At 45.3% G+C, this 288,358-nt stretch overlaps 1 protein-coding gene and 2 long non-coding RNA genes across 7 annotated transcripts; 2 read left to right on the top strand and 1 right to left on the bottom strand.

Moving 5' to 3' along the window:
* Positions 1 to 59,903: 59,903 nt before the first annotated feature.
* Positions 59,904 to 277,401, top strand: OLFM2 (olfactomedin 2). Of its 4 annotated transcripts, none has more exons than XM_081851764.1 (6): positions 59,904 to 60,223; positions 204,560 to 204,709; positions 236,731 to 236,889; positions 259,716 to 259,935; positions 264,472 to 264,578; positions 276,388 to 277,401. In XM_081851764.1, the coding sequence occupies exons 1-6, from the start codon at positions 60,167 to 60,169 to the stop codon at positions 277,063 to 277,065; spliced, it is 1,371 nt and encodes a 456-aa protein (XP_081707890.1). In that variant the 5' UTR covers positions 59,904 to 60,166; the 3' UTR covers positions 277,066 to 277,401. The 4 variants fall into 4 exon arrangements, with proteins under 4 accessions (XP_081707890.1, XP_081707888.1, XP_081707889.1 ...); XM_081851762.1 differs by lacking the exon at positions 59,904 to 60,223 and adding an exon at positions 123,183 to 123,534; XM_081851763.1 differs by lacking the exon at positions 59,904 to 60,223 and adding an exon at positions 123,185 to 123,534 and having other exon boundaries at positions 236,734 to 236,889.
* Positions 95,958 to 117,195, top strand: LOC309336276. The gene is made up of 3 exons (XR_014153973.1): positions 95,958 to 96,078; positions 115,465 to 115,592; positions 117,080 to 117,195. It is a non-coding gene; the product is annotated as an uncharacterized lncRNA (long non-coding RNA).
* LOC309336272 lies at positions 178,993 to 180,447 on the bottom strand. 2 transcript variants are annotated; one of them, XR_014153967.1, is made up of 3 exons: positions 180,397 to 180,447; positions 179,659 to 179,801; positions 178,993 to 179,143 (listed from the first exon to the last, which is right to left on the bottom strand). It is a non-coding gene; the product is annotated as an uncharacterized lncRNA (long non-coding RNA). The 2 variants fall into 2 exon arrangements; XR_014153968.1 differs by lacking the exon at positions 178,993 to 179,143 and having other exon boundaries at positions 179,636 to 179,801.
* Positions 277,402 to 288,358: the final 10,957 nt, after the last annotated feature.

Below are 288,358 nucleotides of genomic sequence, written 5' to 3'. Positions count from 1 at the left end.
CCGACCATAATGCTTTGAAAATGGAATTGAGACTAAACATAACCGGATCCTTCAGATGGAAAATGAATGACACTTTATTCAGAGATCAGGAGATTGTGAAGAAGGCCCAAAAAACTTTAAAAGATTACTTTGAGATAAATCTGAACACTACGGTGGAAAAAAGAACAATCTGGGACGCAAGTAAAGCGGTGATGAGAGGGTTTCTAATACAACAAAACACTGTAAAGAAAAGACTCTGGAATGAAAAGAAGCAGAAGATATTGGAGAGAATAAGTGAGGGTGAAAGGAAATTAAGATCTAGGCCCAAGTCTAAGGAAGTGCTGAGAGAAGTGAAATTTTTCCAGGCCCAATATATGAAACTGATAAACCAAGAAGTGGAGTGGAAAATTAAACAAATGAGACAAAGATCTTTCGATTCAGCAAATAAATGTGGGAAACTGCTAGCATGGCAGTTGAAAAAAAGACAAAAATTAAATACAGTTACAAATCTAGAGATTGAAGGAAGAATGGTTCAGAAGCCTGAAGAAATTAGGAAATGTTTCCAGAGATATTTCAAAGATCTCTATGCACAAGGGCCGCAGAAAGAATCTGAGATAGATCAATTTATTAAAACTAACGGATTACAAAAAATTCCTCAGGAAATGAGAACAACCCTGAATGTTAAAGTTACACAGCAGGAAATCGAGAGTGCCATACAGAACCTCCAATTAGGCAAATCTCCAGGCCCTGATGGACTTACCTCCAAATATTATAAGGTTTTGAAGGACTATTTGATACAACCCTTGATGGAGGTATGTAACCAGATTATGGAGGGTAAGAAGGCACCAGAAACGTGGAAAGAAGCTTTCATCACATTGATTCCTAAAACAGAAACTGAAAAGACTCAACTTAAGAACTACCGTCCCATCTCACTCCTAAACGTGGATTACAAAATTTTTGCAGACATTTTGGCAAATAGATTTAAAAAGGTATTGAATGAAGTGATTCACAAGGACCAAGCAGGCTTTCTCCCGGGTAGGCATTTGTTTGACAACACGAGAAACATTATTGACATCTTGGAACTCTTACAAACAAATATTAACACTAGAGCGGCGTTAATTTTTATTGATGCGGAGAAAGCCTTTGACAACATTTCTTGGATGTTCATGAAGAAAAATTTGGAAGGGATGGGAGTGGGACGGGGGTTTGAAAATGGTATAGAAGCAATATATTCAGACCAAAAAGCTAAATTGATAGTAAACAATGTGGTGACGGAGGAATTCAATATTGAAAAAGGGACACGACAAGGGTGCCCTCTATCCCCATTATTGTTTATCTCGGTCCTGGAGGTGCTTTTGAATATGATTAGAAGGGACCGGTCAGTTCGGGGCATTGAGGTCGGAGTGAAACAATATAAACTGAAAGCATTTGCAGATGATTTGGTACTAACATTACAGGAGCCAGTTTCTAGCACAAAAAGAGTTTTGGATTTAATATCTGATTATGGTCGGGTGGCGGGATTTAAGTTGAACAAGCAAAAGACTAAGGTCTTAGCTAAGAACCTAACGTCTACAGAAACAGATGAGTTTTTGAAAGAGACAGGATTAAATGTGGTTAAAAAGGTAAAATATTTAGGGGTGTTCTTGACTTCTAAAAACTTGAATTTGTTTAAGGACAACTATGAGAAATGTTGGTCAGAAATCAAAAGGGATTTGGAAACTTGGACAAGACTAAAACTTTCCTTGTTAGGCCGAATAGCAGCTATAAAGATGAATGTTTTGCCGAAAATGTTATTTTTGTTTCAGACCCTGCAGATTGTGGACAAAGTGGTATGCTTCGGAAAGTGGCAGAGGGATATTTCTAAGTTTGTTTGGCAGGGCAAAAAGCCCCGAATTAAGTTTAAAATACTAACAGATGCGAAAGAAAGGGGGGGATTTGCCCTGCCAGACTTGAGGTTATATTATGAATCTGCAGCCTTCTGCTGGTTGAAAGACTGGTTTTTGTTAGAGAACACCGATGTCCTAGATCTGGAAGGGTTTGATAACGCTTTTGGGTGGCATGCGTATTTGTGGTATGACAAGGTTAAAGTTCATAAAATGTTCAAAAACCATATTGTTAGAAGAGCAATCTTTATGGTCTGGACAAAATATAAAGACTTATTGGAGAGTAAAACACCAAGGTGGCTTTCACCGGCAGAGGCCAAGGCACGTAAGAGACTTAACATGGAGGCCTACTGGCCAAAATATTGGGAATTAATAGAAAAAGATGGTGACAATTGGAAGCTGCAGAGTTTTGAAAATGTAAAAAGTAAGGTGCGAGACTGGTTGCATTATGCCCAAATTCGGGAAATTTTCAAAACAGACAAAAAGGTTGGGTTCCAGGTGGAAAAATCGAAATTAGAGACAGAATTGTTAGAACCTAAAGACAAATTACTTTCAAGAATGTATAACTTGCTGCTTAAATGGAATACACAGGATGAGACAGTCAAATCCGCCATGATAAAGTGGGCACAGGATATTGGACATAACATTATGTTTGAGGACTGGGAAAGGTTATGGACCACCGGATTGAAATTCACGGCATGTAGTGCCCTGAAAGAAAATATTATGAAAATGATATACCGGTGGTACATGACCCCAGTCAAGCTTGCTAAGATATATCACCTGTCTGATAATAAATGCTGGAAGTGTAAAGAGGCGGAAGGGACGTTCTTTCATCTCTGGTGGACATGTCCGAAAGTGAAGGCCTTTTGGGAAATGATCTATAATGAGTTAAAAAAGGTATTTAGATATACCTTGCCTAAGAAACCGGAGGCCTTCCTTCTGGGCATTGTAGACCAGAATGTGTTAAAGAAGGATAGAACTTTTTTTATGTATGCTACAACAGCAGCAAGAATTCTCATCGCAAAGTGTTGGAAGACACAAGATTTACCCACACTGGAGGAATGGCAGACGCAGTTGATGGACTATATGGAACTGGCGGAAATGACTGGCAGAATCCGAGACTTGGGAGAAGAAAAAATGGAAGAGGACTGGAAAAAATTTAAGGACTATTTACAAAAATATTATAAGCTGTATGAATGTTAAGAAAATGCACTTTTTAGGAAATATTAGCCCCAGCAATGGTAATTAGGTGAAATGAAAACTAAGGCACAAGAAAAGAGAGGTGAAATTAAGGAAAATCTTTATTGCATTATGTTTTAATCACAATATATAAGATCATGGTTACAATAACTTTGACTTTGGTAACATGAAATTGAAAGATACAATAACGAACTGAAAGATACAATAAGTAATGAAATAAGATAACAAATAGCTGAAGACTTTGTATTATGAACATTGGGTTATAAATATATTGAAATGGGTAACATGACAAAATGAAAGATACAATAAGTGATGAAATAAGATAACAAAATGCTGAAGTTGGTATTATAAATAATGCAGATTCGGGAAGATGTGGGGAAGTCCAAAAGATTCTGTAAAAGAAATATGATTTATGAAACTTTTGTATTTTATTCTTTGTTCTTTTTTATTCTGTAAAATTAATAAAAATATTTAAAAAAAAAAAAAAACAGAATGCGTTCCACCTCGTACTCAGGCTCTCCCTGCACCAAGACTGGCTGCGGTCGGGGACGGTCCGGGTGGAACTCGTCGGGTGGGGCCACCGGACTCAGAAGGGACCTGTGGAATACCGGGTGAACCTTCAGGTTTGCTGGCAACCGGAGACGGAATGCCACAGGCGAGACCTGGTCCACGATAGGGAACGGGCCGGTGAACCGGGCGTCCAGCTTCCGCGAAGGTCGAGAAGGGTGGAGGTGGCGAGTGGAAAGCCATACCAAGTCACCGACGTGAAGTTCCGGCCCCACCTGGCGGTGGCGGTCGGCCTGGACCTTGTACGCCTCCTTGGCCTGGTGCAGCTGCTCCATCAACAGCTGTTGCTGGGACTGGAGCTCCTGAAGCCACTCTGTCACCGCAGGGACCGTAGATGCCGGCAGCACATCCGGAAACAACCGTGGATGAAGGCCATAACTGGCTTGGAACGGGGTCTGCTGGGTGGACGCATTCACCGCGTTGTTATAAGCGAACTCCGCCAATGCTAGGTGGTCGACCCAGTCGTCCTGCTGGTAGCTGCAGTAACACCGGAGGTACTGTTCTAGTACCGCGTTCGCCCGTTCCGTCTGGCCATCAGTCTGTGGGTGGTAAGCAGATGAGAGACAGACCTCTGTTCCGAGGGCCTGGTGCAAAGCACGCCAAAACCGGGACGTGAACTGAACGCCGCGGTCGGATACTACACGCTCAGGTAGGCCATGCAGGCGGAAGACATGCTGAAGGTACAGCTGCGCGGTTTCCTTAGCTGAGGGTATGGATGGGCAGGGGGCACAGTGCACCATCTTCGTGAAGTGGTCGGAGAAAACTAGAAGGCAGGTGCAGCCACGAGACGGGGGTAACTCCACTACAAAGTCTAGAGAAACTGTGTGCCAAGGACGTGGTGGAACCGGCAACGGCTGAAGGAGGCCGGGGGGTCGCCCGGTAGGCCCCTTGGCCCGCCTGCAGACGTCACAACCAGCGACGTAGCGAGCCACGTCAGCCTTTAAACGGGGCCACCAAAACTCACGGCTTACCAGATGGGTGGTCCGATACCGCCCAAAGTGCCCCGCCGCTGGAGCGTCATGGGTCATCCGGAGAACCTCAGCCCGCAGCGGCCCTGGTGGGATGTACAGGCGCCCGTAGTGCAGCAGAAGACCCTGATGCGAGACCAGCCCTGGATACTGAGGGCATGATCCTTCGGCCAGTTCCCGGAGTCGTTCCTGGGCCCAAGCGTCGACCCGCTGCTGTTCCCGCACCCGAGCCTGCAGTGGCTCGACCTCCTGGGTGGCCAGGAACGCAGCTGGTGGTAGGATCGTTGTGGGTGCTGCTTGCTGAACCGTGTCTGCGTTGTCTTCAGGTTTCCGGGACAGGGCATCCGCCTTCTGGTTTTGGGAGCTAGGGATGTAGCGGATCCGGAACTGGAACCGGGAAAAGAACAACGCCCACCGGATCTGCCTTTGGTTCAGCTTGCGGGTGGTCTGGAGGTATTCCAGGTTCCGGTGGTCGGTTCTCACCTCCACCGGGTGTCTTGCTCCTTCAAGATGGTGGCGCCAAACCTCAAAGGCCACCTTGATGGCCAGCAGTTCCCGCTCCCACACGGTATAGTTACGCTCCGCTGGAAGGAGCTGGCGGGAATAGAAGGCGCAGGGTAAGAGTGGCACTTCCGGTCCGTGCTGCTGAGACAAGACGGCACCGAGAGCCGTACTGGAGGCGTCAGTCTCTACCACAAAGGGTCGAGAAGGATCCGGATGTTGCAAGATTGGCGCTCTCTGGAAACAGGCCTTCAACCCTTGAAATGCCTCCTCCGCCTCCTTGTCCCAGGAAAACGGCGTCTTGGGGCGCAGAAGCCGGGTCAACGGGGTGGTGCGGTGAGCATAATCCGCAATGAAGGTCCGGTAATAGTTGGCGAACCCCAGGAAACGCTGTAGGTCCTTGCGGTTCCGAGGTGCCGCCCATTCTCGAACCGCTGCCACCTTCCCAGGATCCATTTGCACCCCACCTGGTGAGAGTCGATGACCCAGGAAGTCCACTGACTGCTGATGGAACTCGCACTTGCTGAGCTTTGCATACAGACGATGCTCGCGCAAGCGCTGCAGCACGGTCCGGACATGGCCCTCGTGGCACGCCGGGTCACGGGAGTAAACCAGAATGTCATCCAAGTACACCACCACGTACTTATCTAGCAAGTCCTGGAACACGTGGTTGATGTACCGTTGGAACACAGCAGGCGCGTTGCACAAACCAAAGGGCATAACCAGGTATTCAAACTGTCCGTACCGGGTCCCGAATGCTGTCTTCCACTCATCCCCGGCGTGGATCCAAATCAAATTGTAGGCTCCCCGGAGGTCTAGCTTGGCGAACACCTGCGCCCCTTGCACCCGCTCCAGTAACTCCGAAAGAAGGGGCAAGGGGTACCGGTCCGGGATGGTAATTTTGTTCAGGGCCCGGTAATCATGGCAAAGGCGGAGCTCCCCACATTTCTTTTTAACAAAGAGCACTGGTGCAGCAGTGGGCGAGGTAGAGGGTCTAATGAACCCACGCTCCAGGTTCTTGCGCAAGAAGTCCTGCAAAGCCTCGCGCTCTGGCTCTGTTAACGAGTATAAGCGACTCACCGGTAGAGGCGCTCCGGGCTGGAGGTCTATGCCGCAGTCAAAGGACCGATGCGGCGGCAGCTGGTCTGCCCCCCGTTCCTCGAACACGTCGTGATAGTCCCGGTACTCAGCGGGGAGCGTCGCAGCCGCCTCCTCAGTGGGCGCAGCTGCTAGCATCTCAGTCTCAGCAGGAGAATTGGGGTCTGGGAAGTGTACAGTCCGTTTGACCCAGTCAATCTGCACATTGTGAGCCTCTAGCCAGTCCATCCCAAGCACCAGGGGGAACCGGGGCATGGAAGCAATATCCAGAGTTCGTATCTCACGGTGCTGCTGGAGGCACAGGACCAGGGGCTGGGTCTCTTGAGTGACGGCGCCCGAACGCAGTGGCCGTCCGTCGATTGCCTCCACCTGTACCGGTTCTGGCTTGTTCCGAAGTGGCACCCGATGCTGGGCAGCAAAAGCAGCGTCCATATAAGAGCGGGTTGGCCCTGAATCCACCAGAGCATGGGTAAGAATCCATGGCCCTCCTGGAGGGTATAGATGTACCGGAACCATAAGGTGTTGTAATTCAATTGGTGCGGCCCCATTCTGTGCTGTTTGGGACCCCCGGTAGCTAGGGCCATCAGCTACTGGGGTTGGCGGTTTCCCTGCGGCTGGCGTTTCTCTGGACAAGACCGAGCGAAGTGTCCACTTCCGCCACAGTAAAGACAGAGATTTCCCTCCCGACGCCGCGCCTTCTCTGCAGGGGAAAGGCGTGGCCGCACTGCCCCGAGCTGCATAGGCTCCTCCGTTAAATCAGTTGTGACCGTGGGGCTGCTGGAAAAAGCTGGTGCCGTGAACTGGAAGTGTCGGCGACCCCGGGCCTGACGACGATCCTCCAACCGATCGTCTATTTGTAGACACTGTTGAATGAGAGTGTCTAGCGTGGTGGGGCGTTCCATTGTGGCCAACTGGTCCAGTACCTCGTCTGAAAGCCCCTCGAGATACTGGTCCCGCAGTGCCGAATCATTCCAGGTCAAGTCCTGTGCCAGCAGCCGAAACTCCGTGGTATATGCGGCCACCGTGGACTTGCCCTGTTTCAAACGCCGAATCGCCCGGTTGGCTTGACTCCCTTTCTGGGGATTGCCGAACGCGGCCTCCAAATGATTGCAAAACCCCGTATAGTCTGCCAGCAAGGGGGAGTCTTGCCTGAGTAGCGGCAACGCCCACTTGGCCGCCTGGTCCTTTAACAAACTAATCAAAAAGTGCACCTTGGTGCGGTCGTCAGGAAAGTTCCGGGCTCGCCCCTGAATATACAGCTTGGCCTGGGCCAGGAACATGGGAAAGCTGGCCGGGGCTCCATCAAATTTCTCAGGCAAAGCCACTGGGTACTTGCCAGGAGCCGGGGCGTCGGCCCCAGGAGCCGGTAGGGCCTCCAAGCGTTGCTGAAGTGCCACAACCGCGTCACTGAGCTGCTGCACGGTGTGAGTCAAGGTCTGGTTCCTCTGGGCCAAATCCACCAGTGCAGCCGCCTGGTCAGCCATGGCCTCTGGCTCTTCCCGAACGCACCCCTACGAAGGGGGAGTGCGGGTATGGCGGGAGCAAACTGTGCTGGTCCCAGGGGGGATGAGGTACTATTACCGTAGGCCAAGATCAACAGGGAGCCGGACGGGGTAGCAGGAACGATGGTAGGGCAGAATCAGGAAGCCAGGCGAGGAACCGGAACACTGGTAGGGTAGAAGCAGGAGTCCAGGCGGGGAACAGGAACACTGGTAAGGCAGAAGCAGGAGTCCAGGCGGGGAACAGGAACACTGGTAAGGCAGAAGCAGGAGTCCAGGCGGGGAATAGGAACACTGGTAAGGCAGAAGCAGGAAGCCGGGCGAGGAACAGGCACACTGGGAGTGCCGAACAAGGACTGGGTAAAGCAGATACTTCACAACGACGTTGCTCCCGCAACCTGGGACCGGGCTGCCTGACCTTTATCTTCTTCTAAGGCCGGGGGCGGTCCCGGCCCCCAGAAGCCCCGCCTCTCTTGGCCTTAAGGCGAGCACTCCTCCTGGGAGACACCAGTTCCCTTCGCCTCTCTGCCCTAAGCCTCTGCAGATCAGGAGAGGCCGAAGGGTTACTGGGCCCCGGGGGAGGCTCACCTGTAGCCACTGAGTCTTCCAGCACCTCTGGGGCCTGAATGATTTCACCTGGTGCCTGCTCTTGAGTTTCCTCAGCAACTAGGCCTTGCCCCAGTTCAGCCGGCCCTGGAGGCGGGGACTCCTGCGCCGGCTGGGATTCCTCCGGATCACTCTCAGACTCGGAATCCCAGGCCATCACACCTGTAAAGAAGCTGGTAAAATGCGGACTTGACTATGCTACCACTCAGTGGATTTGTAACTGGCTGACTGACCGAACCCAAAGGGTGCTCATCAATGGTTCCTCTTCATCCTGGAGAAGAGTGACTAGTGGGGTGCCACAGGGTTCTGTCTTGGGCCCGGTCTTATTCAACATCTTTATCAACGACTTGGATGATGGACTCAAGGGCATCCTGATCAAATTGCAGATGACACCAAACTGGGAGGGGTGGCTAACACCCCAGAGGACAGGATCACACTTCAAAATGACCTTGACAGATTAGAGAACTGGGCCAAAACAAACAAGATGAATTTTAACAGGGAGAAATGTAAAGTATTGCACTTGGGCAAAAAAAATGAGAGGCACAAATACAAGATGGGGGACACCTGGCTTGAGAACAGTACATGTGAAAAGGATCTAGGAGTCTTGGTTGACCACAAACTTGACATGAGCCAACAGTGTGACGCGGCAGCTAAAAAAGCCAATGCAATTCTGGGCTGCATCAATAGGAGTATAGCATCTAGATCAAGGGAAGTAATAGTGCCACTGTATTCTGCTCTGGTCAGACCTCACCTGGAGTACTGTGTCCAGTTCTGGGCACCACAGTTCAAGAAGGACACTGACAAACTGGAACGTGTCCAGAGGAGGGCAACCAAAATGGTCAAAGGCCTGGAAACGATGCCTTATGAGGAACAGCTAAGGGAGCTGGGCATGTTTAGCCTGGAGAAGATGAGGTTAAGGGGTGATATGATAGCCATGTTCAAATATATAAAAGGATGTCACATAGAGGAGGGAGAAAGGTTGTTTTCTGCTGCTCCAGGGAAGTGGACACGGAGCAATGGATCCAAACTACAAGAAAGAAGATTCCACCTAAACATTAGGAAGAACTTCCTGACAGTAAGAGCTGTTTGACAGTGGAATTTGCTGCCAAGGAGTGTGGTGGAGTCACCTTCTTTGGAGGTCTTTAAGCAGAGGCTTGACAACCGTATGTCAGGAGTGCTCTGATGGTGTTTCCTGCTTGGCAGGGGGTTGGACTCGATGGCCCTTGTGGTCTCTTCCAACTCTATGATTCTATGATTCTATGATGGACTATATAGAACTTGCCAAACTGACCGGGAGACTCCGAGACCAGAGAAAAGAGACGGTGGAAGAAGACTGGAAGAAGTTTAAGAAATATTTGCAAAAATATGTTAATATTTAAATCTTAAAATAGCTTTGGAAGTGGATATAGGCTGTAGGGATATAGGCTCTATGATTCTATGATTCTATGACATAGAAATTCTTCTTAGACTTTTTGGAATATCATTACATATTATACCCAGCAGAAAGGCTTCAGGCTTTTTTTTTTTTTTTTTTTTTTGAAAGAAAATTTAAACATTTTCTTAAGCTCATTATATGTTATATCCCAAAATTATCTTATTTTTTTTACAAGTCCACCCACATGTGGATCATCGTGCCTTCCGCCTCTCTGCATCTCCAACAAATGCCTGACCTAGTTTTATACATTTTGGCCAGTTTTGAAGGTATAAGGTACCAATGGTAAAGCATTTTCATGAAATTCTCTTTCAGATTGTAGTACAAAGTGAATTTCAAGTCCTCCCTCCATAATCTTTTCCATGCTTCCAATTGGATGTTGTAGCCAAAATCTTTGGCCCAATGGACCATTACCGATTTTACTTCTTCCTCCTTGACTTCCCAGGCTAGGAGGAGTCTGTACATTTTAGAGAGTGACTTTTCTTTAGTTTGAATTAATTCTTTCTCGAATCTTGATAATTCTGTGAAAAAGGCCTTCTGTTTGTCTTTTTTAAATGTCTGATTTAGCTGGAAATATTGTAGCCAGTCTGTTAAGTGGGTTTGAATTTCTTCAATTTTTTAAAGTTTTAGCCTATTTTCCTTCTCTTCCAATAAAACTTTGTAAGTTGCCCAATTTCCTCTCATGTTTTCCCCCCTCCCTTGACTGAGAATGCTTCTATCGGGGATAGCCACCATGGTGTTTTAGGCTCTAACAAGTCCTTATATTTAGCCCACACCATGTATAGCGATTTTCTTACCACATGATTCAAAAAACCTTTGTGGACTTTAACCTTTTCATATGTTATACATTGTTCAAATACCTGTACTGTTATAGAAAAATCCTTGGGCTCACTTGGATTGCCAGACAAAGACACCAGCCAGGAATAGAGGAGCAAAACAGCAGTCTGTAGGCCTGGTCTTTATTCAAGGACTGTTGCAACAGGACTTCCACCCACCACATGGAAGAAGCAGGAAGAAACCCTGCTCCCTCTTTTATAAGTATTCCCTTCCCCCCATAAACTCCTCTGGTGAAGCATCATGCATACATCACAGATACATCATTCATATGTCACAAACAGGGAGGGGTCTCTGGCAGAAACCGGTTCATGAGGTTTTGCCCCCAACCCTCCCTTGTCCCCCACCTCATACCCATTAAGTGATACAAAAGAATATTTACAAGTTTCTGTTTTCTTGGTCAAGATAATCACACTCCTTTGTCCTGACTATTGTCTGTGGGATGACTGCCTGTCTGCCACCCACCTGCCAGGATGCCAGTGATGATCTCTTGTACAAGAGGCTGCTGAGTATGTGGTCTCAGGCTTGAGGGATTATGGCTGCTCACAGCCCAGACTCCCCCCTTGGTAGCCATTCGCTTCCTGAACAGAACAAAGTTGGAATGGTGCAATTCTATATTGGAGTGATTTTATATGACTTTCTAAAGTTTTCCCAGTGAGCCAGTACATAGACACATTTATCAGTCAATTGTTGGATTTGGTAATGTGCAGCAGAGGCCCTTTGAATAGACATGGGAAAAAACTGTGATGAAGTGTGTTATGTAGTGAAGTTTCACCCTGGGCCAGCAGGGGGATACTGTATATAGTTTTCACTCAGGTCTGTAGATAGTTTTCCCTCAGGTCCGCGTCAGTTATTTTAGGCGGGAACTCTGGGCTGTTGTTGTTACAATGTTGACAGCCGGCTGCCTATAAAAGCAGGCCGGCTGAGCTGTTTGCAGTCAGTTCTATTCCAGCTTACAATATAAAGAGCTACTTGGAGAAATCGCTGTGTCGTCTGCTATGTCAACCCACAACTTAACACTGGCGACGAAGGTGGGATGGATGGACATCAGAGCACAGCCAGATGCGGCCAGCCTCTGAACTGAGCTGAATCACTGAGCTGAATCACAGAGCGAAATCACTGAGCGAAATCACTGGACAGAACCAATTCAGAGCTGACTGTTCTGGCTAGAGCACTGTGTTCCATCCATCGCCCTTCACGCCGGCATCGGAATCATGGCTTCACTTGTGCCTCTACCGCCGTTTGCGCCAGCCTCTGAATCATGGGATTCCTACCTCGCTCGGTTCGACTGCTACCTCCAAGCCAACGAGCTGACAGCAGTATCAAAGGATCGTAAGCGGGGCCTATTCCTCAGCCTCTGTGGGCCTGAGGTGTTTGAGACAGCCCGAGCATTGGTTGCGCCCGAAGCAGTCCAGGCAACACCATGGGACACGATCCAAGAGAAGCTCCGCAACCACTACGCACCAAAGCCGTCCAAGATTGCTGCCCGCCATGCGTTCTACCACCGGAACCAGGCAGAGGGGGAGTCAATCAACAACTACACCACCGCCCTGCGACAGGCTGCAATGCACTGTGAGTTCCGAGACTTAGACGATGCCCTGATGGATCGAATCGTCTGCGGGGTCCGGGACATCCATCTGCAACGGCGTCTCCTCGCCAAGCCAGACCTCACGCTGCAGAAAGCCATTGAGGAGGCTGTGGCCTCAGAAGCTGCTGAACGCTCCGCCCAGGAGATCCGCAAGTGCAGCAGCCCGCGTCTTGCTAGGGAGCCAGTTCCGGTGCATCATGAAGAGGCCAGCAGTGATGAGGCATCCTCCAGTGAAGGCGATGACATGCACCAGACAAAGCGGGAGCACAGGAAGTTCCAACAGAAGTCCAAGGGCCAACCGGAATGTGCCGGCTGCGGAGGCAACCATTCCCGTGCCAAGTGTCGATTCAGAGACGCCATCTGTAGGAAGTGTTCCAGAAGGGGCCACATCGCTAAGGTCTGCCGATCGGCTCCGTCTGACACCCCCCCTTCATCGACTCGCAAGTCCAAGCCTTCACTCCAGTCTGCCAAGGAAAGTTGTTTCGCTCTCACCAACTGCCGCTGCCCGTCTGGAACCACGATTGGCCAAACTGACTTGCCTACGCGACGCAAGCTGAACGTCACGGTGCTCATTGAAGGAGCTCCATGTGACATGGAGATCGACACCGGGTCTGCCCTGTCCATCGTGTCGTGGAGCACCATCAAAAGACTGGTACCCAGAGTGTCCAAAAGGCAACTCGACTCTCACCGCGTACACCTGAGAGACTACCAGGGAAACGACATTCCCGTGGTAGGCGTTGGCCGGTTCCGGATTGCCTTCAAGGATTTTTCGGGCCTGCTCCGGTTGGTGGTGGTCGAAGGTCAGCGGCCAAGCCTCCTAGGGCTAGACTGGTTTGATGCCCTCGGCCTGGAAGTCACCGGCATCAACTGCATCTCTAACGCAGAGACTGAGGGTCTGGTCAAAGACTTTGCCGAGGTTTTTGACGGCACCTTGGGGCAATATACAGGTACGCCCATCTCCTTTAGCCTTGATCCACAAGTCGCCCCCATCAAGCTAAAGCCACGCCGGGTTCCCTTTGCTCTCAAGGCTAAGGTGGACGAACAACTGGACAAACTGATCGCCCAAGGAGTTTTGGAGTCGGTTGACCACGCCAAGTGGGAAACCCCCATCGTCACACCTGTCAAGCCAGATGGGTCGGTGAGAATCTGCGCTGACTACAAGTGCACGATCAACAAGGCACTTCAGCAGCACGCTTATCCGGTTCCTGTTGTCCAACACCTGCTGCATTCCCTGGGTGAGGGTAAGGTCTTCGCTAAGCTGGACCTTGCCCAAGCCTATCAACAACTGCCAGTCGATGATGCCACTGCTGAAGCCCAGACGATCGTCACCCACCGGGGGGCATTCCGTTGCCGCCGGTTGCAGTTCGGGGTGAGTGTGGCTCCTGGCATTTTCCAAAGCCTTATGGAGCGTCTCCTGCAAGGGCTTCCGGGCGTGGTACCATATTTTGATGACATCTTGGTGTCTGCAGACTCACACCAGCAGCTGTTCGAGCGCCTCCGTGCCGTGCTGACCAGGTTCCAAGAGGCCGGGCTCAAGGTAAAGAGGGAGAAGTGCCAGATCGCCGTTCCACAGGTAGAGTTCCTGGGCTATCTTATCGATGCCTCCGGCCTTCACCCGACCACATCCAAGATCCGCGCTATCCAGCAGGCCCCCACCCCAAAGAACAAGACGGAGTTGCAGGCATTCCTGGGGCTGCTGAACTTTTATAACATGTTCCTGCCCCACAAAGCCACAGTGGCTGAGCCTCTTCACCGACTCCTTAGTACAAAGACGCCTTGGGCCTGGGGTCATCGGGAGACGGCGGCCTTCAACGCGGTTAAGGCTCTCCTTTCATCAGACAGTGTGCTGGTACAGTACAGTGAATCCAGGCCGCTGGTCCTTGCCTGCGACGCCTCACCTTTTGGCATCGGTGCTGTCCTTAGTCACCGTTTTCCAGATGGAAGAGAAGCACCACTCGCCTACTTTTCCAGGACACTATCTCTGACGGAACGGAATTACAGCCAGCTCGACAAGGAGGCATTGGCACTTGTGGCTGGAGTGAAGAGGTTCCATGAATACCTCTATGGCAGGACTTTTGACCTCATCACTGACCACAAGCCACTCCTGGGCCTCCTCGCCGGTGATCGTCCAACTCCACCGGTCCTCTCGCCACGCATGCTGCGATGGACTGTTTTCCTGGCTGCCTACCACTACCGGCTCATCCATCGCCCGGGGAAATCAATGGGCCATGCCGACGCCCTCAGCCGTTGCCCTCTTCCAGCATTTGTGGAAGACCCGGCTCCAGCTTCATCGCTCCTTCTGATTGAGGATCTTCCGGCAGCGCCTGTATCAGCTGCCACTGTGGCCTCCGCGTCTGCCCAGGATCGCACCATCAGCCGGGTGCTCAACTGGGTGTGGAGGGGGTGGCCACAAGGGCCTTTTGCATCGGAGTTCCAGCCCTTCGCAACCAGACAACATGAACTCTCAGCTCATCGCGGCTGTCTGCTGTGGGGAGACCGCGTCGTGATTCCCCAGGGACTCCGTCAGCGCGTCCTGGAGGCTCTGCACGTTGGCCACCCGGGAATTGTCAAAATGAAGGCGTTGGCTCGGTGTTACGTCTGGTGGCCTAATATGGACGATGCCATCACTGCCTGGGTGTCCGCCTGTCAAGCGTGCCAAGAGTCGAGGCCTGCACCACCAGCAGCTAAGGGACACACCTGGGAGACGCCAAAGACACCCTGGTCGAGGGTGCACATTGATCTGGCTGGCCCCTTTCACGGCCGGACCTTTATGGTAGTGGTGGACGCCTATTCCAAATGGCTGGAGGTCGCCCTGATGCCCTCCACCACTACCGAAGCTGTCATCCGGGTGCTGCGAGGCCTGTTTGCAACGCATGGGTGTCCTGATGTCCTTGTCTCTGACAACGGACCACAGTTCACGTCAGGCACGTTTGAGCGGTATCTTTTGGGACTGGGCATCCGCCATGCCCTAACGGCACCCTTTCATCCATCCAGCAACGGGCAAGCGGAAAGAATGGTGCGCTCGGCAAAAGAGGCACTGGCGCGCCTGGACCGGGGAGACTGGCATGAGCGGGTCGCCGAATACTTGTTCGTGCAACACATCACCCCTCATGCGGCCACAGGGAGGAGTCCTGCTGAACTGCTTATGGGCCGCCGCCTCAGGTCACCGCTCGACCGGCTACACCCGGACTTTGCCGTGGCTGAACCCCCAGGCTGTGCCAACACGCCATGGTCATTTGTCCCAGGAAACCAGGTCTTTGCCCGGAACTATGTGGGGGACATTCCTTGGGTGCCAGCCACAGTAGTGGGAGTCACTGGACCTCGCTCGTACCAGGTGGCACTCGAAGACGGACGCTTGTGGCGACGGCACATAGACCAGCTTAGGTACAGGGTTGGGGACTTGGACACTACCGAGGTGCCCCCAACTGCGCTTGCGGCTCCAGAAGAGACACGTACAGATGGCGAGGCCTCACCTACACCTCCCTCGCAAACTGCCAGCGTGGAGCCGAACCAAGCCGCTTCAGAGGGTCTGCCAGACTTACCACAGACTCAGACCACTCCACTTGCGGAGGCTCCACCCACAGCAGCGGATCCAGGGGAGTTGGTTCCAACGCCACCTAGGGTCGCACCACAGCCTCAGCAAGAACTGTGTGGCCCTCCGGACTTGGCTACCAGTCCCCGGCGGTCTGGCAGAGTTCCCAAGCACCCAACTTATTTAAAGGACTATGTTGTTGGACATGTATCACTGTTGGTCTAAGTATGGGAAATGTAACCAATATGCTTTTGTGCCTAATTGAACCATTACGCGTAGTGCTGTATATAAGGAAACCATTACGATTGTAACTAACGCCTTGTCTCGGTGGGGAGGGGTGTTATGTAGTGAAGTTTCACCCTGGGCCAGCAGGGGGATACTGTATATAGTTTTCACTCAGGTCTGTAGATAGTTTTCCCTCAGGTCCGCGTCAGTTATTTTAGGCGGGAACTCTGGGCTGTTGTTGTTACAATGTTGACAGCCGGCTGCCTATAAAAGCAGGCCGGCTGAGCTGTTTGCAGTCAGTTCTATTCCAGCTTACAATATAAAGAGCTACTTGGAGAAATCGCTGTGTCGTCTGCTATGTCAACCCACAACTTAACAAAGTGTTTTGCGGGGACATTTGCAGGAGTGATTGTGTGGATTTTGGTAGTCGGTGTGTGTGTATGATTTCTGCTGGAGGGGCAACCCCCCCCCAACCTTTACATAAAGGTTGTAACGGTATACAGATTATTTATAGCTCTTGTGTTCTCTCTTCCAAAAGAAATTAAAAGGCTGCTCAGTATATTCCACTGTTTGGGAGAAGGCATAGAACAACGTTCTTTAGTTAAGTCACTTTTGCCTTCATATTTTTTTTTAATAATATTTTTATTAAGTTTATGAAATACAGAAAAAAGAGATAAAGACAGATATAGAAAATAAAGTAGAGAAATTACAAATTTCCATAATCCTTTTTTCCAGCACATCTATTGGACTTCCCCACATCCTCCAAACCCTGCGTTCTCTGTAATACAAAACATCAGCAATTTGTTAACTTATTTCAAAGCTTATTGTATGTTTCATTTTATCATGTTGCCTAGTTTCAAAGCTGTTGTAACCCAAATCTTATACGTTTTAGCTTAAACACAATAAAGTTGTTTCATTATTCCACCTCTGACTTCTTGTACCTTAATTTCCATTTCATTAATTTACAATTGCTGAAGCTAGAATTTCTAAAAAGTGCATTTTTTAACATTCATACAACTTGTAATGTTTTTTCAAATAGTCTTTAAATTTTTCCCAGTCCTCCTCGATTGTTTCTTCTCCCAAGTCTCGGATTCTGCCAGTCATTTCGGCCAGTTCCATATAGTCCATCAACTGCGTCTGCCATTCCTCCAGCGTGGGTAAATCTTGTGTCTTCCAATGCTTAGCAATCAGGACCCTTGCTGCTGTGGTAGCATACATAAAAAAAATTCTATCTTTCTTAAGTACTCTCTGGTCCACAATGCCCAGAAGAAAGGCCTCCGGTTTCTTAGGTAAGGTAAATCTAAGTACCTTTTTTAGTTCATTATGAATCATCTCCCAAAAGGCCTTCACTTTCGGGCAAGTCCACCAGAGATGGAAGAATGTCCCTTCCGCCTCTTTACATTTCCAACATTTATTGTCAGACAGGTGATATATCTTAGCAAGTTTGACTGGGGTCATGTACCACCGGTATATCATTTTCATAATATTTTCCTTCAAGGCACTACAGGCCGTAAATTTCATTCCGGTGTTCCATAACCTTTCCCAGTCTTCAAACATAATGTTGTGCCCCAAGTCCTGTGCCCATTTTATCATGGCGGATTTGACTGTCTCGTCCTGTGTATTCCATTTAAGCAGCAAGTTATACATTCTCGAAAGTAGTTTATTTTTTGGCTCTAACAGTTCTGTCTCTAATTTCGATTTTTCCACCTGGAATCCAACCTTTTTATCCACTTTAAAAACCTCCTGGATTTGAGCATAGTGCAACCAATCTCGCACCTTGTTTTTCAATTTTTCCAAGCTCAGCAACCTCCAATTGTCTCCAATTTTTTCAATTATTTCCCAATATTTAGGCCAGTAGGCTTTCATGTTAAGTCTCTTACGTGCCTTGGCCTCCACCGGTGAGAGCCACCTCGGAGTCTTACTCTCCAATAAGTCCTTATATTTTGTCCAGACCATCAAAACTGCTCTTCTGACAATATGGTTTTTAAACAATTTGTGAACTTTAACCTTGTCATACCACAAATATGCATGCCACCCAAAAGCATTATCAAACCCCTCCAGATCTAGGACATCAGTGTTTTCCAATAAAATCCAATCTTTCAACCAGCAGAAGGCTGCAGATTCATAATATAACCTCAAGTCTGGCAGGGCAAATCCCCCTCTTTCTTTCGCATCAGTTAGTATTTTAAACTTTATTCGGGGCTTTTTGCCCTGCCAAACAAACTTGGAAATATCCTTCTGCCACTTTCTAAAACATTCCACTTTGTCCACGATCTGTAGGGCCTGGAACAGAAATAACATTTTCGGCAATACATTCATCTTTATAGCTGCTATTCGGCCCAACAAGGAAAGTTTCAATCTTGACCATATTTCCAAATCTCTTTTAATTTCTGACCAACATTTCTCATAATTATCTTTAAACAAATTCAAATTTTTGGAGGTCAAATACACCCCTAGGTATTTTACTTTCTTAACCACATTTAATTCCGTTTCTTTCAGGAACTCATCTGTTTCTGTAGTTGTCAAATTTTTTGCTAGAACCTTAGTTTTTTGCTTGTTCAACTTAAATCCCACCACCCGACCAAAGTCAGAAATTAATTCTAACACTCTTTTAGTACTAGAGACTGGCTCCTGTAATGTTAATACCAAGTCGTCTGCAAAAGCTTTCAGTTTATATTGTTTCACTCCGACCTCAATTCCTTGTACAGACCGGTCCTTTCTAATCATGTTCAGTAGCACCTCCAGGACTGAAATAAACAATAGGGGGGATAGGGGGCACCCCTGTCGTGTCCCTTTTTCTATTTTGAACTCCTCTGTCACCACATTGTTAACAATCAATTTAGCTTTTTGCTCTGAATAAATTGCTTCTATTCCATTTTCAAACCCCCGCCCCACTCCCATCCCTTCCAAATTTTTCTTCATGAACATCCAAGAAATGTTATCGAAGGCTTTCTCCGCATCAATGAAGATTAAAACCGCTCTAGTATTAAGATTTGTTTGTAGGAGTTCCAAAATGTCAATAATATTTCTTGTGTTATCAAACAAATGCCTACCGGGGAGAAAGCCGGCCTGGTCCTTATGGATCACTTCATTAAGCACTTTTTTAAACCTACTTGCCAAAATATCCGCAAAAATTTTGTAATCCACGTTTAGGAGTGAGATGGGGCGGTAGTTCTTAAGCTGGGTCTTTTCAGTTTCTTGTTTAGGTATCAATGTGATGAAGGCTTCTTTCCACGTCTCCGGTGCCTTCCTCCCCTCCATAATCTGATTGCAGACCTCCATCAGAGGTTGTATCAAATAATCCTTCAAAAATTTGGAGGTAAGTCCATCAGGACCTGGAGATTTGCCTAATTGAAGGTTCTGGATGGCACTTTCAATTTCTTGCTGGGTGATATTACTATTCAGGATGGTTCTCATTTCCTGGGTTATTTTTTGTAATCCATTAGTTTTAAGGAATTGATCCATCTCAAAGTCTTTCTGTGGCCCTTGTGAATAGAGTTCTTTAAAATATCTCTGGAAACACTTTCTAATTTCCTCGGGTTTCTGAACCATTCTCCCTTCAATCTCTAGATTTGTAACTGTGTTAAGTTTTTGTCTCTTTTTCAACTGCCATGCTAGCAGTTTCCCACACTTGTTTGCTGATTCAAAGGATCTTTGTTTCATCTGTTTAATTTTCCATTCCACCTCCTGATTTATCAATTTCAAATATTGTGCCTGGAAAAATTTCACTTCTCTGAGCACATCCACCGACTTGGGCCTAGATCTTAATTTTTTCTCTCCTCCTCTTATTTTCTCCAATATTTTCTCCTTCTTTTCATTCCAGAGCTTTTTCTTAATCGTATTTTGTTGTATTAGAAACCCTCTCATAACTGCTTTACTTGCGTCCCAGATTGTTCTTTTTTCCACAGTGGTGTTTAAGTTTATTTCAAAATAGTCCTTTAAAGTTTTTTGGGCCTTCTTAACAATCTCCTGATCCCTTAATAAGGTGTCATTCATTTTCCATCTAAAGGATCCGGTTATGTTTAGTCTCAATTCCACTTTCAATGCATTATGGTCGGAGCAGGTTTTTGGGCAGATTTCCACTTTTCTAGTCTTAGGTGCCAGTCCTCTAGTTATCCATATTTGGTCGATTCGTGTCCATGTCAGATGAGCTTCAGAAAAGAAAGTTCCTTCTTTTCCTAAGGGGTTCTTAACCCTCCATATGTCAAATAAGTCCATATTGTCAGTCATTTCAAAAAAAGTTTTAGGTAGTCTGCCATCTTTCGTTATGTTAGCACTTTGCGACTTATCCATGTTTACAGATACGACCCCATTCATATCACCCAACATAATGATGTTGTTATAGTCTAAGTAGTCCAGCATAATCTCATGCAACTTCCTAAAGAATTTCGATTTTCCTTCATTTGGAGCATATATTCCTAATATCAAAAATTTTTCTCCTTGCGTCTGAATTTCAATCGCCAAAATTCTGCCATGTTCATCTTTAAATAGAAATTTCAGTGACAGGCTCTCCTTTGCATAAATCACCACTCCTCTTTTCTTGACTTTATCCGAAGAAATAAATTCTTGGCCTAATCTTTTATTGATTAACACTTTTCTGTGGAGCCTTGTCACATGTGTTTCTTGCAAGCAAATAATGTCCAATTGTTCTTTTTTCAAAATATGAAATACTTTCCTTCTTTTTTCCGGAGAGTTTCCGCCATTTATATTCCAGCTAAGAAGCTGCAGAGACATCCTGGTTTAATTGGTGGGTCTCACAATGGGGTGTCTAGGTTTTCCTCCGATCCCGGAGGTGGTGGTGCTGGTCCAGATCCAGACGGTGTAGGTTTTGGTGGTGGTCCCGGTGGTGGTGGTGGCCAAGAAGCTGCAGCTCCTTTTTGGAGGTCCTCCTCGTGGTCGTGTAGGAACTTCTGCTGATCCTCAGGTGTTTTGATTCTTACTTTCCTTTCTTTATAAGTAAATGATAGTCCTTGTGGAAACTCCCACCTATAAGGAATTGCGTTATGTCTTAACAATTTGGTCAGGTCTGTGTAAGTGGTCCTAAGATCCAATAGATGTTTGGGTATATCTCTGTAGATTTCAGCCTTTTTACCTTCTATCTCCAAGGATTTTTTAAAATGTAGGCCTAATATCTTATCTCTTTCCTCTCTTGATCTCAAAATAACCAAACAGTCTCTAGCCTTGTCTTTCTTTACCGATCTTCCCAGTCTAAAGGCCGTCACGATTTTGAAATCTTTATCTTCCTCAATTCCCCAGAATTTGGAAAATAGAAGTGTCAGAAATCCCTCTAAGTTACCTGCCTCCAATTCTGGGATGGCCCTTAACCTGAGATTATTTTCCTTACTTTTCAATTCAACCAGTGACAGGTAGGCTTGTTGTTCCCCTACCTGTCTTTTCAGAGGCCTTACTTCCCCCTTAATCTCATCAACTTTTCGATTTGCCTGCTCTGCTTTTTGATTGGCTTCCACAGCTACTTTATAATTTTCAGCCGTAGCTCCTTGCAAATTGTCAATAGCCTGAGTATGCTGGGAAACCTGCTCAGTTAATTTACCAATAGAGGATGTAGCTTGGTCAATTTTTGTTGATTGATTGTCCACCTTTTGGTTTAAAATTGCCAGTTGCTCTAAAATTTGTTTCAGAACTGATTCAGATCCTCCAGTTGCCATATCTTCTGTGGCAGGCTGCTCGATTTCCACCTCCTGTGCTGTTAGCACAGTTGGGACAGATGATCTGCGTTGATGAGTTAAAGTTGTTTGAACAAGTTGCACAGATTTCTTTTCTTTTTCTTTTTCTTTAGCTTTGGCTGCTCTTGTTTTCCCTGGGCCGCTCATTCCACACCTGCCTCAGTTCAAGGTCAAATTGTCTTTTATTCCATGAGAGAGACAAGTTCAAAATATAAACAATTAAACCACAAGAAGTCTCAATAAAGTACAGTTCCCAGGCCTCTATGTCTCCACAATCCTCTAGGGGGAGTATTTCAAAGTTTCAAGAAAGGAAAGAACTCTTTTCCGCCATTGAAGTTCCTATGTTCCCCGTATCAAGTCTTTGTAATTCCTGAGTACAAAGGGAAGGTTCCCAAGGCTTTCTATTTCTTGATTAAAAGCCACAAGGCGTCAAGAATGGTCCCAGCAACAATGTTTAAACGTTAGTATCTCAGTCTATGTAACAGTTTGAACTTCAGCAACAGTATCGGCAGTTTGACAGTTCTCTATTACACTCTGGCAGCCCGACGACTAGGTTGTCCCTTTTAACTCCGTATAGCTCAAAAATAGGAAGAAAGTTCCAAAAATTTAATCCACAGGTTTCACAAAAATTTCCCTTTTAACTTCTAGAAACAAAGTCTATCAATGCACCTTTGTTCTGCTTTTACGATCCTTTTTGGGCGCTACAGTGCACTTCAGCCCTTGCTTTGATCTAGTTAGCAGGATCAGAAGACGGACTTCCTGTTACTCGCCTCCCGTTTTCAGTCAAAATCCATAAATTTAGTCCAAAATTTAGTACCCCTTACTCACGGGTATGTAGCTGTCAAATTCGATGTTTTCAAGAAGAAAGGTCAGCGCTCATCGGCAGCAGCAGCGCGGCTTTGCATCCACGAAAAGAGCGATGAACTCACAGCGCCGCTCCCCCTTTCACGTTCCGGAGCCCCTTACGAGGTTCCTTCTTCGTTTCTGGGGGGGCTTTTGGCGCCCGCCGAGTCCCACGGCCACAGGCTCGCTCTGCCTGTGGTTTTTCTTGACGGGTCTCCGCTTTGCCGCAGCGGACGACCCTTTTTCGCGGAGCCCCTCTTCACAGAGTAAAGAGGACCGCCATTGCCGTTTTGCGCCGCCTCCGGAAGTCCACTTTTGCCTTCAGAACACAACAAGAATCAGCTTCAGAGTTTCATCTTCAGGCCCCAGAACTTCAGTTTCCCATAAAATATATTCTGGCTGGGCCTCTTCCTTCTTCCTGCTCCCCTTAAAGCTAGCTACAGAAGAAGATATTTGGTGAGCATGTACAGATTGCTTTCCTTCCACCACTAGGAACAACAGAAAAGTAAATTTGTGTTTTTGAGCTATTTTTATGGAACCGACATACGTCCAGATTTTCCCGGACATTTTTGCCGATTTCTGCCAAACACTGCTGCCACCTGCGGTACTCCAGATATGTATGAGAAATTATGGATGCATGCCAACTCTACATTAAATATCCTCAATGCAGAGGCTTCAGCTGGTTCAAAGCACTGTGGTTGGACTGCTGATGGCAGCAGACTATCACCAGCACGTAACTCGGGTGCTCAAACGTTTGTGCCAGCTACCCCTATGCAACTGGGTCATGTCATAGAATCATAGAATCATAGAATCATAGAATCATAGAATCATAGAATCATGTCAATATTCTTGTATTGATCAAGGACTGCCTAAGCCCCTATATCCCTGCCTGATCACTGAGGTCTTGGCAGGATTCACTATTAGTGGTCCCCCACGGCTCAGATGCATGGCTCCTCCACCAGGGGCCATTTAGTATTATGGGCCTACTGTATGGAACTCTCTTCCAGCTGAGGTCAGACAGGCCTGCTATAAACTGAGCTTCTGTTGTCCCCTGAAGACTTTTTATTATTATTCCAGCAGACATTTTAATTGAAGCTTTATTTTATAGTTTTAACTGATATTTACCGTATTTTGTGTATTGCATCCTTGTAAACTGTTTAAATAAAATAAAAATTAGGCTGTGGGAATGGGAGCAATTAAGCATTTGCCATGATTTTGCAAGCAGAGGGGAATGGAGGGGGCTCTGCAGCTTGCAAATGAACAGGTCCATACCTATCAGAACATCTGCATCCAACTGATACTAAGTCAGCCCATGGGGTCACGAAGAGTCGGACACGACTAAACGACTAAACAACAACAACAACAACAACAACAAGTCAGCCCATTAGTCCATCTGACTGGCAGTGACTCTTCTAGGTTCGTCCTGGGGCCTTTACCAGCTATACTGGGAGATGCCATGAATTGAACCAGGGACCTTTTGCATGCAAATCTTGTGCTCCCTACCGCTAAGCTACAGTGCATTCCCTTAAAAAAGCACAGAAAAGGTCACAAAGCTTGAAGACAGTTCCAAGCTGCCAGTCACAAGTTGCACAAGAATTGTTAGCCCTGAGGACACACATGATGATCTCTCTTCAGGATGATCACAATGGAGAGTGAAGCCCCCCAAATCTGATGCAGTGCTGCATGAAAATATGTCATTCTGGAATAATCAAAATCCCATTTCTTTGCTTGCTTTTACACTCTTATCATGGTTGTTTCTTCTTCGGACATCACAGTTTATTCCTTTGACACCCTGGCTAAACCTGCATTTCCGTCAATCCCAGACACAATGATTCAGACCTCTGCCCCAGACAGGAGATCTCCTGTGATTGCCATGACACTTGAGTAATGGGCAGACAGATTGGAAGTGGCAGCAGATATTTCAGCAGCAGGCCAGAGTCCATCAGGCTTCAGTCTGAGCCATGACAACCCATTAAAAGGAAAACTTCCCAACCTAGCAGCACACAAGGAGGAGAAAAGCAGACCTTTCTCAAGGTCGTTTGACCTAGGGCCACTTCTTATATTGCTTTACCTACTTACAAGGTGTCCCTTTTCAAATCCCTGACCTAAAGAGTGGCACCTGCTGAAGTTCTCTCACTCTATAAAATGCTTGAAGGCACCAACCACTAAAGGCACCAGCAGCTCTACTGTTGCAGGGCTGGCTGTTCTTTTAAGTCAGGGGTGGGGAAACTGTGGCCCTCTAGATCAGGGTGGACCAGCACGTGGCCTGAGGACCACATATGTCCCTTGAGGCCTTTTTGGGTGGCCCTCAGCAACATCTGACACCCTCGTACTGCCTTCCCAAAGGCAGGTAAGTGGGGCACTGGGCTTTTGGAAGAAAGCATGAGGGCTCTGACAGGGTCCTAGAGTCCTGACTCCTTCCCAAAGCCAGGTTAGGTCTTTCCCAGCTTTGGAAGGAGGTGGGAGGACTCTAGAACCCTGCAAGAGCCTCGTGCCTCTTTTCCAAAACCCAGTGCCTCACTTAGTTGGCTTTGTGAGGGCTGGAGGGGTGTCAATTTTTAGCCTCACTCCCTCCACCCACGTGACAAGGCAGTGTGCCACCTGCAGGTTCTGTGTTGAAGTACTCTTGCAGCCCACTTGGTATGAAAAGCTGGGCGACCCTGCTCTTGATGTTGGACTTCAACTCCCATCAGCTCCAGCTGGAATGGTCAATAGTCAGGGAAGATGGGAGTTGCAGAGTGGTAACATCTAGAGGGCCACAGGTTCCCTATCCCTGTTTTAAGGAAATCTAATGACCTGGGATAAACTCCTGTGTTTGGGGGACTTGGATAGAAACCAAGTAAGGGCCGGTTCATGCATGCACGTTCATCATTCATTGACTTCAACAAACCATGATGGCTTGCATGCAGGGGAGAGTCATTTCAAATCCAATCACAACAGATAGAATTTATTTATTTAATATATAAGTATATTTATATGCCACCTTTCCAAATAAATATGCTCAAAGAGGCTCACCCAACAGTACAAAAAAGCAAATCTTTTTTTTTTTCCAATAGATTTTTATTGAGATTTTAAAGGTTACAAAAAGAAAAAATAAAGAACATATTTAAACAGAGAAAAAAATAAAAATACAGAACAGTACAAAAACAAAGGGGAAAAAACAGAAAAAGATGCAGATAATTAAAGAAAAAAAACACACAAATCAATCCTTTACATAACTTTCTTTCCTTTGCTTATTTCCTTGACCTCCTCACACCTCCCTTTTTTGTATTCTAATTCAATTAGATATTTCAGCAAATCCTTTCCATCTTTATTTCTATCCTGATGATTTATCTTAATATACTATAATTTTACATTCTGTTCTTTCACCAATTAACAATCCATTTCTACTTAATCCTTTATATCATTTCTGCTAAGACCACATTACTTCATTCCAACATCCTTCTAACATTCCTTAATTTTACAGTGTTTCTGTAGATAAACTTTAAATTTCTTCCAATCTTCTTCCACCAACTCTTCTCCTTGGTCTCAGATTCTGCCAGTCATTTCCGCCAGTTCCATATAGTCCATCACCTTCATCTGCCATTCTTCTTGGGGAAATTCCCACCTGAAGATGATTTTATTCCTTCTCAAAAGGGCAACCAAATCTCCAAAATTGGACCTAAGGTCCAAAAGATGTTTCGGAATATCTTTAAAAAATTCCACTCTTGACTGCAGAATTGTCAAAGTATTCTGAAAGTGCAGACCCAAAATTTTATATCTCTCTTCTTTAGATCGGAGGGTAATCAAACAATCCCTTATTTTGTTCTTCTTTCCTCCTCTTCCAAGTCTGAAGGCCCTCACAATTTTAAATTCTTCTTGTTTCAAATCCAACTTCCAGAACTCTGCAAATTCCTGTGTCAGAAAGTCTATCAAACTGCCCTTCTCCAATTCAGGTACAGCTCTAATCCTTAAATTCGTCTGTTTTTCCTTAAGTTCAATCATAGAAAGCGTCAATTTGTGGTCCTCAATTTGCCTCTGTAGATCTGGGACTTTCTCTGTTTCCAATTGTGTTATCTTAAATTCCACAGCAGCAACTTTTTCCTTAGCTTCATCTGCGGTCTGTCGGGTCAAAGTAGATTCCTGCAACAATTTCTGAATAGATTCTGTATTAGTGCTCACCTTTTGTCCCAGGCTATTTAAGCTTTCTGTATTTAAGTCAATTTTAGTGGTTGCTGCGTCTATCTTCACCTTTGTCTCGTCCACTGTCGTCTTTGTCTCTTCAACCCTCTTATTTGTCTCTTCGACCCTTTTGTTAAGTTGCTCCAAAGATTCATTAATCTTGGCTAATGCAATCGCTAAAACTTCTTCTGATGACATTCCACTAGGCTTAGACTGTGTTGGTACCGTCGCAGATGGGATAGAGAGAACAGCGGCTGATGGCCTTCGCTGCCAAGTCTTCCCAGACCTTGTTGTTTTGTCTGGGAGTGACAAGTCTACTTTTTCTTTCCCATCTGCCATAACACTTAAACAATAGAAGAGCCAAGGTCAATCCCAGCTACACAGTTTATCTTTACAAGTAGAAAATTCCCTAGTATCAATTTCAGGGACTTCCTCTAGGGGGAAACAGTTGCAATAGTCCAAAATGACACCTTTTAAGCTCAAACAAAACAAAAAATAAACAGTTCCAATTTTTTTTGTTACTTTCCAGTTACTTCCTTCTTTTTAAGAGCAGAAGAGGACAGCTAACAACAATGCATCTCTCTTGCTGAGCTAGCTGTCAGCAAGTGGTCCACTCACAGTCAATACACAATTCAAAGCACGACAGTCTTTGTCTATTGGCAGCCCGTTCCCAAGTCTTGAGTGGTGGATTTTAACTTCTTTCCCTCTCTCTTGCAGGTATATATAGTCCAAAAGCTTCCCCCCTCCTTCCCCTGCTTCCTGGGGGGGGGGGGTTTCAATACTTTTTGTGTTAGGAATTTAGCCCTTTCCAGTCGGATTTCCAAAGCTTTAGCTTGTATCCTCTTTGCTTTGATCTATTTACAAAAGCGGAAGGTGGACTTCCTGTTTATACCTCCCCGCTTCGGTACCAAATTAAGTCTTTTTCCTCCTTTTATGCTTCCAATTTTCCCTACTCACAGGTAGCTGTTTTTAAAGTTGAATTGTCACAAGAAGAAGTCAGCGCTCTCCGGTAATGGCTGTGCGGCTTCGCTCCGAGGAAGAAGCAGTCGATTCACAGCACCGCGCTGCTCACCCCGCTTCGCTCCAGAACCTGTAGTCGGGTTTCCCTGCGAATTGGGGGGGCACAAGAGGTGCCCGCCAAATCCCACGCTCACAGGCTTTACCCGCCTGTGATTTTTGAAGGGTCTCCGCTTTTGCCGTAGCAGTACAGACCCGATTTCCTCAAGGCAAATCCCTCCTAGTCAGAAGGATTCTGCCATTACCGATGGCGCTAACCCGGAAGTCCCACAAAAAAGCAAATCAATGCATCATTTCAAAACAACGCAACAAATGGTTCAGTTTGATTATATAACCACTATAAAATTTTAAAGTTATCATAAAATAATCATTCACTAGATTAATGTCAGATCCAATAAACACTCCAGTGCAATCACTTGTCAACAATAACCAGACACAACGGCATGCTACAAAAATAATGAAGTGTATACAAATTTTCATGGAGGCTAAAACTTTAATGCAAACATAGTCCCTAGCAGCTTGATCATATATTGTTTAAAAAGGGCAAATAATTATATAAATACATAGCACTTAAAATATAGATAGAAGAAACGTTTCTCAATTGCAGTCTGGAGATGTTGCATTTCCATTTAAAAGTAAAAAGTCTGCAGAAGATCCAGCAGCTGCATTCTGCCTTCCTTTCATGCCTGATGGAACATGTAGGACTTCACTTCTGTTCCATTCTGAGCCAAAGGAGACACTCCATGCTTAATCCTGTAACTTTCTTTATTTTGTCCACAAGCCACACATTTAGAGCTCTTGGATATCTCTAGAAACAAACAGTCATGGCTTTCCCCTAATCATGGGTCATATAGTTTGTTAAGGGTTCTGAGAGTTGTTAGAAAACCCCTATTCCACTCAGAGAAATATTTGCACCACAGTATTTCACTTGTGATTCCTTCCTCCAGGAGTAAATAAACCAGAATTTGAAGAATGCTCCTGGGTTGTGATCCCAGAGGAGCGGTAGCCAATGTGGTGCCCTCAAGAGGCTGTTGCACTCCAACTCTGATCTGCCCTGGCCAGCATGGAGGGCACCACGTTGGCCAGCGCCATCCTACAGGGGCATTATGGGGGCAGGTGTCAGCTCTAGGCTGAACTAGGATTGTCCAGATGATCCTTCTGAATCAGATCTTACAAATCAGCCCCTATGCAATAAAGAGAAACCCTGGTCAGTGGGGATGGGAAGGGGATATGGAAAGAAAGAAAGAAAGAAAGAAAGAAAGAAAGAAAGAAAGAAAGAAAGGAAAGAAAAGAAAGAGAGAAAGAGAGAGAGAGAGAGAGAGAGAGAGAGAGAGAGAGAGAGAGAGAGATCCCATTTGATCTAGGAGGGAGGGGGACAGCAAGCATCTGCAGCTGTGAGGAAAATGGGTCAAGGAGAGCAGTTACATTTGTAAACGCTGAAAGGGCTTTTTAAATAATTGGCTTCTTCAGAAGGTGAACTGTCACCGTGACTCTTAAATAAATGGTTAGGGTACAAAGTGGGAGAAAGTGGAAAAGCAACAGTGAAAGGAACCACCTTCACTTCCTCCTCAAAAAAAATGGAAGGAGGGCCTGACAGCTGATAAACTGATATTTATTAATGTTCTTGTTTATACTCCTATGGATCTTTTGTTGATTTTATCCTTGTATGTTGTACCCCACCTTGCTATATATTTTAAGCAGGTGCTGATTATAGATTTGTAAATAAATAATACTTGGGGGAAATAATATTTGGCAGGAACTTCCTGGGCACCTGCAGATATCCTGCTGAAGAAGCTTCATTTCTGAGTTTACCTGAATAATTCCTTCTTAGTTTTCCCATCAGGCACTTTCCACCACTGCTGTGCTTCTTTAAAATAGGGACAGGGAACCTTTGACCCTCCAGATGTTGCTGGACTTCAGCTCCCACCGCCCCTGACCTTTAGCTGTGCTGTAGGGGGCTGTTGGGAATTTGGGAATTGGAGTCCAACAACACTGGGAGGACGGAAGGTTGCCATTGTTGCTTTGCATGTTTATTACCTGTGTGTACCTTCCATGTGCTTCAGAAGAAACTGAAGATGGAGATCTGAGGAAGAAAGTAAATAAGAGAGGAAAGCGGAGAAAAGAGAGGAAATGAGGAAAAATGAACTGATGGAAGAACCTGTGACAGAAACTGCTACTAACTAACAACAGCTGACTGTCAATATTTATTCATCCATTCAGCAAACTCACTGTTGCCAAGTATTCAAGAGAGGTTTGGGATGGGTTGTGTTTGATTTGTGATAATTGTTCATTAACTAGTTATGTTAATAATTCTAAAGTTAATGAGTTCAATAATTACTGCTGCATCTACTTGACTCCTGCATGCTTGCCAGCCTGCCCCTCCTCCTCCTGATCAGAGAACCTGGAGGCATTACAAAGGCCTAGCATCAAATGGGGTGGGGGGTGGGGGGGGGATGGGGATTCAAATACATAGTTGTGCTAGTAAATGCCAGAGCAAAGGGTCCAACTAGCGCAATGAGGTTTTCTGCCCTCTCCTCCCCCCATGTGCACCAGCCTGTGGAATCTTCTCTTGGGGGTGGGAGGACCCCCAAAATAGCACAGGAGGGGAGGGGAGCAAGCAGAAATGTCTTTGTCACTGGAACAATTGTCTTGTCTCAACATTGAAACATTGAAATCTACCCCTAGTAGGGGTGCCAACTTGAATAATATATTGTGGGGGCCCAGGTATGCCATGATGCAGCGCACACACATGATTTGAATGGGAATGCCCATAAACTTTGTGGGGGCTCAGCCCCCTGAAATATTTTATTGTGGGAGCCGAAGCCCCCACAGCCCCTAGGAGCTGGGTCCTATAAGCCCTAGTGTCATGTCTAGTATGACCCAAAGAGAGATGATGGAATTTTATTTTATTTACGGAGTGATCACTGTGGGTTCTTTCTCTGTCTGAAGCCCCAGGATGGAGGAGGGGTGAGAAAGAAGGAACCTGGGGCAGCTATCTTTCCCAGAGTCCCTTGGGAATAAGGAATGGTTGTCAAGTCCTTCTGAAAACTGTATCTCTGGTGGGAATAGGAGGCTTCCTAACAGCACCCTTAACAAACTACAGCCCCAAGGTAGTTTGGGGAAAAACCATGACTGTTTAAAGTGGCATGATACTGCTTTAAATGTAAAGTGCAGATGGGAGCCCAGATGCCTACGAGAAGCTCACAAGCAGGACCTGAGTGCACAGCACTTTGCCTTTGCTGCTTCCCACCAACTGCTATTATTCTGTGGCATTCTGCCTCTGAGCAGGAAGCTGGCATATCACCAGTGTGGCCGCTGCTGATGTACCTGGAAGTGGACTGAGGACAATTCTGCAAGTGTGCTAAGCACATCACCCATGGCAGTTTCTTCTCTGTGCACAGGCAAGACAGAATCCCATGGTGGCCCTATCCTGTGTCAAGTGTTCATATCCCGTTGCTTAAATAAATCAAACAAAAGTTTGACTGTGATGCTGATGTGGTTAAAATGTCCTTGATGTATTTGTATCACCTTATAAAAATGGCAGATGGTCCCTGTAAATAAATAAAGTGCTCTAGTAAAAAGCTTGAAGCATCTTAAGTGTTTTGCTTGCAGACTCCCCCCCCCCCAAGAAAATCATACAGATTTTTCATTTTTGCCATTCCACACATAGTATTCCTCCATGAAATAAAATGATTGTACTGGTAGCAGCCCAGAGTCCAAATGTTTTGTTACTTATGCAAATGTATGTGGACTATTCATTCCCCAACCCCTAACCTCCAGGGTTTCCCTTTGCACAAAACATTGGGAGGAACAGATGACATGCATCTCTTCCTCCCATCTCTGCAGGGCTTCCCTTCCCCCTGCCTTCAGGCATCAGCAATGTTATAAATTCACTCAGGAGCTTCCCAAAATGACACCACCTGAGTTCCTAACGTGCAGAGAATTTTTAAAACCTTCTATGCTTTGTCCTTCCTTAAGAAATGAAAAGAAACCGGTTTCCTCCATGCAGACATGGGGGGGGGGCAGGCGGTTGGCAGGGGAGGGATGTATGCTCCAGTGAGCTTCATGGCTGAATGGGGATTTGAACCCAGGTCTCCCAAGGCCTAGTCCAACACTCTAACCACTACACCACACTGGTACTCCTGAGCTGGATACACACTGTACTTTTAAAGCACATTTGAAACACATTCTTTCTGGACACTGTAGTTTACTCCTCACCGTTTTGATTCCCAGCAACCCTTAACAAACTACCACAGCCAGACTTATTAGGCGGGGGGAGTGTGCTTCAAATGTGCTTCATTTTCTGCATGCACTCCTGAACCGATTGATGACCCCTGGGGGCCTGTGGACAACTCCTGGAGAAATCTCCCCCCCTCCTGCCCTACGCCATGCTAGCTGGTTCTAGTCTTGTATGGTGTGGCTGCCTTTGCTAGAAGGACTGGAAATGAAGGACGAAAAACACGGGTTAGGAACAGTTGAAATGAAGAAAAAAGATCATGGCCACTGGTCCCATCACCTCCTGGCAATTAGAAAGGGAAGAAATGGAGGCAGTGAGAGATATTACTTTCCTGGGCTCCATGATCACTGCAGATGGCAGTCATGAAATTAAAAGGCGCCTGCTTCTTGGGAGAAAAGCAATGACAAACCTAGACAGCATCTTAAAAAGCAGAGACATCATCTTGCCAACAAAGGCCTGTATAGTTAAAGCCATGGTTTTCCCAGTAGTGATGTATGGAAGTGAGGGCTGGACCATAAAGAAGGCTGATCGCCGAAGAATGTGTGCTTTTGAATTATGGTGCTGGAGGAGACTCTTGAGAGTCCTATGGACTGCAAGAAGATCAAACTGATCCATTCTTAAGGAAATCAGCCCTGAGTTCTCACTGGAAGGACAGATCCTGAAGCTGAGGCTCCAATACTTTGGCCACCTCAGAGAAGACTCTCTGGAAAAAACCCTGATGTTGGGAAAGATGGAGGGCACAAGGAGAAGGGGACGACAGAGGACGATATGGTTGGACAGTGTTCTCGAAGCTACCAGCATGAGTTTGACCAAACTGCAGGAGGCAGTGGAAGACAGGAGTGCCTGGCATGCTCTGGTCCATGGGGTCATGAAGAGTTGGACACAACTAAACGACTAAACAACAACAACAACTGCATGCATACTTGCCTGGAAACTGCTAGGTGGTTGGTGAAGAGGGGCTGGAAGGAGAGACAATTGGGCAGAAAGGGCAGGTCTCTGTAGCCTGTAGGAAGCATCATATGGACAGCTGAGAGGGGCGCCCTCTAGTCCCAACTAATGGGACTAGATCCCCATTGTTCTCAATGCCTTGAAGTTCTACTTTCAAGGAACAGACTAACTTTTGCAAAATAAGCACATACACAGATCACCTTGCTCTGCATTATGTATTCCAGTCACAGAATATGGGTCACCTTGGTGTGGAACTTGTGTTTTATTTGGCACAGGGTGCACATACACTGCTCTGCCTGTAAATCTCAGTCATTGGGAAATGAATGAAAAACGAGAAATGAAAGACCTTTTCCCCACCATGACATCTTTACTGCTTCCATCCAGGGCAGAGCACCACTCTGGGACTGAGGTACTCAGTCCCAGCCACCATGGTACTCGACCCAGCCACCTCTCCTCTGGGAAACCCATAAGTATTCCCCACCCTCCCGCCTCAATTTCCCTTTCAAAGGCATGGGAGCAGCTGGGGAGGAATGGGGAGGGGGGAAGCAGGGGAGCTGTTCTCTCCAGCTCAAATTATGATCCATACAAATCAACTTGTCAGTTCCCAGCAGCTGCTGCCTACACCGGCAGAGACAGCTCCATCTTCAGTGCTGGAGAGACTCCCAAGGCCATTACTTCTGCAGCAGCAAAGTTAGTAGGATGGAGATTAATCTCCAGGCTGTCACTTTCCCCTTACTGATTGATAAACTGGTCACTGGCTACAGTGGCGTTTGGATGAAAAGAGAAAGCCAGAGGAGCTCCTCCTTTACAGTTCTGAATAGCGCATCTGGCTAATGGAGCCAGATGTGCTCAAAGAGGGAAAATGAAAAGCCTGGCAACTGTATCATATTTGTTTGCAGGTCTGTGATTTGCACTGCACAAGGAGGAAGCCAGGTGCCAGGTGCAGAACTGAATAGTCTGAGAAAAAAGGAAACCCAAAAAGTCCTCAGTGCTACAAATACATGCTTAAAATTTAAGTTTGTTAAAGCCAATGAAGACTAAAATATTATTTTCTTTGGGCAAAGGATTCTGCTTAACTTCTTAAACCTCAACTAGCAAAAGCAATATTTACTGAAGTTCTAGAACTGGGAAAATTAATATGAACTGGGAAAATTAATATGAGAGGTAAATGGATTACTTATTGTGAATTGACAATGAAAAAAGGAGGAAAATGGAAATTAAAACCATAAGAGCAAGTTAAAGAATATGTTTATGATTGGTTGCATTACTTTCAGGTTAATGAAATGTTTAAAAAAGATATGAAAGAATGTGGTTATGCAGAAAAAGACTCTAAGTTTCAGATTGACATAATAAATAATGATTGTAAAATTCTGTCAAAAATGTATAAGATATTGTTGGAATGGCATACGAAAGATGAAGAAGTTAAGTCGGTAATGATACAATGGGCCAGGGATTTTGGTCATAATATACAATTTGAAGATTGGGAAAAATTATGGAAAGATAACTTAAAATTCACTGCATGTACGGCGTTAAAGGAAAATGTGATGAAAATGTTCTATAGATGGTATGTAACACCAGCAAAATTGGCAAAAATGTTTAAGACGTCTAATAAGTGTTGGAAATGTAAAGAAAAAGAGGGAACGTTTTATCATATGTGGTGGGATTGCAAGAAAGTTAAAAGTTTCTGGGAGATGATATATAACGAGCTGAAAAAGATGTTAAAGTATACATTTGTAAAGAAACCAGAAGCTTTTCTTTTGGGGATTACAGGAAAAGAGATAAGAAGAAAAGACTGTAAACTCTTTCAATATGCGGCTACAGCTGCAAGGATTCTACTGGCTCAGAAATGGAAACAAGAGGAAATACCAACGATAGAAGATTGGAGATCGAAACTGACGGACTATGCAGAATTGGACAAGCTAACTGGGAAAATCAGATATCTTAAAGACCAAAAGTTCATCGAAGACTGGGGGAAATTTGCAGAATATCTGAAAAATATATGTAATGTGCAAACAACATTAGTGGGATTTAAAGAAGCATTGTGAAATCTAAGAGGTATTGTCAAAACAATAGATGTGGGAGGGAAGACTAAAGACAATACTAAAGGAGAAGGAATGTGTAACTAAGAGGTACAGATGGATGATTGTCAGAGAAGCTGAAGGAAGTTCGAAAAGAGAGAATTTGTTTGTTAAAATTGGATAAAATTGTTTATGTGTGTTGTAAAACAATAAAAAATTATTATAAAAAAAAGAACTGGGAAGCCCCAGTTAGATGACTATATTAGAAAATCTGCTTATAACCATGAGGACTAGAAACTTCCTCCTTCAAAGCAAACCACCCAGCTTTTCTGGGGAGTGAGGAAAGCGACAAACAATCCAAACCCTATGATCTCAAAAATGCACATGAAGGAGGCAAAGTTTATGTACAATTTTGTTGGCTGAGATTCCAAGCGAGATATCTTCATCCCTGTACTGCTTATCTATTTGCACCCACAACCTGCAAAAATAAAGGCTTTTGGTGTTTGCTTGTTTTTAAACTGAAGGGATGCACTTGAGTTTATCTGTTTGTAGGACCAATTTCTGTTTTTTTAAGGATTCATCAGTGGGAAAGTACAGTATATGTAAAGAGCACTAACCAGCAGCTGAGGTTTCTTTCACAAGAAGCTGTGTTTGTCCTTGGAGGAAGCCAGCAAACTGGATTTCTGGATTTCTCTGGATTTCTATTGCAGCAGAATCAGGCAACTTGGTCTTAACTGCGGGGAGTGGGAGGAAAGGAAGGGAAGGTGTAGCCAGTAAGCGAAGGGCACTAGAAAGTTACCCCCCCCTCCAGCAAACATAGCTGTTATTTCAGATTGTGGACCCCCTATGGATCAGCGGATCTTGGCAACAACTGCCCAACCTAGCCAAGCTGTGGCCCATATTTCTTTTTCACTGCTGTTTGTTTTTCCTCCTCCTCCCCATCAGCAAAACTGGATGTTGGAAAGGGCTAACATATCTCCTCTGAGAAAGGAAAGGAAAGCACTATAGGGAGCCAGGGCAGCTGGGTTTGAGGAGGGGAATAAAGCCCAGCGGCCGGAACAAAGGAAGTCCCCAAAGTTTCTTGGATGGGAGCAATGTCTAGTAGATACACCACTGAGTCCATCTCCATTTCTGGATGGAGAGTAAGATCTAAGTGGCTAAAGGCAGCAGAGAAGGGCAGGAGAAGCCGGGCTTCCATTCCTTGGCTGTGATGGGTGATGCCTTGTGGTTCTCTTGCCATCTGGCATAACGAGGCTTTAATCTGTTATCCTTAGTGGGGTTTGGTTTCCAGGCCCAGCACTGTCATGCGCTACTGCCTGGAGCCATTTCTAATCCTGTCCAAAGAAAGGCACATTCATTTCACAATTAATATGATGGAGAATTAATTAGGAGCAATTTGATTTTTTTGGCAAAAAGAAGCAGCAGTAGCAGCTTGGGCCAAGCAAATGCCTTAGTCGGTGCCCCAAAAGTCAGGCTATGCTTCTCGATCCAGTAAATCCCACTTCCTTACACATTGGTCCTGGTCTTGTGGCTGAGATCTGGCCTACACAAGCAGCAGAATAAGATGAACAAATCCTTAGGTGGTAGAATGGGCAGGAACACTTTGGATGGCCAATGACAGGCTATGCCTTTAAGGCTTGCCATGTAAAATAGCAACTCCTCACAAGGGAGAGAGCGTTCCCTCCAGAGCTGAGTGAGACCAGCCCCAAGTCCCTGGTGAAACTATGGCTGCACACATACCACAGATGCTTTATAAGATACAGAACTTGGCCTGATTTGCATTGAGTTACCCAATCTGTCTCCATCTTCAAGGCAAGAGATTCATTTCTTCTTGCTTCAGTACACATTGGCCTTGGATAATTTGAAAGCCCCAGGAAGCTGCCAGGTTGTGACCTGTTGAAACAGTTTTACCACAAGAAGAATCTTCTTGGTTCACTCAGTCCCTGCCTTCTCTGGAGATGAAGATGAGTGATGGTGATTCAGGCAGGCTTGGGACAATCTCCCACCTTCTCAATGGTACTGTCTTGTTTCTTACAGAATTTGCTTTTGCAGAGCAGCTTAACAGGGCCATTCAGCTGTGCTCTTTGGGATTCAGGGGTGAGCACTGGCAGCCCTGGCCTAATTTCAAAGTCCTCTGTGCATGATCTGATCTCTGGTAAGAATGAGTGGTGATGTCTCTCCTGGCAGCTTCCTAGTGGGGAGGAAGATATTATATACGGGGGGTGGGGCGCTCGGAGAGATGGAGGGTGGTAGAAAAAAGGTGAGCCTGCCCACTTTGAGCTCTGGCTCCACCCACTGCCAGCTGTGGCCCTCACAGAGTACACCCCCACCAAGAAATGCAGCCCCTGATACAAAAAATGTTGACCACTCCTGATTTAGGTGGTAAGCAAAAGCCATTCCATTTCAGCTACCCATTGCTGCCTAGACCACTTGTGGTGCTTTGTTTTTAAGACTCTGAAATATTTCTGCAATAGATTTTTATTATGCTGCTGTTGCTGTTTAAGTACCTTGCATGTTATTGATGTGTGTTTGAGTGACTGATGTTTTGTAGGCATGTAGCCCTGGGACCTTTTAAAACCCACCTTGATGGGATGTAAATTTTGCAACAATAAACTTGTCATTGTTTAAAGTAAAAGGCGCAATCTCCAGGTTGCAACCTCACAACCTTAATATAGTTGCTGTACAGGATTCATGTTAAATGCACTACTGTCAGGGGCTCAGGAGCAGAGGCACAGGGGAGAGAGGAAACGGAGAGCGAAGGGGAAGAATCTGAGGGCAGCGTAGGGGAGTATGACAGTGGCCCGAGAGATTCCATGAGCTTCTCCAGTGATTCAGAAGATTCCCAAAGGGGGGCGCCGATGGCCAGGGCAAGGGGGGTCCCAGGGGGGACACACCAGAAGAAAGGGGCCAGCAGGGATTCCCAAAGCAGCAGCGGGAGATCAGGACCAGTTCCCCCACCAGAGCGGAGTGGGGGGGAAGAGTCCCATGTGTCAGGGCCAGCGTCTCCTCCGGTAGGGAGAGAAGATGAGTCAGGGCTGGCCACGCCTCTGTCGCAGAGTGAGGGAACGGAGGGGAAGTCAGGTCCAGCTAGCCCCCCCGAAGAGGGAAGCAGTGACAGGAGCAGTGTAACGGTCAGGAGAAAGGTTGCCGGCTGGGCGCGCGCATCCAAGTTCAAAGGTACAGGCGCGCGGGACGGCAGGAAACCCGGATTGGGAACCAGGTCCTAAAGCCCGCTGGAGGCAGGGGGAAGAATCAGGGGATTCAGCGTCAGAAGAGTCTAGAAAGGGCAAGACCCCAGTGGACAGGCGGACCCAGAGGAGGAAAGAGCAAAGGAAGAGGTGGAGCAAGGCTAGAGTCTTAAACTGGTGTCTGGGGGGAGGAGATTCAGACGGAGCTTCAGCGGTCTAGAGTTTGAGACGTAGAGCTGCGCGCCGTGGCTTTGAAATCGAAACTGAACTTCAATAAAGACTTTTGTATATAACAAGAACTGGCGTTGGTCCTTTGTGAGCTGGGACCTCGGGCAGCTCTGACAACTACGATTTTAATAATGTACTTAAGGGAGAACTTGGGACCTCTTGTAAAATAATAAAATAAAATTCAATTTAGGGTGCATGTGAGGTGCTGAGTTCTGCCAGTCCTTGTTATACTGACACTGCTGCCACCTGTATTTCGTCCACTGATGCTTCACAACGGATTGTACTCCTTTATAGTTTCACCTTTACTGCTCGTGCAGGCAAACAGCAAGAAACGATAAGCTCCCTCATCAATCTCACTTCCATCTCATCCCCAAGTCAAGCTTTTAATTTGGAGCTATTTCTTTCCGAGCTAATTGAGCTTTCAAAGCTACACACTCTGCTGGGATCTTTTTTCCTTTCCTTTTTTTTTAAAAAAACTGCCACCATAAAAATGGCAGACTGGCATGTGGTGCTTAGTTTACAAAGAGGGAATTGTTTCAGTCTGTGCTTGTTGGAAAGCAACAGCTTCTTCTCCTGGAAGACTTGTTGGAACTGCAGATGTGTTGGGGGGCTGCTTTGAATGATTTCAGAGTGCTGAGAATGAACTCATGCCACCCCCAATCTCTGCCAAGTGGTAGCAAGATTCCAGGGCCTTCCAGGTGCTCACCCAGGATTCCACTGGAGTCTGCAGTGTCTTAGAAGTATGGTGTATTCACGCATATTTACCCCTGGAAGCCTTCAATGGGAGGGGCTACAGAACATTGCACTCTCACAGCTGCAGCTCTTTGGGATTCAAAGCAAGAGCCAGTCATGGGTCCAAAGCAAGAGCCAGTCATGACCCCCAGTCTCTCAGTGCTGCCTCCTCCATCCAGCCCCACATGGAGTTCTTCCCCACTTCCTTCTTCTTGTTCCCAGAACACCTTGCCAAAAAAAAGCCTCTGTGAAATAGCATCCACAACCTGGGAAAGCTTCAACTGGCCACTTAAACCAGGTGAGGGTAGCCCACTGCCTTGTACGATATCTTTGGGAGAAGAAAAGGCTAAGGAATAAATCCTACACAAATCTGGAGTGGAGTCCCTAAGGTGGTTGGATGGTGCCTTGCACTCCTTCTGGCAACTCCTGCAGCCAAGCTGGTGCCAAACGTCTTGCTCTGCTTTCCTTTAGACCATATCAGTGAGGCCGAGAGAGAGGGGTCTTGCCATCTGGGCAGACTAGGACCTTCATATGCACTGCCCAGGCTTGTGCCCAGGGAGGTCACTTCTCCCCCAGAGGCGCACTCCATTGTCTCTCGAGACAGACGGATGCCAACAACAAGAACAATGGCAGGGCCCTCTGCCCATCTGCCTGGCAGAAAAACAACCTCAGCCTGCCATCTCCAATGAAACCCCAGCATGCAAGAATCTAGAGGGGGAAATCTGGCACCCAGGGATCAAGGGGATCCCTGTTCCCCCGCCAACCCATATGCAGATATGTACATATGCAATCCATAACAGTACATATGCAGAGGCTCTGTCTTTGGTCAACCACCTTGTATGCCACAAAGCTATCACAAAGCAAATGAAGGAAAAACAAGGACTAGGGCCTGGGAGACTAGGGTTCAAAGCTCTGCTCTTCCATGAAGATCACTGGATGACCGTAGGTCAGTCATTGTCTCTCAGCCTAACCTACCTCACAGGGTTGTAGTGAGGGTAGAATGGGGAGGGGGGAGGACCATGTATACCACGTTGTGCTCCTTGGAAGAAAAGTGGGATATAAACACAATGATATAAAATAAAAACAATGCTGGACTACCATTTCAGTCCAGTCCTGCATAGTTCTTCCAACATTTGCACCCTCCCTTCTAATTCATAATGTGCCAAATCTGTAAGCCTGGGGTTTGTGTGAAATACAGAACTTGGACAAATGGGTAGACATCTTTTCAGATGGTCTTGGAACCATGAACAAAGAGTTCTGTTAGGAGCTATTAGGTACCCTAGTAGGTCCAGTGTAGAGTTATTCCTCCTGTTGGTTTTTTACATGGCCTGGTATTAGTGTGTGAAGGGTAATGGGCACTTTTAGACAATTTGGCTGTTTTTAAAATGAAGCCACATTGGAATCCTTTATAATATTTCCGCTAAAGCCACATAACTTCATTCCAGCCTCCTTCTAACATTCCTTAATTTTACAATGTTTCTGTAAATAAACTTTAAATTTCTTCCAATCTTCTTCCACCGACTCTTCTCCCTGGTCTCAGATTCTGCCAGTCATTTCCGCCAGTTCCATGAAGTCCATCACCTTCATCTGCCATTCTTCCCGGGTGGGTAGATCTTGTGTCTTCCAGTACTTTGCAATAAGTATTCTTGCTGCTGTTGTGGCATACATAAAAAGAGTTCTATCCTTCTTTAACACCAATTGGCCGACCATGCCCAGGAGAAAGGCCTCTGGTTTCTTCAGGAAGGTATATTTAAATACCTTTTTCATTTCATTATAGATCATCTCCCAGAAAGCCTTAATCCTTGGGCACGTCCACCAAAGGTGAAAGAATGTGCCTTCAGTTTCTTTACATTTCCAACATTTATTATCGAGCCAAACAATCTCCTTTTCCCTTCCTCCCCCACAACAAACACTCTGTGAGGTGAGTGGGGCTGAGAGACTTCAAGTGTGACTAGCCCAAGGTCACCCAGCAGCTGCATGTGGAAGAGCGGGGAATCAAACCCGGTTCACCAGATTATGAGTCCACCGCTCTTAACCACTACACCACACTGGCTCTCATTGGTGTGGATGCTCCAATGCTGGAGGCATTAATGCTTTTGAATACAAATGGCTGGAAAGTACGGGATGGGAGAATGGTGTTGCCCTCAGGTCCTGTTTCTAAGACTTCCTTCTCATGGGCATTTAGCTGGCCAACGGGAACAGAATCCTGGACTAGGTGGATCAGTGGCAGATCCAGCAAACTCTTCTTAGGTTTTCATGTTCTTAAGAGAGGTAGAGCTAAAGAATCTGAAAACAAAAACAGGATTGGAAAGAAATGTGTGTTTATTTTTATTTTTTTAAGAAAAATTCTCTGCTGCCTCTAGGTCCCCTGAAGGGTCCCCACAGGGATTTCTGGATTCAAACCATTAAAAGAATGAGATAAAAACCTCAGATGCAATATATCAAATAAATCATTAACACAGCTGTACAAGAGGGGAACAACAAGTAGCAAAAACAAAAGCCAAGTTCATTTTAAAAACATATTGCCACAACAGAAAAGTGAAATAGATTAAAAAGAATTGGAGGTGAAAAAAGGTCTCTCTCCCCTCCTCCACCTCCCAAAGTGTTCACTTAAAAGGTAAAGGGACCCCTGACCATTAGGTCCAGCCACGGACGACTCTGGGGTTGCGGTGCTCATCTCGCTTTATTGGCCAAGGGAGCCGGCGTACAGCTTCTGGGTCATGTGGCCAGCATGGCGAACCAGAGCAATGCATGGAAATGCCGTTTTCGGTACCTATTTATCTACTTGCACTTTGATGTGCTTTTGATGTGTTCACTTACCTAAGTGTTAAACTTTGGAAGCAGTGTTTGGATTTCAGAGTGACTTTTGATAAACACATCCTGCTGGGTTGGGTTTTTGTTTTTGTTGTTGCACTCTCTGATGCTTCTTCAACCTGCACACTTGTAAACAATAAATAGATTTCTTTAAATAAATAAATAAATAAAATGCCACAAACTTTTGGAGTTTTGTCTTCTAAAGGAAGCAAACTCTCCAAAGGCTACCTTGAGCATCTCTCCCACTGAGGGTGCAAAAAACAATGTGCAATCCCAGATGTGGATGTGACCTAAAAGGCCTGGCCAGCCGCATTGCATTTCTGCATGATCTCCTACTAATAAAGGTGCAAGGCAGAGGTTTTCAACCTTTTTGAGCCCACGGCTCCCTTGACCAACTACATGCTTTCTGTAGCACCCTGTGGCGCTCAGGAGCCCAGTTATGTCACCCCTTACTTGCAGAGCTGGCAGCCTCGAGTCTCCAAGTATCCCTATTTTCCAGGGATGTCCCTGATTTAGAGAAGCCATCCTGGTTTCTCATTTGATCCCAGAATGTCCTGCTTTTCTTAGGATGTCCCTATTTTCACTGGATAAATGTTGGAGGGTATGGAGTTATCCAACCCCCGAGCCATCTGAAGGCAATCCTGTATAGGGAAGTTTTTTAATGTTTAATGGTTTTATTACATATATAATGTTGGAAGCTGCCCAGAGTGGCTGGGGCAGCCCAGTAAGATATGTGAGGTATAAATATTAAAATTATCATTATGGAATGGGACATCCCTATTTTCATTAGAGAAATGTTGGAGAGTATGAGCCTCTCACCCCTTTTCAAACAACCTCCCTTGTGGAGTGTTCCCTCAGCCACCTCTCCTCTCCCCTCTCCTTGGGAGTCCTCCAGTCAGCCACTGCCACCAACTGTGGTCTCTGAGCCACCCTCATGCCCACCACCCCAAAGAGAGGCGCCTCCTCATGCTGCAAAACCCTGTTTCGCTCCTGCCCTTCCTCACACCATAGTCCTAATCCATTACACACACTCTCTCTCTCTTATGCGCGCGCGCGCGCGCACACACACACACACACACACACACACACAGAACCATTTACTAAAGAAATATGTTGCACACCCAGGCTAACTAACACACCGGTGGAGCTAGACTGTTGACTGGGAGCAGCTGCTGAGACCATATAACACCAGTCCTGAAAGACCTACATTGGTTCCCAGTACGTTTCCGAGCACAATTCAAAGTGTTGGTGCTGACCTTGAAAGCCCTAAATGGCCTCGGCCCAGTATATCTCAAGGAGCATCTCCACCCCCATTGTTCAGTCCAGACACTGAGGTGCAGCTCCGAGGGTCTTCTGGCGGTTCCCTCACTGCGAGAAGCCAAGTTACAGGGAACCAGGCAGAGGGCCTTCTTGGTGGAACACCCTCCTATCAGATGTCAAGGAGATGAGTAATTATAGAACGTTTAGGAAACATCTGAAGGCAGCCCTGTATAGGGAAGCCTTTTAAGTTTCAATGTTTTACTATGTTTTTGTATCCTCTGGAAGCTGCCCAGAGTGGCTGGGGAAACCCAGTCAGATGGGTGGGGTGCAAATAATAAATTATCATTATTATAACTATTTGACAAATAGTTTCTAGCTCAGCATCCTGAACCATTTTTCCACACCCTCCTGCTACGTAACAGATTCACCATCCCTATTATCTTTTTTATGTCTTTTTAAGAAATTCTTTTTTTTCCAAATCACCATTTTAGTGTATATTTTTTTAATCCCAGATGGTATCTATATTAGATCTGAAATTGTTTTTATATATATGCAATTGTTTTGTGCGTGTTTTATTGTCTTGTGAAATCGGTTTCAGATGCTTCATAGGAAAAGATTCATAAACCAGCACAACAACTCCCTTTTTATGGAAATCGTGTCCTCCATTAAAGAGGGCACGTGTTGCGGTGAGACCTGGAAACCGATCCCCTGTGTTGTGGGTGGGTAAGATTGGTCAGCCACAACAGCTGATTGGTAGGTCCCTCGATGCTGGGTTTAATCTGGCCAATGGGGCACAGTCCAAACGGATCAAGGGACCTATATATGCCCATGCACGTGACCCAGAGCTTCCTCTTTTGGCATGTGTATTTGGAACACCCACCCACCTCTCCCTACTTTTAGGGCTTTTGCGCTTGAACTTGCTATGCCGTTGTGTCATCTGTCGTTGGGACAGGGGTATGGCAGAAATCATCACAACTTGTAAGGTTGCGGATAGGCTCTGGTTCAGGTGATAGGGATAGGAGAACGCTCTCGCCATCCCTATGTGAAAGGTATTCCATTAAAGGAATCCAGGGACTCAAATTGTTTGGTCAACCCCTGAGAGGGGGTTGTGCCCATGCCAGAGTTCAGGAGGACATCTGGATGGCAGACATAGTCTGTTCCCGACTTTTCGCTTATCCAGGTGTTCACCCTTGGCTGACATATGCTGGAACCCTGGGTCAACGCTACCTGCATGGCAGAGAGCTAGTCGAACCAGAGCCTATGCAACCACTCACTTTCTGTAATCAATAAAGTTGTGGCCTAAATACTGCCAAAAACCAAAACTAACATTTGAGTCAAGTGTGAATTTATTTAGGGGGGATTTTTCTGGGTCTGAACAAGCAATTAACAATCTAGAGCAAGGGTAGTCAGCCTGGCGTCTTTGGATGTTATTAGGCTACACCTCCCTTCATCCCTGATTACTGGCTGGGGCCAATGTCCCAAAAACATCTGGGGGTGCCTCTGAAAGACTAGGAAGTATCCATGTGCAGGATCAACAATGAGGACTGTGAAGAGAAACCCAACGTAAGAAGGGACTATTAATTCCTGATTATAAGGAATGTAATAGCTGGATACCACAAATTGCTTTGCTAAGGCAAAAATTTTGTATAGAGAGCATTCTTTTTTATATGAATCAACCTCTTCCTCACTGTTGTTATGGTCTACATAAGAACAATGGAAAGAACACAGAACAGAAACTAAAAGCAACAACAACAAAGTCAAAAAATGGTTTAATGTTAACTTTAATGGAGATGTAACTTCACACAAGATCCAGTGTAAGAGCCATAATACTGGCACACAGAGGTAGCTCATTTTCTATGGCCAGCCTAGGTTAGACAAATATAATTTGACCAAGCCAGCTCTAGCAATTTGAAATCAATATGTGAATTTCAGCAGCTCTAACTTTACCTCTCTCCCTCCCCTTTTCAACAACTTGGCAATACCTGGGCCAGTGTGAGGTGTTTGAAGGACGCCGTCCTTTCATGATCTGCAATAGATGCTTCCTGAGAGAGATGTGTCAGATGGTGCGCGGTTTGCATAAAGTGGGTAGGAAGATACTTTTCTCCCTCTCTCATAATATTGGATTTGAGGGCATCCAATGAAACTGAATGTTGTAAGGTTCAGGACAGACTAAAGGAAATATTGGGAATATCTGAATGAAGTTAGAACAGTAAGGCAAGATTTTCCATGGAAAAATGAAATTCCTCGTGTATTTCAAGAAAAAAAAAACCACAAACATCTTGTATCCAACTGACAGTGCAATGCAGGAAGGACCTGTAGCTGCATCTGGGTGGCTCATTTTGTGGTAGCGGCAGAGACTAATTTTCCAGCTGGAGTTATGCTAATCATTTAAAATTATCTGCCTGGCCGGATGGCATCATAAATGCTTACTACGCTCATAAGAATAATGGCTAACAGCTGCAAGGGGACTCGGAGGACAAAGTAAAAGATATGAGCATGGGTTTATTTGGTGGCAGAGATTATGTCTTTCCAAAATATTGACAACAGGGAGTAGAATTTAACCCATCTCCCTCCTTCACTAATGCAAGCCTTGCTCCAATGTGTTTTTGGAGGTGGGGGTAGGGGTGATTAAAGCTGGTTCACACATGCATGTTCATCACTTGTACATTTCTCAGCCCAGTGACCACATACTTGATGGCTGTGGGCTGAATACCATTAATATTTAATTTATTATTTAGTTTATTATCAATGCACAGCCCTTAACACAGTTCAATAGGACAGATCTCTGCCTTGAGGGACAATTTAAAATTCAACACAGGGAAAGAATGTGTGAACTGATGCCATTAAAAATCATAGCTCCTTTGACAATACACAATTTCCATCTGTGATTGCCCACTTACTTACACACGAGAGGCATTGCTTGCTCCTGCAGTCATCCAGTGATGGACATAAATGGATAAACTATGGTAGTTCCTAGTCCTTGGGTACTGGGTTTCAGGACCTGCGTTGCCACATGGCAGTGCAACTTGCTGGATTTTTAAGCCAGTGAAGTTTCTCATCCTCTGTGTGTGAGCCCTTTAACCAAGTTCAGGGATGGGGAACCTGTGACCTTCCCAATGTTGGTGGACTCCAGCTCCCATCATCTCTGACCATTATTGTTTTGGCTGCAGCTGATGGGAGTTGTACTCCAACAGCATATGGAGGGTCAAGTATTGCCTGTCCCGGGTATAAGCTTCTGTGGGTATAGAGACCAATTCAACATATCAATGAAGTTCCCAGTAGGCAACTATACTGCATAGGGCAGGATTGTCCTAACTGGTACCATCAGGGGAAGCGTTGCACAAGGTCTTCTGCTTGTGCAATGGGGCTTCCCCCTTTTCCCTGCAAGCCTCCCCAAAATTGGCTGGTGGGAGTCAAGAGAACCCCCAGAAGAGCACATGAGGGGAGGAGGGATTGCTCCATCTGGCAAGCTGAAAAATTTGCACTGATAGAATGTTCTGCATAGTGCAATGTTGAATTCCTCTTGGATTCCTCTTGCATGCAGGCAGTAAAAGATGAGGGGTTCATATGAAAGTGGGAAAGCATTAAGTTTAGAATCCTAAGCACTAAGGGGTTGTTGTTGTCTTGAGAGACAATGGAGTGTGCTTCTGGGAGGTGAAGTCAAACCACTGTGTTAGCAGCACTGAAGGGACCTCCCTGGGACACAGACCTGGACAGTGTGTATGGGGGGCCTGGACTGTCCAGGTGTCAAGATCCCCACCCCCTGGCCTCACTGATGTGGTCTAAAGGAAAGCAGAACCATCTGTTTGTGCACCAGCTTGGCTGCAGGACTTGCATTACAAATTTGTGTAGACTTCACTCTTCTCCTGCAGATATTCCACAAGGAAAGCCTTTTCTTCTCCTGCAGATATTCCACAAGGTTTAGGATCAGAGTTTTCCTTCTCCTACAATGACTACCTTCCAAGGTTGGCAAGTCCCACCTGCTCCTCATGTTCCCCTACAGCACATGCAGAAACCGTCTTCTTGACTGTTGGACTCACTCTTGGTCTTGTCCACTCAATCTGCCAGAGCCTGTGTTCACATGCAGGGAAAGTCCCTAACTCACTGAGAGTTTGAGACCCATCAGCTACCCAAACCTGATTTAGCCAGCCAGTCAAAGCCGTTCCTGGGGTGTGGCTGCTGTTGCATGCTGGTGAGAGCTGAGTGCAGGGTGGGAAACATTTAGCTTCATTAATTTAAATTAATCTACTCTGAGTAAAACATAGTTGAATACAACCCAGAGACCCCTTTAAAATAAAATTTCCAGTGCTGATGCGTGAGAGGCTCCTAGGAGCCACAGGCGAGAGCTGAGTTCAGGGTGGACAAAGGTGGACATGCCACCCCAGAAGGAGCACAGCATGTTCCCCACCCAAGTTACTATCCCTTCCCTAACACCCCCCACACTAAGAATACACGAAGGGGTAAGCCGCCCTAACTGAACTAGGGTGAGTTCTTATTTAGTAGGAATTGGGGACCTGCGGCCCTTGGGATGTGTTGGGTTATAGTTCTCATCATCCCTCACCATGGGCTGTGCTGGCTGGGGCTGATGGACACTGGAGTCCATCAATATCTGGAGGGTCATAAGTTCCTCATCCCTGACCAAACCTATTGACTAATGAGGACTTAAGTGAAGAGGAAGCTGGAACAGATTATTGATTATCACCAATGCTGTGCCTTGAAGACAGTGGGAAGATAATCTTCCAGGGCCCTTGCCTTGTGCTTCACTGAGGAACAGCTGCTCACACACCCACTTCTCTGAGGAGCACACCTTCAGCATAGCGGAGGTGGCTCACACAGTACATTTTAACAAGATAATTGCTGGGCTGTCTCCAGAAAACTATTGTTCGGGGAAAAGACTAAATCATGTGACTTCCCTTCTGTCAGCAGAACAAAGAACACATTCTCCCCCCCCCCTTTCCACCCCTCCTTTTATCTGGAATATGAAAGGTCCTGGGTTTGACAAAAGCACAAGCTCAAACATCCTTTCCAGCAGAGACTAGATTCTCAAACGTTGTTGCAGAGATAAAATCCTCCATAACATGCTGTCAGGGCTGCCCCAGTCAAAGGGCAGGGAAGGGCTGTGTCTCAGTGGCAAAGCATTTGATTTCACACAGAAGCATCCAGTTTCAATCCTCACCACCTCCAGGTACAGCTGGGAGAGACCCCTGCCTGAAACAGCTGCTTCCAGTCAGTGTGGACAGTATTGAGCTAGATGGGTCAATGGCAGCTTCTTATGTTCCTGGAGTGGGAGATGGGAGTATGCTTCAATTCGGGATCACCTAAGGGAGCCAGCAAAGTTCTTCCAAGTCAGGCTCAGAAACAAACTTCAAAGTCTCTTAAAAAGAAACCTCACAATTCAAATCCAAGCTGGAGAATTTCCAGCTACTCCTCCACTTCCTATCAGTTGCCCCTAATCACTAAAACATTCTCCTTGCCAGTCCCTTACTTCATCTAACACCCTCCTACCCTTTCCTTAAGCAGCCTTTCTCTACCTTGGGTCCCCAGATGTTTTTGGCCTACAACTCCCATCATCCCTAGCCAGCAAGGCCAGAGCTCAGGGATGATAGGAGTTGTAGTCTAACAACATCTGGAGACCCAAGGCTGAGAAACACTGCAAGGCTTAAGGTCATGGGTGTGGGATGTAAACACAGGAGCAGTCAATGACAACATTCCTAGAGTGTACATGTTAGAACATGGGGAGGGATGTCTGTCTAGCAAGCAGGTAAACTTCCTGGGGACGGACTTCCTCCGCATGTGACCAGAGGTGGGTGTGGCCTCACCTGTGCAGGTAAATGATAAAAGCACAGGGCAGGCAGCCATATCTCTCTCTCTCATCTTCATCTTCTGAAGGTGCAACATGCCCTCTTGGCTCTTAGCCAAGAGAGGACAGTACTATCTTCCTATAAGATAGATTCTGAGTGTATTTTACCTTTTTTAAGCTGTCTGCCTTCTGGGATCATATTGTGAACAGAACGTGAGTAAACTCTTTTATACTTTTATAAAGACTGTGTCGTGTCTTGTATTTTAAGAGGGAACAAAAGGAAAAATTACCAGAGTAATTATTATAGTGGTTCTAGCGAACCTGTGCAGACGTTACCGTTGTGAACTAAAAGGGGAATGTCATAATAATAATAATAATAATAATAATAATAATAATAATAATAATTTATTATTTATACCCCGCCCATCTGGCTGGGCCTCCCCAGCCACTCTGGGCGGCTTCCATAGAAAGCAAAAATACAATAAAATATCACACGTTAAAAACTTCCCTGAACAGGGCTGCCTTAAGATGTCTTCTGAATGTCCGGTAGTTGTTTATCGCTTTGACATCTGCTGGAAGGGCGTTCCACAGGGCGGGCGCCACTACCGAGAAGGCCCTCTGCCTGGTTCCTTGTAGCTTTACTTCTCGCAATGAGGGAACCGCCAGAAGGCCCTCGGCGCTGGACCTATGTCATAAACTCTGCTGATATTTTGGGAACTTGTTAGCACAAATTGGATTAGGATATAATCTCACAATATATCCTCTCCTGCACCCCTGAACATTCCCACAAAGGGTAGGAAGGAAGTGTCTCCTAAAAGAGTCCTTCCAGACCAGAGGATTCTGCTTTACCAGATTCCAGGGGACTCTCTCCTGGGACATCCCTCTCACCCTTCTGCAAAAGGCCGCAAAACAGAGCAACAGCTCTTTAAAGACAGAGATAAGTTGTTCAAGGGAGCTGAGCTAACAGCAAGTCCCCTGTGATCTCCGAACCTGGCCAGAAGACATGGCAATGCCTCTCAGTACCAGCTCCACTGATGCTTTCTTGTTAGCATGGCTGACCTCCTTGCAATTCACCAGAGTCTGAAAACTCATTACCAGCCCTCTAGCCACCAGTTCAAGACCTGCTGCAGGCTTGATCTCTCATTCAAGATATAATGTGAACTAAACAGATGTTTTAAATTATTTGACACAATAGCACTGCATTGAAAAGCATGCAAATGTCTAGAGATTAATGAAAAGTGTGCTACCCATGACTTACAGTCACTGAGAGTAATAGGGCAAGACCATCAATTTGCATGCTTGGTAAGAATATAGCAAGAGTCCTGCTGGATCAAACCAAAGGCCTACCTAGTCCAGATCCTGTTTCCCACACCACACTGGACAACAGAAACTCACAAACAGGATTTGAGTGCACTAGCACAATGTTGCTCATAATCCCCAGTAACTATTATTAAGAGGCATGCTAACCATGAGACTAGGGGCAATATAGTAATCCCGACTATTAGCCACTGATAGCCTAATCCTCCACAAATCTAAATTAGTGAGCAAATTCTATTTAGTGTGACTAGAACAATGTGCAGCATTAAGAAATCCTTGGTTGACTGATTATTTAACTTCTATACTGCTTAATATATAAAGTACTGTACAGAAAACTGAAGCAGCATCAACTTAAACAAAACATTACAAAAATACAGTTACCTATATAAATGTTTTTTTTAAATAATATTTATTAAAGTTTTAAATGTTACAAAAGGAAAAAGAGATAATTCCAAGTTAAACAAAAACTTAACAACACATCACAATAAAAAAAGAAGAGAATAGAATTTTTTTTTATAAAAACCAGAAAAACAGAGAAATAGAAACAATTAAAAAACACAACGAACCTTCCCATAACTTATCTTTCATTTACTTGTTTCCTTGACCTCCTCGCACCTCCCTTTTTTTGTATTCTAGTTCGGTTAGGTATTTCAGCAAATCCTTTCCATCTTTCCCAATTTTTATCCTATAATTTATCTTAATATAATGTACCTTTCCTCCTTTCATCCATTAACAATCTATTTTTACTTAATCCTTTATAATATTTCCGCTAAAGCCACATAACTTTATTCCAGCCTCCTTCTAACATTCCTTAATTTTACAATGTTTCTGTAAGTAAACTTTAAATTTCTTCCAATCTTCTTCCACCGACTCTTCTCCCTGGTCTCGGATTCTGCCAGTCATTTCCGCCAGTTCCATGAAGTCCATCACCTTCATCTGCCATTCTTCCCGGGTGGGTAGATCTTGTGTCTTCCAGTACTTTGCAATAAGTATTCTTGCTGCTGTTGTAGCATACATAAAGAAAGTTCTATCCTTCTTTGGCACCAATTGGCCGACCATGCCCAGGAGAAAGGCCTCTGGTTTCTTCAAAAAGGTATATTTAAATACCTTTTTCATTTCATTATAGATCATTTCCCAGAAAGTCTTAATCCTTGGGCATGTCCACCAAAGGTGGACATTTATTATCGGGCAAATGGTAAATTTTTGCAAGCTTGATTGGTGTCATGTACCACCTGTAAATCATTTTCATTATATTCTCTCTTAAGGCATTACATGCCGTAAATTTCATACCCGTGGTCCATAACTGTTCCCAGTCAGCCATCATAATATTATGTCCAACATCTTGTGCCCATTTAATCATAGCTGATTTCACCGTTTCATCCTGAGTGTTCCATTTCAACAGCAAGTTATACATTCTTGACAAGTTCTTACTTTTGGGATCTAACAGCTCTATTTCCAATTTCAATTTTTCCACCTGGAAGCCAATTTTTTTGTCCAGACTATATGCCTCCATTATTTTTTAGTTTTTCAAAACTCTGTAGTTTTAATCTATCTCCCTCTTGTTCCAGAATTTCCCAATATTTCGGCCATTTGGCCTCTATATTGAGCTTTTTCTGAGCCTTCACTTCCATTGGTGACAACCACCTTGGGGTTTTATTTTCGAGCAAGTCCTTATATCTTATCCAGACGTTAAACAGTGCTTTTCTGACAATATGATTTTAAAACGCTTTATGTGCTTTGACCTTATCATACCACAAATATGCATGCCACCCAAATACGTTGTTAAAACCTTCTAAATCCAGCACGTCAGTGTTTTCAAGAAGCAACCATTCTCTCAGGCAGCAAAAAGCGGCTGATTCATAATAAATTTTAAGGTCTGGCAGGGCAAATCCACCTCTTTCTTTAGCATCAGTTAGTATAGAATCATAGAATCATAGAGTTGGAAGAGACCACAAGGGCCATTGAGTCCAACCCCCTGCCAAGCAGGAAACACCATCAGAGCACTCCTGACATATGGTTGTCAAGCCTCTGCTTAAAGACCTCCAAAGAAGGAGACTCCACCACACTCCTTGGCAGCAAATTCCACTGTCGAACAGCTCTTACTGTCATAAAGTTCTTCTTAGTGTTTAGGTGGAATCTTCTTTCTTGTGGTTTGGAACCATTGCTCCGTGTCCGCTTCTCTGGAGCAGCAGAAAACAACCTTTCTCCCTCCTCTATGTGACATCCTTTTATATATTTCAACATGGCTATCATATCACCCCTTAACCTCCTCTTCTCCAGGCTAAACATGCCCAGCTCCCTCAGCCGTTCCTCATAAGGCATCGTTTCCAGGCCTTTGACCATTTTGGTTGCCCTCCTCTGGACGCGTTCCAGTTTGTCAGTGTCCTTCTTGAACTGTGGTGCCCAGAACTGGAAACAGTACTCCAGGTGAGGTCTGACCAGAGCAGAATACAGTGGCACTATTACTTCCCTTGATCTAGATGCAATACTCCTATTGATGCAGCCCAGAATTGCATTGGCTTTTTTAGCTGCCGCGTCACACTGTTGGCTCATGTCAAGTTTGTGGTCAACCAAGACTCCTAGATCCTTTTCACATGTACTGCTCTCAAGCCAGGTGTCACCCATCTTGTATTTGTGCCTCTCATTTTTTTTGCCCAAGTGCAATACTTTACATTTCTCCCTGTTAAAATTCATCTTGTTTGTTTTGGCCCAGTTCTCTAATCTGTCAAGGTCGTTTTGAAGTGTGATCCTGTCCTCTGGGGTGTTAGCCACCCCTCCCGGTTTGATGTCATCTGCAATTTGATCAGGATGCCCTTGAGTCCATCATCCAAGTCGTTGATAAAGATGTTGAATAAGACCGGGCCCAAGACAGAACCCTGTGGCACCCCACTAGTCACTCTTCTCCAGGATGAAGAGGAGCCATTGATGAGCACCCTTTGGGTTCGGTCAGTCAGCCAGTTACAAATCCACTGAGTGGTAGCATAGTCAAGTCCGCATTTTACCAGCTTCTTTACAAGAATATCATGGGGCACCTTGTCAAATGCCTTGCTGAAATCAAGGTAGGCTACATCCACTGCGTTCCCTTCATCTACCAGGCTTGTAATTCTGTCAAAAAACGAGATCAGGTTAGTCTGACATGACGTATTTTTCAGAAATCCATGCTGACTATTGGTGATCACAGCATTCCTTTCTAGGGGCTCACAGACTGTTTGCTTAATGATCTGCTCCAGAATCTTCCATGGTATTGATGTCAGACTGACTGGGCGGTAATTATTTGGGTCCTCTCTTTTCCCCTTTTTGAAAATAGGGACAACATTTGCCCTCCTCCAGTCTGCCGGGACTTCGCCTGTTCTCCAGGAATTCTCAAAGATGACTGCCAGTGGTTCTGAGATCACATCTGCCAGTTCTTTTAATACTCTTGGATGCAGTTCATCTGGCCCTGGAGACTTGAATACATCTAAACTAGCCAAGTATTCTTGTACTATCTCCTTAGTTATTCTGGGCTGTGTTTCCTCTGCTCAATAATTTGCTCCAAATTCTTCAGGTCGGGCATTGTTTTCTTTATCGGAGAAGACTGAGGCAAAGAAGGCATTGAGGTGTTCAGCCCTTTCTGTGTCCCCTGTTTGCATTACACCATCTTCTCCTCTGAGTGACCCCACTGTTTCTTTGTTCTTCCTTTTGCTATGAACATACCCATAAAAGCCTTTTTTGTTGCTTTTAACCTCTCTAGCAAGCCTGAGTTCATTCTGTGCTTTAGCTTTTCTGACTTTGTCTCTACACGTGCTGGCTATTTGTTTGAATTCCTCTTTGGTGGTTTCTGCCCTTTTCCATTTTTTGTACACATCCTTTTTTAATCTTAACTCAGTTAAAAGTTCTTTAGATAGCCACCCTGGCTTCTTTAGGCACCTTCCATGTTTCCGTCTCATTGGTATTGCCTGAAGTTGTGCTTTTACTATCACCCTCTTAACAAACTCCCAGCCATCATGAACTCCCTTTCCTTTTATCTTAAATTTTATTCGAGGTATTTAAGTATCTTAAATTTTATTCGAGGTTTCTTGCCCTGCCAGACAAATCTAGAAATATCTCTCTGCCACTTCTTGAAACTATCCATTTTATCCAGAATTTGCAATGTTTGAAACAAAAACAGCATCCTACGCAATACATTCATTTTTATCCCAGCAATTCAGCCTAGCAATGATAGCTTCAGATTTGACCATATTTCTAAGTCCTTTTTCACTTCCATCCAACATTTTTCATAGTTATCCTTAAATAAGTTCACATTCTTGGCAGTCATATTGACCCCTAGGTATTTCACTTTCTTAACCAGTGTTAATCCTGTCTCCTTCTGAAACCTCTCTCTCTCAATCGCTGTTAGATTTTTCTCTAACACCTTATAAATGTTACATTAATGCAATATTACATTAATGCAATATTACATTAATGCAACCAGAATCAATTCATTTCCCCTCCAACACACCCTCCCTTTCAGCATCTGGGTTCTCACCCAGGATCCAAACAAATTCTCAGCTCACCCCCAAAAATCTCACAAGAAGAAGAGTTCCTGGAAACAGTAGACATCACCCTAATCTCCCACTCCAGACTTGCTTTTTATGGATATGCCCAAGGTGGGTAGTACTTCCTCAGCACTTTCTCCACACCCAGTTCTGCATACAGCTGGTTTGCTGAGTTTCTCAAGGGGCCCAGGGAATGGGAAAAGGACTCCCCCTTATGTTCACCTTCTGTTCTCTCCTCCTCCAGCTGCTGTCCTTGGTGCTGTCTGTGTCCTCAATCAGCCACCATTCAGCTTCATTGGATGACTCTGGATACTAATATTAAGACAAAGAGAGGATTTTTTTTAACCTAACAACAACCCTGTATTATTTTACAAACCTCTATCATATCCCCCCCCCCATTTGCCTTCCCCTCTAAACAAAAAAGCCTCCAATACTGGAAGCTTCCCTCACAGGTGACTTCTTGTGCCCCTTGATTGTTGTGGTTTCCCTTATCTTATCTGTACTTTCCTAAATTCTACAGCATCCTTTTTGAGGTGCAGTGGTCAGAAGTAAGCACAGTATTACTAGTGTGATCACACTCCATGAATTTTCAAGAAAGAGTGAAGAAAGCCTGTTTATTTGAAACTGTGTTCTAATCGGTATTGTAACGTATTCTGTCATTTGTATTATAATGTACATTGCAATGTGTTTGTTGGGGGAAGTCTTTTGTCTGGCCAGGTGGAAGTTGATTTAACTGCCACTGGGTGACCTCAACTAACAGCTGGGGAGTGGAGACAGAGCTCTCAGTATTCAAAAGAAGGATGTCCTGGTTGGTGGCTGCAGGTTCCAAATTTTCCATTAGAGAGTGTGGTTGGCTGGGACTGAGCTAGAGGGATCAGAAGGAGTGAATATATGGCCAGGTGCTAGTCAGTCAGGGCCAGCCCAGGGTGGAGAAGAATCTGTGTTTGTTGGTACTTGGTGTTTATGGTGAACAGCTGGAAGAAGAAGAATACGGCAGTTGAAGGAAGGACTGAGAGGAAGGTAGAGTAGCTTGGCATCTGAAATTTGTTGGTTGTCCAGATCACTTGCCTCAGGCTGAAGAGACAATGGGAGGATGTCTGGAGGATGTGATGGAGAAGAAGTGAGAGGCAGTTTGGAATCTTGGGCTCTGGTGTTTGGCGGGAGAATCAGAGGAAGATTCCAGAGCAGGGCAGCAAAAACAGACCTGTGCTTCAATATATCAGTAGTAGTTGAAACAGAAGCTCCAGCGAAAGCCCTCCATTATGGTGTTGGTTTGGGTTAACACTCTGGCAACAGAGTTTTAATAAAGTTCTTCACAACTGTCTTAGTTTAGTAAAATAAGCTGTATTTAAGTAAAACGTTTTCATATGTATACTCATTAAAAGGGACAGTACTATAACCACATAAGCTTGTGTGCTATGTGACTTGCAATACATAAGCATCAATATATTTGTTAAATACAGTAACTATATTTGACTGGTTTGTATCACCAGTCACTATCCCACTATTACCAGGGTTATTGGTGAGTAGGGTGCTGGGTCTCAGGCAAGGAACAGTCCCAGCCTTATCTACCTGGAGAGACCAGGGATTGAACCTGGGATCTTCTGCATGCAAAGGAGATGCTTTACCACACAGTTCTTTCCATCCTGGCGCTGATGAGCTAAATCAGCACATGTAGTGTGGGGAAAAATCATTTGTCTCAATTTAACCAACAAGTGATGGCACTGAACTTGATGGCTTGTAATTCATCTGTTTCACACTGTTCTTCCTCTGAAGTTTCAGAATTGCCACCTTAAAGTTAGTTGCAGAGTGTCTTGGAAGGCTGACATGTTCTTGAAATGGTTTAAGGATATTGCCATTTATACCAAGTAAGATTTCATTTCACGCATCTGACAAAGTGGGCTTGAGTCTCATGCTGTAACAAATGTACTTGTCTGATTATTTTTGCTGCATGAGGCTAACACAGATACCCTTGGGGGATACTTTATGCTAACTTACACTGAACCACATTTGCAATGGTTTTGTGCTTTTATATTGTGATCTTATCCTGTGAACTGCCTTGAGACCTGTGGGTATATGGCAGTATACAAATTTAATAAATAAAATAAAAATAATAAAATTTGGGACTTTATTGCCCATTTCCCCAGTCTGGAGAAATTCTTTTAGTGTCTCTCTCTTTCTTTCTTTCTCTTTCTTTCTTTCTTTCTTTTTCTTTCTTATCTTCCCCCTTTTTATGACCCTGTTTGTTATGATCAACAAATATGGTCACCTCACTATTCACAACTTCAATTCACTTATGAACAAGTTAAATTGCTTGGGTCCCCTTCCAATACAGGTCTTTAGGGCACTTCATCTTGTTGGCTATTTGCAGTATAGTAGCGCTGCAGAAAGCTTGCTGGGGAGACCATGCATTAAAAAGGGACTCAAAAATAACTTAAACAAGGTTTTAATAAGAAAAACAAACTCCTTATACACTAAATACATCAACAAACAAACATGACCCAACCACCAACCCATCCCCCAGGGTAATGGGAGAGCTAGGTGCTGCTCCTTATATACTACACCCAATTGATGACAGAGCTTAATCAATACAACTCAGCAGCACCTGCTATGTTTCACAGCTGTAAAGCTGGGTCTCGTTATTTAGCTCTGGCCCTTGCTCTGGCCCCTTAAAGACATACACATCGAGTGGAACAATGATGAACCTTTACATTTAAAGAAACCATTCAACACATCTCTTACACCCTCCTATTATGCATTTTCTCTTGTGATACGAAATGTGTAGTACAAGCACTACCAAAAGACAATAAGTAAAAACATGTGAGGAAGAATGTTGGGTTGTCAGGGTTCCAAAAGATGTTTAGACTAGCAAATGTGATGTAGCAACCAGGAACTGAAGTATGAAAATGGGACATCACACATGCATGTGCACACATGTTTTAAAACTGACCTCGTCTGCTAAGTAGAGAAGCTTTTGCTAATTATAAAACAGTTGGTTCCCTCGCTCTCTTTTCTGGCCACTGATCCAAACATGCATGGGGGAGGGGGCGTATTGTGGCAAGCAGGAACATATCTGTGCTTTCAGAATACATTTAGCATATTTACAGATGTACTAATTTATGCAATAGGGAGTCAGTTAAGAGCTGGACTTTTAACTAATTGGGAAGCTGGAGCCATATTGGTTTGTTTGCTTCCACCAGCACAGACACATTTCCAGAAGCTAACAATAGCATTCAAACTGTGACTTCATTTCAGGGTGGAGTCATCAGGAGTGTGGCAGGTAATGCAAACAGAGGAGGCCCTCTCTCCTTTGATTTGATTATTTTTGATTATTTAATTTCTATGTTGCTTAATGGATGGCCACTGAAAATAGGAGTGCAGGACTCTCCTGCATTTCTCTTCCCACTTGAATGCGCTCTGAATTATCTCCCCAACCTGACAACCCTCTCCCAGTATCCCTGTGGCTTCCCTTTTTATGTGGCTAACCACTCTGCAACTTAGAGAGCAGAACAAGCCCATTCCCACCCACCTGCCTGGTCCAGCCACCACTTGGTTCCTCTCCTTTTGGATTCTCATTAGCAACCTGCCATTCTGAGGTTTAGCAGCAGGGAAGGGTGAGATGGTGAGGCTTTCCCCACTCTCCTGCCTAGACTGACTTGCATCTGCGCCCCCCATCACCAACCACCAGCCAACTCTGCTGTAGATGGAGAGAGAAAGAGAGTGAGATCAAATCCTCTTTCTTTGGTTTGCTGTGATTTGTATTTTATTTTTTAATTCTTTTTTAAAAGCATTTGTTAACCGCTTATTATCTAAACAAACTTTTAAGCAGTGCAACATAAAAATCGATGTCATTAAAACAAAAACACAGCTATAAAAGCAATAAAGCAGTAGCATTAAAAAAATACAAAAACAGGATTTCAGGGAAAGCAATCCAGTAAAAACAGGCTCTGAGTTTATGGACCAGGGAATGCCTGGGCCTTTCATATTTCTTTTGTTAGGTCAGTGCTGACTGTTGACAAAAAAGTGAGCTATAAATAAAATTAACCCATAACCAATAAATAACAAGCCACTCAGCTTTGAAAATTCAGGGATTTGGATTCCTTCATACTATTAAAGCTGAGACCCTAGGTACACCCGCCCCCTCCCCAATCCTAAACCAGGGCTATAGCCCAGGACAATCAGAAGAGATTGCACTGGTTTACTCAGGAGATAATTAAGAATGAAATCCTATACCTACTTCCTTGGGAGTACTTTCTGCTGGATTCAGTTTGGTTTACTTTTGAGTTGACAGGTATCGGCTTGTGCTGTAATTTTACTAATTCCTATACTCAGGAATTCTATCATGTAACTACTACCCTTGATATCATACATAATAGAATTCAGAAAAACTAATCCAGAGCTAGGCAGAGATCCTAATCCAGAGATCCTTCAAATGTGCCCCAAATTGCCAGCACCAGTTAGAATTTCCACTTCTCCCATACATTTTTGGAGAAACCGGTCAAGTGGGAGGAAAATAATCGCCCTGGTGACTCTCTTCCAGGAAGCACCCGGAATGTGTATTTCAGCCTAATACGGATCAGTTGCCCGGAAGAGCGTGTTTCCTGCGCGGCGTGGCTCAAGCATGGCAGCAGGACAGAGTCTGCTCGCTGTTTTCCTCTGTGTTCACCTGGCTTCGTGATGTAAGTCCAGGGTCCAATAAGGCTGGTTAAGCGAGACATGTATTAAAATAAAACAGACCATTTGCAGTTTGACCCACTCTACTGATCTAGTTAAAAACAAAAACAAAAAACAAGTGGCCATTATGTTAGATTCGTTCTCGAGTCAGAGATGTTTTAAAAGATGGAAAAGAGGGGGCCATTGGGGTAAGGGATCCGCCCTGGGAGTTGAATATCCCCCGCCAACACCCTTAAGCAGAGAATCCCGTCGTGATATCGAGCATAGTGTCTCCCTACCCTATTAGCCTGGGGAAGGGGCTCCCCCGCGCCCCCCTAAGCGCTCGGTATTGGCAGGCGGTCGGCTTGAGAGGACCAATGAGATATCGGCTCGGAGACCCCCCTTTCTCCCCCTCTTCAAGGTGGGACCCCGCCGTCCTCGCCTCCTTCCCCTCGCCGGTTCGGAGAGGTGGCGCTGGGGCCGTGGGAGCGCACGGGGCGCGCTGCCTGGCTGGCCCAGCGCTAGGCGGAGCCTGCCTGCCTGCCTTTGGCCGGATCTCGCCCCCCCCCCCCGTCCCCTGCAGCAACAGCAGCCGCCGCGGCGGGCGGCCACCGCCTTTCCCTCGCCTTCGCCCTGCCCGGGGGAGAAGAAGGGGGCGCCAGCGGGCGCCGTTGGTCCACCCGTCTATCCGCCCGCCTGGGGCGCGCTGGAGTCTGGCGACAGCGGCCCCGCTACCTTTTTGGCGCGGGGATGCGGACGAGCCGCTGAGCGAGCGAGCGGGCGGGGGGAGTCGGCTGGCGGGCACCCGCCCGAGGCGAAGCTGGGCTTGGCGCCTGCACGATGCGCTTCCTCGCAAACCTGCTCTTGCTGTCGATCGCTGTCTCCAGGGCGGCTCAGGTAAATGTCCGTCGTGGCGCCCAAGGGTGCGCGTGTGGGTGCGCGCGCTCTGCTCTCGCGCCTCGGTGCAGGGCGCAAACGGAGCCTGCTGCTCTGGCCAGATGGGGTTGGTGGAGGGAGGGACGCGAGTTGAGGCAGCAGAGTTGGCGCCTTCTCTCCCAGCGAGGGTCAGGCTGGTGATGCTGAAGTCACCCCCTGCTCCTTAGTTGGAAAGAGTGCCAAACACGGGTCAAGGGGCGGTGTCTTGCTCGTGTGTGTGTGTGTGTGTGTGTGTGTGTGTGATTTGACCGGATCTTCGCAGGAAAAAAATCCCACACCCAGTTAATTTATTCGCATTTTAAGCCCCAAGACTAGTGCGCAACGCTGTCCATTTTAGTTTTCCCTGCCGCCTCCGTTCGTGAGTCCACACCCACCTTTCCATCTCTCCATGCTATGAGACACTTTCCTGCTTCTGTCCTCTTGCCAACCATGCTGTGAGTTTGTCTATGTATATTTATTTTCTTTTCGATCTGGCTCTCAAAGTTCTGCTCTAGGGTCAGTGTGGTTTTATTCTAAAAGCGACCCTCTTATTCCTTGAAACACACCATTATATGCAAACCAGTCTATCGGATTTCCTCCTCTTCTCCCCCCTCCCAACATCAATTTGTACTTAGGATAATAATTTGATGTTGATTTAGGTGGCCTTGAAGTCTTTACTGGTCTCCAACACATTAACGCCAACAACATGGACAAGTTTCTTCCCAAGTCTTGCCCCAAAAGGGGGACTCGGATGGTGTTTCCTGCTTGGCAGGGAGTTGGACTTGATGGCCCTTGTGGTCTCTTCCAACTCTATGATTCTATGATCTATGATTCTATGACATACTCCTGAAAGTGGTTGGAATCAGGATGCTGAGAGTGAGTTATTTGGAAGGACACGTGTTGAAGATTTCGCAGCTGTGGTTCCACACACTGATTCACAATGGCTGAGAAAGTTGATTTGTTTCTGTCAACGTTTGTGTAAGTTGGTTCTTTGAATGGGACAGTCCTGCTGTGATGAACATATGCGTGCTCCCAGGGGATGCCAGTCCATTAGGGTGGATGAAGCACTGCCTATCTACTTACAACCAGGCAAGGCACGGCTCTAATTATAACCTTCTTCCTCCTTAGAGAAGGAGGAAGATGGGGACAAAAGAAGAATCAGTTGGCTCTGCCTATCATTGGCTCTGGCTGAGCCCACTTTTGGTTTCTCTGCCTTCTGCCCCACCAGTCTCAATGGGCACCAGCCACCATGAAGGATGCAGCTACGTCAGTGAACCAGGGCATCCTGGCATTCTTTAGAAATGAATTGTGATGAGTTCCTCAATTTGAGAATCAGGAATTGCCTGCAACATTAGGCTGCTGAAGGGAAGGAAGCAGAGGGAGAAACCAGAAATTGATTTCTTATGGGAAAGGGCCAGTGGTGTGCAGTCAGTGGACTAGGCTAGCCCCATAAATGTTTCCAGTAAATTAAACGCTTCTGCCTGGCTTAGGGAGGGAGGCTCAATACTCTGATGGGGCCAAAGAGCACACCCACCATCTTCCCAAAGCCTGCCCAGCTTGAGTGCCTCCTTCCCAAAGCCTGGGAAGCTTCTGTCCAGCTTAGAGAGGGAGGCACAATTCTCGCACATGTGATGTCAGGACGCTGCAATATGACATCAGGACAATGTGATGTCTCGCATGTGATGTCAGACCCGCCACCCTCACAAGCTGGCGCTTCTGGCCCTAACTAATTTCCCCTATGGGAAATTTCACTGCATGCCACTGGAAAAGACTATGAGCCCTGTTATGACACTGAAAATCCATTCCTGCTCTGAGCATGTGTTCAGAGGTGGTGATGTGATCCTAAAGTCTATGGGTGGAATTCAGTGTAGGGCTAAATGTGGTATGTGTGCACAGAACAAGGTCCGTTCATGCAGTGGGGCTCCTCGCCCCTGCATGTCCACTAAACCTGTGCTACAGCTTCCTGCAACCCTCCAGAGCAGATGTAAGAAGTGTGGGAGGCACACTGGGGGAGGTGGAAAGTCCTGTTGCAAGAGTGAACCTTGTTCTATGTATGTCATTGGATAGTTGAATTCCACCCTATATGTAGATCTGATCCCTCCTGATCAGTAGTCCTGTTGATGGGGTTCTAGTAAAAAAAAAAAACCACCAAGAAAGTCAATCCTGCATGCCTAAAGTCTGCCCACCCTTCTTCAAGGCCATGCTTTCAGTTCATGTGGCCAACAGGGAGGGCCCCAAAAGCCTGTCCAGTGACACCAATGAACTGGATGTACTTCAAAACATACTGCCCCCTTTTGCAATGTCTCAGTGTTCTCAAGGGTTTTTACTCAGGTGTGCTTGAGTTTCCTTGGCAAATATGGTGATCCAGGAAGGTAGAAAGATTGAGCAAAACAAGCACTGCTCCAGGAAAAATGTTATCATATTGCTCATGCTCCCACAACAGGGTCCCACACAAAGTGCTAGAAGGCTGGCATTCACACTCATTTTAAGGGTGACTGATGTAGATGTTAAAACACGGCTACCTATCTGTAACTGATGTAGATGTTGACAGGCATGTCGAACCAGTCACTTGTGATCTACAGGTCGATCACGGGGTGCTCCTGGTTGATCACTGTGTCCTGACCAATCACCTGTGTCCTGACTGATCACCCCCCAAAAAAAGCAAAAGAAAAATCCTCCCCCCCAAAAAACTCACCATGCAGCCCTAGATATAAGAAGGATGTTTGTGGGTCTTCCATTAACTCTACACATGCTCAGAAGCATTCCAAGACTTCTTCATAGTCCAAAGTGGAGCAGAGCTATTAGGAATTGATTTTGAGGCAGCCCTGACTAACCCTGGCTCAAATGGGGGAAAAGATTAAACAAACCTAGAGCGTTGTTGAGTATGGCTATGAATACATGATCAGCATGAGATCTACAAGATGCTTTAAGCGTGACTAGACAAAGACTTGGAAAAGGGTTCATCAGGGAATCTATTTTCTCTTGCTTCATTCACTAAAACCAGTCCATCTCTAGCTCCAAATCTGAAAGGTGGGATCAAATAGCTGGTCAACTACTTTTATGAGTCCTGGTTTGCCCTTCTGTGTCCTTTGCTTCAGGGATAGAGAACCTGGGGCCCTCCAAATGTTGTTGGACTACAAATCACATCATCTTTGACCACTTGTCATGTTGGCTGGGGATGATGGGAGTTGGGATCCAGGAACATCCAGAGGACCACAGGTTCTTCATCCCTGCATTATTTCATTGCAGTCTCTTGGTGTTAAATAGGGACCTGGTTAGCACTGACTTTATAAGCAGAGACCACATATTACTTAGTAAGACCATATGTACATAGTGATACAAATAGAAGACTGCTATCAAAATACTCATAAAAGAAATGTAAACAGAAGCCATATGTTCCACTGAGCAGATGCCAAAGAGCTGAGCACATTGGCTCTACCCATTGACTCACTTCCATATGAAATGAGCTGTAGTCAAATGGCTCTTTAACCTCTTCTCACCCACCATTGAAACTCTGCCTCTAAGCATCCTAGCAACCTATATCAATTTCTCTGTTTCTTGTGCATGGGAGTGAGCAGCTGTGGTACAAAAGGAAATGACTTTGGCAGAGCCCTTTCTGCTGTTAACCCTGGGTGAGAGCAGGTGAAGGAGTCCATTGTCTTTGTGCCAACTTAAGCCATGGAACCTTTGGCCCCTTAGATGCCAGTGGGCTGTGGCTCCTATCAGTCCCAGCCAACATGACCAATGGTCAGGAATGGTGGCAGTTGTCCAGCAGCCTCTGGAGGACCACAGCTTCCTCATCCCTGATAAGAGAAAGTGGCATCCTTGATAAGAGAAAGAGCGTAATTGTCCTATCCACCTTCTTCAGGGAGGAGGGCTGTGTTGGCAGACTTTTTTAAAACACACACACACACACACACACACACACAGAGAGAGAGAGAGAGAGAGAGAGAGAGAGAGAGAGAGAGAGAGTAAGTAATGAGTTCTGGAAACTTGCTCTTAAAATAAACTTGTTCTTATAGCAGGAATGTGTTGTATGGGTGGATGAGTGAGTGAGAGAGAAATGAACCATATTATAGCAGACATGAGGATCAAGAGAACACTGCCATTTAAAACACCAACAGGAATGCAGGTTGAATATTGGGTTTTTCTCACTTTTGAATTCTGATCTCAAAATTCTGGTGGCCATTGCAAAATCTACCAACTTAAGTGGTTATGTTTATGAGCAATGAAACCTTGCAAAATTTCAATGTTTTCATTTCCTAAAGCAAACACACCATTGAGTTATTTTTAACCCTTTGGTTTCATTCTTATGCTAACTGCTGAAAGAAAGCCAATGCATCACAATTTTAGAATCTGTGAAAACAAAACAAATTCCTTCCAGTAGCACCTTAAAGACCAACTAAGTCAGTTCTTGGTATGAGCTTTCATACCAAGAACTGACTTAGTTGGTCTTTAAGGTGCTACTGGAAGGAATTGTTTTGTTTTGACTATGGCAGACCAACACGGCTACCTATCTGTAATTAGAATCTGTGGTGTAGTGTGACTTTGTGAGCCAAATTCCATGCAGAAAAGTTTGAGGGGCTCAATTATGCCATGAACAGTATTGGGGCGTAGCTAGCTGTTCCAGCACCCGGAGTGACAGGAGCGGGGCAAGCCACCCACAGTCTCCACCAGGTGGGCGCAAGCCTCACCTTGCTGTTTCGGGCAGCGTGGGGCCCCGAACCACTGTGTCACTCCCAGGAGAGACACGTGGCTCAGGAGCGCTACAGGTCAGGCCCCATGGTATTTGATGCCCCCCATAGTGTGCCATTTTGTCACTCCTTCAGGGATTACACCCAGGGCGGACCGCACCCCCCTCCCTATGCCCCTGGACAGTATTGAAAGGATGGCAGACTAAATTTATTTTAAAATTGACAGGATTTGAATACGTGGGTGGATTTGTGTGTGTGTGTATCTTGTTTTGAAATTGAAAATAGAATTGAAACTAAAATTCTACATGTACAAAGTAGCAAAGTCAAATTTGTGGGCAACATCCCTGTTCCCTGCCCACTGATAAACAGATCCCTAGTTGTTAATACACTCCAGTGTATTAACAAATTTGTCATCTCTTGCTTTTCTCCCAACATTACAAAATTAGGCAAAAACGACAGTGTTTAAACCCCCATACCAGTGCCCCCCTAAAAAAACAGCAGTAGCTGAATTAAGCCATGATTAAAATGTGGTCATAGACTATCACCTGGCCCCTCTTCACTCTGTAATGAATTTCTGATGTAAACTGCAGGCATGGTAAGGGATTTAACAGAACAGCAAATATCAAGAGCGAATACAATTAAAAGCTTGATAGTTTGTGCAGCATGTATATTAGAGGTTGCCAACCTTTTTAGTCTTGTGGTCACATTTGGATTTTTGAACAAGTCCCATGGGACCCTCAGGTCACTTCTCTGCCTGCCACCCACCACTAAGAGAACAGAGGGGAAATGTGTGCATGCACACATTCATTTCCCAAGGCATCTGGATAAAAGTCATCTGGTTGAAAGAGGAGGCGGGAAGGAGCACCACTCTTTCAACTGCCTCCTTTGGCTATACACACTTTTCAAGGGAGAGTAACTTAACCACTTGCACCACCTCAAGATCAAGAGGGCAGGAAGCTTGAATGGGGAGGGGTGAACTCAGAGGCACCGGGGAAACTCTAAAGGGCACCATTGCACCTATGGGTGCCGTATTGGTGACCCTGATGCAATACCACTTAAATAATAGAATCATAGAATTGTAGAGCTGGAAGGGATCCAAAACGTGGGTCTCCATGGAAGGCAAAACTGCCGGCTGAGGTGCTGACAAGCAGCAGCACTGGGATCTCTGAGGTAGCTTCAGGCCAGCCATCATTTTAGTTCACTGTAATGTCCCTGAGGAATAATTGCTCCAGGACATCACGGGAAATTAAAATGCTGGTCTCCAATGAGCAATACTCTGCTGGGTGTATTGTGGGTAATTTAAAATGGGCTCAGAGGCCCAGGTGCCGGGGCTGAGCACTATGCTGGGGCCCCGGCAGTTGCCAATGTGAGTAGTCCTGGTGCAGCGGAAGGGTGGGAATCAACTGGCCGCTGCTGGGAATGCTTCCAGGAAAAGGGAGGAAGGTGCAAAAGAAAGCAGTGACTGGCTGCATATGCCAGTTACAATCTGTGGACCTCTGAGGGAGTCCATTCGTATCCAGGCCCTGGGCTCTTAAGATTTGACTGAAAACCATTGGGGGGAGCCTTGTCTTTTAATCCTACACAGGTATAAGTGGGATGTGGGATGCAGTTAGTCAGTGGCTAGTATTTTTATGAAACACTTCATGTGCTTAGAGGCACCCTTATGCCTTTTGGTTTTGAATCCTAGCCTGCTAAGCCTCACACCCTCCAACCAGCCCAGCGTGCTTTGGTTTCTCAGAAGAATGAACCCTACTCTATTCAGTGCAGCTGCAAACAGCAGGTGTCAGATAGATTTTGCCCAAGGTAAAAGAGCCTGCAGTGTTTAGAAAGGTCAGACATATGCATGTGTTCCTAACTTTTACTTAAAGAGGTTTTGTTTTTAATAATGGAGGCCAGTTGTGTTGATGGTGTGAAGTGGAGGGAGTTAAGCCCCATCTCTTTTCTGTCTTCTTGGCTGTATTTTGGATGGTGGAGAAAATGTGGGGGTCTTCTGTAGACTTAGACCGGGATTGGGATTGGTGGTAGGATTGTTGGTGTGTTATTTATATTTAGATTTATAGCTTGCCAAATGAGGTTCTGTAGTGCCCACAGCTGGGGTAAAATGCATATTATCTTATTTCATTGTCAAGTTGCATGGTGTTGAGGCCTCTGAAGAATCAAGGTCCAGCTGTCATGGCAAAAGAGGCAGGCTGCTACACTGCAAAATATTGTCAGGCAGGAGTGAGTAAGCAACCAGTGGCCCTTTTAGATGTTGTCAGATGACAAGCACCATCACCTCTGGCTATTGGCCATGTTGGCCGATGCTGATGAGAGTTGGATTCCAACAACATCCACAGCTCTCCCAGCTCTGTGGATGGGTTACTAAGAGGTCCAGTGTTAAACCACAGTGTGGAAGGAAAGAAGAAGAAGTGAAGTAAAGCAATACATGACAAAATGAGGATACGTGATCAGGTATAGGAGGACAACTGGAGAGCTAACCTTAGTGGTGGGGATCTGAAGGCAGAAACAGATGATGGAGTGTGTTTTGTTCATAGTCACCAGAGTCTTGGCTGAAGAGAACCTCGCCTTGTTTCCAAGGCTTCTGTTTTGAGCTCAGTGAAATTTAATTCTTGAGCTTGGTTCACACTGGCATGGACATCTCTTGATTTCCTTACACTTGACTGTTGGCTGCTGACATGAACTAAGGAGGGTTGTGCTTGTGTGGCATGAAAGATGGTTTTGTCAGTGACATTTTTTTATCCGTGATGGCCCACTCACATACGCAAGTCTCAGTTCTCAAGTGAGAAGCATACACGTGTGAACCCACTTCTGAAGTCAGATGCACCTTCTCTGCTGTCCTTGTTCTCATATGCTTGTGTTTACAATGTACAAAAAAAGTTACACTACAATGGAAAAGATAACTTCTTTGTTTAGAAAAAGTTGCTGCTACTCCCCTCAGGGCAAGATGGTCCTTCAGATGGCCCTGCAGTAACACTTGTGGAGAGGGAGGGCCCACAGTGGGAGCTGGAAGGCATGAGTTCCTCCAGCTTCTGTCTTCTCTCCTACCCTCAGGGCAAGGAGTGCAGTACAGCCAGCAGATAGTCAGCAGAAAACCTGACGTCACTCAGTCCCTTCTTAGAGCACTGACAATGTACGTCCGGTAAACATCCCATGCAAGAGGGCAAACCTTTTCTAAGAAATGATCGCACAGCAGTTGTAATGGCATTTATAACCTAAGAAGGTGCAATCTCTTGCCTTATTGGAAGCCATGCTATAGAAGAAGTCCTGCTTTTTAATCAGGGATCCATTTGATGAATCGTTGTATTCTAATATTCTGCTGGAAGCCACCCAGAGTAGTTGGGAAACCCAGGCAGATGGGTGGGGTATAAATAATTATTATCCACAAATTTGAACTGGACTTTCAATTGAGATTGATTCCCTGCAACTCCCAGCCAGGCTTGTTCTCTGTTGCTCCTTCCAGGGTGTGGAACTTTAGGAGAAACATCCTCAACAGTTAAGCAGTGGAACAGACTGCTGCAGGAAGGGCTGGGATCTCCTTTACAGATCACAGAAAATGGGTGGGGTATGCGCCTCAATTTCTCCAGGTTTTAGAGAAAGATAGAAACACCCTCACCTCCCGTGCTGATTTTGCCTTTTCCCCTGAAAGCCTGGTACAAAATGAAAGATGAGCCCAGAAGTGAGCTGAGAGAGTGGGAGCAAAGTTTCATATGTACATGTTCTTATCTACAAAGAGCAAACAGCCCTCTCCCTTTGTGGTGATTTCTGCCCCCCAAGGAGAAACGTTCATTCCCCACAGAGCTACAGTTCCTAGAGTGGTTTACCAGTCAATCCTGCTTCCCAGGAAACTCTTGAAATTGTAGCTATGTGAGGGGAACAGGGGTCTCTGTGAACACCCTCCAGTCCTCAGCAGGAGCAGCCTGCAGTGAGATGGGAATTTGCACCCCCCCCCAAGCCTTGCTTCTGGGGTTGGCTGGCAGCAGTGGCTTCTGGCAAGATCTTGTGGAGCTCTAACAAGGTCTTGAGCAAGCTCTGAGCTAGCTCGCAAGAGCTCCGCAAAAAGCTCTCGCCCAAAGCTGTGAGGTCCCAGCGGCAGCAGCATGCAGCAAAATACATATGTGTGTTAATCTCATGTGAAAACTACAGAGGTTTCCCCCCTATAATAAACTTCTTTCCTAATCAAAACATTTCCATTAGGAGGAGGATAATAATAATAATAATAATAATAATAATAATAATAATAATAAATTATTTATACCCCGCCCATCTGGCTGGGTTCCCCAGCCACTCTGGGCAGCTTCCAACAAAGTATTAACAAAGTATTAAAATACAGTAGTCTTCCCTAAAGAAGCTTTTAATGCTTAACAGAAAATCTGATGTCTGATATACTTGTTGGTAATATAGAAGCACAATCCTAATGTGACTAAATACATTCATGTGATCTGTCTCTAATGACCTTAGAAAAGTGATTCATTGTAGGGTCTGTACCTTTCGTAATTCTTATTTAACAAAAGGTTGTTTTTTTAAAGTGGCTGCTTTGTGCTGTGCTGTGGTTGAGTTCTCCCTTTCTGCACAAGGGATTAGGAAGCAAAGGTCACTTTTCTGATCGCTGAGAATGGTGATACAAAGTCAACTAACTGAACCCAAAGTCTGCCTCAAGGAAACACAACTTGTGCATTCAGATTTCTAACCTATCATGTTACAAAGACTGAGGATGAGAAAACACACAGAGAGAATTAGCATTTTCAAAATGAACATTAAAATCCTGCTTTTGCATTTTGTTTTATTCTGACAGCCAAAATCCAGCCAAAATAATAAATAGGTATTGTAAGTGAATGGGTTTGGGATAACATGGCTCAATTCACACTGTATATAGTTCACTGAAAGCAGCATTGCTTTGGTTCCTGTGTTTTAGCTCTAATTAGCACATCAAATACTTTTGAGACAATAGTGGGTTAAATAGCAAAAAACGCTATAGAGACTGATAGAGTGACTCACAATGCCAGAGTCTCTATTCAATCCATTCAATCCATTGTGTTTTCTTCTTCTTTTTGAGAGAAATCATTAGAGTTCTGAATTGTATTTCCAAAGCCTGGTTTTTGTTTTTTGGAAAGGCATTGTACAGGTTTCCTCTGATTAAAATAATGGCCAGGAGATGAGGTTTGGAGTGGGGCTTTGGGAGAAGATTTCATCTTTTTGTATGTTGCAGGGTGGAGTGAAGTTGTTTGGCTATTCTTAAATCGTTCCCTTGAATTCATGTAAAGAAGCTGTTTGGGCATAGGCGAAGCGTCAGGATCTTCCAGGTGTACCACCTATGCTGCTTTCAGTGTATATCCTTCAGTGTGTAAATAAAAAGGAAGATGTTGTAAATAAAAAATATGCCCTTTTCCCTTATGGGGTATCCAAGAGCCCATATAGAGTCCTTACATAGGTTCCCTATTGGTAGGAGAAAATAACAGAGGCCAACCAGAGAATATTGAGAAGCAAAGCAGCTAGTAAGCTTGATCTTTATTGATCTGTTGCAACAGGGTGCTCCCCTCACACCCCCAAAATCGCTGTGCAAGGGCTTATAAAGACTTTTGAAATTCCCATCCTGTAGATCAAGACCACCCCCAGAAACATTATGCATTCATCACAGAAGGGGTGTAACCTAAGACCACCCCTCAGATAAGGCGATCTAAAACAGAACATTTGCATGTTGTTTTCTCCTGTCGCTTTGTTTATTTCCTGTCTGGCAGGTTACTTGATTGGATTTCTTGGGGAGCCTGGGCAGTCTTTTGTAATGAGGCTCACACCCTTATTCAAACACAGATTAAGACAGGATTTGTGAAGGAAGAGACAATGGGAAGGCTTTTGCATTTTGACCATGCAGAGAAACATTTGCTCAGTTTAGGAATCAAAATGGTTCTAGGTTGGCTTTCCTGTGCTGATCTATGTACGTGTGGTTATGAACGTTGCCATATATCTAAGACCATAAAATTCCTATCACAAAGAGACTGTATTATCAGATGTGTGCATGCTAATGCATGCATTACATAGGTACAATCACCAAATGTGTGTGATTGGCCACAGCTCAGTATTGAGCATGCATCTGGTAGTAAAAACCAGGCTCATCTCTGATGTGTGAAATAGCCACAAGCATTTGTAGTAGAGTTGGAGAGCTCTCTCAAAAGCACCACGGATTAAATCAGAAAGATAATCCCCACCCCCTGCTGTTCAGAAGACTGGGAAAAAAAACACTTCAGCTCTCAGTCTCCATTGAATGGGGACAGATTTAAGAGGCTACAGTAGCAAAACACATGGGGAGGGTGGAAATCTCATCATATCCATCCCTTAGTTTTGGGTTCCCTCTTGCTGCTGCAGCCTCTTACTTTCTCCTCTATATGTAATACAGTCAAGTGATCTCTTACTAAGTTAACCTTGTAGGTGATGAGCTCCCCACCCCCAGAGCACCTCGCTTTCTCCCATGCAAGCAGGAGGAAAACTGTGGCCCTCCAGTTGTTGCTGAACTAAAGCTTTGATCACCCCTGACCATTGCCTATATGGACTGAGGCTGATGGGATCCGGAGTCCAACAACTTCTGAAGGGTCTCAATTCCTTTCAGCATCCTATTCTCACAGTGACAGTGGCCAACCAGATGTTCATGTGACGCTCTCAAGCAGGACTTGAGGACAACAGCACTCTCCCCACCTGTGATTCCCAGCAACTGGGATTCCAAGGCATAGCACCCTGACAGTGAAGGTAGTAGACAGCCATTGTGGCTAGCAGCCATGGATACCCTTATCCTCCATGAATTTGTCTAATCCACTTTTAAAGCTTTCACAGTTGGAGGCCAACACTACATTCTATGGGAGTTTTAACTGTGCAAACATAAATTTGCCCAGACGTAAATGTGGATTCCTGTTGAGCATTCTTCCAGCGGTGAGCCTTCTGTTTTGTTGTTGTGTAATGGAACCTTGCCACTTAAACTTGGCCATCTCTGAGTAAAAGCAGACGCCAATGATCAATTGAGCAAAGCTTTAGTTGATGGATTGGGATCAGTTAATAATCATTAAGCCCATAAAAATATGCAGGTTTGCTGCATGTGCTACAGACTGTGGGTGTATCCATGTTGGTTTATTATCTTCTGTGATGCATCCCTTACTTAACCTGGCTGTCTAGCAAGGAAAAGACTTTGAAGTCCCCCCCCCCCGCCCCCTTGCATAACTTGGTTTTAACTGTGCTTCTGTTCTTGGAAGCCAATTGAAGGTGGGTGGTACACTTAAGTTTCTTTTATTCAGTTTGCCCTGCAGTTTTTTATTAGACAGCTTGGCTTCTTGAATATTCACTGGGGGGCTGCAAGTCCTTTCTTCACATTGGCTTTGCCTACTGAATGCCTACTGAATATTCAGGAGGCTGCCAAGAGCTTTGCTGCTCTTGCTGTGGCTGTTTGGAAGCAGTCCATGAGATTTTCTGAAGGAGAGGTTTCTGCTTCTGCCTTGGGCTTCCATTTGCTCAGCAGTTTGAATGGTGAAATTTAGGAAAGGAGAAATGCTTGGGGCAAGAGAGGGTTTTGTTCCCTTATTCCAGCCTTCACTAGCCTAGTGACTTCCAGATGTTTTGGACTACAGATCCCATGAGCAATAGCTAGCCCAGCTGAATGTAGCTGAGACTAAGGGGAGAACATGTGGAGAGCACCATCTTGCTAAAGGATGCATTATTCTCTGGGATGGCCTCCATATTCCACAGGTAGGTCATGCACTAGGTTCACACCAACTTCATCACACCACAAGTGCACACAGCACATGGTGAAACTCTGAAATTGGCTCCCACTAGAAGTAGTGGCTTTAGAAGATGATTAGACAAATTATTGTACTGGAGGAAAAGAAGGCTGTCAATGGCTGCCAGTCACAATGGCTGTGTTCTGCCTCTGTTGCCAGGAGGCAGCCTGCCTCTGAATCCCAGTTGCTGGTCAAGCTGGATTATTATAATTATTTATTTGGTTTTCTTTCTGGCCGTTTTAAGCTTGCTGAAGTTACACAAGGAAAACAAAATGACAAAGATACAAGGTACAGAAAGAACAGACTCACATACACATAACAGACAACACACATAACAGACACCATGTAACATGTAAACATAGATATTTCCATCCTTAGTTGATTATCATAAGGAGTTGGCTTGCTTCTTGTTTGTTTCATTAAATGAAGTTAGTAGGAGGTCCTACATGAAGTGGTTTTAGGAGCATCCTTGCCTCTTCAAACACCACCAGTTAATCAAACTGGCAGGGCTCACAATGCTTAGTTGCCTGGGTACACTTTTATATATGCGTTGTTGTTTTTTAATTTCTTTTTTTTTTAAGAGAACTAAAGGGAAAGGACCCCTGGCTCCCTGCCTTCAAAGAATCTACCCTGAGTGCAGCTGAGGGGACATATGCTCCTCCCTTGCATTTTAACGCCTGCTTTGGGCAGCTGCCCAGGATAATGAAAACTTAGAGGAAAAGCAAATTACAAGGATTCTGAAAACTGTCCACAAGTCCCAACCACTCATCTGACACTTTTTCATGGACTGACCTTTCACAGGGTTGGCCCCGAGTCCTGAGCTATCTAGTTTCCTTCCCAGACCTTCGGCCCTCACCCTGATTCCATATTCCATGGGTGCTTCCTTTCCACTCTGCCATGTCCCCCTAGCTCCTGCTAGGCTATCGCTCCTGGCAACCTCCTACCTATCATTACAAACTTGAGAAAAGGGACCCTACTGGACACCCATGAAGCGTGGTGCCAGGCCAGGTGCTCCCTGGATAGAAATTTTGCATCAGAACACCCCCTTGCTTTCAGAAGCGAGTTCACACATGACACGCGTGTTACATGACTCAACTGGTGTGGCTGGGGTGAGGACAGAAAGAACAGACCTTCCAGCCCCTTGCTTTCAAAGAGACGGCACCGTGTGTGTAGAGGTGGGTTTTGAAGCCGGTCCTCTGCATCTTAATGCAGGCTCTCTTTGGGGTGGTTGGCTGGAGATTAAGAGAAGGTATTGAGCTCAAAACTCCCCTGTTGAGTTGAGTTGTGGTCCACAGGCTCTCTCACTGAGAGAATGACGAGAGAATGTCAAGAAAGAACAATAGGGAAGAGGGCAGAGAATTCGGTTGCCAGGAAATTGCCACCCCACTCCCACCAGTGCACTGGATTTTAACCTATACTCACATGTCTTCATAGCAATCCCAGGATCAATGAAACAAGCCAGCTGGATCTTGCCTTTGCTCCCTGGCTGGGTCCTTTGAGGCCAGCTAGTTACCACCTATGCAGTATGGCCTGAGATCAGGACACTTTCCCTGGGCTAAGTTTGCCTGGTGCATGCTGGAAAATCCAAATTTTCCTGCCAAACCACACAGGAGAACCACTAGCTCCACATGGGATAACATCTGTTAAGGAAAATTCGGGGTTGAGAGACTACTCAACAGCCCGGCTTGTTGGAGTACAAGTCTCCCACGGGTCAGTAAAAGTAAAAATGCAGTCAGTAAAAGAAGGAAAATCCAGCCAAGCAATTTGGAACAAAACACTAGTCAGTAGACTTAGATCCTTTATTTAACAGCAAAGAGTGAACCCAGAGCATGGGGCGACGTTGACTTTTAAAACATTCCCATCATATCCCAGAATACAGTTCACACAGCACCATCAATATATCATTGCTACATCACTAACATGTCACAAAAGGGGACAGTTACACAAGATTAGCATAGACAGATATGTCAGGGCAACACCCAAGTACAGTGGTACCTCAGGTTACCGACGCTTCAGGTTACAGACTCTGCTAACCCAGAAATAATACCTCAGGTTAAGAACTTTGCTTCAAGATGAGAACAGAAATCGCGAGGCGGGGCAGCAGTGGGAGGCCCCTGTCAGCATTGCCCTTGAGCCAGTGCCACCAACTGGACTCATCCACTTCAGCCCCGACTGGGCTAGGCGAGCTGGGTAGCACTTCCAGAGACCACCTTCTGCATAGGAACAGGTCAAAGTGCTGTGGACTCACAGCTTAGAGTTGTGAGCACCGGATTCACTTCTACAAGAAGACAGTCGTCGCACAGCAGAGTATAGCAGAGTATAGCAGAGTATAAACGACTCGGAGAGCAGCTCTGTAGAATATCTTCGTTATTCTATCTACAACTATATACAGAGCTAAATGAGGTCTAAACGAAAATGCTGAACTGCACTGAGTGTCTGCAGCTGCTCTTAGCAGCAACCTTATCTATACACATGATCTCTCTCTAACACTCAGTCTCTCTCTCTCTGATGTGAGGCTGGAGCGAAATAAGTAGAGAGCAGAAAACCGCTCCCTCCTCTCTGGAGAATCAGCAGAGAACATCAGCAGATTCTTGGATATGGGAGGGGTGAAATCTCCTCAGCCCCATTAGCTAAAGTGGTACCTCAGGTTAAGAACAGTTTCAGGTTAAGAGCGGACCTCCAGAACGAATTAAGTTCTTTACTCAAGGTACCACTGTATAAGATTAGCATAGGTAAACATGTCTTTAGTACCCACCACCCAAAAGTACAATAGAACTTCCTTTGCATGTCTGGAGCCTGAGACAAGTCTGGTGATGAGATTTGTCTTCCCTTGGAGAACAATGAGCCCAACAATTGTCACATCTGGCCATTTCCTGGGGTAGGAAGTTTGTATACATGTCTTCAAGCTTGGGGAGGTGGCAGGGGAAAGAGTCCTTTTTCCAAGGGCAAAAATGGAATGGAGGAATTGATTTTATATGATTCATAAAGCTAGGTATCTTCCCTGAGCTGTCAAGTTGAAAGGATACATTCAGGCATAATATTTGTAACATTTAACAACTTTAAAGATGTGCCCCCCCCCCCTGTAATTTCCGTAACAATTGTAATGGAGGAAAAGGCTATCAATGGCTGCCAGTCACAATGGCTGTGCTCCACCTCTGCTGCCAGGAGGAAGCCTGCCTCTGAATCCCAGTTGCTGGTCATTCCGAGTGGGGAGAGTGCTGCTGTACTCAGGTCCTGCATGTGGGCATCAAGGTGCTGGGCTAGATGGGCCATTGGCCTGAACCTATTAAGCTGATCTAGGCAAAATCACCTCCTCTCCAAAGTGCATCTTACCTTGACATTGCTGTCATTAAACATGGCCAATCAATATTTTGTGAGAAAATACATTCAACAATATGTGTTAAAATATTAAATTTGGGCTAGTACAGATAATATTATGTGATATCTAGAGGATGAGCAAGATGGTATTGCAAAGGTCCACTGAACCTTATTCTGGGTTTTTCTTATGGCTAAACTGTGAATTGGAGAGTGCTTGTGTCTCATAAGCATGAGTGAGTGTGATGGATTGGAAGATAGCATCCTAACATCATTTAAAGTTGTGTAAGCACCAAGAATGCTTTCTGAGCAATCTGATTTGGAAAACTGAATATCCTTGGGGTAAGAAGTACTCACAAGGATGCAGGTGGTGACCTTTCCCCCTATGGTTTTACTGATGTTCTGGAATATGGGGAGGGAGAAGTGAAAGGAGATCCTTTCATTTGTGGGAATTAGCGGGTGTCCCCCTGTTTGCCCACTAATTACCGGTAGGTATTCCTAGAGGCCTACATCCTCCCAATAATTCTTCCTTCCTTTGTGGTATGCATATAACTAACTTTTGACCTTCCTATTTTGCTTCTTCTGTTAGTTCCTGATCAATGTCCTATGCTTCTTTTCATCTCCCCAACACTACCCCCTGGTTTCCATTTCCTTAGTGGCCCAGTCATCCCTGGAAAACCTGCTTCCAGGTTTCTTCCACTGAAACTAGAGGGATCCACAATGAACATTCTCTCTCAGCTGCTGTAGGTCTTGCAATGTCAACCGGGCGCCAGCGGCTCTTGAAGGGTGTGTATGTGCTTTGGGACTGGGCATGTCAGAGGCATAGGAGCACTTCTGCAGCTCTTTCATACATGCATAAATCATGGCAGCCCAAGACAAGCCAACTCAAGTTGCTGCCCCACCACCGTCTTTCTCATAAAAAGACCTTGATCATTTTCCTGTAAACTAGCAAAAACAGACTTGCTATGAAAAAGGATTTCATTTGTGCATACCCATCTTCTACAATCTGCAGGTGACTGCAGGCAGGGTATTACTGGAATGGTTGTCAGATTGTCATCTCACTACTAGCAAACTTTGCCGGTAAGTTTGATTCACAGTCTCTTTGGGTGGATGATGATTTGAAAGGATATAAATGTGCTGCGTTGGTGCTTCTTGTGACCACTGCACACCATACAAATGGCCAGTCGATTTTCTGGAGATTAGGATGGAGCCCTTCCCTTCCCTACAGGTATGAAGGTGAGCTGTTGCCCAGAGACCAGGAGCAGGTACAATGTCACCGTATATTTGAAGAACCAAGCACACATTTATTGAGGAAGGCCTTTGTTAGGAACATAGGAATCTGCCTTATTCTGAATCAGACCCATTGGTTTTTCTGGCTCGGCATCATCCACGTCAAGGGTGGGGGACTGTTGGCATGCAGCCCCAATCAGGCTCATCACAAGGCCATCTCCCACAAATCATGCCACCTGCCCCACACATGATGTCAGGTGTGGGGCAGAGACAGATGCAGCTTGAAAGGAACGATTGGGAGTTTAGAGGCAGCTCCCATTTTTTAAATTTGCAAGTGGGATTCCCTGGCAGCACATATTGGCCAGAGCCAGTTCCCTACCTCTGGTCTGCATTGACTGGCAGAGGCTATCCAGGGTTTCAGATACTGGAGATGCCAGGGATTGAACCTGGGACCTTCTGCTTGCAGTGCTGGTGCTCTCCCACTGAGCTATGTATGGGCCTTCAAGTCTGCATGCACACACACACACCTGTTGGGAAGGAGCTGGTTTTTGTGGGTCAAGCTGACAGTCTTCTTGAAAACATTGGAAAACTGGATGAGTAGGTACATTAGGCATAGTTAACCTAGTCTAGTCCTGCAAAACTTTTACTTTCTGTTCCATAAGGAGACAATTTCTTCAGCACTACGAGTAATTTTGTTTCTGACCACCTCTCCTCCCTTCCCAGTCTTGTCCTGTGACAGACAGCAGTGTCTCTTCCTTGAAATGAGAACTTCCTTAAAATGCAACAACTGTGGTATTTAACTCCTTGAAAACTCTCTAAGATGTATAGAGGTGTCCCAAGTAATTGCTGGAGGTGTAAAGAAAAGCCAGGCACTCTATTCCACATGTGGTGGCAGTGAAGAAATCAAGGTGTTCTGGGAAGATATCTATATAGAATTGGAAAAAAATGCTAAAAATATCCTTTGATAAAAAAACCAGAAGCTTTTCTTTTGGGAATTACAGATCTGGACATTCCCAAAATGGTAAGAGAGATCTTTCTATATGCTATGGTCACAGCAAGAGTTATCATTGCGGCAAATTGGAAGAGTGATAAAGTTCCCTCAAGATTAGAATGGATTCAAAAATTGGCTGAATATGCGGAACTAGATAATTGTCTTATTAAAAAATAAACCAAAACAGGTATTTATCTCAAAATGGGAAGTCTTTAAAATTTATTTGAAAAATAACAATTGTAGCTTAAAGTCTGTCGCAGCTTTTGAATAATTTCAGTAGCAGTTTCAAGTAGGAATTATACGTAACTTAATATAGATTAAAGATGGTTGAACTCTAACAAAACATGTTATGTTATGGCAGTGAACAAATGGTGAGAAATTGAAGTACAGTGGTATCTCGGGTTATATACGCTTCAAGTTACAGACTCCACTAACCCAGAAATAGTACCATGGGTTAAGAACTTTGCTTCAGGATGAGAACAGAAATCGCGTAGTGGCGGCATGGTGGCAGCGGGAGGCCCCATTAGCAAAGTGGTACCTGAGGTTAAGAACAGTTTCAGGTTAAGAACGGACCTCCAGAACGAATTAAGTTCTTGATCCCAAGTACCACTGTAACGAGTGGACAGGAAGTCGGGTCTATAGAAAAAGACCGTTTTTATTTAAAGATTTTGAGATTATGATTTGATGTATCAATTTTCTTTTGTGTTTTATGTTGATGGATATTTGTTTTTTGTTTTCTTTTTGGTGTATGTTAAAGTGATTATATATATATATATATATATATACACACACACACACACACACACACACACACACACACACATACATACATATATATATATAAAGATAGACAGACAGCAGTGTCAGGAGGCCTTCATTGTGAATAAGCAAGCTTTCAGCCACCTTGGCATGGCACATTTTAATTCAAAGATTATTATTATTATTATTTTCTGAAGCAGGAGGCACCAAGCTGCCTCTTTTGCCTCCAGCAAAGTGAAGGATGATTCCCCCAGGCAGCACCTAGAAGATTTAAAAATTATTATAACCCACCCAGAAGGTTTATAATCCAGTGGCCTGAGTGGCTGGAATCGAAGACCACTGAAAAGGAGAAAGTTTCTGTGGTGCCCATGTATAACCCGGTGATTCCCACATGGTGTGTTTCGAAGCATGACTGAGATATGCTTTGAAAAATCAATAAGTGTCAGCCTTCATATGCCTGGCTCAGATATCAGGCCCGCTCAGTTCAGGAGCACATACTCCCAGGTAAGCAAGTTAGTATGCAGTTGTAACCTCAGCTGCTGTCACTGAGGCATCTGATCCACTTTGCCCTTCTGAGCAGTGGGGCTTGGGCAAGAATGATCTCCCTTTTGTTAATCTATGAGCAAAGAAATCTTCCCGAGAGACAGAAGCTGCAGTTGCAGAACACCAATCCACAGCACTGGAATTTCTCTGGGGGAAAGTGAGCATGCCTGAGACATGTCTTCTAGTATACCCACAATGCTTTGCAGGGAGAGCAGACCCCTGGCTTGTGTGCTTGCCTGACTTTCTTTCCAGCTGGTTAGCATTTTAATGGTAGCACAGAAAACTGTTGAGTTGAGGGCAGAGGAGTACAAAAATCTAGGGCACGTTCTGTCAGATGAACAGCCTTGGGGGTGATTTGGGGAAGGGGTAAGACCAGTCCTAATAGCAGTGGATACACGGGATGAACTTGTGCTGTTGGGTTTTATATTAGCTTGAACAATTTGCCCACAGGGCTTAGCAAGTACATGTGGAAGAAAGTTAGCTCTGGAGCCTCACAGTTTCATGTAGGGCAGCCATTTCCAGCCTGGTGCCCATAACCCTCCAACATTCTGCATGAAAATAAGGGCATTCTGTTGTCTTATAGGAATTCTGCACTACATTGCCCATCAGCCTCAGCCAGCTGGGGCTGGCAGGTACTGATGGGTGTTGTATTCCAAAAAATCTGAAGAGCATCTGGTTGGTGAAGGCTGATGCACGTCTTTTGGCCAGAGCTCATATAGACAGATGTTTACATTTTACACAGACAGATGTTTGATGGAAAGGAATCTTTACCCTCATTTTGCAGCTTAGCATTTCAGGAAAAGGAAAGGAAAAAAGCTTCACTGCTTTAGAGCTGAGGTATTCAATTATTGTAATGCCCCTTTTTATAGCTTCCATTTTTAACAGCCTATTGTTTTAAGATTCACCACTGAAAATTAAAGTACACTGTGTCACATTCGCTCCACCCTCTCCACATTTCACTATGCAATTAGTAGCTGTATGTTCCCTTTCCTGGGGAGGAAAAGTTATATGGGTGGGCTAGAATTTTCCATGAGGATTTGATTGTTTTCTGGAACTCAACCTGCCTAAAGGCAAAAAAAGCATTTGGGGGTACATTGAATGTTCCCTTTCATTTGACCAGCTCTGTTGCTGGGGGGAGGGGGGGTTGAACTGGAATCAATGGGGAAATCTCACCTGTGGCTTTGTTTTGTTGCAAGGAGGGATCTGGATACCCATCTGTGATTTCACTGCAGATCTGTAGCTGATGTGCCATGGTCCTGAACTCTGGAAATACTGGGCTTGGGTGGTAGATTTGTGGAATCAATTGCTTGTGGAATCAGCTGCAGTGCCCTCAGTTTGGGGTTGAAATGATCTGGACTTTCTTGGAGGCATCTAGGCCAGGGGTGGGGAGCTGGCACCCTTCAGAGTTGGACTACAACTGCCTGGGACTGATGGAAGTTGGAGTTCCAACATCACCTTGGGAGACCACTTCCTCCCCTTCCCTCCTCTAGGCCCTGGTAAACTCTGATTATGTTATCAGGGATCTTCTGGAGCCTAGAGCCTAGAGGGACCTGATCTTGCAGCACCTATTTCAGTTCAACAGAGTAGGGCTGTCTATATGTTCTCCTGTACATGCGCTGATGTTTGTGTGAATGATGTACGTACATGCATGCGAGTTGGGATGCTACCCCTGCCCTGCCTTCCCAGCTGCAATAGTGTTGCTACTCACTAGAACTGGGCTGGGGCAGGGCAGGGTGGTGGGGCAAGGGTAGGGCAAAGCCATGCCGGTGTGACAGCCATGCCGGATGTGGGTCTGCCTGTGCCTGCTGCCACCACCAACCTTTTGCCACCACTGCCCCACCTCGCTGCAGCCCCAACAAGCATTGTTGCCACTGGGAAGGCTGTGCAGAGGCAATGTCCCCCTTATAGGTCACCGCTGTGTACATGTGGCCAAATTTAAAACTCAGCCTGTGTACTACATTCCTCAAAAATATGGTGAACACATATTTTGGGCGTATGCATGAGCCACACCTGCTTTGAATAGAGCTGGGTGAGAGTGCATGCAGCATTCCTTGAATTCTCATTTTGAGTGTCAGCTGACCGGCTCCTGTTCCCCACATTGCCTAACTAGACTTAGCGTTACATAGTTTATTCTGCATTTTCAACTGCTTTGTATAATTTATTTTCCTAGGCATAGAGAAGGGTGAGAAGCTCTGTTCCTTGACCTCTTGGCTCAAACTTCTTCTTGGTGAGATTTAATGAGGCTTTGCAAACAATGCATCTTCCAAATCCCAGGGGCTAGGAGCTCTTTTTTTGTTTTTGTTATTTTTAAAAAACATAGCTGCATTTGGAATCCGTCTCCAATGCCATATTCTCTTCATGCTCTGCTTGATATATCTCTTTCTCCTCTCTCTTGCTGGCAAGCGCCTGCCTTGTTCCTTTTTAATGGAATGGGCCCTCCACCCGTCCACCTCATACCCAGCTGGAGGCAGGGAAATTGTATACTAGCCCTCCCAGGAGACCTGGCTGTGTGAGTTCCAGTTAGACTGCTGCTCCAGCCACCCTTTGGAGAACCCTTCTTCTTTCTCCCGCTATTGCAGAGAGTTGTTTCCAAATAGGTTTCTCTGATTCTAAATGCTGCCAAAACGTGCCTGAATTAATGAGCAATTTGCATGCAGATTCCCTGTAATTATGTTAAAGGGCTGGCCAATAAAAAAAAAAGAGGAGACCAGAGGCTCAGGCTGAGATTAGCAACCCAGCCAGTGTCTCTCCAGGGGTTGTGTGGAATGAGAATGGAGAGTTTGGGTTTCTAGTGGCTGTCTTGTAACATCATAGCATGCTACTAGAGAGGGGTGATTTTGATCTCTCTCTGCATGCATGAAAATATGATTTGGGTGTGTGTGAGAGAAACATTAGCCCTGTTCAGGTATTCACCTCCACACATCCCCAAAAGGCATGGAGGGAGAAGTTGGCCCTCACGCCCATGCCCCCCTCCCTGCTGACTGCAGTCTTGACCCTTTGCACATTGAGCAGAATTTCTGAGGGCTGAATGTGCTTAGAATCCCATGTGTGATCAAGACCCTGTAGGATCAGCGTTTGGCCACATGAAGATTCCCGCTGCAGATCTCCCCTGCCCCCTCAGCACAGGAAAGTCTGGAGTGAAGCTACTTTCCCCTCATGTTCTGAGAACACATGGAGGTGAACACCTCAACAGCAGTGGCGTAGCGTGGGGGGTGCAGGGGGGGCCGGCCGCACCGGGCGCAACATCTGGGGGTTAGGGTTAGGGGGCGCAAATCCACGGGTTAGGGGGTGCAAATTACTTGCCTTGCCCCGGGTGCTGACAACCCACGCTACGCCACTGCTCAACAGGACTAGTATCTTGTTATGCATCCTAGATCCTGGTTCAACATTTCATTCTACCTGCCTGCTGCTATTCAGCTCAGCAACAGAACCTACTCTCATTGTTATGAAGAGAGAACTGGAAATTTGGGGGATGTACCGTATTTTTCGTCCCATAGGACACTCCGTCCCATAGGACGCACCTACTTTTTTTTGGGGGGGGGGAAATAAAGGAAATATTTTTCCCTTTATTTCCCCCCCCCAAAACCAGGTCGGGGAACAGTGGGATGGCGGTGCTGCGCCTCCCCGCTGTCCCCCGAGCTTGTGGGGCTGGCCGATGTCTGCCTGGCGCGAGGGGCACTCTGCTTCAGGGTGCCCCGCGCGTCGGGCGGCAGGCTATTGTCCACAGCATGGGGAGCCCTGCGGGAACTCCCACAGGGCTCCACACGCTGCGGATGTCTGCCCGGCGCCAGGGGTGCTCCGTTTCAGGGCACCCCATGCGCCCCCCCCGGTGCGCAAGGCTTGCGGACACCTGCACGGAGCATGGGGCGTCCTCCGAAGGGCGCCCCGTGCTCCGTGCTGCCGGCTGCCGCCCGCAAGCCTTGCGCGCCCGGGGGAACTCCCCCCAGGCATGCAAGGCTTGCGGATAGCTTCCTGGAGCCTGGAGAGCGAGAGACGGCGGTGCGCACCGATGCCTCTCGCTCTCCAGGCTTCAGCGAAAGCCTGCATTCGGCCCATAGGACGCACACACATTTCTCCTTCATTTTTGGAGGGGGAAAAGTGCGTCCTATAGGGCGAAAAATACGGTGCCTGCAAAATGTCCAGGCCCCTCAGTATTAATTTGCAAAACATTTTCACCTTAGCTTTCATGGAAACAGACAGTTATTGTTGCAGACATCCACCATTCAACTGGCATTGCAACAGGTGCACTCATGGGCATTATTTTCTGCTCATGTAGACACACAAGACAGATGAGCATCCTTAGGGACATGAACGCTCTCCTGGCAAACAGTGTTTGGTACAGGAAGCCAGTCATTCAAGGGACCCTGGCTACAGACTGGATGACTGGATTTCTTTTACATGACAGTGTTAATGAAAATGTTTCCTCTCTGGGAAATGCACAGGATTACATTTTTGTAAGGTACTTTTAAAAAACCAATTTAGCCTATTTTGCTAAAGCCTGTCCATTAAATGGAGCCATTTCAGCTATGACATCCTTAGCATTCTTAGTGATAAATGAACATGGTAAGATGACATCAAATCTTAAGCAACATTCAGAGATTGGCAAACATTAGGGGCCCTTGGGCACCTTTGGAATTTTGAGAGACTGTCAGGGGCACTACCACCCTGGCCACTGCCCGGGGGTTGAGTAAAAGTCTGATTCAGTACAATGAACATTGATCCTCTTGAATTTCCATGATTTTGCATGGAGACTCCAAAAAGCCAACAACAAATTAAGGTGCACATTCCTTCCATAGTTCACACCCACACCCACACACCAGATATGGTGCTTGCCAGCACCTCAGAAACATTAATTCAAGCTCCTCATGGTTTTTACATAGGGTAACAAAAACAACAGTGACCCATCACCAAGAAGCAGAAGAAATGGCAAGCCAGGCAGAAGCTTCAGGGCTGCTGCTGAGGTGCTCTAGTAGCTGCACATAAGGCTACTTGGGAGGAGGAGGAAGCATGTGGAAGTGCCAGGAAGAAGCCAGGAAGGTGTGTGGCTTCCAGCTCTTATATAAGCTCCTTGTCTGAGCTGCTTCATTGCTGATGTAACCACTCCCTTATACACACCACATTTCAGTGCTCCTGAACAAGGAATCACTTCACTTTCTCCCCTGATCCACTTCCCATCTACCCTCTTGGTCATTCTGCTTTCTATTCAGCTGTTTGGGTGCAAATCTGAGGTTTGAAATGCACATAGAGCTGAAACAGGAAGGGGAAAGAGACCACTTTTCCAACTTCCTCCTTTAGCTCTATGAACTTTTCAAGATGGAAAAAGGGTAAACTCATGTAAGAGCCCTGATGCTTAAAAAACAAAACAAAACAAAACACAAAACAAAACAAAACAGCTTCAGAAGCAGAGAATTTAGAGTGGAGAAGCAGCAGCAGGAGGAAGTGCTTGACCCTTTTTCACCCTCATTTTTTTTTAATCCAAAATGATCCTCAACCTCTTCAACATGAATCTCCAGGGGCTGCTTTGGGAGGATGATTTGGACAAGGCAAGCTGCTGAAGGGTTAAGCACCCCTAATCTCCATGGAATTTCTGCAACATTATTTGTGCCATGGCTGCTTTCGTGAAAGAAAAATATAGAACCCTAAACTGAGCTCTCTTACATGTTTTGCACATGTAATGTACTGATGTTCTTGAAGGCTCACATATCTGAGCTCTGAGAGATGAGTCTCAGGAGCTTGGGACACTCACTTCAGAGACTCCGCAGATTCTTCTCTGACTCTAATTTCAATCAGAGCAATGATTCTTTGCTACTTGCTTAACTGTTGGGCTCAATAGGTAGGGCAGCTTTGGAAGGGGACCCTGAGTTCAAAACATTGGTGAAATAATGGGCTATAGGGTCTATCAGACCTGCATTGAGTGTTTCTTCTTCCTGGAGTGAAAATAGATCAAACCGATCCATTCTGAAGGAAATCAGCCCTGAGTGCTCACTGGAAGGACAGATCCTGAAGCTGAGGCTCCAAGACTTTGGCCACCTCATGAGAAGAGAAGACTCCCTGGAAAAGACCCTGATGTTGGGAAAGATGGAGGGCACAAGGAGAAGGGGACGACAGAGGATGAGATGGTTGGACAGTGTTCTCGAAGCTACCAGCTCATGAGTTTGGCCAAACTGCAGGAGGCAGTGGAAGACAGGAATGCCTGGAGTGCTCTGGTCTAGGGGGACATGAAAAGTCAGACACGACTAAATGACTAAACAACAACAACAAAAACCCAAACCCTTAATTGTACCTTTTTCATCACCTGTCTTATGCTGTCATGGACAATCTCTATATCTTGCCCAAGCTTTCTCCTTGTCCAAGAGATACAAACTAATCTGGGATTCATTATAAACTAGGCTTAATTTCACCCCAGTCAAAGACCCAGCTTGGCACCCTCACGGACATATTTGCATACATATGCACACAGAGGCACCCCTCACCCAGGGCAAAAACCCCCAGCTGGTTGTCCCCCCTCCTCCCTGTAGCTATGGCTGTTTAACAACATCACTGAGGACAGCATTTGCTTTCTGGACTAGTCATTGAGTGTGCCCAAACATTTGATGCTTTCAATGGGTCAATGCTTTCTCCTGGGTACATTCCCAAAGCACACTCCCCCTTTAGGCTCAGTTTGAGATCTGATACAGCCATATTTATTTCAAATGTAAAATGAGATGTTGATTGAGTGTGTTAATATCCTTAAAGTGTTTTTTTGTGTTCAATATGCTCCTTTGTCTCTCCTGAGCTTACTGTCTGTTAGTTTGAGTGCATGGCTCTGTTTTCCCTAGGATTCCAAAACACATAAAATAAGTTCTCTGTTTCATTTCTATTTCATTTCTAATTTGCATATCACCCTTTCTATATGACTATGCAGAGTTTACAAGCTGAAAAAACAACAAAATATACAACAAAGTTCACAGACCTTATAACAACCTGATCCAATATAAAAAGTCATAATAAAAACATACCTTTAACATAGACAACTTTTATCAAATAATGTTGAATAATCCATTAGAACATAATAGTATACAATAAAATTAAATAGCAGCAAATAACAATTAAACAGAAATTCACTCTTAATTGCAATAAATTACTAAACCATAATCAATAAAAATAACAATGTCACAATGCATAAAATACTACAATACATACTTTGTTGTTGTTTAGCCATGTCCGCCTCTTCATGACCCCCTGGACCAGAGCACGCCAGGCTCCCCTGTCTTCCACTGCCTCCCGCAGTTTGGTCAAAACAATACATACAAAACCATGTAGAAGGATCAAATTGAGAAACAAAGTCACACACCTTATAAAATTATTTTAACAGAGTAGCATCAGTGCATGTTGCATGGGGCATGATCTATTACAGATTAAAGAATTCTGCTCCAAATTTGCTTTTTGCACAGTTCACGATGCCTGAGCTGAGAAAGGCCACAGCTCTCTGGCGGAGCATCTGCCTTCATGCGGAAGGTTACACTGGAGAGTCACTGCCTGTCAGTGTAGACAGTACTGAACTCAATGGGCGATGGTCTGGCTTGCTATGAGGCAGCTTCCCAAGTCCTTGTGAGCTGATGTCTACAGGAAGCTTTTTGTTCTGATCCCAAGAACCCCTGTATAAGACATCTGCCAGAGAGGAGTGGCACTCCAGCCCTCTGCCTGTAGGATTGCTGGGCTTTCAGTTGCAAATGAATGGTTCTGCCTTGCAACAGGAATTTAGACTACAGCCAAAATGAAATGCTGCAGAATTTTAAAACTGGGCAAAATTTTTAGGTGGTGAGTTTTCGACATTTGAAACATTTCAATGTCACTTGTCAAGCTTGAATTTGAAGGATGTTCAAAAAACAACAACACAACACTTGTGGAATTTAACTGGCTGATCAGTCTTTTCCTTCTCCCTTCCTCCTACGATCTAATCCCAAAGCTCCCCACACTCAAGAACACTGCAGGGGCAGAAATCAGCCTCCAATTAGAAGAATATAACATTCACATTCTTGCAAGCAGTTTAAAGGGACGCTCGTTTGCTTGTCATTCCTCTTCCCTCCTCACAAAATGATCCAGCTCTAGTTTTGTGTAGATGGCCTTTACGATGTGGATGAAAGCATATTAACAGGCCTCGAGTCCTGCATCAGTCCAAAAAAGTAAGAAAGCCCAGCTTCTTCTTTCCCCACAGCAGCCAGTCTGATGCCTCTGGAAAGCTAGCATGAAAGGTGTAAAGTCCACAACAGCCCTGCCCAGTTGTTTGTACTGAACATTTGGTAATCAGAGATAAACGGCTTCTGAACATGGAGGCTTCACTGCTGGAGGTTCCAGGGCAAGGTCTGAAGGTGCATGAAGACTTCTACCTTTCTGAGGAGTTATGTCTGTAACATGCCGGAGGGAAGCAGGGCATAACTTGGAATAATACTTCTGCAAAATGCAGCATCATGCTGCCATCTGTCTGTGGTTAGCATGTGCTGGAACCTTACTGCTGGATGCCTAGGAAAGAAAGAGGGGGGAAACATCCCAGTATTTGAAGGGACGGCTGTGTGCACACCACAACTTTCCACCAAAGAAGCTCTAATTTGCTCCCCACAGAGCCACAGTTCTCAGCACCCTTACAGACTACAGTTCCCAGAATTCTTTGGGGGAGGTCATGTGTTTTCAATGTGCTTTAAACATACGGCGTGCACACAGCCCGAAACTCAGTTGCAGGAGCCTGACGTTGGTGGTCATCGCTGCTTCCTGTGGGAGGGAGTTCCATAGTTTAACTGCGCTGCTTGATGAAGGACTTTCTTGGGTCTGTCCTGAAACTTCCAACTTCTGTTTCCTTGAAGGCCCACAATTTCTAGAGCTATAAGAGAAAAACTTTCCTCTATCCGCCTTCTCCATGCCATGCAGAATTCTGTAAGTTTCTATAATGTCACCTCTTACTCAATTTTTCTCTAAACAAAAGAATCCCTGATGTGGCAACTTTTTTCTCATAGGGAAATTGTTCTGCCCCCTTGATCATTCCAGTTGCCCCTTTCTGGACTTCTTCCAACCCTAGGATATCCCTTTGAGGTCTGGCAGACATAATTGGACATAGTTTTCCAAATGCATTCGCAACATAGATTTATATAATGACATTTGTCATATTGGCAGTTTTATTTTCAATTCATTTCCTATTGATTTCTAGCCTGGAGTTGGACTTTTTCACAGCTGCCACCCACTGGCTCAACATCTTCACTGAGGTATCTGCTGTGACACCAAGATCTCGTTCCTGGTCAATCACCACCAGTTCAGAGCCCAGGAGCAGATAGGCGGACTTCAGATGCTTTGCCCTGACATGGGATAGCTTTACACTTGTTTACATCAGATTGCATTTGCCCATTTAGCACATGTTTACTCCATTTGGAAAGATCCTTTTAGAGCTCTTCACAATCTTTTTTTGCTTTAACAACCTTGAGCAATTTAGTATCATCAGCAAACTTGACCACCTCACTACTCAGTCCTAACTCTAGAGCAGGGGCCAGCAAACTTTTTCAGCAGGGGGCTGGTCCACTGTCCCTCAGACCTTGTGGGGGACTGGACTATATTGGGGGGGGGGAATATGAATGAATTCCTATGCCCCACAAATAATTCAGAGATGCGTTTTAAATAAAAGCACACATTCTACTCATGTAAAAACATGCTGATTCCCGGACCGTCTGCAGGCCGGAGTGAGAAGGCAATTGGAAATTGGACCGGATTTGACCCTTGGGCCTTAGTTTGCCTACCCATGCTCTAGAGCAAGTTAAAAAGCACAAGTCCTGATTCTGATCTTGGGGGGGGGGGGGACTCCACTGTCTACCTCTCTTCATTTGGAGAACAGTCCATTTATTCCTACTCTCTGCTTCAGCATACCTGAAGAAGTGTCTCCACCCCCACTGTTCAATCCGGACACTGAGGTCCAGCTCCGAGGGTCTTCTGGTGGATCCTCACTGTGACAAGTGAAGTTACAGAGAACCAGGCAGAGGGCCTTCTTAGTTGTGGCACCCTCCATGTGGAATGCCCTCCCATCAGATGTCAAGGAGATAAAGAACTACACAACTTTTAGAAGACATCTGAAGGCAGCCCTGTATAGGGAAGTTTTTGATGTTTGACATTTTTTAAAAAAATATTTTGCTAGAAGCAGCAAAACATTATCATTCCTGTTACTTAACCAGTTCCTGATCTACAGGATGATCTCTCCTCTTTTTCTATGAACTAAACTTGCAGATTCTCCCTGCATGAGTTGGTTGGGTTCCTGCTGGTTTTTCTTCATTGTGACTGCAGACTAGATAATGTGCTACATTTTGCTTAAACTCTTGAGAATTATGTGAAAAGGCTCTGAAGGGCAGACGATTAAATTGAAAAGACCTACCTCTCACATCTACAGCCACAATGAAGCCACTCCACCAAGGAGTGGTTAAAATGAGAAGAGGTTCTCAATTTTGCCTCTATACTGAAGTGGCTTCCAGTGGGCCACAGAGGTGAGTGGAATCTCTTTTCCAATTTCACCATCATGTTCTATGTCATCTTTGGGATAATGTGCATAAGCTCCAACTGTGCTCAAAGGCCCCTCATCTCTTTTAGAGGTACGATTGACTGTAAATTCCACAGTGGATTCAACTCCCTGGTGAGGTAAAGGGAAAGACTTGTCAGTTTTACCTCTCTTGCCTTTGCCTTCTTTTCACACAATTCTTGCAGGTTCAGCAAGATGTTGTGCATTGTCTACTCCTTGTTTTCAGGAGTATAAAACTGACTTTCCATTTACCTTCAGGGAATCTAGAGGAGCTCTTTTCCCATAGATGCAATATTGACACTTAGTGGTTAATTTTATCCAGTGCTTTTTTCCCCTAAAAAAATGTTTAGGGGTACTCTCATTTTCCTACTTATATTGAAATACTGCCCCTCGATGAGGCCAAACTTAGATTCACAAAATGTTTAGAGGTATGCGTACCCCTGTGTCCTCCCAGAAAAAAGCACTGATTTTATCTCTGGATGAGAAGAACAGCTTGTTAGTTTCATGCTCTTCTTGCAGATCTCTGCACTTGAGTGAGGGGTTGCACATTCAAGTGCTACTCTTGGACTGTAGTTTGCAAGAGCTGCCCCTTCATCCTTGATAATACGTTGTTCTTATGAGAACATGAGAAAGGGCCAAATGTTCCTGAGAAAAGAGGACAAATTATTATTATTATTATTATTATTATTATTATTATTATTATTATTATATCCCACCCATCTGGCTGGGTTTCCCCAGCCACTCTGGGTGGCTCACAGCATATATGAAAACACAACAAAGCATCAAACATTAAAAAACAGAATATTCTATACAGGCAAGAAACAAACAAACCAATAAATCAATATAGAAAGACGGAAAGAAAATATTTACTGAGTAAAAAGTACTGTGTTATATAATATACTTATTAAAAGAAAAATTTTACTGACAATCCCTGCAAAGAAGTGACAATGCAAGATCTCAGTAGCGGATGGATCTGCCATCATTCTTCATGCACAACCTCAGTGAGACATTACAGAAATAAACAGCCTCAAGGGATGTCAGGATATGCTGAAAGACAGGAAGAAGAACAAACCAAAACAAATGATGATTGACAGGAAAGAAAGGGGAAGCAATGGGACAGCACAACCCACGGGGAAATCAGATCAGAGCAAGAACGTCTAAATACAGAAGCACATCAGAAGGATTGACAGAGGGGCTGGTGCAGGGTGCATGAACAACAATGGAGGGTATATGTTTTGTGCCTCTAGGACATGCCTCTAGGAAACAGTATCAGACGGCTCAAGGGGGGAGAATATGTGGAGCCTGCCTGGTGTAGTGCTTATCTCAGCCTAATCTACCATAGTTGTGAGGCTAAAATGAATAGCAGGCAAAACATAGACGACACTGAGAGTCCTTTGGAGGAAGCGTGGCCTGTGCAATATATTAAATAAAATAATGATGCAATGCAGTTGATCAGTTGTGAAAAAGGAATGTGATCTGTCAATCAAATACATTAATTTCCATTCTATTATTTATTATTTTACTGTAGCATATTGCAGTCTCTGCCAGATTTGCTTTGTGAGCCATCAGGCGCTGCAGTGACGTCAGCACTAATAAGGACCAGAGTCACAGGGTTCCTGCTCTAAGGAATAAGCCTGTGCCCAACCTCTACATGTGCTCTGTAACTATGAAGCCTTTATTGTATTCATTGTCCTAAAGCAGGCTTCCTCAACCTCGGCCCTCCAGATGTTTTTTGGCCTACAACTCCCATGATCCCTGGCTAGCAGGACCAGTGGTGAGGGATGATGGGAATTGTAGTCTCAGAACACCTGGAGGGCTGAGGTCAAATCCACCCCAAGTGCCAAGTAATGATATATCAAAACAGGTGAGGTTCCAGTTGTATCCACAGGATGGCAGCATACAACTGTTAATGGATCCTACTTTCATTCAAGATACTCTAGTTTCCCCTTCTACCACTCAACAGGCAAATATCCAGTTCCATCATATGACCAGGTAGCTGTTTTGGGAGAGCACCTTACTTTTCCAGTTATTTCCCCACATCTCTTCTTCCAGGGTTGATGCAACATTTTTCAACAGATTTTGGATCAGAAACTCACTGTTTCAATAAATGAAATGTTGGGTTATACACACAATCTGAAACCTACTATTACACCTGATAGCTGCCCCCGACTTCATAGAATCATAGAGTTGGAAGAGACCACAAGGGCCATCGAGTCCAACCCCGGGGAAGATGGTGCCGGGTCAAGTCTCAGCTGAGTCTCTGCTGCGTGAGTAGGAGCTCTAATGATCAAATTACCCTGATAAAAAGGCTCAACCTTTGAAAATATCTGCCAACTTTTATCAGTAAAGGACTCCAGGAGCTGTCGGGTGGACTTTTAAACCTCCCCTCCCTTTTAAAGCTACTTAAATCAACTTTGAACCACCTCCCTTGAAAAGCCCATAAAGCTGTGGGTTGGATAAAATAGCCCCATTTATTTCTGAGTACGACCTGGATGGTTGCCAGATTCTGTGTGCAAATCTGTAGACGCAGACCATCGCCCAACTCAAAATAGTCCGGCATGAAAATCCCCAAACTCGGTTCCATGGGTGACTCTGAGTCAACACCCTGGGATAGTTTATTGTTGCACATTGTATCTAAATTTATTGTTGTACATTGTTTTAATTGTCTGTTTTAACCATATTTGCACATCAGTTTCCAATGCTGTGAGTGTCCTCTATTTCAGAGGCTTCTACTCTGCAGCCTCTTATAGTTGTTTTAACTGTGAGTCTTTTAGTTCTTACGCTCTTACAGTTGTTTTAACTGCATGTTTTTATTTGTTTTTAGTTTTTATCTGTTTTAATTATCAGTTTTTATCCATCCATTATCAGTGTTTAATCTTGTATTTTATTCAGATGTTTTATCCTATGCTTGTTTCTTTGTCCTTATTTGCTCCAACATTTATCAGTTAAAAAAATCCTAACTGCTATTTTATTTATATGTTTGCTTGTTTTTTATCCTGGTCTGTGACCATAATAAAGTTCACCTGATAGCTCCCCGGACACCAGGTCAGGAACACTGCACAATAACTAATGGTACTGTCCTGCAGAACTCTAAATGTTTAAGGGTTTTGTTTTTGTTTTGTTTTTTGTCATATTCCATAGGATAACAAACCAGGGACGCGGGTGGTGCTGTGGGTAAAACCTCAGAGTGTAGGACTTGCCGATCAGAAGGTTGGCGGTTCGAATCCCCACGGCGGGGTGAGCTCCCGTCGTTCGGTCCCAGCTCCTGCCCACCTAGCAGTTCGAAAGCACCCCTAAGTGCAAGTAGATAAATAGGTACCGCTTTCTAGCGGGAAGGTAAACGGCGTTTCCGTGTGCTGCGCTGGTGCTGGTTCGCCAAAGCAGCTTCGTCATGCTGGCCACGTGACCCCGAAGTGTCTTCGGACAGCGCTGGCCCCCGGCCTCTTAAGTGAGATGGGCGCACAACCCTAGAGTCGGACACGACTGGCCCGTACAGGCAGGGGTACCTTTACCTTTACCTTTATAGGATAACAAAGAAGTACCATCACACAACTGTAAAAACGTGACAGCTGAATCTACAGCAGATTGTGAATTAAATGTGGGGTGAGAGTATCATCACACATTGCAATGATTTGTTTGTTTATACAGTTTCTACTCTTTTATCATAAGGTCCCAGGGTGGGTTACAAGTCACGACAATGAAATGTACAAGTACATAATATAAAATGATTGCATTTTGTAATGGAAGAGCATTCCTATAAATGCAAGTGATTTTGCATTTAGTAATTTGCAGAATGTTTGTGAAGCTTAAGAGGCAGATAGATTTTCTAGAGCTAACTTGGACTGTGCCAACGAGAGGAGAGGGTCCTTCATTGCTCCTTAACAATGATAACAATCTGAATAAAATATTGAGGGCTGCCCCCCCCCCCAGTAGGTCGCTGGAAGGAGGGACAGAGGGCGGAACCAAGTGAGCTAGTGCTTTTTCTCCTCACCATCCAGACAGTGCATAACAGAGAGATGCCAGGGCTGAAACCTGCCTCCCAGGGTTGCTTCTGTACTGCTCCTGGCAAAATCTCCCACTTCTACCTATGTAACTGGCAGGTTGCATTATGTTCCATGTGGGATGTAACACTGTGGGAGGTATTCAGTGTAAGTTCTACTCATAATAGTCTGATTGAAATTAATGTTAATTTGGGGCCTTAATTTCAGTGGGTGTACTTTGAGTAAAACTTAGATGACTACAACCTTCACATTGCAAACAGCAATAGGATTCAGGTTAGTATGGGTAAACATTGCAGGTGTTACTGCATATAACTGAAGGACTGTGGAAAACTTGATACTCTGGGCAACATATAAATGGCAACTTTGGATGCCAACTCCCATCAGTCCCAGAACCAGCATGGCCAGTGGTCAGGGATGTTGGAGTCCAACAGCACCTGGAGGGCCATAGGCTCACCACTGGTCCTGTAGGAGCACAAAGTGTGATATTACCTGTGCTTTTCTTTTTGTTGGCAGCCTAGACATGGCTGGCAAAATAGTTGATTGAGCAGAATACATTACGTTTGGGGCAATTATTCATACCTGGCTGGAGGAAGGGTAAATGGAGTTTCGGAGTACAGTGGTACCTTGGTTCTCAAACGCCAAAAACCCAGAAGTAAGTGTTGTAGAGATATCGCGGAGTGGGGAGTGGGGTGTGGGGTCCGGAGGGAGCACACTTCCCCACCAGCAGGCAGCCACGGTCGGCCTGCACGCGTGACCTTGGGGTGCAGGGCAACCCCCCCCCCAGACAAGCCACAGCTGTCTGTACATCGTTCCACCTCTGCCTGACCTTTCGCGATCTCAGCAGTCTGCGGTGTCCTGTCTGTAACCCTTTTCCATGAGACCTTTGTCTCCTATGTCATACACTGTGCAAGGGGAAAATGACGCTGCGGAACAGGTGCCAAAATAGCTTTGTCCCACCCCACGATCTCAGGACCGAAGGTGTGTAAAGGTCACAGCCCAAAAATGTATTTGCCTGGCTTGCATATTTGTCACAATAAAAGGAGGCTCCACAGGAATGGTGGTAGCTCGCTTCAGACCACCTGTGCGCAGCTCACATGATGATCAACACCTGTCTTGGGCCTTCACTTCAAAGTGCTCCAGTTTTTGAACTTTTTGCATGAGCTGAACATCTGATGTGGCAGTCGGCTATTGTTTCTGGGGCGCCTGCACCAATCAGAAGCTGCGCCTTGGTTTTTGAACATTTCAGAAGTCAAACAGACTTGTGGAATGGATTAAGTTTGGCACTTTTGTTTTGGCTATTTATTTTGCATTTTTGATTTTGAGGCTTTTTCAGTTAATTTGTTTTTGTGACTGTGTAGAACCCAGTTCAGCTACTGATTTACTGATTGATTGATTGATTGATTGATTGTGTGACTGCGGAAATGGATAAAAGCCTCCCATCCAAACAATGACTATCATCAGTGCAGGTAAAAAAAATAAATTTAATTTTTTATCTACAATACTGTCTTATTTATTTTATAGTACAGTACTTTGATTATTGCTTTCATTTTATGGATCAATGGTCTTGTTAGATAGTAAAATTCATGTTAAATTGCTGTTTTAGGGGTTGTTTTTAAAAGTCTGGAATGGATTAATCGATTATGCATTACTTTCTATGGGAAAGTGCGCCTTGGTTTTGGAACACATTGGTTTTGGAACAGTCTTCCGGAACAGATTTAAGTTTGAGAACCAAGGTATATCTCATTATGCACCAGACTGGGTCACAATGAGTTTCCATAGCAATGGGTTGGTGGTGATAGACTTCTCCTTTCAGGAAGTCATTTCACCCACTGGAGCAGCTGTATTCAGGCATGGCCAATTCCATGCTAGCTAGATTCATTATCTGGATTCATGCCAGCCAGAGCACCAACTGGTCTAGCCCCACAAGCACCTGGGTCTGGATCCTGGCTGATTTTCCTCTGTGGTCCATTATGACATCACAAGCAGCCAGAGGAGAGTGGGCCAAAGGAGGGAGATCAGGTACATACTGTAAGGTAGCTTCATCTGGCTTGTGTCCACTAGACTTGGGAAGCTTTCCTTTGAGGGCTGGATAAGAGCACCTTCATGAGAACCTATTTGCAGGAGGACAGAAGTGACTGAGCAGTGCAGCTATGTAAGTCAACTCAGGCTGAGTTCCCTGATTGGTGCTTCCATCTATTGCTATTGTCCATCTTGCCCAAGGATCAAACATCAGGTTCAAGCCCAGCCCACTTATTAGTTAAGATGGGCATTGTCCAGAATATATGATCTATGGAATTTCAAATTCTGCAGAAGGATGTGTATGTGTTGTCAGGGAACTGCCATCGGAAAGGCAGGTGGTGGAGGGGCTCTCGGAAGCTAGGAGAGACTCAGCAGCGGAGGAAGGTACCAGCAGGGGGAGAGAGGGAGATCAGAGAGAAAGTGAGTCGAAGGGATGGCTCAGGGAGTCTTCCAGCGAGAACAGTGGAGAAGTCTTAGGACCTCCTATAGGTACACCCACTCCTCGCCGGAAACTGTCGCGCAGAGAATCCAGAAGACGCGTTTCCGTTAAGGAGCTTTTATGCTGGAGTAGATTCCGTAAACGCCCACTGTCGGATTCTGCCAGCGATTAAGGGAGTCATGTTGAAGGGCTCCGCTAAGGACAGAGTTTGAGAACCATGCCCAAACTCTGAGGGACTAAGCTTTTACGCACAAGCAGCTCATCATCCCATCACAGCAATCCGACAGTCCCTGAAAGCCGCTTGTGCAAGGAGAGGCATCATGAGCAACCCAACCGGAGCCGGAGACGCAGGAGGAGCTGGAGCGGGTCCAAGCCTGGAAGAAAGGTACAGGGTGTTGGAACTCCAGCTAGCGCTGCAAACGGTGAGGCTCGAAGAGAGGCGGGCTCAGGATGCAGACAAGGGAAAAACCACCCCACTCGCAAGGAAGGTGCCAGGGTGGTGCAAAAGTTTGGGGGTGATCCCAGAAATTATCAAGCCTTTAGGACAGAGATGCAATACGCCCTCAATCTGCAGTTTGATGACTTTCCCGATGAGGAATCGAGAGTGGTGTTTGTCATTGGGCATCTCGAAGGGGGGGCGAAAGACTGGGTGAGGCCCCTGATGGCAGCGAACAATGACGCTTAAAAAGACTCGAGAAAGTTTTTTCGCGCCATGGACCTGATGTTTTCCAGCAAGATTGAGCAAGGGGTGGTACGCAGACAGTTGATGGCGTGTAAACAGGGGAACCGATCCGTCCAAGAATACTGGACAGAGTTTACCATGCTCATCCATAAATTGGGGTGGGACCATTCTGCGGACCCCATTCAAATGCTGTTCGAAGAAGGGCTGTCCTCGGCGGTGAAAGACGAACTTTCCCGTGCGCCCAGGGCGGAGTCTATGGACCAGCTGACTAAATCCGCGCTTGCCATTGGAGCGCGCCAGGAGGCAAGAGCCTTGGAAAAGCGGGAAGGGAAAGGGGAACGTTGGAGTGAGTTCCGCATTCCAGAGATGCCAGAGCAGCATCCCCTGCTGGCAGAGCCGATGGAGATTGGAGCAGCGCGCGCGCGCGGAGCTTCAAACACCAACGAAGGGCGGAAGAAGGAGGGAAAGAGCGCCAAGAAATGTTTCCTCTGCCAACAGCCAGGTCACTTTGCCAGAGTCTGCCCTCAAAGGAAGGGATGGCAAGGAATGGCGGGAGCTGTTGGGGGTGAAGAGGAGGGGGTTAAGGAGCAGGTAAAAGCCAATGCCTGGTTGCCAGCATCGGGGCACAGCAGCCAGGCCAAAGATCAGTGAATGTGCCCAAACCTGAACCCCCAAGACCAGCGCTTGTCGTAGAGGTGGTGCTAGAGCTACCAAACGGACATCCGCTAAAGATAAAGGCGCTATTGGACTCAGGCAGCTCCTGCAATTTCATGAGCAAGGAGTTTGCAGCTGAACACCAGATACAGACTATCCCCTTGAGTAACCCTTTGCAGGTGACAACGATTGATGGGAGGGAACTGTTGGGTGGAGAAGTTAACCAACAAACTGTCCCCATGATAATGAAGGTGGGAAGACACACGGAAGTAATAGCGTTCAATGTGGCCACCCTGGGAGGAGCGCCCATCATATTGGGAATGAGCTGGCTAGCGCTGCACGATCCGCTAGTGGGTTGGCACCAGCGGGTAGTTTCCTTTGGGTCAGCACATTGCCTAGCACACTGCAAGGAGGGGGAGGCTCAGGGAGGAGCCCAGGCCACTCTAGCAGGGATGGAAGTAACAGATAAGGGGAAGGTACCACGACAATACGCCGATCTGGGTAACGTCTTCAGCGAAAGAGAAGCAGATAAACTGCCCCTGCATAGACCCTTTGACTGTCAAATTAACCTACTCCCAGGAGCCCAGCTGCCAGTGGGCAAGCTGTACGCCATGTCCGACAGGGAGATGCAGGAGTTAAGGGAGTTCATTGACAAGAACCTCAAACGAGGTTTCATCAGGGAGTCACGAGCGCTGGGGGGTAGTCCAGTGTTCTTCGTGGACAAAAAAGACACGAATAAACCCAGATTGGTCGTGGATTACCGGGCCGTAAATGCAGTGTCAGAACCAGTGACTTTCCCCATGCCCAGAATCGATGACATTTTGACCCGAGTGAGGAAGGGGAAAATTTTCACCAAACTGGACCTGAGGGGGGCTTATAACCTGATACGAATGAGAAAGGGAGACGAATGGAAAACTACCATGTTCACCCCCTTGGGGGCCTTTGAGTACCTCGTTATGCCCTTCGGTCTACAGGCGGGCTCAGCCTGTTTTCAATCATTTATGAATCACGTCCTGGGACCTTTACTTTACAAAAACTGTGTAGCATTCTTAGATGACGTATTGGTGTACTCAGAGAATGAGGAGCAGCATGTGCGGGACGTAAGAGAGGTACTGAGCAGACTGCAAGCAAACCAGCTGTGGGTGAAACTGGAGAAGTGTCAGTTTCATACCAGAGAGGTGGAATTCCTGGGGTATCGTTTGTCAGACAAGGGATTAGCCATGGATCCCAGCAAGGTTCAAGCGGTACTGGAATGGAAGACACCTAAAACAAAGAAGGACGTGCAAAGGTTCCTGGGGTTTGGAAACTTCTACCGGAAGTTCATCAAGAACTTCGCCCACTTAACGGCGCCCATCACGGATTGTCTCAGCAGCAAGAAGAAATTTGTCTGGACGGAAGAGGCGCAGCGAGCGTTCGAAAGGTTAAAGAAGGCGTTTGCGTCAGAAGAACAACTTTTGCACGTGGATCTGTGGCAACCGATGAGAGTAGAGACCGACGCATCAGACCGAGCAGTGGGGGCGGTGCTTCTTCAGCCGGGAAAGGATACGTCGGAATGGAGACCGTGTGCCTTCTTCTCGCAGAAATTGAACAAATCCGAGAGGAACTACACCGTGTACGACCGAGAACTACTCGCCATTCATGAAGCATTCCGGAGATGGCGACACTTGCTGATTGGAGCGCAGCACAAGGTCCAAGTGCGCACCGACCACAAAAACCTAGAATACTGGAGAACCGCCCGAGTACTGAACCAGAGACAAGTGAGATGGGCCCAGGAGTTCTCCAAATTCCATTTTGAAATTTGCTACGTGCCAGGGAAGGAGAATGTCAGAGCGGACGCTCTCTCTCGAAAACCAGAGTATTTAGAGGGAGAGGGAGCGCCAGAGGAGAGACATATCATCCCCGAGGACCACTGGGTGTGTGGGGCGGCATTGGTGGGGCCGAGAGAACTGGTAGAGGTAACCGAGAACGATGAATACGCCCAAGAGAAGCTCAGAGGACTCCGGGGAGGTGGAGAGAACACAGGGGGGTTTGAGGAAAGGAACAGAACGTTGTATTACAAGGGGGCACTGTACATACCCGAAGGACAATTGAGGGGCCGGGTACTCAAACAATTGCACGACAGCCCCACAGCGGGGCACTTCGGGCAACACAAAGCCATGTGGTTGGTTACCAGGGAGTTTTGGTGGCCCAAGGTGAGGGAAGACGTACGGGAATATGTAAGGGGGTGCGACCGATGCCAGCGAGCAAAAGGGGAGAGGCTGGCACCAGCGGGGCTACTGGAACCCTTACCCACACCAGAAAGGCCATGGGAGGCAGTATCCATAGATTTTATGACTGATCTGCCAAAATCTAAAGGGAAAACAGCTGTCATGGTGGTGGTAGACCTATTAACTAAGATGTGCCATTTTATAGCCTGTTCGCATGCAGTCACAGCGGAAGAAACCGCCAAGTTGTTTGTAAAACAAATTTTTAGGTTGCATGGCGCCCCCTTGAGGGTGGTCTCTGACCAAGGGAAACAATTTACTTCCAGGTTCTGGAGGAAGCTTATGAGCTTACTGTACGTAGAGGTCAATTTTTCAACTGCCCGACACCCAGAAACAAATGGGCAGGCGGAAAGGGCAAATGGTATTTTACAACAATACCTGAGGTGTTATGTTAATGACAGAGAAAATGATTGGGTAGATAAGTTGGCCCTGGCAGAATTTGCCTACAACAATGCGGAGAATGTGTCCACAGGGATGAGTCCCTTCCTGGCTAATTATGGGTGTCATCCCAGGGCATTTCCAGGAGAAGGAGGGGAAAGATGGAGTGTCCCGGCAGCGGAACACTTTGTTGAAGAGATGGAAGCGATCCACCAGCAACTCAAATTTAACTTAGAGAGGGCCAAGGAAGAATACAAGAAGCAAGCAGACAGAAGCAGACGGGAAGGTGAAACCATAAGGGTGGGGAACCGGGTGTGGCTATCCACCCAAGGACTGCCGTTCAAGGGAGGGTGTAAGAAATTGAGACCCAAACGGCTGGGACCCTTTGAGGTCATACAACAGGTCAACCTGGTGGCATTCAAACTGAGGTTGCCCAACCACATGAAACTGCACCCAGTATTTCACAGGTCCTTACTGTCGCCGTACCGAGAGGGGCGGGAGTGGGGGGGACGTGAGAGGGAGGTTACTCAAACACCAGTCATAGAAGAAAGGGAACGCAACATGCAGGTGGCAGAAATCATTGATTCCAGGTGGAAAGGGAATCAGGTGGAGTATTTGGTAGAATGGGAAGGGGAACCGGAGTCAGAAAACACATGGGTACCAGCAGAGGAGGTCAATGACGAGGTTTTAATAGAAACGTTTCATAAACGGTTCCCAAGGAAACCTCAGCCCGTGGCACGGTTCGGGAGGGAACACTTCGGCACCACCGATGAGGAAGAGGAGTTTGAAGGGTTCCCAGAATCAGGGCTGGAAGAGGGAATAGACTCCGACGAGGAGGAGGACTCAGGGAGAAGAGACGGGGGTCAGTGGAGAGAAGTGTTTGAATCCTCTGATGATGAGGAGGGTTCTTTCCGGGGTTTTCCATCCTCACCGCCAGTAGAGGAGGGGGCGGGAGGGGGTGAAGGGGGCCCTGGAGGGGAGGTGGATGTCAGGGAACTGCCATCGGAAAGGCAGGTGGTGGAGGGGCTCTCGGAAGCTAGGAGAGACTCAGCAGCGGAGGAAGGTACCAGCAGGGGGAGAGAGGGAGATCAGAGAGAAAGTGAGTCGAAGGGATGGCTCAGGGAGTCTTCCAGCGAGAACAGTGGAGAAGTCTCAGGACCTCCTATAGGTACACCCACTCCTCGCCGGAAACTGTCGCGCAGAGAATCCAGAAGACGCGTTTCCGTTAAGGAGCTTTTATGCTGGAGTAGATTCCGTAAACGCCCACTGTCGGATTCTGCCAGCGATTAAGGGAGTCATGTTGAAGGGCTCCGCTAAGGACAGAGTTTGAGAACCATGCCCAAACTCTGAGGGACTAAGCTTTTACGCACAAGCAGCTCATCATCCCATCACATGTGTCAAATAGACTGATAGAGCCACAACTGACTATGGGGTCTTCTGTGTGCAAGACAAGTGCTCTTAGATTCTGAGCTGCTTCTCAGATTTAACTGAGAAGTTTTAAAATGTGAAGTAATTGCAGCCATTCATTTAATCCCTTTGGTTAACCTGTGTTGGTCTCCAACACTCAACTAGACATGCCCTGGTCAATTTAAGCCATGTCTCATGCTAAGGCAGCAATCCTATGCTCACATACTTGGGAGTAAATTCCAAGGAGCACAGCAAGGTTTACCAACCAAGAAACTTGTGCAGCATTGAGCTGCATGAACACAATACAGCTATCAATTATGGGGATGCAAGTTTGATTCATTCAATCAATCAGCAAAAGGGTTGCAGACACGATAGAGCAGCCAGAGAAATCCTTTTGGCACATCTGAAGCAAACACTTAAGAATCAAGGAGGCCAAGATACTTTCCATCTGAAGGCAGCCCTGTTCAGGGAAGTTTTTAATATGTGACATTTTAGTGTATTTTTATCTTTGTTGGAAGCCGCCCAGAGTGGCTGGGGAAACCCAGCCAGATGGGCGGGGTACAAATAATAAATTATTTTTATTATTATTATTCCATTGGCTTGCTTAGTACGCCCATGTTTTGACTCCATGTGCTAACACAGTTAAAACTACCCCATTATAGGATTCCATTTTGTCCTGGTTCATGATCCAACCCAAATGTTGCACTTCTAAGTCGTATTTATTTCTGTGGCAGAGTGCTCTGCTCGCTTAGTTGGGACTGAGTCCTACTGAACTTGGCAAGACTTACTTCTTGGTAAACGTACATGGGATTGGAAGTTAGATGTACTTAACTTTGGCTGGATCAGGTCCATGGCTCTGTTTTATGGCTTTTCTTAGGCTCTGCAGCAGGCAAGCTAATTTATCAGGTAGTTATTTCATGTGAAATACGTGCATTTGCTGATAAAAACCTGAGCTAGACAAATCAGTTGTTTCCAGTGAAGTGTGCTGGCTGTGTTGATAGCTATTTCATGATAAATTGAGGGGTGTGGTGTGCTTTTTTTTAAAAAAAAAATGATGAATGGCACTATTTGTTTTTCTGGATTTGAAAAGGAATCCACATTTTGCTGCCTCAGCAGCAGTTTGAGAAGCCAAGATTTGTGGTGACTATTCAGTTAGGAGTATGACGGGATCAGCAGATCAGGACAGTAATACTAAAAGGAAAGGGAGTTCATGATGGCTGGGAGTTTGTTAAGAGGGAGATAGTAAAAGCACAATTTCAGGCAATACTAATGAGACGGAAACATGGAAGGTGCCTAAAGAAGCCAGGGTGGCTATCTAAAGAACTTTTAACTGAGTTAAGATTAAAAAAGGATGTGTACAAAAAATGGAAAAGGGGGGAAACCACCAAAGAGGAATTCAAACAAATAGCCAGCACGTGTAGACACAAAGTCAGGAAAGCTAAAGCACAGAATGAACTCAGGCTTGCTAGAGAGGTTAAAAGCAACAAAAAAGGCTTTTATGGGTTTGTTCGTAGCAAAAGGAAGAACAAAGAAACCGTGGGGTCACTCAGAGGAGAAGATGGTGAAATGCAAACAGGGGACACAGAAAGGGCTGAACTCCTCAATGCCTTCTTTGCCTCAGTCTTCTCCGATAAAGAAAACAATGCCCGACCTGAAGAATTTGGAGCAAATGATTCAGCAGAGGAAACACAGCCCAGAATAACTAAGGAGATAGTACAAGAATACTTGGCTAGTTTAGATGTATTCAAGTCCCCAGGGCCAGATGAACTGTATCCAAGAGTATTAAAAGAACTGGCAGATGTGATCTCAGAACCACTAGCATGTGAGAGTTCAGAACTTAACTGGTTAAGTGTTCTGAGGTGTGCGTCACTTTCTGACGTCAGCTTTAGAAGCTAAGGAGGAGCTTGTTCCTGTACTTTCTGTTCTCTCTGTGTGTTTGAGAGAGAGACATGGCTGCAAGCAGCGGTGGACAGTTTTGCTGAAATGTTTCAATAAAGAGCTGTAAATAGACGAACCTGTCTGTGTATGCTTGCATGGAGAAAAGGAGAAAAAGACTGCTTTACACCGCTGTATGCTACTCTGCTAAGCCGTGGCTAAAGAGACAGCAGAATTTGTTGCGCAGCTGGGAAGGAAGTGTGCTGGACGCTGTAAACGACTGATTGGGATCGTAAAGCTATCAGAGGCCACGGCTCAACGATCGAGCTCCAAAGATCGTTATCTGACAGGTTATGGAGGTCAGTCAACGCTCGTAAAGCAGTCGGCTTTGAGCCACTGGAATGCTTTGAAGTCGGCACGGAAGCTGGCCAGAGGTTCGAAGCTGCGTTCCGTGAGTCTAGCCTGATGCCGGAAAGCAGAGGGCGTTTTTGCCTGCTTCTGAGAGGCAAGGGAGCTGCTGAGAGACAGAGCTGAGCCGGAGCAGCTGGGCCGTTTCTCCACGGACAGGAGCCGGAATCAGCTGGTACTGAGTGAGTACAGCTTGTGGGGCACCTTGGGAGAACGGGAGAAGATGGCAGAGAGCCAGCATATACCAGTAGAAGCCCTAACTTTAAAAAGTTGGGCAACCTGGAGCAAAAGAATAAGGGGCTGGTTCCTGGTCCATGGGCTTTGGGAAGGAAGCCAGAGGGAGCCAAAAGCACCACCCCTTAGCTGGGAAGATAGCCAGCAGAAAATGCGACAAGAGCTGGATATGCTCAGAGCATGCATTCATGCATCGCTGAGGCCTCATTTGGAGGGTGTACAGACAGCAAGGGCTGCCTGGGATGTGCTGAAGGGCTTGTGTGAAGCTTCAGCAGAAGGCCAGAGCCCTGGAGACGCTGGACTGGCAGGCCCATTTCCCGATGTATCGGCCTGTAGGAGCGCTGGTGAGCAGATCGGGGGGGGCGAAGAGTTCCAAAGGCAAGTTGAAAAAACTTTCCACAGGAAGTGCTGAAGCGGAGAGGAGCTTCAGAGGGAGCTTCAGAGGGGGCGAGGCTGGTGGGAGGCGCCGTTCCAGAAGAAGGAAGGCCAGGCCAGCTGGGAGGAGCCCCGGGCAGTGTTTTTCCACTGGAGTTCAACATCTGCGTGGCAGTTGCCCCCACTGGAGCACACAGGCACGGCATGATGTTGTCAAGGACACTTCTCATGGGAACCAGGCGGGTTTCCATGGCAACCAGCCTGCAAAGGCAGGCAGGCGTGGGATTGAGTCCGGCCGACGTGGTGAACAACAGGAAGAGTCTTATCAAGTAACTGCTAGCATGGCTTTGTTTGAAGACAGCTGTGTGGAAAATTCCGAGCTGAGTCTTGTCATTGACTCTGCAGCTAACCGCAACATGGTTCCAGAGACCCCTGCAGTCGAGATGTGGAATTGCACGGCAGTTCCAAAAGGACAGACTGTTAAGTTTGCAAATGGACAAAGAACTAAAATTTCTAAGTTTGCTAATGTTTATCTTTCTGTTTTGCAGGAACAGATGGAGTTTTGTATTGTTTCAGGGGTGCATCACTGTTTGTTATCTGTGCCTTATTTGTTGAAAAAAGGGTTTCAGGTTTGTTTCCAGGATGATGTCTGCACAATCTCCAAAGGGGAGAGGGTACTTGCCAAGGTTAAGAAGGGGCAGAATGATCTTTTCATTCTTAAAACGTCTCTTGGGGGTGAGGGGAAGGTTGAGAGAGCACAGGCGCAGCGTGCTACAGTTCCCACTCATGTTCAATGTGTTTGCGCATGGCATCAGAGGACCATTCATAGTCCTGTAGAGGATTTGCAGGTTTTACCCGAGGTTACCTCCAAAGTTTTGGCTGGAGGCAGTCCGATGTGTGTGTTTCACCTGGAATCGTGTCTACAACTCACTGGTAGGTGACACACCGTACTCTTTGTTGAATGGCAGAAAACCCCAGGTTCACTTTCTGCGCAAGTTTGGATCTCCTGCGGTTGTCCCTGTGCCTAAGGCTTTGCAAGGGCCAGATGGAGCCAAAGTCCAGAAAATGATCTTCTGTAGGTATGAGCCAGAAGCTCGTGCATGGAGGTTTGCTTACCCGTCAGGTGATCAGAGTAAGGTGCTGATCAGTAAAAACGCTGAGTTCTTTGAGCAGGATGAAAGGCCAAAGATTTCTGCACAGCGTGATGTTCTTTCAGAATGTCTCTCTGATCCAGAGGACAGTTCTGCTGAGGAGGAAGGAGAGACTGAGTCTGCTGATGACGATCAGGTCACTGACCAAGGTCAGGAGCAGGATGGGGCGTCTCCACGAGTTGTTAGAAAAGGACAGCCCAAGAGTGAGCCTAGTTCTCCTGTGAGTGTAATGGAAAGGATTCGAAGACGCTTTAAGTCAGAGGGGGAATCCCGTGATGCAGAGGACACACCTGCTGGTGACAGTGAGCCAGAGGAAACACCAGAGTTTGTGCCTAGGCGATCCAGTCGCACAACCAAGGGTATTCCACCTGAGAGGTACCAGGCCACGGGTGCGTGGGTAAGTTTCGCACAGTGCGATTCTGAGAGTTGTGAGGTGATTCCACAGATGCCTAACAGGTACTCCAAGGGAGGGTACAAGGCATTGGGGAAGGGATTGATCTCACAGGGTGTTGCTGAAGATGTTACACAGGTCTTGTCAGAAAGCAACGCAAGAGGGGGTGTGAGAGTTCAGAACTTAACTGGTTAAGTGTTCTTAGGTGTGCGTCACTTTCTGACGTCAGCTTTAGAAGCTAAGGAGGAGCTTGTTCCTGTACTTTCTGTTCTCTCTGTGTGTTTGAGAGAGAGACATGGCTGCAAGCAGCGGTGGACAGTTTTGCTGAAATGTTTCAATAAAGAGCTGTAAATAGACGAACCTGTCTGTGTATGCTTGCATGGAGAAAAGGAGAAAAAGACTGCTTTACACCGCTGTATGCTACTCTGCTAAGCCGTGGCTAAAGAGACAGCAGAATTTGTTGCGCAGCTGGGAAGGAAGTGTGCTGGACGCTGTAAACGACTGATTGGGATCGTAAAGCTATCAGAGGCCACGGCTCAACGATCGAGCTCCAAAGATCGTTATCTGACATAGCAGTCATCTTTGAGAATTCCTGGAGAACTGGCGAAGTCCCGGCAGACTGGAGGAGGGCAAATGTTGTCACTATTTTCAAAAAGGGGAAAAGAGAGGACCCAAATAAGTCAGTCTGACATCAATACCAGGGAAGATTCTGGAGCAGATCATTAAGCAAACAGTCTGTGAGCACCTAGAAAGAAATGCTGTGATCACCAATAGTCAGCATGGATTTCTGAAAAATAAGTCATGTCAGACGAACCTGATCTCGTTTTTTGACAGAATTACAAGCCTGGTAGATGAAGGGAATGCAGTGGATGTAGCCTACCTTGATTTCAGCAAGGCATTTGACAAGGTGCCCCATGATATTCTTGTAAAGAAGCTGGTAAAATGCGGACTTGACTATGCTACCACTCAGTGGATTTGTAACTGGCTGACTGACCGAACCCAAAGGGTGCTCATCAATGGTTCCTCTTCATCCTGGAGAAGAGTGACTACTGGGGTGCCACAGGGTTCTGTCTTGGGCCCGGTCTTATTCAACATCTTTATCAATGACTTGGATGATGGACTCAAGGGCATCCTGATTAAATTTGCAGATGACACCAAACTGGGAGGGGTGGCTAACACCCCAGAGGACAGGATCACACTTCAAAATGACCTTGACAGATTAGAGAACTGGGCCAAAACAAACAAGATGAATTTTAACAGGGAGAAATGTAAAGTATTGCACGTGGGCAAAAAAAATGAGAGGCACAAATATAAGATGGGTGACACCTGGCTTGAGAGCAGTACATGTGAAAAGGATCTAGGAGTCTTGGTTGACCACAAACTTGACATGAGCCAACAGTGTGACGCGGCAGCTAAAAAAGCCAATGCAATTCTGGGCTGCATCAATAGGAGTATAGCATCTAGATCAAGGGAAGTAATAGTGCCACTGTATTCTGCTCTGGCCAGACCTCACCTGGAGTACTGTGTCCAGTTCTGGGCACCACAGTTCAAGAAGGACACTGACAAACTGGAACGTGTCCAGAGGAGGGCAACCAAAATGGTCAAAGGCCTGGAAACGATGCCTTATGAAGAACGGCTAAGGGAGCTGGGCATGTTTAGCCTGGAGAAGAGGAGGTTAAGGGGTGATATGATAGCCATGTTGAAATATATAAAAGGATGTCACATAGAGGAGGGAGAAAGGTTGTTTTCTGCTGCTCCAGAGAAGCGGACACAGAGCAATGGTTCCAAACTACAAGAAAGAAGATTCCACCTAAACATTAGGAAGAACTTCCTGACAGTAAGAGCTGTTCGACAGTGGAATTTGCTGCCAAGGAGTGTGGTGGAGTCTCCTTCTTTGGAGGTCTTTAAGCAGAGGCTTGACAACCATATGTCAGGAGTGCTCTGATGGTGTTTCCTGCTTGGCAGGGGGTTGGACTCGATGGCCTTTGTGGTCTCTTCCAACTCTATGATTCTATGATTCTATGTCACATAGAGGAGGGAGAAAGGTTGTTTTCTGCTGCTCCAGAGAAGCGGACACGGAGCAATGGTTCCAAACTACAAGAAAAAAGATTCCACCTAAACATTAGGAAGAACTTCCTGACAGTAAGAGCTGTTCGACAGTGGAATTTGCTGCCAAGGAGTGTGGTGGAGTCTCCTTCTTTGGAGGTCTTTAAGCAGAGGCTTGACAGCCATATGTCAGGAGTGCTCTTATGGTGTTTCCTGCTTGGCAGGGGGTTGGACTCGATGGCCCTTGTTGTCTCTTCCAACTCTATGATTCTATGATTCTATGATTCTATGATTCTATGATTCTATGATTCTAAGATCTCGCCACTTTGGTCATTAAATCATTGTTCCATTCCTTTTGCTCACCCACCTGCTGCCACCTCTGACTCTCACTTCAGTCTTACTGTACCAAGCTCAGTTTACCTGCTCATCTGTGTGGCCACAAAAGAGCCAGGCGCAAGATATTTTAGTAACCTCCCCAGAGTAACAACAGACTAAATCCAGCAACTGGTATGTCTCCAGCCTAGGTCTTGCCCCACCACCTATTGCCTGACCCTTTTCATTGAAGGTTCTAATGAAAAACATTTTAAAAAACCTAAGATCATGGCCACTGTTCACATCGCCTCCTGGCAAATAGAAGGGGAAGAAATGGAGGCAGTGAGAGATTTTACTTTCTTGGGCTGCATGATCAGTGCAGATGGTGACAGCAGTCACAAAATTAAAAGATGCCTGCTGTCACAGTCCGGCCTACAGGTGATCAAAGTCCAGGCTGAGGATGTCAGGACCGTGGGCAGAATGGCGTGGTGGGAGCAGGAACAAGAGTCCAGAAGCCAGGGGTCCGAGGGTCAGGAAGCAGGGAGTCATGAAGTCAAGGGCCAAGGGTCCTTTTCTTGGGAGAAAAGCAATGACAAACCTAGACAGCATCTTAAAAAGCAGAGACACCACCTTGCCAACAAAGGTCCATATTGTTAACGCTATGGTTTTCGCAGTAGTGATGTATGGAAGCGATCACTGAAGAATGGATGCTTTTGAATTATGGTGCTGGAGGAGACTCTTAAGAGTCCCATGGACTGCAAGAAGATCAAAATTATCCATTCTGAAGGAAATCAGGCATGAGTGCTCCCTGGAAGGACAGATCCTGAAGCTGAGGCTCCAATACTTTGGCCACCTCATGAGAAGAGAAGACTCCCTGGAAAAGACCCTGATGTTGGGAAAGATGGAGGGCACAAGGAGAAGGGGACGACAGAGGACAAGATGGTTGGACAGTGTTCTCGAAGCTACAAACATGAGTCTGACCAAACTGCGGGAGGCAGTGGAAGACAGGAGTGCCTGGCGTGCTCTGGTCCATGGGGTCACGAAGAGTCGGACACGACTAAACCACTAAACAACAACAAACAACAAAGTGAATGGAGCAAGGATCCTCTGCATGGAAAGCATGTGCTCTTCCACTGGGCCATGGTCCCTTCCGAGGGAGCCCTGCACTAGTGCCATAGCTACAGGGGGACTAGTTGGGGGTTTTGCCCCAGGTGGAGCCACCGGAGGGGCCCCAGTAGGGCTCCCAGCCTATGTGTGTGTGTACACAAATGTGCATGTGTGTGGGGAGGAGTGCCCAAGTGGGTCTTAATGTCTAGTTTCATCCCTGCCCTGCACTCTCAAGCCATTTAGCTCAGTTGGGAAGCATCTTGCTCCTTGCCTGCAGACTCTCAGGGGAAGAGGCTGGGAAGAGCCATACACCCAGGCACTGACAAGCAGAGTGGTGGGTAGACTGTCAGGCCAGCCCCTGGGAGACCAGGGCTCAAATCTCCACTCAGCCATGAAGCTCGTGGTGTGACCTTGGGCCTATCCTACCTCATAGGGGTGTTGTGATGATAATATGGGGGGGGGGATAACCATGCACGCCACCTTGAGAAGTAGCACATGGGAAAACACAAAGCGGGGAGCTGCATCCGCTGCCAGTCTTACTCAGCATAGACCCATTGAAATTGGTAAGTGTGGCTATTTTATTTTAAAGTTTCCTTCCTCCCCAAAGAGCTCCCCAAGGAGTGGCAGACAACAAGTGCTAAAAGCATCTTAAAAACAATTCCAGGATACATGCAGACTGGGAATGATTTCAGCTTAAAGGGCTGGTTAGAAGAGGCAGGTCTTCTGTGGTGCCAAAAAGACAATATTCTAATATTCAAGGGGATGGCATTCCAAAGGGCAGGTGCCACAACACTAAAGACTTGATTTCTACTTTGTGTGGAATGTGCTTCCTGATAAGATGTAGGAGGCCCTCATTTGCAGAATGCAGAGACTGACTGAGTCTATATGGGGTGAGATATCTTTCAGGTCCATTCATGTCAATGGGTACACTGTGAATAAAACTTAGTTGGATATGACCTTGATGCTCTATTAACTTTTGGCACTGGGCAAAAAACCTCTTTATTTTCCCAGGCCTTAAACTATGCTCTTTTGTTCATCTGCAGCCCCTTGGATTTTATTATCATTTTTGTTATGGTATAGTTTTATTCTTTATTCTTTGTGCATTATGAGGCTGGGATTCAGTTAATTAGTCCTGCTAGCAGAGGCCTGCACAAAGACTTGTGCTAGTTCAATGGGGCTTTCCCCTCGCCTCTCCGTGTTCCCCTGCACTCCTCAAAATTGGGGGTCAGGAGAACCCCCAGAACATCACGTGGAGGGAGGAGAGAGGGATTGTTCTACCCAGCAAGCTGAAAGGCTTGTGCTGGTGGCATTATTGCCATAGTGCTACGTTGAATTCCTCTTCCTGCAGATGTTTATATTCAAGGGAGGCATAGAACTTTTAATAAAAGCATCCAAAAAGAAGAGTTTTCCACCATGTTAGATACCCCCAAGGATGCTTTGGTTCCCAAAGACTGGACCTTTAGACAGAATCAAAGGTTTGTTGGAAATCATTAAAGGCCATAAAACAAGCTTTGTTGAACTCAGCCTTTTTTGTAATTAACTACTGTCAGATGGAGATGCTAAAGCCAGCTTGTTTCCTGGCATTGTCTAGTGTAGCTCATCCTGACCACATCACACTGAATCACTCTCAGGTAAGCCCCATTGGATGGCCATTGGTTGCAGTCCTATGCCCTGCTTGCTCTAAGGATGTGGTGCAAAGTGAATACCTAAGGGCGTGAATGAAAAGCTCCTGGACCTACAAAATCTATCCTCTCTAACAATTGGCCATGCTGCCTAGGGCTGATTGGAGTTGCAGTCCAACAATATCTGAGGTTGCCATGTTGAATATCCTGATGAATGTGATTACACCAGTGGTGGGAAGCCTTTGGCCGGAGGGCCCAATTCCACCGGGCCTCCCTATTTTGCCCAGCAGACAATATGGCCAAGCCATGCCCACCTGTCCTACGCCTGATGTCATGTAAAGATGCAGCTGGGTCAAAGGGATTTGCAGGTGGTGCCAATCCATGGATCATCACTTGCAAAGTTGATTGTCAGAGCTTGCAAAGAGCCATGAGTGGTTTGTATAACTTCCTGCATGGTTCTTCCCAGTCTCCTAAGATCAGCTGATCAGCTGGAACATCAGGGAATGGGCAGATGGGCAGTCCTGTCTACATGCCACACTTGGTTTGCATAGGGAGGGAGACATTAGTATCTGGCCCCCTAGCCATCTGTAGGTCCCACCCCCTGGATTATACTCTCTGCCTGCCCAGCAGAAGTTTTGCTGCAATGAAAATTGTTCCAGCTATTGACAGGAGTCTGGCTCCTTGATAATTGAAACCTATCGACCGATCACCTTTCTTTAAGAAAGGCAATACAAGACCTGCATTCCAATCCTCTGATTTGTTCAGTGTGCTGTATTGCTTGGAGGGAATGGTGGTGATGAATTAGGGATTCTGGGTTCAGGGTCCCCCACCCCCATTGCACTTTAGCTTTGATTGGAGACCATTTTTATCTCAGTTGCTCATATCTAATGTCATTTGCACCTTATATGTGCCTGCGTGACAGGACTTCCCAGATCTGTTTAAATCTCTCTTGACTGTCACTCTGCATGCTGTGTCTGAATTAACTCAGGAGGCTGGATGTTCGACAACGTTGAGGCATTTTCTCTGTGATCCCAGGTCTCTCCTTTCATTGCATGTCTAGAGGTTATATTTATGCTGTGATTCCACATAAGTTGAGGAAGGGGAAATTAAAAAGATGGTACTGAGTGTTTACCTAACAACGTTAGGCTCCCTTTAAAAAACAAGCAACACCCAAGTTTCTAGCCCTCATCGTTCCAGAAAGATTTATGGAAGAATTGCCTAAGGAAATCTCAGAAGTGAGAGACAGAGGCTGTGTATGCACAACATTTTATTCTAGAATCAATGGACACTACATGCTTATTTTTCTTATGTAGTCCACTCAGTTGAGATCTATTGCAGAGTTGTTGGTTTTGTTTTTGCCCTTGAAAAGCACTTCTTAAGAACATTAGAAGAGCCCCGTTGGAACAAGCCAAAGGCCCATCCTGTCCTCACAGTAACAAGCCAGATGCCAATGTGGAAGCCTGGAAACAGGACCTGAGCACCGCAGCCCCTCTTACTCCCCACTTGTGCTTCCCAGCAACTGGTTCTCAGAGGGAGGACAGAGCCGTCATAGTAAGCAGCCTTATCCTCCATGAAGTTTTATGATCGCTACCCTCCCTTGATGCTTTTGAATTCTGGTGCTGGAGGAGACTCTTGAGAGTCCCATGGACTGCAAGAAGATCAAACCTATCCATTCTTAAGGAAATCAGCCCTGAGTGCTCACTGGAAGGACAGATCGTGAAGCTGAGGCTCCAATACTTTGGCCACCTCATGAGAAGAGAAGACTCCCTGGAAAAGACCCTGATGCTGGGAAAGATGGAGGGCACAAGGAGAAGGGGACGACAGAGGACGAGATGGTTGGACAGTGTTCTCGAAGCTACAAACATGAGTCTGACCAAACTGCGGGAGGCAGTGGAAGACAGGAGTGCCTGGTGTGCTCTGGTCCATGGGGTCACGAAGAGTCAGACACGACTAAACGACTAAACAACAACAACAACAACAACACCCTCCCTTCCACATGCCTACCAAAACTAGAAGAAAAATTAGAAATAGCTAAAATTGCATGAAATCCCATTTAGATTCTGCACTTAGTATAAATGATACAAATTAAGCATCTCTATATCTCTCTATGGCCATGGTTATCACTGGAAGGTGTCCCACTCTTGTTGCATACACACACCTGAAAAAAGGTTCCATTGAACTTGAGGGGACTTAGCCCCGGGTATACATGCACAGGAATATCAATATCCTTGGCTTCTGAGACTCTTCTAGGTGTTGCTGGCATTGCCTCAAGTGTTTGCCTGCATCCAGTTCCAGAGCCCAGATTCTCTGCTTGCTGGCATGGTGTGATCAGGTTGCACAAGACATGCACAGATCTGGCTGCTCGTGACTCCTGACCTTGTCTTACCATGCTCTCAAGCTTTAGTGCCTCAATTGTTGTTGTTGTCATTTAGTCGTGTCTGACTCTTTGTGACCCCATGGACCAGAGCATGCCAGGCACTCCTGTCTTCCACTGCCTCCCGTAGTTTGGTCAAATTCATATTGGTAGCTTTGAGAACACTGTCCAACCATCTCGTCCTCTGTCGTCCCCTTCTCCTTGTGCCCTCCATCTTTCCCAACATCAGGGTCTTTTCCAGGGAGTCTTCTCTTCTCATGAGGTGGCCAAAGTATTGGAGCCTCACCTTCAGGATCTGTCCTTCCAGTGAGCACTCAGGGCTGATTTCCTTGCATTTCTCATTATTAGCAAAAGCAGAATAAAGCACTGCTAAAAAAGAGAGACATCATGGAATTTTTTGAAAATTGGATCATATTGCTGAAGAATGACTGAATACACACTTCCAGTGCTCTTTTCTCTTCCAGACACTTAAAGGGTGTAAATTTCTTTTTATCCACTGTATTTGACACAATATGGATCCCCTCCCCCTTCACTAGCATTTTTCTAAAATTATTCTATTTGCAATCAATACATTTCCAATCAATTCTCTCTCTAGGAGTTTCATGATATCCCTCTATTGACAGAGCAATATAACAACAGAGTCAAAAGACAGATGTTAATTGGTGGTTTTATTTATAGGTATAGTTTGTTCCTGATGTCTAGTAAAAGCAGTAATGAGCTTATAACATTTCAAATAAACAGCCAACCAGTGTTAGATACGGGCAAGCAGGGCAACCGGTGGCATTCTCCCACTTGGCTGGTTGTGGTTGACAGGCCTGCAGGTGGAAAGAGGCAGGAATGAAAATGGAATGATCACACTGATAGATGACAGAAAGCCAACAGATGGACACTGATAGCCATTGTAGCCATTGACAGCCTTTGTTCTACCTCCACTTCAGTTGCTGGGAATTATAGAGGGGGGAGGGCTGTTGCACTCTGGTCATGCTTGCACACTTCCCATAGGCATCTGGTTGGCCACTTTGGAATGGGATGCTAGACTAGACGAGCCCTTGGCCTGATCCAGCGTGGCTCTTGTCATGCTCTCATGACAGCAGCCACTACAGTATTTCCAGTTAGATGTGTGCACTTGAGGAGGGATCCTCCCCACCCCCTTGAAAATGGGTGGGGGTGGCATGAGTGGGGAAACTGGTGCCCTCTTGATGTTTTGGACTACAACTCCCATCAGCTGCGGGCAGCATAGCCAATGGCCAGGGGGGCTGGAAGTTCTAGTTCAGTGTTATCTGGAAAGTCGCAGGTTCCCCATCTCTGAACTATATTCCCCCCTTCTTTTCCCCAGCAGTGGTGCTTCACCTGTTTTGTGGTTGGTTTGGTTTTCAGTGGATGTCCTGCCCTGCTCTGTTTGTGATATATTGTAGGCTGGAGCAAAAGGTGGGTCCTGCATCAGGAGAAAATTGAGAAGTCACTAGCTTTTTGTCCAAAGAAGAAAGCTATTTCCGTTTTCTGAATGGAGAGATGAATTAGGATCTTGACAGCCACCACTAGAGGACTCTGCTGCCCTTCCATCTGCATCCCTTAAGGCAGGAGTCCCAGCTGTTTGGAATGGCTGCAGAGCCATAATTTCCTCATTCACCATTATAACATATTAACTTGCTGTTTTTCATTTGCAGTTTTGTTGCTCACTGCTGTACTGAATCTCCTGTAAAATGTTACAGAATCAAGGGGTTCTTTGAAGGGCCCCATTGACCAGCAGAAGCTGGCACAGCTGGCCAGAGGCATTTACCTGACCTTCTCGCAGGTGAGTTTCTGCAGCTTATCAGGAGGGGAAGGGTGAGGAGTGAGGTGGTAGATAGAGTGATGTGGTGCAAGCACATTGACAGGAGTGCTGATGGTATGCTTGCACTACACCAACCTCACCACCAATTCACCTTGCTCAGTAAACAACAGCAACTTAACTGCTGGGAGGTCAGGTAAGCATCTCTGCCACACTAGGACATCCTCTGCTGCTGTTGACTGACTGCCCTAAGCCGGTACATCTCCCAGTCCTGTAGAAAAATCCACATGTTTAACTAACAGGACTGCTGGGAAATTCATATCTGACCAGGAAAGGGCCGTGTGTGTGTGTGTGTGTGTTCTTAATCCACTCTAGCAGATGCCAGTCTGGTCTTCCTTCTCTCTCTCTCTTTGAAAACTTTCAAGGAAAAGGACTCTGCAGCTACCTTAGACAATGTGGTCCATTGCTCAAATACCACTAGGCTTTCTGCTAGTTTTTAAATCTAAGCCTGTTTTACTGTATCCTTCAACTAGGGCTCACTGATTTACGCAAACATTTAAATAGTACTGGAAAATGTGCCTCTTTCTCAGTGATTTTCATTGAGAACCCACAACTTCATGTTGTGGAATCATCTCACCTTCTTGTGTTCATAAATCTATGAGAATGGCATATACTTTCCCATTCTCTGATGGGTCAAAGCTCAACGGCAGTGCACATGCATTTCGTGATAAAGTCTAATGTTCATTATCTTGCATCTCCAGGTGAAAGATTACAGCTGGACTGGGAAAGAACTGTGCCTGAGAACCTGAAGAGCTGTAGCCAGCTGGGGAAGGGACATTGCTTCATGGCAGAGCAAACACTTTGCATTTAGAAGGACCCAAATTCAATCCCTCACATCTCCACTTTGGGCTGGGAAAAACTCATGTCCAAAATGATGGAGAGCCATTGTCAGTCAGTGTAGATCACGGGCAGTCACTATGGCACCTTCCGGAGGTTGTTAGACTTCAACTCCTCCGCAGCCCTGGCCAGCAGGGCTAATGGTTATGGGTTGATGGTAGCTGTAGTCCGATGGTACCTGTAGTTCAACAACATCTGGAATGCCACAGATTCCCCATCCCTGATAAGCCTAGTAGACCAATGCTCTGAATCAGTAAAAGGCAACTTCTAATGCTCCAGCTGTATGTCAGTGGTCTGCCTTGAGTTGGTGGCATCTAATACCGTCACTTCCCAATTGTTGTGCATGCACCCTCTCACCAGCATTTCTGCAGAGGATTGTTCTCCTACACCAAGATTATGAGCTTTGTCTAATAGACTGGGGAATGTTCCTTTAAGACTAATCAAGGCTCCCTTCCACACTGCTGTGTTCTGACTCCCTGTCCCTTACTTTCACACCTAAGTTGGTGGCACTTGGAGAAAAGTTTTGATTGGCCAAATGTGTGTCTTTCCTCCCACCCCGCATTCCAAACCCTTCAACATCTTCCAAAGTTTATTTCACATCATTCTCATTTCAGGTCTAGCCTTGCTCACATGTGCGTAGGCTGGAGTCATAAGGAGTGAGTGTGAGTAAGCAGGATTGTTAAATCAGCCTGCATGCTCATTTGAACTGCAAATATAACCTTTGTCTGTATGATCCATGTTTCCTTATTATGTGGAGACAGCTCTACATGCATATAGTCATACCTGCATAGGCTATGTTCTAACCAGAGGTGCTGTCTTGCACCCAAAATGGGGGGGTGCACGGTGCACACGTGTGATGTCATGTGTGCAATGCATGCACAACATAGCATCGTTGGGAGGAGGTCAAGGGCAGAAGTCAGCATGACGTAGATTCCTCTCTTGAGCTCAGGAGGAGCCAGCCACTGAACCACACCATGCTCAGCTTCCTCCACTCCCTCATCATCATGGGGGCCCAGCCCCCTGCCAGCAGATATTGAGGGGCCCCAAGACATCTCTGCCCCTAGGAGTTGGCCCGCCTAGTTCTAATATTTAGTTGAACACTCATTTTGGTAGGGTGAGGCCTGCCACCATGACCTCGCCCATCCCTCCTTCACACTCTGTTGCCATGATCCTGCCTCTCCTCCACACTCCTTCATCTATCATTTGAAAATCAGTCTGCTCCATTTCCAGTCAGTGTAACTTCCTGCTGAAATCCCATAACTTTCCATACTGCAAATGTTCTGAGGTTGTTTTTTTGTTCCAACATTTGTTGCACTATAGCACCTCCCATACCAGTGTAGCATCACAGCACTAATAGAACAGAATCAATCCACCAATAATATACTATTATTGGGTTAAGAACATGTTGCAGGCAGTTATCTTTCTACAAGGGCCAACATTGATGCCAAAATCCAGCACTGCCTGAGCTCTGTGAGTGAGGCTTTCTCCCAATTGAAGTGCAGAGTGTTTGAGGACCAGGACATTCACAGGGAAACCAAAATGCTTGTTTACAAAGCTATTGTACTACCAACCTTACTGTATGCTTGTGAAACATGGACCACTTATAAACGACAGCTCCAACTCCAGGAAAGATTTCATCAATGGTGTCTCCGAAAATTTTTACACATCACTTTGGAAGATAGGCAAACTAATGCCAGTGTATTGGAAGAAGCAAAGATCACCAGTGTTGAAGCAATGATTCTTCAACATCAACTTTGTTGGACTGGTCATGTGCAGATGCCTGATTATTGTCTTCCAAAGCAACTACTCTATTCCGAACGTAAAAATGGAAAACGTAATGCTCAACAAAAGAGGTTTAAAGACTGTCTCAAGGCAAATCTAAAAAAAAAAATGTAATATAAACACTGACAACTGGGAAACACTGGCCTGTGAGCGCTCCAGTTGGAGACCAGCCTTTACCAAAGGTGTCATGGGCTTTGAAGACACTCAAACTCAGGACGAAAGGGAGAAACTTGCAAAGAGGAAGGCACGCTTGGCAAATCCACACCGTGATTAACTCCCACCCGGAAACCAATATTCCCACTGTGGATGGACTTGTGGATCCAGAATTGGCCTCCACAGTCACTTACGGACTCACTTTTAAAACCATGTTTATGGAAGACAATCTTACTCAGCTACGAGTGATCGCCGCAGAAGCAGAAGCAGAATACATCTGCAATAGCCCAGACTCTTAAGACAGAGGTGGCCAAAGCTGATGGACTCAACCACATTTGAATCAATTTATGATTTGTTTTTTGCTTTTTAAAAAGGTGGGGGATGCACAAAAGGTTGGAAAAGGTTGGTTGTTGGAAAAGGTGAGGGAAATGTTTTCAGTCTAGGTATTAGCACTGTATCTCTCCTTGGGCATAGCTGTGCATAATGCTATGGCTATGCTTGGGCACATGTGGTCCATAACTCGTTCTGCTAGATGGCCCCATCTTCATTATCAATGAGGGCATCATTGTGGGTACTCTATGGCCCACTATCAGGAGCAAGCTTCCTGCTGCCCTGTGGATGTTGTTGAACTACAGCTCCCATGTTCCCTGGCCACTGGTCATGTTAACTAGGGAGTTATAGTCCAAAATATCGGGAGGTTTGGGAAGACTGGTTTGTAAAATATAGTATTTCATAAGCATACGGAAGTTGGCCATTTCTACTTTAAATCTGCAAAAAGATTGTGTTATAGCTCAGTGCACCAACATAATACATCTAATCTCTACAGAAATACTAGCTGGTCTATCTGGCAAATTGGAAAAAATCATAGCATAGGAAGCACAATCAATGCAGATGGATCTTTTTCAATGCTCCTTGCTTGTAGATATTGTTTTTTACACCTGGTTTCGTGCTAAAACACCACATCACTGACAAAGGATGCTTCCAGTTGCCCCTGAATAATTACAAACAGATATACATTTTTTTCATGAAATGACTGTATGTGTGACTTACACAGATATATAATAGCAAATATTGCACCCCCAAATTATAAAGCAGATTATAACAACTGGTTGTCCAGCTGATTTCAATGGGGAAGATGTAAGGCCTGATTCTGTACATGTTTACTTTGAAATAAGCCCTACAATGTTATGTTTTAGGAAGTTGCACAGGATTGCAACATTGAGCACATTTACTTTTCCCAATGAAACCAGTGACTTTCAATGCAATCTTATGCATTTCTACTCAGAAGCAAGCCCCATTGAGTAGGTATAAGATTGCAGTCTTGTAAGGATCTGACTTTGGCTGAATTGCATGGCTAGTAAAAGAAAGAATCCTCCAAGACTAAAATCTTTGCCTCCATCAATATCAAATCGTGGGGCAGATAAAAGCAGCAAAAGCAGAGCACCTGTGCTATATTGATGCAACAGTAAAAACCAAACCAGGCAGCAAACAACTCCCACACCCTAAGGCAGGCATCCCCAAACTTGGCCCTCCAGCTGTTTTGGGACTACAACCCCCATCACCCCTAGCTAACAGGACCAGTGGTGAGGGATGATGGGAAATATAGTCCCAAAACAGCTGGGGGCCGAGTTTGAGGATTCCTGCCCTAAGGGGTAACCAGTGAGGTGTCCTTCAGATGTTGTTGACTTCTTGCTGGACTCCAACTCTCATCATTCTTGACAACATCTGAAGGGCATCATTGGCTATCCCTGCCCTAGCCTACTACTGGATGCCTAACCCAAATATACAGGTGTTTGTGTGTGTAGAAGATGTGCAACCTTTTGTGCAGTTATTCTGAATTACATCTTTCTGAATTGAGGACAATGCCTTGCACTAAAACAGACCATTATAGAATCATAGAATCATAGAGTTGGAAGAGACCACAAGGGCCATTGAGTCCAACCCCCTGCCAAGCAGGAAACACCATCAGAGCACTCCTGACATATGGTTGTCAAGCCTCTGCTTAAAGACCTCCAAAGAAGGAGACTCCACCACACTCCTTGGCAGCAAATTCCACTGTTGAACAGCTCTTACTGTCAGGAAGTTCTTCCTAATGTTTAGGTGGAATCTTCTTTCTTGTAGTTTGGATCCATTGCTCCGTGTCCGCTTCTCTGGAGCAGCAGAAAACAACCTTTCTCCCTCCGTCCATCTTTGCTCAGTGTTGTCAACACTGGCTTGAAGTGGGACTCCAGGATTTCAGATAGGAACCTGTCTGAACCTCAGACCTTGGCCCCTCCATGAGAGAAATTTGGAATTATGCAGCTGCAGATATTCACAAGCAAGCCCCACTTTGTTCAATGGACACAGACCCATTTAACCACTTGGCTACACGGGCTTGTAACTGGGCATAGTATTGCAGTCTGCACCCTATGTACTTAGTCCAATGGGGCTTGCTCTGTAAACATGCATAGCACTGTTAGGGAGATCTCAAGATACAGTAGCAGGGAGAATCAGTTTTTGTGATAGAAGTAGCATTGGGAAAAGTGTAGCCGGGGCTTCTCTGATGTTTGAAATTGACACTATTGGGAAGACAACAAGGAACACATTTATTATGGCATATGCTTTGGTGGACAAGAGCCCACTTCACTGTATACAGAAAGCATAATCTTGAGCTGGCAAGCATATGTATTATACATATAGTGGTAATAGTGGGAATTGTTGTTGTCTATCTCATGAAAATCATAGAATTGTAGAGTTGGAAAGGGACCTCAAGGGTCATCTAGTCCAACCCCTTGAAATGCAGGAATCTCAGCTAAAGCATCCATGGACATAGCTAGGATTTTTTTAGTGGGGGGCAGGACTTTGTGTGTGGGGGAGGACTTTTGTTAGGGCAGAACTAAGATGATTGGTCAGTTAAGTATTTCTATTGTTTTACTTGATCAAGGAGGGGGGCAGCTCCCCCCTGCTCCCCCCCCCCCGCTGCACCCATGAAAGCATCCATGACAAATGACCATCCAACCTTTGCTTAAGAATCTCCAAGGAAGGAAAGACAACAACCCCCTGCTGTCAAACAGCTCCATTGTCAAATGGCTCTTACTATCAGATAGTTCTTCCTGATGTTTAGTCGGAATCTCCTTTCTTAGAATCATAGAATCATAGAGTTGGAAGAGACCACAAGGGCCATCGAGTCCAACCCCCTGCCAAGCAGGAAACGACTCTTGTAAGACTCCTAAGACTTGGTTGTCAGACCATCAATCATCTTGGTTGCCCTCCTCTGCACATAGAATCATAGAATCATAGAGTTGGAAGAGACCACAAGGGCCATCGAGTCCAACCCCCTGCCAAGCAGGAAACACCATCAGAGCACTCCTGACATATGGTTGTCAAGCCTCTGCTTAAAGACCTCCAAAGAAGGAGACTCCACCACACTCCTTGGCAGCAAATTCCACTGTCGAACAGCTCTTACTGTCAGGAAGTTCTTCCTAATGTTTAGGTGGAATCTTTTTTCTTGTAGTTTGGAACCATTGCTCCATGTCCACTTCTCTGGAGCAGCAGAAAACAACCTTTCTCCCTCCTCTATGTGACTTGTCAACTGTGCAGTTACATGCTGTAAGAATGTAGAGGAATAGGTTTTGAAAGGGGTGGAGAACGTGAAATGAGCAGACCGTGATGATTCCCTGAAAAGACATTACCGTAGTTGCCGTGACCCCACTTAGCAAAGTAGCAATGGTGGTGACAGAAACTTCCTGGCATTGATAATTAACACATGTAGCCTAATAAAAGCAACAACAACAGCAACAACAGCTGTAATCTTGATTCAGGCCACAGGTGACACGATTGAATTGCTGGATCAATTGTAATTTAGCAGTTCCCCACTGGAGTTTCCCTTCGAAGTACTGTTAAGTGCCTTTGCTCAAGCCTGGCCTCCTTAAGGTCAGCTGCGGAGTGCTCTGGTAGGTTGAAATGATTTCCCTTTCTGCTATCAGACCTGTCCATTTTTTGCAGATACTAACCTGCGTCTGTTCCAGGTAGGCTGCAGAAGGGGACTGCTGGCAGACGGCGGCCTAGCATATCACCTTTGAAGATGATGAGCAGGCGGATGAACCCCTGAAGGGGTGGCTGACGCCAGCAAGAGCGCTGGTTGAGCAGATGGGCAGGCGGCTAGAGTTCGCGTCGTCTGCGCTCTTCCTTAGGTGGTCTCTTGGGCCACAAGAGTTTTTGCTACCACAGACTGCTACTTTTCTGGAAAGTTTAGTTGGCACTTGGAACGCTTATTTGAGTAATATGCAGCGACCGCGGGAGAGGAAGGCAGGTTTAATTTAATCCAGCCCCAGTTGCCCAGCCCCACCGCCGCAGCCTGAGAGAAGCTCCATAATTCATTGCAGGGAGGCAGGTGGTGGAGTTTGCAAACTGAGAAGAGGGGGAAACCCTGTCCAGTGAGCAATGAAGTGCGCTAGTTTGGCGCAGGAGTTGGGGTGAGAGCGGATTATCCTGAAATCGGATTATCCGCCCTGCCCTATTATTCTGTGAGCTGCGCTTTTCTTCAGGCATCCCGCTCCTATTGCATGGCTTGCACGGACACAAACCTGCGTGCATTCGGTGGAGGTTTCCTCCGAAGTAAGCGCGCGCAGGAGGGCAGTTCCTCTTGGCTCAGGAGCTGGCTGCAACCCCAAGTGCGAGCCTCAAGCCTAATTACACCCACGCCGCCCCCAGCCACGCGCACCCTCCCTTTAATTTGCGCTGGGCGCTCCCCCCCCCCTCGCTGAGCCGGCCTGTGGCCAGTGGCGGCGTGACGTCAGAGCGGCTGCGAGAGGCCGGGGCTGTTATAAGGAGGGGCGCGCGAAGCGCCCCGCTTCTCGGCTGCTTCCTCGCATTCGAATCGGCAGTCGGAGACGCGCGGCCCGGCCAGGAAGAGAGAGCGGGGTGGAGGCCGGCGCGTGCCCGACGGGGCAGATGAGCCGGGAGGCGGGCTGCGCCGCGGGCTTCGCCGGAGGGCGAGGGGCATGAGGCAGGGGGCGACATGACCGTGCCGCTGCTCAAGATCGGCGCCGTGCTCAGCACCATGGCCATGGTCACCAATTGGATGTCCCAGACGCTGCCGTCGCTCGTGGGGCTCAACGGCACCATCTCCCAGGCCGGCACTTCCGAGAGAAGCGTGAGTCCGCCTCTTCTTCGCCTGCCCCGCGGCCGCCCCTTCGAGGCTGCCAACGCGCGTTTCCCGGGAGCCCGGCGGGCCTCCCTTAGCGCCTTTGCAGCTCCATAGGGAGGCCGGCTTGGAGGGTCAAGGGTCCCAGTTCATCTAGTTGTGCAAAGCGGGCGGGGAGGCGGGGCACGGGCACACTGCCATTCCGGGACTCTGTCATCCCCACCCCGTCCGACGAGGCTTTCGCGAGGGTCCCTCTCCTCCCTCCCGACGAGCTGCAATAAGCTACAAAGCCGCCAGCTCCGCGCTTGCCCGTCTGTTTACTCGGCGAGGAGCTTCTATCCACCGTGAGGAAGTCGCGCGCCGCGGAAGAGCTTTCCAGGCGCCGGGGTCCCCGTTTCTCCCCGGCCCTTGCCATCCCGCGTTGGGCATCTACTAGTTTTTCTAGGCCAGCCATCCCTGCTTCCGAGTGTGCTGACGCGGTGTGTGTGTGTGTGTGTGTGTGTGTATAACCCTGGAGAGAGAACTTATTTACCAGCAGATTTTTGAGGGGGTGGGGAGTGCCTGAACGGACGTTGTTCAGTCACACCCACACTCCAGCCTTTCCAACGGGTCTTTCGTCGGGTGACCTGGACCTCCTCCCCGCCCTGGCCTCCAGGATCCCTATCTGGATGCCAGTCACCGATGGGCTCAAGACACCGGACGTTTCCGCGCGGGAGATTCGGCTCGCGTGGGCGGACTGAAGGGCTCGGGCAGACACCCAGATTTCCTTGAACGAACACGCTTTGCATGATCCTGCCTAGGGTTGCGTGATTTCTGCCTTGCGTGCCTTTGCTGCAGCTTGGGCCGCTAGAGTCTCTTATCCACTCGAGACCGATCTTCTCCCGCTTTCCGCTCCTCTCAGACCACGGTTGGCTTGCTCTTTCCTCCGCCCCGCAGCTCCTTCAAGTGTTTGTTTATTCCTCCAAATCCACCCCACCCCATCCACGACACTTCCCCCTGACCGTGGGGAGTGGAGGATGGCAAGGCAATTTTTCGCCCCCCTTTCAACGGCCCCCCTCCAGATCCTGGCTAGATGACACCTTCTGTGGCTCCTTGGTATTCCCTGCTCCTTTCTTGAGTGGAAAGGGAGAGCCCCCTTCCTCCTTAGCCAAACAGGGGCTTCGGCATCGCGGTAGCTGCGACGAATTTCTCCCTCTGTCCCTCCCAGGCTTGTAGCCTGGCCGCTTTCGGGTGCACCGACGATCTTCAGCTCGAGATCGTCCCAGGATGCCGCCAGCATCAGCACTTACTCCAAAGGCGCTGTAGCTTCCTTACGTCCACCTTGGGGTTAATTTGGCTTGATTACCGTATTTACGCTAAATCTGGAGAAAGAAGGACTCTTCTCTCCCCCCCCCTTTTCTTCCCGCCCCCATTCCTTTCACGCTTGTCTGAGTAGATTTCTCTACTACTAGAAAACTTTCCTCCTTTCTTAAAGGAGAAGCGCTTGCTTTGTGTATGAGAAGGGGGAAGAGTTGGTTCAGAAGAGCCCGTGGGTCGTGGACTCTGCAGGATTTCCTGGGTATGTGCGGGAAGAAAATATTGGTCCCCCTCTCAAGTTCCTGCGGCGAAGGGGAATGTTCTGGCAGCTGGGCTAGGACAATCTTTTCCTTTTCTAAACTACACAGTCATTTTTAGAAATCCGGGGGGGGGGGGTATAGGTGTCAGCTTAAATAGTGTCTAGCAAATGTGTAGATACAAATTCCTGTATAGAGCAGATGTTAGTACCGCGGGGTGGGGTGGGGGAGTAAATGTCTTATTTTTATGATCAAGCCTTCCGTTGCCTGGAATTTTCTGACGCATTTGATGGACAGTTCTCCAGGGAAATTTGTGTTACAATAAATGTGCTAGTCTACGTTTCCACAAGACTGTCTGCATCTGTCTCTGTCTGTCTGTCTGTCTCTCCCTCTCTGTGTCTGTGTGTGCGCGCGCGCATGTGTAAATTTTCCCTAGCTTTGTGTCCCATTTGCAACCTGGCAGAAAAATTCTATGTCCCGAACCTGAAGCTGCCTTTCCCTGGATAAATCAGTGCAGTGCTGGAATGATCTTTAAAACACATCCATACAAAGGACTTCTTTCATATTCAAAAAGGAGCTGTTGATTGTCTGGCATTGGGCAGGTTTCTCTGGAGAGATTAGGGAGTTGAAGGACTGGCACAGATTAGAATGACTCCCTCACAGCTCAGCTACTAATTCCTTGATATAGAATTATTAGTGGAGCTGGATCCTGTGCTGAAGTCCCTCTAGCGATTATTGCTTAATGGCACGGCAGGCAAGACCAGTCTGGAAACATTGATCATGGGATTATGTGTGTACATGTGGACTTCCTGTTTCCAGAGCTCCATTATTTTTTGTTACAGATTTGTCGGTTTTTAGCAGAGGTGATAAGTGTGTGGATGCAGTTGCCCAGCATGGCAAAATAATTACCTGTGAAAAGTAATTAAGGAAAATGTAATCTTAATAAGAAGTGGGATCACAATTCCTACTCACTTCTGTGAAAGGGATGGGTAGGATTTAGTAGGGCCAGTTGCACATGAGTTTTCCACTCGTCCCAAAATGTAGGGGCTGGGAGAAGGAAGCCCCCCCCCCCCAACATTGAACATGTCAGGTATTAAGACATGTATGCAGGTATGCAAGGCTGTAGATGTTGTGAAAAAGAAAAGACTCTTTATTGAGTGTGTGTGGAATCTGGCAAGTGGCAAATGAATGCTTGGGAGCAAGTGAATGTAGGAATTTCTGCCAAGGAGCTTCTATGGCAACTGGCAAGCCCCCCCCCCCCCACCACCACCACAACTACATTCCATCTCTGTAGGCTGCAGCTAATCTACCCACTTAAAATGTCCATCTCCTGATGTTTTCTTCCTGCCTACATGGATCTGACTTCAACTAAGTCAAGACTGAGATGTGACATTCATGTCCCCCACTTCCATTGTAAAATACAGTGGTACCTCGGGTTAAGTACTTAATTCGTTCCGGAGCTCCGTTCTTAACCTGAAACTGTTCTTAACCTGAAGCACCACTTTAGCTAATGGGGCCTCTTGCTGCTGCCGCGCTGCCGGAGCACGATTTCTGTTCTCATCCTGAAGCAAAGTTCTTAACCTGAAGCATTACTTCCGGGTTAGCGGAGTCTGTAACTTGAAGCGTATGTAACCCGAGGTACCACTGTACACATCTGTCAGTTCAAGTAGTACTGGTTCTTATTGCTTTTGCACTGCATCTCGAACCTCACTCTGATCAAAATTGTCCTTTGTCTTTCACATGTGTATAATGTGGTTGTAAAACTTCTATGGTCTTCTAGAATGTGACGGATCAAACAAACAAGCAAACAAACAAACAAACGACCGGTGCGTTCTTCTGTATTTGATGGATCTACCATTCACACGCTCACATAAATAGTGAGCGATTCAAAGGTGTTTTCTGTGTTGCATGTGGAAGTGCTCTGTTTTCATTCTAGAGCAGCTTCTTAGCCTCTTGCTTACTAACTATGGGCAAAATTGGAACTATGCAAGCGTGCATTGAAGAAAGAAGGCTCAGTGGTGCTCCTTTGCTATAGATCTTTCTTCTCTTGCTGTGGAGCTTCCCCAAGGAGCTGATCTTGAAACCTTGTAAAGGGTATAGAACTGTTCCACCCTCTGCACAATAGGGCTAGGCCGCCATAATATATATGGGTGGGTTTTTGGGTGTGCTTCAATGCTCCTTTGCATTCAGAACTCCTTTTCCATGGGAGGAAAAATGGTTCTAGCTTAGACTTCTCCCTCGTACATTTTGAGGAGGGTGAGAACATTCAAACATGAGTTCTCTCGCAGTCTTAGGAGTGAAGTACTGAACCCCATGCTTTTTTATTTTCATGAATTGCTTCTATAGATCTTCTGTAGGCAGCTTCCATATGCCTTCCCTCATGACCATAGTGGTTGGTTAGTTGGAGCCAGGGAAAGAGGAAGTGGTAAAAGTGTAATCCGAGGGCGTGTGGCAGAGGTGGGGGTGGGGAAGAGGACAAAAATTCTGATTTCTGTTAATGATGTAATATGAAGGCAAGAGAACAGCAGTTATTCTGTATCGATTTAGGATTGAATGGTATCTTTCATCTCCACTATTTGATTTAATATCATTTGGTGGCTGACAGGTGTCTGTCTGCACTTATTTAGCTATGCCTGTAGTGATACAAGAGTTCTGTGTTTTGCTAGATCTCTTATAGCCTGTTCATGCATTAAAGCCATCATAATATCATTGTCCTAGTGATGAACTAGACAGCGACTTAAAAAGCAGAGACATCACCTTGCCAACAAAGGTCCGTATAGTTAAAGCCATGGTTTTCCCAGTAGTGATACATGGAAGTGAGAGCTGGACCATCAAGAAGGCTGATCGCCAAAGAATTGATGCTTTTGAATTATGGTGCTGGAGGAGACTCTTGAGAGTCCCATGGACTGCAAGAAGATCAAATGTATCCATTCTTAAGGAAATCAGCCCTGAGTGCTCACTGGAAGGACAGATCGTGAAGCTGAGGCTCCAGTACTTTGGCCACCTCATGAGAAGAGAAGACTCCCTGGAAAAGACCCTGATGTTGGGAAAGATGGAGGGCACAAGGAGAAGGGGACGACAGAGGACGAGATGGTGGGACAGTGTTCTTGAAGCTACCAGCATGAGTTTGACCAAACTGCGGGAGGCAGTGGAAGACAGAAGTGCCTGGCATGCTCTAGTCCATGGGGTCACGAAGAGTCGGACACAACTAAACGACTAAGCAACAACAACAACAAAGTGATGAACTGGTGCATATATCTCAGCCTGTAATGTTAGGGAGTTGTAGTTGTGAGTGCAATAAAGTTAATTTCCAGCTTTCCTTTCAATCTGATGACATCTATCCCCTGCTATTGATGAAAATATGGTTCTAAAGGTTTGATGCTCTTCCCTTGCTGCTGCACCAATGCCTGCTCAGGGATTCAGCACTACCATAATGTGGACAGTTCTGTTAGACAATACAGCTCTGTATGAGTGAAGCTTCCTTTGCTTCTGAGAATGGAAGTGCTGGGATTTGTTTTCTTGCAAGTAGCCAGGATGAAAACTATCTTGTTTGTTTCAATATGGTCAGAGGCAGCTACTGAATCTTTGTCAATACATAAATGTAATCATCTGACTCTTAATCAAGTAACCAACTGATTTTTAAGCTTAATCAAGTTTTTTGTGTTGCTATGATTGTGTTCTAAAGTCTACTGTTGATTATACTTTGTTGCTTGAAATTAATCCTCTTGTCCCGTAGAATTGTAGCTCCTTCCATGTCTAGGCTTGATTTTTTTCAGAGGCACCATCTCAGAGCTACGAGATGGTGGACTGTGGCATTGTCCATTTTTTCTCTCTCTCTTTTTAAAGAAAGATGATGAAAGGATAGATGAGCTAAATAAAATTAATGGTCTAGGCAACAGGCCTTATGATAACAAATTAAAATGCTTGTGTCCCAACAAAGCAATCATACATTCAATACCAGAATGTCAAAGCGAAACTGCCAAAATATTATTTTTCAACAGTTAGCTTTTAAAATAAAATTTAAGCAAGGGGCATGAATAGTTTTGAAGACAATACAGACCTTGTCACATTTATCTGTTCCAAGCAGCTTTTATTCCTATGGATCCCTTTTAATTTTGATGGAAAAAATCCCCAGTAAATGTGCTTGAGATCACAGCCTTAGAAATGTTTTTGTTTTTGTTTTAATGACAGTTTCATGTCATTTTTGATGAGTATTAAAGCATTACTTTCTGGTAGCCATTCATTGATATTTGAAGGGGGGGAATTAGTTTGGAATAGCCTGCTTCAGAATGTTCTCTAATGAATTACGAAGTGGTTTTTGAGTGCCTACCTTATTGCAGTGATTCATGACAGTAGCTGCCAGGAACTATGTATGTAATAAGGGTGGGAACCTGCCTCCTGCAATGAGGAGCTAATCATAGCGGCAGGAACTGGAGAGGTTCTGTAACCCACATTTGATGCATCAATATTTTTTTCAATTATTTTAAAATGTTTATAAATGTTCCTTGAGATACTCCGGCAGCAGCTCACTTATTGTATGCTAGGGCAGGTGAGTGTGCTGAATGGAAAAATAAATTTTCTCCTCTGATCCAGCCCAGCAAAGAAGCTACTTGCTACAGCTCTTTGTGAGCCATTGCTCTGGCCTTTGCCTTATATCTGTATCAGGTGAGAATGCTTCATCCATTTGCCAGTGGTGCTGTCAAGGGTCAGAAGCCAGGGTTTCACTCAGCAGCATGTGCAGGAGGCTCTCTAAATGCAGCATGGGTGACTTACCACATTTTGAAGTGAAGTCATGATTGCTGGAACACCACATATGTGATCTAAGGAGCCCCCCGCCCCCCATAAGTCTATGGAATCCAGTCGCTCCTGATGCAGAGACTCAGATGAATTTATTCCCCTTGGAGGAGGAATGCCCCAAGCAGCATAGGTTTCTCTTTGGAGGGGTGGTGCTGTAGCTCTTAGGCTTTAATAGTCTTAAAAGCCAACCTTGCTTTATGTAAGAATGAAATGTGCCTCCAAGAAGTGTGTCCTAGTGATTAGATGTTTAATGTAGGAAGCCACCTTAAACCAAGCCAGCCAGGGGTTCCATCTGGCTGAGTATCGTCCACACTGACTGGCAGCAGCTCTCCAGGGCCTCTCCCAGTCCTACCTGGTGATGCCTGAGATTGAACCCAGCACCTTCTGCATGTGAAGTTGATGCTCTACCTCTGAGCTTCTGGCCTTCAGCTTAGTACTGTTTTATGCAGCAGGTGGGCCAATAGTCAGTAACTGCTTTTAGATGTTCTTAATTAATTACTTTTAGAATGTTTGAACTGTTTTTTTAAAATGTTTCTGCTTTTACAATTTTCAATTGCTTTTCAATTGTGAATTTGTTTGCTACCCAAGGTTCCTTTGGGAGGAAGTGAAGGATATGAATTCTATAAATTAATCAATACATAAACAGGCTGCAATTCTATACACATTTATGTGGGAATAAATCCCACTGGACTAGGATTGTGATATATATAGGTGTTTTTGATTGTAAACCATGTAAGCCAGCTAGGCTGGGCCTTACCTTTTCCTAATAAACAACAGTAAATATTTTAGAGTGCTAAATGTGCTTCACTTACAAATCTTGTTACAACAACATTCTAAGGGTCTTCTCAGTGGTGACACCACAGCTGTGGAATTCTCTTTGGAGGGGCACTGACATGCTTTCTCTCTTTTCATTTTTTAAGATGGTGTTTAAAACATCATCATCATCATCATTACTACTACTACTACTACTACAGAAAGTGTTTTATGATTGACTTAGCTGTTTTGTTTCATTTTACTGTGTTCCACTCATTTTTGATCTTGTGTATTTTAAGGATTTTTAAAGGGTTTTTATTTTTTTAAAAAATGTTACATTTGTATATACATCCCACTTGGATAGAATTAGTCTGAAAAGCATAGTATGGATAGTTTAAATAATCAAGGCTGCTCATTAATAATAATAATAACTAATAAATTTTATTTATATCCCGCCCTCCCCAGCCAAAGCTGGGCTCAGGGCGGCTAACAACAATCAAAATAATCCAACGATTCTAAAAACATTTCATTATAAAAATTAATTAAAATCAAATTGATGGCAATATATCATTATACCCATATTATACCCAGATAAGTGTGCAAAGGACTGGAAACATAGAGAATTATCAGGAAAAGAGATATTTACATTTCTCGACTTTTGGCCTACTACACTATACTGGCTTCCATTACCTGAGATATTAATATGTTCAAGACCACACAGTGAGCTGAGCTCTGAATTCTGGTCTAAATGATGTTTCTTCCACTTTGGTTCCTGGACCCATGGTAGCTTTTGTTTTTTTGGATAGTTTTCCATTCTTAACCATCAGGTTGGGCAATCTGTCTACAGTATGTTCTACCTCTACTGTTGAGGCACTTTGCCTCTGAATACCAGTTATCAGGAACTGTGAGTGGGGAGAGGGTCTTGCACTCTGGTCCTGCCTGTGGGTTCCCCCTATAGGCATTTGGTCGGCCACTGTGAGAACAGGGTGTGAGACTGGATGGGCCATCGGTCTGATGCAGCTGGGGTCTTCTTATGTCTTAGCCCAGGCTTTGGGGGTGCAGGTACCTAATCGTATTGTATCTGACACTTTAGGGCAGCCTTCACCAGATGTTTTGGATAACAACTCCCATCCTAGGCTGTCTGGGTCTGATGAGAGTTTTAGTCCAAAACATCTGGAGGGCATCAGGTTGGTGAAGACTGCTTTAGAGACGGCCATTATCAGCAGCCAAACTTTCTATATTACTGAAGAGCAGCTGAGTGTCAAGGACCATAGAAAACAACTGTTACTACAGGAGCCAACTCCTAGGGGCTGAGAGCCCTTCAGTCCCACAATAAAATATTTCAGGGGGCTGCCCCCGCAAAGTTTATGGGCATTGCCATTCAAATGGTGTGTGTGCTGTGTCATGTGACCAATTATGTGGGTCAGGGCTTCCCCGCCCCCCCCCCGCCCCAATATTTTGTTCAAGCTGGTACCCCTGATTGTTACACAGCATATCTGTTGCAGGAGCTGAAGCAAAAATCTGTGTTTCACATTTTAGGACTGGCTCATTCTGATGAACATTCAGATTCAAATGCGCTTCCTCTGGGCAGCATCAAATTCAAACAGAGCTGGAACTACTCTGAATCTGAATGAATTTGAATTCAGATGAGTTAACATGAATGCCAATAAACTGCATTAATTCCACAGTGAATTCACTTTAGGCAATTCAGCTTCCATTGATTTTTTTATTTATTAAGAAACACATTTACATTCATTTTAAATTAATGATTATGAAGTGCAGAGTGAGTGAGCTGGCTGGAAGGAATGGTCAACACATTGTATTGAAGTTACAGATAGGTAGCCGTGTTGGTCTGCCATAGTCAAAACAAAAAAATTCCTTCCAGTAGCACCTTAAAGACCAACTAAGTCAGTTCTTGGTATGAGCTTTCGTGTGCATGCACACTTCTTCAGATACACACTATTGTACATTGTACAGATACATTGTACAATATTGTACATTGTACAGATACATTGTATTGAAGTCAGCTTGGAAGTTTTGGTTTAGAACAAGGGTCGGGAACCTTTTTTGGGCTGAGGGCTGAATGTTGCTCCCTGCTTCTTGGGCAAGAGTCCTAGAGTCACCTTGCTACACCTCAGCCTGTCTGCTTCAAGCCTCTTGCATACTGATGAGGCAGTGATACCCTGCAAATGGGCATGGGAAATGGGGGCTGCAGAGCTGAAGGGCAGCATGTGTTGGTCTCTTCCATCAGCACAGAGGACCAAAGACTACTGGGAGGCTTCTCTGCCTGTCTCCCAGGAAGAACATCATGGCACCTGGGAGGCCATTCTGGCCCCTTCCATTGACCAGAAAAGGAGGAGCTGTAGGAAGCTTGATCCCCCCCCCTTGCCTTGCTAGAAAGAATGCTTTTCTCCAATTGCCCTAGGAGTGCAGGAGTAAGGGGGAAAGGACTCTCTGCCCCACATCCATTGGCCAATGAAACAAGAGCCACCAATTGCTATTGAAGAAAGAACACCAATAAGAAAAGTTCAGTTCAGCCTGGCCGTTACAGGACATAAATGCCCATTTCTGTCTTAATGCTTCATTCTGGCTGTAAAGATCTATCTCCCTCCCCTACCTATTTCCTTCACTCTTTTCCCATGTATGTCTTGCCCCCACTTTGTAAAAACATTGATGGCAGGGGGTCCTGTCTTTCCCTTAAGAAATAAAAATAAACATAAACTGATGGTGTGAGCTGCTTTCAGAGACAATGATTGTGTGGAAAGGGGGATAAATATGCTGTATATGTGGGCAGTGCAGAGCCTAGAGATATTCAAGATTGTGTTATGCTCAACTTCAGTTCATTTCCAAAGCTAACCCAGAAATCAGCAGGCTTTGGACTGGCCCTGAAAATACAAGCTGTGATTTCAGTCTAGATTCCTGTGACCATAGAGCCCCACCCCTCAGGTCTCTTTGTGGGCATCAATGGTAGACTTTCATTAAAGGAGTAAGTCTGAAATGTTTTGTCATGTAGGATGCAGAGGCTAGAAGCCACTGAGCATAATGTTGCTGGAGCAAAAACAAAACACACTCTCTGAGTAAACCAGAAGATTTCCAGTGCTGTTCCTCTGAATGCAGTCTTGTTTCGCACTGAACACACTTTTTAGCTTATTTTGAACATCCTTTGAAAGCATTCTCAATTATTATTAGTTGTTCCCACATAATGATCTGTTTCTTGAATACACAGCTGTGAATTTTACAAGCAAGAAATTAAGTTCAGAATGTCTTCAATGTATTCACGCTGAAGTTGAATTCACTGTTGAATGAGCTTGCTTCAAAGCTTTTAGAAAAGTAATTTGAACTGAATTAAACTTGCATCCTAATTAATGCTAAACTGAACATCCCAGGAGATGATGGTACCTCAGGGTTATATAAGTGAGGTGGTTGAAAGGCATACCAATATATGGGTGAGCTGTGTTCTTCACCCACATGTGCCCCATGCAAAAATTACAACTTCATTTAATCTAATACAGTACCCTCCCTTGAACTCACTGGGACTATATTTGGCTGCTTTTGTTCCAAAGCAGGGATGGATAACCTCTTCTGGCCAGATCTTCACTTTCTTATCCCTCAAGGGCCAAATTTGACAGGTAATGCTAGATAATGTTGCACTTTGACACCTCAACTGTTGGGACTTCAAAGGGCAGTGAGGGGCTCTTTGAAAGCCCTTTTGCAAAGAACCCCACACTGCACTTTGGCTTTGCATGCCTGTTTCCTGTAGGTGAACAGGTGTATGCAGCCAAACTGAGCTGGATTGAACCTAGTGTTGAGCAGAGGGTTTGATCTTGCTTGCTGCTGGAGTCTGCCTCACCAGTTCCCTGCAGGGAATGCACTGGCAAAGCAGATCCCAGCAGGAATGAAACTCTCCTTCTGCCCATCAGCTGACAGCACACAGCCTTGGTCAGCAGAACTATTATGACCCATTAAAGAAGGCAAGTGGAAGAATTCACGTAGAGGAGAAAATGGGCTAGCAGTTCCTCTGGTAGCCTTTCCTCCCCTTTTCCCCATGATGTCATGTTGCACAAAATGAGTCAACCCATTCAACAGTTTGGTGTGGCTTCTGTTTTGATTTGCCTGTGACTGAAGCATACGGTATATACAAATTTCTTTCCTGTCCTCCTGGTGCCCATGCACTACAATCCTTTAATATCATAACAACTCATTCAATAAAAATGTGGGGTGGGGGGAGAGTGCAACAGAGGCAGGGATCACAGATAAAACATAACCTTGGAAACCTAAGGTACCTTTTGTTCTAGTTACTGTTCCTACCCACTTCATGTGTACAGCTGAAGCAGATGCTTCCAGCTCTTGACTTCTTCTGTTTGTACAATTTTCTGCTTCTTAAAATCAACAGTGTTTCAAAAAGAGGGGAAAAGATCAAGTACTTAACAGACGAAGGTCTACTGTAATAAGTGTCCGTCAACCTGTGTAAGATAGCCGGGGGGGGGGGTGGAACCTGGTAGTTCATGGGCCAAGTGTTGAGGCAGACCCTGAAAAGGCCCTGTCTCTTGTTGTTGTCACTGACACAGAAGACCTCTTCTCTTGATCTGAGAGTAGACATGGTAGTATGGGAGAGGTAATACCTGAACCCATGCCTATTCTGTTTTGGTTCTGGTGGATCTATTCTGGCATAGTTCTAGTTTGTCAATATATCATTCATATTAGGATGCCGATAGGGGAAAATTTACTGGTTACTATAGTTTTTGTTTTGTTTTTTACATTTCTGTCTCACCCTTCCCCCCCCCCCCAGGACCTCAGGGCAGCATACATGCCCCATCCCCATTTTACCTCACAACAATCAGTCGTGGCTGGTGAGGTGCAGCCCTGGTGCTTAATGAGAAGGAGGGGGGAGGGCAGGGCACGGGAAGTGTGGCCTGGTGGTGCACAGCAGCAGAAGTGTCAGATTGGACAGCCTGCCGTGCACCACACTGAGCCAAGCTCCTTGCACCTCACTCTTTCCTGCTGGCTCTCAGTAATCACCAGCAGCCCACTGTGTGGAGAGACAGCCTGGAGAGCAACACTGTCCTACCTACTATTCAGAACCCTGTAAGGCTGATTAGGCTGAGAGATAATGGCCCAAGGTCCCTATAGGCACTATAGGCACTATAGCTTTATAGGCACAAAGGAAGTTAAAACTGGGTATCCCTGATTCCTTTCCAACACAACTGCACCATGCTGACCTTATGTTTATCATTTTTTTAGAGTAGCTTACCTCATTCTGGATACTGAGAAGCTGCTACATTTTCTGGAACTTTGCAAACCTTCCCACCACAGAGGATTCTGCCTCTAAAACAATTAGATCTTTTGTTAAACAAGCATGTGCTGGTGATTTCTTAAGTCATTTTATTGAGACCACCTGCTTTCCATTTTAATAGCACCTTTCACAGCTGCAGAGAGACTGGCTGAGCTCCATACCCTGTCGGAAAGTAGTTGGCATGTGCAGAAATACAGGCCTCTTTCCTCCTCACCTTCCTCTACTAGTCTGATGCTGAAGCAGGCTGAAGATCAAGCAGCCATTCTTTCTCCTGACTGCTACATCACTGTTGGAGAAACCCAACTTAGATGTTCAACTTTCATTTTTCCCAGGCCACCAGGCATTTTATCAGTTTAGTTAGTCGAACACTAACCCCACCACCACTTTTATTGTGTGGTGGTTCTCTCGGATCGGGGCGGGGGGAGGCTTTGACTCCTTGTTGAGAAGGGATTTGCAAAGTTGACCAGACCCTGTCCTTGTTGGGTGAGGAAGACAAACATGTTCTTCATGCAAAGTGGAATTACATGGGTGATGTGGACAGGACAGCAGTTGGACCAGCACAAGTCTTTAGTAGTCAACTATGGTTTATGAGATGGAAAAACTGTCTGTGGACAAACGCTGGCTCCCTCGGCCAGTAAAGTGAGATGAGTGCCGCAACCCCAGAGTTGTTTGCGACTGGACTTAACTGTCAGGGGTCCTTTACCTTTACCTTTTTTATCAATAAGTGATCCAAGAAGCATAGGGCAGAAAAGGCATTTTAAAAACCATTTTAAAGAAAGGATTGACTGAATAGGAGGATTTTAAAACAGTCTGCTTAGTGGACATGCTCCCCAAACTATCACGCTGTTGGGAAACCAGTATTGAAGTTTAGGAGCCACCAAAGAGGCACATTGGACAGTGACCACCAGCTGAATAGATTGTGTAATTGCCAAGTTATTAAAGTTCAGGAAAGAATATGTGGAAGGAGACATTCTCCCAGATACCCAGAGCCCAGACCAAAGGAAGTTTTAAAGATAAACACCAGCACCTTGAATATAGCCTGGAAACAAAATCGGCAACCGTTAGACACAATAAATAATAGATGTTATATACTCATGGAAGTACTGATACACAGCTCAAGTATGGCTCAAAATGGCTCAAGTAAGTCTCCCTGTCATTTAAAGCAGTGTTTCCCAACCCTGGGTCTCCAGCTGTTTTCAGACTACAATTCCCATCATCCCTAACCACTGGTCTTGCTAGCTAGGGATGATGGGAGTTGTAGTCCAAAAACAGCTGGAGAACTAAGGTTGGGAAACACTGATTTAAAGTATATTCTCATCCTCTTATTTGACAACCACCCACAATCTGAAGCAACCTCACCTTTAATCTTCTAACTATCAACCCACCATGCTAAGTGGGAGACAATGAGTGGGAGAGGTCCCTCTTCATGTTAAATATGAGAGACCAAGCCCTTTCTTTCATAGTTCTGCTTGTGCCAGAAGATTTGACAGCATGGTGGTCTTATCTCAGTTTGCATCAGGCATTGCTCAAAAGTCAGAAGCAGTGAGAGACTTGGTTAAGCTAACATATTGTGAGGCCCCCTGTCACCTCCTATTTGTTATGTATCTGTGCCTGAGGGAATATTGTAGGTCCATGGCAAATATAAATCATAAAGGTAAAGGGACCCCTGACCATTAGATCCAGTTGTGACTGACTCTGGGGTTGTGGCACTCATCTCGTTTTATTGGCCGAGGGAGCCAGCGTACAGCATGTGGCCAGCATGACTATGCTGCTTCTGGCGAACCAGAGCAGTACACAGAAACACCGTTTACCTTCCCACCGGAGCAATACCAATTTATCTACTTGCACTTTGACATGCTTTCAAACTGCTAGGTTGGCAGGAGCAGGGACAGAGCAACGGGAGCTCACCCCATTGCAAGGATTCGAACTGCTGACCTACTGATTGGCAAGCCCTAGGCTCAGTAGTTTGGACCACAGTGCAACTCACTGTGTTTTATTATTGATAATTAAGTTTAAAAATATAACACAAATAAACTAATTCACAAGGGAGAGATTGGCTCTAATTATGGTTGGGGAACTTTACCCCCTGACTGATGTGTATTAACAACTGACCCAAATGCATCTTAGGGAAAGGGTCCCCAATGTGGAAACGTCATTTCTAGGAAGGCAAGGGTTTAGATATCTCCTTTTAGAAACAGTTGAGCTCTTTCAACTTGTCCCATGCAAGAAGCATCTCCTGTTGTTTTCTCTTTCCAAGGAGCACCTGGCACCTTGCTGTAGCTCTCTTGCAAGTAAGATAGCCCTTCCTCTTCGGGCAGTCCAGAACTGGCACATGACTCTGGCTGCTACAAAGCATTGTTTTCTTTCTCATTTGGATTTCTCCACCTTCACTTCCATCCATCAGTTCCCCACTGCCCCCCCCCCAAGACAGCTTGTTCGCTTTTCCTGCCAAAAGTTTTATTAGTGCATCTGGTTTCAGCCAGCCCATAAATGCCCCCAGCAGCAAAATTTCCCTTCCGCTTTAAGAATTTACACTGCCAACCCATGCCAGCTCTGTGAGAACAGCTGCACATTAAAGCTATAAAAAGCCTCTGTGCCGTCGTCTTCCCTAATGGATCTACCCTCCTAAACATTGAGTTACATGCTGCGTGTTGCACCGAAATTTAAAATAAAGCCACCACACCAGCCACTGGAGCGTGAGATGAAATGTTTTGATAAAGCCAGAAAGGGCTGCTAATGGATCACAGTTGGAGCAGCACCTTGGACAGCGGCAGTGGGCTTAAGTTTGATCTGAAGGTCTATTGCGATAGCATGGCAGTTAATCGGCTTCAGGTAAATGTTGGTTTTCTGTGTAGAGATTTCATTTCTCTGGAGGGTTTAATAATAATAATAATAATAATAATAATAATAATAATAATAATAAATAACAACAACAACAACAATAAAAATAATAATTAAAATTAAAAAAAATAACAATAATTTATTTGTACCCTGCTCATCTGACTGGGTTGCTCCAGCAACTCTGGGTGGCCTCCAACATATATAAAAACATAATAAAACATTAAACTTGAACTGAAGGACTGCAGGGTTGTGGTATGCAATGCACTCTTGCGCCCAATCTTTTCTATAGCATTCAAGGGGCAGTAAGATTGTGAAACAACATGACACCTCTGTAGCAACGTTGTGGCTCAAATTGACTTTTAGTGAGGGGAACTGAGGGTGAGTGATGGAGCAGCACTTTACTTTCTAGTTTTTCCTAGCTCAACAATCTTATCTCGACTAACATACTTCCCTTTACAGATAGGTAGCCGTGTTGGTCTGCCATAGTCAAAACAAAAAAAAATTCCTTCCAGTAGCACCTTAAAGACCAACTAAGTCAGTTCTTGGTATGAGCTTTCGTGTGCATGCACACTTCCCTTGACTGCAGTAGTAGTTTTTAGGGCACAGATGACCTGCATTTGCTGTATGAGTTGCATCAACCCAGATGGGAAATTGCATTGGTTTGGAGAGGGCCAAACCTCTCTCTGCAACATTTTTGAGTTTAAGAAAAGCAAAATGAAATGGCTGGCCAGAAATGTATTCCATGTTCCTTTTGAATAACTATCACATTCAAGAACTCAAGGTGTGGGTTACAGTGTCTTATTTTACTCCTAACCCTATGAGATACTGGGCAGCCAGCCAGAGAGCCTTTTGATTGCCCTGCTCCTCAATGAGTACCAGACAGCCAAGCCAGTTGCAGCAAAATAATTCTTGGCTGCTACTGCTGCCACCACAGAATCTCTAGGTGTAGTGATTGCTAACTGCAGGCTGAGGGCAGAATCTTTATTAAGGAAAGCAACAGTGGACTTAACAGTACCCTTCTCCAATCTTGTGTCTTCCCAGTGTTTTGGACTACAACTCTTCATCAGCCTGAGCCAGCATGGCTAATGCTTGGGGAGAATGGTAGACTGTTTACCATTAGATTCTAATGGATTGTTGAATATTGCTTTATTTGATATAAGTTGTTTATTTTAAAGTTATTGTGACTATTAATGTTATTGTTGCTGTTAATGTTTGATGTTTTATTATGTTTTTATATGTGTTGGAAGCTGCCCAGAGTGGCTGGGGCAGCCTAGCCAGATGGACAGGGTATAAATAAATTGTTGTTGTTGTTTGGAGGGCAGCAAGATAGAGAAGGCTGGGACAGGTGCACTGTTGCTTGGGTGGCTGAATTCTGCTATTGGGCTATTGGTTTGCCATCTTGTACACTTTAATTAGGGTATGGTGGCAAACAGAGGCAAAGAGAAAAAGAATGGATGAGACTGTATTTCATTTATTAGGCTCTTTCTCAATATTTTTGTTTCTGGGATACTCAAGGGTACTCACCATGTTAAAAGTGTGGGACTTACTGTAACAACTTCATGGTGAGGTTCCAAGCATGTGAATTTCAAACTTGGGTGGCCCTTAAAGGTAAAGGTATGGGCCAGTCGTGTCTGACTCTAGGGTTGTGCACCCATCTCACTTAAGAGGCTGGGAGCCAGCGCTGTCTGCAGACACTTCCGGGTCACGTGGCCAGCATGACGAAGCTGCTCTGGCGAGCCAGCACCAGCGCAGCACACAGAAACACCATTTACCTTCCCACTATAAAGTGGTACCTATTTATCTACTTGCACTTAGGGGTGCTTTCGAACTGCTAGGTGGGCAGGAGCTGGGACCAAAAGATGGGAGCTCACCCCACCGCGGGGATTCGAACTGCCGAACATGCGATCGGCAAGCCCTAGGCACTGAGGTTTTACCCACAGCGCCACCCGCATCCCTTCGTCACCCGCGTCCCTTACAGCTAGGTAATTCTGACCTCATAAAGCCTGACTACCCATTGGGAATCTTCAAGTCTCTCAACTATTGTGTGGAAAATAGGATAGCCTGTCAGTGTGCACAAACTGGCTATTCTTCATTCAATTTATTACAATATGGATGCTGAAAGGAACAGCAAGCTTAGGGAAATGTAGGGCTGGTAATGCAGACTGCAGCTACACAGAGTATAAGTGAGATCATCTGCAGTTCAGAAACAGTATAGTTATGTTTCTTTAAAATACATTTGAAAATTTGAAAAGGTCCCTATAAGTTACTGAGATGATGAATAAGGCAATCTATGTTGACTTGTGCATAAAAAGTAGAAATAATTGAATTGAATTAGTTCTAAGTTTCTCAAACTTGCTCTTGATTACCTTTTATTAAGGAAAGCATTTTGGGAACTCTTTATCCAGTGCAAACTATTCAAAACATTTTATAGGTCACATTGCATGAGGTTTGATCAGGCAGTACTGATCCCCCACCTGAGCCATTATAATGAATGTACTCACATCAAATGGCATTGCAGCTGATTTTTGCAGTTTTAGTTGGCCATCATGATGTGGGCAATTAAGTGTGGTTTGGGGTTATTGTGAATGAAACACAGAACTGCAGTTTACTACACACCAACTCACCTAGGGTGAGAAGCTTCATGCCCATTTAAAGAAGAGAGTATTGAATGCCCAGGAATTCCCAGGAATGCAAATGTGGAAGGGAGGATTGCCCAGAGTCCAGTTTTCAAAAATATGCTTAAATTATAGCTTTTGGATTTCTGATGAAGGCCTGGTAACTACTGCATAAGAGCCTGAAAAGAGCACCGCTGAATTAGATCAAGGGCCCATCTAGTCCACTGCTAGGGCGAGATGATTGCAGGGTTCTCTACTTGGGACTGCTCTTAGTTTTTTAGCAGCTGGACTAGACTGTGCAGCTAAAATATTTAATGACATGTTTCATATTATTCAGTGCTATAAGCAAAGGGAAAGAGTTAACCAGATGTACCACCTCTAAACTGCTGGGTAGAGGGGCAGGAAGCACCTACACAGGTTAACACAAATAGGAGATCTTAATATTTTCTCTCTCCCTCTCCCTCTAGCCACATAATTTCCTGGAACTGTCGCCTGCAATCTCTGCAAATGCTTCAGCCAGCATAAAAGAGTAACTAATCAAGCAGCTAATGCACATCCGAGTGCCAATTGTGGGCCGCTGAATGGCAGTGGGTAATCACTCCAATTGGATCAGGCATTCTTTGCTGTCAACAAAGACCACACAGGGATTAATCCCCTAGAATTGGTCTGACCACATTTTGGCCTTGTATACATACAGTTCTGAGCTGGAGGCAGTGGGGTGCCCTGGGATCCTCTCCCACTGTTCCTACTTAATCTCAGGCTCACCCTCCCAATAGAATCTTCAGTGAGGCTGGAAAGCTGGAAAGTGAAAGCAGCCGACCAAACCGCAACTACTTTTCCTTTTGAATTTTGCATGCGGGAGAGAAATAAGTGTTTCCATGGTTACTTGTTGTGGAGAAGAGAGGCATTCCCTCCCATCCTAACAATAGAAAAAGTTCAAACAACTTGAGTGCTAAAGTAGCTGATTTGTCATTGGATCCACAGTGTGTGTGATGGATGTTAACAGCTACGCATCTTCCAGAAAAGCTCTCCATCCTTCAATGTATGGAAACTTTCAGCAAAGCATCCTTAATTAGTAGCTGTTAATAGGGTCTGTTATCCTCTCCTCCGCTGCCCGTGATTACCCAAGACAAATTAATGTGCTCTTAAAGTACTCAGCACTGATGTATTTAATTCTGTTTGTTGTACTTGGTCACAGTTGGTGATGCTCACTTACAATTCGCTGTGAGTTTAGCATCTGAAGTGGACACGGATCTCCAAGGAAGGTGTTATGTGTAGAAAGAGGAATTCTGGCGTATGATGGACCTCAGTTATTGAGAGGACTGCTCCATTAATCATACCAAGCAACTCTGGCTCTGAGAGCTGTTCAGAGCATCTGCTGATCAGGACTGGAGACAAAAATGTAAGCCAAGTAGGGCCACAAATCTAGGGAACACAGCAGCTGCCTCTCAGGAAGAGGGAGCCAATGAGAGGGCAGTGTTGGTGAGCAGTGCATGTGTGATAGGGATGTGGAATCAGAGGACAAGATATCAATTGGAAAAGGCAGCCACCACAGCAGCAGCAGCAGCAGCAGCAGCAGTAGCAGTAGTAGTTGTTGTAGTAGTAGCATGTCATGAACACAACAGCCCAAAACCAAGAAGGGCAGCCTGAGTTAGAAGGCAGGCAGGCAGAAGGAGAACAGGGAGACAGCTGGAACCAGTGGGCTGATGCCTCCTCCCTCTGTAGCTGGCAGGAATGTGGTTTATCAACACAGGAAAGGTGGGCTGGATAGGAGCCAGCTCTCTGAGGTATTACAGTCACTCACAGCAAAAGAGAGGGAGAGAATTTCCTCGGTGGGAGGTAGGTGACCCCATCAGTCCCAGAACTAGATGAATGGGAAAAGTCCGAGACAGACAACGACCCCAGAAACGTAAGGGTAGGAGGTTCAGGATATTCTGCAATAGCCGGAAGTATTCTTCAGAAGAGTCAACATGATTGTGATAGATGGTCACTCGGAGAGAGCGATCGGAGGCTAATTGCTTGTATGCAATAAATCTTCTGTTAATTACCTCTTGTGTCCTGACATACTAGTGGTAGTAGTAATAGTAATTAATAATTTTATGATTTGTATGTCACCCATCTGTCTGGGTTGCCCCAGCCACTCTGGGCGGCTCCCAACAAAATATTAAAAACATGATAAAACATCAAGCATTAAAAGCATTAAGTGGACTTTATTTCATAGAATCATAGAATCATAGAGTTGGAAGAGACCACAAGGGCCATCGAGTCCAACCCCCTGCCAAGCAGGAAACACCATCAGAGCACTCCTGACATATGGTTGTCAAGCCTCTGCTTAAAGACCTCCAAAGAAGGAGACTCCACCACACTCCTTGGCAGCAAATTCCACTGTCGAACAGCTCTTACTGTCAGGAAGTTAGAATCATAGAATCATAGAATCGTAGAGTTGGAAGAGACCACAAGGGCCATCGAGTCCAACCCCCTGCCAAGCAGGGGTTCTTCCTAATGTTTAGGTGGAATCTTCTTTCTTGTAGTTTGGAACCATTGCTCCGTGTCCGCTTCTCTGGAGCAGCAGAAAACAACCTTTCTCCCTCCTCTATGTGACATCCTTTTATATATTTCAACATGGCTATCATATCACCTCTTAACCTCCTCTTCTCCAGGCTAAACATGCCCAGCTCCCTTAGCCGTTCCTCATAAGGCATCGTTTCCAGGCCTTTGACCATTTTGGTTGCCCTCCTCTGGACACGTTCCAGTTTGTCAGTGTCCTTCTTGAACTGTGGTGCCCAGAACTGGACACAGTACTCCAGGTGAGGTCTGACCAGAGCAGAATACAGTGGCACTATTACTTCCCTTGATCTAGATGCTATACTCCTATTGATGCAGCCCAGAATTGCATTGGCTTTTTTAGCTGCCGCGTCACACTGTTGGCTCATGTCAAGTTTGCGGTTTGAGAAATTCCACATTCTACACCAGCCTTTCTGAACCTGTTGGGACTACAAATCCCATCACCCACAACCACTGGCAATGCTGGCTGGAGCTGTTGGAAGGTGGAGTCCAAGAACATCTCGAGGGTACAATGTTGGGGAAACCTGACTCATGATAACCATTTAATATTATTTGTGCCAAATGGATGCTGAATGACATTATTTGAATATAGTTTTATTGCTGCCCATCAAAGGCAGCAAGAGTATGGAAGTGAGGACCTGTGGCATAAGCGAGGCAGAGCAGCTGGAAGGAGTAGTAGATGCAAAGTGAGAAAAGAGAGTTGCCAATAGTCTCCTGTCCCAGCAATCCACTTCTTATTCCCCACACTGCTTTTTCACAGCAAGGCTATGGAATGAGGGACTGAAACGTAAGGCCTCTATTGGGTGATATGAATGGGGTGTTTAGTCCAGTATCATATTTCCAGCTGTGGCAAATCATATGCTTCTGCAAAAATCACAAACAGGGCACAACGGCAAGAGCGTTGGTTATTCAGAGGTATATTGTCCTTGAACATCTACCTTGGTTAATATCTGCTAAGACAAATTCATGGAAAATGGATCTAAAAAAGGAGGAGCCAACAAGGTGTTCACCAGATGTGGCCGAACCATACGTCCCAACCTTCCTGACCAGTGGCCACAATGGCTGGGGCTAAGGAGAGGTAGTCGAATGTATTTTTGAGCCACCAGAGCTAGTGGCTCTCACTGCACCTTATGGCAGTGAATTTCAGAGTCAATATCATTGGGTGACACTGACTTCACATATTATGCATGTGGAGAAGATGTGAAAAATGATCTCACAACACAATGCAGTGAATTGTCTGGTATTAGCAAAATGCTGAATTTATTAATGTGAGGCATTTTGGTGGGACTATTGGAATGCTGATTCTCCGTTTATATGTTGTTGATGTGTTCTGAATGAGTGGTCAATGCATTGTTTTGGGATGTTGCTCTTATATCTAATGTAATATATTTGTTCTTTGAGTTGCATTGGGCATGGTTTACCATGGGAAGGTAGCATGGATGCTGTTGATACATAATTTTATAATCCTCTGCCATGCCCACCCTTGCCAATCTTTCCCCTCTTTTAATGAATAACTGCAGGTGCTTTAGGCTTTCCGCAGTTGAAATGTGTCCCAATTGCCACACAAACACACACTCTAGGCAGCAGTGTGACTAACATTTTTGGCTTAGGTGAAACTGACTGCTCTTCAGCTGAATATGAATCCTCATCTCCAGGTAGGGTTTCCTGGCTCCCGCCGTTCCCCATTAACCGAGCCATCCATTAAATGAGAGTTCTGATGATGATGCCTCTTAGAGCTGCATTAGCAACATGCTCCCCTGTTGTGATTAATGATTTTACAGTGACTAATGATTAGCCAATTATTGTAAAGTGACGCTTGCTTTCCCCTGGGCCGTGCTAATTAGCTTTGCAGCCCAAGGACCCAATAAGGGACTTTTAAAAAAAAGCTCTCCCTATTGGTGGTACCCCCACCTTTTGGCAAACATGACATTGGCAGCAGGATCCATCCCAGGAACAGATGTCATGAATTGGTGGCAGAAGACAGAAACAACATATACTCCCTAGCTAGTTTTCTTTCCCTCTGTGGAGATCTTGCACTCAGCAAACTGAGGACCATCTTCTTGCATTAGATGGGAACAGGTTACGTACAGTTTTTGTAGGAATAGCTGGCTGAGGGGGGAAATCAGCTGGCTGGTGAAAGGATGCTCAAAATGGCAAAGAAGTTCTTGTTCAAGCATTTGTTCAGTGGATAAGGATGAAACACAATCCTCCAGTGTGGTGTAGTGGTTAAGAGTGGTGGACTTGTAATCTGAGGAACCGGGTTCGCTTCCCTGCTCCTGCACATGCAGCTGCTGGGTGACCTTGGGCCAGTCACACTTCTCTGAAGTCTTTCAGCCCCACTCACCTCACAGAGCATTTGTTGTGGGGGAGGAAGGGAAAGGAGAATGTTAGCCGCTTTGAGACGCCTTCGGATAGTGATAAAGCGGGATATCAAATCCAAACTACTCCTCCTCCTCTTCTCCTGAAATACTGAGGGAGGGAAATAAATTTCTCTGTAATTTTTGGGTGACTGTTGCTGCTTAACTCACTTAGTCTTACGAAGTGGGCAGGTGTGTTTTAGTTTTTCTTACTTTTTAATGCACATATTGAAAGAGCCACAATCCATGCACAGCCATGCAAGGCTCTCACCGCATCTTTCTACTGGCTACATTTCTTTGACTGCATTGGTAGCAGTACTGCACCATGTTTCAACATGTAGCTCCCAAGGCATTTCAGCAAGTGTGGCTGGCAAAAATCTACACAAGGCTCTCTCTGCTGTACAAAGGTGCCTAACCTGTTGTTCTGCCAAGGGCAGGGTTCTTTCCAGATCTGGAGCCAATAAGCACACCAGTGGATGAAGAATAAGCAATGCTTTATTTGCATAAGGTTAACAGATAGCAGCAGGCATACAAAACACAAATTATAGCATACCAGAGAAGAGTCACACACAATCTCCCCTTCAGCTGCCCGGAGCTCCACTTAGAGCAGCAAGAGAGACCCCAGCCAACAGTCTCACAGCATCTGGTACCTCAATTTGTGAAGAAGCTCACTGAGCCCCTTCAGCCTACAGCTCTTATAGTCAACTTTGATTGACTTGATTGACTGCACCTGGTTAGCAAGCATCACTCATGATCAACCCGGGACATTGAGTGTGATTCAACAGGAATGCGGAGCAGCTGAGAGTCTCCAACCCAATTCACTGCAACTGGGTATCCTCCCCACTAGCCAATTATCACTTAGAACACAGGAGACCCAGGAAACACCTGATACAGGTGTGTGGAAAACAAGTTATACCAGCATGAATCGGCAAACTTAAAACTGGGGATGTAAAGGGAAAGAGACATGTCATCTAACTCCTCGAAATTACAATGGTCTTCCACATTTCCCCTACACCTAGAATCATAGAATCATAGAATCATAGAATCATAGAGTTGGAAGAGACCACAAGGGCCATCGAGTCCAACCCCCTGCCAAGCAGGAAACACCATCAGAGCACTCCTGACATATGGTTGTCAAGCCTCTGCTTAAAGACCTCCAAAGAAGGAGACTCCACCACACTCCTTGGCAGCAAATTCCACTCTCAAACAGCTCTTACTGTCAGGAAGTTTTTCCTAATGTTTAGGTGGAATCTTTTTTCTTGTAGTTTGGAACCATTGCTCCATGTCCGCTTCTCTGGAGCAGCAGAAAACAACCTTTCTCCCTCCTCTATGTGACATCCTTTTATATATTTGATATATATATATATATATATATATATATATATATATATATATATATATATATATTTTATATATATATATATATATATATATATATATCTGTGCCCCTCCAAATGTTGTTGGACTCCAGCTCCCATCAGACCCAGCCAGCAAGGGATAATGGGAGTTGGAGTCCAGCAACATCTAGAGGGTTATAGCTTAACAACTTCTTCTCTACAGCTTTGAACCACTAAGCACAACCACCTAAAAAGAAATGTTGAAGAAATTTCTCCCACCCCAAGAAGGCATAAGGAAATTCACTCCTGTTTTCACACAGGGAGTGGTGTGGGAATTTTGGTCCAGCCTTGAGGTGAAGAGTGATGAATCTCCTCCTTACCTACCATTTTCTCCCTGCTGATGCTTCTACCTTCCCCCAAAAGCATTAGGAAGCCGCCTTGTAAGGTCTGGTCCCTGCCATTAGTGGAGCTTCTATCCAGGTAATTCACAAGATTGCAGACTGGATGTTAGCACTAGCAGTTGGGATACCAGGATGTGAAGCTTCAGGGGGTTGGTGGCTGATCCAAGAGGAAAGAAGAGATGCTAGCCAGCAGCCTGTTGCCCTGTGAACAGCAATCACTGTGTGCATATTTATGCATATGAGCACACATGTGATGAGCTAAGTAAACAACTCAGGCAAATGTCAGCCTGTGTCTCTTTCCCAAAGCTTCATTTAAATTAGCCACCAACCTGGGCTAGGTTGTTTATTTGAGATTCTCCAGCTGCTGAAATATGTGTAAGGAAGGGACTATTGCTGTGTCTTGCCCATATATATATATATTCAGATGTTTGTGGTTTGATATTTTCAGGATCTATGTTCAAGATGTTCAGTGAATGAGCTGTGGCCACAAAAGAATAGTCCAGTGAAGGGGTCAATTCTGAAAACTTGGATAGAACTAAACACTGCAAGATACCTATAGCTGCCACCATAGAAGCCAACTCTTAGAGGCCAAAGTCCCTTCAGACCCCCTGCCCAATGAAATATTTGAGGGGGCTGGGCCCTCCAAAGTTGATGGGCATTGCCATTCAAATGGTGTGTGTGGGTGTGTGTGTGGGTGTGTGTGTGTGCAAGGTGTCTTGTGATTGATTATGTGGGGTGGGGCTTACCTGCTCCCTATTTTATTCAAGTTGGCACCCCTGGCTGTCACAAATCTTCTCCCCTCTTTTTGGGTGGGAGTGGGTGACATTAGTGAAACTACCACAGACTCTTCAAGTGTCCCTATTTTCCAGGGGTGTCCCTGATTTAAAGAAGCCATCCCAGTTTCTGATTTGATCCCAGAATGCTCCACTTTTCCTTGGGATGTCCCTATTTTCCTTGGAGAAATGTTGGAAGGGTATGGAGTTATCCAAACCCCGAGCTGTCTGAAGGCATTCCTGTATAGGGAAGGGTTTTTTTAATGTTTGATTTTTTAAAAAAATGTTTTTATATATGTTTGAAGCTGCCCAGAGTACCTGGGGCAACCCAGTAAGATGTGTGGGGTATAAATAGTAAAATTATCATTGATGAAATTGTATGTCCCTATTTTCATCAGAGAAATGTTGGAGGGTATGCTGTCAGTGGTGTGAGGTGGGTTGGGTGTGGGAGTGGGAGACACATAGTAACCTCATTTCATATCATATAATACTTGTCCTGAGAATCCTAGATGTTTTACTAGGGAGGGGAGAGAAAGAAACAATGAATGGTGGCAGCTCCATATCTCTCTAACCATAACTGAGACCACCCATAACTCCTCCGAGGTTTTGAAAGGTTTAGTGGAGAGTATTTAGTACACCTTCCTGAGTCCCTGAATAATGAGTGTTTTACTCATTTCTGAGAGCTCTGACAGTTCTTGGGCTGGGGTGTTGTTTAGGGGTTTTGTTGCGGTTGGGCTGTTGCTGTTAATTTCTTGTATCTTTATTTTGGATCTTAAGATTTATGTGGAAATTGTTTGGTTTGGTTGTGTACTTTTTGAAGTTTTGTTTATTGTTTGTGACTTGTTATGTTTGTAGTTATGTAATTTTTTTTATGTTGAGCATGTTTTTAACTTTAGAAAGGCAGCATGCAAATAAAATGATTGATTGATTGATTGATTGATTGATTGGATTGTGCTTACTCCAAACCAAGAAGGTATGAAGCTGCTTCAGGGGCCAGATCCAGCCCATCAGCTATCTTTTTAGCACCCATGCTGTAGACCCAACTAACCTCATGAAAGATGCCTCGGCTGTAGAGGACACATAGAAGACACATCTTATTTCAAACATGTTATTTCATAGAAGACACATGTTATTTTAAACTGAATTGTTGGAGGGCAAAGTTAAATTGCTATCAAAGATGTATAATCTGTTGTTGGAATGGTATACAAAAGATGAAGAGACTAAAGAAGTTATGATAAAATCAGCTATTGATTTTGGGTATAATATTGAGTTTGAATCTTGGTCAAAATTGTGAAATTGTGGAATGAAATTTTAAACTTTAAGCTTGCACAGCCTTAAAAGAGAATGTAATGAAAAATGTATAGGTGGTATTTAACACCAGTGAAGTTGGCCAAAATGCATAGGATGAGGAACAAATTATGTTGGAAATGTAAAGAAAAAGATGGAGATTTTTACCATATGTGGTGGGCTTGTGATAAAGTACAGTAAAAGCATTCTGGGAATTGATCTATAATGAGTTAAAAAAGATGTTTAGATATACCTTCCCCAAAAAGCCAGAAGCATTTTTGCTGGGTTTGATGGGATAAGAAATTGCTAATGTAGATCAAAAGACTATTTATGTACGCCACGACAGCAGCAAGAACTTTATTAGCTCAAAAGTGGAAAGTGCAGGAATTCCCAACGATTGAAGATGATGGACTATGCAGAATTAGCCAAGCTGACCAGTAGAATCCAGAACCAAGACGACCAAAAGTTTCAAAGAGACTGGAGTAAATTAATTGGGTATATGAACAATTATTGTAAAAATGTGAAGACACTAGCGGGATTGAAATAATTCCTGCAACGAAATTTAAAACATTTTATAACTTTCTAGACCAAAGAGACAGAGTTACTATAAGGACATGAAGGTCAGAAGTGGAGGTTTTAAAGTGCAATGTAAAGACTTGAAAACAAAAAACCAGTTGAAGGGATGGAGGGAAGTCATAGAATCATAGAATCATAGAGTTGGAAGAGACCACAAGGGCCATCGAGTCCAACCCCCTGCCAAGCAGGAAACACCATCAGAGCACTCCTGACATATGGTTGTCAAGCCTCTGCTTAAAGACCTCCAAAGAAGGAGACTCCACCACACTCCTTGGCAGCAAATTCCACTGTCGAACAGCTCTTACTGTCAGGAAGTTCTTCCTAATGTTTAGGTGGAATCTTCTTTCTTGTAGTTTGGAACCATTGCTCCGTGTCCGCTTCTCTGGAGCAGCAGAAAACAACCTTTCTCCCTCCTCTATGTGACATCCTTTTATATATTTGAACATGGCTATCATATCACCCCTTAACCTCCTCTTCTCCAGGCTAAACATGCCCAGCTCCCTTAGCCGTTCCTCATAAGGCATCGTTTCCAGGCCTTTGACCATTTTGGTTGCCCTCCTCTGGACACGTTCCAGTTTGTCAGTGTCCTTCTTGAACTGTGGTGCCCAGAACTGGACACAGTACTCCAGGTGAGGTCTGACCAGAGCAGAATACAGTGGCACTATTACTTCCCTTGATCTAGATGCTATATTCCTATTGATGCAGCCCAGAATTGCATTGGCTTTATTAGCTGCCGCATCACACTGTTGGCTCATGTCAAGTTTGTGGTCAACCAAGACTCCTAGATCCTTTTCACATGTACTGCTCTCAAGCCAGGTGTCACCCATCTTGTATTTGTGCCTCTCATTTTTTTTTGCCCAAGTGCAATACTTTACATTTCTCCCTGTTAAAATTCATCTTGTTTGTTTTGGCCCAGTTCTCTAATCTGTCAAGGTCGTTTTGAAGTGTGATCCTGTCCTCTGGGGTGTTAGCCACCCCTCCCAGTTTGGTGTCATCCGCAAATTTGATCAGGATGCCCTTGAGTCCATCATCCAAGTCGTTGATAAAGTCACGAGCTCAGCAGAGCAAAGGGTATTTTTATTTGCTATTGTAATGTTGGAAATATTGTGTTAAAAAAGAAATTAATAAAAATTATATGTAAAAGAAGAAGAAAAATGCCTAGGCTGTAACAATGGGAAAGTGGCCCTCTCAGGTATACTGAACATTAAGTTTAGAAAGTGGACTTGATTGACACCATTTACACTCATTGAGTAACTGAGATGATGTTCTGTCAACCAGGCGTCCACCAATGGACCAGGCAGACACAATCTGCAATGGGATTGTGCAAACTCCCAGACAGAGGTCTCATGAGAAACGAGCCACTGTATTGCACCAAGTAGAGCGTAATCCAATCTGTGAGCCGCACGTCTCCCTCCTACACCTCCCAAATGGGATTTAAATGGGAGCTTACATGGGAGCTCTTTGCTAATGAAAGGGGGAATTAACAATTTTTCCTCAGTGCTCCATTGATTTCCCCCCACTGTTCAGAGCTATTATCCTTTATGGAAACGAGTGCTTTATTTCCTGGTAGAACTGGTAGTGGCAAAAGACGGAGCCACTATTTCTGGTGGCTGGCAGGGGAAGGAGAATCTATGCCTGGGGACATCTGGCTAAACAGCATCAGCAAAGCAAAAGGATCTCTGGGAAAGGGGGGGATGTTGAATATATAATCTCCACATGGTAAGCGAGTGGCTGGGAATGTATTGTCCCTACATGCCCTTCCTGCGAAGATTAACAGCTGCCTTCAAAACAGCTGCTGGTATTAGTGATGAAAGATCGGGTTGCTCACTGGTAGAGTTCTGGTGCTCTAACCTGAGATGGGGTAGTGGTGGCTTTCCAAATGTTGTGAGACTGCAAGCTCCCATTGTGACTGATGCTTGGTCATGCTGACTAGGACTGATGGGAGTTGGAATCATAGATTTGGAAGGGACCACAAGGGTCAACTAGTCCAACCAGTGGCGGAGCTCCATGCTCTGGCACCAGGGGCAGAGAGTAGGCAGGGGCGTGGCTGGCGCGTCCCGGGGGTGTGATGTGCCGCCTGTGGGGGCGTGGCACCCAGCACAGGGCAGGTGCAGCCCCAATGGCACCCCACTGGGATCGTGGGGCGGGGGCGGTGCACTCCCCCTGCCCCCCTCTTCCTCTGCCAGTGAGTCCAACCCCTGCAATGCAGCAATCTTTTGCCAGCATTGTCTGAATTGGATGGTAGCAGCTCTCTAGGGTTTTGGGCAGGAGACTCTCCCAACCCTACTCGGAGATGCTGGCGATTGAGCCTGGGACATTCTGTTGGCAAGGCAGGTGCTGTGCCACTGAGCTATGGCCCTTCCCCAAATTCACCTCTCCACAGATCTGTAGCAATTTGTGATTAAACAATAATAATCACGAAAATTATTCAGTATTTTGTCAACACATTTTTGACAAATGTACACATACTTGCAAACAACTGTCCCGAGACCTCCAGGTATAGGGCGGTATAGAAATTCAATAATAAATAATAAACAACCTCTCCTGATACAATGCATTTTAATCTTATTTTCAGTGGTATATTCATTTGTTTGCACATTTCCCTGTAAATTTAATGCATTTTTGTGAACATTGGTTGCAGAACTGCATCCCAGCATTTACATAAGAGATGGCTGTGTTTCTTGTATTGTTTCAGAAAGTGCAGAGTTGATAGATTTAGCTTGGAATGTGAATTGAATCGTATTTCTCCCCCATTCCTTATGGAGACACAGGCATTTTGCCAAAAATGGCATCCTTCTGTTGAGTTCTCAGTGGGGCTCCCCTGTAATGAGTGTCCTTTCTCGACTTCATGTGAGTGTATGTTTTGCCCCATTCTGTTCCACTGGGTGGTGAAGATGGGGAAACTCGTCTTGCTACACTGCAAAAATGCTCATGCACATGGGGGGGGGGGGATGCACTAGCCACAGAGGTACAGTTTGCTGGCAGCTGTCCCATGTCATCTGCAGTGTGTGGTCCCTTCGTCTGCAGTGTGTGGTCCCTTCTACTTTCCCCTGGTCCTTTTGGCCACTCAGAGAGGACACCAGACTGCAGGCCTCTTAGTCTCCTCTCTTTCTCTGCCCCGCTCTGTTTCTGGAGGTGGTGGCAGTAGCAGCTTTCTCTCCATGGGAAATCTGGTAGGGCCAGTTTGCACTGTTGAATTTCTTCCTGCCATTATGTGCCCTGGTACATGTCGGTGAAGAGAGAGGTTAATGTGTACCAGACTGAGTGTGCAGAGAGCCAGAAGCTATCTCCAGGCTCACTCCCACCCCAGCAGCTGTGCTCAGAGAAATGGCTGCCAGCTCACAGTGGGTGCAGGGAAGTGCATTCCTCATCTTTCAGTGTGTTAGTTGCCTTGCGTCTGGTGAAATTAAGCCACATGAGGCAGCCCCAAGTCCTAATACCCATGCGAGGCTTTTGCTCTTCTTCCACCCCAAGTATCCTCCACTTGATTCTTTACTCAACATAGTTACATTTTTTTTTAAAAAAAAAAAAGAACACTCAGTTGCTGCTAACATTATTCACACGTGTTCATTCCTCTATGTGACTGAAGTCCCACAGAGCCAGCTGTTCACTACCATCCTAAAGAGTTATTTCAAATGCAATGCCAGGGTGTGACCCTCAAGATGCTGTTAAGCCTCCAACTTCCAACAGCTCTAGCCTTTATAGCCAACAGTTAGGGATGATGGGTGTTGTAGTCCAGCAACCTGAGAAGAGCTACCGATTTCCCATCCCTGCGCTACCCAGAGGGAGATCCATGATTGCTGCACTGTTCATGCACCACAGCCAGTTGAGGTGTTCCTGATGAGTGGGACCTATGAAGCCTTTGTCATATTTATATTTTTAAGTATGTGCTTAATGCTTTTGCTTCTTTTGTGTGTGCAATAACAGATGTGATGGATGAAGTGGCTCTAACTCAGTCCTGTGTCACATGCACACCTATGGAAAGGACCATTTCCCTTCTACTTGAGTTTTTGGGGTTTAGAAAGGTGCATCTTCCCCAAACAAGCTGCTAAGTCTGGGGAGGGAAAACCTGTGGTGTTCCAGATGTTTGCAGACTCCACCCAGCCTGGTTAATGTCCAGGGTCAGGAATGTGTGAAGACTGTCTAGCTCTCGGGATATTCCACACTAACAGAGAGCAGCTCTCCAAGGTTTCAGACAGGGTTCTCTCCCAACCCTCACTGATCAGGGTAGAATTATTGTTCAGTAAAAAAAGAGAGGCTGGATAGATGGTTTATTGAGACAAGGTGAAAACCCTCCAGCTTTTAAATGGTGAGGCACAATGAGCCCAATTTGTAAAGCTGGAGAGAAAATAAAACATGCTAGAATGTGGCAAAAGTGGTCTGAAAACAGCATCCTCTGCTCTCAAAACAATTGCCTGATAATGCAGCGAATTGTCATTCAAACCACTTCCACCATCATTTAGAATGGGGGTGGGTAGCCTGTGGTCCTCCAGCTGTTGTTGGACTTGAACTTCCATCAGATATAGCCAGCATGCCTAGTGGTCAGAGATGAGGGGAGAAGGAACAACACCTAGAAGACACCACATTGGCTTCCTCTGCTTTAGAATGTCTTCTGGTTTCCACCCAAAGAGAATTTGCTAACACTGTGAAGAGGGTGGAGGAGAAGGCAAATTACCAAAGAGGAGAAGTGGTTGTCATAATTTTAAAAAAGGATAAATACCTTTCAGGGGTCGTTTAAGCTTAATTGACCCTGCTTATAGGAAGAGCTGTTTGACCTGTGAATTTACTACCCAGCTTTGAAATTCACTTTGTATTAAGTAAAATGGGGCATTCAGACAGTGGTTGTTGTTATTTTTTCCAAGTGAAAGCTGCTGAGGAAAGCAGACAAACAGTAACAGAGAAGGAGAGGTCTCAGCAGGAGCTTGGGAGGGCATGGGGGCAGCACTTGATGCCTCAATCCATCACCTGGACTGGCGTCAGCGATTTTCTTTCTTTTTTTCTGTTGCTCCTGAGACTGGAGCTGGCAGCTCCATCTAATAACCAGGTGATAGATAACACAAGACCCTGTGTGGTGTGTGCTTCATGTAATAATGGAGCTCACAACCAAGCAGAGTTAGAAGAGGAGGAGGAGGAAAGCTGCTAGGCTATGCATTTTTGCTGCGACCCACTGCAAAATAATTCCCTCCCTACCCCTTAAACTTTCAGGCTTTGACATATATATCTTCAGTGAACTTACGAGATCTTCTCCACACTGCGTGGTTACATAAGAGCCTAAGAAGAGCCTGCTGGATCAGGCCCATGGTCCACCTAGTCCAGCTTCCCATTCTCACATTGGTCAACCAGATGTCCCATGGGGAAACCTGCAAGCAGGACCTGAGGTCAACAGCACTTGTGATTCCCAGCAATTGGTATGCAGAGGCATACTGTCTCCAACAGAGAGAGAAAAACATAGTGATCTTGGCTAGCAGTTACGGTACTTTTAAAGCCATGCATCCAAGTTGGTGGCCATCATTTGGTAGCAACAGGTTTTCTGCTGAGATGTAAACTTTTTAAATCTCCCAAAGTAATGGGAGATAAAGCAGCCATGCTTCTTTTGGGAACAGGTCATAGCTGGGTGGTACACCCCATGCTCTGCATGCCAGATGTCCCATGCCCAATCTCCAGAATCTCCTGTTAAGAATCTTGAATGGAGTCTCATGTCACACAAGTGGCAAAGACAAGAGAGCTCCTGGAGATCAAAGGCTGTACTGGGTTAAATATGTTATTCCATCCTTCCCCTTACAATTCCCAGCACCTGCCCCTCTCCCTCAACCTGAGGGTGTGCTTGGAATGTGAGAGAGGCAAGTGGATGACGGGAGAGGGGGTGGCATGTGAAGAAGATTCAGGGTTGATTTGTTATCTGCTGCAGTTGCAGAGGTGTTCAGGTGGTAACACAGGGAGCTATAAGAGGGACCTTGACGCTGCAGTTGTTGCAGTTCCAGATGAAGTACGCAATGCCAGAGTCAGTGATGTGCTGTAGGAATGGTTTCTGTTTATGCAGTTTGCTGATGTGGACAAGGTGCTGGTGACAATCCCTCTGTCCTGCCTGGCTAATTAAATCTAGCAGAGGGTTGGGTCCAGAGTGTGACCAACACTTCAGTGTGGAAGGGGGTGGTTCCTGCTACATTGAAATGGGTGTTGGTGTGACCACTTCTAAAGAAATCAGCCCTGGGTTAGAATAACTATTGACCAGTTGCAAATACCCACTTTTGGAGGAAGCTGATGGAGAGTTTTGGTGGGGCAGCTGCAGGCAATTTTAGATGGCATGGATTATGCCCAATCTGGGTTCCCATCAGAGGAAGAGAGTGGGAGTATCCAAATCTTTAGTTTAAACTAGCTGCAGTTCATTACCTCTGAATTTAAGAGCTGTGGTTACTTTAAATTATGGTTTATTAGAACATGTCAGGATCAGAAAGCATTGTCTCCTTGGGATTTGATTCAATAAACTGTGGCTTAAATGACAGGTTGTCCTTGTTAGATGTAATGGCAAAGCACTGTTAGGTTGAAACCTGGAAGTGGATGCTTCTGACCTCACCCTCTTGACACATTCCAGAGGATTGGGGGGGGGGGGTTGCTTCACTTCAAGTTTGTTCATATTGCTAAGCTATGTTTCTATCACACTCTGAGGTGAACAAGAAGGGGAGTAGCTGGAGGGGGGTATGGTGCACCCCTTAAAGCAAGAGTGTTATATTAATGTATGGTGGTAATATACAGGAACCTAAGTTGGCTGAATGATTCCCAAGTGCAAATCATAGCTCTTGGAAATATATGTACTATTGCAGCCCTCATCTGTCTCAAGAGTATCTGGCTTTCCTCGAAAACCCCTTGTGTTTCCATGTCGCTGTCAAATCATGTTACAGCCTCCAGTCACATCCCTTGCTGTAAAGAGAGATGGCAGAAAAGAGCCTCATGGGACAGATCACCCTGGAACATGTCATTTGTCATGTGGGTCACGGTCTGTTTGGATTTTGCTTTTTTACACCCCCCCCCCATTTCCCCCTTTTGCCAACAGCACAGTTAAGTAAAAATGACACTGGGTGTATTATTAGAGCCCTTCTGCTTTGTATTGATCAGGCCTCACTGGCGGTCTAGGGTCATAGTCTGGGCAGCCGTGCTCTGTTAAAGAGGGGATGGTTGGAAAGGGTCCAAACCAGTGAGGAAAGATGCTTTAGATCTAATGCAGAAAGGTTGAAAAGGCTGGTGGGTCTGCCCTGCCCACAGAAGCAAAGGGAATTGCAGGATATGTGAGAGGCATTTCAAATGTGAGTCAGAACTATGTGTTCCATCCCCTTTGCCCTATTCCATTATTTGGCTGGCATCCCAATCCCATGAGTATGTGTAAGGATCTGCTGCAGTGGCGCCACCATGTGCACCAGAACAAGCTGGTTAAGCACCCTTCCTATCTAGTTGCCATGCACCTGGCTAAGGGCTCTGCAACCTGGTACTCTCCGGTGATGTCCCATGCTAGTCATACTCAGAACAGACCCACCCATTAATGTCTTTGGGATGAAAGTACTTCGATGCAGACTTCTGGGTTGGCGCCTCCCGCTAATGGCGGATTCCCTCTGAGCTCCAGAGGGAGTAGCTCCACGAGATCGGGTCCTGCCGCTGCAGCGAAGCGGGACCTCTGAGAATCACAGGCGGGTGGAGCCTGTGAGCGTGGGGGCTCAGCGGGCACCTTTTGCGCCCCCTCCGACCTGAGAAAGAGCCTTTTTAAAGGCTCCGGAACGGATCGGAGTGAGCGGCGCGGTGCTGAGAGCCGACTGTCATTTTCGTGGAGTGAAGCTGCGCAGCTGTGGCCGGAGAGCGCTGACTTTTTCCTGGACAATTGGACGCTAAAATATTCACCCGTGAGTAGGTTTTTTGAATCAAATCGGAGAATAAATTGAAATAAATTCGGTGCTGAAAGGGGAAAGTATAAACAGGAAGTCTGCTTCCCCTGCTTGTAGATAGAACAAAGCAAAAGAGACTTTTAAAGCGGAAACCCTGAAAGACTTTGCTTTCAAAAGATATAAAATCCAACACCAAAAAGTGGTCTCCCCCCGAGTTTGCAGGAGCGGAGGGGGGAAGATTTAAATTAGATTCCTGCATGAAAGTTGAAGTTTGAAAGTTAATTCCGCTGTCTCAAAGCCCTGGAAACGGACTGCCTTTTGAAAGGGGCTTGACTTGAAGGGGAAAGCTAAGACCTCTATGCAACTCTGCGATAAAGATACAGTGTTTCTGGACTTCTTCTGAATTTAAAGTAACTCTTTAGGGTTTTACAGTAACTATTTGAGACTCTGAAACTGTGGCTTTGAAGGGCTAGGGGGGCTTCTTAAAAGACTACATTTGTTGCTAAAGATTACATTTGTTGCTGAAGTTATCCCCCTAGTGGAAAGTGACATTGTTGCAATAACAATTAAGCCACTGGAAAATTCCTCTCTTGTAATAACAACTACGCCACTGGAAAATTCCTTCTCAAAACAAACTTTTAGAAATCTCCCAGGCGTGGGATTTGACCTTGAATTCTTATGAGAAGGCTATGGCAGATGGTAAAGAAAAACTAGACCCAGCACATCATACCAGGTCAGGCAAAACATACCATCAGCGAAGGCCTTCAACCCTGGGAGTAACAGGAGGGGCAGCTGCCACGCAGACTAAATCAAAAATTATGTCAACTGATGATGTGTTAACTCAGGCACTTAGCAAAATTAATGACTCTTTGGAAAATCTAGCAAAAGAAGTGGCAGACACAAAAAAACAGGTGGTGGTAGCATCAGCAAAAATTGATGTGAATACAGCAAGTATTAATGATTTGGTAAAGAAAGTGACTTTTAATACAGAATCTATTGAAAAATTAATTGAGGAATCAGCTATGACTCGGAAGGTAGCTGAGGAAGCGAAACAGATTGCATCTGCTGCTGAGGAAAAGATTTTACCTGCATATAAGAAATTGGAAGATCACAATTTGGCATTGTCTTGTATAGAATTACAAGCCAAGGAGAAAAATCTGAGAATTAGAGCAGTGCCTGAAAGTGAGAAGGAGAATCTGGTGGACTTTCTTACAAAGGAATTTACAGATTTTTGGCAAGAGGAATTGGGGAAGGAAGAATTTAAGATTGTGAGTGCTTTTAGAATTGGGTTACGACAGAAGAAGAACAGGGTAAGAGATTGTCTGATTACCTTGCGAACGAAAGAAGAAAGAGACAAAATTTTAAACTTGCACTAGCAAAGAACTCTGGAAATTGGAGATTCATTTGTGGAGATCTTTAAGGACATTCCAAAACACATTTTGGATATAAGGACATACTATAGAGATCTCGTGGTCTTGTTGAGAAGAAACAAGATACTTTTCAGGTGGGAATTTCCCCAAGGCCTATCGTTCAAATATAAAGAAAGGAAAATAAGAATAAGAACAGTAAACGACAAAGACAAGTTTCTGAGAGACTACGGAGAACATCTTCAGAAAGAAGCAGAATCAGAAGAAGTGCCAAAAACACTGGAAAAAGGAATCTTGGGCATAGCAAATCTACCATTTGGACTCCCTAGCCCAGAGAAGGGAAAACCACCGACAGAAGAAGAGCAACTACTTGGAGCAGTGGGAGGTGAAGCGAAGTAATCTCATCATGGCTCATGGCTCTGCAACTTCTAAGTTGGAATTGTAATGGACTGAATTCCCCTCGAAAAAGAAGAAGTGTGTTTCATATATTGAAAAAAGAACAATTGGATTTGATTTGTTTGCAAGAAACACATGTAACGAGGCAACACAGGAAATTACTTATTAATAAGAGATTGGGACAAGAGTTTATTTCATCGGATAAAGTTAAAAAAAGAGGAGTTGTGATATATGTAAAGGAGAGACTTTTACCAAAATTGATTTTTAAAGATGAACAAGGAAGATATCTGGCAGTTGAAATTCAATATCAAGGAGAAAAAATTTTGGTGGTCGGAATTTATGCTCCGAACGAGGGAAAATCTGAATTTTTTAGGAAGTTGCATGAGACTTTACTTGAACATTTGGATTACAATTTAATTTTGATGGGAGATATGAATGGAGTGGTATCTACAAACATGGACAAAGCACAAAAACAGGTAGTCACCAATGATGGTAGACTACCTAAAACCTTCTTTGAAATGACTGACAATATGGACTTGGTGGATATCTGGAGAACAAAGAACCCTTTGGGAAGAGAGGGAACCTTCTTTTCTGAAGCCAAGATGACATGGACTAGAATTGACCAAATATGGATAACTAGAGGGATGGCACCGAAGATAAGGAAAGTGGAAATCTGCCCAAAAACTTGCTCCGACCATAACGCTGTAAGGATGGAGATGAAACAAATAACAACTGGCTCTTTTAGATGGAGGATGAATGACACCTTATTTAGAGATGAAGAATTTTACAAAAAGGCCCAAAAAACTCTGAGAGACTATTTTGAAATAAATATGAATACCGACGTTGAAAAAAGAATAATTTGGGACGCAAGTAAAGCTGTTATGAGAGGTTACAGATAGGTAGCCGTGTTGGTCTGCCATAGTCAAAACAAAACAAATTCCTTCCAGTAGCACCTTAAAGACCAACTAAGTCAGTTCTTGGTATGAGCTTTCGTGTGCATGCACACTTGGCCTGGCAAATGAGAAAAAGACAAAGGTTAAATACCATCACAAATATAGAAGTGGAAGGGAAGAACATACATAACCCAACTGAGATCAGAAACTGTTTTCAAAGGTATTTTAAACAATTATATTCACAAGGGCCTCAGAAAGATATAGACATAGAACGTTTTTTAAAGGTAAATGGATTACAAAAAATTTCACAAGAAAGTAAATTGATGTTGAACTACAAAATATCAGAACAGGAAATAGAAGGTGCCATTCAAAGTATGCAATTGGGCAAGTCTCCAGGACCAGATGGTCTGACCTCCAGGTACTACAAATCTTTGAAGGACTATTTAATACAACCTTTGAAGGAGGTCTGCAACGAGATTTTGGAGGGGAAAAGGGCGCAGGAGTTGTGGAAAGATGCATATATTATGCTTATACCGAAAGTAGAGACTGAAAAGACTCAACTCAAGAACTACCGTCCCATATCCTTATTAAATGTGGATTACAAAATTTTTGCTGATATTTTGGCTAGAAGATTGAAAAAAGTTTTGATGGATGAGATTCATAAAGACCAGGCGGGCTTTCTCCCGGGAAGGCATCTATCTGATAATTTGAGGAATATAATTGACATTTTGGAAAAATTAGAAGTGAATATGAACACGAAAGCAGTTTTTATATTTGTGGACGCGGAGAAAGCCTTTGACAATATTTCCTGGAGTTTTATGAAAAAGAATTTACAGGGTATGGGGGTAGGGCAAGGGTTTGAAAATGGTATAGGCGCAATCTATTCGGAACAAAAAGCAAAATTAATTGTAAATAATGTGGTTACGGATGAATTTAAGATAGAAAAAGGGACACGACAGGGGTGCCCAATTTCCCCATTGCTTTTTATATCGGTCTTGGAGGTTTCGCTGAACATGATTAGAAAAGACCAGTTGGTCAAAGGGATACAGGTCGGAGCCAAACAGTATAAATTGAGAGCATTCGCAGATGATTTAGTTTTGACGTTACAGGAGCCAGAATCTAGTACGAAAAGGGTTTTATACTTAATTAATGAATTTGGTCAAGTAGCAGGATTTAAACTGAACAAGTCAAAAACTAAAGTTTTAGAGAAAAATTTAACATCAATGGAAAAAGAAAGGTTTCAGAATGAGACTGGTTTGATTGTGGTTAAGAAAGTGAAATATTTGGGGATTAAGATGACAGTGAAAAATGTGAATTTATTTAAAGACAATTATGAAAAATGCTGGTCAGAAGTGAAAAGAGATTTAGAAATATGGTCAAATTTGAAGCTTTCCTCGTTGGGCCGAATTGCAGTTATAAAAGTGAATGTATTGCCTAGAATGTTATTTTTGTTTCAAACATTGCAAATTGTGGACAAGATGGACTGTTTCAAGAAGTGGCAGAAAGATATCTCTAGATTTGTCTGGCAGGGCAAAAAGCCCAGAATAAAATTTAAGATTTTAACTGATGTAAAGGAAAGGGGGGGTTTTGCCCTGCCAGACTTCAAACTTTACTACGAATCAGCAGCTTTTTGCTGGTTGAAAGACTGGCTGCTTCTGGAGAACAGAGACATTTTGGATTTGGAAGGTTTTAATAATGCTTTCGGGTGGCATGCATATTTGTGGTATGACAAGGTTAAGGTTCATAAAGCATTTAAAAATCATATTGTCAGGAAAGCACTGTTTAATGTTTGGATAAGATACAAAGATTTACTGGAAAATAAAACCCCAAGGTGGTTGTCACCAGTGGAAGCTAAAGCTTTCAAAAGACTTAATATGGAGTCCAAATGGCCAAAATATTGTGAGATTTTGGAACAAGAGGGAGACAAATTGAAACTGCAGAGTTTTGAGAAACTAAAATAAAGTACGAGACTGGCTTCATTATTACCAGATAATGGAGGTTTATAAATTGGATAAAAAAATTGGATTCCAGGTGGAAAAATCAAAATTAGAAACAGAATTGCTAGAACCTAAAACAAAGAATTTGTCAAAGATGTATAACTTGCTGGTGAAGACTGCTATGATTAAATGGGCACAAGATGTTGGACATAACATTATGTTTGCTGACTGGGAACAGTTATGGACCACCGGTTTGAAATTTACGGCATGTAATGCCTTAAGAGAGAATATTATGAAAATGATTTATAGGTGGTACATGACCCCAGTCAAGCTCGCAAAAAATTATCATTTGCCCGATAACAAATGTTGGAAATGTAAAGAGACTGAAGGTACTTTCTTTCACCTTTGGTGGACGTGCCCAAGGATTAAGGCCTTTTGGGAAATGATTTATAATGAATTGAAAAAGGTACTTAAGTACACCTTCTTGAAAAAACCAGAGGCCTTTCTTCTGGGCATGGTTGGCCAATTGGTGCTAAAGAAGGACAGAACTTTTTTATGTACGCGACAACAGCAGCAAGAATTCTCATCGCAAAATACTGGAAGACACAAGATTTACCCACTCTGGAGGAATGGCAGATGAAGATGATCAAATACATGGGATTGGCAGAAATGACCGGCAGAATACGAGACCAGGGAAAAGAGTCAGCGGAAGAAGATTGGAGGAAATTTAAAGACTATCTACAGAAATATTGCAAAATTAATGAATGCTAGAATGATGTTGGACAGAAATTAAATGGTTACCAGCTGTAATGTAAAGGTGGAATAATAAGTTAAAATAAGTTATACCAATGTTGCAACAAGGGTTTTGCTGAATTAAGAATTTGAACTGGAATACAAAAGGGGGAGGTGAGAGGAGGTCCGGGATATAAGGTAATGGAAATAAGAACTGGGAATTATATTTGTTTTGTTTTGTTTTAAATGTGTATTTTTTGCTTTTGTGTCTATTGTTTTTCTTTGTGCATAAAATTGGAAAATCTTAATAAATATTTATAAAGAAAGAAAGAAAGAAAGAAAGAAAGAAAGAAAGAAAGAAAGGAAGGAAGGAAGTACTTGGATGCAACCGCAAGGGGAGCATGCCTGCCTCCGGTGGAGGGTGAGGTAGGAAAGATGGCAGAGGCCCTCAAGTTGCCAGAGAGCCCAGTGAAAAGGTCTGTAGAGCAGATTGGACACAAATCACCCTTTCACATAAAGACATCACACAATCCAGGTGTGGGGAACGACAGGCCTGGAGGCCAGATGTGTTTTTGCCTGGCTGGAATGTGTCCCTGAATTATGGTCTTGCCTTTTGCTTGTGTTGGAGGATGGAGAGGGATGTGCGCAGAAACTAGCCTATTGTACAAAGGTAGAATTCCCATTTGGTCAGGGTGGATGTCTGGGTCAGGTCAGCAATAACTCACAAGATGTCAGCGTAGTTAACTCTTCATTCAAAGAATGAAGTATGAGTATGGGAACTCTTCCCAGTAGCTCTTGCCCCAATGAGGCAGTTGCGAGGAATGAAGGTCCCTGTCTTCCCAGAGTTCCTTAAGTCTTCTCCTCCCCTAGATCCTTCCCCAGCAGCCTGAGGCTCCTTCATCTTGTTTCTCTGTGCTCTGCACTCTTCATTCCTCTCTGTGTTCTAGGAGACATGGGGGGGGGGATAACTGGTCACAGGAGGAGGAGGAGGAGATCCCTGGCTTCCTCAGCAGCCTGTCTCCTCTCTGCCTCTAGTGGCCCCTCATCTCCAGCCTCTGTTTCTGCCTCTGGACTGCTCTCTGCCACAGCCTCTTCCTTCTCACTAAACCCTGTTGCCTCTTCAGCTTCTGACACTTCCTCCTCCTCCCAGTCTGCCCCATCTTCTCCCTTTGACCAGGTATCAGCGTACCATCACCAGTCCCCTGGCTCTGAGACTTCTTCCCCGAGTGGTTCCCTTGGGGGTTCCCCAACTTGTACCTCCCACCACTCCTTTACATGGTATCAGTCCATGTCAAATACCACCTGAATATTAATTTATGAGAAGTCTTTTTAAGTTTATGCAGAACAGACTTTAGCTATGCCACCAGCTGGAAAGGTGGTATGTTTTCAAAAACGTTTTGTTCATGTGACTTGACTTGCTTGTTTGAGCCATCTGATTGTGGTTGCTGCTTGAATAGGCTTCCATTTGTGAGTAAAGGGAGAGGGGCACTGATGATGTCTTGCCAGGCACCCATCACAAGCCTGAAGGAAATTCTGAAGGAGTGCTTGATAGACTCTTCCAGACAAACAGAGGCACAAACTGAACCTACAGCAACTGCCTTTTATATGTGCTTATCAAATTCACTCCTCACCTTTGACATGCTCTGAATATACACCTGAGAGAGTTTCTCTTCCCAACCTTTCCAGAATCTGGAAAGGTATACCAGTGGGGCCCTATGGCAGATCCTTTTTTCCCCCATCTCACAGATGAGGAACTGAGACCTTATTTTCCCATGGACTCTCCCAAGTTGGATTTGACCCCAGGTAGCCTTGGGGCCTCACTAGAGGCAGACATAGAGGTGACACGTGATTTGTGACTACTGCCACTGAAAATGGCAGCCAGACATTTGAGTTATTAATTTATTGCTATTATTTTTAATTGCATTTATATCCCACCTTTTCCTGCAAGGAGTGCAAGGTGACATGCATTTAATTCCCACAACAACCCTGTGAGGGAGGTTGGGCTGAAAGGCAGTGAGCTTTGTGGCTGAGTGGGGATTTGAACCCTGGTCTTCCAGGTCCTAGCCTGGCACTCTAACCACTACACCACGTCAGCTCTCATGTTCTCCCACCTCCTGCTTTTCTCTTCAGCTGGTTTTCTCTGTGGGATTGCCAAACAAGGATGTGGAGCAAGGATAGGGAATTATAGGTTGGCTGACTTTGCTGCCTCTGAACCTAGAAGGGTGCTTGCTGGCCATTGAGGTTTGCAGCCCATGGACAGACTTTTTCCTATGCATTTGTCCAATCTGCTCCTTTGAAGCCCTTCTCAGCCCATGGCAATCACCCCCTATTGTACTAACAGATGCCATAAATGAGTGGCTAACACCTAGCATTTTCTTCCAGGCTGAGCAAGGAGTGCTTTCCTCCTGAGGCCATCCAATGGGTTAATGTCGGAGCCTGGGACTTGAACCTGCCTCTGCTCAGGGATCCATATACATTACAGCACAGTGGGGGCAAAGTGATGGTTTTTATTGTTTTCATAACATGGTTAGTTCCACGTTACAGAAGCAACCGAGCCTGCAACCCTCTGGTAAATAAGAATAATAGCAATTATATCATGTCCAATCTTCTTCCTTTACGAGTCCCCCTTTAGGGCTTTTTCAGTCCACCAGGTTCCAGTCGCTTTTCGGTTCTGCAAACATGCGTATTGCAGCCAGAAATCAAATGGGAGAGAGAGAGAGAGAGAGAGAGAGAGATTACTATTTCCCAGCTGCTTTCCGGGGGCCCTGCAGCCCACTGTGCACATCCATACATCAGGAAAATGACCTTTTGGTATTATTTTTTCCTCCATTTCCCTACTGCTGGAGAGGTTGGGGTGGGCAGAGGGGAAGTAATGCGTTCTCTCTCTATGTCTCTTCCTCTCTCTATTTCCAGTTGACTTCACTCAGAGCTGTGGAGCATCTCTGCCTGGAGGAGGAGGGAGGGGGCATAACAACCGAAAGAACCAGACTGATTTCCACCTTCTTTGTTAAACAGAGGAAACATTACTGAGGGAAAGTGGCGTATTTTCAGGGGAAATGGATTAAATTACCCTATGAAACATGAGATCGGAAGAGGAAGCAGGGGCAGGGAAGGGCCAGGCTTGCAATGTCACTGTGTGTGTGTTGATGTGCACATATTTTTACACACACACACACACATTGTGGCAATGGAGTCTCTGCCTCAGACTGGCTAGCCTGGTGTGATGTCACAGAATGTCCAAAACATTCCAAGGGTTCAGGGGAGGAAGCAGCTGTCCAGTGGAAGATAAGGTTGGTGGCCCCAGGCCTAGGAAGGATTGTATGTGGCAGACTGAGGGTAGCAAAGTGAGTGGGAAGAGCTCCTGAGAGGTCAGTAGAGTGGAACAGGAACTTAAGAGGAAGAATAGGTGCAAGAAGAGGGGGACACTGAGCAATGGGGCAGGAAGGGCTCCTTAGAAAGTGTTTGGTGGACAACCTCAGAGGCCTCAAGGGCAGGAGATGTTGTATGATCTTAGTCTGGCCACAAGCTGGCCTTGGAGGCACCACAGGGGCTGCCGCAACTTCGATTTAGAAATGGAGTGCAGGAGGCAAGGCGTGCCGAATTTTGGCACCACACAGGGTGCTGCTGTAATTTGAGATGCCATGGCCCGCCATTGCTAGTGGAAGTGTGGCAGAATAGACAGAGTCTGAATATACTACAGTGATTGGAAAGGGCAGATTCAAGGAGTCTGTTCTGTGTTTCCCAATTTGAACTGTGTGGTAGCACCTTTTCAAATAAACTGATATTCTAGGGACTTCAACTTCTGTATGTTATACCACTATAAGTGCTGTTATACTGAGTCACACTGGTCTGCCTAGCCAGTGGTGGGCAACCTCCAGGCCCTGGCCTAATTGCAGATCTTATTCTCTGGGTTACCTTTCTGGGATTGCTGCCTCTTCTTTCTTTCTTTCTTTCTTTCTTTCTTTCTTTCTTTCTTTCTTTCTTTCTTTCTTTCTTTCTTTCTTTCTTTCTCTCTCTCTCTCTCTCTGTGTGTGTGTGTGTGTGTGTGTGTGAGAGAGAGAGAGAGAGAGAGAGAGAAATCCTCCACATGTCTCTTATATATTATACATTCATAACAATATCAGGTGGATATACATGATCCCACTTTCAATACTGTGCATGTTTTAGGGCCCATGTACTGCTGCATTGCCATTCAGTGCATGCCCTGTAGCTTTCTGCTGAAATCCTGTAACTTTCCATACCATGACCATTCCAGGGTTGTTGTTCTCCTGCTTCTGTTGCACTGTAGCACAGGAGTGCCCATCCAGGAAGCAATAATGTGGTGACATTGGGGAAGCATCACAGAACAACTAATAAGGTGGAATCATATTGAGCAGCCCACTATAAATCCACCGCCAATGCAGTCTAACTGCATCAGTGACATAATGCAGCAGGGCACCTCCCCCAAACCCAGCAATCTAGAGGAACCCGGAGAGAATGCAAGAGGCTTCTGGGCGACCCTGCAGTCCTACAAATCCCACCCACTTGTGGCTCTGGCGCCTCCCACGGCTGGCATGCAGCCCCCCCAAAAAATGGCTTGTTGAGGGAAGGTGATGCTCAGGAGTTCCCCACCCCAATCCAGGCTGATTATGACAACTCTGTCTGGTAGCTTCCCAGTTTTGCTGCCTTGATTCCTTATCTGAACCAGCAGCCTTATTCATGCAAAGCATATCCTTTATCCCTGAGCCCTCCCTTCTTGGGATGTTGCCCCAGAACAGCTGACAGTAAGCGGTGCAAAGCAGAGCGTTGACTCCCAGTGGGCCTATGATGCAAATTTAAATGGCAGGGAAGGGTGTGCAGAATGGCTAGTGGCTCACTCAGTCTTCATAATGGGAAAGGAACGTGTCGCTTCTGTTTAGGTCTTGATTTATGCAATTGGATCTGTGTATGGACTCCTGCTCTGTTTCCTCGTGTTCCATATGTCCACTAGAAGTGAATTTATTGAGAAGGAGAACTTTGAAGCTTCTTATGCAATATTCAGGTGGACTGAAATTCTCTCCCAGAGTATTTAGGATGGGTTTTTTGTGTGTATTTTCTTTGTTGATTTGTTCTTCATAGCTCATGCAGCAAACATGGGACTTTAGTGAGAATTACAAGGAAAAAATAAGGTAACTCCCTACCCCAATGAGCTTACGGTATAAAATGTTGACAGTCAGCAGGGGGGGACCAAAGGATTAGGCGAGCATATAACAGAAAGAAGAGGGGAATGGAAGAGGCAAGGTTAACAAGGCATGAATGAAGAAGTATAGATAATGCCATGTGCCAGTCGGGGGGTGGGAATCTCTCTGTAGAAACGGTGTGCCAAGAAAATCCAAGTTTTGCAACAAATATATTTGCAGGATGAGAACTTAGGAAGCAGCATCTCATCCCGTAGTGTCTGCTCTGGGTCCCAGGCAGAGAGGGATTTTCTCCACTCCTTGCTCCCTGGTCTATCTGCCGCCTACATCAGGGGCAGGGTGTACAACAGGGTGCTCTCCAGATGTTACTGGACTGCAGCTCCTTCATCCCTGGCCACGGGCTGAGCTGATGGGGAGTGGAGTCCAACCACATCTAGAGGGCCACAAGTTTCCCATGCCCCTGGAGATGCCAGGGATTGAACCTGGGACCCCCTGCCTGCAGAATATGTGCTTTCCCACTGAGCTGCAGCCTCTTCCATCTGATACAGCTGCGACAAGGAAGCTGGTGCTGATGGCACTGGGGGTTGGAAGTGGTATATCAGTTTTCTAAGGAGCATGTAAGTGCTACTGCGGCTGGGGACAGGGAGAGATGGGCAAGTCCTTTCTCCTGGCGAGAGGAGCTCTTTTTCGCCACTTAGCAGCTAAGCAGGGCTTCTTTGCAATTGCCTCACTGTCTCCTGCTCTCACTCACAAGCCGGTAAGGGAGACAGAATGGGCTTTCTGAGCTGGCTGCACACAGCCTTGTTCACAAACCGCCCACAAGAGTCTAACAGTAGCTGACAAGTGACTGTGGGTCATGGATACAGTTTGGCAGAAGCAGCAAGAGTACAGTAGCGAGGGCAAAACAAATGGGCGATGTGGTTCTACATTGAAGAAGTGTGTTAAGGCCTCTGCTGGAGCCCCGCTCTGCATCTCTCCAGGTGGCTGCTTTGCAAAAGGGGGGGGGTGAGCTTAGGCAGGAGGAAGTTTAATCTGTAGTAGTTAAGTAGATTTGAGTGAGTAAGTGAGTGAGTGAGTGAGTGAGGAGATCTGTGGTTCAAATCTCATGTTCACCATAATCTCACTGTGTAGCAATAAATAAAATATCCCTCTCTCCCCTCCATCTACATTATGGGGGCAATCTTGACCTAACTTTCAGGGTTGTTGTAAGGATTCCAGATACATTTGCTTAAAGTGTTTTGAACACTTGAAATGTGCAATATAAATGCCTGTTCATTTTTTTAAAAAACGGTGTATGTATATGTGAACTAACAGCATCTCTGTGTAGATTTAATGCTAAGCTTGTATCTTGGGAAGTACACCTTTTAAAATGGCAGGTGCCATCCAAATTGCAAGCCTAGAATATCTATTTTGGGTGGTACAGACTGCAGGCTTTTGCGTTTACTTGCCTCTGCCTGTAGCACATACCACAGGGCAGAACTACTGCCATGAGTTGAAGGCTAGAGGAATCTGTTATGCACTGCATACACATCCAGCTTCTTCAGAAATGTCTGCAGTCCTGAAACTGGCATGAGTCCAGCTGAGATGCTTAAGCAAACACTTATTGCCTGTGTCAGTATGATCTCCACAGATCAATCAACCCTCAGAATCCTAGGCTAGTTGCATTCTTAGTGGTAATAGTTAGGACAGAGTCTATTCTACTTGTTCATTTCAAAGCAGGGGGATCTAGTAACCATTTAACAGTCAGCGTGGAAGGAAAGGAGAGTTCTTGTATCTGTGAATGAGGAGCTGCCCTCCCTGGCCATAGTCTTGGTAGACTAACATTTCTGCTTTGATTTCAGGTTATTGGCTGCTGTTAATTACCCCTTCCCCATTCTCTTTCTTAAGTTTTTTTGTTGAATGCGTTAAGCATCCTGGGCAGGGTTGTGCAAGCACATAATTTGGCAATGTGAACTGAATTCAGCATCTCTAGAATCATTGTTTTTATATTGTAAAAAAACCCAGACACAAGTTGTTGGAAATATATGTAAACAATTTTTGATGGGATTGCTCAAGCTAGAGAGGAGGCTGGGTGAGATTTCCAATGGTCAGAAGGCAGCACTGCTGCCCCATGCTTAAATCCTTGCTTTTCCCAGTGACTAAATAGGAAAGCACATTCAAATATGTGAGAGTTGCATAGCATATGCAGGTAATAGAAACAACTGGTGCTGATTTCCATTACACTCAGTGCTGACTGTTTTATGCAACATGCACACATACATTGATGCTGTTTCCCCTCATCGTCATCTGCTACCTGTTGCACTGAGAACAACGCTGAGCCAAGGGAGCTGATTCTGCTGGACAGTGAACCGCAATGGCATTGTTTGGCAAGCCTGCTTAATCTCCACTGTGGGATCCTCCGGCTCATCAGTCAAAGTGGAATTGGTGTAATACATCAGTAGATAATAGAAAGGACAGTGCAGGGTTCTTTAAAAACCTAGGAGTGACAGACAGTAAGCTGTCATTCCTGACATATGTATTTGATGACTGTGCATGATATTAATTTTATCTGTCATAGCAATAAATGAATGATACTGCTCAGTGCATCAGATCTGTATTTCTTAAGTGATCATTATTATGAGATATTGTTTTTCCAAGTAGATAAGCTATCTTTAGAGTTAAGGATGTCTGGTGCATAGATTTATGCATGTTGGCTCTGATACATCTATGCGCGGGCAGGCAGGCAGGCAAGCAGATACACATCGATACCAATAAAAAACAAGTTCCCATCCAATTCTCATTTGACAGGGGTCATCATAACTGCATCAAAAGGAGAAAGGAAAGAAAAGGAGAAAGGAACTTGGCAAGGCTGCTTTGTCTGTGTGTTGGCAGGAAATTGCTTGCAAAGGGAATTCATTGGCTTGAGCAGTATTAAGATCAGAATGGCCCATCAAGAACATCCAGTGTGACAATTCAGCTGGAAAGGGCATTGAATTCTGACCAAGTCTTACTGAGGAACCTTCTTAGAACTTTAAAATGGTGGTAAAGACCTTGGGGGAGGTGGAATGTTCCAGGAGACCCCATGGAGACCCAGATTATACTTCCGGACCCCCAATTAGCTCAGATCTGTTTGTTTGTTTGTTTGTTTGTTTGTTTGTTTGTTTGTTTGTTTGTTTGTTTTTACTGTGGACCTCCAACAAGTGCCCCACAAGACACTTATTATATTCCTTTCAGCAGCTGTTAAACTGGAAATATCCACCATTAGAGCCATATATTCTTTTTTCTCCAGACTTTGAGCTACCATTTTGGTCTTACCATCTCCATAAGCATTGATTTTTAATAATGGGAGACTTCCTGGTGTTTTGTCAGCATCCTTCCCATTTATTATACTAGACAGTTTGTGTACATGGATGTCTCAAGTGTCACCTACCAATTTGCCTTACATGTGAGAATTTGTTTATGGGTTATTTATCCCTAGTGTTTGCATTTATACCTGAGTGTTTTTATACTCCTTTTGAAATGAAATAAAAATAGTTTACAAAATAATAATAATGCATGGTATTGACTTCTCTAAGTGACTGGTTCCCAGAGTGGGCCATGAGCTCTTCTGGAGTGTTGATTGGCAGAAAGAATACTAACCCATTTGAAATTGGTACAAGCAATGAAATAGGCATAATACAATGTGTGCCTACTTTTGGGGGGAGGAGGTCCCTAGAGCAGTATATCCTTCACTAAATATAAATTCTGCACTGAGAGAGGCAGTATTATATAGCCTGCGTAACTTTTGCAAATTAACAGTGAAATTCTGTGGATGTGTACTTTGAAAAAGTGACTCCTTCTGTATTCCCAAGAAAGTGAGCATGGGATTGCAGGCTCAGATAATCTTTCTTTCCTCTTCATGGAGAGAGGGGCAAGGAGCAATGAAGGACATCCGAGCCACACCATCTGACTGCTGGCACTCCTACGTGACTCCCAATCTGCCTTCTGTAGTTTCATAAGGTCTATTTCACATGCTTTCATAGAGACCTACCAGGTCAAACTTTTTATCCCATCTAGCCTAATAGGTCCCCAGTGTCATTGGTAGGTCTTTCCCACCACCTGCACCACAATTTAATAAGGATGTTGACAAGCTGGAACATGTGCAGAGGAGGGTAACCAAGATGACCAAGGGTCTGGGAACCAAGACTTATGAGGAGCACTTGACAGAGCTGGGTATGTTTAGCTTAGAAAAGCCTTATGAGGAACAGTTGAAGGAGCTTGGTATGTTTACCCTGGACAGGAGGACACTGACAGGAGATATGATAGCCATCTTCAAGGGCTGTCACATGGAAGGAGGAATAAGCTTGTTTTCTCATGCTCTGGAGGGTAGGACTCAAAACAATGGCTTCAAGTTACAAGAAAGAAGACTCCTACTAAACATCAGGAAGTAAGAGCTGTTTGACAGTGGAACAGTCTCCCTTGGTAGGTTTTAGATTCTCATTCCTTGGAGGTTTTTAAGCAGAGGTTGGTTGGCCATCTGACATGGAGGCTTTAGCTGAGATTCCTGCTTTGTAGAGGGTCAGATTAGATAACCCTTGGGGGGTCCCTTCCAATTCTACAATTCTATGATAACTCCCAATATCCCTTGGCTGGGGCTGATGGGAGTTATGTTCATGTGGAAAATGAACATAATATTTTTTTAAAAAAAATATTATTCATTTTATAACACAAATAAAAAACACAGACAGAAAAGACAAACAATATGAACAAATTCTTGTCATATCCTTATTTTTCTAAACATTGTTAGTTGGCTTCCCCAAGTCCCACCTATCTGATTTTCATTTTACTTCATCTTTAGCAGTTTACATATATCATAACTTCTAACCATTTTTTTTAATCATTCTTAAAATAACTTCACATTTTATCACTTACAAATAATACTATTTTAAAATACCCTATCTTCTACTTCTAACCCTACTTCTAACCAGTCTTCTTCCACCGTCTCTTTTCTCTGGTCTCGGAGTCTCCTGGTCAGTTCAGCAAGTTCTGTATAGTCCATCATCTTCATCTGCCATTCTTCGATCTTGTTTCTTCCAATTCTTTGCTAACAATATTCTCACAGCTGTTGTGGCATACAGAAAAAAGTAACATCCTTTTGGGGGATTTCATCCCCCACTATACCAAGTAAAAAGGCTTCTGGTTTTTTACTAAATGTGTTTTCCAACACTTTTTTCAATTCATTATAAATCCTTTCCCAGAAGCCTTTTACCTTGGGGCACATCCACCACATGTGGTAAAAGGTTCCTTCTTTTTCTCTACATTTCCAGCATTTATTATCATGAGCATGATACATTTTTGCTAATTTCACTGGTGTTAAATACCATCTGTACATCATTTTCATCAATTTTTCTCTTAATACATTACAAGCTGTAAATTTGATTCCCTTTTTCCACAATTTCTGGAATGAACATAATATTTTATGGGTAAAAGTCCTGGAATGAACATAATATTTTAGCTGCAGTTCATTCATTTTCAGCTTTGTATTCTTGTTATAATAATGTGCACCTAGACATTCTGTTGTTGCACCCATAGCTGAGGTGTCATTTAGCGCCTAGCTTTCATATCTCAGTTTTTAACACTGGTGCTGAGGATGGGTATTCCATCCTCTAGTAGCCAGCTAGGTTTCTATACTGGGCAGGGAGGAGGGATAGAGTACTCTAGCCCACTCACTCACCTGCATGCAAATCCTTATTGCACATGGCGGCTACCAGGCAAATGCTTAAATATCACACTGTGTCTTGTGGTTTGCAAAGCTGAGTAAATAGACATGTTCAAAGTGCTTGGTGCATAGGTTTCCCCATTCTGCTTTTAGGGGTTGACAGCTGTTAACAGCTGTGGAGTGAAAAGGTCCTGAAATGTGGTTCTGTAATTATTCAACTTGCCCAGAATCTCCTGATAAATCTGTTCCTGGGTTTAACCTAACAGGTACAGGTTTATAAGCTTCCAGTGTTAACGATGCAAATACATCACTCAGTCAGTGATCTGATATTGATGTGCAAAATTCTATCAAGTAATCAACAACCCAGGCCTGGCCACATTTTTTTTAAAGGTATCTTATTCCTAATTAGATTCTCACCACCACCACTCTCCTTGTTACTGCTGCAGGATTAAAAGACTTAATTCTATAATGCTCACTGGCACCCAAGCCCTCTGTTAATGTGCAGTTGAAATGACTTGGCACACTCTGTACCCATTCAGAATGTAAAGTGATCTAGCATGAACTGAAGGGAATTCCCTCACCTAATGATTTTCAGCAGTGTAGATGGAATGACTTCATTCATACAAGGCACCCAACCTTAATATCTCTGCATTCTTAATATGACTTTAATGTGCAGTGGTAACAGGTTTAATAACATCCTTAATTGGGCTTATAGAATAATCATGTCTGTTTCTGCAGGGCTGAGAATCCATTTAAAGTACAGGTGAACCCAGTGTTCTTTAAAATAAGATTTCCACCCTGAATTAGGGAGTTGTGTGCCCTGAACAAGCACAGCTGCCCAACTAATACACTGGTTTGTTATGCAGATACTTCTAAATTAAATCATAGGTGTCCACCTTCAAAAGCAAAATTTAAGTGGAACTGACTATTGGCTCAAACTCATATTTGCCATATAAGGAAAGCAATCTATTATTCCCATTTTATAGATGGGAAGTCAAGGCTGAAGGAGAGCAATTTACTTCATTTTTCTTCCTTTCTGTTGCTCGGTCTCTGCCTTGTCTTTTTCAGTTCACATTTTCTCTGCCTCTGGCTTCTCTCCCCCTCCCCCCATTTTTTTTCTTCCCCTGCATTTTTTAAAAAAGGATAGTGATTCTGTCACTATTGCAGAGCACAACCCAGATGGAAGTGCTGAACACCCAGTGCAGTGGTGGCTGAGCTGAGATCTGAAGTAGCATTGAAATGGAATTGTGGCAGAATATAAAGTTTTATAGATTTCCTACAAATGCAAGTGCCAAATCTATTTGGGGTCTTTATAAGCTATTGAATCTTGTAACATCTCAGACTGATGGGCAAAATCCAGCAGAACTCAAAACCTTTAAGTTGTGAGACACCTCCTCCCCCACAAAAAACTAGGGGCTGCTGCATTGCCTGCCAAACTGCCTATACCCCACCAAACCCACTTTCTGGCCCCATGCCAACCCCCGTTCCCTCACATTCCTTAAACCCCCCATCCTTGTGTACCTGTCACCCCCACCTTGTTGCCAAACTGCCAGTCCCCAGGAGCTCAGGACATGACCCAAACCAGCACCTCTTGCCCTGGTGCTGGGAGCTGCGTGGATGCGAGGGGTGGGGTGTGATAGGACAAGGGCTCAACACAAGTGAACAACACAAGCAACGCTGACACCAAACTACATACATTAAGCATAATAGAAACACCGCCACCCGACCCCACCCCCATCCATCCTCCCTCTCCCCACCCCCCCTTTCTTTTTTCTTTCTGTTTTCTTCTCCCCCTAATGCCTCAACAAATGAAACGGATTTGTAAAAATGTTACATGGAAGAAGAAGGAAAAAAAAAATACGAGGCACACACTTCTGTAAAACAAGAAAATCCTTAATAAAAAAAAAAAAAACAGAGAGGTGTAAGGGAGGTGGGGAGACGTTACTCTGTGAAGCACCTCCCCTCCTTTAAGAAAGATTGGGGAGAGAGGTGAGCTGCAGGAGGAGAGGGAGGGGTGATCTGAAAGGGGCTAAGAGAGTGGGGGGGGGGTCAGCTGTGGTTTCAGGGCAGTTGAGAAAGGGTTCTGTGGGTAGGTGGAGTTAGTGAGTGGGGTGACCAGGGGCAGCAGCCCCTAGTAATAATCATTAAAATTCTTGTGGAACCATGTCCAAGGGCCTGTAAATGAATAGTTATTAGTCACTTTTCAGGATTGACATTGGCTATTTGAGTGGAGATTTGCTTTGTCCTGTCCTGATTTAATTCTGTTTGGTTTGAGTGTGGTTTGAATCTGTTTCAACATTCTTTCCTTTTGGGGCTGCTGCTTTGTTTTGGAATAGTAACCGTTTGCATTTGGGAATAGATGGCAGCCCAGGCTATTACCATATGTAAGCTGTTGTGTGTTCTTCTGGAAGAAGAGCTGGATACAAGTGTAGCCACTAAATAATAAATTGTGATTTTCAGAAGAGCAATTTTGCTATAGGGCACTCTGCTCTGCCATAATACATGTTGTGTCGCCTTGTTCTCAGGCCCACCTCGCTTTCCACTCCCCATTTAATTTAAGATTCGTTGTGCAGCTGCATTCAGACTGTATTATCCAGCAGTGTGTCCAATAAATCCCTTTTTCCCTCCAAAGCGAAACATGAAGTTAAAGCCAGTCTCTGCAAAAACAACATCTTGCCCTGGCCTTATAAGAAGAGATCAGGTCGTTTGTCTTTGCCTGGCTGTATGCAACGGATGACTCTGCTCTTGGTTTTCATAATTAATAATTATGAATTACCCATGGCACTTCGGTGGAGAAGCACCAGCATATGGGGTGAATAAATCAGTGGGTGAATGTCAAAAAGGTGGAATAGCTCTCTCACACACACATCCCTCTCGATTTTCCCATGCTGAAGGAAACCAACCAAAAGGCAATGCAGCCCAATGGGACTCAATGGAAACATAATTGGCCCATTCCTGGCTATGAATTTTGCATGGGAAACACAGCAGACATTGTCGGGCTAAATCAGACATGTGCTCCATCTAGCTAGACTTTCTCACAACAGAGGGTTCTCTGGGAAGGGATGTGACAGACCCAGGGATCCCGCCTAATTCTACAGCAAAATAAAATCCATGGCCTGGATCCAGCTCTGGTCATGCTTCACTGCAGGAGGTGAGCTGCAGCCACAGTTTCTGCTGAGTTCAGAGGGAGACTAGAAGAGTCTTGTGTTCCTCATTGACACTTGGATATGCCTGTAGGGGTCCCTTGCTTGACCAGGGCAAAAAGCTCTACTGATGGATAGGTGGAAGTTCCCCCTCTTCTCCTGTTGAACTTGGAAGCGCTTAATTAAAAAACAAAATAAGTGTTTATAGGACAAGCGCTGGTCATCCAAATTAATTGGGTCCCAATCAGTGACACATTTAAAGACTCAGGGCTCCTCCTGAAGACATAATTGCAGCCTCTGTCCCTCCCAACCAGGCCAGGTCCTTCATCACCGCCATCTCCAGTGCAGGAGGGGGGAGGCATTCTGGTCAGCTTGGGGGTGCGGGTGCGGGGAAACATCTCAGTCTCATGGTGCTCTGAATGGTTGCATCAGGAATGCAATGGCACCCTAGAGACCTTAATGTTACCATGCGTCAACCAGCACAGATCCGGCTTTAGCCTGTCTCCCTTCTATCTCTGCAGGGTATGGCAAGGTCTGACACCCCTGTCTTCTTTCAGAGTATGCAACCTTCACATGGTCTCAGAAATGGGGCTGAAAACAAACAAAGGAGCTTCCACATATCCAATAAGATCCATGCTGGGAGAAGACACACTTGATAGAATCTTAATCAGCAGACTCTCTTATCTATGAGATGATCTGAAAAATGTCTGTCTGCTTTCAAAGGCCAGACTGCTATTTCTCCCCATATTCTGCTGCTGATTGAGATGCTCTGATGTTTCAGAAGCGCTTCATTTGTCCAGGGAGTGGCATCAGTAACAGGATGCTGTAAAGCACTGCTGATTTTTGTATGGGAAGGGAGATGTTAGTTTGAATGGGTTCAAATAGCCACTTTCAGAAAAACAGCAGAGCTGTGTCACTGGGCCCACACCTAGCCACTGAGCCTGCTGCCTCCCCACAGTCTATCCACATCCAGCTGAACATGCACATGTGCTCCATGTAGTCTGGAGAGCTGCATGGCAAGATCCCAATCACATGGAGCTGAATGCAAGCAAGCCAGCGCTCCTGCAAACATCCTGCTCAACATTCATGCTTTGAGGTGGGCAGGGTCTGTGATGCACAAGGTGTCAGTAGTGGTTCCAGTGGCAGGACCCCACTCCCTGTTCCCCATCCGTATTTTGTACATATGGATTACTTTCAAAAGGGCTAACCTTACCCAGGCTCCAGAGACAGGATGTATCCAGATCAGGTCAGGGCACCAGTTGTGGGGAAAGAGATGACTGCAAAGAGCACTTTGGAAGCTGGGGGAGCGAAAGAACAGAGAAGCCTAGAGTCAGGCTGACTGGGAGGTGGTAGACTGTGAGCAAGTGCAGAATCTGGAAAATCAATGCTTTCACTTCAAGCAATCAGCACCCGCCAATGCATATTTAGGTCTGATCCATTTCTAGATGGGTTACTGCACAGGAAGCACATGAATGACACTTTGCCTTCCAGGATGGAGGAGAGGTTGCATAGAAATGTAAGGAAAAACAACAACCATCTTGGAAATGTGTGAGCAGAATTAAAATGCTTGTAAACTAAAGAAGTGGTCAGTGGATAGCACAGCCCCACAGCCCCCATTCCTCTATTTCTCCCCCTCTCTCCTGTGATTATAAGCTCTCAAGGACTACAGTCCACTTTGTGCTGGCTGAAGTATGATGTCTAGCAATTCTGATGAGACAACCCAGACACCAAAGGGGGGTTTCATGTGAGTTCCTTGACTGTTGTTGGGAATGAAGAGAACAGGACTCTGGTTGCATTGAACTTGTGATCTCACTCGTCTTAGGTTTTGATGAGGTACAAAGAAAGAATCCGTTGGATGATCTGAGCCAGTGCTTCTTGCTTTGGGGAAAGCGAAGTTCTGCTACACAGTGGGAGGGAAAGTTCAATCAGTGTCTTTTGCTCTCCTTTAACATAGCCCTGCATTGGAAAAGAGAAGGGATCGACAACAAAATGTTGCAACATTGAGTGCTCCTGTTCAGAATCCCAGGCACTTCATTCCATTTCCCACCCACTAGTTTCAAATTCCCCTTCCCAATAGCCAGACGGCATTGCATGGCCACTGGGCATGCTCAGTGCTCATTGGTCCATTTTGGGGTTTGCCTATTAGATTCCCCTCAAAGATTTTATGTACTCCTGCAAAGCTAAAGGCCCATCCAGCCTGCTGATACGTCCCTTATAGCAGTGGCCCATCTAGTACTATTCTCACAGTTGCCACCCCAATGCTATTATTTTTATTTTTTTATTACATTAATATCCTACCAATGAACTCAAGGCGGTGTCCATAGTTCTCCCGCTGCCCATTCCTATACTCACAACAATCCTGTGAGGTAGGTTAGGCTGAGAGACGGTGAGTGGCCCAAGATTACTCAGTGCGCTTCATGGCCAAGTGGGGATTTGAACTCAGGTACCCCAGGTTCTTGCCCAACACACTAACCACTACACCGCATGTATTGGCTGGCAGTGGCTGTCCTGTTCTCCTAGCGGAAGGGGGTCTTTCCATGATGCTTTTTACCTGGAGATGCCAGGGGTTGAACCTTTTGCATATATATATATATATATATATATATGCTGTGCTGTGCTGTGCTGTGCTGTGCTGTGCTGTGCTGTGCTGTGCTGTGCTGTGCTGTGCTTTTCTACTACTGAGCTGTGCTTTCCTCAAGGGTGAAAGACTGTTGATACTAGAAATTCAGAAGTATTGAGTGGACCTATCAGAGTGGGGAAATTCTCTTGTCATGGTTAGATCCTGCCCAGGGCCTTTGGATGGAGAAGCCACTGCACCACATCTCATGGGGCAGAGTTGTGCCTCAGCAAGCCCCACCCATCCTCAGCATGTGCCACCTTCATGACACACTAACATGACATCACAGTATATGTGGGTGGAGCTAGAGCTGGGTTGCCATGGCGTAGCCTCCACTTTGAATGGCTGCTGCCCAGCCTTCCTCATAGGCGACATTCCTTCTGAATGTGGAGGCTGAAGATTGGACCAGTCTTTCACAATGCTCTTCTTGCCATACCACCGATTCTGAAATGCACACACTGTTTCCATGACACTGTTGACATGAGGAGTGTGGATTTATGGCTGACACAATAATGTAAGCAGCTGGTAGCCTATAAAAGTATCCTATTCCCCACTACTCCATCCCTCATAGATTCCTTTTGGCATTTGAAATTGTTCCAGAGAAGCATATGGTGATGGAAATTAGGATAAACACAGCTCCTTGATCTCCTGCCTTTCTCTCTCCAGTTGCCAATCTCATGCCAGCACTTTTCTTGTTATAACTTAGTTGGCTTTTGACAGGCCATGCCAACTCCAAGGTTTCTCCATCTACTGGCTGCATCTTCCATGTCAAGGTTGAGGGAAATGACACAAATTGCTGGTTTGTGGATTGTGGAAGGGGGTCCTGAAAGGAGCAACCTATGCTGGGTGTATCGCTGCTGCAGCTTACCTTGCCTCAGAGTTGTCTGTGATACTGAAATTGATGGGAGCTCCACAAGATAGCTAACCATGGATGATTGTATCCTTGGACTGATTGATTGGTGATGGCAAAGTTTAAACAGCATGGCTGCAAGTTAAAGACATGCCAGTGGCGTAGCGTGGGGGGTGCACTGGGGGCCGGCCGCACCGGGCGCAACATCTGGGGGTTAGGGTTAGGGGGCGCAAATCCACGAGTTAGGGGGCGCGTTAGGGGGCGCAAATCCACGGGTTAGGGGGCGCAAATTACTTGCCTTGCCCCGGGGGGTGACAACCCACGCTACGCCACTGAGACACGCTGTGACGCCGGCTGTGACTGTTTTGGTTCTGGTGTATTACTTACCCGAATTTATTTATGGCTGTGTGATCTCAGAACCACTGGCAGTCATCTTTGAGAATTCCTGGAGAACAGGCGAAGTCCCGGCAGACTGGAGGAGGGCAAATGTTGTCCCTATTTTCAAAAAGGGGAAAAGAGAAGACCCAAATAATTACCGCCCAGTCAGTCTGACATCAATACCAGGGAAGATTCTGGAGCAGATCATTAAGCAAACAGTCTGTGAGCACCTAGAAAGAAATGCTGTGATCACCAATAGTCAGCATGGATTTCTGAAAAATAAGTCGTGTCAGACTAAACTGAAACAAAAAAGGCTTTTATGGGTATGTTTGTAGCAAAAGGAAGAACAAAGAAACAGTGGGGTCACTCAGAGGAGAAGATGGTGAAATGCAAACAGGGGACACAGAAAGGGCTCCTCAATGCCTTCTTTGCCTCAGTCTTCTCCGATAAAGAAAACAATGCCCGACCTGAAGAATTTGGAGCAAATGATTCAGCAGAGGAAACACAGCCCAGAATAACTAAGGAGATAGTACAAGAATACTTGGCTAGTTTAGATGTATTCAAGTCTCCAGGGCCAGATGAACTGCATCCAAGAGTATTAAAAGAACTGGCAGATGTGATCTCAGAACCACTGGCAGTCATCTTTGAGAATTCCTGGAGAACAGGCGAAGTCCCGGCAGACTGGAGGAGGGCAAATGTTGTCCCTATTTTCAAAAAGGGGAAAAGAGAGGACCCAAATAATTACCGCCCAGTCAGTCTGACATCAATACCAGGGAAGATTCTGGAGCAGATCATTAAGCAAACAGTCTGTGAGCACCTAGAAAGGAATACTGTGATCACCAATAGTCAGCATGGATTTCTGAAAAATAAGTCGTGTCAGACTAAACTGAAACAAAAAAGGCTTTTATGGGTATGTTTGTAGCAAAAGGAAGAACAAAGAAGACGTGGGGTCACTCAGAGGAGAAGATGGTGAAATGCAAACAGGGGACACAGAAAGGGCTGAACTCCTCAATGCCTTCTTTGCCTCGGTCTTCTCCCATAAAGAAAACAATGCCCGACCTGAAGAATTTGGAGCAAATGATTCAGCAGAGGAAACACAGCCCAGAATAACTAAGGAGATAGTACAAGAATACTTGGCTAGTTTAGATGTATTCAAGTCTCCAGGGCCAGATGAACTGTATCCAAGAGTATTAAAAGAACTGGCAGATGTGATCTCAGAACCACTAGCAGTCATCTTTGAGAATTCCTGGAGAACTGGCGAAGTCCCGGCAGACTGGAGGAGGGCAAATGTTGTCACTATTTTCAAAAGGGGGAAAGAGAGGACCCAAATAATTACCGCCCAGTCAGTCTGACATCAATACCAGGGAAGATTCTGGAGCAGATCATTAAGCAAACAGTCTGTGAGCACCTAGAAAGAAATGCTGTGATCACCAATAGTCAGCATGGATTTCTGAAAAATAAGTCATGTCAGACTAACCTGATCTCGTTTTTTGACAGAATTACTAGCCTGGTAGATGAAGGGAACGCAGTGGATGTAGCCTACCTTGATTTCAGCAAGGCATTTGACAAGGTGCCCCATGATATTCTTGTAAAGAAGCTGGTAAAATGTGGACTTGACTATGCTACCACTCAGTGGATTTGTAACTGGCTGACTGACCGAACCCAAAGGGTGCTCATCAATGGTTCCTCTTCATCCTGGAGAAGAATGACTAGTGGGGTGCCACAGGGTTCTGTCTTGGGCCCGGTCTTATTCAACATCTTTATCAACGACTTGGATGATGGACTCAAGGGCATCCTGATCAAATTTGCAGATGACACCAAACTGGGAGGGGTGGCTAACACCCCAGAGGACAGGATCACACTTCAAAACGACCTTGACAGATTAGAGAACTGGGCCAAAACAAACAAGATGAATTTTAATAGGGAGAAATGTAAAGTATTGCACTTGGGCAAAAAAAATGAGAGGCACAAATACAAGATGGGTGACACCTGGCTTGAGAGCAGTACATGTGAAAAGGATCTAGGAGTCTTGGTTGACCACAAACTTGACATGAGCCAACAGTGTGACGCGGCAGCTAAAAAAGCCAATGCAATTATGGGCTGCATCAATAGGAGTATTGCATCTAGATCAAGGGAAGTAATAGTGCCACTGTATTCTGCTCTGGTCAGACCTCACCTGGAGTACTGTGTCCAGTTCTGGGCACCACAGTTCAAGAAAGACACTGACAAACTGGAACGTGTCCAGAGGAGGGCAACCAAAATGGTCAAAGGCCTGGAAACGATGCCTTATGAAGAACGGCTAAGGGAGCTGGGCATGTTTAGCCTGGAGAAGAGGAGGTTAAGGGGTGATATGATAGCCATGTTCAAATATATAAAAGGATGTCACATAGAGGAGTTAGAAAGGTTGTTTTCTGCTGCTCCAGAGAAGCGGACACGGAGCAATGGTTCCAAACTACAAGAAAGAAGATTCCAGCTAAACATTAGGAAGAACTTCCTGACAGTAAGAGCTGTTCGACAGTGGAATTTGCTGCCAAGGAGTGTGGTGGAGTCTCCTTCTTTGGAGGTCTTTAAGCAGAGGCTTGACAACCATATGTCAGGAGTGCTCTGATGGTGTTTCCTGCTTGGCAGGGGGGTTGGACTCGATGGCCCTTGTGGTCTCTTCCAACTCTATGATTCTATGATTCTATGATTCTATGATTTGATGGTGGTGTTATTGGTGGTGACTAGTTTGGTTCAGGGCACAGGGCACAATTGTTCTTTAGGCTCTTTTGGTTTTGATGTTTTTATTAAAACTACACACTTTTTAGATAAACATTTCCATTTCAATGTGTATCACTGGCCTAATAATTGGAACATATGTCTCGGAATAAACAGCACTGATACATGCGCTGGAATCTAATGGTTTTGATGCGTTACTGAATAGGGCACAATTTATCATGTTTGTTAAGGCTATTTTGTTTCTGGTGTGTTACTGCAATACAGGGGTACCTTGGGTTACATATCCTTCAGGATACAGACTCTGCTAACCCAGAAATAGTGCTTCAGGTTAAGAACTTTGCTTCAGGTTGAGAACAGAAATCGTGCTCCGGCGGCGCAGCAGCAGGAGGAGGCCCCATTAGCTAAAGTGGTGCTTCAGGTTAAGAACAGTTTTAGGTTAAGAACGGACCTCCAGAACGATTAAGTACGTAACCAGGGGTACCACTGTAGAGAAAAACTTCTTTCTTTCTTAAATTAGCTTACTAGTAATGAGTGGTTAACTTTTGATAATTCAGCAGCTAACTAATTTTGCAGTTCCTCCCAGGACCTGAATAAGCAGCTTATGCTGATATTGTGCAGTTTAAAATTTTTAAGATAATTGATCAACCAAAGTAGCTTATCACTTGACAGCCACAATTGCATGTGAACTTCAGTGCAGAACTGCACATATTATGTAAACGTACTTCCTCATTCTGGCATAAATGTAGAGTGGAGGAGGCATCAGTCAGTGGGGTGGTGGGGTGGGGTGGGCTCTTAATCCACTCTGTACCCTAAAATTTCCCCTTGTTGAATGCCCTCCTTGTCTGTTTCCCACCCCAATTCCTTGTTTCTGGGGTCCTATTTCTAGTCTTGTGAACCTAACAGTGAATTTTTTGGGGGGTGAGGGGTAGCTTGTAGGAAAGTATGGGAAGAGTACATCACCCCTCCCTGCTGCCAGTCTTCCCTGCAGCTGCCCCCCAACCCCTTGTTAGCCCTGAAAACCTGGGCATGCCTGCTTCATATGAAGTTCTGTCCTGAATCATTTGTAGTTGACGCTTCTGAGAATGTGATTTGTGTAGCTTATCAATATTATTAATGTAAAACAGTGGAGAGAAAGTGGGGGGGGGGGGAGAGAAGCGATTGGGAGTTTGATTCAAAGTTTTTCTTTGCTCATAACCGGTTGCCCTCAGGCCATTTGTGGTTTATGTGCCAGAAAAGATTTGAGTGTATGAAACTGCTAACTTCTCCTACAAAAGCATTTAAAAAATGCCACAAGGGAAATTTGAGGGCTTGCACCTTTTGAAAGCAACTATGTTTTACTAGCAAAGGAATTTGCCTTCCAAGAGATTTTTGCCCTTATACTTCAGAGCCAAGCTGGAATCATCAGAGGCCCCCCCTTCCCTCTGTGTGTGTTAGAAGCAATGATTATAGATAAGCCAGTGTTTGTTCTTGTGACTTTCGCATGTAAAGGAGAGAGAAATCTGATTTGGGAATTTGACTATATGCCAGTTTGCAGGGGTGGAAAGAAAATGTTTTCAATTCTTCCACACCAGAAGGAAATTCTGATGAGCCAGCAAGTGCCTATGTACTTGGGTGCCCACAATAAAATATATAACATTAATTCCAGTAACTGTTACAACAGAAGAAAGTGGCCATTTGGAACTCTTTCCTTGTACAGATTAGATGCCTCACTTTGATTATACATCACTCGATCACTCCATATTTGGGCCTGGTCACCACATGTAGCAGAATGAGTTGCAAGAGACCTGAAGCGGTAGAATGGACTGTCCATTCAGCTGCCACATATTATTGAGCAAACAAACACAGAAACCTCCCTGCAAGCAGAAAACCAGCAGAGCAAGGAGATTGCTGGACTGTGCTTGCTATTTACTTTCAGGGATATATTTTTTTATAGTGGAAATCTGCTTACCTGCAGTTGGAATGAATACATAGTCCACTCTCTTGCCTCGGGTTTCTGCCTTCTCATTCAATTAACTTGGGAGGTAAGCAACAGCTGAATGTGTGAACTGGCTCCATTGTGCATGCTGTTAAGAGCTAGGACGGCCAATTCACATCAAATGAGGGTGATGTATGGCTAGAGGTTTCTCAGCAGCATCCTGGAGAGAGAGCGGCAGCTAATCACCTCGATTTACACTGATCTTTGTTGCAAATTTACTGAAACAGGTTGATTTTCCCAGAGCTTTTATCCTGGAGGGGTAAAGAATGTTACAGATAGGTAGCCGTGTTGGTCTGCCATAGTCAAAACAAAACAAATTCCTTCCAGTAGCACCTTAAAGACCAACTAAGTCAGTTCTTGGTATGAGCTTTCGTGTGCATGCACACTTCTTCAGATACTGTCAGGGGTTCAGGGAGAGAGACGCAGAGTGAGGGGGAAGGATTCCAGACTGACGAGGAAGAGGATGACAATGACCCAAGATTGTCCATGAGTCCGTCCAGTGAATCGGAGGACTCCCAAAAGGGAGCCCCTCTGGTCAAGCCAAGGGAAGCTAGAGGGGGAAGCAGTCAGGAGCAGGGAAACGAAGGGGGAACCCCCAGTGGGAGTTGGAGAGCGAGACCGGCTGCTCCGCTGGAACGGAGTGAGGGGGGAGGAGTGACCAGTGTGTCAGAAGGAGCAGAACAGGAAGCAGAGAGGGGAAGGAGATCAGGGCAAAACGTCCTGCCGGAAGGGGAGGAAAGTAGTATCGAGGGCAGTGTAACTGTCGAAAGGAAGGACAGGAGCAACGTACGCGCGCCAAGTTCAAAATGGGAGGCGCGCGGAAATGAAGAGAGTCCTGGGGAGGAGCCTGGTCCCAAAGCCCGAAGGAGGGGGGAGGAGGCGGCAGAGGATTCAGCCTCTGGAGAGTCCCGAAGGGAGAGAACACAGGGGGGCAGAAAGACCCTGCGGAAAAGGAAAGAGAGAAAGAGGTGGACCAGTACAAGCCTCTTAAACTGGTGTCGAGGCGGGAGTGACTCAGAGGGGACTTCGGCGGTCTAAGTGTAACAGACGTAGAGTCACGGACCTCGGATGTAAAGCTAATAATGTTCTTCAATAAAAGCTTTTGTACATAAGCTGCAGTGGACTTTGGTCTCTTGTGAGCTGGGACCACGGGTGACTCTGACAGATACGCTTCTTCGTGTGCATGCACACTTCTTCAGATGAAATGGAAGTCCATTGTATCTGAAGAAGTGTGCATGCACACGAAAGCTCATACCAAGAACTGACTTAGTTGGTCTTTAAGGTGCTACTGGAAGGAATTTGTTTTGTTTTGGGTAAAGAATGTGTTAGTCGTAATCCAGAGGTGGGCAAACGTGTCCAGCTTTGGAGGTTGCATTCTCTTCTGGGCAACCTTCCAAGGGCCACATGACAGTGGTGGGCGGGGTCAGAGGCAAAAGGGGGTGGAGCAATGGATGTAAATGACCTTTGTACAGGAGGCTTGTTCCTGGACACACTCACACAAATCTCTCTCTCACCCATGCAGGCAATGAGGAGCCGCCCAAGGACGCATTGCAGCCTGGGCAAAAACTCGCAGGGTGTGACGCATGGCCAGGGTGGGGTTTGGCCTGGGAATAGTTCCAAGAACCAGGGAGAGGAACTTTGATGAGTTCCTCATCAATGATTTAATGCAGTGAAGGTGCTTCTAGATTGGCTTCGCCAGTCAGCACATGTGAACATTGACCTCCTCCTCTGGCCGGAGTAAAAAACCAAAAAGATTATTCTTTCCCCCTCAGCACCCTTCCTTCCTGTCCCATGTTACTGTCATAAGAGCATGGATCTATCTTGTCCAGCATCCTGTTCTTACAGGGGCCAACCAGAGGAATCACAGATTCAAAGAATTTTAGACTTGGAAGGGACCCCAGGGGTCATCTAGACCGACCCCCTGTGATGCAGGAATCTCAGCTAAAGCATCCATGACGGGTGCCCATCCGACCTCTGCTTACAAACCTCCAAAGGAGAATCTACAACCTCCCCTGGGAGACTGTGTCACTGTCTAACAGCTCTTACTGTCAGAAAGTTCTTCCTGATGTTTAGTCAGAATCTCCTTTTTTGTAACTTGAAACCATTGGTTTCAATCCTACCCTCCAGAGCAAGAAAAAAATTAAGCTTATTCACTCTTCCATGGGACAGCCTTTGAGATATTGGAAGATAGCTATCATAACTCCTCTCAGTCTCCTCCTGTCCAGGATAAACATACCCAGCTCCTTCAACTCTTCCTTATCAGGCTTGCTTTCCATACCTTTGAACATCTTGGTTCCCCTCTTCTGTACCTGTTCCAGCTTGTCAACATGATCTGTCTAAAACTGTGGTGCCCAGAATTGGATGCAGTTCTCCAGGTGGGATCTGATCAAGGCAGAATACAACAGGACTACTACTTGATGCAGCTGAGAATAGCATTGACATTGTGGAGGATGAAATTAATGGACTATGCAGAACTAGATAAACTAACAGGAAGGATTCAAAATCTGAGTGACCAGAAATTCACAGAAGACTGGTGTAAATTTACAGACTATTTGAAAAGCAAATGTGATGATCAGACTACATTTGTAGGTTTGCAAGAAGTTTTGTGAGGGGAATTATTGGAACTATTGCAAAAATTGATAAAGGGGAGGTTGGTTAGTTATGATAATTAAAGGCAATATGAATTTAAGAAATGCACAAGAAGTAGTTAAAACGGTGGATCATCAGAGGTGCTGATGGAAGTCCAAAAAAAGATTGTATAAGTGGTGAAGTTTTGTGGTATGTATTATAATTTATATGTTAAAATTAATAGAAATTATTATAAAAAAAGAATAGCATTGACATTTTTTGCTGCTGCATCACACTGTTGACACATTTTAAGCTTTTGGTTCACCAAGACCCCTAGATCCTTTTCACATGTATTGCTAGTAAGCCAGGTGTCCCCCGCCTTATATTTGTGCATCTGGTTCTTCCTACCTAAGTGCAGAACCTGACATTTGTCCCCCTGTAATTTGTTTCAACTGGTGTTGATGCCTCTCAACAGAGATGGTACAAGGCCACTGTGTCACTGAGTTGCGCTGGTACCTGGTATCTATGCTGCCCTGCACAGGGCACAGACCAGATCCTGCCCTCAACCTTGCAAATATTTACATTTCATGAATTCCCCAAGCAGTGTGATATTCTGCATGTTAAGTTTCATGTAATGTGTGTCATGTTCTCAACACAGTCAAAAGGATTTTAAAGAAATGAACTGCTGCCTGTATTTCAGCTATCCCACAAACAGTTCCACTGAAAGAGACTAGGGCGTCCTCTTCCATTGCAGACTGTGCTCTCTCATGTACTTATGTTGTTGCAGGTCTCCTCTATTCTGTGACCAGTGAGATGTTCCTGGGGTGCAGCGCTCACCCAGATTTTGTTTCCATTTGGAAACAGAGCCCTGGATATTTCTTGGCAGTTGTTTTTCCTTTTTATACTTGGGTTTGCTTACAGTTATACAAGCTGAGCTTAGGCAAAGGTGCAGTCTCCAGATGTTGCTGGACTACAACTCACAAATCACCTGTGACCATTGGCTGTGCTGGCTGGGGCTGTCTAGGCCCTGTTGTTCATAGAATCACTGGATGAGAAGGTCCCCTGCAGGTCATCCAGTCCACCCCACAACTTTTTTTTTTTAAAAAAATAATTTTTATTAATTTTACAACATAAACAAAAAACAAACAAACATAACGCGACTTCCCCAAACCTCCCCTTCACTGCATCCTTATTTTAAAATTTTTTAGCAATCCTTCATCCCTTTTTATATTTAATTCTCTTTAGAGCTTTTTTCTAAATTTCAATTTTTACAGCTGTAATTCTTTATATCTAATCCCTTGACATCTTAACATTCCGAAATTTTGCAACAATTTTTAAGATAGATTTTGAATTTTTTCCAGTCTTCTTCCACTGTCTCTCTCTTCTGGTCACGGATTCTGCCGGTCATCTCTGCCAGTCCCATAAATTCAGTCACCTTGGTCTGCCATTCTTCCAGAGTAGGTACTTCTTTAGTCTTCCAATACTTCGCCAAAAGAATTCTTGCTGCTGTTGTTGCGTACATAAAGAATGTTCTATCTTTCTTTGGAATCGTTTGGCCCACCATGCCCAAGAGAAAAGCCTCTGGTTTCTTTATAAATGTCCACTTAAGGATTTTCTTAATTTCATTATAGATCATTTCCCAGTAGGCCTTAATCTTCGGGCAGGTCCACCAAAGATGATAAAAAGTTCCTTCGCATTCATTACACTTCCAACAATTGTTATTGGGCAAGTGATATATCTTTGCAAGCTTGACTGGGGTCATGTACCACCTATAGATCATTTTCATTATATTCTCTTTCAAGGCACTACATGCCGTAAATTTAATACCTGTGGTCCATAACTGCTCCCAGTCAGCAAACATAATATCATGACCAACATCTTGTGCCCACTTAATCATAGCTGATTTAACCGTTTCATCCTGTGTGTTCCATTTTAGCAGCAAATTATACATTCTAGACAGATTCTTAGTATTGGGTTCTAGCAATTCTGTTTCTAACTTTGACCTCTCCTTCTGAAATCCTAGTTTCCTGTCCTGCTTAAAGGTTTCATTAATCTGGTAATAATGTAACCAGTCTCGGACTTTAGGTTTCAATTTCTCAAAACTCTGTAGTTTCAGGTTTTCACCATCATATTCTATAATTTCACAATATTTTGGCCAATCTGAGTCCATATTGATATTTTACCGCCTTAGCTTCCATTGGTGACAACCACCCCACCCCACAACTTTTAGCTCACCAAGGATCTCAAAGTAGCACATATGGAGGTGTAGCTCCCAATCCTCATATCAAATCTGGCTGGGCTGAGAAGTGGTGACTGGTGTGCCGGGGGCAACAAAATAAGCTTCCTGGCCAAGTTGGGATTTGAAGCTGGCTCTCCCTGGTAAAAGTAATACTCCAGCTATGACACCATCCCAGATTCCCAGACCTTGCTGTTTCCTTTCCAAGGAATGTGGGCATTTTTGCTGCATCCTCCATAATTGATAAGCTCCAAGCTCTGAAAAGCAAGGGATGGAATCTGCACATCTTGTGGTGTCAAAAGAGAGTCTGGCCAGGGAGGGGGAGCAGGCAGGGGAGAGCTTTCACAACAAAGGCAATATTTCCTGCCTCCGCCGACGTGCCTGGGAGAACAGCGAGAACACACTGCCAGCTTTTGACAAACGTCCCTTCTGCTGAGTGTCCGTGCTCCTGCAGCAAAATCAACATTTGGCATTAGCATATGTGAAAATAAATGGACTGGGTTTTTTTAAAAAAAGAAAAAAAAGTATGGTCTTGTTTGCAGCATTTTTTTCATAGAGAAAAGGGCTGCAATGGTTTTGGCTGTCGTAGAATTCCAAAAATTAATATTTTCTCGCAATGCATTTTGCCATTATGGAGTAGAGGTTGGACAACCATTGGTTGCCAAATACCAGCGGTGGATGGGGCTAGCCAGCCCAACCCCCTCCACTATGACTTTAAAATGTGAGGGGTGGGTGGGTGTGAACCCCTTGTGCCTAGGGGTAGGGCTGTGCTCAGCCCCCCTGATCTAGGGGCTGATATGGCAACCACAGAGCAACCACAAGCCAGCTTGGATCATTATGGGGCCAATCCATATCTGGCCCCAAACAGAACTGCCCCATGTTTAATGAGGGCTTTAAACCCCAATTAAACATGCAGTGAGGAGAGGAGGGAGGAGGGTAGGATAGAGAGGTCTCTGTGAGTGAGTGTGTGTAGAGACGAGTCTACTGGACAAAGGGTACATTTGCATTCCCTGGTCTGCCCACTTTTGCCTCTGGCCCCACAAAGCAGTGACATGTGGCCTCTGGGAGGTTGCCCAGTAGGGACTGTGGTCCTTGGGCTGAACAAGATTCCCCCATGTCAGGCATCAGCAGTCCTGAGCCGGAGGGACCAGGGACTCCGCATAAGGCAGCTTTCTATGTTCCCTATTTCCTGTATCACAGTTGTTTTACAGTGAAGATGGTTCATACAATGATGGATTGGATGTTGTCCCTGCATGCCTGAACCAGTCCAAGGAAGACGATGACGTCTGTGCTCAGGAGATTTATGTGATGCAACTGAATCTCTGGGAGTAATTTTTATCTTCTTAAGGCAGCCTTGAGAAGTGAGGATTCAGATCTGGTGTGTGTGTGACTCCTCCAAACCCACCCTCTCTGCAACTACAACAAGAACGTTACTTTGGGAAAGTCTGCCATGGATTGCCTGTGTGACAACTACTTAGGGACAAATTTACAGCTAGACAGGCCGCGATAGAAAAGTTTGGGGTAAAGAGAAAATGAGGAGTGTCAGGGCATAGCCAGGACAGGGCAGACCATCAGAGTGGCATGGAGGCCAACAGTAGGTGGAGCCAGAGCCAGGTGGAGCCACTAGGAATTTGAATTTTGTCCCCATCCACCCAGAGCTCCCTTGCGCCCTTGTCAAAGAACTGTTTCAGCAAACACACACACACATGTCCAACAAGCAGATTTTGGCCACCCAGAGCAGCAGATGTTGGCCACACACCCAGGCTCCTAGCCACTCCAAGCCAGAGTGGAGAGGTGCGAATATTTGCACCCTTCTGGGCCTGCACCCTTGGCAGTGTAGCGAAAATCAACATTTGAGGCTGAAGGAAATCTTCACATGGCAGTGAGAAAACCAAGGGTGCTTATTGCTAGCAATAATGGCTCAGTGGGATCACTCTCCAAAAGCTGAGCAAAGCCCCAGAAGGGTGGGGCCTTCCTAGTATGCATAGCTGCTATCTATTAAAGGAATACACATGCATAAACTTCCTTCAATCTAAAGTTACAACACAAAACTAATTAAACCATGTATGGTCTTTCCTTCATTACCTATTCATTGAGCAAGTGAACAAAGAACTCTCTCTAAGCCCCCCCCCCTTGCACGTGATCTCTTTGCATTCCTTTCTATCTGAGGGGTGAAGACATTTGAAGGTACATCTCAGAACAGCCAGGCATGTCTCCTTTCATATGCAGATGCTTAGGAATGTGTTTACAACCTTGGGAGTAAAGCTGCTCCTAGCACAAGATAAGGCACAAGGCCTCTAGCCTGGCTAGTTAGCTGAGCTTATAGGTCTCTATGTGCATCAGCAGGGACCAACCTGCCCAATCCTTAGGTATGTCCAGTGCTTTTTTCCGGGGGAACGCAGGGGCATGCATACCCCTAAACATTTTGTGAATCTAAGTTTAGCCTCATTGAGGGGCAGTATTTCAATATGAGTAGGAAAATGAGAGTACCCCTAAACATTTTTTAGGGGAAAAGCACTGGGTACATTCCTGCACCCACTTCCTTGGTGAGTTCTGCGACCTGAGGAAGACAATGCTGACAGGCTGGCTGGTGGTGGGACAGTGTTGTATTTGTCCTAATGGACTAGCCTCCCTGCCCTAATGGTCCCCTTCCCTGCTGCCAAGGGGCCTGGGAGGACTGGGGGGGAGGATAGTCAGTGGGTGATTAACCATTTCCTTGCCAGTCATTTGCCCCTGAAACAGCCTCCTTTGGACTGTGCTCTAGCCTTTGCTGCCATTACGGCAGCAGCCACCAATGCATTCCATGGAGGCTGGATCTGCCTCAAGCAGTCAGGGAAGGATCACCAGACACCTACAGGCACCCTTTGGGACAATGGCCACCTTCATGTATCCCCCCTCCCCTGTAATAATGGGTGTTTGCACAGGGAAATGAAAGAGCATGTAGCAAAAGCAAGAAAAACACACATGTCTTGGGATAATCCTGCAGGCAGCATGACTGAGTCCGTAGGAAGGTATTGGTGGGAATGAAGATGCAGAAGAGCCTCAACTGTTATAAGCTGCTTTGTTGTGTGGGTGGGTGCAATTTAAAGGGTGTAACGTATTCTCAATTCAGTGCTTTTGATTTTACTTTTATCTTCACAAATACAGAAGCACAGGTGAAAGGAGAAAGAAAAACCTGCCTTTGCAAAAAGAACCACAACTACTTAAAACCTATTATTCACCCAACCCACAACAATACCCCTACAGCAAACAATACATTAACAGCCACTCTCAAGTTTGTTTGCTTTCCCCCCCAGTAAACAATTTATTTTCTATGCCCAAACCAAAAGAATAAATAAAGAAGTATGCCTTTCTAAGGCTCAAAGTGGAATTTCTTATTTTCACACTTATGAAATATTTATTAAAGCAAGAAAAAAAAAAGTTCCAGGCTGTTATTTAAAGTTCTAAGTTTTTAAAATGTAGCTCTACAAACATAGACCCACAAATGGGGGGGGGGGCAATTGGAGCATCTATTAATTTTGTTTTGTTACAATTCTACCTCCTTTAAAAAGAAAACCCTATAAAGGAAACCCATACATCTCTAAACATAAAAATGTAACTTATTGATCATCCAGTGAAGCTGAATACTGAAGGATTCAAGACAGATAAAAGAAAGTCCTTTGTGTCGTGCCAAGGTAACTATAGAACAAAGCTCCCCCAGGAGGTGGTGATGGCCACCAGACTAGATGGCTTGAAAAGAGGATCCTTGTTGGCATCCTCTGTCTCGGAGACAGTATAGTAGAAGAGTGTGCCTTTGGGGGTGAAGTCAAACTGTTGGAGGGTTAAGGCACCTGCTGTGTCTGTAGAGACAGATACGGGAGAGACATGTTTTGCTGCAGCTGGGGCGGATGAAGGTGTCCAGCTGTGCTGATGCTGATGCACCAGGGCGTTTCTTCTCTCTGTGCTCCTCCCAGCAGTCCTATCTCTTCTGGCCACTGCTCCGGGTGCAGGAGTAGACTGTGTCCAGGCACTGCTGTCGTCTTGCAAGGGATTCCCAATGGCAGGGTTGATGTGGCCAGCCTTCACGTCACGTTTTGCAGGCATCCAGCTTGGGGACAGGAAGAAGGGGGGTTGGAGGGTGTGCCTCATCCCACAACCAGACCTCACATTTGGACCAGGTTTTGGGGAGACTGGTTGAGGTGCAGCAACTGGAAAATATCACAGACCTTTACCCACCCACTGACTAAGTTCGTACACAAAGTACATATAGAGTTTTACTTTTTTTTCCAGATGATCTTTATTGAATTTTTAGTTACATACTGCACATACACATACATTCTATTTCACATTTGTTCTTGCTCTCCCGAGCTGACTTCTCTTCCTTCCTTCTTCTGGCTTTTTTGTGTCCTCTTTGACTTTTCGCATTATCTTTGTCCATTTTCCACAAGATTGTTCTTCTTCATTTTTTCATTAAATGTCCGTAAACAAATAAATATTTCTATATATACAAATTCTTGCTGTCTGTCTATATTCATTCACAAATATTGTTCAATAATAATCCTAATATACATTTTTAATTCATTTTCATATTATTATCCAGTAAATTTCTTGTATTTTCCCGTTATTAGATATTATTTTAATTCTACTGGTTTCCCTATTTCACATCATCTTCTCTATATATAACATAAATTTTCCCTATTCTTTTTGATATGTTTCATTCCCCTGATGTCGAATTTTTGCTGTTAATTTGGCTATTTCTACATACTCCATAACCTTGTACTGCCATTCTTCTATTGTAGGCAATTTTTGCTGTTTCCATACCTGATATTCTTTTAACAATGTACATGCTGTAAATTTTAGGCCGGTATTCCATAATTTTATCCACTTTTCATACTCAATGTTGTGGCCTACATCTATTGCCCACTTAATCATGACACTTTTGATATTTTCATCAATTGTGTGCCATTCTAATAAATACTCATAGACCTTACAGTGCTTTTTTGTTATTTCGTAGTACTGCAGTTTCTAATATTGATTTTGTTTGTTCAAACCCTCTTGTTTTCTTATCCTTTGAGAAGATATCACCCATTTGACATAGAGAGTTGTCAGGGAACTGCCATCGGAGCTCAGGGTGGTGGAGAGGCTCGGATGCTGGGAGACCCTCAGATGCTGATGAAGGAACCAGCAGGAGGAGAGGGAGAGTTTCCACTGAAGAAGGAGGGGAGGAGGAGACAGCATCGGAGGTTAGGCTCAGGGACGCTTCAAGCGAGGCCAGTGGTGAGAGCTCAGGACCTCCCCTTGGAACGCCCACTCTGCGCAGAAAGCTGTCACGCAGGGAATCAAGGAGGAGACTTTCTGTCAAGGAACTTTTATGTTGGAAGAAATTCAGGAAACGCCCACTGACGGATTCTGCCAGTGATTAAGGCAGCCACGCACTTATGGCTGTGTGGTTAGGGAGAGTTTAAAAACTGACTACAAAACTGGGAGCGTTTTAGCGCTTACGCACAAGCAACCCCTTATCCCATTACAAGAGTTTTAATTCTTTGCTACCTATTACACAATCTCTTGGAAGATTTACCTGCCTATATTCTAGAAAGCAATTCAGGGCAAGTTTAATATTTTCAGGCAATCATGGTCCAGGCTTCAGATTAGCATGAGGTGTTTTGTTTTGGGTTTAAAAAATAAATAAATCTGCTGCTTATCCTCTCTACACTTTTCTTGTACAGCTCTACCATCTCTGCCCACATATTTTGGAGTGCTGTTTCTGCTATCATGCAGTGGCCCAGTTACAGTAGGTGATTTTAGATCTGGACTTAATGGTCTTATGCTTCACCTGCTTCCGCTTTTGATGTTGTTGTTTAGTCGTTTAGTCGTGTCCGACTCTTCGTGACCCCATGGACCAGAGCACGCCAGGCACTCCTGTCTTCCACTGCCTCCCGCAGTTTGGTCAGACTCATGTTTGTAGCTTCGAGAACACTGTCCAACCATCTTGTCCTCTGTCGTCCCCTTCTCCTTGTGCCCTCCATCTTTCCCAACATCAGGGTCTTTTCCAGGGAGTCTTCTCTTCTCATGAGGTGGCCAAAGTATTGGAGCCTCAGCTTCACGATCTGTCCTTCCAGTGAGCACTCAGGGCTGATTTCCTTAAGAATGGATACGTTTGATCTTCTTGCAGTCCATGGGACTCTCAAGAGTCTCCTCCAGCACCATAATTCAAAAGCATCAATTCTTCGGCGATCAGCCTTCTTGATGGTCCAGCTCTCACTTCCATACATCACTACTGGGAAAACCATGGCTTTAACTATACGGACCTTTGTTGGCAAGGTGATGTCTCTGCTTTTTAAGATGCTGTCTAGGTTTGCCATCGCCTTTCTCCCAAGGAGCAGGCGTCTTTTAATTTCGTGACTGCTGTCACCATCTGCAGTGATCATGGAGCCCAAGAAAGTAAAATCTCTCACTGCCTCCATTTCTTCCCCTTCTATTTGCCAGGAGGTGATGGGCCCAGTGGCCATGATCTTCGTTTTTTTGATGTTGAGCTTCAGACCATATTTTGCTCTCTCCTCTTTCACCCTCATTAAAAGGTTCTTTAATTCCTCCTCACTTTCTGCCATCAAGGTTGTGTCATCTGCATATCTGAGGTTGTTGATATTTCTTCCGGCAATTTTAATTCCAGCTTGGGATTCATCCAGCCCTGCCTTTCGCACGATGAATTCTGCATATAAGTTAAATAAGCAGGGAGACAATATGCAGCCTTGCCGTACTCCTTTCCCAATTTTGAACCAATCAGTTGTTCCATATCCAGTTCTAACTGTAGCTTCTTGTCCCACGTAGAGATTTCTCAGGAGACAGATGAGGTGATCAGGCACTCCCATTTCTTTAAGAACTTGCCATAGTTTGCTGTGGTCGACACAGTCAAAGGCTTTTGCATAGTCAATGAAGCAGAAGTAGATGTCTTTCTGGAACTCTCTAGCTTTCTCCATAATCCAGCGCATGTTTGCAATTTGGTCTCTGGTTCCTCTGCCCCTTCGAAATCCAGCTTGCACTTCTGGGAGTTCTCGGTCCACATACTGCTTAAGCCTGCCTTGTAGAATTTTAAGCATAACCTTGCTAGCATGTGAAATGAGTGCAATTGTGCGGTAGTTGGAGCATTCTTTGGCACTGCCCTTCTTTGGGATTGGGATGTAGACTGATCTTCTCCAATCCTCTGGCCACTGCTGAGTTTTCCAAATTTGCTGGCATATTGAGTGTAGCACCTTAACAGCATCATCTTTTAAAATTTTAAATAGTTCAGCTGGAATACCATCACTTCCACTGGCCTTGTTATTTGCAGTGCTTTCTAAGGCCCATTTGACTTCACTCTCCAGGATGTCTGGTTCAAGGTCAGCAACCACACTACCTGGGGTGTACGAGCCATCCATATCTTTCTGGTATAATTCCTCTGTGTATTCTTGCCACCTCTTCTTGATGTCTTCTGCTTCTGTTAGGTCCTTACCACTTTTGTCCTTTATTATGGTAATCTTTGTACAAAATGTTCCTTTCATATCTCCAATTTTCTTGAACAGATCTCTGGTTCTTCCCATTCTGTTGTTTTCCTCTATTTCTTTGCATTGCTCGTTTAAAAAGACCTTCTTGTCTCTCCTTGCTATTTTTTGGAAATCTGCATTCAATTTCCTGTATCTTTCACTATCTCCCTCGCATTTTGCTTGCCTTCTCTCCCCTGCTATTTGTAAGGCCTCGTTGGACAGCCACTTTGCTTTCTTGCATTTCCTTTTCATTGGGATGGTTTTCGTTGCTGCCTCCTGTATAATGTTGCGAGCCTCCACCCATAGTTCTTCAGGCAATCTGTCCAACAAATCTAAATCCTTAAACCTGTTCCTCACTTCCACTGTGTATTCATAAGGGATTTGATTCAGATTGTATCTTACCGGCCCAGTGGTTTTTCCTACTTTCTTCAGTTTAAGCTTGAATTTTGCTATAAGAAGCTGATGATCTGAGCCACAGTCAGCTCCAGGTCTTGTTTTTGCTGACTGTATAGAGCTTCTCCATCTTTGGCTGCAGAGAATATAATCAATCTGATTACGATGCTGCCCATCTGGTGATGTCCACATGTAGAGTCGTCTCTTGTGTTGTTGGAAAAGCGTGTTGGTGATGACCAGTTTGTTCTCTTGACAGAACTCTATTAGCCTTTGCCCTGCTTCGTTTTGATCTCCAAGGCCAAACTTGCCAGTTGTTCCTTTTATCTCTTGATTCCCTACTTTAGCATTCCAATCCCCTATAATGAGAAGAACATCCTTCTTTGGTGTCACTTCTATAAGGTCTTGTAAGTCTTCATAGAATTTGTCAATTTCAGTTTCTTCAGCACCAGTAGTTGGTGCATAAACTTGGATTACTGTGATGTTAAAAGGTCTGCCTTGGATTCGTATCGAGATCATTCTATCTTTCGCCACTCTTTTGTTGACTATGAGGGCCACTCCGTTTCTTTTATGGGTTTCTTGCCCACAGTAGTAGATATGATGGTCATCCGAACTGAATTCGCCCATTCCCGTCCGTTTTAGTTCACTGATGCCCAGGATGTCAATATTTATTCTTGCCATCTCATTTTTGACCACATCCAACTTACCCAGGTTCATGGTTCTTACATTCCAGGTTCCTATGCAATATTTTTCTTTACAGCATTGGACTTTCCTTTCGCTTCCATGCATATCCGCAACTGAGCGTCCTTTCGGCTTTGGCCCAGCCGCTTCATCAGCTCTGGATCTACTTGTACTTGTCCTCCGCTCTTCCCCAGTAGCATGTTGGACACCTGAGGGGCTCATCTTCCAGTGTCATAACTTTTATATGCCTGTTGTCTTTGTCCATGGAGTTTTCTTGGCAGGGATACTGGAGTGGCTTGCCGGTTCCTCCTCCAGGTGGATCACGTTTGGTCAAAACTCTCCACTATGACCTGTTCATCTTGGGTGCCCTGCTCGGCATAGTTCATAGCTTCTCTGAGTTATTCAAGCCCCTTCGCCATGGCAAGGCAGTGATCCATGAAGGGGTCCGCTTTTGATAGTAGTGAGTAATTATTTCGCTTACTTCAAGCCTTGCAGCATTTGGGGGCCCTCCTGCTCATTCCGCTAAGCAGGGTCCTGGATTCCTGCCTCAGAGTCCTGCCCTGAGTACCCCACTACACCCAGGAGGACTAGCTACTTGCTTTAGGTTGGGGGGGGGGAGAGGCACAAACTCTTCAGCTGGCATTTTGGTATCACTCAAATTTGGCTGATCTACTGAGAAGTCATAGGAAGACTTGGCATGGTATCACTCGCTGATGATCTCTAATGTGCTTAATGTAAATTATGGGCGGGTTGCTGTGCCACATCCAGAAGGAGAGAGCATGAGGCTGGCTAACACGGGTCTGACCTAGTTTGCATTCTCTGTCCACCCTCCACTCTGTTAAGGGCTGCTCCTTCTGCTCTGTTTCCCAAGAGGCTTTCTCAATTTTCTTGCATGATGTGGTTGGTGGAAAGGAGGGACTGATGGACTCTGAAAGAGTACAGACTATCTGCCTGTGGCTTGTTTGCCTGGGAATGGTGCTCTGTGGGGCTTCCTTTCTCTCTTGCAGCCTTTCCCTCCAATTTCTTAGCAGGCGCCTCTTTAAGAAACTGAAATGGGATGGGGTGGGGGAAGAGAGAAGACAGCCAAATGGGTGATGAAGCTTCATGACATAACAGGAAAGGACAGAATAGGTCACGCCACAACTCATTACGTGCGTTCGGCATGTCCCAGGGCAAGCAGGGACTAAAAATAGCATTTGCTGCTCCATATTTAGTTGGGGAAAGAAAGGAATCAAGTGAATTTTAGAAACACATTGCGTTTGTGTGGGTTGGGAAGAGGGAGGTGGCATCGTGGGAAAGAGGGAAGGAGGGCAGGCAGTGCAGACTTGGGATGAAGTCAGTGTGACAGGTCTGCTCTTGTGGCCTATAACCCCAGGGTTATGGTCCCAGAGCCCTAAAGCATTTGGACACAGAGACAGCACTTTAATGATCAAGAGGCACTGGGTCAGAGAGTTTTTCCTCCTTGTCTTAGTCAAACAAGCACACAATGACCTATGTTTCCAGGATCTAGCTACATACAAGAGTTCCCAGTGTTCTGTCACACTCCCATGTGACCAAGAAATGAAAAGCAGGGAAGAAGGGGGCGGATAAGAAACAATGCTTGATTCTGATCAGCTGATTTCAGCAGTGGCTGGAAACCTGGGGTTGTATTTCAACCACAGCAGGGCATCTCTTCACTCACCCATCTCCATGCCACAGCAAGCCACAGGGAAGACTTTACCATGAGCAGAGACGGTTTTAGGGTAGCACAACTGGTGTGGCTGCACTGGGCACACACTGCAGGGGGTGTTAAAGCAATGCTATAGCAATGGAGCATGAGAGGTGGGGGACATAAAATTTTAGCATTGCACAGGGCGCTGCTGAAATTTGAGAGCTCAACGTCTGTCACGGCCGTGAGCACACCTGTCAGGGCTGGTTTGCTCAAACCAGCATTGCATCTGAACCCAGGATTATGGTTCCATTCACTCTAACAAACCATGATCAGTAAGCCAAGAAGAAACTTTGGCTACAGATAGTGGCTGGTTGGGAGCAAAAAAATGACAATCCTTGACTGTGAGACATAATGTCAAGTCAGCAATCATGTTTCCTCTGTGTGTCATTTTAGACCATTCCCTGGGAGGAGAATGGTGTCCCCCGGTGAGAGCTGCCATTTTTTAGCGGCAAGTGCCACTTTTTTTGCCAGAATGCCCCAGAGCAACAGAAAAGTGTGGAGAAACTGGATAATCTCTCTCTCTCTCTCTCTCTCTCTCTCTCTCTCTCTCTCTCTCTCATATCTCTCTCCTCTTTCTCTCTCTACTAAGAGCCATCCAATGAGGCTGACTGTTGGAAGACCCAGGAGAGATAGAGGGAAGTAGTTTGCCCCACAATGCCTAGTCAACGATGGAAATCACTCATGCAATCATACCTATCCAAAACTTGGATAACTTCAAAAACAGGTTGGACAAATTCATGGTCAATAAGTCTATCAGTGACCACTAGCTATGCTGGCTGTATCCCACCTCCCTGGTCTGAGGCCGTCTGCCTCTGAATGCCAGTTGCTGAAGAATCACAAGTGGGGTGACTGCTCTTGCCCTCCGTTGTGGGCTTCCCACAAGCATCTGGCTGGCCACTGTGAGGACAGGATGCTGGACTCGATGGGTCTGATCCAGCAGGGCTCTTTTTATGTTCTTAATATCTGTGGCATTCTGGGAAAAGAAGACAGTGGCTTATGGGAGGGAGGGAGCCACCAAAATACAGTGGTACCTCAGGTTACATACGGTTCAGGTTACATATGCTTCAGGTTACAGACTCCGCTAACCCAGAAATAGCACCTCTGGTTAAGAACTTTGCTTCAGGATGAGAACCGAAATCATGCTCTGGCAGCTCAGTGGCAGCAGGAGGCCCCATTAGCTAAAGTGGTGCCTCAGATTAAGAACAGTTTCAGGTTAAGAACGGAACTCTGAAATGAATTAAGTACTTAACCTGAGGTACCACTGTAAGCATTACTGCCGCCGCCACATAAAACAATAACAACAAAGAAGGGGGAAATGGAACTGAACATGAACAAATAAATGCTGAAACAAATGTGCTTTTAATGGCTGAATAATGAAATGAGTGAAGTTTTTAATAATGGAAACAAATGGACTTACAAAATAGAGGGGGAAACTGTACACCCCTAAGAATCATGATGTATTCTTGTTTAACTGTAAGCAGCACATTAGCATAATTTGATAACTGTCTGTTTTTTATTTTGTATTAAAGATCTCCCAGACTTGCCTGCATCTCACAGTTCTGCAAGTTTTGTGGGGAAGTGTGTCTGTGCATGCACACAATGACAACAGCCAATGCTAACTCTTCAAAAAGCCAGCAAATATTTACAGAGATGCCATGTGGGCGGGAGTCAGGCTGGGGAAGATGAGGAGAGACAAGCAGCAAATCTTTTCCACAGGCTGTTGTGTTGGCAGAACTTGGCATCTCCAGTCTCTCTGGTGGCTTCTTTTTCATGGGAACTCCGAAGAAGCAGGATAAGCCCTGCCTCTGTTTCTCAGGCTTTTTTCTAGAGCTTTCGCTCTTAAGATGCCTTCAGCCCCATGGCCTCCATGGCCAAATTTTCAGGGGTGGAGGGAGTTAGAGTCCCAGCAACATTTGTAGGACACTAAGTTGGGGGAGGCTGGTTTCAAGCTTGGGATGGAGGCTATGTGTAGTGTATTTCTTTACATTTCCTAATCAATAGATAAAACCTTTCTTATTCTCAGCTGTGTCCCTCCAGGTTGTTTGTAAGCAAATTAACATAATTTCTGATGGTCACAACTAGTGAATTATACTACTATATATTATTAATTTACTACACTATTCAGGAATAATTAATAATTATTGTATATTGTTGTCTAATTAATTAATTGCATTCGTATCCTGAATTACCTTCAAAGAGATCAAGGTAGCATTCATGGAAATATAAAGTTTTCATCCTCAGAACGACCCCTGTGAAATGGTTTGGAAAATGGTGATTGACTTCTTGGATGAGCAGTGTGTGTGTTTGTGTGTGTGTGTGCATGCACGTGTGCAGAGGACTGCTCCAAGTCTCCCTTTCTTCCATTGTGTTCCCTATGTGACAGCCCAATCTGAGATGGTGACAAGGGCTTACTGTGGGGTTTCCTATGTAAGACGCTTTTGACACTGTGGAGTGAGATACACTCCTGGAGCAGGACAGGATGGTAGAATGAACTGTACCACTTCAAGAAAAGGCACATTTTTTAAATCTTCCTCATTCTTTGCAAAGAGAGCAAGTGAGAGAGAAACAAATCTCTCAGCCCCACATTATTCTGCTGCATATATAGATATGACCCGTCAAAGAGTGTACATGTAGTAAACCAGAATACCCCTTGTTTGGATGAGATCTCAACTTGGGGCAAGAGAACTTACCTAGGCACATGACATCTTGCCTTTCTTTCTCTGCCTCATTTGCACTAAACTCCTATGCCTGCTGAAAAGCCTATTTGTTTATTTATTAGATTTGTGTTCCCCGCCCACAAATGAAACTCAAAGCAATTTCCAGGATTTTGAGCCTTTGTTCTCCCATGAAGATCTTCAGCACAAATACAACACCTCTTTAAAACCCCTTTCAGTTGGGTTTGACTGTCTGCCCGCCCCTGCAAGAGAATCCAGTAGTGCTTGCTGTGAGGACTTCCTGTAATTCTGAAACTGGTTTCAATGTGTAGTGCAAATATACTGGTGTCTCCTCCATCTGCAGGTATTGGGATTAGGAGCAAGGCCAGAAGCCCTGACCATGTAGCTGAGTGCTCTATGCTTCTTTCTTTTTGCAGACTCTCTTCCAGAGCCCCGATGAAGGCTGGCAGGTCTACACTTCCGCTCAGGCCCCCGACGGCAAATGTCTGTGCACGGCTGTCATCCCTGTCCAGGGCACATGCTCCAGGGACCTGCGCAGCCGACAACTACGGCAGCTGATGGAAAAAGTAAGTGATGTATTTTTAATTTGGGGTGCTGGTGGGGACTGCTCTAGACCTATTGCAGATGCTGATTGGGATGGAGGAATAGATCCAACTGTTTCTGCAGCATGTCACTTTTGCAGGTGTTCATTCATCAGTCTTTTAAAAATTCATTCTATAATGTATTAAAAACAGATATTTAAACAGAATTTAAAACAAAAAATTATAACAACAGGTGAAAATTAAAAGATGGAAAACAAAACTGCAAAATAGGCACATAGAATTAATACAGTTGCACTTGGGTTAAAAAAAACCCAAAGTCCAAGTAATGACTATCAACATCACCAGATTATCAAGTCTAGTTCCAGATTTGCCAAGTTTGTGACATGGGTCCATCTTGAAAATGATGGTTCTGCTATATATTTCATAAAAGAATGCCAAATCATATAAAAAGCATCTTCAGGTTCTAGTCCTTATCACAAATTATGTGTTATTTTCTCCATTATAGCTATATTCCAGAGACAGTGGAACCAAGCGCACTGTGTAAGATTTTGGGATGCTTCCTATTGAGTTGCAATTCCTATTCATGCTGCCAATATCATATATAAGACCAAGTATTTTGGTTATATATCTACATTAATCTATGCTTTAAAAAAATAATAATTACCGTATTTTTTGCACCATAACACTCACTTTTTTCCTCCTAGAAGGTAAGGGAAAATGTCTGTGCGTGTTATGGAGGGAATGCCTACGGGTGGCATGCCTACGGATTTTCCTCCTCTAAAAACTATGTGCGTGTTATGGTCGGGTGCGTGTTATAGAGCGAAAAATACGGTAACAAACAAGAAAATCCACATTTACATAAGAGGTTTTGAAAGCGTATTTCAAAAGCCCCCACTTATTTCTCAATGTATTTTATTTCAAAGGTGCAAGTTGAGCTGAGAACTGTATCACAGAATTTGGAGAAGTGTTAACTTTGAAGGATAACTATCTTCCAAATTCCAGCCTCCACAGTAGTCCAGGAGGTGCAGCAGTTTGTATAGGGGTTCACAAATATCAAATTCCTCAAGCAGTGCCAACAGATGCTGCAGGAATTGTGCCCATTTTGGTTGAGAAAGGAGCGAACACAGAACACTTCTCTTTTCCCAGGACATTCACCACGAAGCTACCTACTGCTCCAACAGCGGAGGGAGACTAACACAGCCACCATGGCTGGCAGCCACTAATAGCCTGTTCTTCCTTCCTCTAATCCTCATTTAAAGCCATCCCAATTCATGGCCATCATGATATCTTGCCGGAGCAAATTCTATAGTTTACCTACCCTTTGCGACAAGAAGTGCTTTGTTTTGTCTCCCAACAGTCAGCATCATTGGATACGTTGTATTAAGCAAGAGGGAGTTGAGAAAGGGGGAGTCTCCCTGTCCCCTTCCTCCACACCAATCATACATTTGGGTCCTTAGCCAAACCTTTCAGTCTGGTTGGGGCTCATTTCCATTCTATTGTAGGATTCATTCCAAAACAGAGCTTGAGGGGTCACAGCGTTGCCCTTTGTGCATCAGAGTGCATAGACTGCTGTCCCATTGCTAAAACAAGGAAGAAAGGGGTAAATCTCAGGTTTGGGCTCTCATTTAGGTACAAGGCCTGTTTCCTACCCCCCCCCTCAAAACAACTTTTAATTACTGCATTTCCCCCACAGCCCTTTGCTCTTGCAACATTTAATTGGAAGCCGGAGACTTTGATCCTTCTGTTAGCTGTGCTTTCTTCTCCAAGACAGCTCCGCTTCTTAGGATTCCAGGGAGGATGCATGGAGGCTTCCTCTGTCTCACCTTCTTCTGCTTAATGAGATGCAAATGGTGCCTTTATTGCTCCACATGGAGCCTCCACATGGCAGGCTGAGCAGTAAATCCCCCTCCTCCAGATTAATTGTGTTAAAATCTTATTACAAAGAGAAGACGGCTTCTTATTGACTTCGCACGTGCAAATAAAGTATTTATTAGCCAAATAAGAATTACATCAATTTACAATTGCAATTACTAGAAGCCCCCCGACAAAGGAGTTGAGGGCAAAAAGAGTCTGCCAAGCTCAGCTTTCACATGGCTTTTGAAAGCTTCAAAATGGGGGCAGGGATGGGAAACAAGGGACCCACTTGGCACATTTACATGCTAGCTGTTGATAAGAAACCTGGGAGTGCTTGTATGTGTTTTATAATGTGGGTTTCTAGCCCTCACAGTTTTTGGAAGATGACTTTGAGACAGTAGGGTGGGATTTAATAGACCTGCCCACATTTGACACTGAGGAGAAGGTAGAAGAAATGAAGCATGAACTTAAGGATTCAAGTTTAGAAGAGAAGCCGGTGGAACAGGTGTGGGGAGGAACAGAGGGAGGATTGCAAGGACTGTAAAGTCCATATCCCTTGCTAAGTATGTATGGGATGCAGTACAAGCAGCATTTGTGGTTGTGAGGCCCATTGTAAATTTGTCAAGAAATCAACTGAGGGATGCATACTATATGCATTTATTTTGTTTTATTTTTGGTTGGAGAACTTCATGCCAAAATTCAGGGAAGTGCAAATTTCAAAGGATAGCTCTGTTTTGACTTGTATCTTGATTTGGGTAGTGCACAATTGGTAGATTTTCATGAAAACATCAACCAAACAGTTCCCCTCCCCTCCCTAAATACAGCTCCCAGAATCCCTGATCATTGCCCATCTTAGCTGGTGATGACAGACCTGGAGTGGAGTCAAACAACATCTGGATGGAACTGACGTGATTGTGGTGGTGATTTTGATTTATTACCTGCCCTTCTACCTAAAGTTCCAGAGCAGATTACAACCATTCAAAATGCAACTTAATAAACAGTTTTTAAAACTTGCCGTTCCCCCCTCCAAAAATCTCCACAATTACAAAAAATAGGGAGAGTCCTGGTATAAAAGACGCTGTAAGACAGCTCATAAGTTTGGACTGGGTCTAAACTAGAGGTGGTCTACCTGCCCCCACCCAAAAAATACATGGCCATATTTGGAAGTTTTTGGAATGCACCAAAATTTACCCCCTTACCATTTAGGAATGTGATCAGCTCTTTCACATTTTATGTTTAATTTGAAGTTTATTGCTTTTGTAGACAATGGCAATCACTTCAAAATAGTTCTGTTTCCAGATGCATGACCATGATACAGCATCATTTTGGGATGTGGGGGTGGGGTGGGGAGAATGCATAGTGGCTGCAACAAAAGTAGCCAAATAAACATGCTGCAAAACAATCCCTGGTAGGTCCATTAACTCCAGGGTCTATAATTATTTAGCTGCATCACAGGTTTGCGGTTTAGTCCTGCTGGCCTCATGACACGGAAAAGCTGTCTGTGGACAAACAGGCCCCCTCGGCCTGAAGCGAGATGAGCCCCACACTCCATAGTCACCTTTGACTGGACTTAACTGTCCAGGGGTCCTTCACCTTTTCGTACCTTTTATCCTTTCATAAATCACTTAGAGGGTTTCCTTTTATAATCAAGTGGTATATAAATGCTATGAAATAAAGTTTTTCCTGCTTGCATCCCCCCCTGCATTTCCCCTTGTTTGCAAGAGTTGCCTCTTGTTGCACAGATCTAGCTACTACTTACTCACCTTTCAGCAGCACATACCCTCCAACATTTCTCACTCCCCTGCAACTGACCCTCCTTGACCCACCATTTTTGTCCTTTCCACACAAACACACACCAGCCACTGCAGAGCATTTCCCTCAGAAGAAGGGAGAGTGCCACCACCACTTCACCAATGGGACGCAGCACACATGGCAGCCACCATCCTGAGAAAATCCATTAATCCCTATTCTATTCTATTCTATTCTATTCTATTCTATTCTATTCTATTCTATTCTCTGGCAGATTTACAAAAGGAAAAACACACACCAATATATAGAAAGGGGCAAGCAGATCTTTGATTTTTAAAAATCAGGACTCCTTGTGCTCCACTCTGCTCGCCCTGGTGGCCCTGCCCTCTGCCTATAGCTCAAAGCCAGCGCATCAAGCAGGGCTGGGCCTCAGCAGCCTCTCCTCCTCCTTGCCTGCTGCCCAAGGGAGGAGGCCAGTGGGAGGGGCCCAGGAGAGGCAATGGGATGCTCCCCTGCAGCTGCAGCTGCTCAGGACAAGTGCTGGCTCCTCCTAATCCCCAAACTTGGTGTGGTGGTGGTGGCGGCCCTGGTGGGGAAAATAGGGACATTCCAGGATTAAATCAGAAGCTGGGGTAGCTTTTGCAATTCTGGGACTGTTGCTGGACAATAGGGGCACTTGGAGGGTATGGCGGCATTTGCTACTTGCTTCTTCTATGGTCCAGTCGAGATGGCAAAGCGGCATAGCAAGAGCCTGGCTAGGCAACCCCAGCATATGGGTCTTGCCTTGCAGCTCAGAATGTGTTAACTTGACTGAAAGCACAGAACAGGCAACAGCTGGTCAGTGGAGTCTCCAAGTTTGTTTGCTCTCTCTGAGCTCCACAAGAGGCACTTAAGCAGCCCTCAGTTGGCAGTGTTGCTTGGGGGTGTTCTGGGTCCCCTCCCCCTTAATGGAGCTGAGATTGGAAAGGAGCTCCATTTCTCAGCAGAGGTTTGGCTTTATGGTCTGCATTTGCAGGTCAGGATATGAGACAAATCACACTGAGCTATTGGGTGCTAAGGGCACTATTACTCTTGAGTCCTATCGATCATTTGCACTGAAAATTGCAACAGCCAAGATGGTACAGTAATACTGTCACCCAATGGCTGGGAATTTTATGCAGGAAAACAAAATGAAGAGCCTATTTTTCGTAGATCTGCACCATATAAACCTAAGTCTGCTTTATACTTATATCTGTTTTGCTGTCTCTGGCTCCCCCCAGACTGTATTTTGGTGAGGGTGCTGCAAATTAGACTGGCTTCCTTGCAGCACTACAGGGCTCTGTTGAAGCATCTTGTGGTGTAGATTTGCCTTTAGTGACAGCATCCCACAAATCAGGCTGCTGCAGTCACAGAATCAGCTGCTACAAGGTGTGGAGATGGTTACTAATCTCTGTACGGTATGATGTGCCTGCTGTCTATGCTTTGTGAACTTTCACTTCTTTCTGCAGGGGTAGAGAAGTCAAGTATCAGGCTTTGGTTCCAAGACTCCTGTCTGCAAAACCTCCAACATTTCTCTGATCAAAATAGGGAAGTCCCTTTTTATAATGATAATTTCACTATTTATACCTCACACATCTTACTGGGCTGCCCCAGCCACTCCGGGCAGCTTCCAACCTACATAAAAACATAATAAAACATTAAACATTAAAAAGCTTTCCTATACAGGATTGCCTTCAGACGGCTCAGGTGTCGGATAACTCCAACGTTTCTCCAAGGAAAATAGGGATATCCTAAGAAAAAGTGGGACATTCCAGGATCAAATCGGAAACTGGGATGGCTCCTCTAAATCAGGGATGTCCCTGGAATATAGGGACACTTGGAGGGTCTGTGTTTGGCACTTCAGGATGGTAAGTTATAGTAGGGCTATCTGCTGGTCTGGCACACCTACAGACTTGATGGTTTTCCCTGAGTGTGCAGCTGTGCTAGCCTAGCTGAGCTGACCCTTCCTCCCCATGGCCGCAACTGAAGGCCCAGCTAGGACACGGCTGGCAGTGAATTGCCCTGGTCCAGAAGTTAGCAGCAGAGAAGTAAGTAGAACACTGAAAAGTGCTTTTTAAAAATCTCACTAATCGCTCAAAATATATTTTTAATATTTTAAAGCCCACCATCATCTCTTCCCTGATTCCATACCCCTGGACCTTCATATCTCTGGCCTGCTGAAAGCTTTTCTATTCTATCAGTATTACAGAGGCAGTTAAGAATACATCTTTCATAATAGCTAGCTGATCCCTGATTTTAAGATTTTTATGTGGTTTTAATGGTATGGTTTTCTGTAAACTGCTCTGAAGTTTTTTTAATGAATGGTATATAACTATTTTTATAAATAAAGATATAGCTGTACTGAGACAGACTCTCAAGTTCAACCCTCTTGTCAGGTTTCAGACTTCCAAACCCTGTGGCATCATGGGAAACTGCCTTGTGACATCACTCAGCCTTTGTTTGAGTGTGCATGTACACGCACACATATGATATACGTAAAATATTCTTGAGAAGGGGAGGGAAGCAGGAGAATGAGGCGCCCCTCACGCCACAAATGTATTCTTTGCTCCTGCCATTTAGAAACATTTGATACTTTATTAACTACTCCGGTGGGGAGGTTGTAGTTGAGGCAGGAAAAAGACCTGTGGGCAGCCATGAGTGATGGAGGGACACTGAGGGATCAGGAAAGAAGAGTAATGGCACCCTGGAGATTATCGTCTCCTGGTGGGTTGAAAAATTGGACTTCCTGCCCACATACCACCTTACTTGCTGCTGCTGTTTCCTTGCCTGTAAATTATCAGAGTGGGCAAATAGATTTGGAGCCAGTTGAGAGCAGGGCCTACAGAGTTTTCAGAAAACAACACATTCAGCATCCTGAGTTCCAGCAACACTTCTAATAAGGTTTGGTCTGACCTGCAGGTTTCCCTTTCCTTTTTAATTGGACAGAGTGAAGAAAAGGCTTCAAAGGTCAAGGATGTAAGGGCTCCTAGGGATGGCAAAGTCAGATGCAAACAGAAACTGGACAAGAGGAATAACTTGACTCCAACTCCCATCAGCCCTAGCCAGCATGGTCAACTCTCAGGAATGATGGGGGTTGTAGTCCAGCTGCACCTGGCAGCTGATAGGTTGCCCAGACCTGCTCTGTTTCTTTCTACAATGTCTTGAGGGAGAAATGAAATACTTCCCACCATCCTTTTGGGCATGACTGTTTGCAAGTACACCATTTCCCCAGCACTGTTTATATTGCACAGGTAGATGACAAACCTCTTTCAAATGTGCCTAGAGAGGCCCTGCTGAGAGTCCCCGCTACAGCCATGGCTTCAGTGACTTGTTGTAGGGCAGGGGTCAGCAAGGCTTACCGGGCATGGTGCAGTGCGACACCGGAAATCATGTCTGTGCGTGTCTGCGGTGCCGGATTTCTGGAGCCCCCACACCATGCCGGTTTAGCACAGTGGGCTGGTTAAATGTTGTAGGGCCTTCTCTGCGGTTTTACAAAAAAAGCTCAACAACTTTTCGGTTCAGATTTTTCAGTGTTTGAAATATGGCAGTCCTAACCAAAGGTACACTTGTCCCCCTTGCTGATGCCTTTTCAACTTCTGCTGAGGGCAAACTTGTTCTGTCTGGCCTTTACGGATTGATGCAATTGCTGGCCTGTTTTTTGTTTTGTTTTTTTGCTAGTGAATCAAGGTCTATGAGTTTGAGAATTTTGTGGTTTTAATGTTGCTTTTTATATTGCATTTATTGTTGTCAGAGCTGCCTCTAGGTCCCACCTCACAGAGGACCAACGCCAGGCTGATGTTATGTACAAAAGTCTTTATTGAAGTTTAATTTCCATTTCAAAGCCAGAGCGTGCAGCCCTACGTCTAGACTCTAGATCGGCGTTGTCCCGTCTGAGTCTCCGCCCCTTCCACACCAGTTTAAGATCCTAGCCCTGCTCCACCTCCTGCGCTGCTCTCTTCTCCTCTGGGTCCTCCTGCCCTCTGGGGCATTGCCCTTTCTGGACTCTTCCAATGCTGAGTCGCTTAGCTCCTCCCCCTGCCTCCGGCGTGCTTTAGGACCCGGTTCCCAATCCTCACTCTCTGCTGTCCCGCGCTCCTGTACATTTGAACTTGCTTCTCGTGCCAACCCAGTGACCTTTCTCCTAACCGTTACACTACTTCTATCACTGCTTCCCTCTTCCGTGACACTTGCCAGATCTGACCTCCCTTCCGTTGTCCGACTCTCCGAGGGAGGCGTGGTAGACTCTGCCTCGTCTCCTCTCCCTGGTGGGGAAAGCACTGGCCCCGATGCCTGGGACTCTTCCCCCCCACTCTGCTCTGGTGGGGAAGCTGGTCCTGATTTCCAACTACTGCTCTGGGGGTCCCTGCTGCCCCCTTGCTCCTGGGGCGTTCCCCTTGGGACCCCCCTGCCCCTGGCCACTGGCGCTCCCTTCTGTGAATCTTCCGATTCGCTGGAGAGGCTCATGGAATCCCTCGGACCACTGTCCCCTCCTACGCTCCCTTCGGATTCCTCCCCCTCGCTCTCCATCTCCCATCTTCCCTGTGCCTCAGCTCCTGAGCCCCTGACAATTGTGATCCTTGTACACTATAATCTGGGTATTTGATATCCAGAATGTATTTAGGAAAATACATTCTGGGAGTGGTTTTTCTTTTCTTTTCAGGATGGTGTTGTTAGAATTAATTTTCATCCTTAACAGGGAATGGTGTTAGTTCTAATCCCCACAAGCACCTCTAGCTATTTTGATTCCATTTTCATATGTTTTTATTGATCCAGAAAGAATTGAGTTTAGAGTGGAGGCATAGAAAGCAAGGAGACATGGTGACTTCCAAATAGCCAATTCTTTGAGCTATTTCGTGCCAACCCTCTCCCTCCCTCCCTGGATTTGTCTTAAATATACCTATTCCCCCCACACACACACACACTAAATTGCCTTTTAAAATCTTTTATGGCTCACAAAGCCCTGGATACGGCACATTGGCTTTATCCTGGCTTTTATTGATAGTTTTCAATGCTGGTTGTAATCTCAGCCTGATTCCTAATGTGTTAAACCAGACTCACATCACAGTGTATTGGAAGGCAGAAGGAGGGACAGCTGCAACTCCAAAGGACAGCTCTTCAGAATTCTTGTGTGCATGACAACTGCAGGGGACGGGCCTAACTCAGGGATAGTTGTATGACGTGTCCAATTGGAGTTTGTTTGGCCAGCTCATGCTCTAAGGCAGGGGTGGGCAACCTGTGTTCCTCCAGGTGTTGCTGTACACCTGCTCCCATCAGCGTCCAGCCAGCGTGTCCAATAGTTAAGGATCATGGGCACAGCCTGCAGGATCTCCCTCACACCTTGATCTGAGGAAGGACCCTATGTTTGTAGAGTTCTTTGCCAGACTGAGGCGCTGGAGCAACTGGGGTGAATGGCCTCAGAAATCTCTGTGAGCGGGTCATTGACCACTTTGCTATAGTGGCAGATATTTAAACAGTGTATGCCACAGTAGTGAGCCAGTGGCATGGAGATTCTCCAGGGCCACCTCGCCTTACAATTCCTTGATCTAAGAAAGGATCCTTCCCTGGAGGGAGACATTGGGGTAGCAGAGAGCAGCCAGCACATGGATTGTCAGTGGAGGACCAAACAGCAGCAGTGGTTAGTCCTGTAGTGAGGTTGGGTAGGGAGCACCAGTCACCACTTGTCCTGATTCATTGCCTGGAATGAATGTCTCAGCTTGCCCTAATTGTGTGTGGTGGGGGATGGAGGGGTCTGTAGGGTAGATCTTGCAGCCTAAGCCCTTGGCTCTCCTGTGTGTCTATTGAGCTTTCTTGGGACTGTGGTCATAGCAAGCAAATGCAGTGGCTGCAGATTAATGCAGAAGCCTTTCATGGACCTCTGAATGTGGTTGGCCTTAAGGAAGGAAATTGTAGTGATCTTCAAAGAGCAAGGATTGTGATCTTCCATGCAGCAAAGCTGAAGACTCCCCGTACCCCAGTGACAACCCAGTCCAGTCCCGTCCAGCTGGGGAAACCAAGCCGGATGGGTGGGGTATGTATGAATAAACAAAAACAAACAAACAAACAAACATTTATTATCACAAGTCTGCAATGCCCCCACCACAGATTATCAGTACCGGAGAGACCTGTTTTTCTCAAAGATTTTTCTGCCCTCTCCTCCCCCCCTCCCCCACTGCCCCAAAATAACATATTAGGTCCATCTGGTATTGCCTTTTCTTTTTCCCATTTTTGTATTTCATCATTTGTTTTAAACTTTTAGCAATTAGTTAGTTTATAACTCTAAGAGATCTCAGTTGATTCATTGCATGAGTTTTAATGGCCTCCATCTGCATAAAGCCATTGTTCTAAAGGGAGGGAAACAAGCTTTGTGCTTTAGATTATGTGCATATATGTCACAGAAGGCACCATCTCAGAAAAGTCACTGCCTCCTGAGAGAGAGAAAGGATTGTCCGTAGCTTAGTGGAACAGCCTATGCTTTGCCTGAAGAAGGTCCATGTTCAGCACCAGCATCTCCAGGTAAGGGCTGGAAAAGAGCCTGCCTGAAACCTTGGAGGTCTACTGGCAGTCAGTGGAAAGTAGGCTTGGGGAGCCTTTGGTCCTGCAGATGTTGCTGAACTACAACTCCCATCATCCCAGGTCATTGGCCATAACTGTAGGGGCTGATGGGAGTTGTTATCCAGGTACATCTATCTAGAGGGTCAAAGTCGTCCCGTCCCCCCCGCTGGTGTAGAGAATACTAGACTAGGTGAGCTAGTGGTCAGACCTTGTAAAAGGCAACTTCTTCCCTTGTTCCCAAGGAGGAGAAATGCCTCTTCTAAGACGGTACATTCTAAGAAGGTACTAAATACTTAAATTAAAGGTGGCAGTGTTTTTAAAAACCTGCTACCTGATTAATTGAAGCATCTTTTTAATTAGTCAAAAGACGAATTATACTAAGTGGTGTCTAGTCTTTAAGGTGCCACATGGATTTCTTGTTTCTGCAGCAGATGAAACAGCACAATTCTCTGCAGGTCAAGTACTCAGAAGTAAGTAACCATATATCTTAGCAGCGGACTTTGCCACCAAACTCTGCCAATTTGTCCTTACCCACAACAACTTCAAATTCGGTGATGACCTGTTCCTTCAGATCAGCGGCACAGCAATGGGCACCCGCATGGCCCCACAGTATGCCAACATCTTCATGGCAGATTTAGAACAACGTTTCCTAAACTCCTACCCACTCAAACCTCTCTTGTACCTGCGATACATTGACGATATTTTTATCATCTGGACACATGGTCAACAGACCCTGAACACCTTCCACCAGAAATTCAATGATTTTCACCCCACAATCAACCTAACAATGAATCAATCTATGCAAGAAATACATTTTTTGGACACTACTATAAAAATACAGGATGGGCACATAGACACCACCTTATATCGTAAACCAACTGACCGACAAACATATCTACATGCCTCTAGCTACCATCCCAAACATACCAAACAGTCCATTGTATATAGCCAGGCACTACGTTACAGCCGCATCTGTTCCAATTCTACAGACAGAGACTCTCACCTAAGAGATCTACAGCAAACCTTTTTAGAACTAAAATACCCAACAGATGAAGTTAGACAACAGATCAACAGAGCCAGACTGATACCCAGAGAGAACTTGCTGCAAGACAGACCCAAAAAAGAAAATAACAGAACACCTCTAGTCATCACATACAGCTCCCAAGTTAAAACAGTACAACGCATCATCAGAGATCTGCAACCTCTCCTGGACAATGACAGTTCTCTTTCTCAAGCTCTGGGAGGAAGACCTTTCCTTGCCTACAGACAGCCACCCAGTCTTAAACAACTCCTAACCCACAATAATACTACAACCAGACCTAACACGGACACTGGCACCAGAGCCTGCAATAAACCCAGATGCCAACTTTGCTGCCACATACACCCGGACAACACCATTACTGGCCCCAACAACATCACACATACCATCTCGGGACTATTTAATTGCTCATCGTCTAACATTGTGTATGCCATAAAATGCCAACAGTGTCCTTCAGCTCTCTATATTGGACAAACAGGCCAGACCTTACGCCAAAGAATAAACGGACATAAATCGGACATCAGGAATCACAAGACAGAGAAACCAGTAGGAGAACACTTCAATCTCCCAGGACATTCTATACAAGATCTCAAAGTAGCTGTTTTACTACAAAGGAATTTCAGAAATAGACTGGAAAGAGAAGCTGCTGAATTACAACTTATCACCAAACTTAAAACCATGGAGAAACCTGGTCTGAACAAAGACCTTGGATTCTTATCTCATTATACATGACAAAGCCATTTTTCACCTTTTCACCCCTTGCTTTTTCCTGTAAGACCTATTGCAGTCGTTAAGAGTCGTCAACAGGCTCATCACAGCTATCTGCCAATCACCCATTCCCACCACCCTTCTGAGTAATACCCCTCCCCACCTTCTCACTATATAGAAGGGTCTGGAAACTTCTGTTTCAGTGTATCTGAAGAAGTGTGCATGCACACGAAAGCTCATACCAAGAACTGACTTAGTTGGTCTTTAAGGTGCTACTGGAAGGAATTTGTTTTGTTTTGACATATATCTTAGGGTTGTGAGTTCAAGACCCATATTGGGCAAAAGATTCCTGCATTGCAGAGGGTTGGACTAGACAGCCCTCATGCTACAATTCTATGATTCCATTGAGTTCAGCGGGACCTTGCGAGGTAAGTGTGTACAGCAAGGGTGAGGAACCTGTGGCCCTACAGGTATTGCTGGACTCCAACTGCCATAATCACTGACCATTAATTATGCTAGCTGAGATTAATAAAGAAATAAGCAAGTCATGCAAATGCAAAACTGTAGAACAGCTTCCTGAAGTTATTGTTCCCCCTTCTCTTCTTTTCAGAAATGTGCTAAATTAGAATTGCTTTCATTTGGTGTCTAAAAGGAAAGGGACTAGATGGGCTTTTCTGGAGAGAATATTCCTGACCCTAAGCATCACTCGCATTATGTCTCCTGTTTCTGCCACCTTTTTCTACTCATCTAACAGAGGAGCTTCTATTAATTGCATTCATATCTCACCTTCACGGAGCTCAAGGTGGAGTGCACAACAACCCTGCTAGATTGGTTAGGCTGAGAGGCTGTGACTGGCCCAAGGTCACCCAGGGATCTTCATGCTGAGTGGGGATTTGAACCCTGGTCTCCCTGCTCCTAGTATAACACTCTAACCACTACACCACACTGGCTTGTAAGAGGAAGAGAGCCTTTCACAATGATCTCAGCATATAGGAGTAGTCAGTACTTTAGTTATCCTGGACCCAGACCATTAAAGGCCTAACATTTTAATTGTGCCTGGTGTACCTAGGTGCAGTGTGCTCATAGAGTAGCAAGTCCTGCTACACAATCTCACTGCTGTGTTTGGGAGGGACCAGCTATATTCCTACTATACTCCCGCCAAATGCTTCTCACAAACAGCCCTAGCATTTGCAGGAGTCTAGTTTGGAAGTGAGGGAGACAGTCTGGAAGACTGTGGCAAGTTTTCCCCTTCCCTAGGAGAGGGTGCAGCTTGCACACCAGCCAAATTATTCCTTTTATTATTATCATATGTGTGTGTGTGTGTGTGTGTGTGTGTGTGTACACAAATACATGCATACATACATACATACAATCATACATACATATTCACCCCACCCCACAACAATAAATCATAATTTGGTGAAATGTCTCACTCTCACACGTCGGGCCTTATTTCACATAATAGCCAGAAGTGTCCTATCTGAAGGAGCCTTCTGGCTGTAGCTAAGATATCAGGTAATAACAAAAGTGATTCTATTTTACCATTAATGCACACCTTGTTTCTCTTCCTCCCTTTCAATTTGTACGTGTTAGCTTCATCATAAAAAGAGCTGTGCCGTGTCCTCTGCAGCCAGTTCCTCCGCTTTCCACACACTCTCTGTGCTGAATGTCAATACATCCAATACTTTGTTCTCTCCCTGTAACATCTTTTTTTTCTTTTCTTCTAATTTGTTTGTTCCTGACCTATACAATAGCGTACAACCTTTTTCTTTCCTGCCCCTGCCACTCCTATTTCCCTCAGTGAAATCATGACAAAATATTCATTTTAATTATTGTGGATGCAAATGCTTTGGTTTAAAGCAAGTTATCTTCAGGAAAAGAGAAGTAACAGAGAAGACATTTTATATAGAGCAGGGCAAGAGCAGGAGATCCTTTTGGAATACTTTATTTAGATTAGTAGGAACTGGGAGAGGCTGCTATGGACTTTCACAGGCTGCCTGATTTTACCCAGGGGTTGTAAGTGTTCTCTCCTCACTATTTACTATTAGGAGATAAAAAAGCAGCTATATGTTTTATTTTCTTTTGACAAAAGTGGATGACGTTTGCAGGCATATTTGCTCTTGCCATATTACAGGCAAATAGGCCCAGGGGCATTTTTGCTAGTCACCTTTGCATTTTTTAAAAAATGAACTTCTGTAACATTTAAGGTAGAATTGAATGAAATTTTCAGGTGAGGCCACCCCTTCTGAAGACACAAATCTTGCCAGATTTCAGAGGTGGAGAACCTGCAGCCCTCCAGAGGTTGCAGGACTGCGGCTCCAGTCATGTCTGGCCATTGGCCATGCTGGCTGAGATTGGAGTTCAGCAGCAGCTGGAAAGTCACAGGTTATCTATTTGCTTGAAGGCACCAGGTACAGACCCTTCCTTTGTTGTCTGCTGCATTTTGGTACTGATGAGAGAAATACTCTCTAATAACTCCTCTCAGGTGTGAGTAGTGGTTGTGGTAGAAGATCAAGCCTGAGCAAAAGGCAGCAGTGTGCAGTTGGCTCTTGTCTAGCCCAAGAGAAATCATTTAAGATGACATGCACAGCCCTCCTTGGAGAAAGTCAGAGAGGCATTTCTTCACAGCAGGGAGTAGTGAGAAAAACGTGCCTCCTGATGATGCAGCATAACATAGCTATAAATCTTCCCTTGAGCACCAGCAGGGCTCAGGTGACAGTGAGGTCACTGCTTGACCTTGGCAAGGATTGAAATACCTGGAAGGGAAGAGGGATGGGTCAGAAGCTGCCTTCTTCATAGATCTGCACAGCAGAGAGCTCAGCTTGAGCTGCTACCAATTCAGAGGAATAGTGCAGATGGGTCACCCTGGCTTGTTTATAGCATCAGGATGCCATAAATGCCGATGATGATTCAAGGTTGATGTCCTCAATCCCCTCAGTCCTCACCTCTTGTTTACACAGAGAAGTCCCCACGGCTGGCCCAGGCCATTTGGGTGCAAGAGGCAGAAAACACAAGTGATGTCTCTTCCTCGACAACTCAGCCTTACGAAAACAGACACCGCCCTCCTTTTTTAAAAAGCCATTTATTTCCATCACACTCTGTGCCTCTTTAAACATCACTTTTACAACACAAAATCGTTACATTTTATGTAGCAGAATGAGTGGCATGTGCAGGTGATCAGAGTTAAATTAAATTTAATCACAGCTTGCTGCCCTGTAGCAGCACCCAAAATCAGTTGCTTGAGGCCGAGCCTCATGACAGGGACCAGCAATAGAGCTGGACGAGCTAATTTTAATTTTAGTTTTTGGTCTGAAGACTGCATTTGCCCTTGGCCAATCTTCTGGGGGCTGCATGCTAGCAGTGGGTGTGACGGCCCCACTTTCCTGCACACACAATCTCACGTATACACATGGGACACACACAGCAACAACACCCTTGGCTGATCTATGCAAATCATCTGAGGAGGATTTTTGCCATCTCCCCACTCATTAAAATGATTGGTCTGATGTGCAGAAGCCCTCTGACCTCTTCTGAATCAGGCTGGCCTATGGGCTGCACATAGACAGTGTTTGGCTGCCCAAGTCTGCGGGCAAGAAAGGGAAATTATTATGTACTAAGCTTGGATCCTAGACCAATAGGCTCCAGGAGGGAAGCAGAATCATCCAATCAGACAGGACGCATTGTGTAAATAATGTATGTAAAGCTTGAGGTTTGGGGGGAAATCCATTCACTGTTTTACGATCTGCAATAAAGAGCATGAAATCACTATGCGACTCCAAGTATATTTCACTGGCAACAAAGGTGGGATCCTGCTGAGCTGTCCGAACACCGCACCGCAGCCGCCACTGGCAACACCGCTGCATTGCACCATGCATCCAGGCTACTGGGACCCAAGGACCCAGAATGGCAACAGACAGCAGCTTCACGTCATTCAGCCCAGCCTCAGGAGACTGGGAAGGATACTCCACCCATTTCCAGTTCCTCCTGGAGGCAAAGGACATCACTGATGTAGCCAAGAAGTGGGTGACATTATTCAGCATCTGTGGAGAAGAAATGTTCGAGATCGTCCAAGTTCTCCTTGCACCCGCAAATATTGTGACCATTCCCTACAACATGATAATGGAACGGCTGAAGGGGCACTTCTCGCCACAGCCCTCGGTGGTAGCATGTCGCAACGCCTTCTAAGCAAAGCAGCAGACCCCCAGAGAAACAATAACCGGGTATGTGACCTCCCTCCACCAGGCCGCCCGGCTCTGCAACTTCACAGAGCTGGAGAACATGCTCCGCGACTGCCTCATCAGTGGCCTGAGGGACGAGAAGCTGCAGTGGCACCTTTGCGCCAAGAAGGACCTGATGTTCCAGGTCACCCAAAGGAGGCCCTGGCAACTGAAGCTGCCGAGAGGTCAGCGCAAGGATTCTTGCCGAACTCGGCGTCCCAACCAAGGGTCCACCACAAGGACCTCACCGACGACTCAGAATCCAACAGGGAGGACGTACACTGAGTGCAGCGGCACACACAAGCTGCACATCCACAACAATAGCCTCGGACGGAAGAGGAGAACTGCACAAGCTGCGTTGAGAGCCATTAGTGGAGGACTTGCCGTTTCCGCAACGCAAAATGCCGACAATGCAGAAAAGCGGGACACATCGCCCGGGTGTGTTGTGCCCGACATGGCCAATGCCTCACATCAGATGGCCAACCCAAGAGTCCCAGGCCCCACGGTCCAACACACCAAGGCAACTCGATGGAGATCACAGACCGTCAGGTATACCAGTTGCCTCATTCCAATGCAAAAAAAATTACATTGAGGTACAGATAGAGGGAGCCCCGTGCCGCATAGAGCTTGATACAGGCTCAACCCTGTCCATAATCTTGGCACAGAGATTAAGGAAATTGTGTCTCAGCGGTGGCCCCAAGCTTAGGCTGGCCCCATTCACCCTCCGGTACTTCCAAAAATGCAAAGTCCCCACAATGGGGGTGGGAACCTTCAATGTACAATATCAAGAGCAGAAGCAGCAGTTAGACTTGATCATGGTCAAGGGGCCCTACGTTAGCTTACTGGGGTTGGCGTGGTTTGGGCCACTGGGGCTAGCCATCACTGGGGTGAACTGCACCAGCTTCCACATGGACATGGATTGGGTCAGGGACCAATCACAGGAGGCAGGAATGCAAGAAGGGAGGCAATGACCTCCTAAAGCTGCTAGGGCCCATGGTGATGGAATTTTTCTAAAGTGATAGTGACTCCCAAGGAACAAGAATCAAAACCAGCTCTTAGAAGCTCCACCTGGGGCTGATGGCCTTAAGACAGGGTGCCAGCTGGAAAAGACGGCAAGAGTTTCTTTTCTTTTCTTTTCAAAAAAATTTATTCATTTTATAACACAAATAAAGAACACAAACAGAAAAACAAACAATACAAACAAATTCTTGTCATATCCTTATTTTTCTAAAGATTGTTAAGTGGGCTTCCCCAAGTCCCTCCTGTCTGATTTTCATTTTGTTTCATCTTTAGCAGTTTACATATATCATAATTTCTAACCATCTTTTTTTTTTTAATCACACTTAAAATAACTTCACATTTTATCACTTATAAATAATACTATTTTAAAATACCCTATCTTCTACTTCTAACCCTACAGCCTATATCCACTTCCAAAGCTATTTTAAGATTTAAATATTAACATATTTTTGCAAATATTTCTTAAACTTCTTCCAGTCTTCTTCCACCGTCTCTTTTCTCTGGTCTCGGAGTCTCCCGGTCAGTTTGGCAAGTACTATATAGTCCATCATACAATCATAGAATCATAGAGTTGGAAGAGACCACAAGGGCCATCGAGTCCAACCCCCTGCCAAGCAGGAAACACCATCAGAGCACTCCTGACATACGGTTGTCAAGCCTCTGCTTAAAGACCTCCAAAGAAGGAGACTCCACCACACTCCTTGGCAGCAATTTCCACTGTCAAACAGCTCTTACTGTCAGGAAGTTCTTCCTAATGTTTAGGTGGAATCTTCTTTCTTGTAGTTTGGATCCATTGCTCCGTGTCCACTTCCCTGGAGCAGCAGAAAACAACCTTTCTCCCTCCTCTATGTGACATCCTTTTATATATTTGAACATGGCTATCATATCACCCCTTAACCTCCTCTTCTCCAGGCTAAACATGCCCAGCTCCCTTAGCCGTTCCTCATAAGGCATCGTTTCCAGGCCTTTGACCATTTTGGTTGCCCTCCTCTGGACACGTTCCAGTTTGTCGGTGTCTTTCTTGAACTGTGGTGCCCAGAACTGAACACCTGGAGTACCAGGTGAGGTCTGACCAGAGCAGAATACAGCGGCACTATTACTTCCCTTGATCTAGATGCTATACTCCTATTGATGCAGCCCAGAATTGCATTGGCTTTTTTAGCTGCCGCATCACACTGTTGGCTCATGTCAAGTTTGTGGTCAACCAAGACTCCTACATTCTTTTCACATGTACTGCTCTCAAGCCAGGTGTCACCCATCTTGTATTTGTGCCTCTCATTTTTTTTGCCCAAGTGCAATACTTTACATTTCTCCCTGTTAAAATTCATCTTGTTTGTTTTGGCCCAGTTCTCTAATCTGTCAAGGTCGTTTTGAAGTGTGATCCTGTCCTCTGGGGTGTTCGCCACCCCTCCCAGTTTGGTGTCATCTGCAATTTGATCAGGATGCCCTTGAGTCCATCATCCAAGTCGTTGATAAAGATGTTGAATAAGACCGGGCCCAAGACAGAACCCTGTGGCACCCCACTAGTCACTCTTCTCCAGGATGAAGAGGAACCATTGATGAGCACCCTTTGGGTTCGGTCAGTCAGCCAGTTACAAATCCACTGAGTGGTAGCATAGTCAAGACCGCATTTTACCAGCTTCTTTACAAGAATATCATGGGGCACCTTGTCAAATGCCTTGCTGAAATCAAGGTAGGCTACATCCACTGCATTCCCTTCATCTACCAGGCTTGTAATTCTGTCAAAAAACGAGATCAGGTTAGTCTGACATGACTTATTTTTCAGAAATCCATGCTGACTATTGGTGATCACAGTATTCCTTTCTAGGTGCTCACAGACTGTTTGCTTAATGATCTGCTCCAGAATCTTCCCTGGTATTGATGTCAGACTGACTGGGCGGTAATTATTTGGGTCCTCTCTTTTCCCCTTTTTGAAAATAGGGACAACATTTGCCCTCCTCCAGTCTGCCGGGACTTCGCCTGTTCTCCAGGAATTCTCAAAGATGAGTGCCAGTGGTTCTGAGATCACATCTGCCAGTTCTTTTAATACTCTTGGATGCAGTTCATCTGGCCCTGGAGACTTGAATACATCTAAACTAGCCAAGTATTCTTGTACTATCTCCTTAGTTATTCTGGGCTGTGTTTCCTCTGCTGAATGATTTGCTCCAAATTCTTCAGGTCGGGCATTGTTTTCTTTATCGGAGAAGACTGAGGCAAAGAAGGCATTGAGGAGTTCAGCCCTTTCTGTGTCCCCTGTTTGCATTTCACCATCTTCTCCTCTGAGTGATCCCACGGTTTCTTTGTTCTTCCTTTTGCTACGAACATACCCATAAAAGCCTTTTTTGTTGCTTTTAACCTCTCTAGCAAGCCTGAGTTCATTCTGTGCTTTAGCTTTTCTGACTTTGTGTCTACACGTGCTGGCTATTTGTTTGAATTCCTCTTTGGTGGTTTCCCCCCCTTTTCCATTTTTTGTACACATCCTTTTTTAATCTTAACTCAGTTAAAAGTTCTTTAGATAGCCACCCTGGCTTCTTTAGGCACCTTCCATGTTTCCGTCTCATTGGTATTGCCTGAAGTTGTGCTTTTACTATCTCCCTCTTAACAAACTCCCAGCCATCATGAACTCCCTTTCCTTTTAGTATTACTGTCCATGGGATCTCACCCAGCACTTCCCTAAGTTTTATGAAGTCGGCTTTCTTAAAGTCAAGAAATTGAGTCCTAGTATGCTTGGCTGCTCCTTTCCGCTGTATAGTAAACTTCAGAAGAGCATGATCACTCGCGCCTAATGATCCTTCCACTTCTACCCCACTAACCAGGTCATCAACATTGGTTAGGACCAGATCTAAAATGGCTGTTCCTCTTGTTGCTTCTCCCACTTTCTGGACAATGAAGTTGTCTGCAAGGCCAGTGAGGAATCTGTTTGACCTTATGCTCTTGGCTGAGTTTGACATCCAACAAATATCCGGGTAATTGAAGTCCCCCATTACTACTATCTCCCTTCCTTTTGCATGCTTGGCCATCTGTTCCAGGAAGGCATCATCTATGTCCTCCGTTTGGCTTGGGGATCTATAGTAAACTCCCGCAATGAGGTCCCTGTTATTCTTCTCTCCCTTAATTTTGACCCAAATGCTCTCACTTTGGCTTTGAGGTTCTAAATCTTGGATCTCTTCACAGGTATACACATCCCTGACATATAACGCCACTCCTCCTCCTTTCTTGTCTGGTCTGTTTCTCTGAAATAGATTGTATCCCTCCATTATTACATTCCAGTCGTGGGACTTATCCCACCAGGTTTCAGTGATGCCTATTATGCCATATTTAGTTTGCTGTACCAAGAGCTCAAGCTCATCTTGTTTATTTCCCATGCTTTGCGCATTAGTGTACAGACATTGAAGTCCATTAATCATTCCCCCGTGTCTCTTATTTAAGGATTTTTTCCTCCCACCACTAGGTCTGCGTGGCAGCTGTTCACTTCCACTATTTTTCCCTCTCTCCCTGGGCCACATCGTTCAACTGGGAGGATAGATGAGATGACAATTTGTGCATTTAATTGCTTCAATTTCCTGCCCAGAGCCTCGTAGTCTCATGATCTTCTGGAGGCTATTGCTTGCAGTGTCATTGGTTCCCACATGAACCAAGAGGAAGGGGTATTTGTCAGTGGGTTTTATGATTCCTTGCAGTCGTTCAGTTACATCTTGGATCTTAGCCCCGGGGAGACAGCACACTTCCCGAGACATCTTGTCAGGCCCACAGATCACTGCTTCTGTTCCCCTCAGTAGGGAATCCCCTATCACCACTACACGCCTCCTCTTAGATTTGGTCGGGGTTCTTCCGTGAGCTGTCCATTCCAAGGTCGCCTGCACGTTCCCTGAGGACTGACTTTGCTGCTCGTCTTCATATACCTGATCGACTGTAACGAGGGAGAGATCCTCAAATGGAGTCTGCTCTTCGTCTTCCATGCTAGGGGAGAGGACCTCAAAGCGATTGTGTATTTCTAAACAATCAGAGCGAACCCTGGGCCTCCTACTTCTTTGAGTCACGTTTCTCCATATAACTGGCTCCTGTGTTGGTGAACTAGCCTCCTTCTCAGGGGAGTCCCCTGTCTCCTCCTTGGTGGAGACGGTGTGCTCTGTTGCTTCCAAGAAGAGCTCCAGCTCTCTAATTCTTTGGAGCGTAGCTACACGTTCCTCCAGTTGCTGGACTTTGTCTTTTAAGAGGGCAATCAACATGCAATTGCTGCAGGTAAAGCTGCCTGCAACCTTTGGCAAGATGGCAAACATTGCGCAGGAACCGCAGGCGACTGCAGCTGTTCCCTCACTCTCCATCTTGAGAACGTGTCGTTGGGGTTGGCTACAGGAGTCCTCCATCATAAGAAGCGTGCAGACAGGACAAATAACTCCCCCCCCAAAAAATACCCTAGGTCTCCCCCAACAAATGTTTGAGACTAGCTCCCCTAAATCTAAAAGATGGATCAAACTGCCCTGCAAGCTCTGATAAGCTCCTCCCACAGCTAATCACCTGCCTCAACAGAAACCCTGCCCCCTGTGACCTTTGCACAGGGAGAGCAGCTAATCAGCCACAAAGAAACACACACACACACACACACACACACACACACACGAGAAAACCCTTTTTGCTCCTTCTTCAGCTGCTGCCCTGCAAGCTCATCTTCATCTGCCATTCTTCGACAGTTGGTAAATCTTGTTTTTTCCAATTCTGCGCTAGCAATATTCTCGCAGCTGTTGTGGCATACAGAAAAAAAAGTAATATCCTTCTGGTTTTTTAATGTGTTTTTCAACACTTTTTTCAATTCATTATAAATCCTTTCCCAGAAGCCTTTTACCTTGGAGCAGGTCCACCACATGTGGTAAAAAGGTTCCTTCTTTTTCTCTACATTTCCAGCATTTATTATCATGAGTATGATACATTTTTGCTAGCTTCACTGGTGTTAAATACCATCTGTACATTATTTTCATCAATTTTTCTCTTAATACATTACAAGCTGTAAATTTGATTCCCTTTTCCCACAATTTCTCCCAATCCACCATCATGATATTGTGCCCCACATCCCTGACCCATTCAATCATTACAGATTTCACTTGTTCATCTTTCATATGCCATTCCAGAAATAAGTTATACATCTTAGATAGGTTTTTTGTTTTTGTATCTAATAATTCCGTTTCCAGTTTGGATTTCTCTGTTTGAAAACCAATTTTCTTATCCATTTTAAACACTTCATTTATCTGGATGTACTGGAACCAATCATCTATTTTATCTTTCAACTGATCATAAGATTTTAATCTAAATTGGTCCCCTATTTCCATCAGAATATCATTATACTGCAACTATGTCTCTTTCATATTCAAACTTTTATGGGTCTTAGCTTCCAATGGTGATATCCACCTGGGTGTTTTCCTTTCTAACAAAACCTTGTATCTTATCCAAACATTGTTCAAAGATTTTCTAATTATATGATTTTTAAATCCTTTATGAGCTTTTATCTTGTCATACCATAAATATGCATGCCAACCAAATACATTATCAAAACCTTCCAAATCTAAACCATCTGTATCTTCCAATAAACACCATTTTTTCAACCAGCAAAAGGCTGCAGCTTCAAAATAAATCCTTAAATCTGGCAGGGAGAAACCCCCTCTCTCTTTCACATCTGTTAATAATTTAAACTTAATTCTGGGTTTTTCCCCTGCCAGATAAATTTAGATAATACCTTTTGCCATTCCTTAAAACAATTCAACTTATCAATGATAGGAAGTACTTAGAACAAAAGTAACAACTTAGGCAATACATTCATCTTTATTGCAGAAAGTCGGCCCAACAAAGATAGTTTCAACCTTGTCCAGATATCCAAATCTCTTTTAAGATCTTTCCATAGCTTTTCATAGTTGTCTTTGTACAAATTCATATTTTTTTGCGATCATATTTACACGCAAATATTTCACCTTTTTCGCAAACTTCAGCCCTGTGGTTTCAAGAGGACAAGAGTTTCTTGCACCTTGAATTGTTCTGTGAAAGAGGGACTCTATCTGCAGATGCAGCATTTACTGGGGACAGGTGCTCTGTCTACACATGGTGGTTTTCTTACTTTCTGGGTGGCACCTTGGCAATCAAATAGCCTCGGGTGCTGGGGGGGGTGGAGTCTCAGCTGAAATAAAGCTTGTTTTAGCATCTCCAAAAAGGCTTGGACACAAAACAAGCAAGTCAGCCTGTCCTCTGCCACAAATACGGATTTCAAGGTCACTTTCAAGTTGTTGTTACTTTAGACATTTGTTTGTGTGTTTTAATGACTGCTTGTTTCCTGTCTGTATCATAGAAGGGATCCTTGGACAAGCTGTGTTTCCTCTCTTTCTGTCTTGGCTTTTTGTACACAAGTATGCATGCTTATACAGAAAGAAAGAAAGAAAGAAAGAAAGAAAGAAAGAAAGAAAGAAAGAAAGAAAGAGGGAGGCTGGAAGCTGATTAAACTTTTATTACAACATGCTGCAAAATGCCTCTTAAATAGCTCCCTTCAGAGGCCCCAGCCATAGCCGTAAAGTACCAGCAGGGGCTATGTTAATAAATAAATAACCATTGAAAGAACACTACTTGCAATCTAGTCTCTTTAAAGCCCCCAAAATAAAATTACTTTACTGTTTATGCTGGATGAAATTGAAAAAGCTGGGAAAGGGGAGGAAAGTGCCTGGTTTGGGTAAAGGAAGGTACACTGGAGTGATTTAGGGTGTTTGTGGTGGAATAAGGCAAATAATCGCTGGAAATAAGTTGAGAGAACGTGTCATTTTTGAATGCTGAATGTGCTGAGGGAGGCCTGTTCCTGGCAATGTTTACATAATTGCCCTAAATATGCTTTGCAACCCCAGCAGAGGGTGAGAGGGCTGGTATCCGAGTGTAATGGAATAAATGATGCTTAAGGTTGCAAGCCTTGCAAAGTAGCCAAAATCCACTCCAAATAGTAAGCCAAGAAATGAAGAGTTGACTCAGAAACAAGATAGTCAGAGGAGAGAAGGAAAGGAGGTGATGAGGGTCAAAGGGATGTAGGGAGGCTCATTTAGGCATCTGTGGACACTTTCCCAAGTGGTACTAAGAAGCCCCTTTCCTTTCCTTCTTACATTTATTTCCTGTGCTTCTCCCATCATGGACCTCAAGTGGCATGGATGGGCAGTCTCCTGTCTGGGCACTGACCAGACTTAGAGCTGCTTAGCTTCAGTAAGGCCACTGTGATCCACTTTGCACTGAATACTAAGACAACCTATGCCTTGGTTTCACCCCAGGTGTCATGGTAGCAGGAGGACCAAGAGAAGAAGCAGCACATGCAGGTGCAATCTCCTTTCTGGGAATCTGCACACTTGGACATCCATGCTGAGCCATGGTTTGGCTTAGCATTGCATGCAAACATAGACCATGTATCCCATGCCTTCTGGCCATGCCCAAGGGCATCGGGTGGGTATCCTTTTCCAGCTTAAGTTCCAAGGGAGGAAGGCGCAAAGGGCCACATCTGTACCTTGAGATTCCCACTCCTCCTGCATTGAGACTGTTACTTCTGTCACTCTTTAACTTGGATCAGTGAAGGCTAGAGGAAAGAAGGTGGATTCAGCTGAATGTACATTCAAGACAATAGGGATTTTGTATATATATGTGCCAACTGAAGCATGGTTTGTGAAAGCAAAAGTGCAGAAGCACCAGGAGGAAGAAAGCAATTGCCACATGCAAATGCAATGTAAGCAAAGTGACACCTGCACCAAACACCATGGAGGTAACCTACCATGCAGACGCAAGTTTGTATGATCCGTGTAAGACCAAAAGAAATCCAGCAGGGAGGGGGTATTTCTTTGTCACAACCGAGCTAATTTCTGTCTTGCATTTGGCATGTAAATTACTCGCACACAAGAATGTGCATGGTTTGCAACAAGAAAATATGTTCCTGCACATATGCTTGCACATGTGTACTTCTCTCTGTGTGTATTTATCTATGTGTATATATAAATTTCTGCTACCCTACCAAATCATTCACATTTTAGAAATTTCAGCTAAATTCCTGAGGAATGCAAATCAGCCGAACTTATTGATAGCTATTAATGACAATAGGGCCTCTGAACTGAATTGAGAGCAGATTCATTTATTCATTTGGGGGTGGCAGAACTTGTGGCTGTGCTGTTTGGGATGCAGTTCTTATTTGGGAGGCCCCATGTTGAGTCCATGTTGAAGAAAGTCAGAAACCACACTCAAGATCTTCAGTAATCTACTCTCATGAAGAACCCAGGGATGAGGGACTTGAGGCCCCCCAGATGTTGTTGGAGTCCAACTCCCATCAGCACCAGCCAGCTTAGCCAATGATCAGGGCTTATAGAAGTTGGAGTCCAACAACATCTGCAGGAAGAGGACTGCAGCTCAGTGGTAGATCATCTGCTTTGCTTTCAGAATGTCCCATTTTGAATCCTTGGTATCTCATCTGAAACCTGGATTAATCCTTTGCCAGTCCTTGTTAAAATACTGAGCTAGGTGTACCAATGGTCTGACTCAGTAGAATGTTCATATGAAGGGCCACAGGTTCCCTATCCTTCCCTCCCCATGAGGACAAGTGGTATGAACACAACAACACTCTATATAATGGCCCTGCATCTAACTAAAATGTCAGAGAAGTCAAAATCTGGACTCCCATTAATGTTGTTTGCACACCCAAGAGTCCAGGGGCTAAATCACCCTATCATGGTGGAAATCATTATTTAAACAATACAATAAGTACTATATGTTGATTCAGCCATTAATGCACGCAATATATTTTGAGTTAAAGGAGAAAGAGCCTGAATATGATGTCTTAGAACAAGCATAGGCAAACTCAGCCCTCCAGATGTTTTGGGACTACAACTCCCATTATCTCTAGCTAACAGGACTAGTGTTCAGGGATGATGGGAATTGTAGTCTCAAAACATCTGGAGGGCCGAGTTTGGATATGCCTGTCGTAGCACATGCCATAGGAAGTAACATGGGTGTGTGTGGAAGGAGCTATTAATAGAGACCCAGGTATAATCATTGTATATTTGTACCCATGCATTACAAAAAGTAACCCTTAATTTCAGGGTGGTGTTTTTTTGTTTTTTACATTAACTCAGTGTTGTTGACTTATGCATGGATGGAATTCACCATCACACAAATTTGATTGTTCCAACAATGCGAGCATTTCTGCTTGCCAGTCAGAATGATCTCCTCTCCTCCTGAGCAGTGTTCTGGGGGTTCTCCCACCCCAAGCCAATTTGGGGTGGGGTGGAGGGATGAGAGGAGAGGAGAGGGGGAAATGCCCCATTGCATTAGTGGGACTTGTGCTGGTTCCTGCTAGTGCAACTATTTAGCTGAATCCAACCCTAAACAACTATGACTTAAATGGGAACTCAGTTGCAATATCAGGCAGATAAAAGAGCCTTTACAAGCATAAGTACCTAAAGACTGCTGTTGGAATACTTCCCTGAACTTGCAACTATTTTGACAATGTTCTACATAAATCTGAGCTCCAGACCTACAGTAGGTGTGTCTTCTGCCAGGAATTTCATCCGTGCCCACACTGCTGCAACTAACTCTGCTAGCTGTTTGTTCAGCTGGAACTGGTGCAGTTGGCTGACGCGCCAGCCGAGACACCACACACAGCCATTGAGCAAGCAAATTGCATTTGCAAAATATCTCCACGCAACGACTCTTAACCTGGGGCTATGGACATTGTGCTGCCGCGTGTGACGAGATGAGAAAGGAACTGATGCTTGGGAGGAATACAGTCCTGGGTTATTTGGGGATCAGAGGGGTTTGGGTTTCCTCCTTCACCTATGCCAGCAGGAGGTGAGAGAACCAAGGCATTCAAACATTTGAGTTGGTTTTGGAGTTGCAGAAGTGCATGCAGCAGATCACACCCCAAAATCTGCCAACCTATCAGAGGAGCTGGTTTCCTTTGGTGTTTTGGGCCAAGTCCCACAGATGAGATTATTCTCTGGTAATAGAAGCCAAACCCCTCCAAAAGCATGCACAACTTGGCAGGAGTCAGATATGGAGGTGTCTGATCTGACTTGCCATTTTGATGCCTCTTGTCCTTTGGCAGAACAGTGAGCACCTTTGGCAAATTCTCTAATGAAAGCAGCTGCGGAGTCTGGACATATTGTGGAATCAGTTGTTATTTGGGGAAGTGAATGGAGTAGTATTGATTTAGTACTTCATAGACCAGAAGGTCACAATGGAGCATGGAGATTACTTTGTTGTTTGTCGGAATTTAAAATGCCAAACCTATTCATGCTGGCATCTCCAAGGTCACTTGATTTCCTAGCCCCCATCTAGAGAAGATTAGTCACAGTTCAGTCCCATTCGAAATCAACGAGACTTAGGTCAGTCACATAACTAATTTCCCCATTGATTACACTGAATGTGAACATGTCTTTCTTTAGATCAGGGAAGCTACTGAAATCATGTTGCTAGGAGAGCTCAGGCTGAGGATTGTGGAGATTCTTGCTAAACTGTGCTCTTTACAAAGCAATATTTTGGGAGTTTGGGATCTGTATCTTCAGAGATAAGCTTGCCAAGATGGTGGGCAACACTGGATGCCAATGCGTAGGGTGCATATGTGCAAACAGGACTGAGGGTCAGGGCTTTAGGGGTCTGTATCTCTCCTAGATCCAGAGGCATAAAACAGGTTAAATTCTTATATGCTGATACACAAAATTGATTCTGATCGCAGTCTGATCACATAAAATCCACATTGCTTACTTGTGTCTGCCCTCCCTGATAGTGGATCACAAAGTGATGGTCAGTTTCTTCTAATGAATTTTTTTGCCTACTTTCAGTCTTCAGTGTTCTTCCTTGCACTGCCTCCCTGCCTCCCTCTGCTGGATTAATGAAGGCTTTTTTAACACACACACACACACACACACACACACACCCTAATCACTTTCATCATGACAGGATCTTTTCCCCCTGTCACTAAGTAACCACTCAACCTTCTTTAGAGGAAGCTATAAAAGAGAAGTGAGGTTGGCAATCCTATACTCGCATTACCCCAGTGGGGAAGATGCAGCACCTCCCCACTGGTGGAATGGCTCCTGCACCCTGTACATGCTCAGCCTGAGATGGGGTGGGTAGCACAGAGGAAAATCCCCAGTCAGCAGAGATAGCCGCAGAGAAACGTAGTCAAAGCCCACCAATTGGGGGTTTTGCATGTGACAACACGGACATGAGATTGGAGCCAGTGGGCACATGACCATAAGGACCCCCCCCCCAAGCACAACCCAGATTCCAATGCCTAAGTGCCCCTACTGCAGCCCCAGTGGCAAAGAAAGCTATAGCCCCTATATGACACTCACAACCACCATTGTGTAACAAAATACATGTAGGCAGTGCTTTTTATTCTAAAAAAAATGTTTAGGGGTACTCTCATTTTGACTCAAGAAAATTACCATTTTGTAGTTCAAATCTGGAAAAATAAATACAGTAAATGGACCAAAGTACAAAGATTCACAAAATGTTTAGGGGTATGCGTCCCCCTGCATCCCCCCCAGAAAAAAAGCACTGCATGTAGGGAAATGAGAAACCACACAATGCAGACCTGATGCATAGATTCTTTGGGCAGGAGACATACAGAAAGTACAAACAACCCAAGGAAAAACAATCTTTTGACAAGGGAGCAGGTCAGGCAACAAGGCAAACCACAGTTACACACTGACCACAGCAGCTCCCTGCATAGGACGTGGGGTTGGGAAGCAGCAGGCATGAATTTGAGCTCCACTAAGAGAAAGGAGTAGCATGACTCCACTTGCCTTTTGTATGACTAGTCATCTCGGAGGAAAAAGAGGGAGCTCCCAGGACTCGGTCACACCACTAGCAGCATAGGGCAATTTTCTAACCACTCAGCCACAGTAACAGGCGGGAATCATACCCACCATGGGGCCTTTGCCTCTCCCCACCTGCAACACACACACGCCATGATGTGATGTTCTGAGTTTCCATCAGCAGCCAATGATGGAGATCAGGGGAGGGGAGCGTGTGGCCCACCAGATATTGCTGGATTCCAACTCCCAGGATGGCCAGTGGTCAGGGATGGTGGAAGCTGATATCCAGCTGGGATAACAAGTGATGTGATTGCTGATTTTATAGATTGTTGAAAGCTCCAAAAAAGCACAAGAGAAAAATCTCTTTCTTGAGAGAGTGCAGACCCCATTGCTGCACACATCTGCCTTCCTAAGGGGCTTTTGTTCAAGCTTGCTTCCCCTCAACTAGGCTGACTCCATCTATCATCATCATCATCAGTATCATTATTAATTACATTTATTACCAACCCTTCACCAGCAGATCCCAGAGCAGGTTACAAGAAAAGCTGGAAACAGTTGTGAAAAGAGTGGGGCCCTACACATCTCAGGTAAAGAGAGGTGTATTCATCTAGGGAGGAAGGAGGTTGCTTGGTTCACGTTTTACCTCTGGGATGGGGAACCTGTGGTCCTCCAGAAGTTGGTAGGCTCCTCCGACTCCCATCAGCCCTAGCCAGGTTGGCCAATGGCCAGAGATGTTGGGAGATCTGTGGTCCAACCACAGCTGGAGGGCTTCAGGCTCCCCACCACTAATGTAGGGCACACTGATCTGGGTGGAACCCAGAACATGATATCAGGACAAAAGATGAACTAATGCACAGCTCCTGGTTTAGTGGTAGCCTCACACTTCAAGTGGTGGCTGGCTTGCTTTTGAGACCAGTGTGTTCCCCTTCCTCATCAGCAGACTCCAGAGGGACTGGTGAATGATACAGCTCTATCAGATGTGAGTGTGTTGCCCCTCTCCTAAAAGCTACATACAGGATGGGATGAAGCTACATACAGAGAGGGCTCCCCCCCCCCCCGCATCGAGGGCAGCCTTACTCAGCCACCTCACTTTAAAAGATCAGCTTTGATAGGTTATTTCTCTTTCCTCTCTACCCCGCCCCAACTCTAATAAGTATTCAACTCAGCCTGGTTACATTATCATTCATATTTCATGGGTGCAAAGCAGGGGAAAGAAGCTTGAATTCCAGCTGGTGCACCAGACTGCCGGTTCCAGCTCAAGTCCCAGAAGAGAAGACTCCACTGTATGTCTGCCGAACCAAGACTGTAAATCAATTGCAGTCTGTAATGTGACAGAGGTGCTCAGGAATACTTGGATGGAGGGACCTGGCTTGCCTTTGCTTTTCATATTCACACATTCTGTCTGTTGATTGATGCTGGGGGATAGGGGCCTGTGGCCCTCCAAATATTGCTGGACTCCAGCTCCCATCATCCTTGGCCACTGGCTATTCTGACTGGGGCTGATGGGAATTAGAGTCCAATAGGATTTGGAGGGTAGCAGGTCCCCTCATCCCTCATCTATATGCTGTATTGTTGACCTCATGGATTTGTTGACCTCATGGAATTGTTGACCTCATGGAAACGGCAAGTTCCAGCAGAGGCACCTGAACATTTGCACCCCAAATTGCTTTTAAAAACATAGCAGCAACCTAAAATACAGAATATATGGGGTGATTTCTTTTTAAGACCACAGGATTGTGGCCATAATATTTTAAAGTATGGAACTGAGGGAGAGACACAAGATTGGATATGCAGTGGTGCTCGCAAGACGAAATTAATCCGTTCCGCGAGTCTCTTTGTCTTGCGGTTTTTTCGTCTTGCGAAGCACGGCTATTAGCGGCTTAGCGGCTATTAGCGGCTTAGCGGCTATTAACGGCTTAGCGGCTTTAAGAAAAAGGAAACAAACTCGCAAGAACTCGCAAGACGTTTCGTCTTGCGAAGCATGCCCATAGGGAAATTCGTCTTGCGAAGCACCTCAAAAAACGGAAAACTCCTTCGTCTAGCGAGTTTTTCGTCTTGCAAGGCATTCGTCTTGCGGGGCACCACTGTGATTGTAATCATCTTCATTACAGCAGTTAATAAATAAGGACCAATTTTCTAAACACTTATTTTCTTGCTCATTTTGCTTAGATTTTAAAAAGTGTGTACACACGAAAACCTCATGAGTTTTGCATTCAAAGCAATCTCCCTAATTTTTGTCAGCCATCCTGACCTCTTTAGAGGCTCAGCTGAGGGAACACCTCTTAAATCAAACACAGAACCAAGAGAATTACAGCAAGCAACAGCAGATCCAGTTAGGGACCCAGTTTATTAACTATTGCAATAGGTCAGCCTTGCTAACCAGTTGCTCAACAGAACCAGTTACAAAAGACTGCCCAGAGGCAAATCAGAAGAAAGCTTATGTTGTAGTTCAAACACAGCAAACAAAGAGTCCTAAAACCTCAAACATTCTTCTACATACATCAAGCAAAGTTACAGGTCATGGGATGATAAACATGTATGGCTCCATACTGCTATCTGCTCCCCCACAATTACCTTGGGGTGCCCCAGGTGCCCACTTTATCAGTGTTTCCTTAGCAACCAGACCTTTGACGGGGTTGTTGACATTTCTGTCTCTCACTTCTCTTCTTCCCTGACCTATCTCAGGAAGCTTCAAGGAGATGTTTGGATTTACACCCTGATACTAACTAGAACATCTTTAATGACCATTTGTGCCACTTTCAGGGTTAGATGAGGTTTCTTCTTTATAGCCTAGAGAGCACAGGGGTTTTAAAATGTTATAAAATGTCAGTGATGCATTCTATCTTTCTAAAGGTTAAGTACCATTAATATTTGAAACATAATGGAATCAAAATATCTACCCCGGGTTTCTGATTCTTATGTCAGGGATACCTTCAAGAAGAAGACCCACTCCCTGGTTGCCTCCACCACCACAAGCTCCTCCATCTATCTACCGTAATCCCATGTATAATACTCTGCAATCTGACCATCCTTTAGGTGGTGTGTCTTAAGTTTCTTTTCCTTTTTTTCATTGAGCAGGTGCAAAACATCTCCCAGTCCATGGAGGTGCTGGACCTTCGGACCTACCGGGACCTGCAGTATGTGCGCAATACTGAGTCGCTAATAAAGGGGCTGGACTCCAGGCTGAAAGTCGCCACAGAGAGTCAGAAAAATCTGAATGCCAAAAGTTTCCAGGTAACTCTTCTGCTTGGCCAAGTCCTTCCTGATCTACATAGTCACTATCTCTGGAGGGACGTTGTTTGTGGACTGGTTTTCTGATGCTGGTGGGTTCCTAGAGTATTATTTTAATTGCTAATGTTGCTGTTTGAAAGCCAGTTGAGAATGAGAAGGTGTTGGGTGGTGTTTATCACATATGCCTGATGGAAGCAGGTGTGGCCCTTCAGAAGTTGTTGGACTACAGCTCCCATCATCCCTTACCATTGGCCATGCTGGCTGAGGCTGATGGTGGTTGGAGTCAAAGAACATTCAGAGGGATGCAATTTTCCCATTGGGGAAGAATAAAATAACAAAGAGGAATAAATTCAGCTTGCAGCCTTCAACTTCCAGCCTTCCCTGTTTAGTTAGACTGGTAAAGGTAAAGGTAAAGGGACCCCTGACCATTAGGTCCAGTCATGGCCGACTCTGGGGTTGCAGCGCTCATCTCGCTTTATTGGCTGAGGGAGCCAGCGTACAGCTTCCGGGTCATGTGGCCAGCATGACTAAGCCGCTTCTGGCGAAACCAGAGCAGTACAAGGAAACGCCGTTTACCTTCCTGCCAGAGCGGTACCTATTTATCTACTTGCACTTTGACGTGCTTTCGAACTGCTAGGTGGGCAGGAGCAGGGACCGAGCAATGGGAGCTCACCACGTCGTGGGGATTCGAACCGCCAGTCTTCCGATCGGCAAGCCCTAGGCTCTGTGGTTTAGACCACAGCGCCACCGGCGTCCCAGTTAGATTGGTACTAAGCAGCAAAAAATTAAAGAATTAAAAAATGCACATTATGTATTCCCCTCTCCATTGTAGCTTAGGAGGGGAATGATTTTGAGTAGGAAAGCAGGTGGAAGGATTAAACAAACCTTTTAATCATAGAATCATAGAATCATAGAGTTGGAAGAGACCACAAGTCCAACCCCCTGCCAAGCAGGAAACACCATCAGAGCACTCCTGACATAGAATCATGGAATCATAGAATCATAGAGTTGGAAGAGACCACAAGTCCAACCCCCTGCCAAGCAGGAAACACCATCAGAGCACTCCTGACATATGGTTGTCAAGCCTCTGCTTAAAGACCTCCAAAGAAGGAGACTCCACCACATTCCTTGGCAGCAAATTCCACTGTCGAACAGCTCTTACTGTCAGGAAGTTCTTCCTAATGTTTAGGTGGAATCTTTTTTCTTGTAGTTTGGAACCATTGCTCCGTGTCCGCTTCTCTGGAGCAGCAGAAAACAACCTTCCTCCCTCCTCTATGTGACATCCTTTTATATATTTGAACATGGCTATCATATCACCCCTTAACCTCATCTTCTCCAGGCTAAACATGCCCAGCTCCCTTAGCCGTTCTTCATAAGGCATCGTTTCCAGGCCTTTGACCATTTTGGTTGCCCTCCTCTGGACACGTTCCAGTTTGTCTGTGTCCTTCTTGAACTGTGGTGCCCAGAACTGGACACAGTACTCCAGGTGGGGTCTGACCAGAGCAGAATACAGCGGCACTATTACTTCCCTTGATCTAGATGCAATACTCCTATTGATGCAGCCCAGAATTGGTTGTCAAGCCTCTGCTTAAAGACCTCCAAAGAAGGAGACTCCACCACACTCCTTGGCAGCAAATTCCACTGTCGAACAGCTCTTACTGTCAGGAAGTTCTTCCTAATGTTCCTAATAGTAGTAGTAGTAGTAGTAGTAGTAGTAGTAGTAGTAATAATAATAATAATAATAATAATAATAATAATAATAATAATAATTTATTTGTACCCCGCCCATCTGGCTGGGTTTCCCCAGCCACTCTGGGCGGCTTCCAACAAAGATTAAAAATACATAAAAATGTCACACATTAAAAACTTCCCTGAACAGGGCTGCCTTCAGATGTCTTCTAAATGTCAGTCTCACAGCCACCTGAGGCTACTCCATTGCATGCTTTGCATGCATTGAAATTTGCACTTCTCCAAATATTTGCCATGCAATTCTCCGAACATAAATGCATATCTATGCATACCAGTGCATATAATCATGAAAATAGCACAAAATATGCTTTATATTACAGTGTAGCCAAAGGAAAGAGGCAGGAGCTGTGCGGCCTTGAGCTTGACAGCTGCAGCAGCCAAGTCACTGATTAAATATCAGAGCAGCAGCCAACAGCTTGGTTAGTTTTAGTCACAGTGTGTAGGCAGTGGGGCCCCAGGGGCTGCTGGTAACCCAGCCAATGGATCAGGAATACAGCCCAGGCACCCCTGCTGGGAAATCAGGGGACAGTGAGAAGAAATATGGCAAAAGAGGGAGGGGCAAACTGGGCATGGTTCCTACTCAGCAGCTGCTGGAGAGTGAGGTGGCAGTTTGGGGGAATGACCAAGTGCTGCACAAATTGGTCATAATAAAGTGATTGATTAAAAGAGAATGAAGAGGGCAGAAATGGAGTGGTGATTTCTATCAAAGCACTGATGGAAAATAGCCCGAACCCATCTCTTTTGGGAAGAAGCAGAAAAAGAGTGACTTATCCAAAATGGAAAAGAAAAACATCTCTCAATGCATAGATAGATAAAAATAAAAAATGAAGCTCCGCCCCTGGATGGCCAGTGGCTCTTTTGGGGTCCCATTGCCACATGCATACACTTAGTCAAGGAATACAAGCTCAGGAAACACCGTGCCAAAGTATTTGACCAATTATCAAAAGTATTCCAGGATTTGAGTTTTCCTTGATGTGCAACAATAAAAGAAATGCAAGAGATGCATTGAATGAGCCAGCCACAAACAAACAAACCACCCTGTCTTTAGAATATCCTCAGCAGAGATGGGTACGGACCATGTTTTGAAAGTTGCTGTGAAGGGAAGGCTATCTGGGACTTTGGGGAAATGGTAAAAATCACCATTACAATGTGGAGAATAGTATCTGTGTATTTTGACTCATCTTGTGTCTTACAAATGTTAGAAACTTATTGTTTAAGTAAAGGTTGAGGATTATGGTTCATGCCTAAGAACCACACCTTTGGTTAATCTAGTCTAGCATTACAGATTATGACTCTCAACTGCTCTCTTTGGTCTCAGGCATGAGCCTTTCCCATAATCTACTACCTGACAGCAAGGATTGAAAATGGGGCCTTCTGATGCAAAAGCATGTGCTCTGCTGGGCCACAGCTCCAATCACCCCTGTCCATTGGCCATGCCGACTGGAGTTGATGGGAGCTGGAGTCCAACAACATTTGAAGGGCAACAGGTTGGGGAAAGCTGCCATAGGCTATCCCTCTAAGACTCCAGACTGCCTGTGCCAGTTTCCATGGTAAAGTTTGTATTGTGGCTGGTAAGGTTCATATTGAACTGTCAAGTGTGACATCATCAGATAAACCTTACATAACATAAATATTTAAAAGAAACTTGTGCCTTGCATAGAGGCAGCTGGGAAGTTAATATGTTCAGATGCATATGTTCCATAACACCTCTTTCTTTGGGCTGATGATGAGGCTGCACCTTCAGCCACATCCTGAGAAGGTAACAGCCATGCTGGCCACAGTTATTTGAGCACTTCAGCACCATGGACAGCAGAACTCTGGGGAAGCTGACTGTAAAAAGGCTACAAGTTGTCCAGTGAGGCCAAGCTATAAAGGCAGCTGTCTCAGCAAATGAAACTGATCTGTAGAAAATGTAACTTGAAAAAAAGAGACATTGCACATACTTTTGTAAACCAAGAAATCTTTAATAAAAAAGACATTAAAAATAAATAAATAATAAAACGGAAGTTGAGGCAAGGTATGCCAGTGCAGCAAATCAGCCAACCAATTTTCATTTTCTTCCCCAAGGATACTTACTCAATGTCAGTGGCAAAGAAAAAGAGCACTTTACAATGCAATTCTTTGCACATCTACTAAGAAGCAAATCCCATTGAGCTGAATGGGACTCACTCCCAAAAGAATTTCCTATGCAGTCTTATGGCAGCCTTATTGAACAAGTCCGTGTCTATCGTGTCTCATGGCTGATGCTTAGCAAGCCATAGGACTACTCTGTGTATTATACAGAGGAAAACCCACATTCACCATTGATTGCATGCTCGAGGGAGAATGGTAGCCAGTCACTGTTCTCCGATTAGCATACCTTGATTGTTTGCAGACATGCATTTGCCATGTTTGCACATTACACATTTAATTAGTCACACTTCGTTGATTAGTCACATTTCTTTGAAGTCTCTCAGCCCCACTCACCTCACAGAGTGTTTGTTGTGGGGGAGGAAGGGAAAGGAGAATGTTAGCCTCTTTTAGACTCCTTTGGGTAGTGATAAAGTGGGATATCAAATCCAAACTCCTCCTCCTCCTCCTCTTCTTCTTCTTCAAATGCCCACCTGAAAGATATGAAGTGGTTGAATAACACCAGAAGTGGTTACTGACTGTTTCTGGGTCTTTTAGAAGCAACTAGCATTTTTCCTTGGCGGCAGCAATTTCATGTTGGCCTTTCCCCAGGGTCAGGGCATATGCTGCAGAAGGTGAGCCAGGGAACTGATTGCTTTGCCTTGGAGCTGGTTGCTCTTGGTACTCTCTGTTCACAGACGTAACTCATGAATCAGCCAGAGGAGTATCACATTTGCAATTAAAAAACCAAGCGAATCAACAAGCCCCCTTTGCCTCCCTCCAGGCACCTGTGAGGAGGAATCGGTGCTGCTGATAAATGAGCCAAGGCCATCCATATTCTGGGCCCTTTGCCATTCAATTACCTTTCCTGGTAATTTTTCAACCCCAGCCAGAGTGATTAGAGACATTTTGCTGAGAATAATGGGCCTCTGGTGTGTGTGCATGGTTGAGAGTGCAGCAGTGAGCCAGAGAATGCCATGCCATCCCAGAGACAGCTGGGATGGGGGTGGCCCCTTGGAAGGTCTCTTGATTAGACAGCTGGCCTGCTAGGGTCTATGATTCCCTTCTAGATCCATGTGCCAACATTTGATAGGTCCAGGCACATGCTGGGTTATGATCAGTTCAGGGCTAGCCCTTGACCAGTGGGCCACCTTGATGAAGCCGAGCTCCGTGGGGGGAAATGTACCAGTTTCTTGGGTCCCAGAGCTTGGAGCCCATCATGTTTATAAAGATAGTGGCTTTGGTTCTCTGAACAAAGTCACCTCAAGAGAGGAGACCTGGTCAGCAAGAGTGTCTTCTGACCTTTCTCTAGTTCCTCAACTGGTTTTTCAGTGCCTGATTGATGCCCAGCTCAGCCTTTTGGTTGGTCTCTAAACCTATATAAACTCCTTTTGCCAGCTCAGCCTGCACTGAAGTTCTAGCTTCTGCTGCTTCAGTGACTCATGATCTTTTACTTCAGGGTCATTACTTCAGGGTCATCCTTTCTACATAGACATCATTAACCTACTCTCTCTGCTGCTTTCACTTTCTATCCACCCTTGCCTGGGTTATCTTCCTATCCTCGGGAACATAGGGAGCCAGCTTATACTGAGCCATGTCATTCATTCATTTAGCTCAGTGTTGACTACACTGGCTAGTAGTGGCTTTCCAGGATTTCTGGTAAGGTTCTCTCCCAGGATGCTGGGGATTGAACCTGAGACCTTCTACATGCAGAGCAGGTGCTATACCCATTGAGCTACAGGCTTTCCCCTTGAGCCTGAGTGCTACTTCACCAAGTGTTGGCTCCAGTTTTGGTGGGGGAACTGGTCAAGATGCCCTTGGTCCAGGCACCTCCCTGGGCCCACCTCCTTACCATTGTTCATCACTGCCCATTGTTTGGCCTTTCCCCCTAGGTCTGATTTGCACTTCCACCTATGTAGAAGAAGAGGGCAAGGCTGCTGCTCTCTCTCCTTGGTCTTGGCACAGCTCACATGCAGATAGATAAGTAGCAAAAGCAAGGAGGAGGAGGAGGAGGAGGAGGAGGAGGAGGAGGAGGAGGAGGAGGGCGGCAAAGGACCCCTAGGCAGAAGCTTGTGGGTCTCAACAGGTGCCCAACTATGCTGACCCAGCCTAAGGTCTAGTCCCATGAAACTGTTGTTCAGGTGGATTCTACTGATCCATCCATGTTGACATCAGTGGAACCACATTCCGTTCCCCATGGCTACATGGTAGCCAGACTCCTGATACTGGGTGTGATGGTCTTTGGCTTAAGAAAAAGAGGATCAGTCTGTTGAAGGCCAACATTCATGATAGCCTATTGGACCCATCATGCTCCAAGGCAAGATGTCTGCAAACAGGGGATGAACAAGAAGGAAAGGCCATAACTGCTTTGGAGCCTCCCAACCTTTTGGTTAGTCATAGTTAGGAACAGGATCCTAGATGAGTACACCTTTGGAAAGGCTATAGCTCAGTGGTACAACATCTGCTTTGCATGCAGAAGGTCCTGGGTACAATTCGGCTGCTCCAGGTAGAGCTGGGAGAGATCCCTGTCTGAAATTTGCTGGTCATTGTACACAGTACTAGGCTAGATGGAACAAGAGTTTGACGCTATCTAAGCTGGCAGCTTGCTGTGCTCCTCAGCAGTGCAGGGCTTACGTTCTTGATGATACTAGGTACTCTCATTATCTTTGCCCCTTCTTTCTTTCTTTCTTTCTTTCTTTCTTTCTTTCTTTCTTTCTTTCCCAGGTGCCTGGGAAAACATATTCCACTTGGATAGCCAGATATGGAGCCTGGCCTTTCAAAATAAGACTCTATTCCCACCTACCACACACACACACACACACACAGTGAAAAGCACTGTATATTTTTGCATGACTTTTTCACCCCAAGGTCACTTCTCATCACTATGCCTTGGGGCACAGCTAACGCTCCAGTTTTGTTGGCACATGCAACACATCCCTCTCCCCGACCCCCGCCACTCCATTAACATCTCAGTTCTCTGAACTCAGAAGGTTTTTTTAATTGTTTTGTGATATATTTACCTAAGAATCATATTTACTCAGTGCTCAAAGTGGAGTGGGGCAGTGGACCTAGTGCCCACCCCACAACTGGATTATTATCTTTTAATGCAACAAATAACTTATAGCCATGGCTTGAGGTAGATAATTCATATCTGCTTAGCAAAAGAGGAAGCAATAACCAAAATGTGAGGTTGCCCACACCTTTGCTCTTGCAATCCATCCACTTGCGTGCCATATTTTCACACCCCATATTTTCACACCTAATGGTATAAATATTGTTCTTAGCTCAAACATTTCCATTTCCCCCCTATCTCTTAGGGACACAAGAACTGCCTTACACCAAGTTAGGCAGTTAGGTGCACCTAGTTCAATACAGTTGACACTGACTACCAGCAGCTCTCCATCTTTGAAAGCAAAAGTCCTTCACAACCCTACTTGGATACACCAGGGATTGAACCTGACACCATTTGCATTTGGAAGATGGCCCTTTTCACCTCTGATAATTTCTACATGCTTTGCCTTTCTCTTTATAGAATTTGCTTTACTTTTAATTTAGCTTTCTTGCTTCAGAGAACTGGATTTCTCCCCCTTTTTTGTTCACCCCAATTTATTTGCTCTTTAACTCCCATTATTGTCTTTGCTTAGTGTTGATCTTTTTGTTCCACAATTCTTCTTGGAAACTGAGGCCAGCTATCCCTTCCCTAGGCATTGCCAGTAAGCACTGACTTCCTTCCACTGGATGTGCCCAAACCAAGCCTCCGCCCCTTGCCCCCTGCATAGCAATGCTGGCCTGGCATTGCCAGTCTAATTAGAATGGATGGAGCCTTTCTGACCTGCCAACATACTGGGTCATGGCTGCCATTTGCCACTGAGACCGCAGGAATGACCTCTGACCCAAGCTGACTGTAAGTGGGGCAGTTTCTGGCAGGTTGAGGTGGAGATGCAGCCATTGGGCAGATGTTCCACAGTATCAAGCCGTTAGGATTCTAATTAGCTCTCGTGTACAAACAAGCATTTAACAGGACACTTTAAGTCAAGGGGGCAAGATGGAAGCCTCTGAGGTTGAGATAACAACCTACACAATGATACTATTCAAAGAGGTTTTATAACCCCGACAGTAAGAGCTGTTTGACAGTGGAACAGACTCGCTTGGGAGGTTGTAGACTTTCCTTCATTGGAGGTTTTTAGCAGAGGTTGGATAGCCGTCTGTCATGGGTGCTTCTGTTGAGATTCCTGCATTGCAGGGGGCTGGACTAGAGGACCCTCGGGGTCCCTTCCAACTCTTCCATAGAATGATTCTATGTTTCTATCCAGCCTATGTCACTCTTCCACATTGGCACAAGCATAAAGCGTGGAAGACGTTTCCATTTTCAGTATTAAAAGCAGATTCATTCCACGTAAACATGGAAGTGGAAGCATCATGCCAAATGGTCCACCTTAAAGTATAGTGAGTACTTGAAAGATATCCACACATAATTTTTATCATCCCCCCAAAAAAAGTTCTGCTTTTTTGAATTGGAAAAATATGTATTAGGGAGCATAATGAGGTATGATACATGTTAGATCATAACATAAAGCTAATTTGTACACTTATATATACAGTCATACCTCATGTTGCATCCGCTTCATGTTGCGTCTTTTTGCGTTACGTCCCACAGCAACCCAGAAGTACTAGAATGGGTTACTTCCGGGTTTCGCCGCTCACGCATGTGCAGAATCACCAAATTGCGCCATGCGCCTGTGCAGACACAGCACTTTGAGTTGCGGGCATTTCACATTACGGACAGGCCTCCGGAACAGATCCCGTCCGTAACACGAGGTACCACTGTAATTGGTTAGCATTACAAAAAATATTTTTTAAAAGGCATCCAGTTCTTAATAGATGACGCCACTATTATTATTATTATTATTATTATGTCATCAGGATACAGTGGTACCTTGGTTTACATACGCTTCAGGTTACATACGCTTCAGGTTACAGACTCCACTAACCCAGAAATAGTACCTCAGATTAAGAACTTTGCTTCAGGATGAGAACAGAAATCATGCAGTGGCGGCGCAGCAGCAGCAGGGGGCCCATTAGCTAAAGTGGTGCTTCAGGTTAAGAACAGTTTCAGGTTAAGAACAGACCTCCAGAACAAATTAAGTACTTAACCCGAGGTACCACTGTATGTTCCTACCTTTTTCTACAGCAATTCTTGTTCTTTTTTAAAAAAAATTCATTAGTTTTATATAATTTTATACATTTCAACTTTAACCATTTCAAAACATTAAAATAAAAGGTTCTTTTAAACCATGGGTAGGCAAACTAAGGCCCAGGGGCTGGATCCGGCCCAATTGCCTTCTAAATCCAGCCCACAAATGGTCTGGGAATCAGCGTGTTTTTACATGAGTAGAATGTGTCCTTTTATTTAAAATGCATCTCTGGGTTATTTGTGGGGCATAAGAATTCTTTCTTTTTTTCAGAATATAGTCCGGCCCCCCACAAGGTCTGAGGGACAGTGGACCGGCCCCCTATGAAAAAGTTTGCTGACCCCTGTTTTAAACCTTTGGACTTCCCTCCCTCCATGGGTTCCATATTCAATGAAAAAATATTCTTTTTTTTCCCCTGCCTCTTTTACCGTTGTCTATCTGTTATATATCCATAGTTACCAAAGTTCATTTCACATTACAAGCGTCATTGTATCCCTGCCAATGATTTTAACCGTTTAGAGTCTTTTAGGGATATTAAAAATTTTCTCCAGTCTTTTGGAATACATGACCTTCCTGGTTTCTGATCTTTCCCTCCAGTCTCGCCATCTCTGCATCTCCATCCACTTAGTCTGCCATTCTTCCCTGGAGGGCACTCCTCCCTCCTTCCATATCTGGGCTAGAAGCATTCTTGCTGCTGTCGTTGCATACATATAAAGTCTTTTGTCTTCTCTTCTCCTATTACACCTAACAAAAAGGCTTCTGGTTTTTTTAACAAACGTTTTCTTAAACATTTTCTTTAACTCATTATATATCATTTCCCAGAAAGCTATTACCACTCCGCCAGACCACCACATATGGTAGAAGGTACCCTCTTTCCCTTTACATTTCCAACACAGATTTGAACTGGTTCTATACATTTTTGCAATTTTACTCAGTGTTAGATAGCAATGGTACATCATTCTCATATAGCTTTCCTTCAATGAACAGCATGCAGTAAATTTTAAATCTTTTCCCATAATGAAAATTGGATATTATTATGTCCAAATTCTCTTGCCCAGTGAATCATCACTGCCTTAACTTCTTCGTCTTTTGTATACCATTCTAAAAGTAATTTGTAAATTTTTGAAAGTACTTTCAGGTTATTTTCCAACAGATCTCTCTGTAACAAAACCTTTTTCTTATCAACTTTAAAAACATTGTTTAATTGATGGTACTGTAACCAATCTGTTAGTTATCTCTTATGTCTTCAATTTTTTTCAATTTTAGTTCGTCTTCTGCTTCTCTTAACAAATCTTTATAGGTGGCCCACTCCCCTCTCATCTTCAATTTTTTAAACGAAATTGCTTCCAATAGAGAGAGCCACCATGTCAGGCTTCGGGAGCAGCTTTCTTCTCACTTTGACCTTAGATAAGCAATGCAAGAGAAAGCAGTCTCTTAACAGCAACAGAAATGTTTAATGAATGCAGCAAAAGAACAAACAACCATTCTCGCAATGTAGGTGCTCCCAATTGAGTTCCTCCCACTTTCCTCTAGTCACTTCCGTCTTCCCATTTCCTATTTACTCAAACTCTCAACCAATTAGCCTTCTGCGAAGTTAGCTTATCTAATCTCCTAGCCCTGGGACTAAGAAACTGTATATCCTCCAGTGAGGGAGATTTGGTTAACTCTCTCTCCTTCTGTTCTGCCTCTTTTGTTCGCCTCCCAATTCTGCCCAACTCCCATCCTCCAAACTGTGTCCCTCAGCAAACCATTGTTCCAGGTCAGTACTACTCTCCTGCTTCTGTGGAGCCCCAGGATCCTGGTTCTGAGCAGGGGGAGAGGGGGGTTCCCACCACTCATCAGAGTAGTACTCCCCGATCCCTGACACACCATGGTGTTCTCCGCTCCAATAGATTTTTGTATCTATCCTATACCTCATAGATTGTTTTTCTTACCAGGCGGTCCAAGAATCCGTTATGCACTCTTGTTTTTCCATACCATAAATATGTGTGCCACCCAAATCTATTAACTTGTCCTTCCAGATCCAACAGATCTGTTTCTTTTAACAAAATCCAATCCCAAAGCCAGCAAAGGCAGGATGCTTCATAATATAACTTCAGATCTGGCAAGGACTCTCCCACACTTTTTCTGTGATCTGATGTAACAATTATTTTCATTGTACTGTCATATTTTTAACCAACATTTTGGTTTTTGTCTTATTAAGTTTAAAACCAGCAACTTGTCCAAACTCCTGAATCCTTTCTAGTGCCTTTGGTACACTAGTCAAAGGTTCTCCAAATGTTATTACAAGATCATCCACAAAGGCTTTCAATTTATATTCTCTGTTCCCCTTTCACTCCTTCACTTTTCCTTTCACTCCTTCTTCTGCTCTTAAAGTTCTTGTAAGGACTTCTAGGACTAAAATAAACAATAATGGTGACGGGGACAACCCTGTCTAGTTCCTTTAGTAATATCACATTTTTCAGTCAGTACATTATTAACAATCAGCATGGCTTTCTGCTCAGACTATATAGCGCCTATTCCTTTAAGAAATGATCCTCCAAATTCCATCGTTTCCATAGTCTTTTTCATAAAAGTCCATGAGATATTGTCAAAGGCCTTCTCCGCATCAATAAACATCAAAGCTGCTTGCTTGTCATTCCTGGCCTCCAGATATTCTACTATGTCTATTATATTCCTTATGTTGTCTTTCATATGTTGGTCAGGAAGAAAGCCCGCTTGATCTTGGTGGATTATATCATTTAATACAGTTTTTAGTCTTTGCTAAGATATTAGCATAAAGTTTATAATCATTATTTAAGAGCGAGATCGGCTTATAGTTTTTGACTGAAAGTAAATTACAGAAATTCTTTGGCAGTTGGTATGTTCATTTGTCTCCAGGTTTTGGTGTCTGTGACTCCTGCAGCAGTAGCCATCTTAGAATTCCATTCCTTATCTTTAAATAGATAGTCTTTCATCAACATATGCCAAAAGAAATGAACATTGCAGTGTATCACTCCCTTTAATAGGAAACACAGGCGCTGGGTGCCAGCAGAATTGGAGCCAAAATGAAGCAACTAAGAAGCAAGAAGGAAGTATTAGAGTTTTCTGCCTCCACAGTCTGAATACCAGTGGCTAGGAATTAACTGGTGGGGAGAGCACGGTTGCCCTGTGTCCTATGTGTGGGCTTCCAATGGACAATGGTCAGCCACTGTGAGAACAGGATGCTGGACTAGGTGGGCCATTGGCCTGATCCAGCTGGGCTCTTTGGGTGTTCTTATGAATGCTTGGGGGAATCCATCTGAAAGTGTTTAGACAACCCTCCTCCAGCAAACAAACAAACCCCACAACAGCAAGCCATCCCAGTCTTAATATAGTGCTTGTCAGATAGAAACAAAAGGCTAAAAAAGGAGGGGGGGGGAGAAGTATTGTGGACAAGGGCATGGCTGCCTGGACCCCTGAACAAAGAACACCACCTATTGAGAAGTCAGCAGAATACGCTGCAGCACTGGGCTGCTGGTCCTGCTTTTTTCTGATTATGACTTATTTTTTGTACATTTATTCAAGCGTTCATATCTCTTCTAAAATCCACTAAACCTAATACACTTAATATCCTTATTTCTTTAATTCTGTTTTCTTTATATTATAACTTAGTTTTCTTTTTAACATGTATAAAAAATAAATCATTCCCAAACAATTCTAAACCATACAGCTTTCATTGCTTGCTTACATTGCAGGCAGTTTCATTTCTCCAGTGTCTTTTTAGTGCATGGCCAGAAATGTGGGCAGACATGCTCCAGTTTTTTTTCCCATTGTTATGCTCTCTGTTTGCCCTGGGCAAGGGGGAATCACTAAATTGTTTAGAAAATAGACTACTGTTTCTGGGGTTGGCAGAGTGAATGGGTCAGCTTATCCCTTTGCCCCTCCAGCATTGTGTGGTATCTGAGAGGAAAGAAAGTTGACTGAAATTTCTACTCAGTTTATTCCATTTCTCATCGTTTTATGTTGTCAGCTATTGTGCCATCCATTCCTTTTGAGAGCACACGTGTATAGCCAGAGAGTCCTTTTTTTCCACCCAAGAATAGGTCTTTCTTTTAAAGCAATTAATAATAATTATTATATTTTCCTGCATTCTCCCCCCCCAAAAAAAAACTATCCTGTTGTTCACTCTTGTCCTCTTCCTGAGCTCATTTTTTAGGGCCCAGCACTTCCACAGGTTACACACCATTTTCACTAGGAATCATAGAACTGTAGAGTTGGAAGGGACCCCAAGGATCATCTAGTCCAACCCGCTGCAGCGCAGGAATCTCAGCCAAAGCACCCATGACAGATGGCCATCAAGCCTCTGCTTAAAAGACTCCAAGGAAGGAGAACCCACCACCTCCAAGGGAGACTGTTCCACTGTAGGAATGTGGGAATTTAGGAAGCAGCGTTATACACAGTCAGACCAGTTGACCCATCTAGCTCAATATTGTCTACAGTACGCTGACAGGCAGTGGCTCTTCATGGTGGACAGCAGCCTTTTCCACAGCCCTACCTGGAGATGCCAGGGATTGAACCAGGGACCTTCTGCTAGTAAAGCTTGTGTTCCACGCACAAGCGATGTCCCTGCTGGCTACTAATAGTCAAAGTGATGCAGAACAAACACTTCAAATGTGCCATTATGAATGCTAGCCTGGATCCTTTCGCCCATTATCTGTCTCTGTCCTATATCAAGTGGAGACTGGAGCACTTATGCCCAGGTCGATACACTGCCTGGTAGATGGGTCAGCCTGCTTCTTGGGAAAATAGGCTTGAGTGCTTCTTCACAAGTGCACCCATCCTGGGCTAGGCGTGGCAGCTGCCGGCTGAATGCTCAACCTCTCCCAGAGCAAACCAGCAACTAACTACATGTCCTTATGCACAAGGAGCAAAGATCTTCACTTTGAGTGCAGGCTCCCAAATATCACAAGGAAGCTGCTGTATACCAGGTCATCCTCTTATATCCATCTGGTTCAGTATTCTCTATTCTGGCTGGCAGCAGCTGCCCAGCAGCACAGGCAGTGGTTTTTCACATTAACTGCTTTTGGATCTTTTTCTTAAAGTGGATATGCCAATGGGTTGGACATGGGACCATCATATGCTCTGCTGAGCTATAGTAAGTGTCAGAGCCTGGCTTCTCATATCTTGAATCAGATCTGGACTGAGTATTCAGCTCCAGGGTATCTGGAATGCAGCCAGCGGGAGATACTGAATGCATACACTTCTGGATAATAGGCTAGGCTAGGCTGCTGCCTGAGACCATGAAGCTCCTGGTTCAAGACCCATCTGCCTTTATTGTATTTTGGGTTTGGTATTACCTTCCTGAGAACAAAAACAGATATGGAAGAGTGGCATTAATTGGGGACGTGACATCGGATGGGAGAACCAGGTAATGTTGGTATTTGGGGGTGGGGTAATGCTAGCCTGGACACCCACTTGCCATAAACAGAAGCACCCTGAGATCAGGTAGAGTAGGGCCTACTTTGCCAATGTTAGCATTTGATGTTGGGGGTCGCTAATACAAAAATAGGATACTGTTCTGCTCTTTAAAGGGTTCCCACCTTACTTTTTGCAGCTTCTCAATAAGAACAAAATTAAAATCAGTTAATAAAGGGGCAATTTATGCATTCAAAAGAGTCAAGTGTTAAAGCTTTTCCTGGACTGCACCATGTTAGGCTGCAACTGGGGGGGGCAGTCACAAATTTTAAGTTTCCTCGAACAAAAGCCTGGCCGGGAGGGCGGGGGGCTTGCTGTCCCTTGGCAAAGAGTTACCAGACTCTGGTGCCATATGCTGCATACCAAGGCCAGCAGGGTAGGAGGAAGCACCCAGCATAGCCTTCTTCCTTGCATATTGGTGTGTGTGTGTGTGTGTGTGTGTGTGTGTGTGTGTATTCTGGATTGTTACCGGAAAAATCTGAGGGCTCCCTTGGACAAAAAGTAAAGACACCAACCAGAGTAAATTGGAGCAAATCAGCAGCCTGTAGGCTTGGCCTTTATTGAACTGTTGCAACAGGGTGCTCCCCTCACTTGCAGGTGAGAGAAAAGACACAGAAAAATGGTGTGCAAGACCTTATAAAAACTTTTGAAATTCCCCTCCTCTAGGTCAAGCCCACCCCCAGAAACATCATGCATACATTACAGAAAGGAGGGGTTGAGGGAGGAGTTGCAGTGGTAACCTGAGTGTCCTGTCACCTGGCTGGTTCCCTTCTCTCCCCCTCCCCATGAGTCACTTCCAGGAGACAAAGGGGAGTTTGCAGTTTCCTGCCCCCAGAGGGAAGATCTGATCAGTGTCCTTTGTTTCAGTCCATGCTGAATCCATTCCCATATGCAAGTTCTTTGTGATCTTGATTGTCTTCTGTCTAGGACCATCAGGGTTGGCATAGCAACTGGGCAGGGCTCCTGTAGATGTGCTGGGATGGTGAAGGGATTATGGCTGCCCTGTATCAGACCTTCCCCATTTTGTAGTCCTTCCTTCATGGAGTAAAATAAAAATGGAACAGTGCAAATCCGATGTATGGTTGATTTTCTTATGAATTTATAACAGAAGTGTGGCGTATGTAGTGTGTGAGTGTGAGTGTGTGTGAAGTTTGTACAAACAGAATGATTGGGGTGGGGGGTTCCTGCTACAGGATCAGGGCTGACCTATAAGCAGCTATCATATGGGAGCTGAGGAATGCAGTAAAGCCAGAGAGACCTTGTTGCTCAGGCCCAAATGGGAGGCATTTGATAGTCCTTCCTGCCTAGGAGCACCCCATTAGCCAGGGTGGGGCCAGACCAAAGCTTGAGTACTCCAACCACCCCCAAAAGTTGTTCCAAGCTGCAGTTCCAGAAGCTCACCACGTGGGGATGCTGCAAACAGAACACAGAACACAGGGAAGCATTCAAAATATTGCACACAGTTTCCTCCATCCTCAAGTGCAGATTTAAGTAATTGCAGGGAAAGCTTCACCACTTGAACCAGCTGAAATTTAAGAGAGAGAAAAGCTCTAAGAGTGATGTAAGGAGAGCCCACACAAGGCTTGCTCTATCTGTTTTTATTTCAAGCAACGGTTCCATCTTTAGTGATCCTTGCCAGGGCTCAGTAGCTGTCAAAGGGCCTGTTATCCCAAGGAGGTCAGGGGCCTTTTGAGAGAATTATGTTTGCTCCACCAACCTGCCCCAGATTAAGACGGTCCATGGAGAGTGTCTCAGTCTACGGAACTAACAAAACCCTGGAGCCAGCACTGTTCATTAAGTGTAGCAGTTGATATCTGGTTGTTTGTATACACACACACACACACACACACACACACACACACCATATTTTGCGTCAGCAACAACCCAAGATTTCCCAGCTAATTTTCATGTTCTGTTTCTTATGCTATCCTCTGCATCTTCCAACACATCTTCTGTGCTGCCTGCTTCACGGCAGTGCATGCACCCCCACCATATTTATTGCCCTCATTCTTTTCAGCATTCCAACCCTCCCTCACCATTTTTTTCATTTGGAGCCCTCTTCTCCTTGCTTTATGTGCAAATGTCAGCAAGCTCAGCCATTTCCCCCGCCTTCTCCACATCACCTACACTTTCTCTTCCAAAGGTTCCACCTTCCTTGCTGCTGTTCGTTCATGACCCCCCCCTCTCTTTCACAAACACACTTTCACTCTCAGCCAGGGTCATAAAAAATGCAGCAGCAATTTCACTCCCACCTTTAAGTCTCTCAGCTTGCCATCAGCTGCACACAGCTGGCCCTCCCCAGCAAGTAAGATCTGGCCTTTAAAGTTCAGAGAGCCCAGAAGATGACGCAAGGATTGCCAAAGGCCAGCAGCACTGGCACCTGCATTGTGTCTCACCTTTGGATGTCGACCTGCTTGACCTGTGAAGGCATTCACCAGCATGAGGCTTTCTGTGCAGTGTCTTAAGATGCTGCAGGTGGGCAGGCTTGTCAGGCAGGAAGCCCGGCTCCATTTCCACCTGGTCCTTCCACCAAGGTGACCCATCTCATATTCAATGGTTATAAGAAAGAGAGAGATTAAGAGAGAGAGATGCTTCTCTACATTGCCCACTCTGTGGAGGAAGGGCTGTGGCCTAGAAGCAGAACATCTGCCGTGCACCTTGCAGGTTCCAGGTCCCAGGTTCAGTCCCCCATGGCATCTCCAGGTAGGGCTGGGAATGCCTGAAACCCTGCCGAAGCCTGCTGCCAGTCAGTGTAGACAATGCTGAGCTACATGGACAATGCTTTGACTCAGTGCAAGGAAGATTCCTAGGTTCCTATTCATATTTTCACAGACCTCTTTTAATTCCCAATGCCAATGCTTCTCTAGCTATTATGTTCTGCCACTACTGGCAGCCTGTGCCAGGCAATGATTTCTTGAGCTGGTGAAAGTTCACTTCTCCAGCCCATCATACCTTTTGTTCTGTTGAAAGTGGACAGGGAAAGTGGTAACATTTGTGGGCTGAGGAAAAATATGGGGTGTCATCCTGGATTTCAGGTTTATATACTCAGGGTGGGGCTGAGGATTGGAAACCGTCAGTAAATCATGTAATTAGCACTAATTAAGTAAGAGCTATAGCTCAGCTGCAGAACCCCTGCTTGACATCTGCAAGTGGGACTGGGAAAGACCACCCTCTAAAATCCTGGAGAGCCACTGCCAGAGTAGGCAGTGCTATACTAGATGGAGCAACTGTCTAATTCAATACAAGACCAACTTTTGTAAGTCGTGACTTCTTGCCTTCCTTCCTAAAAAAGTCATTTGACTTTCAGGAGGGTTCCTAGCAAACCTACACTGGCAGTCCAAGGGCTTTTGAAACAATATTTCAAAGAATCCCAAAGGATTCTCTGATGTGCAGTTATTGCTATCATGCTCATGCCCTGCTTCTGGGCTTCCCGTAGGCCTCTGGTTAGCTGCTGTGAGAACAGCATGCTGGGTTAGATAAGCCTTTTCTTATGTTCCTGTGGCTCCTGCCACACATTCTCAAAATGGGTCTGTAAGAAAGTCTCTTCCTAGCCTCTCACTAGGACTTTTATCACCCAAAGATCACCCACCTTCAAGAGGGGCTCCCCCTGTACTCTTTGGAATCATGGAGCATTCCACCGGCAGAATTTTGGGATCTGCCCTGCAAGTTCTCGCTTCACCACAAGGACATCTGACTGAAGAAGGAAACTGCTGGGAGACTCACACTGCAGGCCAGAGTCCTCTTACTCTTGGCAAGCATGTGATTCCAGAGAGCCAATTCCATGGTGCTGCCTGTTTATAAACTCTAAGTTCTGCTGCACTCTCTTAGAACCAAAGTGGATATGTCACACTGCACTTCTGATTTTCTGTGGGTTTTTGTACTTTTCCTGCACCCTCCTTTCTCTCTCTCTTTTTTTTACTAGTTTGTAGCCCCTTGTGGTTGCTTTGAAAGTTGGGGATGCTCTGGGAAACAGTATTTCTCCCTTAGCCCTTTTCCTAATGTAAATATTCCTTCCTCTTTCTAAAGCGGCTGCTGTTGGCTACATACAGCAAGAAGGAAGAAAGGCAGGTATGGCACCTGAGAGGGCAATGGAGGAAAGTGTGAAAAGACCTCCATAAGCTGCATCTAGAGTGGTTCTCAGCCTGGCCACTACATTCTTGTGAGAAGCCTCTCGGCTGTGTATGCCTCCAGTCATCTGACCCCTCTGCTCCAGATACTTGCCACCTCTCATCCTGGCAGGGGTGGGGAACTGAGCCTTATCAGTACTAGAACCAGCTTGTTTACTACCCATGTTAGCTATGTCCTACTTCCAGCATCAGATGGAGTATTGCTGAGAATGGCGAGAACAGTACCATTGCATTCAGATTCTGCTTCTGGGCTTCCCATGGGATACTGGACTTGGTGAGCTTCCGACCTGTCCAGCAGAGCTATTCTGTTATGTTTAGAGTGTGTATGGTGTAGCTCTTGGTGGCATGGAGCATCTGTCCACAGGAGGAAGCTTGCTTTCTCTTGGTAAACATCTACAAGATTCCCATACCAAACCTTTGTAATGGGCTGGGTTCCCCCCTCCTTCAAACTGTGGGTGCAGTTTTCCTTGCTTAGGTCTTGCTCACTATCCCAAATAATGAGGGGTGTTATTTCGGGCTGTTGTGAGGAATTAGGTAGTGTTTTTAAAGTGCTTGGAATGAACCAGAGTTAGCATAAGCATTATTATTGATTTTGAATCTGGGAGGCAAAATATGCCTTGTGCACATTTATGACTCCCTAACCATATTCCAGGAGTTCTGTCATCATTAAGAGGCCTGTGGTCAACAAGATAGGAAGCCTTTGATCTTCATTAGGGGAAGGGGAAAGAGAGCAAGGCAGTGCTTGAATGGAAAGAGAAACTAGCTGATGATATACTACTGTTTTGTAGCACACAAATTTAGGGATGTTGTCAGCCCCTGGCATCTCCAGGCAGTTGCCGAAGCCCCAGAAAGGTGCACTACTGACATATTCCTAGGCTTCCAGGCACCATTTCTGTTTTCAACTGTGTCTTGGAAGATGACTCATCTTCTTGGCTATTTTGAGGTGAAATGGCCATTGCCACAAAAACTCATTTCCCACTCCCACACAATGGCCCAGATGTTGTGTCAACTTCCTCTCACATCCCCCCTGGGACCCAATATAGCAAGGAAGACTCAGAGGAGAGCAAGGTACAGGCTGGTTCACCCAAGGAAGATCTATTAGTACCTTCTCCCATGGCCTCCCTGCCAGAAGAAGGATCCCTTTCTTTCATCTCAGGAGTCATCAACAGCACTTCCTCAGCCTTGCAGAAGCCAGAGGATACAAAATCAAGCAAGAGCCTTTTTAAAAACAGAGCCAGCTCCTACAAGAAGGTGAGATCTTTTCAGGGTAGGACAAGGCTTCTGCTCTTTGCTGAGATGACATCATACAGTAGATGCTATAGGAGGCAATAGGGCCACTATGAGCTGCCCATGGTCGTGACTTCCCTGACCCTTGCTTAAAGAGATGTGGCCTGACTCTATCCCAGAGGTTGGCAACCTAAGGCCCATGGGCTGGAAGCGGCCCATGACCTGCCCCCAAACCGAGCCGCCCACTCGGCAAGTCCCCGCACGCTGCACTAAACCAGCGCAGCACAGGGACTCTCTTCCACTGCTCTGGAAATGGCTTCTGCGCATGCCCAGTTGCCAGAAATCATGTCTGCGCATGTCCTCTGCACCAGAAATTGCTTCTGCGCAGGTGCGATTTCCAGCATCTGGGCAGGTGCAGACGCGATTTCTGGCGTTGCGTTGTGCCGGTCCGGCCCATGGAGGATCTCCGCGGGAGTGATCCGGCCCATGCCCGGTAAGCCTTTCCAACCCCTGACTCTATCCCTTTCTTCTGAGAGCCTACAGAACAGGATGAAGGGAGGAATGGCTACTGCTACCTAAATACTTTATAGTGGTGACAGTTACTCACCTCCACCAGTGTCCTTCTAGGAGGCAGGGTGCTGACTGGAGCTGCAAGCACCAACAAATAACTCCTTCCCCCTTGAATCCTAGGGTTGGGGTCTACCATTGTAGGTAAGGAAGCCCATTGAACAGCACTTTGCTGAGAACCTTCTCAGTCAGTAGAGCATGAGATTATTAATCTCAGGGTTGTGGGTTCGAGCCCCACATTGGGCAAAAGATTCCTGCATTGCAAGGGGTTGGGTTAGATGGTCCTCATGGTCCCTTCCAACTCTACACTTCTATGATTCTGTGATTATCATATGCATGACTATTCCACAGGTGAGTTTTGCCTAGATCCAGGGATTCCCATTTGTAGTCCACACTTCGTCTGAAGAACTCAGGATTATCTTATTATAGACTCACAGAATCCCATGCAGATGGTTAGGTTGAAAGAGCCAGTGATTGTCACTGCTGAGCACAGAACAGAGAAGCCAAGCCTCCACTCTTCACTTAAGACTGCCTATCCATTGTGAGGTAGACTTCCATATTCAGGCAAGGACTTTTTGTATCTTATTGCCTTTTTCAGCAGTCCTGCTTTATGGCACTGCATTTCCTCAATTACAGCAGTTTGCTACAGTTTTATTTTGTGTTCTATGTATACACTTCTTTTAGGCAGGAATTAGCTGCTGAATCATAATTCAGTCAATGAACATGAACAAGGATGAATCTGAGATGCGCTGACAAAAATTAGTATTCTGCAGGGCTTTTTTTTTTCCAGCCAACACTCCATTCTGGCACCTCTCAGGTGGGTGTCATTGCCATTCTAAGAGAACAAGTTCTGGCACCTCTTTTTCTGGATTTTTGTGTTTCATCAAACATGATGTTTTACCTTGGATCTTTCTCTAGTTTGAACTAGAAAATAACATGTCTGAGAGATTTCATGGATCACATTGCAAAATAGGATGCAAAATGGAGATCACCTTTTCTGCAGTGGTGTCTAGTAAGTGGAAGGTCCTGGGAGGTCAGATTGTCTCCCTCATTTTTTGTATTCTGCCATTGATTGAAAATTTTCTTGCTTTAGCCAGCTGTCTGATCACTGCTGCTTACATTTCCTTGGGAATACTTGTAGAATTCTAATACTGTCTAACTCTCTGTTGGTTGTTACTTTGTCAATGTTTTAATCTGCTCTTTTGATATTTTCCTGTTGTTGTTCTGATTGGAGAATTGATACTAAATAAACTTGGCGTTAAACCTTCAAAGAATTGTGTCATAAACAATCAAAACAAGTCTCTGTGCCTTTGAGTGCTCAAGGGAAATATCACATGATGAAGAACGGTGTCCTGAAAATGCCCACAAGCTCTCATTCCAACATCATTCCTCTTCCCTCCCCCTCCCCATTTCCTTTTCTGCCATGTCTTCTAGATTGCAAGCCTGAAAGCAGGAGCTGCATTATTATTTATTGATTTGTAGGCCATTCTGGAAGCCTTTCCATCTGTAAAGTCAGCAATAAATGATTTAAATAAAAATCAATAAATTCTTTAATCTTCAAGCTAGATATGACATTAGTTCATGTGCTTGCTTTTTTCAATAAATGTTCTTTCCTTGAGCACAGAATTGCTTCCTGGAAATTCATACCAGATTTCATTCTTGATATCTCAATGTTATGAACTAATGCTACACAGGCAAGTAGGTGAATTAAACCAAAAGGTCTCACTTATCTCAGCCAGTTAGTTTCTGGGTAATTGCAGGAATTTATCAGATGCTTTGCTGCTCTCAGGGACGTGGGTGTTAAACCACAGAGCCTAGGACTTGCCGATCAGAAGGTCGGCGGTTTGAATCCCCACGACGGGGTGAGCTCCCGTTGCTCGGTCCCTGCTCCTGCCAACCTAGCAGTTCGAAAGCACGTCCAAGTGCATGTAGATAAATAGGTATCGCTCCGGTGGGAAGGTAAATGGCATTTCTGTGCGCTGCTCTGGTTTGCCAGAAGCGGCTTAGTCCTGCTGGCCACATGACCCAGAAGCTGGACGCCGGCTCCCTCGGCCAGTAAAGTGAGATGAGCGCCGCAGCCCCAGAGTCGGCCACGACTGGACCTAACGGTCAGGGGTCCCTTGACCTTGACCTTTGCTGCTCTCACATGGCATAGTGTGAAAAGAGGGGTGCTCCTAAGGTCCTGCAGCCCTTGCATGGTAGCAGAATGCCAATGACTGGCTTGCTAGGGTAGGAATGGGAAACCTGCTGCTCTCCAGCTGCTGTATTCCAACTCCCTTCAGCCCCAGCCAGCATGGCCAATTGCCAGAGATGGTCATTATGGGATGTTGTATACCAGCATCATCTGGAGGGCCACAGGTTCCAAAGCCCTTTGCTAGTGTCCTTTTATTTCCCCTCTGATTTGTCATTTCCCCACCGGCAGGAACTAAAGGACAAAATGGCAGAGCTGATGCCACTTATCCCTGTGCTGGACCAGTACAAGTCAGATACCCGCACCATCATGCAGCTGAAAGAAGAAGTGAGGAACCTTTCGGGCAGCTTGCTGCAGATCCAGGAAGAGATGGGAGCCTATGATTACGAGGAGCTCCAACAGCGTGTGCTGGTCCTGGAAGCTCGCTTGCATGCTTGCATGCAGAAGCTAGGTGGGTACTTTTGTGGGTCCTCTTCTCTCTTCCTCTGTGGACTTATTCACAAGCCACCCTCTAAGTGAGGTGGTAGATGTATTCAATCCTCTTTTTGCCTGTTATTGCAGAGTTTGGGAACTTGGGCTCCTGCAGACATTGTTGGACTAAATCTGACCATTGCCTAAGTTGGCTGGGGTGATGGTGGGTGAAAGCCAACAACCTCTGAAGACCAACAGGGTCTTCATCCTTGCTCAGGAGCAGTGTTCTTCAACCTCAAGGATGGGGATGATGGATGAGGATGAGGATGGGGATGGGGATGATGGGAGCTTTAGTTCAACAACTTCCAGGGAGTTCAGGCTGAGGAACAATGTTCTAGTACCTTTGCCACTCTGGAAGAGCTGTCCCCAACCCTGCCATAGAATTGCTCTTGTTTGTAAGACAAAGGATAGTTGTTGCTCATGCTTCCTGTTGTGGCTAAGAAAGAAATGGCAGCTTAGATTGTCTCAGCAAGAGAGTAGTGGCCATTTTAATCTTTTCCATGTCAATATGTCTGAAGAACTTTCCCTGCTAGTTTAGGCAAAATGTCTGCCTGGTCCAGCACCCTCTTTCTAACAGTAGCCAATCAGGTGCTTCTGTAAAACTTTCAAACATGGGATGAGGACAATAGCTCCCTGCTTTCCTTCGTATTCAGCATCTAGTTCTCAGAGGCATACTATTCCTGAAAATGGAGGCTCCATTGTCTGTTGATAGAACTTTCCCATACCATCTTGCCAATGAGGAGCCACTGTCCAAGTCAAAGATTGAAGGGTGAAAGTACTTCTCCCCTGCCATATCTGCATTGCAGTCTGCATGTAAAAGTCCCTCACAGAACTGAGTGTGGAAGGTAGATTTCCTTAGGGAATGTTATGAACTTCCCCTGGCTTTAGAGTTGGAACATCCCAAAAACAGAGATGCTGACATTTTATCAACCTCAGATTCTGGCAAGACATACAGATTGCCCCACAGGAACCGGCAATTAGATCTGTTCAGACACATTCAAGGTATTTGCCTGATTTTCCCTGGAGGGAAAACTCAGGCAGAGAGCAGAGCTTTGAACTGGGATCCTGGAATCTGGAGAAAATGAAGGCACTTTGCACGCAGATTTGTTTGTGAGCTGATTATCTGGTTTACAGATTAAGCAGACTGAGAGCTCACCAGCTCTGAGCTGCATGTGGGTGACCGCGTCCTCTCTCTGCCTTGCAGCAGAGTTGAGGTAGGAAAACTCAGGCTCTATTATTATCGATGTTGTTACAGCAGTCATTGTGCAATGACACTTTACAAGCTTGAGTAAAGTAATGCCCTATTGTAAGCTTGGAAAACTTTAACACTAGGAGAATGATAACACATACATCTGTAACAATATAAAGAGCAAAGGGGAGAGAAAAGACACCTGGCTGAAAACGGAAGCATCAGCCAAGTGCATTTTCTCCTAAACCTGAATTTCACAGCCTGCAATCAAGCCAAATAACAGACAACAGGAGTGCACCCCAGCGATTGAGAGGATGGCAAATGCATTTAATAAAGATGAACTAAGCACAGCATGTATCAATCCACTTCCCTACCAGTCAGTGCAATGGAGGTATTTTCTGTGCCTCCTCCACCTCCTCTCCCCTCCTCACGTGTTGTCAGCATCGGATACCACTTGGCAAACCTTTTTGGAGCCATTTTTTGTGCCTGCAGAGTTGCCTGTTCCTTGCACTGCTTTTGGCTAAATGTTGGAGGAAGACTGGTCCTCCCTTTGCACCTTAGCAACCAAGGCCTGAAGTGGAAGGCTACACCCAGATGAGCAAAAGCCTGCCATTGGATGGGAGGGCATCTAGGCTCTCACTACCAGACATAGAACTCAAACTCCCAGCTCGGTTTCTGCCAGAGACTTTAATGCTTAAATCAGTGCAGGTACATGAGCAAGGCATGGTATACAAGGTATATCAGGTGTGCAAGACGATTAGGTACTTGGCTAGGTGTATGCTGAGTTGTTGATCCAACAGGCAGTGGTGTAGCATGTGTTGGCAGCACCCAGGGTAGGGCAAGGATTGCGGCTCCTAACCCCCTTGCAGGCATTGTTTGGGAGGCAACATGCAGACTTGGCTGCGCTTTCAGTGGCTGCTGCTCATGGAGATTGCCTGCTAGTGGCCACGTTTGCCCTCTCAGCTCAGTGAGCTCCCAGCAGGAGTAGCAGCTGGTGCTCCTTGGTGGGCTTTGCAGCTACAGCAGGTCTAAGAGGAGGGACACAGAGAGCAGGCTGAGGCACCAAGTGCAGCTCTTCCCTGGCCACCTTTCCTGGCCATGTAGTGTGTGGGCTGGTGCTGGTGGGTCTTGGGCAAGCAGACAGCTCTCCTCTCTGTGCTCCCTCTGTGAGGTGTGCACTTCAGCGAAGGACACATACTGGGACGGAGACCCTGGGGAAGAACTGGTGCAGGCCAGGAAAAGTCAGGGCTCCATCCAGCAGGAGTTCCACCTGGGGTGGAACATCCCTTTGCCTGTTAGGAGAAGGGGATGCCACCACAGCCCCAAAGGCCTGGCCCAGCACAGCTCACCTTGGCAAAGGGAAGTGTGGCCTTGGCAAAGGGAGCCTGTCGTGGGGGTGCCAGGTTGTGCCCCCTCAGAATTCTGCACCCAGGACCACAGCCTCCCTCACCCCCATGCTACGCCCCTGCCAACAAGCAATATGCTTGCTGCACCTTCTGTTTGAAGGAGAGGAAGACATGGCACTTAGCATGGCAACAACCTGTGCCCCAAGACTGGGCAAGGAAGCAGGTACTTCTCTGAGTGGGCTGAGCTTGTAAGGTCTATTCATGAGGTGCAGCAGCTCAGCATCTGATTTGCTCCTCAATAGGCTCCCCCTGTCAGGGAGCTCATCCCTGACAGGGGGAGGCACTGGGGGCAGTTCTATGTCAGGAGGGATCAGACTAGGGGTGTCCAGTTGGACCAGAGTAGAACAATCCTCTGCTACCCCAATTGGCTGGATCAAGCTCATCATATTACACACTGCTGCCAATCCATTTCCTAGATTTCTTTGGGTCTTGCCAACACTTCCTCCGTTCCAGTACGACTCCACCTCTCTGATCTCCACCCATTATTCCTCAGGATCAGACTACCTCCTTCATAACACTTTCATATGGGTCTCGTGACAGAGAGTACCCCAGCCTCAGAAGCTCACTTATGGCAGAAAATGAGGAAATCATACATCTGAATGTTCCCCCGCAGGTATAAATTTCCCACTCGTGAAGAGATGCCAGAGAGAAATCTAGGTTAAAACCTCCCTCTCTCCCTTCTCTCTCCTCCAGCTGCACTTGGAAGTGGAACAGCCCAGGAAGGGCTGTACCATATACTGATGCTACATGTTTGAGCCGGATGTAATGTGGGTAATGTTGATAGAACCTTTATAAAGGGCAAAGCCAGTTCTGTGTGCTGAAATCTAAATGCAACCCATGGGGGTATCTGGAGCAAATTCTTGCCTCTATTAGCTGCTACACCATATGTTTTTCTTTTCCAGGCAGCAGCTGCCGTGAGCTCTCTTGAGCTCGTGAGCTCAGACTGTTTTGCTGCACTGCTGATACCTTGCGAATAATAATCTAGGTGTCATGTGGGCCTTACTGCTGTGCTGAACAGAAAATAAAAGATGCAGAGATGTCAGAATATCACTAGGGTGCACTTATCAGAGGGGCAATTCAGATGAGTTGCCACACATCCAGCTTGCAATGCATCTCACGTTTACCGCATTGCTGCAAAGTGCTGGGAAAATGGGTGGAAGAGAATCCGCAGGGCAAATGTGCATCTTCATTTGCGGCCTGTGGGTTCTGCTGCTGATTCAGTGGTATGGTTGCTTAACCAAGAGCTGAATTATCACAGAGCATACAGTGCACAGTCTGGACATATTGAACTCATTCAAATATGGCATTGAAGAATTCTGAATGCTTTTGGAATTCAACTTTGAGAGGCTGTGGTTTTCTAAATTGGAAAAAAAAAATGTTTTGTTCAAGTTAAGCCAACAGTGTTGATCATGCAGTAATATCAGTGCTGAAGTAAGGCTCGGGGTGGGGGTGGGGGGTTGAGCAGGAACTCAGGGGAACTGAGTTCCCTTAACCTTTTAAAATTAAATATCCCCCCCCCCCAATGGGGGCTGGAATGGATATACACCCAATGCCTGAGCCAAAAATCCATCTATATTTGTAATCAATAAAGTTGTGGCCTTTTTTAATCCAGACGATTGCCTGCTTGAGTTTATTAATCATTCACATTTAGCCACTGCACGGGGGGGGGGGGTTGGGGGGTTGGGGGTGGCACTGCAATTGGGCCCAAACCAACAAACTTTTGTCCCCTCACAAAAGAACAGTGATTTGTCCAGGGCTGCCCATGGATCCCATAGCCAAAGAGGAATCTGAACTTGGGTCTCAAGACAAAAATCTTCCTGGTGGGCCACATTGTTTTTCCTTGGCCAATGAGACCTGCTTCCAGCTTTTCCCTTCTCACATGTCCTCTAAGCCTCTCATCCATCTCTGTTTTGTACTTCAGGGTGTGGAAAGCTCACAGGGGTAAGCAACCCCATCACCATCCGGGCATCAGGCTCCAGATTTGGCTCTTGGATGACGGACACCATGGCCCCAAGTTCTGACAGCCGGGTGAGTGCATGAGAGACAAAATTCCCCTAGGCTCACTTATTTAGAATCAAGGATGAATTGCTCTCAGGAGACTCTGGAGCTGCTCGTAAGTGGGGTGGCTGGCTTGTACGTCAACAGCCCACAACCCAGAAGGTTAATGTTTAACCTTTTGTTTAAACCTAGCACAAATATAAATTAGACTGAACTCACAGAATTTCCCCAGGTTATTTGATTTTAATGAGTGAAACCTGACTAAATAAGCACAAAACCTTCTAAGTTTTGAGACTGTACCAAACACATGGCATAAAGTCATCTGTCCGGATTGTAGGATAGAAGATTAGCAAAAGGCAGAGGGGAGAAAATGGTGCTAATGAACAGGGGAAGGGGTGTGGCTCAAGGGTAAAGCATCAGCTTTGCGTGTCCAAGATTGGAGGTTTGAGCCTCAGCAACTCCAGGAAAGGCTGAGAGAGATTCCCAGCCTGAAATCCTGAATGCTGCTGCCAGTCAGTGTAGACTATACTGAGCTAAATGGACCAATGGTCTGACTCTGCATAAAGCAGCTTCCTATCCTCCTAACATCTTAGAAGAGAGAAGGAGAACTCTTGCTACTGTTGTAAACAAAAGCTGCCCTTTTTCCCTTATGGGGTATCCAAGAGCCCATATAGAGTCATTACGTGGGCTCCCTATCGGTAGGAGAAAATAACAGAGACCAACCAGAGAATATTGAGAAGCAAAGCAGCTAGTAAGTCTGATCTTTATTGATCTGTTGCAACCGGGTGCTCCCCTCACACGCGGGAAAGGAGGAGGACCCAGAACAAAGGTGTGCCTGCCCTTATACAGTATAGACATTTTAAATTCCCTGTCCTGGAGCTCAAGACCACCCCTCCATACATCATACTTACATCAGAGAAAAGGCGGTCTACAACAGAAATTTGAATGTTGTTGTTTTTCCTCTCTGCCAGGTTATCTGATAATGCCTTATCTAATTGCCTTTCCTGGTAGTCTTGCCATTCCTTTGAATTGGTGATTACCCAATTCCTGTAACAAGGAAGGTTTTTTCACCTCCTCCCTCCTTGCAGAGAAACATTTGGTCAGCTTGGGAGTCAAAATGGTTTCAGGACTGTATTCCTGTGCGGCTTCAGACATGTGGTTTATATATTTATGTACGTGTTTGCATGGTACATTTATGAACATTTATTATATATCTAAGACCTTAAAATTCTTATAACACCACCACTTGACATTGGACTTGGACTTAGAGGTGGGGTACGGGAGTATTATGCTCTACTACTTCTGATAGTAATCTCAAGTGGCCCAGAACCCCTTTCCTTTTCTGTTCCTCAGATTATTCTGGTGGTGGGCTGGAGTCACAGCTGCACCGTATATTTAAAGCACTTTTATGCCACTTGTACTGGCCTGGTTCCCCCTGTGGTGTAGTGGTTAAGAGCGGTAGTCTTGTAATCTGGGGAACCAGTTTGCGTCTCCGCTCCTCCACATGCAGCTGCTGGGTGACCTTGGACCAGTCACACTTCTCTGAAGTCTCTCAGCCCCACTCACCTCACAGAGGGTTTGTTGTGGGGGAGAAAGGGAAAGGGAAGTGTTAGCCACTTTGAGACTCCTTCGGGTAGTGATAAAGCAGGGTATCAAATCCAAACTCCTCCTCCTCCTCCTCCTCCTCCTCCTCCTCCTCCTCCTCCTCTTCTTCTTCTTATTCCCTGCCCAAAAATCCTGGGACCTGTAGTTTGGGACCTGTAGTTTAAGGGTGCTGTGAATCATAGCTCTGTGAGGTGTAAACTACAGCTTCCAGGATTTAAATTACTAACACCCTTGGTTCCCCACCCCCCATCCTGGAACTTGTGGTCTGATAAGGGTGATGCAAATTATAACAATGAAGAAGAAGAGTTTGGATTTGATATCCTGCTTTATCACTACCCTAAGGAGTCTCAAAGCGGCTAACAATCTCCTTTTCCCTTCCTCCCTCACAACAAACACTCTGTGAGGTGAGGAGCAAACTACAGTTCAGAATTTTTTGTGGGGGAGCTATGGTATAAGTGTGCTTTAAATGTATAGTGCGGACATAAATTGAGAGGGGGAAATGGCCTAGTGGCTCAGCAGTGGAGGTATTGGGCTGGATTGAGATCTTATCTCAACTGAAAAGGTGAAAGATTTATACAATCTGTTGAGTAGTCAGAGGATTATCTCTTGTCTTTCCACCTTCCCAATGCATCCCCAATTATCAACCTTTTTGTAAAAGAGGGTTTGGGAGTGGCCTGGAAAACAGAGCTTCCTCCTAAAAGGTAAAAGTAAAGGGACCCCTAGCTCTTTTTCCTGGTCACACCAAAAGCTGACAGAGAAGCTGGCTGTTTAAACAAACACACACAGTTTTCCAACATAAGTATGGGATGACTAAGTCAGCATCTTTTATAACTTAATTTACATTGGTTTTGCAGTTCAGCTTAATTGATGCTCTGTGAGAAATGTACGGGTTTGAAAGTGGCCAATGTGGTCCCTAGGAAGTTCAGAATCCCTATTGTAGGCAAAAATTAAAAAATGGGATAGCAGAAATGTTAACGGTTGGAAATTAGTCTGGTAATAAGAAGCCTAAGCATAGGAGAGAGATTAATTGTTTTTAAACTCCCATGTATGTGAAGCCGATTAAGTGATGTTGTGTGGCTGTCCCTGTGCTCCTCTAGGAGATAGGGCGGGACTACAATCTTAGTGTCATCATTTATCATGAGAATTATAGTAAATTGAGTATAATGAAAATTAAGAGTAAAAGATTTTCCGCTGAATTTGAAATTTAATTTATGTGCTGAAACTTAATTTGTCTCTCTAGTTTCACGTGAGATTTATAGCACTGGATTTGCAGAATTATAAATATACCATCCCTTGCAGCATTTAAACTGGAAACTTATTGCAGTGGCTTGGGTCTCTCCCACATACGCGAGACGACTCCGGCAGTTAATTATTCCAGATTTCTTAGTCAAATCAAAAGGTCCCATTCGGAGCTCCACTAATCTCCGTCATCCTCAGAAAGCACAGTTGCCCCCTCTTCCCCCGACAGGGAAACCCCCACCTTCTCTCCCTGTCCTGACTGCGCTTCTCGGACACTCTCATGAGTCTACGAGATTTGGGAGGGGGCGCTCCCTGCCCCCCTGTGCCTGTGCCCCTGTCTGAGCTGACGAGCTGCCCTCTCCCTCTCCCTGTGTCCAGAGATCCAGTTCTGGCTGCTCCCTGCCGCTTCCCCTCCCTCTGCACCCCACTCTTGCCTGTTCTCTCTCTCGGCCTGCCTTCTCATTCCCTGTCAGTGAAGGAACGGAGCTGACACTTCTATATATTGATTAAGGCTGCCCCAGCAGGCTGACTTCCCCTCTTTATCTTCTACAAAATAATCAGGCAACAGACTGTATTGTAAACATGAAAAATGTAACATTTACTTACATAATAGTCTTGCTCAGGACTCAGCCGTGAGCAATTAGAAATACAAGACAGGCAAAGCTACTTCTAAATTACTTTTAAAATATGTGGTTGAGATTGAAGATGGTGCGTGGGCTTGGGAGAGCACAGACCTTGCGTATTATCCCTATAGCTGCATGACGAGAAAAAAACTGTTCCTCAGGTGGGAGGAAGTTCAAAAAGTTAAGAGCCATTATATTTTTCCTGCTTGTGCAAGGATTTTACCTCATAAAGTGCCCTCTAGGAATTCAGGAGCCCTATGAGTCTTAACCCCTTCATATTCCTGTTTAGAAAAACATATTGGCCCTTTTGACTGAAGTTTTCCTCACAATTCTGTGGTCTTAGTTATTTGGGTCAATCAGAAGATCTGTCTTGAGGATTATTCCACTTTGTGGAAGGGGGGTTGAGTAGATGACAATATGGTACCTTCTACTTTTGTAATTCCAGTGTATCATTCTACTTGCTTCTTTGTCTTTCAAGTTACATGTAAAAGAAGCTTATCTCCAGTTCATACAAGAACTTGTGAATGAGGTTCACTATGGTCAGTAGTCTCTGGGTGAATGTAGCAGCTGAGGGTTCCAACAGCTGTGATAGCGACCTGCACTACCTCTCACTACTAGTTCACTTTCCCTCCTTGCTGGGAATTGGGCAGGAACTTCCTCTGCTGCTTTGAGCCCAAGAAGAATCTAGATGCTGTGGTGGCGCAAAAACTGGGTTGGAAGGGAGCAGCTGTTCAAACCTCTAGCTCATGGGTAGGCAAACTAAGGGCTGGGGGCCGGATCCGGCCCAATCGCTGCCTAAATCCGGCCCTTGGGCGGACTGGGAATCAGCGTGTTCTTACATGAGTAGAAGGTGACCTTTTATTTAAAATGCATCTCTGGGTTATTTGTGGGGCCTGCCTGGTGTTTTTACATGAGTAGAATTTGTGCTTTTATTTAAAATGTATGGTATCTCTGGGTTATTTATGGGGCATATAAATTCATTCATTTTCCCCGCCCCCCAAAAAATATAGTCCGGCCCCCCACAAGGTCTGAGGGAGAGAGGGACCAGCCCACTTCTGAAAAAGTTTGCTGACCCCTGCTTTAGCTGCTACAATCACTTGGAGACTTCTCTTTCATGGGCTCCTATGTTAACTGAGGCTTAATGTGAATTTCAGTCAATACAAGCCCTTATAAACTTTTGCAGGATCACATATTCCCAGTTTTCAAGGACTTGGCAAAGTCCTGTGGCTCCATAGAAAAATGATTTATTGAGAAGAAATCCAAACAGGCTCCCTTCCCTTCCACCCCAGCTCTGCAGAAGAGACCAAGGAGGGGAACTTTGTCTGATCATCCTCCAAGTGTGAAATCAATCTTGCCCACCTCTTGCTATCACAATTCTTCTTCAGTTATTAAAAACTACTCGAGCGTTTGATCAGCAGAAAAAGAGTGAAAATGTGTTTTAACTCTGTAAATTAAAGGAGAGAAAACATTTAATAAAACAAGCATAAATCATCCATAAAGGTTGGGATATGTTTACTCATTCTTTGCAGTTGAGCTTTTTGGCATGATAAAGCAGAAGGAAACAAGTGGGAGACAAAATTTGGATGGCAGAAAGCCCATGATGAATGAGTTACTTGGCCAGAGTTTACAAGCAGCATTCACAGACTCGGTATCTTCAGTTAATAGAGCATAGGTAACAGAATGGGCTTGATAGCCCAATCATCTGATTCAGTACAAGCAGTGGGGCCGGGGGGACGTATGTATGCATTGGTGGCTGGTGCCCATTGAGACTGGTTGGGCAGAAAATCAACAGTAGGCAAAACCAGTAATGGGCAGAGCCAACTAATTCTAGCTTGTCTCCATCTTCCTCCCAGCTGAGACAAAGGAAGTAGAAGCTGACAGTCAGTGTCACCTCCAGGATTGGTTGTAAACTGGTGGAGCAGCACCCCACTTGGCCCAATGGGACCTTGAGCCCCCAAGCCACACATTTGCCTCTGAGACCCCAAGCCACACATTGCCCTCATGGCTATGAGGTGGTCAGCTTGGTTACTATTTTTCTCTTGAAAAGTACATAGAGCTGAAGGGGAAAGTTGGAAGAGTGACAACCTACCCCACTTCCAGTTTCAGCTCCATGTGCTTTTTCAAGACTCAGATTAATTCTTCTGGATATGACTCTTCCCCAGATCCATTGGAAAAATGATGTGTTTGTGCACACTTTCTCTCTTTTATGAGTAAGTAGCCATGGCACTTGCTCAAAAATAAAATGTACCCATGGGCCTAATAATGCAGGTTGGCAGCCCCGGGATTCCAGGGTGTGAGGATGAAGGAATCCAGACTAGCTTTCTCCAAGAGATGCTGGTTCTCTGTATTCTAGAATGGCATGCTCCAAAAAGGGTTGTATAACATGATTTTATTTCCTAACCATATAGATTATCACCAAGAACATTGCAGGTATTCTGCACAAGGACAGGCTAACCATATAGCTGACTGGGCAGTCTACCCATAGACTGGTTGGTAGGGGACTCATGTACCGGACCAATGCATGTTGGAATTCATGAAGACAGATCTCCCATGGCTGCAATGGCTGAGTTGTGGCCAGTAGCCCAGATCACTTTAGACATGGACATAGGCTAGGGATCACATGGAATCTAGGCTTCGTGTCCAACTTCCACTGCCATCTCAAATTCATGTCTGTCTTGGCAGTGTAGATACCCTAGGATGAAGGGGACACCTTGTAAATACTAGCTACTGGAAACCACAGGAGAGGAGAATGCTGTTGTGCTCAAATTCTGCTTGTGGGTTTCCCACTGGTATCTGGTTGGCCACTGTGAGAACAGGATGCTGGATTAGGTGGGCTATCGGCCTGATCCAGCAGGACTCTTTGTATGTTCTTATCACCCGGATGAGTCACAAATGAGGCCCCAGAACTGGAATGTCAAAATAGTCTAAACTAAGAGGATACACCAGTCCTTGGAAGGAGAAGGCAAGATAGAAATGTGATCAGTAACTGGGAAGTTACATGAGAGACTGGATTCCTGGTTGAACTGGAATTTGAAAAGGGTTTCCTCTTAGGCAGAACTGGCCACACTGTCTACTACCCTACATAGCCTCTTTGGATTTAACCAGCTCTCTCTTGAGATATTTCCACCAGGAACACTATTCTAAAACCTGACATATGTAACAGTTAAACAATAACTCCAGGTTTCAGGGGACTCTCAGCAAGTGCTCCTGTTGGACCCCCTCCAACATTGGTGGGCCCCTTGCCACTATCAACTCCCAGCATTCATGGCCATTGAGTAGGGCGGCTAGGACTGATAAGAGCTGGAGTCCAGCAACACCTGGAGGCCACCAGGTTGGGAAAGGTTGCCCCAGGGCATTATGGGGAATTTAAAATGGTGGTTCATTGACCTAGCATTATGATCACAGGGGAGGAATTAACACTGGTGGATCCCCAGCAGTTATCTGAGGGAGGTGGGAGCTGAGGCGGCTAATTTTAATGATCAAGTCAAATGATCAAGCTGCAAACCATAGTTTTTGCACTCTCAGTCTTCAGTCCCATCCCATTAACTTCTGGTGATAATGCAAACTTTCTCAGTGTCTTATTTCTAGTTGACAGTTGGCTCCAGGGGACTTGGAAAGCATGCGTGTTATATGTCTGGCTGTATCTCTCCCCCTCCCACTATGCCTTTCCTTTTGAGTGAATTATATTTTAAATTTCAAAAGGTAGCCCTGAGCTTTGGAGAGAAAGAGAGGAGGGGAGGGGGAGGGATCCAGTTTAGGCACCAAACACAGCTAATCCGATGCAGGGAGATGTCAGCTGCTCCATCAAATGGGCTTAATTGTTTAAAGAAGAATGAAAGGGGAAGAGAAAGGCACAGATCCCTGGGGCTGCTCTGCTGAGCCCCAGTGTTAGGCAGAGAGCAAAGAAGCCTCCGGCAAAGTTTATACACTCAAGGCTTCCTGTCTCCTTTGCCAATGTTTGAAGCAAACAGTGGAGCTCTCCAATCTGGCATCTGGTCAGGGCCTGTGAGAGCTGATGATGAGCATGTTAATGGTCTGGACCAATTGTGCAGCTGACAATGAGCTGAGATTGGAAGGATGTGCTGCTTGGGCTTCAAAGGTGCTTGCCAAGTTGCTGTGATGCAGAAGGCAAAGGGCATTTGCAGGGGACTGCCATTGGGTCCCACTAGTTAACTGCTCTTGCAACCCTTGCTACCAGGTTATTTTTCACCATCTCCCACCACAAGCTTATTCTCCAAAGGAAAAACACACAGAGAGCTATGAAGGCAAGCTACAGTGAAAGACTCGGCAAGCAAGGAAAGGGTTAACTCAGCTTGTGATCAGTGCTTGTGCTGACTGCCCAGAGGTCACATTTCAGAGATGGTTGCCATCTTGCATGTGGCACCAAGGGCAGTTGAGTATCCTATCTGGAAGGAGGAGCTTGCTCCACAGATGCACCAGTGTCCTGTGCTGGAGCAATCTCATGCACCCTCTGGGGATCTGAGGGAGAGAAAGAAGGCCTTGATCTGGGTCTGCACAATTCCAGTGAAATGGTCTGCACACAGGGTGTGACAAAATCTTAGAGCAGTAAAATCTTAGGTACCAGTAGTATATGTGAAAAGGATCTCGGGGTCTTGGTGGACCACAAGCTTAACATGAGTCAGCAGTGTGATGCAGCAGCAGCAGCAAAAAAAGAGCTAACACTATTCTAGGCTGCATCAACAGAAGTCTAGTGTCCAGATCAAGGCAAGTCATAGCCCCACTTTCTTCTGCCATCTGCCATGGTCAGACCACACTTGGAATACTGTGTCCAATTCTGGGCACCACAATTTAAGAGGAATGTTGACAAGCTGGAAGGTGTGCAGAGGAGAGCAAAGAAAATGATTATGGCTTATGAGGAGCTGGATATGTTTAGCCTGGATAAGAGGAGACTGAGAGGAGATAGGAAAGCCATCTTCCAATATCTCAAGGGCTGTTACATGGAGCCAGCTTGTTTGCTCCTGCTCTGGAAGGTAGGACTTGAACCAATGGCTTCAAGTTACAAAAAGGAGATTCCAACAAAACTTCAGGAATAACTTTTTGACACTAAGAACTGCTCAAGGTACCCCTGTGGAAGCAGTGCAGAGAAAGATACAACCAGAGGGTGGAGTGTGAAGAAGGAACCAGGGGAATGACTGCAGATACTAGAAGTGTGCAACAACCACAGGATTGCAAAGCATTGAGCAGCAATGCTCTGCCTTCCAGGCTTCTAACTAATCCGGTTCCCCAAGGGGTGGAGCTGAAGTTTTAACTGTTTGTGTGCTGTCTGCAGCTTTGCTTCCCATTTGCTATCGCTGCAGAGCACTTCTGATCCTTCAACTGGCCCAAGTGTGGCAGTTCTAGCAGTTTTTCTCAACCTTGCATGAAAAGCTGCATGAATCGAAATTCTTTTTTCTACACAGCTGCTGTACAGAAGTGCAATGAAGGGTTTCCTCCTTGGTGCCTGGGGGCACCTTCCCCATGCAAGGCCATGCTCCCAGCCCTTCCCTCACCTGCTGCATTCAGGGAATACATTGCTTTTGGAACAGGCACCTCTGGCCATTTGGGTCTCTCAACTACTGCCTTCTTCAGTTATGTTCTCCACATTTAAAAAGTACTCATGAAAATTCATGAGCCTTTTAGTGCTTTTAGAGCCTTTTCTAATATACACATTTTAGCATGCAACTTTTGTGTAATAAACAGTACCCATCTTTGCTAGCAGTCTAATGCATTTGATGTATTCTTTTTGCTAATCCATAAGCATTTTTATGCACACTTTCTGCTAAATGATGCATTTTTGGACATATTTGGCGGTAAGATTGCACTGCAAAATTTAAGGATGGGGGGGATGTAGGCCATAGGAGCCAACTCTTCAGCCCCCCCATAAAATATTTGAGGCAGCCAAGCCATCTTAAGTTGATGGGCATTGCCATTCAAATGGTGCGCATGCACCACATCATGTGATCGATTATGCAGGGTGAGGCTTACCTGCCCCCCCCCCCAATATTTTATTCACTTTCTTCCTCTTCTCTAAGATGATAATACTAGAAAATGATGGGTGCTGCTGCCAGTGGCCATACCAGAAAAATGAGGGGCTCAGAAGGGCAAATTTTATTTACAGGTAGATAAATTGTGGTGCTGTGGTTTAAACCACAGAGCCTAGGACTTGCCAATCAGAAGGTCGGCGGTTCAAATCCCCACAACAGGGTGAGTTCCTATTACTCGGTCCCAACTCCTGCCAACCTTGCAGTTCGAAAGCACGTCAAAGTGCAAGTAGATAAATAGGTACCGCTCTGGCGGGAAGGTAAACAGTGTTTCTGTGCGCCGCTCTGGTTCGCCAAAAACAGCTTAGTCATGCTAGCCGCATGACCCGGAAGCTGTACACCGGCTCCTTCGGCCAGTAAAGCGAGATCATAGAATCATAGAATCATAGAGTTGGAAGAGACCACAAGGGCCATCGAGTCCAACCCCCTGCCAAGCAGGAAACACCATCAGAGCACTCCTGACATATGGTTGTCAAGCCTCTGCTTAAAGACCTCCAAAGAAGGAGACTCCACCACACTCCTTGGCAGCAAATTCCACTGTCGAACAGCTCTTACTGTCAGGAAGTTCTTCCTAATGTTTAGGTGGAATCTTTTTTCTTGCAGTTTGGAACCATTGCTCCATGTCCGCTTCTCTGGAGCAGCAGAAAACAACCTTTCTCCCTCCTCCATGTGACATCCTTTTATATATTTGAACATGGCTATCATATCACCCCTTAACCTCCTCTTCTCCAGGCTAAACATGCCCAGCTCCCTTAGCCGTTCTTCATAAGGCATCGTTTCCAGGCCTTTGACCATTTTGGTTGCTCTCCTCTGGACACGTTCCAGTTTGTCAGTGTCCTTCTTGAACTGTGGTGCCCAGAACTGGACACAGTACTCCAGGTGAGGTCTGACCAGATGAGCGCCACAACCCCAGAGTCGGTCACGACTGGACCTAATGGTCAGGGGTCCCTTTACATTTACCTTTAAGTTGTGTCCCGAATGTTATGATCTTGCAAAGAAAAAATAATAGTATGCATTAAGGACAGGAGTCTAGCAATTGAGGAGGCAATTGGAGAAGGGCTGTATCCTTGGGGCTGGGGCAATTTCCTCCCTCTGGCACTGCCATGGCTCTTGCTGGTGTGCTTGAAGTGTGCCCTAAGTCTGGCTCTCAAAACACCCACCAGCTGAAGAAAAGTGGACTATATCCAGGTAGGCAGTCACCAATGACCACATAAGCACAGCCACATGTTGTTATGTGAAATGTGACTTTTTGGATGACATGGTGTTTACAAGTGTTTCTGATGAAACCAATTAATAAAGAGCTTTTCAAGAGCATATTAACACTTAGACCCCTGGAAGGAGATCAACACCTTCCTTCAAGTCTTTTAACAGCGGCATGGACGGCATTTTCGCCTGCCTCTTTAGGTGGCTTTCGCTTTCGAACCTTAGCTTCTAATCGCCAGCTGATTACTTAATTGTGGACGGCATGTGAAAAGCGCCCATTTTTTATGTAACCACTACTGCAAGGTGGGGAGACTTGTCCTTGCCCCCACCCTTACCGGCGCCTCCAACCACCCCAGTCCCACGAACAGCTGGAATAAGGGGACTTTGTTATCTTTCTGCCTGAAAGGCCAACCCAGAAAGGGTGTTGATGGGGCAAAATCCTGATTTCAGAAATGCAACTCCTCCTAAATTCTACCTGCTCTGATTTTGGTGCAGAACATCGAAACGAGCCTGCTCAGGAGGGTGCAAGACATCTTCTGCACCCCATCTTTGATGCTGAAGTGGGCAGAGCAGGGCGCCTCTTGCGAGCCGCCCCTTTGGGGTCTGAGGAATTAGGGAAGGGGAGGCAGAAGCCCTTGCAGGACGCCCTTCCTCTGACTCCCCCACCCCACCTAATGAGCCGCTGAAAGGGAGAAGGTTCCAGTGCACGTGGCTAGCGGGACTCTCCAATTGGCCAGCTGCACCTCAAGACCCCCATTCATTAATAAATTAGGAGTCAAATTAAATAGAGAGATTACAGTGCCCTCTGGTCATTTAAAGCAACACATGCATTAACTAGAAGCTTAAGAAAAGGAAATGTGCCTGCTTTCTTCCAACAAGGGCCACCACTAGAAAGGCCTCTTCTTGCGCATCTCCCTTGGGTGGGACACACAGAGAAGGGCTTCTGATGAAGACCTTAGGGTCTGGGCTGGAAATTTAAGTGGGGTAGATGATGCTCTCTTTTTTCCATTTAGATTTTCAGCTTTGGACCTCAAAATACCTGTTCTTCCTATATAGCTACACTGAAGTGATCTGGTACAGAGTAATCTCAGCAGGGCCCATTCTAATGCCCCTTGTGCTCTTCCTTAGGTCTGGTACATGGATGGCTACTACAAAGGCCGTCGTGTCCTGGAATACCGTACACTCAATGACTTCATCACAGGCCAAAACTTTGTCCAGCACCTGCTGCCTCATCCCTGGGCTGGCACCGGCCACGTGGTCTTCAATGGGTCCCTCTACTACAACAAGTACCAGAGCAACATAGTGGTGAAGTACCATTTCCGTTCACGGAGTGTGGTCGTGCAGCGCAGCCTCAACACCGCTGGCTACAACAACACCTTCCCCTACTCCTGGGGTGGCTTCTCAGATATCGACTTCATGGTGGATGAGAATGGGCTCTGGGCAGTCTACACCACCAACCAGAATGCTGGCAACATTGTAGTAAGCAGGATGGACCCTGTCACGCTGGAGATTCTCCGTAGCTGGGACACCGGCTACCCCAAGCGGAGTGCAGGTGAATCCTTCATCATCTGCGGGACCCTCTATGTGACCAATTCACACCTGGCTGGGGCTAAGATCTATTTTGCCTACTACACAAACACTTCTAGCTATGAGTACACGGATATTCCCTTCCACAATCAGTATTCCCACATATCCATGTTGGACTACAACCCCCGGGAGAGGGTCCTCTATACCTGGAACAATGGCCACCAGGTCATCTACAACGTGACTCTTTTCCATGTCATCAAGACTTCAGGAGAGTTATAATCCCATAAGCAAAGAGGCCTCAACTCTCTCTCAGTTGTCATTTTTGTTCATTTTCTCTCTTATCCTTGTGGGTTTGGGAGGTGGGGGAGCACTGCGGCCTGCAAACTCAGTGGCCTGGGAAAACACTCCGTGATGCCATTATTTCTACATAATAAAGCAAACAGATTTCTTCTTTCTCTTTCTCTCTCTTTCTCTCTCTTCTCTCTTTCCTGTGGTTGATGACGCATGGATCTGGTTTGGGGCTTCTTTGGGGGGTGGCGGCTATTTTTTTAATTTTTTATTGATTTTATTTTATTTATTTACCGGTGGCAAATAAAGACAATCTCGTTGAGGTTAGATGGAGTTTGGGCCCTTCTTGGTTCAATGAATGACTTGGATGCTGGGAGATATTCAAGGTTCCAACTGGGGATATGGGCATTGGCTTTGAAAACAAAGATCCAGCCTTTCCCTTTGAAAGCTCCAAGGAAACGCAAGAGGAAAATTGTCCTTGGGAGGCTGTGAGCTCCAGTTCTGTGCCTCCCAACCCTCTCTAAAGCTATGATTTGGACTACAGCTCCCATCAGCCCCAACCAGCATGTGCTAACTAGGGATGATAGTTATTGTAGTCCAAAACCTCTGGATGTCTTCAGGTTGGCAAAGGCTGCTCTAAGGCCTTCTTCTGTGGGAGTTTGCCTCCCATCAGCTAGGCTGGCTCCATCTCCCTAGGGAAGACTGCTTGGTTCACTTTTAATGGGAACCAATGTAATTCAAATTCCCTGAACCAATACGCAACCCGAAATGCAGGTATCTTTCAGGTCCTCCTTGCAGGCTTCCCACAGCCATCTGGTTGGCCACTGTGAGAACAGGATGCTGGATTTGGATGGGCACTGGCCTCATCCAGCAAGGCTCTTCTTAGGTTTTTAAGTTGACACTTATCTGAATTTTGCACTGCAGTTCTTCAAGCAAAAAACATGCACACACACAGCTTCTATTGGGAAATAACATACAACAATTCATTCTGTTAGGGGAACAACTTACAAAAATGTGTTTGTTAGTCAAAATCCCATGCAAAAATGAACATATTAGGAAAGATGTGTATGAAACCACCCAGACTAATGTGTGGGCTAGAACTTAGGTCTCTACTGCCTTGCATACCAAAATACATTTTTTTAAAAAAAAAATATGTATTTTTTGACAGAAATTTAAAAATTGAAAATGCTTTTAAAAATGGGTCCTTAAATGTGAATGTCCATGCAAGTAGTTGATTTTTTAAAAGGCAAATTAATGCAGAAATGGGACAGAACAGACTTGCATCTAAACAGATTCAAAAGTTGGATGGATCTGGAAAAGTCTGACCAGCCCAGCCCTACATCCACCCGTAAAACTCCCAGTTTGCAGCCTGGAGAGTTGTTTTGCTGCTCTTAAGCTGAAAATACAGTGGGAGATGTCGTTGCCAGTGGTAGCTCTGCAGTCTACCATTCATAGACAGGGAAGGAAAGAACAGGAAAAAATGACATGTGATTAACAACATTGTCTCCTGTGTAATGGGAGGGACAGTAGCTTAGTGGTAGTGCACAGGCATGGCTTGAGTGCTGCAGAGGAAGAAACAACAAGTAGGGCAGGAACTGGTCAGAAAAGCCATGGAGAAGCCCTCTGGATTGGTAAAATGATCTGCTGTGGAAGAATCATCCCTCCTGAGTTTCTGCATGAATCACCATCTCCTGACTGGGTCATTTAGCAGGTGATGGGAAATACCTCTTTTTGCCTGAGAGTGTGGAGAGGCACTGCGGAAGAATCAACAGGATTGGGCAAGATGGACAGAGAGTCTGATCTGGTGTAAGGCAACTACCTACACTTCCCATGAAGGAGGCAGGCTCAGAGGCAGAGACACAACAAGCACCTTCCTCTGAGGAGAGGTCATTCTCCTCAATCTTAATGTTAGGAGCAATCAAGTAATCCAAATCAATGCAAATATGGGCAGAATATGTTCTTCTTGGCAGATGCTGCTTGCATGAAGGGACAGCCAGAGAAACAACAGGCAGAGACACAACGTGATAGATACCGTGGGTTTCCAGGAGATTTGATTGTGCCAAGCATACTCCCCATTCTCCCACTCCACCCTAGCAGTGCCCTTGCACATAATTTGTGCAAGGAAATAGCTGCTGTAGCCCAGCAGGATGGAGCATCAGCCAATGGTTTCTGGCCCTTCCCGACAAGTTGCCCAACAAAGCACCTAGCAAATTGCTATTCAGAGTGAATCATGTTGTGAACTTCCCTTGAAACTGAAAAGAATATTTTAGCTGCAAGAACAGTCCTATTATGCCCTGGGCAAAACAGCTGTCTCCCTTCCTGGCAGAATTTTACAGGTTGAAGAAACGTGAGTTTAAAGATTTTGTTTTAAATATCTTGGGGGTTTTGGAAAACACACAAGGTCATTCAGGAGGAAGGCAGGTCCACACCACCCCCAATCAAAAAGGCAGAATCATGTCACCTCCCAGGATACTTTCAGGCCTCCCACAAGCCAGCTTTAAGAATCCCTCAATAGCTATTATGCTTGCAGCTCTGAACAGCGCTGAATTAGCCAGGTGACAATGTTTGGTACAGTGCAATGTCCAAGGTCGACTGGAGTCCTTCCAGTTGTGAAGTGAGCTGAAAAGGTGCCCATGTGAGGTACGTAAAATTAGAAGTTAAGCGAGGCTACTGTTGCAGGAGGCTGTGATCACTGTGGCCTGTTAATGCTGGCGGAAAAGAAAACTGAGTTCACAAATCACAAGAGGCATGGGAACCTCTTGCTTCTAGAATCCTGTTTGCTGATCTTGGAACGTAGGTCTCGGTTCCACAGTATCAGTCCTGCTGCTTATCGAGTCCATTCACCTGACTCCAAGCACACATCAAGATCCCTGTTCCCCTAATTCCCCCTTGTTCCCTCAGACAAAAGACTTCAGAAGGTGCCAAACATTCAATAGGGAGGAGCCTTCTCTGATCTCTTTTTTTTTAAATGATATTTATTACTTTTAAAACTTACAGGAAAGAAAGAAAAAGAAAGAAAAGACAAAAGAAACAATACAATATAGACAATACAAAACACAACCTTAACATCTAAACACCATAAACTATACAAAACAAAACTAAAACAATTTAACACACATCATACCTTTACCATAATCTATCTTTCATTCCCTTGTTTCATTGACCTCCTCTCACCTCCCTCCTTGTATTCCACTTCTATACGTTATCTCAGCAAATCCTTTATCTTAAAATATTTTTAATCTTATTCCCCATTAAATCTAATATACCTATTTACACTTAACCTCTTAAAACATTTCCACTAAGGCCAAAAATATTCCATTCCAAGATTTTTCTATCCCTCACTAAGATTTACAAAATTTCCCTATATAGACTTTAAATTTTCCAATCTTTTTCACCGTCTCCTCTTCCTGGTCTCGGCCCCTGCCAGTCCTTTCCATCAATTCCATATAGTCCATCAACCTGGAGATCTTATATCCGAGGCTCTTAACTCATCTCCACATTCCTTCTGCCAATCTTCTTCATATTCTTTAATTCTAGAGAGCAGATCTCGGGGAAGCTCCGACCCAACAGCACTTTTATTCCATCTCGACAGGTCAACCAGATTTCCATAGTTAAAACTAGAATCCATAAAATATTTCAAATCTTGTTTCAAGGTTCCTCCAAATCCAAAGGCCCCCAAAGCTCCAATTCCCTCCCGACCCAAATCCATGTCCCAAATGTCAATTGATCCCTGCATAAGGGGATCTCTCCAACCTTCCCCCTCCAGTCCAGGCCAGGCTCCAATCCTCAAAATCTGACCTCTTCCAGTTTCAACCACAAAGGGCCCCGACCTGTAACCCTCAACCTGCCTCTGTGAGGTTAAGGCTCCCCCTTGTATTACTTTAAGTTCGACAACAGCAACTTTCTCCTTCTCCTTTTCAACGATTTGCCCTGTTGAAATAGATTCCTGTGCCAGATCCTGAGTTATTTCTGTGTTGCTATTCACTTTTAGTCCCGAAATGTCAATTTTGGTAGCCATAGCATCTATCTTCTTGTGAAGCTGTTTCAGCAAATGATCTATCCTGCAAAATGCAGACACTATTATCTCATCTGCCGACATTTTAGTCCAAGGTCAGTCTCTAGTTCTCACAATTCTTATCGTACAGATGGATTCCTCAGCTCAACTCTTGTAACAGTTTCAGCTCAACTCTTGTAACAGTTTCAAAGACTCCCTCTAGGGGGGGAGCAATCTCCACTTGTATCAATCCTTTCCGACACAATTCCAAAAGTAATATAGTTTCAGTTTTCAGTTACTTTTTCAATTGCTTTTTCTTCCTTTTAAAACTCAGAAGCGGACAGTGAAAGCAATATATTTCTCTTACTAACTGACTGTTTTTCGCTGACAGTGAACTCTTCCAAACATCAATCTGTTGGCAGCCCGTTCCCAGGAGTTCAGAGCAGTGATAATTTAGTTTTTATCACTCTCTCCTGCAGGATGCACAGTCCAGAATTTCCCCCCTCTTCCCCTGCTTCCAAGGGGGGTTTAATGGTTTCAATCGATGGAAATTTAATCCTTTACATGAGGCTTTCCAAGACCTTAGCTTGCAACCTCTTTGCTTCAGTCTATTTACAAAAAGGGAAGGTGGACTTCCTGTTTTGAACCTTCCCTGCTCGTTGCCAAATTAAGGTATTTAAAAATCCAATTTTCCGTTCTACTCACGGGTTGTTGTTTAAAGTCCAATTGTCCACAGGAAAAAAGTCAGCGCTCTCCGACAATAGCAATGCGGCTTCACTCCGTGAAAGAAGCAGTCGATTCAAAGCACCGCGCCACTCACCCCATGTCGCTCCGGATCCCCAAAACAGGGTTTCCCCGCGAGTAGGGGAGGCGCTAATGGTGCCAGCCGAATCCCAAGTTCCCAGGCTTCTTCTGCCTGTGATTTCTATGGGTCTCCACCTTCGCCGTGGCGGTCAGACCCTACTTTTCATGGAGCAAGTTCCTCCCGATCGGAGGAGCTCCGCCATTGCTGGAGGCGCCAACCCCGGAAGTCCGAGCCTTCTCTGATCTCAACCGGAAGAGAGTTCCTTAAAATTGGGACTTGGGAGCCAATTGTGGCTTTTGAGGCCTCTCAATCTGGGTCTGGGGATTTCCCCAAAGCCACACTTCTCATCAGCTCTATGCTTCACTCGCCCTTTTTGGGTGCTTTCACTAGTCTGGAATTTGTCCTTGAATGACTCTTGTTTGCCTGCATGGAGAATCGAGAGATGGGGTGGAAGAGGTGCAAGTGCTGGTTTTTACATTTCTGCAATGCATTCTGCTGCTAAAGTAAGAGTCACATCCATTGCTCTTCCCTATTTTTTCTTCTGGTCCCACCCACTTTTGGCTCCACCTCTTCCCATCGGTGGCATGCAGTCCCTGGAGGGCTGCCCAGGCAGGAACGTGGCCCTCAGATTGGAAAACTTTCCTTGCCTCAATCTGAATTTCAAGGTGTGGCCAGGGCCACCCCTCCCCCCGCTCAGGACGAAATGGCAGGAGCTGCCCTTTGAGGTCTTCTGGGCTCTACACCAGCTCAGCATGATTCAGAGCAGGGAGCCCTAGATGGCCTTTAATTCCCACTTCAGTCATCAAGTAAGGTTGTTTTGCTATCCCCTGCCTGATTCCTGATGTAGATCTTCACTCACCCCTTCTTACCTGGTTGGGAGGGTGCCATTTTGTAGCTTGCCTCAGGTGCCAAAATGTCTTGGGGTGCATGGGTGTAGCCAAGGGGGGCAGCTGCCGCCCGTAAACCAAGTAAATCAATAACAATATTTAACTAACTGAGGTTCTTCCCCCCCCCCCCACCATAAAGCCTGCTCCCCTAACATAAATCGTGGCTACCCCAGGGTGGGGTGCTAGGCAGAATGGCCTCAACTGTTGAGTTTTGTGAACAAAATTCAGATCTGTGTTACAGACATCAACAAAATGCAAGCACAGAAGGTGGGCCATTTGGAGTGGCTTTTTCTCTTTGAAATGCAGGGAGGAATGCCAACTGTAGCGGGGAGCATGAGAGAGCACTTACTTTGCAGGGTGAATATCTTGTGCTTTGTCGGGTAGTGATAATTCTTTGAGATCTACAGCAGGACTCACCTAGGCGCTTGCTATCCGCCTTTGTGTGTCTCAGATAAGGCTCTTGGCATAGCCAAGTGGACATTTGTTTAAGCAGCGGAGATCCTATCGCTCGTCTCAGTGGCTGACACCAAATTGACTCAAAGAAGTGATCAAAGGCAGGCACCGTCCATCTTGCAATGTAGCTTAGGGCTGAGATATTCTCTGCCTGGGAGGATACAACAAACTCATTTACTCTATACTGTGCAAGGATTCATGTGCCTTCACATCTCCCAGGGGTTATGAGAGATAATAGCAGCACCATGTGGTCCAGTGTTTCTCAAAATTGGGTCCCCAGCTGCTATTGGACTACAACTTCCATCATCCCTGTTCTACTAGCTAAGGAAGATAGAAGTTATAGTCAAGCAACAGGGAGGCTGTTTCAGGGCAGGAGACTGGATTGAAACCACTGTGCTGTTTGACACATTTCAATATCACTATTTCAGACCTATTCTAAGGACGTAGCAGACTTTTATAGCAGGCATTTTCAGGGCATCTTTGATTACAGTTACAACTGAATTGATCCCACAGCATAATGTGGAGATTCCTCCTTGGACAAAACATCCCAGGAAAGGAATGGGGGAGGAGTGTTAGTTAGCTTGTCATAAACCCCAGTTTTCTAATTTTTAAATGCCAAAAGCATTCCAACCATTTAATTTGAGGGAAATGCCATAGCTCTGTGGTAGAGCATCTTTTATGCATACCAAAGGTCTGAGGTTTGATCCCCAGCATCTCCAGGTAAGGTTCTCTGAAATCCTGGAGATCTGCCAGCAGACAGTGTAGTCAATACTGAACTACATGGACCAATGATCTGGCTCAGCTTAAGGTGCTTCCTATGTTCCAAGTTCTGGCAACAGTTTCTCAGCGTGGGTCATCCACTCACTCCTGCTGTTGTGTCACACCACACGCGCTGGTGGTATATCAATCCACAATTCCACAACATTACAGGCAATGCAGTGTAAATGCACCAACTAAGAAAAGTACACAATAAGACCCATGTCCCAACACACCCCAAGGTTGCGATCTTAACCTCATTTACCTGGGGGACACATTTTTGCATAGGCATGTTTAGGATTGTGCTGGAAATTACTTTCTAGTGAATGGTGTTTTATAAGTAAACAGCAGGTATGTGGGGCGGGGGTGGGGGGGCAATGTGGCTCATGACCCTAGCCTACATTGACCCTGTTAACACACTTTAGGAAAACAAACGTTATAAACTGCAACAGTACACCAGTGGTGCATCCTAATGCAGACCCTCCAGGTCTCCCTATATTCCAGGGACATCCCTGATTTAGAGGAGCCATCCCAGTTTTTGATTTGATCCTGAAAAGTCCCACTTTTCCTTAGGATATCCCTATTTTCATTGGATAAATGTTGGAGGGTATGGAGTTATCCAACCACTGAGCCATCTGAAGGCAATCCTGTATAGGGAAGGTTTTTTTTAATGTTTTGTTATGTTTTTATATATGTTGGAAGCTGCCCAGAGTGGCTGGGGCAACCCAGTAAGATGTGTGGGGTATAAATAGTAAAATTGTTGTGCTGGAAAGGGACATCCCTATTTTCATTGGAGAAATGTTGGAGACTATGCTAATGTGCACTTTTCCAATCCCCATTTATAGCAATTCTCCCTCTGCAATCCTAGGCACTTAAAAAGTATTTAAATTTGGATCAATTCTGCCCATAGAAATTAATTTACCCCACATCTGCTTAAGAAGGAAACGGATAAATAAGCTGCTTCAAGTGAGTGCAAGCAAGGAAACCATCTAATGCTTTGCAGTGTTGGGGTGTTGGCATCAAAAGTGTTGACATCAAAAGAAGGAACAGAACCTTTTCCACTCTCTAAATAATCATTTCTTAAATAATTGAGACCATGGGCCACCTACATGTTGCTCACAAGGGCCAGCAAGCACACCAGGACCTGCTTGTGAAAGGTCTCTGGAAATATCAACATGTATGTTTGCTCTCCCTGCGCCATTCCTGTTTGCACTGGCTCAGCCTCTCCTAACACTGAACACCCTGAAACATGCCCACATTTCATGAGATTCCAGGTCTAAATGCTCATCCTCCAATCAGTCAGCTCATGTATCCACAGCAGGTGACCAGAGGAGGAATGACCGCTGGGAGGATCACAGAAAACAGAAATGCCATGATACACCTGCATCAGCACAAATGGACACCTTCATCTGCCCAACCTGTGGCAAAACATGTCTCTCCCGTATCAGTCTCTACAGCCACATCAGGTGTTCTAACTCTCCAACAGTTTGATTTTATGGTGTCTCCTGAGAAAGATGGATGCCAACCAACCATGTAAGTTGCAGCTGAGGGGAAGCCAGGCCTGCCTTGAGACCATGCAAGCTGGACTGGAGGAGCTTAATCTTTTCTCTTCTTGAAGGTGCTCTTTGCATTTCAAGGGACTCTCACATTCTCCCATCATGTCTAGCATGGCCATTGGTCTCTGTCCCCTCAAACTGCGCCTTTTGTCCCTATGCACACAGGCACACAAACACACACCCTTACATCTGAGATCAACCCCTTTCCCATAGCAGGAGACTTAGGACATTTCATTTTTTCAGTGTTCTAACCCTCCTGTGCTCTTCCTATAGGTCAAAGGGAGACAGCAGGCAGCAATTGCAGGAGAGCCAGGAGGGCCTCTTGCAGGGGCTTCTTGCTGAGGCGTGGACCTCAGCGGGTGTCTGACACTGCCGACCCCCAGATATTGTCCCAGATTGTTTTTAACATCAGGGTCAGCTCTGGATTGTGCCAAGTTTATAACGAAGATTGAAGTGCCTCTGAGCATGCTGAGGGACCTCCTCAGCACAAGAACAGCTACTTTGTAGCACATATAAAACTGAGACGAGATCAGGGTTTTCAGGTCAGAATAATTTCTCTCTCTTCCCCCCTCCTGCCCACCCAGGACTCCCTCTCTCTCTCAAATGGTTCACAGCTGGAGACTCTGCAATGTGCTTTGAAAAGCCTGGGTTTAGACAGCAGGGACTCCAGGTCAGGGACTCATCTTCATGGACCTTGGGCCATGTGTGCCCATCAGCTACTCTGTTTGAAGCCTGATTCCTTGAGCTTTTTATTATCCCGCCTCCATGATTACAGTCCTTGAGACAGCAATTTGTGCTCTGTGGTGCACAACAGAGCATCCTCCCCCATCCTTGGCCAGACCTTGCCGCTAGTAGAATTATAGCCTGGGAATCTGGGATCAATTGGGCCTGATTAAGCTCAGTGACCCTGAGCTGCTCCCTCCTCCCCTCCTTCTGTCTCTGGCCCTTTAATGCTTCTTTCGAATGGCAGTCCCCTTTCGAGGCAGGGAATTCTCTTTCCACATCAACACAGCTGTGTCCTCAGGCAAAGGAGCCAGTGTACCTCTGTTGCGTTTGCAAAGTAAAGGAAGGATTTGACACTGATTAAAAATCAAGACACGAGGCTTTGACCAGCAAGGCTCTCGGAGAAAAGTGCGTAAACCCCACCCCTCACCAGGCCATTTTATTAGCAAAAGAATCTTTTACACAGTGCTCGTAAGAACCAATCATATTTCCTCTGAGCATTTCATCAAACCCCACGTGGGGAAAAAGTTACACTACAACACTAATTAGCATGCATATATTTTGGGGTAAATATGTTGAGAACTACAAAGGGGTAGTAAATAACTTGAGAGCTACAAAAGGGTGGTAAATAAGTTGAGAACTACAAAGGGGTGCATCTGGCAACCCCAGAGGTGAGAAATAAACATGATAAGAAGGATGGCCAGAAAGACCAGATCACTACCACCTTCATGTGAGATCTCTTTCCTGGCTCCAAGATTAACATTTTAAGATTATATATAAGAAAGCTACATCAAAGAACTCGCCCACTATCTTTATGGTCCGGGATGCCTGCCTGGCAAAGCAACTGCTGCGTACGTGACATGTGGGGAAGAGAGGAATGGAACGGGGATGCAGGGGTGTAGATTGATCAAGAATCATATCAAAATAGTTTAAACCCAGTCAACGCAATGCTTTCATTGCTGACACAGATGGCTTACTCTATATCTGTTATAATTCCTCATAGCAGTCCCACCTGATCACTACATCTCTGGATATTTGCACACCTACATACCTCCACTATGCTGCCTGCCTGCCTGCCATTTGCAGCCATTGCTAGGTTTCGAAGTAGACAGTTTCTAGAGGGGGTTGGAGCTGGCATTGGCCCCTTGCAGGAAAAACAGCAAAGAGTTGTGTTGTAACATTAAAGACTAACAAATTTAGTATGGCACGAGCTTTGGTGCACTATAGTCCACTTAGTAGATGCATGAAGCATTGTCTGTGTTACATGCATGGGCTTCTTTGTGAAGAGGGGAATGGTGAGGTCCAAACAAAAAGAAATTCAGAAATGTACAAAGTTGCCACAATCCGAATCTTTCTCCAACACTCCAGTCCATCTCCTTATTTATTTATTTGCATCTAGATCTCACCTTTCTCCCATCATGGAACTAAGAGTTCCCAGGTGCCCACTCATTCAGGCGCTGCCACTATACCCAGATCTGGGTAGCTTCAGCAAGGTAGTGGCCTCATGGGCATGAATGCGCACACAAACACGCACTGCTTCTCCTGATCAAATAGCTGATTGGCAAGGCATGGTTGCTGGTTTTATGGTTCGTTTTTTTGTTTTTTTGTTGATAAAGAATAATAGTAAAGTTCATACAAGCACTGAAATGTGAGAGATTGGAAGTTGCTAATATCAATAAGAAGATAAAAAACCAACTCCCAATATATTTGCAATTCAATACCTTAATCACCTGATCTTGTAGCACCCTGCTTGTGGTTAACGCTTAGCTGGAATGAAATATTCAACGCAGCAATAGAGAAATTAAAATAGTAATTTATTTGTCAGACAAATAAATAAGAGGCTCAGTGGTACGTGGTTACCAAGCTCTGGCCTGCCTCCTGCCATTCTGGCCAGCACTTATATTCCCTTAATCCAGCCCCCTTTGCTCCTCCTGTGGCTGCCTCTGTCCAATCAGCCTGGTTGAAATTCCTATTGGCTGTTTGCTAGAACCAATCACAAAAGATACACCCACAAAAGATACACCCATTTCCTTGCCCTTATAAGGGAGACAAAGAGCTATATATATGACATATAAGTAATAATATATCTTACATGGAATCTTAATTACCA

This window comes from Podarcis erhardii (assembly GCF_964252035.2).
Source record: "Podarcis erhardii genome assembly, chromosome: 2".
Classification (NCBI taxonomy): Eukaryota; Metazoa; Chordata; class Lepidosauria; order Squamata; family Lacertidae; genus Podarcis; species Podarcis erhardii.
Note: the sequence above shows the minus strand (reverse complement) of the source record. Positions and strands in the feature narration are given on the sequence as shown.

What these genes read in the sequence shown, in the direction of transcription:
- OLFM2 (XM_081851762.1), top strand. Translation starts at nt 123,400, where the DNA reads ATGACCGTGCCGCTGCTCAAGATCGGCGCCGTGCTCAGCACCATGGCC. An exon ending in CCGGCACTTCCGAGAGAAGC is followed by an intron (nt 123,535 to 204,559) that starts GTGAGTCCGCCT and finishes TTCTTTTTGCAG; the next exon opens with ACTCTCTTCCAGAGCCCCGA. An exon ending in TGCTTGCATGCAGAAGCTAG is followed by an intron (nt 259,936 to 264,471) that starts GTGGGTACTTTT and finishes TTTGTACTTCAG; the next exon opens with GGTGTGGAAAGCTCACAGGG.